The 288,358-nt window shown below is 33.1% G+C and overlaps 3 protein-coding genes and 4 long non-coding RNA genes across 10 annotated transcripts in view; 2 read left to right on the top strand and 5 right to left on the bottom strand.

Annotated features, from left to right (window-relative positions):
• Positions 1-12,755, top strand: part of LOC143063194 (uncharacterized) — a 21,014-nt gene extending 8,259 nt beyond the window's left edge. For 2 of the 4 annotated variants that reach the window (XM_076235180.1, XM_076235182.1), the window contains exon 2: positions 11,620-12,755. In XM_076235180.1, the coding sequence (XP_076091295.1) occupies positions 11,665-12,498 (834 nt within the window). In that variant the 5' untranslated portion in view covers positions 11,620-11,664 and the 3' untranslated portion in view covers positions 12,499-12,755. Of the gene's footprint in view, positions 1-6,228; positions 6,280-6,314; positions 6,448-11,619 lie in introns of those variants that run through there. The other 2 variants (XM_076235181.1, XM_076235179.1) reach the window with 2 other exon arrangements.
• A 39,535-nt stretch (positions 12,756-52,290) lies between these two features.
• LOC143063193 (uncharacterized) lies at positions 52,291-54,418 on the bottom strand. Its single transcript, XR_012974967.1, has 3 exons — positions 54,149-54,418; positions 53,337-53,405; positions 52,291-52,573 (listed from the first exon to the last, which is right to left on the bottom strand). It is a non-coding gene; the product is annotated as an uncharacterized LOC143063193 (long non-coding RNA).
• A 28-nt stretch (positions 54,419-54,446) lies between these two features.
• LOC143063192 (uncharacterized) lies at positions 54,447-56,874 on the bottom strand. Its single transcript, XR_012974966.1, has 3 exons — positions 56,349-56,874; positions 55,537-55,605; positions 54,447-54,773 (listed from the first exon to the last, which is right to left on the bottom strand). It is a non-coding gene; the product is annotated as an uncharacterized LOC143063192 (long non-coding RNA).
• A 5,295-nt stretch (positions 56,875-62,169) lies between these two features.
• Positions 62,170-167,152, bottom strand: LOC143063191 (uncharacterized). The gene is made up of 8 exons (XM_076235178.1): positions 166,999-167,152; positions 162,558-162,641; positions 158,967-159,125; positions 99,468-99,588; positions 93,913-94,044; positions 91,315-91,419; positions 87,820-89,004; positions 62,170-63,965 (listed from the first exon to the last, which is right to left on the bottom strand). The coding sequence occupies exons 1-8, from the start codon at positions 167,035-167,037 to the stop codon at positions 63,061-63,063; spliced, it is 2,730 nt and encodes a 909-aa protein (XP_076091293.1). The 5' UTR covers positions 167,038-167,152; the 3' UTR covers positions 62,170-63,060.
• LOC143063189 (uncharacterized) lies at positions 134,724-140,619 on the bottom strand. The gene is made up of 3 exons (XR_012974964.1): positions 140,462-140,619; positions 136,680-136,773; positions 134,724-135,337 (listed from the first exon to the last, which is right to left on the bottom strand). It is a non-coding gene; the product is annotated as an uncharacterized LOC143063189 (long non-coding RNA).
• LOC143063188 (uncharacterized) lies at positions 147,112-150,213 on the top strand. Its single transcript, XR_012974963.1, has 3 exons — positions 147,112-147,208; positions 149,333-149,420; positions 150,051-150,213. It is a non-coding gene; the product is annotated as an uncharacterized LOC143063188 (long non-coding RNA).
• Positions 167,153-177,095: 9,943 nt separating the features above from the next.
• On the bottom strand, positions 177,096-236,593 carry LOC143062004 (uncharacterized). The gene is made up of 5 exons (XM_076233857.1): positions 236,468-236,593; positions 226,968-227,132; positions 189,519-189,677; positions 177,822-178,010; positions 177,096-177,113 (listed from the first exon to the last, which is right to left on the bottom strand). Exons 1-5 carry the CDS (start codon positions 236,543-236,545, stop codon positions 177,096-177,098), a joined length of 609 nt encoding a protein of 202 aa, XP_076089972.1. The 5' UTR covers positions 236,546-236,593.
• Between the last annotated feature and the right edge of the window lie 51,765 nt (positions 236,594-288,358).

Genomic DNA, 288,358 nt, shown 5'->3' with positions numbered 1-288,358 from the left:
TTCTCATTCTAAATATCTGTATATATGTACTTTTCCTGGTCTTTTAAGGTTTTATCGCCTATAAGATAAGATGAGATACTACATGTATATATTTTAACCCGAGAACATTTTACCGTCAGTTGGTCATAGATCACCCTGTGTTACTTACACATGTTATATTGCCTTTTCTGTCATTTTAACAAATCGGACCTTCGTTGTGATACAGATGCAACAGCTTCTTGATGTTTTACCTTCAATCACGATTTGTAGTGTAATTGATTGTTCTGTTGTGTTGTTTTATTTTCTGATGACTTAGGTACCGGTGTAGGGACGGTGGTAAATATATCAGTACTAGTATCTAAACAGTTTGTAAATTGGCGACAAAATTGTTGTTGACTGCATTTGTTACATATAATACCATGTTCAAAAAAGGTTTCGAAAAATAGTTTGTGTTGTTTTGAAACTTGTATACAATGGCCTTATTTTAAGTTATGTGTATATAACACCCGCAACATGTAGGTTTCATTGCTATACAATTAATTCTCGTGTTATTGGTTATGTACAGGCCCCTACATCAGTTTGACGGCAGTTGGTCCTTGAATATATGTAATAAATGTAACCACATGGATAGAAAGTAAGTCAAGAGTATGGATAGTCTAGGAATGCACACAATAAGCAATACATTATTTTTTTCTTTGATACATGTAAAATGATAAACTAGTAAACTATATAGTCAAAATGAACCAGAATGACTCTATGAATTAAGCAAACATCCGAAAAAATATGATAGAAACATTAAAATTTAATATAACAACACAAAAATGCAAATATTCTGAGCGAGATTCGAACCCTTTCTTTCAAACCATCATTTATTAGTAGTTCCGTGCACTATTAATGGAGCTACGGCGATGCTTATACATATCTCTCTTATTAAGCAGCTATATCGGTACAATTTATCGATGTTACAATTTTTTCTTTAAAAAGTTGTTTTTTTATGTAATAAGGACACTCTAAACCAATTTCATTTTTGAGGGAACAAGTAGTATGAATAACAACAGTCATAAAAAGCATAACTTTTTTTTGGTTTAAAATGTCCTTATGAGGGGATTCCCTGTTTTTCTCACCTAAAAACACCTGAAAATCCGCATATTGGACTTTCATCCTTTTTTAGGGTCAAATTAACTTTTGATCACACATGTCATAATATATGTAAATCGAGATATTGATCAAAAAGCATTTTTATTTTTTGTTTTTATAGTAAATTTTATTCTTTCGGCACTTTTTGAAATTGGCCCTTCTGTGAAAAAAATCATCGGCAAATTGGCCCTACCTCTTAATCAATCTGATAGGAAATATTAGCTCAATTAGAATGAAAAGGCGGAGTTGTTACCTTTTTCTTCTAACAGTTTAACAGTGCAAAAGTACCGTATCAACCGCATTTTGGTACTATTTTGCGTAAACATATTAAGTCTTAATAGTCATATTTCAGCAGTAATATATCAATAAAGATTGAATTGGGTTTAAATTTGTTAATTTATATCATAACAAGTATTAAAGGATGGTATCTTCGTGTGATTTCGCACATTCTTAGCATTTTAAAACTAAATATAAAAACTTATTCATTCAAGCTTTTAATTATATTTTAAAAGTACATGTATCAACAATACAGCTACCCTTTCAATTGTAATGTGCAAAGAAATGTTCGAACGTCTCGCTACAGACGATAAATTAGAAAGGTCTGGTAAAAATTAATGGGCATCGCAGGTACATGTATTTGTAAAGACGTTGTTATGCTCTGTATCTTGGGTCTGACATAACTATCATGTAACAAAGTCTCAACATTGGACCTGAAGGAAGGGGGTCCACGATTTCTTTATTCTTTAAATTTATGATACATTTTTCTCTATTCTTAATTTGTTTTGCCCATTATTCACTAATCTTTATATTTTGGCACCCAATTATTCTCTTTTCTTTATTTTTGTTACCTAATTTTCTCAATTTTTATTCCCCCCCTTTTATTCTCTATTCTGTACACTCAATCCAGGCCTTCTAAAAACAGGTAAACTAATTGAATGGGTAGAATCACAAAGATAAATATCATGCATCTTCTAAATACAACAGTCTTTTAAAACACATAAATTATTTTTAACTAGACATATTAGCGCACTTAAGGAATTGTATAATTCCTTTGGTGCACCGCATCAATATTTTGGAATGTTTCAAATTGATTGATAGCATATGTTTATTTTGCATGTGGTTACTATAAAAACGATAGAAACATAACTTGACAAATACGGTTTGAATCATTTAAAATAACATTTATCACAAAATACACGTCTATAAATAAAGAATAAAACAGTAAAATCGAAACAGTTTAGTATATTATAAACTGTCTTTCAACCTTGAGTGTATACCAACGCGATAGAGAAAATTCTTTGTAAAAATATATTTTCAGCACTTATGACCAAAATAGCAAGTGTAAGCTATTACAATCACTTATAACCCGTTGTCATTGATAAGATATTCAGACCAGAATTGCCAAAGCAAAATTAGAAGAAAACAAATTGCCTTGATTAATTTTGTACGCAAAAAAAAAACAGAAAAAAGCACGTTAAAAATATTAGAAAAATCATTTCTAACTGGAAGCTAACTTCACATGAATTCTTTTTCGGGTATGTTCTTATATTTTAGAATGCATATACATTGTCAGGTTTAGTAATTTTATTTTATTTTAATTTAAATAAAATATAGAGCAAAAAATATAATTTATCGATATTCGGTTAGCATTATTGGAATCGGACCAAATATTCGGTCTTAAAAACGCCTATTAATAATAAAATTAAAAAAAGTCATCTGCCATTTAGAATAGGCCTTCAGAAATCTAATCATTAATCACTCTTTTCATTAAATAACTCATTTTATTTAATACGTTATGTTAAATTAACTATAATTATCAAATAAGTAAGCCATTTAAGTATAATGTCTTCCATATTAGGTTAAATGTTCCTGAGAGCATGTATACAATATTTATGTCATTTGAGTTATAAAGCTGAAGGTTAGCCTTTTTTAATTCAATTTGAAACGAACTTCCTTTGAAACCTAAACTAAAAGTGTAGACTATATTACTATTTCTTGAAGGGATTTTTTAAACGTTTGCTTATTTTGCACATTTCGTCAACAAAAAGAGGGACGTGCATGTCTTTTAATGAATGAATGAATTTTGTTTGACGCACTTGTTTATGTAATATTTGCAAATGTTCGTGTTTTATAAAACAAGAACATGTATAAGATTATACCCCAAATAAATAATTCGTTTGATTATAGTCATGTCTGACCTCTTTATTTGTTTTTTATAACTTTGTTCGTCAAATGTACAATAAGACGCTACTGTCGTGCAAACATTTGAATGTTTACAACATCTTGACGAAACAGCACTGTAAGACCAAAAAGACAGGAAATACAATAAAAAGAGGAGTTTCTTCTCGAACACTTTCTACAGAAATTCGGTGGTTATCTCTGGGCACTCTGACTTTTTCCACCAATAAAAACTGACCGCAACGAAATAAATCATTATTGTCGAAAGTTGCTATAAACATCAATCAATCAAGCAAGCACTATTAACAGGGAATAATTAAAGTAATACATAACAGAGTTAAACACTTTCAACAGGGAATAGAGTAGTACATAACAGAATTAAACACTTTCAACAGGGAATAGAGTACTACATAACAGAATTAAACACTTTCAACAGGGAATAGAGTACTACATAACAGAATTAAACACTTTCAACAGGGAATAGAGTAATACATAACAGAATTAAGCACTTTCAACAGGGAATAGAGTAATACATAACAGAATTAAACACTTTCAACAGGGAATAGAGTACTACATAACAGAATTTAACACTTTCAACAGGGAATAGAGTAATACATAACAGAATTAAACACTTTCAACAGGGAATAGAGTAGTACATAACAGATTTAAACACTTTCAACAGGGAATAGAGTAATACATAACAGAATTAAACACTTTCAACAGGGAATAGAGTAATACATAACAGAATTAAACACTTTCAACAGGGAATAGCGTAATACATAACAGAATTTAACACTTTCAACAGGGAATAGAGTACTACATAACAGAATTAAACACTTTCAACAGGGAATAGAGTAATACATAACAGAATTAAGCACTTTCAACAGGGAATAGAGTAATACATAACAGAATTTAACATTTTCAACAGGGAATAGAGTTATTCATAACAGAATTAAACACTTTCAACAGGGAATAGAGTACTACATAACAGAATTAAACACTTTCAACAGGGAATAGAGTAATACATATCAGAATTAAACACTTTCAACAGGGAATAGAGTAATACATGATAACAGAATTTAACACTTTCAACAGGGAATAGAGTTATTCATAACAGAATTAAACACTTTCAACAGGGAATAGAGTACTACATAACAGAATTAAACACTTTTAACAGGGAATAGAGTAATACATATCAGAATTAAACACTTTCAACAGGGAATAGAGTAATACATGATAACAGAATTAAGCACTTTCAACAGGGAATAGAGTAATACATAACAGAATTAAACACTTTCAACAGGGAATAGAGTACTACATAACAGAATTAAACACTTTCAACAGGGAATAGAGTAATACATAACAGAATTAAACACTTTCAACAGGGAATAGAGTAATACATAACAGAATTAAACACTTTCAACAGGGAATAGAGTAATACATATCAGAATTAAACACTTTCAACAGGGAATAGAGTACTACATAACAGAATTAAACACTTTCAACAGGGAATAGAGTAATACATAACAGAATTAAGCACTTTCAACAGGGAATAGAGTAATACATAACAGAATTTAACATTTTCAACAGGGAATAGAGTTATTCATAACAGAATTAAACACTTTCAACAGGGAATAGAGTACTACATAACAGAATTAAACACTTTCAACAGGGAATAGAGTAATACATATCAGAATTAAACACTTTCAACAGGGAATAGAGTAATACATGATAACAGAATTTAACACTTTCAACAGGGAATAGAGTTATTCATAACAGAATTAAACACTTTCAACAGGGAATAGAGTAATACATAACAGAATTAAACACTTTCAACAGGGAATAGAGTAATACATGATAACAGAATTTAACACTTTCAACAGGGAATAGAGTTATTCATAACAGAATCAAACACTTTCAACAGGGAATAGAGTAATACATAACAGAATTAAACACTTTCAACAGGAAATAGAGTAATACATAACAGAATTAAACACTTTCAACCGGGAATAGAGTAATACATAACAGAATTAAACACTTTCAACAGGGTATAGAGTAATACATAACAGAATGTAACGCGAGCTATACACGGAATCACTAATTTTGTTCCCCTATCTCCAAATATACTACATGTATATGAGTAGGGGAGGGGGGGGGGGGGCAGATTACGTTATGAGTGTACGATCTCTTCCATTTTTATTGCTCTATTTAACTGATGAAAAATAAAAAAGATGTTCTACTGATGTGTCACTCTACATGTTGTTTTCATCCTCTGTTTGGGAATTCATCTTACTGGACACATTTTCACCAAATGGACTTCAGACGATTACCAGATTTGTTGATTTGTAGATGTTTAACGCTTCATTCAGCACTATAGTGCCATTTCGTGGCGTTCAGTTTTTGTTTCAGGAGAAAACCAGACTGCAAGGAGAAAACCACAGACATTCGAACCACCGATCAGTGTCTCATAAGTCATTTTTTGGCTGGATATTGATTGTTGTTTGTATGTATATGAATATTGTGTGAATGTCTTGTTTCAATCAATATGTGACACTATACTAAACAAATTTTATTCTTATTTTTATTCTTGAAATGACGGTCTTTACGTGATTAAAAAAAAAACAAGCTATGAAAAGTAATGATCCAAATTTCATAACTCATTTAGAGTGGCCCTGGTTTTTTTTTATGTGAAATTGTAATATTATGTTAATGTTTTATAAGAGGTGAGACTCAAATAAAATATTTTCTTGTCTTGTCTTTGTCCAAATTTCATATAATTGTTAACTTTTAAATATATATATGGGTCACATACATATAATACCTCATTAGTAGTATCTTGTTGTGAAGACAGACTTTATAATTTAAACTTCTATTTTTATACCAAATCAATAAGAAAGCATTGTCTAAGTAAAGTTATATAAATCTGAAAACTAAATTGAAAGTCGTATCCCGACACAGCATGAAATCCGTGCTGATTCGATACAGGTAAACAGTCTTTAACATAGCTTATTTTTCACTATTAAATCGTCATTTAACACATTTTATGGATATCTATCTTTCAGTCAAGAGTTAATTTATTGATCTTAGTAGTTTATCCGTCACACTTTTATATCTTTATTTTGTTGAACAAGATTTGAATGATGTTTCAAGAAGGTAGGGCATATTTAACATACTTTAATCATTTTTATTCTTTTTTTAAAATGTTGGTTAATATTAAGACAGCGTATTAACACAATTCAGTTATCCTTTATTTAAAAAAAAAAGGTACACATTCGTGTTCTGTTTGCTTCATTATAAGTGTAAACATTTGTTTTCGTACCGTTATGATATGTTGATTGTCCATGTTAATATTCAAAGTATGACCAAGTGATTTTAGAAAATGTTGAAAAGTGAGAATAGATATTAAGATTAACTCAGCTATGTTGAAGCGTAATTGCCTCTCGACTGAGAGATACAATGTGCTTCTGGTGTTCGCATCAGTTCTTCAATTAAATATTTGGGAGTTTCAAAAAAAATCATTCGTTTTTGGTTTGACAAACATTTGGTGTGACAAAATCTTTTTTCCCCCCATATGTCCTTCTTTATTTTTTATTACCAGTGACGAAATTCCGTATGAATTAACAGACTTTGGTTTATAGTAGCTGCCGATTTTGGTACTTTTATAAAAAAAAATTGTGATTGTGAATTTGTATTGTAGTCTTGTCATGTAATGTTGTCATTTTAGTGTTATATTTAAGATAGCCATTAAACAGGGAGGTTTGGCTTGCAACAAAACCAGGTTCAACCCACCATTTTTCTGAAAATGTCCTGTACCAAGTCAGAAAAATGGCTATTGTTATCTTCTAGTTTGTGTGTTGCATTTTAGTGTTTCTGTTGTGTCGTTCTACTGCTCTTATATTTGTTGTGTTTCCTCAGTTTTAGTTTGTAACTTGGATTTGTTTTTTTCTCAATCGATTTATGAATTTCGAACAGCGGTATACTACTGTTGCCTTTATTTAAGTTTATGAATTTAGATAAGGCCTCAACACCGAGGGTCTCTCTAAAAGGTTTTTAATTATTACTTAAATCTATAGTATAACAGCTCAATTTATAAAATTTCAGGTTAAACAACATGTTTTGCTTAGATTCTTAAAAAATCACTAAAATTTTAGGGTCACATAACCGCAGATTTTAACTTATATGGAGTACATCTAGCAAAAATATTTATCATGCTTAATTGTACAAAACCAAGCAAAATTTAAAATTTTGAATAAAATGTTTTCAATATTGATGTGTAGCAATACATAACATTTTATTTAAAAATGCAAAAATTGTTGAAGAAAATTCAGTTGTCAGATGGTTACAACCCCTTCAATATTCAAATTTCAGTTAAATGTGTTAACTCTTTGGACTTTCCGCTTTGAATTTTCCTTGGAGTTCAGAATCGTTGTGATTTTACTTTTTATGTCTGACTCTCCATCCAGTGAGTGAAACAAGCGGGAGGCAATTGGTTCTACCTCTTTGTCTGCAGCGTACGTAATGAGGTTAACCAATCAGCTCGTGTTGAGTTGTTTTTCGCATTTGAATAAGTAGCAGTGTGTTTATATCCTCTTCATTCTCCGACATAACAGCATGATGCATTAGACACAATCTAATTCTATTTTGTATCTTTGAAAACATCTACGATACCAATTTTGCTGTTTCAGTATGACATTTCGAAAATTAGTGTATCTTCAATGGTGCTCTTAGACAAAGTATTAGGATACAAATGTTGAAGAGATGATAAAACTTAAATGGACCAAAAGTTAATAAAACCCTGTCAAGGAATCGGAGCTAAGAATAGAAAACATTTTAAGGTGAATAATTATTCATTGCAATGGATGGGTAAAGACAACAAACGTTTGTTTATCAAAAAGTGTAATAAGTTTTATTTAAAAAGATTATAACTGCTAGTGAAGAAAGCTAGTACAAAACTGTGATGATATCCGTCCAAACTGTACGTGTTTCTAATAAAATATTCACCAGTTTAGCGGGTAACCAAAAGTTTGAAGAGATAAAATATTGAACATTTGAGAGCCAAGGAGTGTAGATATACTCATCTATGGTAAACTTAGGGACTTGAAACATTATACAATCACAAAACCATGTTAACTGGAAAAAAATATCGAAGTAAATATTTATGCTTGAACTTGACCACTTTCAAAAACATTTTGTCCTGGGAATAATTTAGAGATTTCATTTTATTTAGATTAACGTGATTTTTTTTTTCTATTGCTTTTTATAATTTTTTTTAAAAGTTTTTATCATTTTAACGTTGTTTGTGTATGTGGTATTTCATACTTAAAAAAAGTTTTAAAAAAAAGTAAATTAATGCATTTAAACGTGTTTTGTCATAAAGCATCATTAAAAATGTTTGCCTTCGATAAAATGGAAAAGGAAGTGCAAAACTATCAAAAATACCTCGTATAATAGGTTTAATAGCAAATGTCATTAACTGTATAGTGACTGATTATCATGAATATTCATACATGCATTTGGATTAACATACTTTAAAACAAATTAGTGAAATGGTCCGTGTGACAAAAACAGGTAATTGCCTTCTCCAAAAATGAATCTCATAATATCTGTCAATTAGTGCTTGATAAATAAGCATCAGCTTTCTAAAAAGCTAGTTTGATTTTGTCATTTTATTGTTAAACAAGTGACCAATCCTTTTGATCCAACGCACTTGTATTTTGTGGTCACAAAAACCTTCTTCTTAAAATATCTATTATTAAGGAATTTCCCACTAAATTTGCACATTTTGCATATTTGATATAGTTGTTAAGCTTTTTCAAATCTTTATTGCACCGCCATGATGGTAAAAGGGAACTTCAATTTGTTTGTCGATTTCAATATGTTTGTAAATTAAGGATATGACAGTAACAAATCACAAACAAAGCATTGTACTCTTAGATCATTCTGGTATTGACAATATTGATAAAGATGTTACGTTGTTCCATGATGTTGGTTTATTTTAGTTTTTGTTAACTTTACGCTTTAGTTTATTGTATTCATATATTACACACGTTTAAATATGTATCAATTATACGCAGACTTTCTCTATCATATACACTAGGTTATACAAGGGTAGTACCAAAATTTATTTCGTCTGACATTTGTTCTTCCATCAGCGGGAATGTAATTCCTAGTTCAGTGTCACCATGGCAACGATGTCTGCACTGTATACATTGCCATAGAACACTTGGCGAACAAGACTAAATATAATTTAGCTTTCGTTATAGTCGAGTTATGGTTTACTGCGTCGTCTTTATCTAGGGATGTAACACAATACTTGATGCATTGTGGGATTTAGGTGGGATCCTTTACAAATCAGCTGTATTTCTTTTTGTTTGTTTGTCGTAAAGGATGATAATAATTACAATATTATTGCATGTAGACGTCTAAGTATGTGGTTACTTTTCGACAGATGTTCTCAAACGAATAAGAAATACCAGGGTACTACATGTGCTTATATCATGTTTCAAATATTCCTTTGTCTAAAATTAAGCGCAGTAATGTAAAAAATTAACTACAAGAAAGAATTAATCGTAATATTATATCTTGCATAATGACGAAAACCATATGATGAAGTGTATGGCGCTGTGGTCATTTTGTTGTAAATTTTAATATGACGTGCTTCTTTCGCTTTGTGAATAAACCCATGCTCTAAATCCAATAAAATTTGTTTGCACATGCGTATATTGACTACTGCAGAATTATGAATTTTATCAAATTGGCATGCATTTGATATATTTCATTAACTTAAAACACTTCCAAACTCTTAAATGATGCACATTTTGTTACTAATTATTTAATATAACTGTAATGTGTTGCAATTCAAAATTGACATATTTGACCTAGATACGACAACCGTTCATGCTGGCTGTTCAAAACTCCTCACTCTGAAAAATCACATTGCCAGTCGTTTGCTTGTTTACAAACAAAAGGGAGGTTCATCTGACCTTAATTGTCCTAATCAGAATCGAAATAATTGATGCAAGCTATAATTTTTTGTAGTTTTAACATGGTTAGGCATTATATTTGTGTTAATTTAGCCCTCACTATCGCTCGGGCAAAAATAATCACGAATATAATGCCTAACCATGTCAAAACTACAATAAAGTATAGCTTGCATCAATTATTTCTTAATTTGTTCATATAGATACGACTTATACCTTTGAGTTAATATACTATGATAAAAGTGATCGGTCGCCTACTTAAATTTGACGGAATAGAACAAAAGGACTATCCAGATAATATCTAAAGGATATAAATGAATCAAAGCCGATAGATTTAAACCTATATATATATCATAGAATTTAAGAGTTGTCAAGAAAACAAAGGCTGAAAAGAAAAAAGTATTAATATTTAAAGAACACGAGACAATCAAAGTATAAATATTTGAAGTTGAACAATATAATCATCCCCTTACTAACCATTATAACAATCCATATAATCGAAGCAAAGACCTTGTCATTTTATACTGTCCATACTAGGTAATTAAAGAACCAACCATTTACATTTAAGGGTTGCAAATATTGTCTAAACGGACCTGTTTACGTCATAAAAAGTGTAAATATACATGTTGAATATTATATCAGCCTGAAATGAGTAGGGGATATATTTTATATCAGATCAGTGAGCTCTTTAAAACGTCTTTGTATATAAATCATTCTTACCACAACTCATCTAAAAAGTAGATAATATGTAAAATAATACATTGAATAAATTGAATTTTTATTTTTTGAATGTAAAGAAAGTGGTAGCTTTGAAATATTGTTAAAACCCACTTACATACAAAGAGAATCATTTATACATTCTCGCTATTATGTTTTACTGGTCAAGAAATTTTTAAAGAAATACATATATAATACTACTTCAATTGATTATGCTTGTGTTATCCAAATCAATAAAACCATTGATATTTTTCAATATTGAAGACGTACTAGCCTCGCGTTGGCAAAATCATACAAATTAATTATAATTAATAAATAATATTTGTAACCGATTCGAAACCTACATGTAAATCATTATTTCTTAAGCATATATTTTATCTGATATACAATGGTTATTTATTATGATAAAAAAAGACTGAATAAACTTGACAGTTTCATTACAATATTATACTAAAGGTGTATTGCAATAACACATTTTGTTTCACTGATGACGTAGATAATCTGAAGATTATTTGCACTAGTGTCTGAAATACCGATCCTTGCATTTCGTCTTTCTTTTCGAAAATATAATGTTGCTATTCCATATAGGCCTACTGTTATATCCATTTATCTTCTTTGTTTTATTTAGTTATCATACTGTAAAGGAAAGCTGAATCATAGATAATAGAGAGAGATGGATGAAGGACGCTTAGGTATCGTTCGACGCCAGGAAAACAGTCGCAGAAAATTCGTTTTCATGTTGAATGAAGTAATGAGATCACAGTGCAATGTTGTGGATGAATGCATTTCAAGAGAAAAATTTGAAATTGGAGTTAAATACGACAAATCGTTTGTACCAATAAGACGAGCGGTTGTAAAACAGCGAGTACTTCAACAATGTTTAAAAATGAAACGGGATCCTAAAATAATCAAAAACAGAAACTTAGGTGTTTATGGTGGGAAACCTTTATATACGTTTTCCCGTGACATTGATAAGTTTATCGCAGACATGCACCCGCGTTTAAGACGATTGAAGCAAGCTGAAAAAGCACTAACAGAAAGTATTGAAAAGGGTAAAATATTAGATCCAAAGAAAGTTCCTCTTAAGATAGAACAGTATTTTAAGAAAAACTGGAAAAACGACATCGAAGAGAAGGTGCAGAAACCAAAGCCTGCAGTAGTACAAGAAAGCAAAGACATATTCAAAAATACACGAAATATGTTGCCTCCTATTAGAGGAATAATAAATCCATACAGTAAAAGAATATGGAAAGATTATCCCGACGAAAATGACAATGATAGAACCAACGAATCATCGACACAATTGATAGAGGACGACCGTATCAAATCAAAAGAACACCAAATGCAAAGTGACTCGAAACATCAAGGTGCAATAAATACAAATCATCCTTCTGAACAAACAAACAACAAAACTGATGTACCAGAAAACAATGTGTCACGTGAGAAAACGAAGGGGTTATTAATTTTGCCTCCAATACAACAAACAAAGCAGATGGTTCAACGGTGATGGTCATACTAATTTCACGGAATTTTATATTGTATTTCAAAATGATAAATGTCGGTGTGTGCATAAATATCAAAATTGCACACACATTTATGCAAACACTTAAATAAAAGTTATCTACTGTATAATCTACATTTATGTTTTCAAAACATTTATACTTGATTATTTCACTACCGAAAAAGTACCATAACAGCACAGATATTTGTTATTTTTCTAAATAAAAAATATGTTAATAAATTTTGTAACTTTGTAATTGTTAATATGTTTGGTTTCATATTTTTTAAGACAATTAGTATATGTTATGCAAATGATCATGAGGTACTAGTATTTCTGTGTTATAAAACATTTCATTAATTATTATATAAAGTATTTTATAAGGAACAACGTAATTATAAAAAGAGTTAAAAATTTTAAAATATTTTTTTTTAAATATAAAAAAAAATCGAAGAAGATAAGGCGCATGCACGCGGACAAAGTTAGTGCGAGGTGGGTGGATAGTATAATAAGTTCCGTTATTTGGAAAATGTCACCTACAGCAATCAAGTAAATACATCTTCTAATAAGATGTAGTTCTTTTCACTATTCCCTTAACATGCGCTTTCCTGTTCATATTATTATTATAATTCGAATTGAACCATAATATTTTATTGTGTTGTTGCGAGAAATACCTCGTTAAGAACTACAGAAACAAATTTGTTTGTAAATTTTTAAAGTTAGCAGAATTAAGAACCTCAAATTTAGGAGAAAGATGTTGAAAATGTAAATGGATAGCAACCAGCACAAAGCCTCAATATTAGGAGGCAAAGGAAATTGCTTGAGTACAAATATGGCAAACTTATTTTACGCTCCTGTTTATTACACAACTGTAAACGTGTGCGTGTTTATTTTATTAACTTAAACGATTACTTTGCAATGTGCTGTAGAATTTTAGACTTACGAACCTTGTGCACCAGCCAGTGGAAAAGAATCATAAATGATAAACTGCATGATTAAATTTAAAAAGAATGTGAAACTGGAGTAAAACAGCATCGGAACTACTTTCCTTAAGAAGTCTGTAGTTTGATTAGATGCATGGCATGATTTCAACTCTAAAAAACACAGTAGATAATGGTGGATTGTTTGTGTTAGATATTTTTGGTAAAGATACAGTTTTGATACAACTAGTCAATAAGAAAGCTGTCAAGAACACAAAGTTGTTACATAGACATATATATAAGACAAAAAACTAGTTATATCACAGACATCTATACGAAACTGTCAATGAGACATCAGTTAACAACAAAAAGTTATTAGATTGACATCTATACGACAACTAGTCAATGAGACGGCCGTCAACAACACAAAGCTGTTACACAGACATCTGTACGAAAACAGTTCAATGAAACAGAAGTCAACAACACAAAGTTATATTAACACATCCAATTTTACGACAATTATCAGCGAGACAGCAGTCAACAACACAAAGTTAAAACACAGACATTTATACGATAACTAGTCAATGAGACAGCAGTTAACAAAACATAGTAATCACACATACATCTGAACGACAAAATATGTTGTATTAAACAATGTTAAAATATCGATATCATATTACACGCTACCTTACAATTTGATAAATAAATAGAATTCCTAACGGGGAAAACAGGAAACTATAACTGGAATTCACTTACAAGTTTGTGACTTAGAACAAACTAATTTACAAGAGTAAGAGTTAAACTTAAGTCTGCAGGGTACTGGTCATGTACTCATCCTTTTGAGTCCAGGGGATTTAAAAGAGGAACACAAATAGCGTTCATCAGAAAAGTTTATAAAAGCTGTTAACCTCATAATATCGGTATGAAAGACGTAAAGTATGCATATAGCATCGATTCAATTAATTCGGGAGCCTTTATCGTACTATGTTTATACAATTTAATTACAATTAACAAAACTAAAACCAAATTGAATGATACATAGATCAAATTCGAAATAGTGTATAAATAAGCATTTTTAGACCAGACAATTGTAACAATTACTTCAAAAACCTTTTAAGTTTTACATTGTTAATTTTTTGTAAATCTGTCAAATATATATATGGTAAAGAAAAATAACTCACAAATTGCAGATAACTATTGAAGAAAAATTGCATTGTTCCTAAGAATGGGTAAAATTTTAATTAACTTTTAACACGTAAGATAATGACAGATTCAAATACCTTTTTAGTATTGTGCGTCATAAAAGAAATCTTTCGATTTAACTTATATGCATGTCATTGAAATATTGTCATTACAATAAAAGAGATACATTACAACACAAGCATGGATGCAATCAATTTATAAAGAGTATTTTCATCTATATGTATAAGTATTCTTCTTGCTATGTCATTATTTACAGAACCCAGTGCTTAAACATTAGAATTAGAAATTAATCATACACTGGGAACTTAAAAGGCACAAACTACAACAGTGAAAACTATTTGTTTATTTTCAAAATAGTAACGATTAGTTATGTAAAAAAGTCATGTAAGAATTATTTAAATAAAGTTTAGCGGAAAACTGCATAAAAAACTGCCCATCTGAAAAACAAAACAAAAATAATAATAATAATTTTAACACGTTTGCTGTAAAATTGTAAAAAAAATTGATTCAAAATATAATTCTTAAAACTTCAATTCAAAATCCTTCCTAAAAAATCGACTTTAAGGAAACAATATGTTAATTGAAAGTGGCAATGTTTTCGATTAAACCAAACGGAATAAATCCTTTGAACTATGAATAAACTTGAGTAGAATACAAATTATTTAAGAATAATTTTAACATGTTGAATGACACAAATAACCAACGTGATAAGCTTGAGCATCACACTTTGTGAAAAATGAAATAACAACAACAACAACAAAAAACGCCAAAGAAAATTAAAAGCGGAAATTCTCTTATCAAATATCAAAATCATAAGTTCAAACACATTTAGCGACTGGGAAACAAATGTCACATTCATAGCTTGGTAAATGTATTAAAGGAGGTATCCTTGCTTTAATATTGAATCTACCTCTGACAGATTGAATAGAAGATATATAGGCTTAATATCCTACTGATAACTAAATGAACTAACTATTTAAACGTTAAACTGTGTACCACCAAAATAATTTTTAAATATGACAAGCATTTCTACAATGTTACATATAAGAAACCCAAAGATGCCTTTCGTAATGAATCATCAGGCCATATATTTGTCCTTGATATCAAATCTCAACCTAATTTCAACGAGCATTTTTTTAAGGAATCATATTGATTTCGTAGTTTTGTTGTCTATTCTTTTGATGGGTCCATGGACATTTTAGAATTACCTAAGGGTTATTTGTACTTTTCAAAGCATCGTGCTAAATTCAAAAAAAAATCTGGTGGTATTGTTATTATATACAGGGAAAATTTCGAGAAGTTCCTGAATTTTCCAAAAACTAAATCAGATTATGTACAATGGTTGGTAATAAATTCAATGTTAATGATAGACAAAAATGTATTGCTCGGCTGTATTTATATACCTCCCGAAAACACTAAGTATGCTTCGAATGATGCATTTAATGACATTGAAACTGAAATGTCAGAATTGATTGAAAAAACAAATAGCTATGTCTCTCTAGTTGGTGACTTTAACGCAAAAACCAAATTATTAAGTGATATTGTAATACCAGATAGTAAACTGTTTGAAATACTTGATGATATTGTTGATGATGATGTGTTATCTTATGTGTATGATTATGAAAATTTATTACAAAACGATGTACCAATGAAAAGATTCTCTACTGATATATCTGTACCAAACAATTATGGTCATAAACTTATTGATTTTTGTAAAAGAAATAATTTGTATATAGGAAATGGTCGATTACCGGGTAAAGATTTTTTGATTGGAGAAAAAACATGTAAAAATGTGTCACTGATTGATTATGTATTGTTTTCTTCACATGTATTTTCGTTATTTAAATCTTTTTATGTGAGTGAATTTAATCCATTGTTTTCTGATGTACATAGCAGTTTGTGTTTCAAACTTCACGCTACAGTAAACAATTTTACTATAAATTCCTCTATAGATGATAGTAACACACCCACGCACACACCTAGGTGGATTCCCACAAAACAAAACCAGTTTATAGAGTCTATTAATAATGACGTCACAATGTTCACGACGATAGAATTTCTATTGAATGAACTAGATGAACAAGGTCAGGGTCAACACACAAAAAACACTATAAACTTAGTAGTGAACAAAGTTGGCGAACTCTTTAAAAATTCTGCAAAAAAAGTTTTTGGCCCTAATGGCAGAAAAAGAAAAGCAAATACAAATAAAAAGTTTCAAATTTGGTTTGACAACAAGTGTTTTGAAACAAGGAAAATATTCCACAAAGCACGTAATAGATACAGTTTTGTAAAAAACAGAGAAAATAGAGATGCTATGAGAAAAGCAAGCAAACAATACAAAAACCAGATGAATGCTAGCTACAATAAATTCCAACATAGCTGTGAACAAGATCTCAGAAACACATCAAAACGAGACAGCAAAAAATTTTGGAAAATTTTGAATCGCTTTAAAAAAAGGGAAACAAATAAAAATATTGATATAACTATAGAACAACTGTATGAATATTTCAAGTGTCTAAATAAAAATGATTGTGAAGATGATGATTATGATGATCCTAATGAAAGTGTAAATAATTTAGATAATCAGGTTATTATTGAGTTATTAGATTGTGAGATAACTGGTGAAGAAATATGTAAAGCTATAAAAAGTCTAAAAAATGATAAAGCACCAGGTGATGATGAAATTGTAAATGAATTTTTGAAAAGTACTGTTGACAAGTTATTGCCTATATATGTGAAAATATTTAATACTGTATTAGATACTGGTATTATTCCTGATGCATGGTTAATTGGTATTATAAAACCTGTATTTAAAAATAAAGGTAATAAAAATGATCTCGATAATTATCGAGCACTTTGCTTGACTTCAAATTTGGGCAAGGTGTTTACATCAATTTTAAACACAAGACTTAATAAATTATCTGATGAAATTGGGATTATTTCGGACTCACAGGGTGGATTCCGCAAGGGATACTCTGTCCATGATAACATGTTTGTTTTACATTCTATTATTACATTATATCTGCCGGAAAGAAGTTGTTCTGTGCATTTGTGGATTTTAAACGAGCGTTTGATACCGTTTGGAGGGCTGGGCTTTTTCAAAAACTTATAAAAAATAATATCAGAGGGAAAATGTTTACATTGATTCAAAATATGTACACTAATATTAAGTCCTGTGTTAAACTTGACAATTTGAAAACTGCATTTTTTCCATGTGAAACGGGTGTTAGACAAGGAGAAAAATTATCTCCATTTCTTTTTGCACTATACTTGAATGATCTAGAAGACTTTTTAGAACAAAATTTGAGCCATGGTTTAGAATATCTGGATTCAGAATGTATACATAGCATAGGTATTTATTTGAAAATGTTTATACTACTATATGCAGATGATACAGTTATTTTTGCAGATACTGCTGAAGAGTTACAAAATTCTTTAAATGTCTTTGAACAATATTGTAATACTTGGAAACTTACTGTCAATGTCTCAAAGACAAAAATTGTAATTTTTTCTAAACGTAACTGTAACAAGAAATTCAAATTTAATCTATGTAATGATGAAATAGAGATCCAAGATACATATACATATCTTGGCTTGTTATTTAATTATAATGGTAATTTTTGTAAAGCCAGAAACAAATTAGTTGATCAAGCTCAAAAAGCTTTATACAGTCTGTACCAAAGAATTAATAATATTAGTATCCCTTTAGATTTACAGATAAAACTATTTGATTCTTTGGTAGCCCCAATTTTGACTTATTCCTCCGAAATCTGGGGATATGAAAATAAGATGAATATTGAGAAGATACATTTACAGTTCTGTAAAAAAATTCTTGGGGTGAGGTCATCGACCGCAAATTTCATGGTCTATGGTGAACTTGGCCGATTTCCTATCGAAATTAGTATCAAGATGAAAATGATTTGTTTCTGGTATAAGCTTGTAACAAATGTTGATAAACTGTCTGGAAAACTCTACAAGCTTATGTTTAATTTATGTGAAAATGGAAATAATTCTTTTAAGTGGATTAATTATGTAAAATCTGTATTTGATGAAACTGGTAACAGTGAAATATGGCAGGTACAAGGAAACGTTAATTTGATTTTTTTAAAATTTAACGTTAAACAAACACTCCATGACCAGTTCATACAAAAATGGTTTTCGGATATCGATAACTCATCAAGGGGGAAGTTTTATTCAAAATTTAAGACTGACTTTTGTATGGAACCGTATCTAATTAGACTCAGAAAAGTTCCTAGACTTTATATTTGCAAACTTCGTACTTGCAATATCAAATTTCCGATCGAAACAGGGAGATGGAATAGAATTCCAGAAATTGAAAGGAAATGTAAGCTTTGTAAAACTGGTCTTGGAGATGAGTATCATTACATATCACTTTGTAACAATGCTGATGTTATTAAAATAAGAAATGCATATATTCCTAAATACTACAGAATCAACCCAAATATCAATAAACTTGATGGAATGCTGAAATGTTGCAATGTACATGTATAAACTAACCTTTCTATTTTCATACAAAAGGTTGAAAAACTACTGCTCTCTCTGTAAATCAGCACATATGAATATATTTATATATGTTACACTTTTTGTTACTATCCATTCTTATTTGATTGTGTTCATGTGATCACGTGGTTATTTAAGCTTACATATTGCACGGACTTTTGGTGATGTGGTCAATAGATTTAGTATACATTTAGCTTTGTAAAAATGTTTCATTGTATGTATTCTACTCATTTCACTTCTATGTTATTTGTAAACACTACAAACTCCTCAGAGTCTGAATTGACCAGTTTTTGTGCTCGACCAGTAAAATCGAGCACACATTTTACTCGACTAGTCTCGACATTGTCTCGACTGTACTTAACTGTACTTAAGTGTACTCGACTTTACTTAATTAGTCTGATTCAGTACTTGATGATCTTTGTGTAGTCTGAAAGGGTCTTGACCAAGGCTCGACCTGTCTCGACCTGTCTTGACTAGTCTCGACCTGTCTCGACTAGTCTCGACTCAGTCTCAACCAGTCTCGACCTGTCTCGACTAGTCTTGACCTTCAAATTTAGTTTTGACTGGTGTAAATCAGCCCATCTAACTAAATTAAATATTGATCTTACAAAATTCAAGCTTATTAGGTAGTTTGATTTATTGCTGTGAAATGAAAGAATTTAATTTTACAATATGTAAAAAAAAAATTATTATAGAAAAATTCAGATAGGCATCTTTAATTTTTTTTATAACTTTTTCAAATCAACTTGGATTTTCATCAAACTATGCAGATATCTTAGATATATATCAAGCTTACTGAATCTCATTTCATTTAGTTTTTTGTTGTATTGCTGTAAAATTTAAGAATTAAAGTAATTTTGGTAAAAAAAAGCTAGGATTTGCAATTCGGACAAAATAGAGATAGTACACTTTAATTTTTTTAATAACTTTTTCAAATCAACTTGGATTTTCATCAAACTATGCAGCTATCTTACATATATATCAAGCTTACTAAATCCCATTTCATTTAGTTTTTTGTTGTATTGCTGTAAAATTTAAGAATTAAAGTAATCTTGGTATAAAAAGCTAGAATTTGCAACTCGGACAAAATAGAGATAGTACACTTTAATGTTTTTAATAACTTTTTCAAATCAACTTGGATTTTCATCAAACTATGCAGCTATCTTACATATATATCAAGCTTACTGAATCCCATTTCATTTAGTTTTTTGTTGTATTGCTGTAAAATTTAAGAATTAAAGTAATCTTGGTATAAAAAGCTAGAATTTGCAATTCGGACAAAATAGAGATAGTACACTTTAATGTTTTTAATAACTTTTTCAAATCAACTTGGATTTTATTAAAACTATATAGCTACCTTGGTGATCTTACTAAATCCCAGTTTGTTATGAAGTTTTAAAATATTTTTTTGTCAAATTTAATGACATGACACTATACATGATTTAATTACATCAGTACACATGAGTTTTACAGGTAAAAAGAAAGCCCTAACTTTTCTTAAACTCGTGTATTACTTATCTAGTGAATTAAAAGCCCTGCGATTTAGATTTAACAGGATGTTGCAACTTTCATACCTGCCAACTTTTGAAAATGCCCATGGGGGTTTTAGCGCGCGACAACAATTTCAAAGGTTAAAATTCTTTGCGACAACTATTTTGCGTGTGCTGTTTTGTAGTCTAGAAAAAGTGTCATATTTGCATGATTTGTAAGATGAGCTTACATCCCTTTTTCTTAAGTTTATTTGCATGATTCTAGTTATTATATCAGCAGAAAATATGAACATGTAGCTGTAAGACCTGCAGGAATTATTTTCATGTGTAAGGATACTGAATAGTTGTTGACTTTTCCAATTTAAAATTATACACAAAGAAGGACCTTTATCAGGTTGGGAACAACACATAGGGATCCCCCCTCAATGTTAGGACATTAAAAACCACTGTTAAAGTACAAATGAGCACACATTCATATTATTTGAAGAAACTTTTCCCAAAGAACTATACATTTTATGATCTATCTTGTATTATATGGTCAACACATGTCCAAGAACTTTGATATGTTTTTGGCCTTATATCTTCTTTATTATTCAAAATAATAGGACTCTTCATTTAGAAAAGCTGTTCCAAATATAATGTCAGAATTTCCCATTTTTAAGTTAATAAATCTACATTTTTCTATTTTATTTTTTACAAGAGTGACCCCTTGACTAAGGGTAGTCCCTCATTTAAGGGATTCCTCATGTTGATGTGGGTGGGGGGTCCATGTGAAAAATCATGAATAGTACATTATACTTTAAATGATTGAATACATAAATAAAATTATGTTACAGCAAGTGTACATGTAATGTCAATAAATTAGTGAATAAACTACTATTTATTATATTCATGGTAGTACTGCATCATTGAAGTTTGTCAATCAGCCATGCTTTTATTCTTATTCTGTGTAAGAACCTCCTTGCAGTTGAAAAATCATTTGCCATGTTCACGTTTTTACAATTCTGACCAACAAACAGAGGAATACAACACAAGTTCAATATCTAGCATGTTAAAACAATCTTGAGAGAAAACGTTTTTGATTGGCTGATTAATTTGATCATGAGAAACACACAATTTGATTGGCTGAACACGATTTTCCTCCATTGGACACAGTTCAAAATCGGGAACAACAATATTTTTCGTGTAGATTTTCACCAAATCGTGTTTTAGAGGGTTTTTCAGGAACACGATCGTGCAATCGTGACAAAGGGCCAAAATCGTGTAGTACACGCCTAAATCGTGAAAGTTGGCAGGTATGAACTTTGAATAAATGTTATTTAGAATTTAAAACTCTCTGGTAGATGTGATCTTTTAATAAGTTTGCCCCAAGCAGAAGGTATTGCTTTATAAATCACCACAAATCAGATGAACTATTTTAATAATTTCTAATGTTTCATCCCTTTTTGATATATTTATATAGTGTATATCAAAAGGAATAAAACATTAAAGGAATTATATTAATATTTTATATATACTTTATCCCAAATTATGAGAAAAGATATATTTCTAATATCGTAGCTTTTTGACCTAGGTTAATTAAATTCTTAAATTTGACAGAAATACACCAAACAAAATAACAACCTATGATTCAGTAAGATCAATATATTGCAAAGATATTTGTAGAGTTTGATGAAAATCTAAGTTGATTTGAAAAAGTTATGAAAAAAATTAAAGTGTACCATCTCTATTTTGTCAAAACTGCAAATCCTAGCTTTTTTTTACCTAGATTAAATTAATTCTTAAATTTGACAGCAATACAACAAACTTTATAACAACCTTCGATTCAGTAAGAAGAATACATCAACAAGGTAGCTATATAGTTTCAATAAAATCCAAGTTGTATTTAAAAAGTTATAAAAAAAATTAAAGTGTACTATCTCTATTTTGTTCGGACTGCAAATTCTAGCTTTTTTGACCTAGATTAATTTAATTCTTAAATTTGACAGCAATACAACAAAAAACAAAATGACCTGGGATTTAGTAAGCTTAGTATACATTTAAGATAGCTGCATAGTTTGATGCAAATCCAAGTTGATTTGAAAAAGTTATTAAAAAAATTAAAGTGTACTATCTCTATTTTGTCCGAATTGCAAATTCTAGCTTTTTATACCAAGATTACTTTAATTCTTAAATTTTACAGCAATACAACAAAAAACTAAATGAAATGGGATTCAGTAAGCTTGATATATATGTAAGATAGCTGCATAGTTTGATGAAAATCCAAGTTGATTTGAAAAAGTTATTAAAAAAATTAAAGTGTACTATCTCTATTTTGTCCGAATTGCAAATCCTAGCTTTTTTTACCAAAATTACTTTAATTCTTAAATTTTACAGCAATACAACAAAAAACTAAATGAAATGGGATTCAGTAAGCTTGATATAAATGTAAGATAGCTGCATAGTTTGATGAAAATCCAAGTTGATTTGAAAAAGTTATAAAAAAAATTAAAGATGCCTATCTGAATTTTTCTATAATAATTTTTTTTACATATTGTAAAATTAAATTCTTTCATTTCACAGCAATAAATCAAACTACCTAATAAGCTTGAATTTTGTAAGATCAATATTCAATTTAGTTAGATGGGCTGATTTACACCAGTCAAAACTAAATTTGAAGGTCAAGACTAGTCGAGACAGGTCGAGACTGTTTGAGACTGAGTCGAGACTAGTCGAGACAGGTCGAGACTAGTCGAGACAGGTCGAGACTAGTCAAGACAGGTCGAGACAGGTCGAGCCTTGGTCAAGACCATTTCAGACTACACAAAGATCATCAAGTACTGAATCAGACTAATTAAGTAAAGTCGAGACCTAGTCGAGTACACTTAAGCACAGTTAAGTACAGTCGAGCCAATGTCGAGACTAGTCGAGTAAAATGTGTGCTCGATTTTACTGGTCGAGCACAAAAACTGGTCAATTCAGACTCTGAGGAGTTTGTAGTGAAATGTATGTGTATTTGTCGCTCCTGTTACGCAGGAAATCTGCGTCTGAGTGTATTTTGAATAAACAGTTAAACAGATTTAATACTTTGTTTGGCAAAACCAACGAAGTAACAAGAGAGCACATGCTTAAATAAATAACCGATTTTACTAATTATGATTGCATTTAATTTGAAAGATAAATAATTTACTAAAGACATCACCAAAACTTAACTTTAATAATGATCCATGTTTAAGAGATTGAGGTCAGGTATACCATTTGTGACAGACAAAAATACCCTACAAGGATCCCTTACACCAAATATAGACATCCAATAATATTACTCGTAGTACGGAGACGCTTTACCTTGAAAATGAGATCAAGGACAGACGGAAAATTCATTAAATAATGCATCTTTATACATTGTAATCCCTTTGTTTTATCATTTGAAATATAAAACTTTATTCTATAATTTATGTCGCCACCATATTAGCAATCCTATATAAAAAAAGAAGATGTGGTATGATTGCTTACGAGATAAAAGACCTGAACTTGATCTCTTTTAAACATGGATCATTAGTAAAGTTAAGTTTGGGTGATGTCTTTAGGGAATTCTTTATCTTTCAATTTACAATCCATCATGATCAGTAAAATTGGTTAAATATTTAAGCATGTGCTCTGTTGTTACTTCCTTGGTTTTACCAACCAAAGTATTAAATCCATGGACCCCGCAAAAGAATAGATAACAATACTATGAAATCAATATGGCATTCGGTTTTTTTCCGCCAAGCACATTGCATAAGAAAAGTTTGTTCTCTGCGAATCCAATTAAAGTGGTGGCTGAGTAACTTGGTGAGTCTTTTCTTCATACTGTTATCTCGTAAGCACGCCCGCTTATAATCTGACTCAACGTATCGGTCTTGTACAGACCGTGTTATTTTACTTTATTCGTATCTCATCAACAAGTTCTCGTCTTTAATATGTCTGTGATATTTGCCACTGGAAGCAGTTGAAGTCATCTAGTGAATAATAATCTTGTAACGGTATCAGTAGTGAGAATAGTTATCAAAGGTACCAGGATTATAATTTATCATGCCAGACGCTCGTTTCGTCTACATAAGACTCATCAGTGACGCTCATATCAAAATATTTATAAAGCCAAACAAGTACAAAGTTGAAGAGCATTGAGGGCCAAATACGGCTAAGGTAATCTATTCCTGGGATAAGAAAATCCTTAGTTTTTCGAAATTCAAAGTTTGGTAAACAGGAAATTTATAAAAATGACCACATTATTGATATTCATGTCAACACCGGAGTGTTGACAACTGGGCTGGTGATCATTTGCAAAAGGCTTATACAGGAACGTTATGTGACAAATAAGTGTCCGAATTATTTAATTTTATATATGATATCTCCGTGCGATATCTCCAATTCATTTCTTTTAGTCATTAGTCAACTGAATGTGGAAATATTCGTCTTTTTCTTTGTTATATAATTCAGTCTATTTAAATGCCGAGTTTATTGTTGGTAAACAGACGAAGACTTTTTGTTATCAAATTTTTCACGTTTTAGCAATTACTGTCATAATGCGACTTCACAAAAAGGTCTTTGTATGATTTCTTTCCAAATTACTTTCAATAAATAATGTTAACAACTATATAGCTTTTCAACAAAAATACGGACAAGAATCTGAAATTACATTACGAAAAGTATGTTTTTTAAACATTAAACAATGATATTTAAATCAAAAACAAGAAATTGTTTTTTAAATAACATATAATTGGGCTGAACTAATATTTTGAAATTAAAATAAGTATAAGATTGATGGACCACGTTTGTAAACTGTGATAACAAATATTTTCGATTATTATGTAAGATTGTTGACAAATTTCGAACAGATTGAATAATCGAAATGAATTTTGATTTAAGCAATAAACACCATGCGCTGCTTTGTATTGTTATATAAACAAAAAGTTATAGCTTCAATTTCTGTTTAATAAAAATTCAATCTATTAAACTGATATACATATGTGCGCCTGTCCCAAATCAAGAGCCTCTGGCCTTTGTTAGTCTTGTATTATTTTTAATTTTAGTTTCTTGTGTACAATTTGGAGTTTACTATGTCGTTCATTGTCACTGAACAGGTATATATATTTGTTTAGGGGGCAGCTGAAGGACGCCTCCGGGTACGGGAATTTCTCGCTGCATTGAAGACCTGTTGGTGACCTTCTGCTGTTTTCTGTTCTATGGTCGGGTTGTTGTCTCTTTGAACATTCCCCATTTCCATTTTCAATTTCAAACTAATTCAAATAACATGTGTAAAAAGTTTGTCTTAAGAGGTAGCTATATAGAATTTCAAATTGAATTTTGTATTTTTTGCATGTTATTTTAGATGACCCTGCGTACATGCCTTCGTCATTGAAGTAAAAAATTTATAAAAAAAATATTTTCCAAAAATATTCTTGAACATAAAGTTGCTGTCAGATTTACAAGACAATTTTATAAATGACTTTTTTGAAATGAGGCGTTTTGGGGGTTCAATGGGAAAAGGCGTGAAACACTGTATACAAAATAAAATCTGCAATACTAAAAGTTGATAAAATATATCAAATACATTTTTTATATTCGATTTTAAAAAAAATAGTTACAGATATAACCACTGCAGAACAGGAAAAATAAAAAAATGATAGTATCTATTTGACCTTCAGATTGTATCGAAATTTAAAAAGTATACATTAAAACATATTGTGATTTTATCATGGTATTTAACAGATGTAATTATAATTCCATAAATGACTGGTTATCCACATGTCTTCTTTGTTTCTTTATTCAAAGCTGTTTTGCTATATGCAAAAAAAAAACCTATTTAAGTTTAACTCATATAACAAATGTAACAGCTTACCATGACCACCGTATATAACCTTTTTGAAAATTTATTAGACAGTTATTAACTGAATTCATTCTCCTGTTATAATCCTGTCTGAACTATACTGATTGGATTCCAATAATATATACCGAAGAACTACAAATTAAAGAAACAACAGACACGGCTTCCTTCGCCTCATTTTCAGACTTATAACTCGAATTTGACATCCGCAGTCATCTCAGTACCATAATCTGACAAACGACACGATTCTAATTTAGAAATTATAAATTTCTCCCATCTAAATGAATATACCAAATTCTGCTGCAGGGATATATATTTCCCAACTTATTCGGTAGTCAAAAGCTTGTAGCTTGTACTCAGACTTTGTAAAACGTCAGTAGTGTCTGAGTAGAAGTTGATTAACAATGGTTATTTAAAAAATAATCATCGGAAGGAACATTGTTAATATTTCGGATCATGAGTATTTGGACCATACTAATAATAATATTCCGTGTCAACTTCACAAATAATACTCGATGGTCTCGAAATATAGATTTTTGCTACTGACGTTGTTTCTCATCGTACAAACGTGTTATAGTATTCTTTTATTTGTCGTCATGAAGATGACTTTTAATGTCTAGTATGTTTTCGGTGATATTCATTAGACGTGGCTCTGTACTAATAAATCCCGTCATTGTGTTATTGTGCTGTGATATATTTTTTGAATTCTTGATTTTTATTTTTGCTAATGTGCTTTGTCAATTTTTGGTTACATAAAACGTAGCTCTGTACTTGTACATTCCGTCATTGTGTTATTGTGCTATGGTAAATATTTGTATTCTTGTCTTTTATTTTTGCTAATGTGCTTTGTCTGTTTGTGTTTTTTTGTTACATATTTGTTTGTTTTCATAGTGATTAAGATTATAACACAATGTTGACTACTCTACCAAAGTTTTTGACATTTATTAATTATGTCTGTTTGTTTTGTTCACACATCGTTGTCCTTCTAATTGAATTTTAGGCGACTATCATACAAGTGAGAGGTTTCGCTAGCTATTAATCAAGGTAAATCTACCATTTTCTACATAAGAAAATACCTGTACCAAGTCAGGACAGTTGTTTGTTATCCATTCGTTTGGTGTGTTTGAGCTTTTGATATTTCCATTTGATTACGGACTTTTCGTTTTGAACTTTACCAAGGAGTTCGCTGTTTTTGTTAATAAACTTTTTATTTGAAGTAAACTATTAATAATGCTATAATAATGAAATTCTTTCAAGGTACACACATTTATTTCCTCTTTCCTCTAATTGCAATTCTTATTTGATGTTTTTTTTTCAGTGTTTATTATGAACAATATGATACTCCAATTGTCTTTCAATGGGTGTTGCCACTGGATATTATGTACACGCGTCTGCTAAACACATAAACAGGAGTAAGACAATGTGAATTTATTTTAAAATACATTGAAACCAGAGTAAAAAACATTCACTTGATATGCATGCAATAAAAATGGTTATTTCGAAATCAGACCATTTATCTTAAGGTAAAAGAAATAAAAATGCTTTAATTGCAATCAGATAGAAAATTGGTATATTTTTCGGTGGGATCTTTAAGAAACCAGATGCTCCGCAGGGCATAGCTTTATACGACCGCAGAGGTTGAACCCTGAACGATTGGGGCAAGTATGGACACAACATTCAAGCTGGATTCAGCTCTAAATTTGGATTGTGATTAAATAGTTGACACAGCATAGGTTTCTGACACAGAATGAATGTGTTCTAATGAACTTAAAATTTTTGTTTTCTCTTAGAGCAATTCACTATGCTGTTGAATATTAATCCTCTCAAAAAAATGTTTGAAGAAATTTTCTTTTTTATTTATGAAATTTCAAATGAGAAAAATTGAACCCAATTTTTTTAATCACATCCCCCTTTCCCTTATTCCAAAACTAATCTCAATTAAAATTTCTAATAGAGTTTGCAACAATAACTACTCATTTAAATACATCATAAAATATTAAGATGTAAAAAACTGCTTGTTATCACTGAATGGTAAAGATTATTTTAATTTATCAGTTGGTAGTAAAAAGTGAATATACATTGTATATTGTATATAACAAAGATTTAAGTTGATTCTGGACAAAGAAAGATAACTCCAATTAAAAAAAAAATCTTGCTATTGCACAATATTTTGCAATTAGATATTTCTTGCTTACTATTCTGGACAAAGAAAGATAACTCTAATTAAAAAAAAAATTGCTATTTCACAATATTGTGCAATTAGATATTTCTTGCCATTGCGCAATACTGTGCAATTGAAAAGACTTGCTATTGCACAATACTTAATATAATAATTTTAGATCCTGATTTGGATCAACTTGAAAACTGGGCCCATAATAAAAAATCTAAGTACATTTTTGGATTCAGCATATCAAAGAACCCCAAGATTTCAATTTTTGTTAAAATCAGACTAAGTTTAATTTTGGACCCTTTGGACTTTAGTGTAGACCAATTTGAAAACAGGACCAAAAATGAAGAATCTACATACATAGTTAGATTTGGTATATCAAAGAACCCCATTTATTCAATTTTTGATGAAATCAAACAAAGTTTAATTTTGGACCCCGATTTGGACCAACTTGAAAACTCGGCCAATAATCAAGTATCTAAGTACATTTTTAGATTCAGCATATCAAAGAACCTAACTGATTCATTTTTTGTCAAAATCAAACTAAGTTTAATTTTGGACCCTTTGGACCTTAATGTAGACCAATTTGAAAACGGGACCAAAAGTTAAGAATCTACATACACAGTCATGACAGTTAGATTCGGCATATCAAAGAACCCCAATTATTCAATTTTGATGAAATCAAACAAAGTTTAATTTTGGACCCTTTGGGCCCCTTATTCTGTTGGGACCAAAACTCCCAAAATCAATACCAACCTTCCTTTTATGGTCATAAACCTTGTGTTTAAATTTCATAGATTTCTATTTACTTATACTAACGTTATGGTGCGAAAACCAAGAAAAATGCTTATTTGGGTCCCTTTTTGGCCCCTAATTCCTAAACTGTTGGGACCTAAACTCCCAAAATCAATACCAACCTTCCTTTTGTAGTCATTAACATTGTGTTTAAATTTCATTGATTTCTATTTACTTAAACTAAAGTTATTGTGCGAAAACCAAGAATAATGCTTATTTGGGCCCTTTTTTGGCCCCTAATTCCTAAACTGTTGAAACCAAAACTCCCAAAATCAATCCCAACCGTTCTTTTGTGGTCATAAACCTTGTGTCAAAATTTCATAGATTTCTATTAACTTAAACTAAAGTTATAGTGCGAAAACCAAGAAAATGCTTATTTGGGCCCTTTTTGGCCCCTAATTCCTAAAATGTTGGGACCTAAACTCCCAAAATCAATACCAACCTTCCTTTTGTGGTCATAAACCTTGTGTTAAAATTTCATAGATTTCCATTCACTTTTACTAAAGTTAGAGTGCGAAAACTAAAAGTATTCGGACGACGACGACGACGACGACGACGACGCAGACGACGACGCCAACGTGATAGCAATATACGACGAAAATTTTTTCAAATTTTGCGGTCGTATAAAAACGAAAACAAACTCTTACGCCTGCCTTATTCATACCTATGTGTACCTCTTAAGAGGATGACGTTAACTGTATTTTACTTGAGTCTCAATCGTTTTCTTTTTACTGAACATAGTTTGTGTACGCTGTTCTATATCGTAAAGGGAGAAGATTGTGATCTTACACAAATAAAAACTTGTTTTATTACCACAATCTCGTCTCTTTTATTGTGACATAGCTTAATTTTATTATCGATTTGTTTACTTACCATGGGCTCATCGTGGGTGCAACCTGTTGAACACAATCTGCTACCCTTCCGTAGCACCTGAGCTAACACTCGGTCATTTTGGTATGACTCATGTTGTCCAATCTTCAGTTTTTTATGTAGTGCTTGTGGACTTTACAAGTAAATGAGTTGAAGTCTAAAACAGCCATTCGGATCTTAACATCGCTTGGAAAGTCTGAACAATATATTTATAGTTGTCTGAACAATATATTTATAGTTATGTTCAGTCTTTCAATGAATTATCAGACTTCTGCACTCTGGCCAGTTCAGTACTGGTCAGACAAAGTGCTGGCAGCACAGGCACTTGTCTCAGAATTTGTTTTCCTATATAAGACAAGGTACTTAACTCGCATTTTAGAAAAATGTCAGCCGGTAGCGCAATTCCATAAATCGGCATATAACGGAATTTCGCAACCGGCTGCCATTTTCTCAACTAGAGGCTCTCAAGAGCCTGTGTCGCTCACCTTGATTTATGTGCATATTATACAATGGACACAGATAAATTCATGACATAATTGTGCTTTGGTGATGGTGATGTGTTTGTAGATCTTACTTTACTGAACATTCTTGTTGTTACAATTATCTCTATCAATGATGAAAAATGTTAAAAATTAACTATAAAGGGCAATAACTCCTTAAGGGGTATAATATTCAAGATAATAACAAAAAACGGCAAAATTTCCTTAAAATTACCAATTCAGGGCAGTAACCTAACAACGGGTTGTCCGAACCATGTGAAAATATCAGGGCAGATAGATCTTGACCTGATAAACAATTTAACCCTGTCAGATTTGCATTTTACCCCTATGTTCTATTTTTAGCCATGGCGGCCATCTTGGTTGGTTGGCCGGGTCACGCCACACATTTTTTAAACAAAATACCCCAAAGTTGATTGTGACCAAGTTTGGATTAATTTGGCCCAGTAGTTTTAGAGGAGAGGATTTTTGTAAAAGATTACCAAGATTTACGAAAAATGGTTAAAAATTGACTATAAAGGTCAATAACTCCTAAATGGGTCAACTGACCATTTTGGTCATGCAAACTTATTTGCAAATCTTACTTTGCTGAACATTATTGCTGTTTACAGTTTATCTCTATCTATAATAATATTCAAGATAATAACCAAAAACAGCAAAAATTCCCTAAAATTACCAATTCAGGGGCAGCAATCCAACAACGGGTTGTCAGATTCATCTGAATATTTCAGGGCAGATAAATCTTGACCTAATAAATAATTTTACCCCATATCAGATTTGCTCTAAATGCTTTGGTTTTTGAGTTATAAGCCAAAAACGGCATTTTACTCCTATGTTCTATTTTTAGCCATGGCGGCCATGTTTTTTGATGAAATGGGAATTAAAACACAAACTTTATTCTAGACACCCTAGGAATCAATCAGATGAAGTTTGGTTTGAATTGGTTCAGTAGTTTCAGAGGAGAAGATCTTTGAAATAGTTTACGACGACGACGACAACGACGGACGGACGACGACGGACGCCAAGTGATGGCAAAAGCTCACATTTCCTTTTATGAAAGGTGAGATAAAAATGCGAGTTAAGTATCTTATGTCATATTAAGGTATAATGGGGGGGGGGGGGGGGGGGGATTCTGAGACAAGTGCCTGTGGCTTGCAGTAAGGCATTCCAATTGATCTTCCTCTAACTTCAGTATTTTTGTGATTTTACTTTTTTTTTCACACCATACAGTATTATATCGTTATGTACACAGGTAGATAACAAATCTTAAGAATCTGAACATAATTTTAGACTGAGCATATTTCAATTGAATGAAAGCGATTTGAATGTTTCCATCGTATCTCGGCTCTTTTCGGCTCTTTTCGAACTTAGTAGGTAGGTTCATGCTATATCTTATACTTATATTTGTTTGTTCATTTCGATGATTTGGATTGATGACAGATCATTGGTGTTTTTTACGGGCATTAAATTATAACATTATTAACTTACCCGAACCTAAAACGTAGGTGACAGTAAACTATATGCTGCAGCAAAAGAATCTATAAAAGGACTAGTGTGGATCTAGCCGTCGATAGCAGCCGGCGTTAATATTCATGAGGCCAGCCTTCAATAATATTCATGAGCCTGCAATAATATTCATGAGATGACTTGCGTTCGAAGAAGTGTTGTTAGAAACTATGAACGATAACTATGATTAAATAACGTTCCTATTTATATGTGATATTATTTCAAACAGGCATGTCAATGGGTGTCTTCTTCGAGGTCCGCGTTTACTAAATTAACTTTTGGTCTTCTTCAAGGACTTCTAGGTCTGCGTCTTTAAATAACATTGTAAATGTAATAAAAACAATGCAAATGCTTCCATAAATATAAAACAAAGTAATGGTCTTTTAACATTCTGTGATAAGAGAAATAATGTAAACTGAAGCAATAGCAAGTTGAAATAAATATAATTAAATATAGAAATTTAATGGGACATTACAACAAACAAATCAAGTAAAGAACAGTTCTTATTAAAATTTTGTGATTATTGAATTAATGTAAGCTACAATAAATAAAAAAAATGATTGAATACTAGTTTAGAAATTTAGGAATTACAGAGAATTGATGGTCATATGGGCATTCCATAATTTGTTCGTTGTTCGTTGTCTACAAATATAGTCCAATCATGAAACTAAAACATACAATACAGACAGTATTTTCTATTTAAACAGATCAGAAAAAATAGAAACATAGTTAATTGCAGAAATAAAAACAACAGAAAAATAAAAACTGTCAAGTACTATTTCAATGACATAAAATTCTTCAAAATTACGGAGACCAATCTCAGTCATTAATCTTAACATTAACAATTTATATCATTGCCTTTAAAATGGCCCATAGCACCCGTACGAGTTAGTCAGGAAAGGATAAGGGGGGGGGGGTACCCTGGTATATCACAAATTCGAAAAAGAACTATTGCCGGCTGGCCAAACGAAGAGATTCTCCACGTGGGCAATAATACCAGAGGAAGAAGTACTTATTGCCTTTAAAATGGCTCTTAGCACTTGTACCCTAGACCCGTACGAGTTTGTCAGTAGAGGGTTAAAAGGGGGATATGGTATTCCGGTTTACAACGAATTCGAACTGTACTATTGCCGGCTGGCCAAACTAAGAGATTCTCCACATCGACCATCATACCAGAGGTAGAGGTTGGTATTGCCTATAAAATGGCTCAGAGCACTTATGCTCTAGACGCGTACGAGTTAGTCTGGAAAGGATAAGGGGGTACCCTGGTATATCACAAATTCTAAAATGAACTATTGCCGGCTGGCCAAATAAAGAGATTCTCCACGTGGGCAAGGATACCAGAGGAAGAGGTACTTATTGCCTTTAAAATGGCCCATAGCACTTGTACCCTAGACCCGTACGAGTTTGTCAGTAGAGGGTTAAAAGGGGGGATTTGGTATTCCGGTTTACAACGAATTCGAACTGAACTATTGCCGGCTGGTCAAACTAAGAGATTCTCCACATCAACCATCATACCAGAGGTAGAGGTTGGTATTGCCTATAAAATAGCTCATAGCACTTATGCCCTAGACCCGTACGAGTTAGTCAGGAAATGATAAGGGGGGTACCCTGGTATATCACAAATTCTAAAATGAACTATTGCCGGCTGGCCAAACGAAGAGATTCTCCACGTGGGCAATGATACCAGAGGAAGATGTACTTATTGCCTTTAAAATGGCTCATAGCACTTGTACCCTAGACCCGTACGAGTTTGTCAGTAGAAGGTTAAAAGGGGGGATATGGTATTCCGGTTTACAACGAATTCGAACTGAACTATTGCCGGCTGGCCAAACTAAGAGATTCTCCACATCGACCATCATACCAGAGGTAGCTATATAGAGGTTGGTATTGCCTATAAAATGGCCCAGAGCACTTATGCTCTAGACCCGTACGAGTTAGTCTGGAAAGGATAAGGGGGTACCCTGGTATATCACAAATTCTAAAATGAACTATTGCCGGCTGGCCAAATAAAGAGATTCTCCACGTGGGCAAGGATACCAGAGGAAGAGGTACTTATTGCCTTTAAAATGGCCTATAGCACTTGTACCCTAGACCCGTACGAGTTTGTCAGTAGAGGGTTAAAAGGGGGGATTTGGTATTCCGGTTTACAACGAATTCGAACTGAACTATTGCCGGCTGGCCAAACTAAGAAATTCTCCACATCGACCATCATACCAGAGGTAGAGGTTGGTATTGCCTATAAAATGGCTCAGAGCACTAATGCCCTAGACCCGTACAAACTAGTCTGGAAAGGATAAGGGGGGTACCCTGGTATATCACAAATTCTAAAATGAACTATTGCCGGCTGGCCAAACGAAGAGATTCTCCACGTGGGCAATGATACCAGAGGAAGAGGTACTTATTGCCTTTAAAATGGCCTATAGCACTTGTACCCTAGACCCGTACGAGTTTGTCAGTAGAGGGTTAAAAGGGGGATATGGTATTCCGGTTTACAACGAATTCGAACTGAACTATTGCCGGCTGGCCAAACTAAGAGATTCTCCAAATCGACCATCATACCAGAGGTAGAGGTTGGTATTGCCTATAAAATGGCCCAGAGCACTTATGCCATAGACCCGTACGAGTTAGTCAGGAAAGGATGAGGGGGGTACCCTGGTATATCACAAATTTTTAAATGAACTATTGCCGGCTGGCCAAACGAAGAGATTCTCCACGTGGGCAATGATACCAGAGGAAGAGGTACTTATTGCCTTTAAAATGGCCAATAGCACTTGTACCCTAGACCCGTACGAGTTTGTCAGTAGAAGGTTAAAAGGGGGGATATGGTATTCTGGTTTACAACGAATTCGAACTGAACTATTGCCGTCTGGCCAAACTAAGAGATTCTCCACATCGACCATCATACCAGAGGTAGAGGTTGTTATTGCCTATAAAATGGCTCAGAGCACTAATGCCCTAGACCCGTACAAACTAGTCTGGAAAGGATAAGGGGGGTACCCTGGTATATCACAAATTCTAAAATGAACTATTGCCGGCTGACCAAACTAAGATTTTCTCCACATCGACCATCATACCAGAGGTAGAGGTTGGTATTGCCTATAAAATGCTCCAGAGCACTTATGCCCTAGACCCGTACGAGTAAGTCTGGAAAGGATAAGGGGGGTACCCTGGTATATCACAAATTCTTAAATGAACTATTGCCGGCTGGCCAAACGAAGAGATTCTCCACGTGGGCAATGATACCAGAGGAAGAGGTACTTATTGCCATTAAAATGGCCCATAGCACTTGTACCCTAGACCCGTACGAGTTTGTCAGTAGAGGGTTAAAAGGGGGGATATGGTATTCCGGTTTACAACGAATTCGAACTGAACTATTGCCGTCTGGCCAAACTAAGAGATTCTCCACATCGACCATCATACCAGAGGTAGAGGTTGTTATTGCCTATAAAATGGCTCAGAGCACTAATGCCCTAGACCCGTACAAACTAGTCTGGAAAGGATAAGGGGGGTACCCTGGTATATCACAAATTCTAAAATGAACTATTGCCGGCTGACCAAACTAAGATTTTCTCCACATCGACCATCATACCAGAGGTAGAGGTTGGTATTGCCTATAAAATGCTCCAGAGCACTTATGCCCTAGACCCGTACGAGTAAGTCTGGAAAGGATAAGGGGGGTACCCTGGTATATCACAAATTTTTAAATGAACTATTGCCGGCTGGCCAAACGAAGAGATTCTCCACGTGGGCAATGATACCAGAGGAAGAGGTACTTATTGCCATTAAAATGGCCCATAGCACTTGTACCCTAGACCCGTACGAGTTTGTCAGTAGAAGGTTAAAAGGGGGGATATGGTATTCTGGTTTACAACGAATTCGAACTGAACTATTGCCGGCTGGCCAAACTAAGAGATTCTCCACATCGACCATCATACCAGAGGTAGAGATTGTTATTGCCTATAAAATGGATCAGAGCACTAATGCCCTAGACCCGTACAGACTAATCTGGAAAGGATAAGGGGGGTACCCTGGTATATCACAAATTCTAAAATGAACTATTGCCGGCTGACCAAACTAAGATTTTCTCCACATCGACCATCATACCAGAGGTAGAGGTTGGTATTGCCTATAAAATGTTCCAGAGCACTTATGCCCTAGACCCGTACGAGTAAGTCTGGAAAGGATAAGGGGGGTACCCTGGTATATCACAAATTCTTAAATGAACTATTGCCGGCTGGCCAAACGAAGAGATTCTCCACGTGGGCAATGATACCAGAGGAAGGGGTACTGATTGCCTTTAAAATGGCCCATAGCACTTGTACCCTAGACCCGTACGAGTTTGTCAGTAGAGGGTTAAAAGGGGGGATATGGTATTCCGGTTTACAACGAATTCGAACTGAACTATTGCCGGCTGGCCAAACTAAGAGATTCTCCAAATCGACCATCATACCAGAGGTAGAGGTTGGTATTGCCTATAAAATGGCCCATAGCACTTATGCCCTAGACCCGTACGAGTTAGCTAGGAAAGGATAAGGGGGGTACCCTGTAATATCACAAATTCTAAAATGAACTATTGCCGGCTGACCAAACTAAGATTTTCTCCACATCGACCATCATACCAGAGGTAAAGGTTGGTATTGCCTATAAAATGCTCCAGAGCACTTATGCCCTAGACCCGTACGAGTAAGTCTGGAAAGGATAAGGGGGGTACCCTGGTATATCACAAATTCTTAAATGAACTATTGCCGGCTGGCCAAACGAAGAGATTCTCCACGTGGGCAATGATACCAGAGGAAGAGGTACTTATTGCCTTTAAAATGGCCCATAGCACTTGTACCCTAGACCCGTACGAGTTTGTCAGTAGAAGGTTAAAAGGGGGGATATGGTATTCTGGTTTACAACGAATTCGAACTGAACTATTGCCGGCTGGCCAAACTAAGAGATTCTCCACATCGACCATCATACCAGAGGTAGAGATTGTTATTGCCTATAAAATGGCTCAGAGCACTAATGCCCTAGACCCGTACAAACTAGTCTGGAAAGGATAAGGGGGGTACCCTGGTATATCACAAATTCTAAAATTAACTATTGCCGGCTGACCAAACTAAGATTTTCTCCACATCGACCATCATACCAGAGGTAGAGGTTGGTATTGCCTATAAAATGCTCCAGAGCACTTATGCCCTAGACCCGTACGAGTAAGTCTGGAAAGGATAAGGGGGGTACCCTGGTATATCACAAATTCTTAAATGAACTATTGCCGGCTGGCCAAACGAAGAGATTTTCCACGTGGGCAATGATACCAGAGGAAGGGGTACTGATTGCCTTTAAAATGGCCCATAGCACTTGTACCCTAGACCCGTACGAGTTTGTCAGTAGAGGGTTAAAAGGGGGGATATGGTATTCCGGTTTACAACGAATTCGAACTGAACTATTGCCGGCTGGCCAAACTAAGAGATTCTCCAAATCGACCATCATACCAGAGGTAGAGGTTGGTATTGCCTATAAAATGGCCCATAGCACTTATGCCCTAGACCCGTACGAGTTAGCCAGGAAAGGATAAGGGGGGGTACCCTGTAATATCACAAATTCGAAAATGAACTATTGCCGGCTGGCCAAACGAAGAGATTTTCCACGTGGGCAATGATACCAGAGGAAGAGGTAAATATTGCCTTTAAAATGGCCCATAGCACTTGTAACTTAGACCAGTACGAGTTTGTCAGTAGAAGGTTAAAAGGGGGAATATGGTATTCCGGTTAACAACGAATTCGAACTGAACTGTTGCCGGCTGGCCAAACTAAAAGATTCTCCACATCGACCATTATACCAGAGGTAGAGGTTGATACTGCATCTAAAATGGCCGATAGCACTTATGCCCTAGACCCGTATGAGTTAGTCAGGATAAGGAGGGGGTACCCAAGTATATCACAAATTCGAAATGAATTATTGCCGGCTGGCCAAACGAAGAGATTGTCCCCGTAGGCAATGATACCAGAGGAAGAGGTACTTATTGACTTTAAAATGACCCATAGCACTTGAACCCTAGACCCGTACGAGTAAGTAAGTAGAGGGTTAAAAGTGGGGATATGGGATACCGGTTTACAACAAATTCGAACTGAACTATTGCCGGCTGGCCAAACGAAGAGATTCTCCACGAGGGCAATGATACCAGAGGAAGAGGTACTTATTGCCTTTAAAATGGCCCATAGCACTTGTACCCTAGACCCGTACGAGTTTGTCAGTAGAGGGTTAAAAGGGGGGATATGGTATTCCGGTTTACAACGAATTCGAACTGAACTATTGCCGGCTGGGCAAACAATGAGATTCTCCACATCGACCATCATACCAGAGGTAGAAGTTGGTATTGCATATAAAATCGCTCATAGCACTTATGCCCTAGCTATAGACCCGTACGAGTTAGTCAGGAAAGGATAAGGGGGATACCCTGGTATATCACAAATTCGAAAATGAACTATTGCCGGCTGGCCAAACGAAGAGATTCTCCACGTGGGCAATGATACCAGAGGAAGAGGTACTTATTGCCTTTAAAATGGCCTATAGCACTTGTACCTTAGACCCGTACGAGTTTGTTAGTAGAAGGTTAAAAGGGGGGATATGGTATTCCGGTTAACAACGAATTCGAACTTAACTATTGCCGGCTGGCCAAACTAAAAGATTCTCCACATCGACCATTATACAAGAGGTAGAGGTTGGTACTGCCTCTAAAATGGCCGATAGCACTTATGCCCTAGACCCGTACGAGTTAGTCAGGAAAGGATAAGGAGGGGGTACCCAAGTATATCACAAATTCGAAATGAATTATTGCCGGCTGGCCAAACGAAGAGATTGTCCCCGTAGGCAATGATATACTGGAGGAAGAGGTACTTATTGACTTGAAAATGACCCATAGCACTTATACCCTAGACCCGTATGAGTAAGTAAGTAGAGGGTTAAAAGTGGGGATATGGGATACCGGTTTACAACAAATTCGAACTGAACTATTGCCGGCTGGCCAAGCTAAGAGATTCTCCACATCGACAATTATACCAGAGGTAGAAGTTGATATTGACTCTAAAATGACCCATAACACTTATGCCCTAGACCCGTACGAGTCAGTCAGCAAAGGGAATGGGGTTTATTGAACTGTTGCCGACTCGCAAAACTAAAAGATTCTCCACTAGGGCCACGATAACAGGGACAAAGGTAGTTATTACCTTTAAAAATGGATAAAAGCACTGATGCCTTAGACCCGTAAGATTTTTCAGAAGAGGATTAAAAATGGAAATTAACTATTGTTGACTGGCCATACTAAGAGATTCTCCACGTTAGCCATTATTGGTTAACCTATCGCGGGAGCATAACGTCCGATTTATTGTACCATTGTCGACGTCGTACTGTCAGTGACTTCGCCTTGGAATACGAATATGTATATTTAATGTACTGGCTGAACAGTTGTTGTAGTACATATTGCCTTAACTATCATCTTTATTTATGATACCGTGACCCGGATCTCGAAAAAATGAAATCAGTCAGATCGTAGAACAGAAGACAGAAGCGCTGTTACCAGACTATTCCGAAATAGAATTACCGGAGAAATAATATCTCGGAAATACGTTGTGTGTCGCTTTCTCAAAGTCGCTTGCTACAGTAATCCTTAGAGTTTTCCGAAACGTGATTATCCCAATTCAATCCACTTTTCCATAGATCCTGTATGAGCTTCTTTGTTCGTATTGTGACCGGGCTAAGTAATCTAAGTGGATCGTATTTTTTCGAAGAATTTTCAAAATCTCACTTTTTGTTACAATGTCTAGTATTGGAATATCACATTTAGTCCGGCGGCCACAAGTATATTTCAGACGAGTTGTGCACATCCTGATATAAGCATGAACATTGGCATAGACCTTCCTGAAATATTACTCTTTTATTTCAGATAAGAAGGCATTTGAAAAAAATTTCTCACTGCCGGTTAAATAAAAAATAGCGGACATCATACTTTAATCGGCCAATATAGAAGGCTAGTACTGTGGATTCATTTATTTTCGTGGGTACCAATTTTCGTGGATTCAGCGAAACTTACATATTCGTGGATATTTAACTTCGTGGTTTTATCGAAGTCTGCATACTAGTACAAGCCTTTGTAAAATTTGTCATTCGTTGAACATCAAATTTCGTGGTTTGCCTGTACCAACGAAATCCACGAAAAATTGGTATCCCACGAATAATAATGAATCCACGGTGTGTGAAAAGGATCTATCAGCATGCTGCTATAATAATATTTGGTACAAACCTTTGTTATGTAATACTTTTGGATATATTATATAGATAAAATGTCTCTAAAAACCCTACTTTCGGTAGAATCCAATATGGCGGACATTGACTAAAATAAGCTTATTTTTTAGGGAGGGGGATTGAAATGTGTTTTAACGTATTGTTACTATCATTCAATTGTACAGGAACATTTCTTTGATGCTTCCAAGGGATACAATGTATAAGATATATGTCTTAAAAATCCTTTCTTCCGGTAATATTCAAAATGGAGGACATAAATATGTCATTTTTTTATTTTGATATTTATCTTTTTTTTCAAAATGTGAAGAAAGTGGGTTTTTTTTGTGGTGGTCATCAACTTTAGGCTTTAATTTATTCTCTAAACCACTTATCATATTCTGTAGTTAATATTTACATACAAAGTTAACACTTCCGGTAAAAAAAAACAATATGGCGTAAATGTCAAAGATGAGTCCTCACTCCATATGTTCGATGTAGAGCTTTGGATAGATTGATTTAATCAAAATAAAATCACTTAAGTACTAAACCTTTTAAAAATTACCACTATTTGGCAAAACAAACTTGTAAATTCCCAGTTACCACCACATGCACACGACGCAGGGCACGGGAGACTTGATTTTCCTCATAAAAACAACCGCGACAACCTTTCTTACATCCACAATGTGCAAGCTTCTGACAACATGATGAGCCCTCAGAAAGAGTTTTTTAAAAGTGATCCTCTTTGTCCCGTCGTCATCCATTAGCGCCTGGACTTGGTAGCATACGAGCCAATTTCAGGCTCGTCCCCTAAACACGTGTCTTAGTATATTGTACATTTTGCATGCTGGAAAAGACTAGACTAAGTTGATAACCTCAATTAACCTACCCTTTTGCGTAAATAGATATTTCTTGCTTTGTTAACCATGCTAACCCCATATGATTATTTTTTGCTATCTTACAGTAAACACCGGTGATTTAGGCGGATCAATTATCATTCTTTAAGTTAAAGTCACATCTTCAAATGCTATCAATGTCTCCCAAACAGTCTTTTTCCCCCTTTTCAAGAAAACAGAGAACCGTATCACAACCGGAAAATGGATCACAATATTTGTGTGTGATCCCTAATCGCGAGTGCATTTGGAAGGTCATTTATATATATTTATCCAAAGCTTTTCCTCCTCTTAAACACAATCCATAGTTCGTCTACCCCTATGTCACGGAATAGCGAAACAGTAATGACAGCATCATCAGTAATAACTGTTCGAATAATGACTTGTTTAATTTCGTGTTTCACTGCATCAGACACATGCACCATGATTCTAGTGTCAGCCTTTTATTACATATGTATTAATATGGTGTTTAACTTGAAACGCATCACGGCGGTAAAGATAGAATATCCTGAACATGTGTTGCTACAACTGTCATATGCATCCAAGACTTTATCATAATAGTTTCATGCTTTTTAAGATAAGGGCATAATACCCTATCAGCATACTCGTTATGAAACAACTTGAAACTGTAACAGTGGATGAATGCATATATAGACAATACCGGTAGTTTGAATGCTGCCACAAGAAAAAAGAAATACACTTAGTGGTAAGAGAATACAAAGACGAATCCAGAGTCGAAACAAATCTCAAAATTGGTAAAGTTTTCTGAGAGATGACGACATTAAGAAAGAACTTTTTAGTTTTTATTCACAGGCGCTTGATCAATAGATTTTGAGGAAGAGTTAGTTGTAGCAACAAATGCTCAGGATGTTTTGTGTTATTCACCACATGATGGTGTTTCAAGTTTAGCCCCATGTTAAAATGAATAGGCTTATACTATAGTATCAATATACAAAAAAAACATGTGTCTGATGCAGTGATTCACAGACTTAACTGACTCATGACTTGAACAGTCGATAATGATGCTGCTGTTATTGCTGTGTCATTATTCCGTGACATGGGGGCAGATGAACTTTGGCTTGTATTTGGAAGTGGAAAAAGCCTTAGATATAATCTATCCGTGACCTTTCAAGTGCACGTTTACTTGAAAGGGAACTTCGTTGTTGACATGGATGGCGTTTGAAGATGTGACTTAATGATTTAGAATGATGATTGATCAGCCAACATCACCAGATATGGATTTGATAATGCCATTGATAAAACGATACGTGGTTTTGTAGTAAGATCGAACAAACTTATCAGATGGGGTTTACGAAGCAAGAAAACATGTTTTTGAAAGTGAAAAGACTTATTGATGATATATACCATGGCGGGTGTGGATGAGTAACAAGCTTGAGATTTGGTTTCTATGCTTACTATTCCAGACGCTTATAATGGCGGGGAAAATATGAAACATTGGAACCCCTTTGGACAACTCTTTGTGAGGCCTCTTCACCTTATCAGGAGCTTGTACATTATTGATATAAAAAAACTCATACCGCCGCTGTCTTAGTAAATGAGGAAAATCAGCTTTCCCATTGTGAATATTTGCGGCCATAAATGATCTGTACTTTTAAAGATGTTTTAGTACTACAGTGATTTTATCTTATTTTCATCAATCTATCCAAATAAAACCTCTATTTCGAAGATATGGACTGAGGACTCATCTTTGAAATTTACTCCAAATTGGTTTTATATACCGGAAGTGTTAGCTTTGTATTTAATCATTATCTATATAATACAATAGGTGGTTTAGAAGATAACTTAAAGCCAAAACCAAATGGTAACTGACCAGCACAAAAAAAACCAGTTTCTTTACATTTTGAAATAAAGTTGAATATTAAAGTAAAATAATGATGTTTCATGTCCGCCAGTTTGACTATAACCGGAAGTAATGCTTTTAAAGACATATGTCTTATGTATTGTATCCATTAGCAGCATCAAAGAAAGGTTCCTGAACAATTTAATGATAGTAGCAATACCCTCCTTTAAAAATAATCTTATTTTAGTACAATGTCCGCCATGTCGGATTTTACCGAAAGTAGGGTTTTAAAAGACATCTAATCTATATAAAATATCCAAAAGTAGTACATAACAAAGGTTTGTTCCAAATATTATTATATCAGCATGATAAAAACCGCTTTTCACACACTTACACTAGCCTCTGATATTTGGATGATTTAAGTATGATGTCGGCCATTTAAGATTTTTACCGGATGTGAGACATTTTTTCAAATGCCTCCTTATCTTGAATAAAAGAGTAACAGCTGAGCTGAGTCTATGCCAAATTTTATTCCTGTAGCATGATTTGCACAATTTTTCACAAAGCGGCCGTATTAATTTCTGGTACATCAGATCATCGAATCAGCTATTCCATAACATACCAAGTACTTTTGTGTTTTGTCCGCATATAGTAGTACTTTTTCCGTTTTAGCTTGCTTACGTATATCCACACGGTTTGACGTCCAGGATCGTAGATAGAATCCAGTTTCCTCCATCATTGATCTCCCTTCCTTATAGTCAGCCCACCCTCGTTCTGTAAACTTAACAGAATGTTGTCCACATACAAATCAGTCATTCAAACTTTGCGAAGTATGCGATGTCGACAAATGCAGTCGTAAACAATTTTGATAGGCATAGTGCTTGATTCCTTCTGTACAGGATGATAAGGAATGTAGTGATACTTTTCTTAAGTTCATCTGTTTCATCTACCTTCTCTATGAATCCTCTTCGTTCCTGTTCTTGTATAATGTTCCCGTACTTCTTTAACATATCTGAGTTTTGAGTAAGTCTTTGAAGGACGTTTTCTGTCCTTCTGTTCGTGACTGCTTAATTTATAGGCAATTCATCACGTTTTCAAGGTAACATAGCGGAATATTTGTTTTCTCAGAACTCAATTGATCTGTCCTGATAGACTTAAATATATGCACTGTCGTCTTCGTCTATCTCCCTACTATTTATTCCTATTGAATCTAAATTCCAAAATCTCTCCAGATTGAATTCTGTAACTTTGTGTGATACTAGAACATTACACATACTAGTCTTCGACGTGTTTGTTTTCTTACCGTATGTAAGTACCGAAAGCATTTATCCGATATTGGATTTCACGGCGGTCGGATCGTTTACACGGACTATATAATCTTTAACAACGTCCCCGTAGTGATATGCGCCTACCAGCAACAATATCTCGAATGAATCGTGCTTTGTCACCGTGTGCGCTATCTTTAAACCACGCAAATAACCGTTCTGTGTATCAATATTACGTATGTGATTCTGTATAGGCATGCCGATCATCTGTACTATCAGTACTTTGATTGACAATACGTGTCCTACATCGGTTTTCAGATAGATTGTTGACTTTTCTATGTGTCTCACGTTTTTCTTTGCACCTCCAAATGCCGATTAATATATTATTTATGTTCCCGCTATCTGTAAATTTAGTTAAGTTTTGCGTTTCAAAAGATGTTTGCCCTCCTTCGTCAAAAAGAATATCCGTATCGATAAAGAACTGATTTGAGCCTACTTGTGCCACGGCAGTTTTCAAAAGTACATTCGATTGCAATTCTGTCCGTTGAGAATACAAAATAGTAGTATTATGTATTATGATTATCATCAATGTCATTCACGAGTTGAACGTTGGGCGAATTCGAAGATAGTGGGTTTAACGTGCATTACATTAGTTTGTGTGGTTTTTCTCATTACAATGTGCGTTTAGATTTACATTCGTTTAGTCTGTGTATACCAAGGTAGTTAAAGATAACAAATTTGTTCATACGGCATTATGTGTCGGCTGTTTTTTAACTTAGCCGTATTTGGCACATTTTTTTGGAATTTTGGATCCTCAATGCTCTTCAACTTTGTACTTGTTTGGCTTTATAAATATTTTGATATGAGCGTCACTGATGAGTCTTATGTAGACGAAACGCGCGTCTGGCGTACAAAATTATAATCCTGGTACCTTTGATAACTATTTACTGCAATGAGTTGGTGGATGTATTTCGTGACATTAAACGCTAGGTCTAGTCTCAATATTCTTGTAAGATTTAGATTTCACCAATTTCGGATGTCGACTCTTTTGTCCTGTGTCCGGTATAACGATATCGTCTAATATGCTTTCAGGGAGGTCCGTTATACCAACGTTTTTGTTCTATGTCCTTGCGCGAGATATTTTCTGACTTCAACGGGTAATTTGTTGACAATAATGGGAAGAAGTAGTGTGCCGTATGTTTCATGTGTCTTACCCAAAGTTTCAAGACCTTGACGCTACCTCCAATTTGATCGTAAAAAACTTCGTAAGCTTGTTTACTGATTTATAGGCGAAGGAATTTCTAAATCTAGTGCTTCGTGTTCTACTTCATGAGCTTTCAAGCAGTTACACTTTTGTATATTTGTAAGTAACTAGTTAAGATGTACGGACGACTCACATGAGTCCCAGAAGGTTTGCCATTCTGAAATCGTGCCTTCGAAAGTTGGAAGCGTAAGTTTTGGTACGTTACTCTGATTAAAAGTTGCAGGAAATGTACTTTATTGCGTGTTGATTGTGAGAATGGCTTGGGAAAACTGGTTTTCAAACGACAGTGCGTTGTGTAGGTTTGCTATGTTTTGCGTTGAAACAAACGGTATAGTTTTTGGATTTAAAGTGTGCGTTCTAGTACTTTAGTATTTGATTCAATGTGACGGGACTGCAGGATTTTGGACATTTGTATGAACTTACGTACGTGTCAAATCAAGGTTATCATATTAACCGAAAATTCATCTGAATGAAATAATCTAATTTACCACATCTTCCGGTTCCGTTAACTTTAGAATTTGTTCATTCAAGTCCTAAAACAATGTTTGTGTTTGCACAAGTTTTCCTAGTGTTGTAATGACTTCTACTTGATCGAATTTTGTATTCTCCTTTGTTTCATCTAATCTTCGGTATACCTTGAACTACACGTATTTTGCGACTGACTATCTGAACAACGGAACCGAAATTACGTTAGTGATTGCGAAAAGCAGATTAACGCAAGTGAAAACCCTTACATAACCGCAACTAGAACTTATGGCCGCAGTTATTGGAACTAGACTAGCTTTTCATGTAAAATCGACCTTCTAATGTAAAAACGTGGCTTTCTGGTCGGATAGCTGTATAGTATTGCACTGGTTAAATCATCGAAACTGTTTAAACGATTTATTGTGAATCGAGCGCGAGGAATAACAAAATCTACAAAATCAACATTGCCCAAAAGAATGCAACCCAACCAATCTCTTAACACGAGGAATTGACGTCGATCAATACATCGATAGTGTCCTTTAAAAAAAGACAGAATTAGTTAACGGCATTGACAATTACAGAAAAAAACGAAGACGAGGAATTTCTAAACAATGAAGTTCATACTGATCACTATGATATCAGTAACGTTATAGACAATTGGAAATATTGAAATTTTCAGGAAAGTGATTTGAGTAACTGCTTACGTTCAGCGGTTCATATTTAACTACCAATATACCGATATACCAAACATCTGAGATAAAAACACAAGGCAATATCCTAGCACTAGAAAATTGTGACTCTTCATAGATGACGGTAGCTTTTTGAGATGCAATGGAAGGATTCACAGCGGAATCATTTTAGAGAATACCAAATTTCCGTATTTATTACCTGCGAATCATTTACTTACCAAACTGATAGTGACAGACGCACACGAGCGTTCACTTAATTCGGACTCAATGCTACGCTTACTTACGTATTACAATCGTATTGGGTACCGATACTTAGACAATATGTTAAGGAGTAATTGATCAAGTTTTCGCTGTTGTTAATCATTGTAATGTTACGTAAGTGTCACGTGTTGACATTAGAGTCAAAATAGATATACTTACATTCTATTCGCTTTTGTTATTGTTAGCTATATAGTTGTCCGATGTAACCTCTTAACGATATTGGTGTCAAATGAACCTCTTAACGATGTTGGTGTCAAGTGACCAGGATGAATTTACAGCTGAAATCGATACTAGCAGGACATAGTAGTGCCGTCTCCGTAATATTCCAGAAATTCGACGAAAAATGGGGAGAGCGGCACAAAACTTGTTGATTCCAATAACCTTCGAAACAGAAATCGTTAACTCTGATGATTATTTATTTAATTTAGAAAAAAAATACAGCCAATAGCAAAATTTATCTAAGTACAAACATCAACGCTAAACACAAATGCCACAAGTTCGCAACATCACGCAAACGTACATGAATGCATAATTTTACATACCTTCATACAAGAGCTTACGTTATTTTTTACGACAAAATTGAAACATATGTACGTGGTTTAGAATCCCTTGGTCAGACAGAGAATACATATGACCCATTATTGGTCCCTATCATATTGAAAAAGTTACCGGGGACGTACGCATAAATCTTACAAGACACCATGAATCAAATAGTTGGCAATTAAATGAACTACTACATATACTATCTCAAGAACTCAACATTATGGAGAGAGGCAATTCCTCTGATCATACGGAAACTTAAACCACTACAGCAGCATTTCACACCAATGCAAAGGTACGTACAAAATAAATCAACACAAATAAACGTAAAATCATGTGTACTTTTGTAACGAATCACATGTTCCCGTTAATTGCACTAAGATAATTGATCAAACAGCAAATATTTCTGTTGTTAAACAGCATCGTTTATGTTTTAACTGTCTTTGACCCCCAATATAGCTGATTGCAAATCACACAAAAGTTGCAGGAAATATAAAATAAAGCAGCAACTAGTTTATGCAAAGGTTAAAAAGATGAAAAACAGAGTAACACTAATGAATATATTACTAGTAACACAATTCAGTAAACACAACACAACGCGAAGAAAACGGGTACAGTTCTTCACTCACAGACACAGACTAAAAACTGTCGTAGCGCAAGTAAGTTCGGGCATTCAATGTACTTACACAAACACATTATTTGACAAGGGCGCACAGATGCCCTCATCACATAAAAATAAGCTACAGAGCTTGATTTGACAATTACCAGACAGAAGACCATAAACTTGTCAGGATTTTGTGACACAAGTGATGGCACAGACAACGGCAAATTACCTATCAACGTTTTGATTGTACCAGAAATAGCTGTACCAATGAAGACTTATGTACGTAATATAACAAATTTAAAGTATTTGTTTGGCTTGAAATTAGACCATCCGGTCTCACATGACCCAATGGTTGAAGATTCTCTATTGAATTATATCTAATTCGATTATTACTGGTCAATTGTCGAAGATATAATAGTTTGAGGAACAGGACCTACTACCGTAAAGTCGGAAATCCGTAACCTTCTGTCCGGCACCATCAATTGAATACCTGCAAATCCAGATCACACACTTACGTCAATGATGAACATATTAGTAGGTCACAAAGTTGAAGAGTAGAACTTTTATAATGGAGAAATTTATGGAAGTTGAAGCTGCTAGTATAAATAATGGTGACAACAAATCTGAAAACAGACAATTCCAAGATGTATATAAATCAAATGGTAGTGGTTACCATATGGAAACATAAAGATATGTTGATAAGTTACCTTGTAAGGAGGAACACCACACCTTACTAGACAACAGAAGTATTGAATAACGGAGAACAGAAAATGTTATTAAGCGTCTTAATCGTGAACTTACACTTTTACAGAAAAACGGAAAAATTATTAATGAACAAGAAAAACGTAGATTTATCGAGAGAGTTGATGAACGATCAGCCAAAACAATTGTTCATTCAATACCGCACCATCATTTCCGTTAAAAGTCGTCAACCACTCCAATCAGAATTGTATTTGACTGTAGCTGCAAACCTTCACCTATTAATCTAAGCTTAAATGATTGTTTGATGGATCTTTGGCCAAACTTTAATGATTTAACCGGAATTTTTCTCCGATTTAGAATGCACAAATACGCCGTCTCGACAGGTATAGAAAAAGCCTTACTTATTATGGGCTGGATGAAGAGGATCGTGATATTACCAGATTCTCTTATGCGTAGTAACCCGGATGACCCAAATAGTCAACTAACCGCAAACAGATTCAAGTCAGTATAATTTGGAGCAACTTTCTCTCCGTTTATCCTAAATGCTGTTATACGTAAACATTTGACTGCAATTCAACAGACTGGACAGCAATGTTAAAGAAATACTTTTATGTTGACAATATTATATCGAGCTTTAATTAACAAAGAGCTTTGTTAGACTTCTTCCATGCATCACGTTTAGTATTTGTAAATGATTTGTATGATGCGAGAGCATAAGAAATTGAACATTTATCAAAATCATCATGTAACCGAGAAGCTTAATCCTTATGGAACAATTTTGTTCGGTGGATGGTGGGAGAGATTGAGAGGAATAACGAAAAACTGCATTAAACGAGCACATATGGACAATTAAACACTCAACACGATAATGACTGAAGTAGAACGTCTACTCAGTGATCGCCCACTAACATACGTTTCATCGGATCAAACGCGGACGACGAACCCCTTACTCCGTCACATTTATTATATTGAAAACGGACCAAGACGCTACCGTATAACGGCCTTAAAGACTGTAGTTTACAACCAGGAACCAAAGACACTACGCATGAACCAGTAACTGGCTAGACAATCAAAGTTTCTTTCATTAATTCTTAAAAACTACATAAAAAGATGGAAGCAGGAATACATAAATTCGCTTAGGAAATATTACCGATACACAGATCGAAACACATAGAACATTAACGTCGGAAATATGTAGTTCAGATTCAGGACTATGTATCTAGAGTAAATTGGACTTTGGCGATCATTGACAAATTATTTTACGGCAAAGATGGACTTACACGATCAGCCATAATTCGAACAAAAACTGGTTTGATATCTAGACCAATCATCAAACTTGAATTCTTTGGAACTTGAAAATATAGCAGCTCAGAGTGAGGAAAAGACGAAAATAAAAACATAGAATAACATGTGTTAAATATAAATCGTGAAAAGTAAAATGATAACGTGTGATTAGCATATGGACATTAAAATGAATTTAAACCGTGGGCTGTTAAATATTTTACATATAAACTTTAAAATTTTACTAGTAATTTATTTTATTAGAACTTTAATAATTAATGTTGTGATCACTTTCATTTATTTTAAAGTAATTCATGTGCGCCCCAAGTATGTTAAGAGCAAAATCACAAACGCAACGTTCTCGCTGCCCATATTCATTGTAACATGTGTGACATGTTGACATTAGAGCTTGAATAGAAAGAATTATTCACACGAGTCATTATATCAGAGGGAGAGGTATCCATTGCCTCAAAAATGACAATAATCTTTAATGCCCTAGACTCGTACGACTTAGCCAGGAAAGGATAAGGTTGGTACCTTTATATATCACAAAGTCGAAATGAACTATTGCCAGCTGGCCAAACCAAGACATTTTCCACATGGGTCATGACACAAGAGGTATATGTAGTAGTTGTATAATGGCCCATAGTACTTATGTCCTAGACCCGTACGAGTTTGTCAGGAGGGGATAACAAGGGTTGTGGTACTCCGATTCATCACGAAGTAGAAAAAAACTATTGCCGGATGGCCAAATTAAGAAATTCTCCACGTGGGTCATTATATCAGAGGAAGAAATAGGAATTGCCTCTAAATTGACCCATACTACTATACCCTAGACCGTACGACCTAGTCAGCAAAGAGAAAGATGGGCACCTTTATATATCTCAAAGTCGAATTGAACTATTGACGACTTGTCAAACTAAAAGATTCTCCTCGTGGACCATGATACAGAGGTTAAGGTACTAATTACCTTTAAAATGACCAGCAAGTAAAAGTATGTTTGAATATTTTGATATACAAGAGTACTTCCCTTACCCTTTTCCTACCAATACGTACGGATCTATGATATACGATACATGGGCCTTTTTAGAGAAAACACCTACGCTAATCTTTTTGTTAGCCCACAAGGAGAAACTCTTAGTTTGGTCTTTGTGATATACAAGACTACTTCCTTTTGCTGTTCAACAGGTACGGGTCTAGGACATAAGAACCATGGGTAATTTTCGAGGCAACATTATTCCATACATCTGATATGTTTGACAACGCAATCAGGGTTAGTGATATGGCCCATCTTAAAGGCAATGGCTACCTCTACCTCTTCTAATATGGTCCACGTTTAGATTATCTTAGTCGGTCAGCTGGCAATATTTCATTTTGACTTCGTTGTACACCGGGATACTATATCCCCCTTTAAACCGTCTGCTGACAAATTTGCACAGGTCTAGGGCATGATTGTTATGGGCCATTTAAGAGGAAATGCCTACCTTTACCACTGGTATAATGGCCCACGTGGAGAATCTCATAGTTTGGCCAGCCGGCAATAATTCAGATCGAATTCGTTGTATACCGTGACATCATATCCCCCCTATTAACCCTTTACTGACAAAATCGTACGGGTCTAGGGTATAAATGCTATGGGCCATTTTAAAGGCAATAAGTACCTCTTCCTCTGGTATCATTGCCCACGTGGGTATACATTTACAATTAATTCTCCATAGGCCGTAATGGTAACGTTTTCCTCCGTTGCTCAGTCCATATCGTTTACTTGAACATGTATGATGGCTCATATCGAAGCTGATACATTTATACATGTCTGGTTAAATTTTCGGGGTGGCAAGTGAGATTACTTTTTTCGCAAATTGCTGGACCCCGGAAGATGATGAAAAATGTCACTGTCCTCATGAAATAATCCCAAAATTCTGATCATAAATTTCAATAAAAAAATTGTCCTTTCTAATAATTTATTTCAGGTCAAATCTACATCTTTCTTTTCTCATCACATCAGCTCTATAAAACAGTTCTTATTGTTCATTTATGTCCATTTTTAAAATCACAGCATCCACAATTGTATGGCGGACTAATATTTTTTTTTAATTACGTCATCTGAGTTCCTCATCTCAAGGTCTGTTAGGGATCCTGACCCATATTGAAATCAATACTTCTGATTTTTCCAAATATTTTTATGTGATCTTCATCGGTATAACATTCTGAATAAATCTGTGTATTTTTGTCCATTTCTGAAAAAAAAATAAAGTTGTTTTAGCACTATAAGGAAATGACACTTTCGTCGCTATATTCATTTATTTTGAATACAATGTGTATGTATAATTAATTTCTTCCAGAATACATTCACTAGTCAAAACAAGGACAAAACTTCTGATTATAACCTTTAATTACAATACACAGACCCTGTTAAAGCATTCTATAAAATTTTCTTGTGTCTTAAAGTGCATTTTGGCAGAGAAATTATGCAAAAATGAAGATTTTATAAAAAAACCAACACCAAAATAATTATTCTTACTAGTGGAAATCTGGTATTTAAAACTGTGGAAAGCACTCTAAACTACTGGGAAAGTCATCCTTATCATATAATTAGAGTGCAATATAGTGCAAATTTTCAAAACTTGTCCTTTCACATAATTCTATTTGAGAAAAAATGTTTTTAACATGTATTTCAATGAAAACCTTTTATCAGTGAGAAATCCAAATGAGGTTTTAAAGGAAACATTGTGACATCACATGTATTATGGCGTCATTAAATAACGACAGATCAAAATAGTGCTAAATATAGTTTGCGGTGTTACGTGAGAAACAGTTGCCGCAAGATTTAACTAGAAATATTGAGTCAAAACGATCTGTAACTAAGCCTTTCCATTCAATATCAAGACCATAGCAACAGTTTTCATATTTGCATATTTTTAACATACCGACTGTAATTTCAATTGCATAAATACCATAAATAAACAATTTAGAGCTTGCCTAACAAAACAAAATGCTTACCAGTTATTCAGGACTTTTTAAAACCTCTAGTTTGCCATCTCAGGTTAAAAAGTAATGATATGTCTGGAACTGAAATAAGACAAAAAAAAATTACTCAGGCTGTGTTATCATTTGATTTAAATACATAAGTATTATTGAGAGAGAAAAATCTATTTCTTGAAAGTTTAATTACAAAGAAAGACAAATGCTTCTCCCTTGTGGCTTAGTAACCTTCATTTAAACCTTTTATATTAGAAGCAATGGGTAGTAGCTAACTAGCTTAATAGTTGAATCGGTGCAGAAATATTGTTTTCAAAAAGGTTTGACCCTCCCCCTTTTTCACTGAGAAATGACAATATCTTTTGTTTTGTTCAAGTGCATTAAAAATAATAATTCATGATTTTCTTAAAACATGTACATGTGTTTTCTGTTTTTTTGCATATATCTACTGACCAGGGGTCAAATCATTGGATAAAAGCACATGCGATGATGTATCTCACTTTACTCGTATGAAGTGTGTTATCTCCCATGATTATCAGGTATTCCTGTAGACCGAAGTGATAATTACATAACAAAGACTATATTGTGTCATGTTTACTTACAATTTAATAATATTTAAAAATTATTTCTTGCCTTTTTCAATATAGTAAACAAATTCCTTTCGGATATCTCGGAAGTAAACAAAGTTATGATTGTGCCTAAAAAAAGTGTTCAGCCCCGTGCCAGTAATGCATTTTAAAAGCGAAAATTTCATTGAGTTTTTGCTGATCTTTATCAATAATATTTATCTTAAACCATTTATAATAACTAGGTATAAATAAAAAACTACTAACCATCATTTTCGGTGGTGTACAAGGTGAAATCATCCATAAATCAGCCTGAAAACTTCTGGAATTAAGCTTCTAATTTGGGTATACATTTACAATTAATTCTCCATAGGCCGTAATGGTAACGTTTTCCTCCGTTGCTCAGTCCATATCGTTTACTTGAACATGTATGATGGCTCATATCGAAGCTGATACATTTATACATGTCTGGTTAAATTTTCGGGGTGGCAAGTGAGATTACTTTTTTCGCAAATTGCTGGACCCCGGAAGATGATGAAAAATGTCACTGTCCTCATGAAATAATCCCAAAATTCTGATCATAAATTTCAATAAAAAAATTGTCCTTTCTAATAATTTATTTCAGGTCAAATCTACATCTTTCTTTTCTCATCACATCAGCTCTATAAAACAGTTCTTATTGTTCATTTATGTCCATTTTTAAAATCACAGCATCCACAATTGTATGGCGGACTAATATTTTTTTTTAATTACGTCATCTGAGTTCCTCATCTCAAGGTCTGTTAGGGATCCTGACCCATATTGAAATCAATACTTCTGATTTTTCCAAATATTTTTATGTGATCTTCATCGGTATAACATTCTGAATAAATCTGTGTATTTTTGTCCATTTCTGAAAAAAAAATAAAGTTGTTTTAGCACTATAAGGAAATGACACTTTCGTCGCTATATTCATTTATTTTGAATACAATGTGTATGTATAATTAATTTCTTCCAGAATACATTCACTAGTCAAAACAAGGACAAAACTTCTGATTATAACCTTTAATTACAATACACAGACCCTGTTAAAGCATTCTATAAAATTTTCTTGTGTCTTAAAGTGCATTTTGGCAGAGAAATTATGCAAAAATGAAGATTTTATAAAAAAACCAACACCAAAATAATTATTCTTACTAGTGGAAATCTGGTATTTAAAACTGTGGAAAGCACTCTAAACTACTGGGAAAGTCATCCTTATCATATAATTAGAGTGCAATATAGTGCAAATTTTCAAAACTTGTCCTTTCACATAATTCTATTTGAGAAAAAATGTTTTTAACATGTATTTCAATGAAAACCTTTTATCAGTGAGAAATCCAAATGAGGTTTTAAAGGAAACATTGTGACATCACATGTATTATGGCGTCATTAAATAACGACAGATCAAAATAGTGCTAAATATAGTTTGCGGTGTTACGTGAGAAACAGTTGCCGCAAGATTTAACTAGAAATATTGAGTCAAAACGATCTGTAACTAAGCCTTTCCATTCAATATCAAGACCATAGCAACAGTTTTCATATTTGCATATTTTTAACATACCGACTGTAATTTCAATTGCATAAATACCATAAATAAACAATTTAGAGCTTGCCTAACAAAACAAAATGCTTACCAGTTATTCAGGACTTTTTAAAACCTCTAGTTTGCCATCTCAGGTTAAAAAGTAATGATATGTCTGGAACTGAAATAAGACAAAAAAAAATTACTCAGGCTGTGTTATCATTTGATTTAAATACATAAGTATTATTGAGAGAGAAAAATCTATTTCTTGAAAGTTTAATTACAAAGAAAGACAAATGCTTCTCCCTTGTGGCTTAGTAACCTTCATTTAAACCTTTTATATTAGAAGCAATGGGTAGTAGCTAACTAGCTTAATAGTTGAATCGGTGCAGAAATATTGTTTTCAAAAAGGTTTGACCCTCCCCCTTTTTCACTGAGAAATGACAATATCTTTTGTTTTGTTCAAGTGCATTAAAAATAATAATTCATGATTTTCTTAAAACATGTACATGTGTTTTCTGTTTTTTTGCATATATCTACTGACCAGGGGTCAAATCATTGGATAAAAGCACATGCGATGATGTATCTCACTTTACTCGTATGAAGTGTGTTATCTCCCATGATTATCAGGTATTCCTGTAGACCGAAGTGATAATTACATAACAAAGACTATATTGTGTCATGTTTACTTACAATTTAATAATATTTAAAAATTATTTCTTGCCTTTTTCAATATAGTAAACAAATTCCTTTCGGATATCTCGGAAGTAAACAAAGTTATGATTGTGCCTAAAAAAAGTGTTCAGCCCCGTGCCAGTAATGCATTTTAAAAGCGAAAATTTCATTGAGTTTTTGCTGATCTTTATCAATAATATTTATCTTAAACCATTTATAATAACTAGGTATAAATAAAAAACTACTAACCATCATTTTCGGTGGTGTACAAGGTGAAATCATCCATAAATCAGCCTGAAAACTTCTGGAATTAAGCTTCTAATTTGGGTATACATTTACAATTAATTCTCCATAGGCCGTAATGGTAACGTTTTCCTCCGTTGCTCAGTCCATATCGTTTACTTGAACATGTATGATGGCTCATATCGAAGCTGATACATTTATACATGTCTGGTTAAATTTTCGGGGTGGCAAGTGAGATTACTTTTTTCGCAAATTGCTGGACCCCGGAAGATGATGAAAAATGTCACTCTCCTCATGAAATAATCCCAAAATTCTGATCATAAAATTCAATAAAAAAATTGTCCTTTCTAATAATTTATTTCAGGTCAAATCTACATCTTTCTTTTCTCATCACATCAGCTCTATAAAACAGTTCTTATTGTTCATTTATGTCCATTTTTAAAATCACAGCATCCACAATTGTATGGCGGACTAATATTTTTTTTTAATTACGTCATCTGAGTTCCTCATCTCAAGGTCTGTTAGGGATCCTGACCCACGTGGAGAATCTCTTCGTTTGGCCAGCCGGCAATAGTGCATTTTCGAATTTGTGATATACCAGGGTACCCCCCTTATACTTTTCTGACTAACTCGTACGGGTCTAGGGCATAAGTGCTATGGGCCATTTTAGGGCCAATGCCAACCTCTACCTCTGGTATAATGGTCGATGTGGAGAATCTCTTAGTTTGGCCAGCCGGCAATAGTTCAGTTCGAATTCGTTGTATCCGGGATACCATATCCCCCCTTTCAACCCTCTACTGACAAACTAGTACGGGTCTAGGGTATAAGTGCTATAGGCCATTTTAAAGGCAATAAGTATCTCTTCCTCTGGTATCATTGCCCACGTGGAGAATCTCTTCGTTTGGCCAGCCGGCAATAGTTCATTTTCGAATTTGTGATATACCAGGGTACCCCCCCCCTTATCCTTTTCTGACTTACTCGTACGGGTCTAGGGAATAAGTGATATGGGCCATTTTAGAGGCAATACCAACCTCTACCTCTGGTATAATGGTCGATGTGGAGAATCTCTTAGTTTGGCCAGCCGGCAATAGTTCAGTTCGAATTTGTTGTATCCGGGATACCATATCCCCCCTTTGAACCCTCTACTGACAAACTCGTACGGGTCTAGGGTATAAGTGCTATGGGCCATTTTAAAGGCAATAAGTATCTCTTCCTCTGGTATCATTGCCCACGTGGAGAATCTCTTCGTTTGGCCAGCCGGCAATAGTTCATTTTCGAATTTGTGATATACCAGGGTACCCCCCCCCCCTGATCCTTTTCTGACTAACTCGTACGGGTCTAGGGCATAAGTGCTATGGGCCATTTTAAAGGCAATACAAACCTCTACCTCTGGTATAATGGTCGATGTGGAGAATCTCTTAGTTTGGCCAGCCGGCAATAGTTCAGTTCGAATTCGTTGTATCCGGGATACCATATCCCCCCTTTGAACCCTCTACTGACAAACTCGTACGGGTCTAGGGTATAAGTGCTATGATCCATTTTAAAGGCAATACGTATCTCTTCCTCTGGTATCATTGCCCACGTGGAGAATCTCTTCGTTTGGCCAGCCGGCAATAGTTCATTTTCGAATTTGTGATATACCAGGGTACCCCCCCCCCTTATCCTTTTCTGACTAACTCGTACGGGTCTAGGGCATAAGTGCTATGGGCCATTTTAGAGGCAATGCAAACCTCTACCTCTGGTATAATGGTCGATGTGGAGAATCTCTTAGTTTGGCCAGCCGGCAATAGTTCAGTTCGAATTCGTTTTATCAGGGATACCATATCCCCCCTTTGAACCCTCTACCGACGAACTCGTACGGGTCTAGGGTATAAGTGCTATGGGCCATTTTAAAGGCAATACGTATCTCTTCCTCTGGTATCATTTCCCACGTGGAGAATCTCTTCGTTTGGCCAGCCGGCAATAGTTCATTTTCGAATTTGTGATATACCAGGGTACCCCCCCCCCCTTTATCCTTTTCTGACTAACTCGTACTGGTCTAGGGCATAAGTGCTATGGGCCATTTTAGAGGCAATACAAACCTCTACCTCTGGTATAATGGTCAATGTGGAGAATCTCTTAGTTTGGCCAGCCGGCAATAGTTCAGTTCGAATTCGTTGTATCAGGGATACCATATCCCCCCTTTGAACCCTCTACTGACAAACTCGTACGGGTCTCGGGTATAAGTGCTATGGGCCATTTTAAAGGCAATACGTATTTCTTCCTCTGGTATCATTGCCCACGTGGAGAATCTCTTCGTTTGGCCAGCCGGCAATAGTTCATTTTCGAATTTGTGATATACCAGGGTACCCCCCCCCCCCCTTTTATCCTTTTCTGACTAACTCGTACGGGTCTAGGGCATAAGTGCTATGGGCCATTTTAGAGGCAATACAAACCTCTACCTCTGGTATAATGGTCGATGTGGAGAATCTCTTAGTTTGGCCAGCCGGCAATAGTTCAGTTCGAATTCGTTGTATCCGGGATACCATATCCCCCCTTTGAACCCTCTACTGACAAACTCGTACGGGTCTAGGGTATAAGTGATATGGGCCATTTTAAAGGCAATACGTATCTCTTCCTCTGGTATCATTGCCCACGTGGAGAATCTCTTCGTTTGGCCAGCCGGCAATAGTTCATTTTCGAATTTGTGATATACCAGGGTACCCCCCCCCCCCCCTTATCCTTTTCTGACTAACTCGTACGGGTCTAGGGCATAAGTGATATGGGCCATTTTAGAGGCAATACAAACCTCTACCTCTGGTATAATGGTCGATGTGGAGAATCTCTTAGTTTGGCCAGCCGGCAATAGTTCAGTTCGAATTCGTTGTATCCGGGATACCATATCCCCCCTTTGAACCCTCTACTGACAAACTCGTACGGGTCTCGGGTATAAATGCTATGGGCCATTTTAAAGGCAATACGTATCTCTTCCTCTGGTATCATTGCCCACGTGGAGAATCTCTTCGTTTGGCCAGCCGGCAATAGTTCATTTTCGAATTTGTGATATACCAGGGTACCCCCCCCCCCCCTTATCCTTTTCTGACTAAATCGCACGGGTCTAGGGCATAAGTGCTATGGGCCATTTTAGAGGCAATTAAATGGACTGGTAATGTTGAGATTAAAGACTCTTATTGATCTCCGTAATTTTGAAGAATTATGTCATTGAAATAGTAATTGACAGTTTCTATTTTTCTGTTTATTATATTCCTTCAATAAACTATGTTTCTTGTTTTTCTGATCTTTTTAATTGTGCGATACTATCGTATGTATTGTATATTTTAGTTTTAGAATTGGACTATATTTGTAGACAACGAACAGATTATGGAATGCCCATATGACAATTAATTCCATTTAATTACCCTATATTTAATCATCTTGTTTTAATTACTATAGTTTACATTGATTCAATAATAACAACATTTTAATGTTCATAATTGTTTTGTGTTGTGTGAGGCAATGCAATTAAACTTTTCATTTACTTTCATTTTAAATGACGCGGACCTTGCAGAAGACACCTATTGGCTTACTATTTCCTAATTACTTTATATTGCTATAAATAGCATAACCATAATGGATATTAACAGCAAAAGTTATTTTATTGTCACAATCTAATAACTAAACAGCAAAAGTTATTTTATTGTCACAATCTAATAACTACCCAAAACATTTCATCGAACACGGTTTTGATCTCATGAATATTATTGACGGCTAGCCTCATGAATATTATTGACGGCTAGCCTCATGAATATTATTGACGGCTAGCCTCATGAATATTATTGACGGCTAGCCTCATGAATATTAACGCCGGCTAGATCCACACTAGTTATAAAAGGAGCTTATTTACTTTTATTTTCATTTTTCTTGTCTTGGTGTTTGTAAGATATCAATACACAACAGGAAATTTGGGATAAACGTGAACGGTACGTTAAAAAATCCGACAGAAGGTCAAATGACTTTTTTATGAAATCAAAATGCAGTTTTAATTTGAATTTGTCTTTTATTTCCTTTCAATTATGACTGCTAACAGTGTAATTGAGCCACCAAAATGGCAACTGCAATGGTTTGTTGGTAAACTGCTCAATGAGTCTCTAGAATTCTGTATTGTCTAACTTAATTGTGTTTTTAATTATCTATTTCGATTAATTAAAGATTAAAATAATTCAAGAAATATTGTGTGGAATAAAACCGGCCGCATATGGTAAGGGTTTATATAATTGGTCAAACATGTAGATTTGGAATTTTATTTTATTATGACGTCATATTTGGATGTCGACTTCAGGAATTGAGGTTGGATAGAGACTAGATGTCAATCTGAGTCTAACATATTTCAGTTCAATATTTTATTTAAGTCTCATCTCTCAATAATATAGAATTCAACATTACATTTAGTGTAAAAGTATATAGATATAAAAAGAAAGCCATTCTGTACAGAATTATAAGACTGAAACTATAACATTAAAAACATTATATAAAGAATTCATTTATTATAAAACATATTTATAAGAACATTATTGACAGTATAAAATATTTCTACGTTAATTCCAAATAAGATTACAGGCTTTGGCACACCTACAAATCATATTATTATTTGTAAAAAAACCCACTAATTTCGTGAATTGTATGCGAAAGAAGAAAACTCAAAAACCCAATTTCAACTCTTTTCAATTAGTAATATAGATATTTCATGAATAAAAAATTGCCTACATTTTAATTGAAAAAGAGTAAACAATTAGGGGGAAAAAATACCAGACAAAGAAATACACTTTTAGTTAAATTTTCGTGTTTCAAACATCTCCCTGTAGTGTTATGTACCATCTTAAAACCATAATAATTATTTTGATCTAATATATCTTCTTAAAAACAATTTTGACATTTAAACAATTTTGTTTTACTAATGATAATGGGAAGATCCTGAAAAAATTTAGTTTTATGTTGACAAACCCATGCAAGTAATTGTCACCTCAAAGGAACACACATAGACCCATACAAATTTTACATGTATGCAGGTTCTCGAATACCATCTTGCATTTTAAAATCACATCATGCAGAAATGTACATAATGTCTTCCTTTCTAATTTGAGTTTTTGCTGCTATTCAAAATGCAAAATTGTGGAATATATCTTATACAAGAGTGCACACACTGAAATGTCTCGTCTTCTTTACTAATCATAGATATTATGTTGATAGTCCTAAGTATAAAGCTTTACTACAACTATCACATAAACTTAGAATAACATGATAAAAGAAAATGATCCAAGAAAATGAGGTCAAGGTCATACACTAAATATAGTTGACCTATTGATTATAGTTTCTAAGAAACAGACTTTTCAAAGAAAACTAAACATTGACTAAATATAGTTGACCTATTGCATATATATGGAAAAAAGACCAAATCTCAAAAACTTAACTTTGACCACTGAACCATGAAAATGAGGTCAAGGTCAGATGACACCTGCCAGCTAGACATGAACACCTTACACTCATTCCATACACTAAATATAGTAAACCTATTGCATACGTACAGTATAAGAAAAGAAAAGACCAAAACACAAAAACTTAGCTATAACCACTGAACAATGAAAATGAGGTCAAGATCAGATGACACCTGCCTGTTGGACATGTACACCTTACAATTATTCCATACACCGAATATACTAGAGCTAATGCTTATAGTATCTGAGATATGGACTTGACCACCAAAACTTAACCTTGTTCACTGAACCATGAAATGAGGTCAAGTGAAAATCATCTGATGGACATGAGGACCTTGCAAGGTATGCACATAGTTATCCTTTTACTCATAATAAGAGAAAAAATAACATTACAAAAAATGACAACTATTTTTTTAATAAGTCACTTAACCGTGAAAACGAGGTCAAGGACACTGGACATATGACAGACAGAAACTTCGTAACACGAGGCATCTATATACAAAGTATGAAGCATCCAGGCCTTCCACCTTTTAAAATATCAAGCTTTTAAAAAGTAATCTAATGCCGCCGCCACATCTGCCGGATCACTATCCCTATGTCAAGCTTTCTGCGACAAAAGTGGCAGGCTCGACAAAAATCCATTTGGCAATCCTTGCAATCTTTGCTTCTTTTCGTTAATCTCTCTAGCGTAGGAGAACACTCAAATAGCTGTGTTCCCTTAAAAGATCATTTTTTAAAATGTTGATGGTTTCGCATAGAAGTTATTCAAAAGTAAAATGCTGAGACATGGAGAGAATTTCATCCATGGAATATGCACATGCATTAAATTTATTTACAGGAATGAAAAAAATAAAAAAAATAATATATACAAAAAACTCTCATAGTAAGTTGGCCTATATGTTAATTTGATATTAAAAGCATGTCTGACTAAATAAAATCTATGAACAGTCGGCACTGATTTAAATTATTGTGTCATCCATGACAGTCATGAACATTAAAACTAAATAATAGATAAAAAGAAACTGCTACTTTAAGTGTTTGGTACAGGTTGGCTGTAACCAGAGAACTGTTTTTGTCAGAAAACACGGTCAAACATCCACATTCATCTGTATCATAACTTGTTCCCGTGCATAAATAAAACAATATTTTATATATAAAAAAAAATCCAATCTCAGCGCTCCTAACTTCCTTTCTAGAATATGACACACACAGGGACAATCTAATTGATGGAAAATGAAATATAACTTTTAGTTTATTTTGATTTTGAAATGTTTAAGAATCTCTTTTATCGGTGTTGCAATGCAACCGCCTTGTGGATGATTCGCAATCGCCATTCCAAGGCATCCCTGAACAGGGCTTATAATATATAAGCAAGTACCTGAGTCGCCAGGTTTAAATCGAATATCAGACACATGTATCTGGTTATACATCCTTCGTGAAGTTCTCATTTTGTTTAACCGATCTTCTGTGTTTATTAGACACATTTCTTGCATGTGAACATCACCAGTGATAGTGGATGAGACACGCTCTGTTTTGGATTTGATTATCTGGTCAATCATTTCCCATTCGCTGCTTTGTAGATGTGCAAGGTCACGTGCTTCGTAAAATGTGCTGTTTTCTTGAATATTGTTAGTGTTTGTGTCCATATTTTCATGTTCATTCTCTACTGTTTGGGACGAAATATTGTTAGTGTTTGTGTCCATATTTTCATGTTCATTCTCTACTGTTTGAGAAGAAATATTGTTAGTGTTTGTGTCCATGTTTTCATGTGCATTTTCTACTGTTTGAAACCAAGTGGTGGTGATGTCGGCTAATAATTTTTTGACATCTTTTGAAATTTTGGCGTCACAAACATCCTCGATTGCACCCCAAATATGATCTGAAGATATATTCGAAATATTCATTCCTCTAATTTTTTGAATTGCAAAAATAACTCCCTCTTTTACTACAGCTGTTTTAGCAGTACTAAAAGTTTGCAGGAGTGATTCAATATTTATGCTCGTTTCATTATTTTCATCAACTATCGACCTGTACGTAGTATTTAGACCAGAAACTGCTCCAACTGTAACTATGTCAACTGTTTGACGCGGAGTTGAATAACAGAATTGTTTGTAGTCAACAGAGTTCTTGTTGAGAAACGTTGATTGCATACCTGGAAATAAATATACAGAGCCTTAATTTAAACATGAACTATGCCTAGAAAAAGACATAAAAAGTACATGATATAAATTTCAATCAAATAATTACTTAATGTGCGGACATTATGTTCACTAAGTAACTGATTATAAATAAACATTATATATTGAGTGCCAATGAAAACGCAACACTTTTGTTTTTAAAAAAAATCTTATAATTTTTATTTTATTTATATTAGAACTTTGTATAGTTGGTTGAAAATGACTTTTAAGACAATTGTCGACAATTTGACGGTTGAGTGATTTTTGGAACTAAGGCTTCTTTTGAACGGACATAAACTAGCATATTAATCTATTGTAATAAAAATTCATAATATCTAATAAAATTTGTAGATTTAGCTAACAAAGTCCTTATATTTGTATAAGGTAACATTCGTTTATAGTTGAAAATTGTTTTTACGTTAAATAAGCTGCAATCAAAAATGTCTTGCTAGTCTCTCTCTGTGATTAGTATTAGATAACTCTGGTTAATTTCCAAATCAATCTATCATGAAGGGGAGATAAATAATTCGACTTTCATTTTATAGTCTTTTTCAAAAATGATGAACGGTTCTTTATATTGGTATGTAATCATTTTTAAACGTTTCAAATTTATGAAATTATATTCGTATATCAATGTTTTTGATACACCAATAACAAAAACTGAAATACATTGAATTGATATATTTTGCAATATAATCATGTCCTGAACATTTCGACATTTGTTTGTTTATTTTGATCAATACCGGTTTGTTAACAATTTACAAGTACTTGTTAAGATCCGACTAAATACCTATATCCCGATTTTGTCGGGGAAAATTGCTACATAAACCGAGTTCACTGCATACGCACCATTTTCATGATTTTGTCATTAAAATCTTGGCTAATGTCACGAATTTTCCCGCCCTTATTGTTGAGAAACTGTAATAAACATCTGAGTAAATGCCAGGACTTTCTGACAACCAGCGACATGCAGTTTTTGGGCATGATCCAATGAAGCCTTTCACAGCATACAATTACGAGAAGACTGAAGTTATAGCCTCTACAATAACCCAAATCATCCACAAATTCAACCAAAATGGATCATTTAATGATAAACCACTTCCCGGGATACAAAAAGCAAGAAACGCTCAGCACAACAGATACATTTGGTCTTTAACATATCCGCAATCGACTCTGAAGGCTGTTTAAAGGTCACGAGAGTTCAATGTTGCCCACGGTAGAACCTTTGGAGCAATTTCAGTAAAGCACCAATTGCGCAGAAATTGTTAAAGAGCACCACAGTGACATCTAAACGGCCGTCTGGCGTAAACATCAAATTCTGTAGACCAAAAATCATTCATTATGTACCAAAAACCATCAGTGGTGGTTACATAGACATTTGGCACCCGCCTTGGCCAAAAGTCATGCTTTTCGCAGGATTTTGGTCCGATCGAGAAAATTTTGCATCAGATTTGACATGGTTTAGACGATGAAAACAACCACCAATATCATAAAGTCAGCTTGAGTTAATTTTGTGGGACAAGTGGAATAACATTCCTCGGGATCACATTAAACGTCCGGGATGATCAATTCCATGGCGCTGTCGAGATTGTGCTGCACCACGGGGTGGTAACATTTTTTTGTGGTATCCGGTTGTTCCGGCCCCAAATCGATCCGGCCCCAAGTCAATCCGGCCCAAAGTCGATCCGGCCCACGTCGATCCGTCCCCAAGTCGATCCGGCCCCATACATCATAGGCTTCTATAACATATATAATGTTAGGAATATAATAGAATATAAGAATATTCTATTCTATTCTATAACACTTGTTTTTTTTTTTTGTAACATCGAATATAGTCAATACATTTTTCTTATTTTGACAATATTTTGAATAGTTGTGTGTAGATAAAAAAAAAAAGTCATATGAGTATCCATTATTCTTTATTGCAAGAAAATAACAAAACAATGACACTGAATGCACGTTTTTCACTCTCTAAAAAAGCACTCTTTTATAGAAAGGATTCGGCAAATCAAACAACATTTCTCAATTTGAGAAATTTTAAGAACTTAAAAAGAAAAACAAAGTTGATATGTATCAGCTTGGGGATCGGCTTGTACCGTTCATGTATGTAACCAGTGGCGGATCCAGAACTTTTCCTAAAGGGGGGCCCGCTGACTGACCTAAGGGGGGCCCTCTCCAGTCATGCTTCAATGATTCCCTATATAATCAACAAAATTTTTCCCATGAAAGGGGGGGGGGCGGGCCCCCAGGCCCCCCTGGATCCGCCTATGGTAACTATTTGTTATTGAAAGACTTGTTATATTAGGATCACAGTCAATTGAAAGAAAATTTGTAAGGGTTCCGCGGAACCCAGTGTCTCGCCTACTCTTTCTGTTAATCGCAGGCTCAACAAAAATGAGGAAATAAATCAATGAAATATTCCTGTTGATACTATCTTTTGATTGTAAGAAGCTTCTGTCCAAGTTTTGTAAAAATCCAGGATAGTTTATGAATCTAATAAATGTTTAAAAACTTTAACTGCAGACTGAATGTAATGTTAACTGGAAGAAAACAAAATTTCCTTCTAGATACTAGCTTTTGATCATAAACAAGCTTCTGTCTGTCCAAGTTAAGAACAAATCCAAAATAGTATAAGAAAGTTATTAAAATTTTAAAAAGTTTAACCACAGAGTGAATGTGTTGTTTCCTGGCAGCAAATCTAAGTCCATTTAAAAGTAAAATATGAAAATATAGATTTAGTCATTTACAAAATTTCCTTCCTGATACTAGCTTTTGATCATAAACAAGCTTCTGACCAAGTTTGGTACAAATCCAAAATAGTATAAGAAAGTTATTAAAATTTTAAAAAGTTAAACCACAGAGTTAATGTGTTGTTTCCTGGCAGAAAATCTAAGTCCATTTATAAGTAAAATACGGAAAAAATGGAATTTTATTTTTACAAAATTTACTTCTGGATATTATCTTATGATCATAAACAAGCTTCTGTCCAAGTTTGGTACCAACCGAGGATTTTTTAAGAAAGTTATTAAAATTTCAAAAACTTTAACCACAGAGTGAATATTTGTGGACGACGCCGACGACGACGGAATGTAGGATCGCTTAGTCTCGCTTTTTCGACTAAAGTCGAAGGCTCGACAAAAATGCTAATTACTGCTGATTAATGTTGATTTCTGAATTCTTTTATATACGTTTTAATATAATTATACCCAATAATCTAGAAAACTTGTAATAAAAACATAATCAACCTAGTTGTTTTATAAATACTCATCTAAAGAAAATATTTTTCGAAGCCCTTTTTTAATTTTTTTTTACCGTACACCTTTAACATTATAACACAAATTATAAACATTTATGATTTACAATTAATATATATATATATTTATTTTTATTCCTTAGAAATATATTTTTATTGGGGCCTGATCGACTTTACATATGGGGCGGATCGATGTGGAGCCGGATCGACGTGGGACGGATCGACTTAGGCCGGATCGACGTGGGGCCGGATCGACCCGAAAGCATTTTTTGTTAGGACTGTGAGTTGATGATTCGACATTGGATGTTTCGTTTACCTATTGCGCACGAAAGATGACAATGAATCATTTTTGTTTGATATCGATATATTGTTAAAATTGTTAATTTTCAAGATCAATTTATTTTTAAAGCTTATCATTTTTAATATTAATTTTATTTTTGAAAAACCAAGTGTTGCGTTTTCATTGACACTCAGTATACATGTTATTAAGAATTGAATGCTGCTTTTTGTAAATTTATTGGGGTGTAAAAGCGTTGACCGAAGTACATTTTGTATGAAGCGCGGAAGCGCTTCATACTAAAAATGTTCGCACGGTCAACGCTTTTACAACCCTATAAAGTTACAAAAAGAAGCATTCAATACTTATAATTACATTTTTTTAAGCTAGAATCATGAAAACACGATTTTTATCAAGTTTTCATTTAATTTACCTGTGCACTTTATTGTGGGACCTCGTGTCATCATGAATGATAAATGTTATTGTCTAATACAATTGTTTCAGGAATAGCACGATATGTGCAGTTGGCCAATCAGAATAACGTATTATAATGAAACATACATCTAATGTAATTATTATGTTTTAAGATTTCAAAGTCATACATATGGTTTTACCATAGATATATAGCTTGCTATTATATTAATGGTATTACACAAACCTAACATTATCAATGTAAGATGAGATCTAAGATTAATAATCCTGTCTCACTCTGTCCTAAAGATGTCTCAGCCTATGACATTTAAATACTAAATGCTATTAAGCAATACTGTGCTATTGTGCAATATGGTGCAACTGATGATTTATTGTAATTGCGCAATACTATGATATTATGCAATACTGAGCTATTATGAAATACTGTGGAATTGAAGATTTCTTCAGATGGCAACATTCTGTGGAATTGAAGATTTCTTGCTATTGTGAAATTCTGTCCTATTGAGCAATACTGTGCTATTGAAGATTTATTGCAAAGTCCAATACTGTACAATTGAAGATTTTGAAGAAAAAAAAAAACAACTGAAGATGTCTTAATTGCTATTGTGTAATACTGTGCAACTGAAGATTTCAAAAATTTTGGAGAAAACAAACAAAAAACAATTTAAAAAAAAAAAAATCCCCACCAACTTTTTGATACCAACTCTCACCACCTTTGTAGTAATTACCCTCAAACTCAATCCCTCAATCTTTCCCTTAGTGGTATAGAACCTTGTAATTCGATTTAAGAGAGATCCATACACCTAAACACAAGTTATTGTCTGGAAACTAGAAACATGATTGTTTTTGTCCAATTTTCCCCTAATTCCTGAACGTTTGGGGCAATTACTCCCAAACTCATTCCAAGCATTCCCTTTGTGATATGAAACCTTGTGGTAAAATTCCATAGAGATTTATAAGCTTGCACATAAGTCATTGTCCACAAACTAAAGGGAGGTGATCAAGTAATCAAACATATTTATAATAGTACTAGAACACACCCGTGATATCGCGGGTCCGTGACTGAATTAAAGTATATAACTATGCGCAAGCCTTATTTTAGTATTAGTACTGTCATCTGATAAAGTCATGCCGATTATTAGATACACAATTTTCTCTGCTTTCAAATCTGTCTGTTTGAACCCGTCGAACTGGAACTTATCAATTATTGGTAATATTAATTATTTGGAAAACAAAAGGTCCTGGAATGGAGTATTTTTTAATCAACAGCATTGTCCTATATTAGTTATAAATAAAGTTGAATTCTTTGATTCGCTGTTTTACGTCATGCCCGCTAACAAATTGAAACTTATTTTTAGTCCAGATTTTTAGTATACGGATTAAAATACTACAATAGGTAATATTTTGACAATTTAGTAGTGTCAACCCTGTGATTATGACCCGTGTATATAGCATATTTATCCTGAATACACCTTTTGGTGGTGCGCCTGTCAGATGCGGAACGTACAGATAAGGTAATAGATAACAGGTGATTATACTATTGGTATCGGTATCGGACTCGACCCGGAACTCCCCAATTATTGGCAATATTAATTACGTGGAAAACAAAAGGGCCTGGAGTGGTGTAATTTTTAATCTACACCTTTGTACTATATTAGTTGTATATAGGTGTAATACCACCATTGATTTTCCCCTATTAGTCTTTGTTAAATTTGCACTTTTCAAAAAATTGTGTAGAATTTATCTTTGTTTCAAATAAAGAAATACTTGGCATGAGTAAAGTTTTATCCTGTCCAGTTCTATAGAAAAAGTTTCACATAACATTTCATTGCATATAAGAAAATAACCATCATTGGAAGTTAACCAATCAAATTTCTCCCCTTATTCTATCTGTGTACAAGGTTTAGTCACCATGTAACCTCAAGATTACAAAATTTTCTATAGAAATCACAAATAAAAAATAATGGTGTTTTGAAATACCCAAGACATATGATTATGACTCAGAAATAGTTTTACGGCAATAAAATGTAGGATTAATTACCTACAACGGTCAAATTCAAGGGAATATTTTTTTAGACCTACTTTCGTATGCAACCGGATGTGACGTACCATGATTTGGTGGTATTACACCTATATAAAGTTGAATTCTTTGATTCGTCGTTTTTACGTGATGACGGCTGACAAATTGGACCTCGAAATTTAAGTATTATAGATTCTTTATATTTTAATTGCATTACCTCCCTTGCACTGCTTTTAAATTGTCTAAATTGTCCTTTAACCAGAAAACCCCTTGTTTACCCCCTTTTTTGCCCCCTTTTGCTAAATGATTTGAGCCACACAAAAAAAAAGATGACCATCTCTTTGTAGTATGGAAACTTGTGGTATAATTTGAGAGAAATTTGTTCACTTAAACACAAGTTATTGACCGAAAACTACAAAAATGCTTATTTGGGCCCCTCACTTATTGAAACCCCACTCCTCCCTTTGGAACAAGAACCCCAAACATCAATTCCAGCCTTTCCTTTGTAGTAAAAAAAACCTTGCAATATAATTTCAGAGAGATCCATACACTTACTTATTGTCTGTAAACTAGAAAAATTCTTCTTTTTGGTCCTTTTTTTGCCCCTTTTTCCTTAATGTTCAGGGATATTAACCCAAAACTGAATCAAAGCCTTCCCTTCGTTATATGGAACCTTGTGGTACAATGTCAGAGAGATCCATACAGTTATACATAATTAATTGTCCTGAAACTACAAAAATGTTTGTTTTTGGCCCCTTTTTGACTCTTAATTCCTAGACTGTTTGCCCCATAATCCTTAAAATAAATCCAAACCTTTTACTTTATGGTATGAACATTGTGGTAAAATATCAGAGCAATTGAAATACTTATTTACAACTTATTATCCTGAAACAAAATAAATGCTTGTTTTGGGCCCCTTCGGGCCCCTAATTTCTAAACCGTTGGGACCGTAACCCCCCAAAATCAATCCCAAACTTTCTTATGTGGTTACAAACATTGTGTTAAAATTTTATTGATTTCTATTTTTGCTCATACTTAAGTTATTATCCGAAAACCATCCGTCTTTGGACGACGACAACGACAACCTGATACCAATATACGACCAATTTTTTTTTAATTTTTGCGGTCATATAAACATGTTTGTTTTTGGCCTCTTTTTCCTAAAGTATTGGTATCATAACACCCAAAATCAATCCCAACCTTCCTTTTTTTGGTATTGAACCTTCTGGTAAAATTCCATAGAGATCCATTCATTTAAACTAAAGTTATTGTCCGGACACTAAATGCGTCTTCGGACAAAGCTGACGCCGCTAGCTGATGAAGACATCATACTAGCATTATATTTTGTTTTCGTAAAAAAAACTTAACTGAATTTTAACATAGGACCATAGAAATGAGGTCAATGTTGGGTGAACACTTTGAGGCAAGCAATTCTTCAATAAACCAGATATTGATGTTCTTTTCTTCAGAGAACATGAGAAACAGAACTTATCATGGAAACTGAATGTTCACAAATGAATTGTGACAAGGTAATGTACATTTTATAATCATCGGAACATCAGTTTGTGTCATAAAGATTTGTTTAGTGTTATAATGCAGTAGCAAGTAATATTTATTCTACCAGTTATGTTTCTTAGAATGACTGTAACCTAACCATGTATTTCTCATTTTGTCAATTGTTTATATTGATGACCACTTCTTTATGCAACTAATAGTTGCATAGAGAACTGGTCATCAATATAAAGTCTAACCCATATATACACTGACCAAATCTAGCTTCCAATGTAGAAAAAATGTCATTGTCTCAAATGGATGGGTTGAAAATTTGAAAGTAAGCAATGTAGAAAGTTTACAATGTTGTTGCAATTAAATGAACGGGAATATTTTTTTTTGTCTAACAAAATTTGTCACCAAAAAAAAAATACCATGCATGTTAAGTCTTCAAGTCATTGTATGTCTGGTCTACAATTAAACAGAAATATAAGAGAAGACGTCTTTTCCGTTTTCAATTGAAAATAGAATAAGAGTGCACACGCTGAAATGTCTTGCCTTCTTAACCAATTGACATTTTGTTGATAGTCTTACATATAAAACTTTACTACAACTATCACATAAACTTAACATGATCCAAAAAATGAGTCCAAGTTCAAAAAACCCTAAGGAGAAATACATGTACAACTTACAATCATTCAATACCCTTAATATAGGTGACCTATTGCTCATAGTTTTTAAGGTCTAGGTCATACACTAAATATAGTTGACCTATTGATTATAGTTTCTAAGAAACAGACTTAACCAAGAAAACTAAACATTGACCAATTAACCATGAAAATAAGGTCAAGGTCAGATGAACCATAACAGGCAGACATGTACAGCTTACAAACATTCTATACAACAAATACAGTTGACATTAGTCATATTGCTTAAAGGCTAAGAAAAACAGACCAAAACACAAAAACTTAACACTGACCAATGACCAATGAACATGGGGTCATGATAAAAAAAAAATAACAACCGCGAGACTGACATGTACATTATCAAATATTTCCATACACCAAATATAGTAGACCTATTGCATATAGTATTAGAAAAAAAGACCAAAACTCAAAAACTTAACTTCGACCACTGAGGGTCAAGGTCAGATGACACCTGCCAGTTGGACATGTACACCATACAATCCTTCCATACACCAAATATACTCGATCTATTGCTTATAGTATCTGAGATATTGACTTGACCACATAAACTAAACCTGTATCACTGATCCAGGAAATGAAGTCGATGTCTAGTGAAAAATGTCTGAAGGGCATGAGGACCGTAGCACAAAAAGAGGGACGAAAGATACCAAAGGGACAGTCAAACTCATAAATCTAAAAATAAACTGACAACGCCATGGCTAAAAATGAAAAAGACAAACAGACAAACAATAGTACACATGACACAACATAGATATATAGCAAGGTACGCACACACCAAATATAGTTATCCTATTACTCATAATAAGACAGAAATTAACATTACAAAATTTTTTTTTTCGGGTAGTCACTGAACAATGAAAATGAGGTCCGGGACAATGGACATGTGACAGACAGAAACTTGGGGACACAAGGCATATGTATACAAGGTGTAAAGCATCCAGGTCTTCCACCTTCTAAAATAAAAAGGTTTTGAGAAGTTAGCCGCTGCCATTAACGCCGGATCACTATCCATATGTCGAGCTTTCTACGACAAAAATGAAGGTAAGTTCCTGAATCAGTAACATACAATGTATAAGCAGGTACTATATAACTTCAAAATGCTGCGATATTTGTGTGACGTTTGAGGGGTCTTAGTTGATAACTGTAGTTGATAACCAAAAAATTTGTATTTACAGAATTAAGGAAAAAACGGATAAACAAAACTATTTCTGTTTGGATAGACTTCGAATTCCGTAAAAAAATAAAGTGAATCATGGCGGAACAAATATTTAAATACCCCATACGCAAATACACACAGAATTTTTATTACGTGTCTATATGCAGAATTCGAATTAAGTTATACAGGGAATTGTTTGTATAGATTCTCATCGAAATATTTTCAACAAATTCGGCGGGGTCGCATATGATTTGCTTTATAAAATAAAGAATCTATTGTGTGAATTGAAAATTGTGGGACTACAATATGGCCAAATCTGACCCGCCACTGTAAGGATTAGGTGGACGACTCTGTCTTAACCAATGAATGGTAGACAAATCAAGAATAAAACCAGGAGAAGGGAATTACTTGACACAGACACACGCGGGACAAGAATGTCTAAAGATACATGATGTTCTACTAGTTGTTATTGGCATTGAACAAGCTGCCAATAGCTGTGAATACTCTCAGATCTGTACTTTGTGTTTTTGTTGTTGTGAGGGATGTATAAATACCCTGTTATGTTTGGTATGTATAAGTGTTAAAAGTTTGTGTGCTTTGTATCTATCTGATGCGGTTAGCCCTTTTAAACTAATTTTAAACCCCACCACATTCTTAATGAGCCTGTTCAAAGTCAGTAGCTGGTAGTTTATTGGTTGTTGTTGGTTCGTGTCTGTCATATTTGTTTTTCGTAAACAGTTTTCTGTAATTTAGCAGTTCTGCCACTCCAGAAACCATTATAACAGAGGTCTACAAATATATTGAGTGTCATCTCTCAGACTATGTATGATCACTATTGGGAGTGCTGTGTACTGTCTCCATATTTTGTGGATTCACATTCCTGAACATATTATTCATTAAATTCACGGGTGGGTATCTAGGTAGAAGCTGGACTCGAATTGCTCATCTTTTCGGAGTACATATCGTCCTATTGGTCTTCTTATTTTACGGACCTGGGTTTGTATTTGTCTCTTTGATTTTCTCATTTTGACTGACGCTACATTAGTGGCTAATTTCCGCAACAAAATTATTTCAAATAAAACTCAGATGAGTGATACAAGGGGTAGAAAGTGTTGCGACCAAAGAGGGCCGGTAGAGTTATCCAACACTGATATATTTATTTATGTAGTTTTAAAATAGTGGTGAAACTTCACTCCCCTGATAAGTGGAAGGGGAAAACCGAAGATCTGACTAGTGAAAAGAAGATAGACCAAGACAACAACAAAAAATCCAGTTAACTGGAACAGCACAGGATGACAGTGGACACAAAAAACGCTGTAATACAAAGACAAATAAAATACCCAGAACCGTAAAACTGAGACAAATATCCTGCATGAGAAGAATAATTGGAATCAAGACGGACAGCAACAAATATTATAGAGAACGGGGTTTGTCTTTTTAGAGAAAATTTTCCAATACACTTAAGACAGAAGCATTGTCAGAATAATGAGCTGTCGGAAAAATGGGCTGTGGTAGTAGTGGGCCGTTGGAAAAGTGGGCTGTCGGAATAATGGTTGTCGGACTTAGGGGATGTCATCGAAAAATGACCAAGTTCCAAAGTCTTGAAAAATGTGGAAAAAAAATCTCAAACAATTCCATGATAAGAGTTGCACAATTTCAACAAATATGCGATCTTCCGTCGAAGTTTCAGGGATCTGCATAGAAAACTTTAGGAGTGGATTGCACAAATTAGATACCCATTTCCCTAACTGCTCGTAAACATTACCATCCTATAAGCCGGTTTTGAACTTCTTCCAAACTGGCCCAAAAAGAAGCGGAAGATACTGAGGGGACATTCAAATAATCTTTAGTCAAAGAGGAACTGAAAAGAAAGATAAAAGAAACGGCAAAGAAATCAAAATGACTCTACATAGCAAACTAAAGATTGAACTTCTTCAGCATTCATAGAAAGTATGCACACTAAACAAGAAGTATAATTTCTAAAACTTGTAAGGGTTCCGCGGAACCAAGTGTCTCACCTACTTAATGAATCTAACCAGATGCTCCGAAGGGCGCAGCTTTATACGACCGCAGAGGTTGAACCCTGAACGGTTGGGGCAAGTATGGACACAACATTCAAGCTGGATTCAGCTCTAAATTTGGATTGTGATTAAATAGTTGACATAGCATAAGTTTCTGACACAGAATGAATGTGGTCTAATGAACTTAAAATTTTTGTTTTGCCTTTGAGAAATTCACTATGCTGTTGAATATTAATCCTCTCAAAAAAATGTTTGAAGAAATTTTCTTTTTATTTATGAAATCTGAAATGAGAAAAATTTAACCCCCCCCCCCCTCCCAATTTTTTTCTCACATCCCCCTTTCCTTTATTCAAAAACCGATCTCAATTCAAATTTCTTATGGAGTTGGCAACAATAACTACTCATTTAAATACATCATAAAATATTAAAATGTAAAAAAAGTGCTTGTTATCACTGAATGGTAAAGATTGTTTTAATTTATCAGTTGGTAGTAAAAGTGAATATACATTGTATATTGTATAAAACAATGATTTAAGGTGGTACGCAACACTTTCCCTAAAATTAATTTGGCTCGTTTAATTTTTACAAAATTTTGTCGAAGCATTTACTTTGACACTTTAACAAAAATATAAAAATTTAAAAAATTTTGAACCAACCGTTTTGTCAGAAAAATTACACTGGTTATATAGCAGATTGACAAACACCAATTTTGATCATTGAGAAGCTTAATATTCCCTTTACAACACAACGTTATTAAAACGTTTGGCTGATTTTACAGAGTTATCTCCCTGTAGTGTTAGGTACCACCTTAAGTTGATTTAACGACTTTTCTGGACAAAGAAAGATAACTCCAATTGAAATACTTGCTATTGCACAATATTGTGCAATTAGATATTTCTTGCTATTGCGCAATACTGTGCAATTAAAAATACTTGCTATTGCACAATACTGTGCAATTGAAGATTTCTTGCTATTGCGCAATACTGTGCAATTGAAAATTTCTTGCTATTGCACAATACTGTGCAATTGAAGATTTCTTGCTATTGCTGAATACCGTGCAATTGAAAATTTCTTACTATTGTACAATACTTAACATAATAATTTTGGATCCTGATTTGGACCAACTTGAAAACTGGGCCCATAATCAAAAATCTAAGTACATGTTTAGATTCAGCATATCAAAAAAGCCCAAGAATTCGATTTTTGTTAAAATCAAACTAAAGTTTAATTTTGGACCCTTTGGACCTTAATGTAGACCAATTTGAAAACGGACCAAAAATTAAGAACCTACATAAACAGTTAGATTTGGTATATCAAAGAACCAAAATTATTCAATTTTTGATGAAATCAAAACAAAAAGTTTAATTTTGGACCCTTTGGGCCCTTTTTCCTAAACTGTTAGGACCAAAACTCCCAAAATCAATCCCAACCTTCCTTTTATGGTAATAAACCTTGTGTTTAAATTTCATAGATTTCTATTTACTTATACTAAAGTTATAGTGCGAAAACCAAGAAAATGCTTATTTGGGTCCTTTTTGGTCCCTAATTCCTAAACTGTTGGGACCAAATCTTCCGAAATCAATCCCAACCTCCCTTTTATGGTCATAAACCTTGTGTTTAAATTCCACCAGTAAGGATCTATTTTGATATGAAAAATATTAAAATTTGGTTATAATATCAATTCTAGCGTCAAATGACAGCTTAATGTATATATGGTTTCTATAAAAAAAAATATATAAATAAGGGAGATAATATTTAACTTCCGGTTTGAAATATGTCACTTCCGGTATTGTTTGATAGTTTACTTGATACTGATTCAAAAAACATATAGTTCTTTATACTTTAACATTATTTTAGTACAAAATATAGCTACTTCCGGTTTACAAAAGGTCACTTCCGTTTGGCTTTTACAAGGTCAAATGGCTTGCAACATAATGCAAAATGTCCCATGGCTTTATCATGTATATATATGAGGTAAAAGCAAAGGTTAAAATATAGAACGTCGTATCAACCTTTGACCTTGACCCTAATTTCAAGGTCATGAAACAAGGGCCTCAAATCAAAAGACCCTAGGTCTCAGTTATATATGATGAATAAGTTATTTCACCATACGTGTAATTTTGAATATAATAGGGGAGAAAACGCTCATTAAATGTCTCTGTACCCGTTCAACTCAAATTTACGTGTTACGACATGTTGCAACTAATAATTATGTAAAAAATATATTTTGTCGTTATCTCATAAGATTTCCGAAAATTAGTGATAAGCAAAAATCAAAAATTTGAACATGACCTTGACCTTTGACCTTGTCCTCATTTTAATTTTTTTGGACCAAGGATCTCAAATCAAAAGACCTTAGGCCTCTATCACTTATGGTTTCCCAGTTACAAATACATTTCACTTTTTCAAATACAAAAGGGGAAAAAACTCTCATATGGAGTCTTCCTGAAGCTTAGGTCAAATAAAACCTAACATTTTGAGGATAGATGGAGCAATTTGGAAAAATAAATTTTTCGCTTTCTTTTACGGTTGCAGAGGAGATCTCATAAGAAGAAAAACAGTGTTTGGGGAGATTACTCTTACAAAGAAAAGTGTTAGGTTAAACAAGGTCAGTTTCAAAAGGGTATAGACTGTATGATATCATATACAAAAAAACTAAGCAACATCTTTTGAAACAAAAATACAGTGCAAGAATAAAATTAGGCGGAAGAGGAAAAAATAAATAAATTAAAAACCAATTCTTCAGAGAACAATTGAAGGTCTTTCCACCTCGATAATAAGAATGAAATTTAAAAAAACAGTATTGGAAAATGTCACTCCTGGTTGATCTAATTTGTTAAATCAAACTGATATAAAAAAAAAAAAGGTCTACAACAATATGCAGAAGACTTTATTGTTTTATAAGGAATCAGTATGAATTTTTAGCAAAGGTCACAATCTAGAATGCCAAATTGATCTTTGACCATGACCTCAATTTCAAGGTCATTGATCTTAAATCGAAGGAACCCAGGTCAATCACTTGTATAGTTGTGGAGTTCTGATTTCAAATACATAAGGGGAGAAAACTCCTATAAGGGTTGACCAAAACACTTTGACTTAATGGGTTGAAGTTGCACCCTTTTGTAAACAGTTATTTGGCAAACACATCATATCATTATCTGTTTCTGTTTCTTTTGAATAAAAATAACAAGTATAATTCAAAATTTAGAACATGACCTTGACCTCAATTTTCTCCAAATGGACCAAGGACTTCATGTCAAAATTAGGCCTCTATGACTTGTAATGTATGAATTTATTCAACATTTCACCTATGTTAAATTTGCAAATGGAAATAACTCCTATAAGATGTCATCCAATCACATCAGTTTCTTACGAGCTATATACCTAGCAGTTGAAGTGATAAGATGCGTTTCTGCAAGCTCCGACTAATTAAGGATTAATAAGGATTTAAACTAATTTAAAACAAAAATTATGGATTTATCATCAACATTCTTTAAGAACATTACATCTTTTCGTAATGACTTTTCTAGATTTAAGTGTTTCAGAGGATTTTGACTTTCTTAAATCAAGTGAGTTATATAACATTGATGACTGTACAGACAGAACCCTGTCCTATGTTATAAACTTTAACCATTTGGGTATACATTTACAATTAATTCTCCATAGGCCGTAATGGTAACGTTTTCCTCCGTTGCTCAGTCCATATCGTTTACTTGAACATGTATGATGGCTCATATCGAAGCTGATACATTTATACATGTCTGGTTAAATTTTCGGGGTGGCAAGTGAGATTACTTTTTTCGCAAATTGATGGACCCCGGAAGATGGTGAAAAATGTCAGTCTCCTCATGAAATAATCCCAAAATTCTGATCATAAAATTCAATAAAAAAATTGTCCTTTCTAATAATTTATTTCAGGTCAAATCTACATCTTTCTTTTCTCATCACACCAGCTCTATAAAACAGTTCTTATTGTTCATTTATGTCCATTTTTAAAATCACAGCATCCACAATTGTATGGCGGACTAATATTTTTTTTAATTACGTCATCTGAGTTCCTCATCTCAAGGTCTATTAGGGATCCTGACCCATATTGAAATTCATACTTCTGATTTTTCCAAATATTTTTATGTGATCTTCATCGGTATAACATTCTGAATAAATCTGTGTATTTTTGTCCATTTCTGAAACAAAATAAAGTTGTTTTAGCACTATAAGGCAATGACACTTTCGTCGCTATATTCATTTATTTTGAATACAATGTGTTTGTATAATTAATTTCTTCCAGAATACCTTCACTAGTCAAAACAAGGACAAAACTTCTGATTATAACCTTTAATTACAATACACAGACCCTGTTAAAGCATTCTATAAAATTTTCTTGTGCCTTAAAGTGCATTTTGACAGAGAAATTATGCAAAAATGAAGATTTTATAAAAAAAACCAACACCAAAATAATTATTCTTACTAGTGGAAATCTGGTATTTAAAACTGTGGAAAGCACTCTTAACTACTTGGAAAGTCATCTTTATCATATAATTAGAGTGCAATATAGTGCAAATTTTCAAAACTTGTCCTTTCACATAATTCTATTTGAGAAAAAATGTTTTTAACATGTATTTCAGTGAAAACCTTTTATTAGTGAGAAATCCACATGAGGTTTTAAAGGAAACATTGTGACATCACATGTATTATGGCGTCATTAAATAACGACAGATCAAAATAGAGCTAAATATAGTTTGCAGTGTTACGTGAGAAACAGTTGCCGCAAGATTTAACTCGAAATATTGAGTCGAAACGATCTGTAACTAAGCCTTTTCATTTAATACCAAGACCATAGCAACAGTTTTCATATTTGCATATTTTTAACATACCGACTGTAATTTCAATTGCATAAATACCATAAATAAACAATTTAGAGCTTGCCTAATAAAGCAAAATGCTTACCAGTTATTCAGGACTTTTTAAAACCTCTAGTTTGCCATCTCAGGTTAAAAAGTAATGATATGTGTGGAACTGAAATAAGACAAAAAAATTACTCAGGCTGTGTTATCATTTGATTTAAATACATAAGTACTATTGAGAGAGAAAAATCTAATTCTTGAAAGTTTAATCACAAAGAAAGACAAATGCTTCTCCCTTGTGGCTTAGTCACCTTCATTTAAACCTTTTATTTTAGAAGCAATGGGTAGTAGCTAACTAGCTTAATAGTTGAATAGGTGCAGAAATATTGTTTTCAAAAAGGTTTGACCCTCCCCCTTTTTCACTGAGAAATGACAATATCTATTGTTTTGCTCAAGCGCATTAAAAATATTAGTTCATGATTTTCTTAAAACATGTACATGTTTTTTCTGTTTTTTTGCATATGATATCTACTGACCAGGGGTCAAATCATTGGATAAAAGCACATGCGATGATGTATCTCACTTTACTCGTATGAAGTGTGTTATCTCCCTTGATTATCAGGTATTCCTGTAGACCGAAGTGATAATTACATAACAAAGACTATATTGTGTTATGTTTACTTACAATTTAATAATATTTAAAAGTTGTTTCTTGCCTTTTTCAATATAGTAAACAAATTCCTTTCGGATCTCTCGGAAGTAAACAAAGTGATGATTGTGCCTAAAAAAAGTGTTCAGCCCCGTGCCAGTAATGCATTTTAAAAGCAAAGTTTCATTGAGTTTTTGCTGATCTTTATCAATAATCAGGGCCGTAACTAGCCTCTTTTAATAGTGAGGCAAAACATATTCGCCGAGCGTAGCAAGGCGAAAAAAATTTGGCGAGGGGTCGGGATACGCTCAAAGCTCCCAGAAGCTCTGAGAAAAATAACGCAATATCATGCATTCTGAGCGTTCCACGGACTCTTTCTTACATTAAAACGCAAATAATCTTCAGCTATTTTTTCGACAATTTTCTGGTCTCAAAGCAAAAACATAGATTTATTGTAATTTAAGACTTTTAGGTTTAAGGGGCAACATTAAAAGACCGATATATAGGATAAAGTAAAAGTCGTATTTCTCATAATCATTAATACCAGGTCTGTCTGTTTGCTCTTGTCTTGTATTGTGCTGACTTTGGTGATTTTTTTATGACTAGATTTAAATATAGTGACAGTGCAGTATTATACTTTAAGTACTAGTACTGCTTAAGTCGACACTATAGGGACCATCTTGACCTTCTTTTACGGTATTAATGATTATTGAAGTCCAAGACCCTCCAGCAACTATCAAGATGAAGAACAGGAATAAAAACTTTGACCATTGATCATTTGTATTTTTTCTATGCATTGACTTTGTGTGCGATTAGGTCCCGTGCACGTTTACTCCATATTCCTTTATTTTCTGTCCAAACACAACTTGATGCAAGTTTAACCCTTCAATGTTAAAGGTCATATGGCAATACATTGTTTTTTTTCAAATGATTTGATACCGGGAAATTGGTGGTCTTTCTTTAATTTAAACCATGTCAGCTCTGTAGTTTTATCCACAGGAGCTTGGGTATATGATACATATATTTTTGTTGTTGTTGTTGATTAAAATAGTAAATTTTCTATATTTATGATACATATCTATCACTTCTGTGCATGTCTCACCTATATATAGCTAGTTTCGAGTGATTTAAACGACTCAGAGAAAATACCCGATTTTTACAATCCATACTAAGAAAAATTTCCGGTATTTTCTCTGAGTCGTTTAAATCACTCGAAACTAGGTGAGACATGCACAAAAGTGATATAGAAAATTGAATATCTTAATCAGCGGGGAAAAAAGACCAAAAAATATTTGTATTCTTTGATATCAAGTTCAATTATCCATGCAGAAACGACAATTTTTTCTGTGTCCAGTATAGCATCGTTGATAGATATAGGAAGATGTGGTGTGAGTGCCAATGAGACAACTCTCCATCCAAATAACAATTTATAAAAGTAAACCATTTTAAGTCAATGTATGTCCTTCAACACGGAGGCTTGGCTCACACCGAACAAAAAGCTATAAAGGGCCCCAAAATTACTATTGTAAAACCATTCAAACGGGAAAACCAACGGTCTAATCTATATAAAAAACGAGAGCATATTCTTAAAATATTTTCCCGCACAATATCTGGACATCGGTGGACATGCAACATTGCACACGTTTACAAATGAAAATCAACACTCAGACTATAGTCATAAAGTAGGACAAGTCAATAAAAGAACAAAAGACAAACTCGAGACACAGAAGTACAAACAATAGACCATCAACTCCGAAAACCAAAAGTAAAATAGAAACATAGATCACGAACAAAAATGCAGGGGCGACATCAGGGAGTGAAGAGAACTTGCTTCTTACAAGACACTTTCCGTGAAAACAATTTGATATAAAGACAAGGATTTGTATACAAATCCTTGATAAAGACAATCTTTTTTTTTTTTTGAAATTTCCAGCATGAGGCATTTGCCTCATTTGCCTCAATGTAGTTACGGCCCTGATAATATTTATCTTAAACCATTTATAATAACTAGGTATAAATAAAAAACTACTAACCATCATTTTCGGTGGTGTACAAGGTGAAATCATCCACAAATCAGCCTGAAAACTTCTGGAATTAAGCTTCTAATTTGGGTATACATTTACAATTAATTCTCCATAGGCCGTAATGGTAACGTTTTCCTCCGTTGCTCAGTCCATATCGTTTACTTGAACATGTATGATGGCTCATATCGAAGCTGATACATTTATACATGTCTGGTTAAATTTTCGGGGTGGCAAGTGAGATTACTTTTTTCGCAAATTGCTGGACCCCGGAAGATGATGAAAAATGTCACTCTCCTCATGAAATAATCCCAAAATTCTGATCATAAAATTCAATAAAAAAATTGTCCTTTCTAATAATTTATTTCAGGTCAAATCTACATCTTTCTTTTCTCATCACATCAGCTCTATAAAACAGTTCTTATTGTTCATTTATGTCCATTTTTAAAATCACAGCATCCACAATTGTATGGCGGACTAATATTTTTTTTTAATTACGTCATCTGAGTTCCTCATCTCAAGGTCTATTAGGGATCCTGACCCAGATGCTCTGCAGGGCGCAGCTTTATACGACCGCAGAGGTTGAACCCTGAACGGTTGGGGCAAGTATGGACACAACATGCAAGCTGGATTCAGCTCTAAATTTGGATTGTGATTAAATAGTTGACACAGCATAAGTTTCTGACACAGAATGAATGTGGTCTAATGAACTTAAAATTTTTGTTTTGCCTTTGAGCAATTCACTATGCTGTTGATTATATATCCTCTCAAAAAAATGTTTGAAGAAATTTTCTTTTTATTTATGAAATCTGAAATGAGAAAAAATTGAACCCCACCCCATCCCCCCCAATTTTTTTTCGCATCCCCCTTTCCTTTATTCCAAAACCGATCTCAATTCTAATTTCTTATGGAGTTGGCAACAATAACTATTCATTTAAATACATAATAAAATATTAAAATGTAAAAAAAAGTGCTTTTTATCACTGAATGGTAAAGATTGTTTTAATTTATCAGTTGGTAGTAAAAGTTAATATATACATTGTATATTGTATAAAACAATGATTTAAGTTGATTCAACTACTATTCTGGACAAAAAAAGATAACTCCAATTGAAATTTCTTGCTATTGCACAATATTGTGCAATTAGATATTTCTTGCTATTGAGCAATACTGTGCAATTGAAAATACTTGCTATTGCACAATACTGTGCAATTGAAGATTTCTTGCTATTGCTGAATACTGTGCAATTGAAAATTTCTTACTATTGCACAATACTTAATATAATAATTTTGGATCCTGATTTGGACCAACTTGAAAACTGGGCCCATAATCAAAAATCTAAGTACATGTTTAGATTCAGCATATCAAAAAAGCCCAAGAATTCAATTTTTGTTAAAATCAAACTTAGTTTAATTTTGGACCCTTTAGACTTTATTGTAGATCTCCAATTTGCAAATGGGACCAAAAATTAAGAATCTACATACACAGTTAGATTTGGCATATCAAAGAGGACCAATTATTCAATTTTTGATGAAATCAAACAAAGTTTAATTTTGGACCCTGAATTAGACCAACTTGAAAACTGGGCCAATAATAAAAAATCTAAGTACATTTTTAGATTCAGCATATCAAAGAACCCCAAGGATTCAATTTTTGTTAAAATCAAACTAAGCTTAATATTGGACCCTTTGGACCTTACGGAGGCTCGAGGGTATAAAAATTTCAGAAAAAAAGTAAACATTTGTTTTTCATTTCAAATTTTATTTGTTACCTTTTGTAGTTGTTACTTATTATATGGTACAACCAGATGCTCCACAAGGCGCAGCTTTATACGACCGTAGAGGTTGAACCCTGAACGGTTGGTGCAAGTATGGACACAACATTCAAGCTGGATTCAGCTCTAAATTTGGATTGTGATTAAATAGTTGACACAGCATAGGTTTCGGACACAGAATGAATGTGGTCTAATGAACTTAAAATTTTTTTTTGCCTTTGAGAAATTCACTATAGCTATGCTGTTGAATATTAATCCTCTCAAAAAAATGTTTGAAGAAATTTTCTTTTTATTTATGAAATCTGAAATGAGAAAAATTTAACCCCCCCCCCCCCATTTGTTTTCACATCCCCTTTTCCTTTTTTCCAAAACTGATCTCAATTCAAATTTCTAATGGAGTATGCAACAAGAACTACTCATTTAAATACAAAATGTACATCATAAAATATAAAATGTAACAAAAGGTGCTTGTTATCACTGAATGGTAAAGATTGTTTTAATTTATCAGTTGGTAGTAAAAGTGAATATACATTGTATATTGTATAAAACAATGATTTAAGTTGATTCAACTACTATACTGGACAAAGAAAGATAACTCCAATCAATTGAAAATTTCTTGCTATTGCACAATATTGTGCAATTGAAAATATTTGCTATTGCACAATACTGTGCAATTGAAGATTTCTTGCTATTGCGCAATACTGAGCAATTGAAAATGTCTTGGTATTGCACAATACTGTGCAATTGAAGATTTCTTGCTATTGCTGAATACTGTGCAATTGAAAATTTCTTGCTATTGCACAATACTTAACATAATAATTTTGGATCCTGATTTGAACCAACTTGAAAACTGGGCCCATAATCAAAAATCTAAGTACATGTTTAGATTCAGCATATCAAAAAAGCCCAAGAATTCAATTTTTGTTAAAATCAAACTTAGTTTAATTTTGGACCCTTTGGACTTTAATGTAGACCAATTTGAAAATGGGACTAAAAATTAAGAATCTACATACACAGTTAGATTTGGCATATCAAAGAACCACAATTATTCAATTTTTGATGAAATCAAACAAAGTTCAATTTTGGACCCTTTGGACCAACTTATTCCTAAACTGTTGGGACCAAAACTCCAAAAACCAAACCCAACCTTCCTTAAGGGGTCATGAACCTTGTGTATAAATTTTATAGATTTCTATTTACTTATACTAAAGTTATGGTGCGAAAACCAAGAATAATGCTTACTTGGGGCCCCTTTTTGGCCCCTTATTCCTTAACTGTTTGAAATAAAACTCCCAAAATCAATCCAACCTTTCTTTTGTGGTCATAAACCTTGTGTCAAAATTTCATAGATTTCTATTTACTTAAACTAAAGTTATAGTGCGAAAACCAAGAAAATGCTTATTTGGGCCCTTTTTGGCTCCTAATTCCTAAACTGTTTAAACTTAAACTCCCAAAATCAATCTCAAGCTTCCTTTTGTGGTCATCAACCTTGTGTTAAAATTTCATAGATTTCTATCCACTTTTACTAAAGTTAGAGTGCGAAAACTAAAAGTATTCGGATGACGACGACGACGACGCAGACGATGACGCTAACGTGATACCAATATACGACAAAAAAAAAGTTCCAAATTATCTCCCTTTTGCTTTAGATTTGAAATATCTTTTTTTAACTCATCGGTAACCTATATTTTTTAATATAATTTCCATATGTGCTGTACTTAAACTAAATTAATGTAAAATTTGAGCGATTTCTGTAATAAATTTCTTTCTTTTTTTTCGATAAATTACCTTTATTTCTCCTACTACTTCAACAGAAAAATATACCTTTACAAAAATGTATGCTTCTTTCGAAGGCAGGTTGTGGGCGCAAATGAACGGTGACCACACTTTTTTATTTTATTTTTCTATTAACTATAAGATAAAGTTCATTTATAGAAAAATATAGAGAAATCCTATATAAATGATTTAGACCCGCGAACCCCCTTAATGTACACCAATTTGAAAACGGGACCAAAAATTGTTAATCTACATACACAGTTAGATTTGGCATATCATAGAACGAACCCCAATTATTCAAAATTTGATGAAATCAAACAAAGTTTAATTTTGGACCCCGATTTGGACCAACTTGAAAACTGGGCTAATAATCAAAAATCTAAGTACATTTTTAGATTCATCATATCAAAGAACCCCAAGGATTCAATTTTTGTTAAAATCAAACTAAATTTAATTTTGGACCCTTTGGACCTTAATGTACACCAATTTGAATACGGTACCAAAAATTAAGAATCTACATACACAGTTAGATTCGGCATATCAAAGAACCCCAATTATTCAATTTTTGATGAAATCAAACAAAGTTCAATTTTGGACCCTTTGGGCCCCTTTTTCCTAAACTGTTGGGACCAAAACTCCGAAAATCAAACCCAACCTTCCTTTTATGGTCATAAACCTTGTGTTTAAATTTCATAGATTTCTTTTTACTTATACTAAAGTTATGGTGCGAAAACCAAGAATAATGCTTATTTGGGCCCTTTTTTGGCCCCTTATTCCTAAACTGTTGGAACCAAAACTCCCAAAATCAATCCCAACCTTCCTTTTGTGGTCATTAACCTTGTGTCAAAATTTCATAGATTTCTATTTACTTAAACTAAAGTTCTAGTGCAAAAACCAAGAAAATGCTTATTTGGGCCCTTTTTGGCTCATAATTCCTAAAATGTTGGGACCAAAACTCCCAAAATCGATCCCAACCTTCCTTTTGTGGTCATAAACCTTGTATTAAAATTTCATAGATTTCTATTCACTTTTACTAAAGTTAGAGTGCGAAAACTATAAGTATTCGGACGACGACGACGACGTCAACGTGATACCAATATACGACCAAAAATTTTAGAATTTTTGCGGTCGTATAAAAACAAATACATACTTACCATTATCAAGTTTTTTTGTTTTTTTTTAAACTCAATAACAAGAGTCTTAATGTCGATTTCAGACCTCAACCAACACTTTATAAAAGGGCCCTATCAGGAATATCAGATTTTATCATCTGTTAAGCATTATGAGGGATCACTTGAATCTCTGGTTAATGAAAAACACAGGACTTGTTTTTAAACCATTGGCTGGCTCAAAAAATAAATCGTTCCATTTAAAAAGAAATAGACGTATTTTGCTACCATTTACTTACCAAGTACACTACAAGGATATGACTGTCCATGACCATTTTCCAAGTAATCCTTCTCATGAATTTGAATTCCGTCATTTAATGTGACTAGCGCAGCATCAATACTTGTTTCATTTGCGTTGTCTACCTCAAAAGCAATGTCACGTATCCTTCCGCATTTGTATGATTTTATTTGCTTATGATCTGTTGGTGATCCAGGAAAGTAGCATTGAACTTCAATCCATTTATCGTCATCAAGTGAAATATTCTCAGATGCTAAATCTTCATCACTTAGTAAAACATGACAACATGTTAGAAAGCAAGTGTCGCCTCGAACTTTGACAAAACCACCAAGAGTGCCCATCTTATTGACTTCTCCACCTATTTTACTTCCTACTTTTAAATTAGCCATTAAAGAGGGTGCTCCTTGCAAAATGTCTGTAGGCATTCCACAGACTTCTCTTGGAAAACGATCTTCCCCTATTGGAATGTATCCCTTTGCTCTGCAAAACAACTTCACGTACGGCACCTGTCTATAATTGTGTTGGGAGTCATTTTCGAAAAATGTTGTATATGATTTGCATATTAAGGTAAGTTTGCTGTGTTTAGTAAACAAATTCTCCGCATCTATTCCTGAGACTATTGATTCTTGTAAATACAAGGATTCATTTCTATTTTTCAATTGACTGTTAGCAAGAAGTCTCTCTGAGCTAGAGATATCACCTTTTGTCAAAAACATTACCTGTATCTGACAAAATTCTTTAGGAATGTTTGGCCTGTCACTACCTAATTCAACAACAATCACAACATCTTCAAGACAAGGGGATCGGCTTGCACGATTAGTACTCATACAACGAATTGCTGGCCAAATGTCTTCTACCAATGATTGTTTTATTGCAAACCTATTCTGAAGGTAAAATGCCCTTACTATAAACCAAGATATGGCTTTTGCACAGTCTTTTTCATCATTTACAAGTGCTAAAATCAGCATCTGAGTAATAAGAGGTTCTGATTTTAAAATATCTCCAATAAAGCTCAAAGCCAGTCTACACATCAAGCTTTGTCCATTGCTTACAGCATGTTTTAATAACTGATGTATTGATTTGGAGTCCAAGGTGTGTCTGTCTTTGAAGAAATGCAAGAAAGAAACCAGGCATGTAAATTCATCCGACTTTTGCTGATTTAGGTTGGAAAGTAAACAATTCATATCTACAAAAAACATATGAATACACAAATCATATAATATAAATATTCATAAAGAAATTATTGCAAAAATAAACAAGAGCCTGAATCGCTCATCTGTAATTTTTTGCTTGAATCTTTCATCAATGATTATTTTTGATTTTCAATATATATTAATGAGTGGCTTAGATATTCCATTTAGAGGTTCTTGTATCTGTCATAATTTCTACAAACGCAAAAAAATGTTTTTTTACCCCTATTCTTCATTTTAGCCATAGTGGCTATGTTTCTTGACATACAAGGAAATAAAATACAGAATTAATACAAGATACTCTGAAACCAAGTTTGGCTGAAATTGATTAAGCAGTTTCAAGAGAAGATTTTTTCTAAAGTATGCAAACTAGATGAACAAATTGTGAAACATTTTCTTTAAAGGGCAATAACTCATTAAGGGGTCAATTGACAATTTTAGTCAAACAAAACTATTTGTAGATCATACTCCATGCATAATCTATATAAAATCTATCAATTTTGCACAACCTGTAGCTTGAAAATAATCCCTGTAACCCTTTCTTATTATTATTTAAAAAAAAAAGAATGATATGAACTACATTTTGGCAAATTATTAAAAAAAAATATGGATTATAATTTACACACCACATCTACCTTAAACAGTTTTGACAGTCAAGTCAATATTGATTTTTAATTTCTTTTGCCAGTTAATATTATGACAGTTTATTTACTGACCCCTACAGAAAAAAAAGTTGAGGGCCATCAACTGGCCATGTGGCAGACAGTTGAGGGCTAGCTGTTTTAAGCAAAATAGTTGAGGGCTAGGTGTTGAGCATCTTAACTCAACTCAAACCTGGCCAAGCACTGTATGTTTGATAGATGTCGCTCAACTGGCCCTCAACTGAAGCTGGCCATTAAGTTGAGGAAAAGTTGAGAAATTGATCTTTGGTTTTCATATAGTTGAGCAAAAGTTGACCATTCAGACTTTGAAATTTTTGTAGTTGAGCAAAAGCTGAGCAATTAGAAATATTACCTGGTGATATAAATGTTAAGTGCCATCTGTTTTCTCTGTGTATAGTGCAAATGGACCGGAAGTATTATTATAAATGTACACAAAGTTTGAGGCAAAATTAAGGGAAGCACATGTTTTTATACATTTTTCTGCATTTTAACTTAACTTAATCTTTGACATAAAGATAAAAAACAAACAGTATTTCTTTTATTATAAGAAATATCAAATATTCAAGATTTAGGTAATTAACAGTTATTTTAAGGGGCAAATCTCAAAGGGATCACACTGTCACAATACCCTAAAGAACCTCAAACATTTAAAATTTGAACTGGGTTTGTTCATGCACATGGCAAGCAAAGATGTCTTCTAGCTATCATGAATAAAATGTGAATTTTACAACGGATGTAGGTAAAAAAAGTTACAAATAATTGTATTGACATTGAATAGTGCAGTGTATTCTTCTGATGACATGACTCTTGGATTAAGGAAGATTGATGTTTTAACACATATTTCTGGAAACATCTTTTGGTAAGTACATTAATTTATATCATTGTATATATTGTCAAAATGTGTAAGACAGGAGACATATTTATTTTATTATTATGACAATTTGTTTTAGAAGTATTAATACTAATAAAATAATAATATTTTAATATAATGAATTTGGTATAAAACTAGAGATCTATTCGTATTTACTAGATAACTTTTAAAAAGCAGGGATAAAGCATTCATGTAGTCTGTTGTGAGTTGAGATCTTTCAGCAGTATTTTGGCTATAAAAAATACACAATTTAAATTGATTTTTTCTACAATGTGTAGTCATCAGTTTGCAATAACCACATACTGCTCAACTTTTAAAGACCTAGCCCTCAATTTTTAATAACCTGGTCCTTAACTATTGGCCACCTAGCCCTCAACTTTTAATGACCTGGTCCTCAACTGTTGGCCAGGTAGCCCTCAACTCTAATTGCTCAACTGTTGGACACCTAGCCCTCAACTATAATATTTTCGACTAATTGGCATAAAGTTGAGCATTGATAGTTGAGGACTACCTAATTTGCATGGCAAAATTCCAGGTAGCTCTCAACTGTTTGCTCAACTGATGGCCGGCTAGCCCTCAACTGGCCCTCAACTGTTAGCTCAGTTGAGCAATGCAGTTGGCCTAGTGATACTTTTTTCTGTATGGGGACCCGACTTCAAAGCTTTATGTTAGTATAACCTATAAATTTTTCCATGTTTTCTCATTTCATAAATATCTTATGGATAAAGAAGTACTCATAATATGTAATATTGCTTTATCATTTAAACAATTACCTTTATCTTTTACATTTGTGATAAAATGTCTCTCATCCAAACGCTTATCTGCAATACAGTCTATGCTTATTCCGTCACAAAGTAAAGGGGTTGTCAATAATGAACCTGAAAGAAACATACTTTTACTTACACTGTCTTCATTATTTTTTTAAACAAACCTGAATCTACAAATAAGAAAGCTACTGATTATTGTTTGTTACACTATGAAATACATAACTCATTTGAATGTATATGTAACCAGTACACAACACTGGATTTTTAACAATGAAAGGAACTTGCTTCTCTACCTGCAATTTTGCATAAAATAAACTCATCATAGATACCATGATCAAATTTTGTATTGATGCCAGACAAGCGTTTCCTCTACAGAGGACTCATCAGTTAGGCTCAAATAAAAATAAATAAAACAAGAATGTGCCCCAAGTACACAGATGCCCCACTCGCAGTATCATTTTCTATGTTCAATGGACGTGGAATTGGGGTAAAAACTCTAATTTGACATTTAAATTAGAAAGGTGATATCATAGGGAACATATGTAATAAGTTTCAAGTTGATTGGACTTCAACTTCATCAAAAACTACCTTGACCTCAACTATCGTAAATGGGGCATAAAAAGGCCAAATAAAGTATGAATTGAAGCGCATTCAGGACCAAAATTCCAAAAAGTTTTGCCCAATACAGCTAAGGTAATCTATTCCTGAGGTAGATAAGCCTTAGTATTAAAACAATTCAAAAGTTTTGTAAACAATTAATTTATAAATATGACCATATTAATGATAATTCATGTAAGAACAAAAGTGCAGACTACTGGGCAGGTGATACCCCAGCGTTGCATCTACAAAAGACTCATCAATGACACTCGAATAAAAAAAAATAAAAAGGCCAAATAAAGTTCGAAGTTGAAGAGCATTGAGAACCAAATTTATTCAATGAAATATGAATATTTAAGAAAGTTTCTGGCAAAAGACAAAGAATGGGTAAGCAACAATCACTTGAAGGCTGCAATAAAGTCAACATATGATTTCCGTCATGTTGTTTTATTTGTTTATCTTCTTTTTTCTTTTGCTGATCATTTGGAATATTTACAATTTCTATCTGTCTTATATAGTTGCCATAAAAACACAGAGGTCACACCTTGAACAGTTGGGGTAAGTATGGACACTACATTCAAGCTAGTTTCCGCTCTGAATATGGTTTGTGATTAAATATTCACACAGCATAGGTTTCTGTAACAGATTGAATGTGATCAAAGACCTGAAAAATTTGAAATCTTTACCTTTTATGGTCCAATATTCAAACTCTAAATACAAGATAAGATTCAGCATATCTATAAGTATACCAATAATTTAATTTAATTTATTTATTAATACAGTTACCATAAAATCCAAGTAAACCAATAAATTAATTAATGTACTTATTAATGGACAATATTAGCCATGGTTTCCCCTGGGGCATTATTTTTTTCACAATCTCCTTCGCCGAAACAACAGATTTTTTCGCCACTTTAATTTTTTTCACCAAATAACATAAACATATTTTTCGTTTAAAAGTTTCCTTCTTTCCAACCCCCTCCCCTCCCAAAAAAATAATATTAAAATGTCCCATTGTTGTCTATGATAATTCTTTTAATATTATCTTTTAGTCCACATTGTAGTGATTGAATAAACACTAAACATTGACTTTGCAATATAGATCATGAAATCATCATTTTAACCTCTGGGGACACGAGTTTCATCTTCAACAAGTTTATCGCATACATAAGTCCCTTCTTACTGCAGACTGAAGACTAAAGACTGATATTTTTCTTACTTTTGAATATATTTCTTCATAAATCAGTGTTCTTTTCCAGAACATCTTAAATGAAAAGGTCAAGATGTAAAGCTATGCTTGACAAATGTGTGTTGCCAAAATATTAAAGTACCAGCTCCAATTCAACTATTTATATCAGAGTAAAAGGATGTATAATTGAATTGGATATTTTTCATTAAAACAAGTTTTCCTTTTCGGGCCTACCTTAGTAAATGAAGAAGAGGTGATGTAAAACAATGCTTCAAACACGTGTGTTGCAAAATTGTTTATAAATCCTTTATGTAACATGTGACGGACGCCATTTAAGGATGTATTCTTTTGACGTTTCAGTCTCGTTGAAATCTCATTCTGGAATTATTTCCAAAACAAGTGATACAAGTGAAAAATATCAATAATTTTAAAAATATTATAATAAAAAATAACTGTGAAAAAATTGTGTATTTACAATGAATTGTTTTTGAGTAATCCAGTTTTCAAATTTTGCAACCATTCAAGTCAGTCTTTTTAGCCAAAATTTTGAGAAAATTGGGTGAGGGCAGTGATATTGGTGGCTTTTTTCAAAACTACTCTACCCTTTTTTTTTGGGGAAAATAAGCGTCATTTTTATCAAATTGGGAAATTTGTAATAAACCATGAAATTTACTGTAACTTCAATTTGCAGACCCCTTTCAAGAGGTAAACCCTTATTGTCATTGCATAACAGGAAGAAATTGTTCAATAGATTTGATCATTTAGGCAAATTTATAGATCCTATATTGCTGAACTGGCTCTACAGATTATCTGTTTACCTTCACCAGTGAAGTCCAGTATTAAATCTGTTGTTGCTGATGACCCTCCAGTTCTTGTTTTTGATCCAAAATCTTTCTTTATACCAAATATGTCACATAAAGTTGTCAATTCCTGCTCAGCTTTATCTACATCTATCAAAAAAAACAATGTTAACTAAATAACTTCTCTATTCAGGTTACAAATAGCAGTGAATTACCTTTTGAGTAGGTAAGCTTGCTATCACAAAAATACAGGCATATCCCAACTCTTAATTCATTAATTTACGAAGTATAGAACACCAGGGGGTAGTTTAATGGCTTACACGTTATACCTCATCACTGGCAAGTTGCTAAATATATTCTGTAATACTTGACAAGTTGTGACAAAAAATTGTTCACTTCAACATATTGAAAAATTCAAATCTTAGCAAACAGGAAGAAGGTGTCAGACAGATCCCGAAATCCTCATACCTTGCATGTCATCACTACCAATTCACGGACCAAATAAAAAGACATTCTGTTCAGTAGTACCTGAGAAAGTTATGACAAAAATATGTTGAAAGAATAGACCACTCTTAAAGACAGGCAATTGTTTAGCAACATGTATTGTGAGATACATGTAGATGCTCTATGACCTTGTGTCTTCAGCTCACCAAAAAACTCAGCAAACTGTTGTGTTCTATTTTGTGCATTTATCCCATTTTAATATGGCTTCTTGCATCAAAGAACATTTTGCTAAGCATACTGAACATTGCGACAGAATAAGGTCAGTGACCACATACACCAAATGAATATGACTAAAACATCATATAAAAGTTTACAACCAACTACAAACATTCCTGAAGAAGGGAGTACTGGAGACAGACAAGTTTTTGAACTGTCAGAATTGCAACAAAGGCTGATGAATTTTGTCGGTGAGAATTAAGAAGGTTTAAACAAGTGAAACTGTGAGCTACTGCTCCCTAATCATACCCCCGCCGCAAGTGAATAATATTAAATAGTGTAAAAATATGCAAGTGTTCGGTAAACAGGAAGTTGTTGAGTGATGAATCTGTAAACGCATCACACGGTATAGCTGACTTATATCAACCCTGAAATCAAATTTCAGAAATCCTTGTATTGTAGTTTATGAGAAAATTTTGTACATGGCTATCATATGTAAAATCATACAAGTGATCGGTAAACAGGAAGTTGTTGAGTGATGAATCTGAAAATGCATCACACGGTATAGCTGACATATATAAACTCTGAAACCAAATTTCACAGAAATCTTGAAATCCTTGTATTGTAGTTCCTGAGAAAAATGTGACGAAAAATATTTATGGGACGGACGGACTGACGGACAGATGGATGGACTGACAGACGGACGGACAGACAGAGGTAAAATAGTATACCCCCCTTTTTCAAAGTGGGGGGATAATTCAAAGCGGGAGTATAATTTCAAAGCGGGGTATAAAGATTTAATACCTGAAACAGAATGTGCCATGGGGTCAATTATATACTTGTGACTGTGGAATGTTGAAAATAATCATTTCAGCCAAAATGCATTATGAAAATAGAAAACAGAGAACAAGACCAATATTTGACATCAATACAAAGATTGCTATAGGTAATTTATTTGGCCTTGTAAAAATTTTTTGATTCGAGTGTCACTGATGAGTCTTTTATAGACGAAACGCACGTCTGGCTTTAGTGTAAAATTTTAGTCCTGGTATCTATGATGAGTTTATTTACCAGAGTGTAGAACAATTAGAATTATAAGAAGCATAATGTGTATATTGCATGGTAATACACAGTCCCCTACTGGTTAAGAATTCATTGCATTGGATAAAAATTCTAACTTGATCTATATCATGGTCTTAACTATATAACAAATATCAAGTCAACAGTTAAGTTCAGTTACTTGTATGTTCCTCCATTATTTGTGGAGCACTGACCCAAAGGGTATAATTGTATCAACTATATACACCTTAAAACATAAGGAAATTTTATTAATTATGTACAGATGACTATGTTTAGTAAATAATAATTAATAAATAAAAAATAATAAAATTAACTCATAGGGTTGTCATCATAAAATTTTAAAATAATATTCATAATGTGCTGAGGTGTAAGAAAAAGTTAAGTAAGAACCAAATATATACTGACTATAAAAAACGCAACACTCATTTTGTAGATTTTTTTTACAAAATCATGTTTGATCCTCATACAACTACTATTCATGCTGACCATACTTCTTTCTCTTTCGAAAAAAATCAACATCTGATTTACCTATTGTTATTGAACATACCGGATTATGGAGAAGCGATTATAGCGAAGTTTTGAACCAATGAAAGATTTTTTCAAATTTTTTTCTTTGTGAAACAGTTCTTTCAATCCTTGGCCACACTTAAATCAGTTAAAAAATGTAGCATCTCATTGCCAAGACTGAAGAATGAAAAACTGAATCAACCCAAAACTGCAAACAGGAAAATGTGAACGTGGTGCGACCAGACAATTTGACGTCAAAAACTTATCTTACTGTCCTTCCGACAATGTTACCGGTAAAACATGTAAAAGGGATTTCTGAAGACCATCAATGACCAGATCAACATGTAGTGACAATGCAAGTCATTTGCGAGACAGGTCTAGGGCCGCAACGTCATTTGCGAGACAGGTATACGGCTGCAACTTCAACTGCTAATCAAATTGCTGAATGCCATTGTGCACAGATTTATGCCATAAATGTTTCCCATAATCTAAAATGCCAAAGAATCGACTGCAGAAAAAAACTTTCAACCGCATAATTGCCAAAACCCATTGTAATGGGTGGAACAACGGCAAAATCAGAGGGTGCAAAACAGAACACTAAATGTACCGAACAGAATTGGTTGACCTTTCTGACAATCATTTGGCGTTTGTTACAGGCAGTTATTGCTTTTGACGGTGACACGTTCATTGGTAATAGGAAAACAAGAGTGCATACTCTGAAATGTCTTGCTTTCTTTACAAATCATTGATATTATGTTGATAGTCCTAAATATAAAGCTTTATTACAACTGTCACATTAACTTAACATTAACAAAGAAAACTGAACATTGACCAATGAACCATGAAAATGAGGTCAAGGTCAGATGAACCATGCAAGCAGACATAAACAGCTAACAATTCTTCAATACAACATATAGTTGACCTATTGCTTATAGTTTAAGAAAACCAGACCAAAATACAAAAATTTAACACTGAGCAATGAACCGTAAAAATGAGATCAAGGTCAAATAAAACCTGTGCGAAAATATTTACATACACCAAATAAAGTTGACCAATTGCATATAGTATTAGAAACAAGAATGTGTCCAAAGTACACGGATGCCCAACTCGCACTATCATTTTCCATGTTCAATGGACCGTGAAAATGGGGTGAAATCTCTAATTTGGCATTAAAATCAGAAAGATCATATCATAAGGAACAATGTGTACTAAGTTTCAATTTGATTGGACTTCAACTTCATCAAAAACTACCTCGACCAAAAACTTTAACCTATCTCAACTTAAAAATTTAACCTGAAGCGGGAAGAACAGACGGATGAATGGATGGACCGACAAAAGAACGAATGAACGGACGAACGCAGAGACCAGAAAACATAATGCCAATAAATGGGGCATATGAAGATTACTTTTACTGTACGTGTGATCAAGTTTTTTTATCCTTTTTGTGGGCAGCATGTGCATCTCATATATAGCACATATTTCTAGCCAGAGTTTCAATGTTTTCATACACAGTTGAGCAACAGTTTATGTCCTTGCTAGTACATTCCATTATGAGCTGCAGTAAATTCCATTGTTGTATGATCTTCTTGCATGTTGAGGTATCAATTTCATCCATTTTCTGTTTGATTTTTTAGCAATATATAGATCTTATTTACTCCTATTCTTTGCAGTGTAGAATAAAATGTTTTAGATCTTCATTTTCTTGTTCACAGATTGTACATATAGGTTTAAAGTTCTGGATCGCACAGAAAATGGATAAAATTGATACCTCAACATTCACGATGATCCTACAACAACATATTCAGGCATGATGCAATAAAGTGTGGAAAACTGATTATTTGAGTGAATTTTCCAAGTCCAAGGACCATAACTCTGCACAAAATCATCAGACCAGAACAAAATTATAACTTGATCTGCAACATGTCATGATAAAACTATACATGTATATACGAACTTTAAAATCAATGTCAGAGTTCAAGCTTGACGAAAAAAGTGCTGAAAACTGATTATTTGAGTAAATTTTCTAGGTCAAAGGTCCAGACCAGAACAAACTTGGTCGGTAAATTGTCATGTACGTACTGGTAAATTTCTCCGTTATGTTATCCGAAGAACCCCCCCCCCCCCCCCCAAAGAGCTGCGAGGGTACAGTGGAATCTATGTACACTCCCTATCAGGATTAATGGAGATATGTCACTAACCTATTTACAATATCCTATATTTACAAGGACAATCCCCATCCCAACACCAGGGAGTGTTAGGACACCGGTCAGAATCTGTTATTATGGTGGAGGAAGCCGAAGTACTCAGAGAAAACCACCAGGCTGTTTGTCGGGAACAGACAAATCGAAGAGATATCAGCAGGTTGATCACCAGGTCAAATTCAGGAGCAACTTTGACCAACCAAGGCCCCCAAAGTACTCATGCTAGTTTAAACTCGGGTCTGAGTACCAGAAATGTGTTTGAGAGGATGAAAATCACCCTTCTGATGTACAGGGTGTGCAAGGTCTGCATGGGATATAGCCCATGTGCTAGTAGAGTAGAAAGGGTCTATAAAACTTGTACTGGAATAAATTTGATAAAATTTGACCCCGAAATGCTGGGGGATGAATGAAAATTTAGAAATGACCAGTGATAAAATCCCATCAAGGAAAAAATAGAAAAGAAGTTAAACCTGAGTTGTTTCCCTAGTCATGAAACAATATTGAAGGTGCTAGGAAGGGTAATGGTGGGTGGTAAATTGAATAATAGCACTGTAAAACTCTATTAACAAGTCAGACTGCTATGAACCAAGAGACTGATTATACAAAGACAATGCATATGGCTTTACACACAATTTTAAAACATCTAATATCCAGTGGGAGACGACTGACCACACTGACCCTCAAATAATAAACTAATTATTGTGTAATCAGTTTTAAAATGATCTGCATCATATCCTGCTTTTCATCTCTTACAATGATTGTTTGTGACATGCATCTGATTAAGAAAAGGTTAGTGTGCCTCCTATTGAGATTCCAGTTGTAACTTCAAAGTGTCAAATGTTAGGCAAATTAACCTCGAGATATAACAAGTGGTCAGTGTATGCTAATTATTGTATCCAAGATGTCAGCATCTTTATCATAACATTAATTATATTTGTAAACTGAAATGTCTGTTTTGTTTGTATAAACATGTATCAACTATGTCAATTATGATGTAGTTATAAAAGTCATTTACCTTTATCATACTTATACAACATGTACCAACATTTCATATTCTTATCACCTTTTGGACACTTAGTGTTGAACAGATTTTCTTAAGATTTTTATAACAACTGAACTACCAACCATGAAATAATGTACTTCGAAGGTCTTGTGTGGCTGCATGGGTCCACAAAGGTTCAAACATCATCTTTATAGTCCTAACCAGTTTGGTACATACACTTAAAATGTCTTCTTTTATAACTTCCTGCAATTATAAAAATCAAAGGACTGTAAGCGCTGTAGGCAGTTAACCAAAAATCAAAGCAAATATAATTATTAAAACTGTGTCAGTGTTGCTTCAATATTTTTTCATAGCAATACATTGAGTCTTGGAGATGATATTCGTTAATTTCATCTCTAGCTAACACTCAGGATAAATTATGGAAATCATGATCGCGGCCATGTAAAAAGTTTCTACTAATCTATGGCTTCCATGAATTACTTCTTGAATGAAATGGTGTCTTCCACGAATGCCAACATTTTATATGTTACATATTCCTTGAATGCCAACAAAAATATTTCAATAGATGTTTATATAAGAACAATAGGTGTTTTTATAACTATTTAAATGATTTTATAAGTATTTAAATGTAAAACTTAATTAGAGAACTTGATAAAATTGCAACATTTTATCACTTTTTGGTAGGAAAATACAGTAGATTTTTGGGTTAAAATTATCATGAATTCTAAAGAAGTTTTGGATGAAGTGAACTCTTTATATAGATTATAATCTGTTTTTGATAAAAGATATATTTCATAAATGAAAATTTGTATTGGTCCAGAAATAATTCAAAAAATAATTCGAAGTATATTCAATTAACCTAGACTCATTTTTTGCATCAATAAAATTTTATAATGAACATAAAAATCATTTTAACATGATAATGTTATGCAGTCTCCCAAACAAAGCTTTCAAAATGCGTCATTCCCATGGTCGCCTGACATTGGGCAAAGCCAGTAAACATTGGTTTGGTCTAGTAAAGGGATATGCATATGTGACGACTAGGAGATTGACCCTGTATGTCATTCAATTTTTTTTGAAATGAGAACAGGAATAAATATGGTTTAGGAGTGGGTATCTATATCATTTAAAAGTTCTCAAACAGGAGGGGGTGGGGTGACACCAGAGATTCCACCTATATTTCTTTTAATTTGTTATTTTGTCCCATACATAAATAATTATGGTTTAGGGGAGGGGATCTCGACGTTTACACAAGTTCTCAAACAGGAGGTGGGGTGGTGGCCCCAAGGATTCGTATGCATATTTAACGCCTAGGAGATTGACCCTGTATATCATTCAAATCGTTTTCGGAACAGGAATAAATATGGTTTAGGAGTGGGTATCTCGACCGTTTACAAGTTCTCAAAACAGGTTAGTGTGGGGTGACCCTAGGGACTCCACCTATATTTCTTTTAATTTGATATATTATACCAAACATGAATAAATATGGTTTAGGGGTGTGGAACTTGACCGTTTATAAGTTCTCAAACAGGAGGGGTGGGGTGACCCCAGGGACTCACCCTATACTTTATTTGATTTGTTTTATTGTCCAGTTTTCATTACTGAAGACTGTGTGTGTCTATCACTTATAATTACTGTTATGAAGAAATAGTCATTAGAAAATTAAAAAAAATAAATCCCATAGAGTTCTACAGTAAACCCCTCCCTTTCTCTGGGACGAGTTGTTCCGCATTTTGTAAAACATTGACCTGACTGGTTCATGTTGATTACGTAGACTGCCGGTTCTTTGTCATTCATAAAATAACAACTTTATATGGCAAGTGATAAACAGAATAATTTAATGAAAGAAAGGAATTAAAATGAGCAATCATTTAATTGAAATCAATTAAATAATCTCAATTTTTTTTAAACTTAAAAAAATATTATGATTAACAATACTTTCTTTTGACCGGGCTTTATATCATTAGAATCCAAGGAACTTACGTTTCGTGTAATTATAATTACTGCAAACTTAGAATACTATGTATACCTTATTTCCTCTATCATAGAGATTTCGTGTATATGAACAATATTCCTACGCATTTTGCCATTTGGGAAATATAAATAAACTCATCATAGATACCAGGACTAAATTTTGTATATACGCCAGACGCGCGTTTCGTCTACAAAAGACTCATCAGTGACGCTCGAATCCAAAAAAGTTAAAAAAGTCCAAATAAAGTACGAAGTTGAAGAGCATTGAGGACCAAAATTCCTAAAAGTTTTGCCAAATACAGCTAAGGTAATCTATGCCTGAGGTAGAAAAGCCTTAGTATTTCAAAAAAAAAAAATTTATATGTGTTTCTCGTTTCTCGTTTATTATATAGATTAGACAGTTGGTTTTCCCGTTTGAATGGTTTTACACTAGTAATTTTAGGACCCTTTATAGCTTGTTGTTCGGTGTGAGCTAAGGCTCCGTGTTGAAGGCCATACATTGACCTATAATGGTTTACTTTTATAAATTGTTATTTGGATGGAGAGTTGTCTCATTGGCACTCACACCACATCTTCTTATATCTATTGTAAAGGAATTGTAATTACAAATTTTCGTTGATGAAATATTTCATATATTTGTTCTTTGACATCTTTGCCAAATGCACAGGGTATACATGTAATGAACTGCATAATGATTTCTATTGAGCACTATTTCCTATGTGCAACTTCAAATATTATTGGTCGTTAGACGATATTTAAGGTTATTCAGTCATATTTTTTGTATTCCAGAATTAAAAGTATGAAAAAAATGTCCAATTAGTTATAAATAACATATTAGCCTGCTTAAGATTATAACAATGGCACTTTTTTCAGCATTCGTTGGGAAGAACACAAATCTAGGGTGCTAGCATAAGGCAGCTTAACTGCCTAAAAATGATTGGATTTTTATTCAAAGCTGAAACAAAAGAACTTAGAAGGTTTTAACAAATAAGCATATGAAGAAGTTTGATTGCAACTTTAACAAAATAAGTAAACATTTGTGTAGGTCATGCATGGGCACTATACTGCAGTAGATTTCATTTTGCGAAAATTTCATTAAAGATGAATGATATTGTTTCGCCACTGAAACTACTTTCTTATTGATATGAAATCTATAGCAGGTGATTAAATTCATTTTGTGTGAGTAAAGATATCATTTACCATTACTATTTTTTTCAAGAATGGACAAAAATGTTAGTTTACTTACTGTGATTTCAAAAGAAAAGTGCATAAAGGTCTATTGTTAAGTTAACAGGCATTCCAACTTTATCTTTAACTTTTCATGATAAAACTATACACTAATTATCAAATCAATGTCTTCAAGAATGACAAAAAATAAGTGTGGAAAATTGATTATTTTAGTGAATTTACACATGGCCTGGGCGATGGTATTCATTAATTTTATCCCTCGCTAACAATCAGGATAAAATAGGGATATCATGTCCGAGGCCATGAGTAAAGTTCAAACAAATCTCTGGTTTCCATGAATTATTTCTAAAAAAAAAAAAAAAGAGATTTTTATCTTATATATCATTCAAAAAAAATATATCAATATATATCATTCAAAAAATAAGTTTAGACAGAATCAATAACAAAACAAACCTACCTCTAAATTCTTCAAACATTTACCAAAGAAAAGGGAAAAAATCCAAAATGTCATTTATCATTAATAAAAATATCTTTTCAAATCTTTTAAACAAGAATGTGTCCAGAGTAGTCAGATCCCCATCAGCACTATCATTTTCTATGTTCAGTGGACCGTGAAAATGAGGTAAAATCTCTTATTTGGTATTTTAATTAGAAAGATCATATTATAGTGAACATAAAATTGAGAATGGAAATGGGGAATGTGTCAAAGAGACAACAACCCGACCAAATAAAAAACAACAGCAGAGGGTCACCAACAGGTCTTCAATGTAGCGAGAAATTTCCGCACCCGGAGGCGTCCCTCAGCTGGCCCCTAAACAAATATATACTAGTACAGTGATAATGAACGCCATACTAATTTCCAAATTGTACACAAGAAACTAAAATTAAAATAATACAAGACTAACAAAGGCCAGAGGCTCCTGACTTGGGACAGGCGCAAAAATGCGGCGGGGTTAAACATGTTTGTGAGATCTCAACCCTCCCCCTATACCTCTAACCAATGTAGAAAAGTAAACGCATAACAATACGCACATTAAAATTCAGTTCAAGAGAAGTCCGAGTCTGATGTCAGAAGATGTAACCAAAGAAAATAAACAAAATGACAATAATACATAAATAACAACAGACTACTAGCAGTTAACTGACATGCCAGCTCCAGACTTCAATTAAACTGACTGAAAGATTATGATTTCATCATATGAACATCAGGCACAATTCTTCCCGTTAGGGGTTTAGTATCATACCATCATAACATATATGAGAAGAACATAACCCGTGTCATGCCAATAACTGTTTTTAAAATAAATGTGTTTAGTTCCGATGCAATGACCTTATCAGTGACTCAATATTAACGCCAAAATATGCAATCTTTAATGACTTGACAACAGTATCGTAATTATATCCCTTCTTAATAAGTCTATTCAGTGGTTTTGTAAGTTTCTGAGGGGAATACTGACACCTTTGTGCTTTATAAAGAATATTTCCATAAAAAATTGGATGTGAAATACCTGAACGTATCAGAAGTCTGCATGTTGAGCTATATTTACGAATGATGTCTTTATACCAATGATAAAATTTAGTAAATGTTTTGACTAGTTTGTGATATCGAAAACCCTGGTGTAATAATTTTTCAGTAATACATAAATTTCTCTCGTTAAAATCTAAAACATTGTTACATACACGAGCGAATCGTACAAGTTGAGATATATAAACGCCGTAAGATGGTGACAAGGGAACGTCACCATCTAAAAACGGATAATTAACGATAGGAAATGAAAAAATCATCCCTTTTATCATAAATTTTAGTATTCAGCTTTCCATTAGTGATATAGATATCAAGATCGAGAAAAGGGCAGTGGTCATTGTTAGTATTAGCTTTATTTAAAGTAAGTTCAACAGGATAAATTTCATTAATATACATACTGAAGTCGTCATTATTGAGAGCCAAAATATCATCCAAATATCTTAAAGTATTATTAAATTTGTTTATCAGATGTTGTTTCGATGGGTCTTTGCTTATTTTTGTCATGAATTGTAACTCATAACAATACAAAAACAGGTCCGCAATAAGTGGTGCACAGTTAGTCCCCATTGGAATTCCGATAATCTGACGATATACGGAATCCCCAAAGCGAACAAAAATGTTATCTAGTAAAAATTCAAGGGCATATATAGTATCAAAGCATGTCCAATTAACATAGTTTTTTTGTTTATTGCTACTAAAAAATGACCTAAATGAGTTTGAACATATATATTCACATTCTGATTTTTTGAATGCCCATTTAATTAGGTGTGTGAATTTTTTCTTAATGAGAATGTGAGGCAATGTGGTATACAGGGTAGAAAAATCAAAACTTTGAACAGATTCAAAATCACCAATATAAGCATGCAATGTATCAAGTACTTCCAACGAGTTCTTGACACTCCAAAAGTAATTTATTCCACTATTTTCGAAGGCCTTATTTGAACAATTTATTATCAGGTTTTTAATTGTACTAAGTGTGCTGGTAAGAAGAATAGACAATTTAGTAGTTGAAGACGAAATAAATCTATATTTGTAAGGGGTTTTGTGTAGCTTCGGAAGCCAATACATAGTTGGGACTTTCATAGTATTTGGCTCTGCTTGTAAAGCGGTGGCTAAAAGTTTATGTTTGTTACAGATTTCGTTTTCTGAAAATGGAGTCAGTTGGAATGTTGGTGAATTGGTGATTTCCTTTTTCAGAACCTCAATGTAAAATTTACGTCAAACACTAATAATATTATTAGCAGCTTTATCGGCCGGGACAAAAACAAATTCCTTGGCTAGTTCTTTTAGTTTATGTTTGATACGAGAAATAGGTTGATTGTGGTTATTGTTTATAGTAAAATGTTCTTTAAAATGTTGAATACGTATATCAACTATCTTCATTACTGAATTAAAAAAAGAGTCCAAAGATTTTTTGTCAGCTTTTTCCCGTTTTATCCATTTCATACAGTAAGTATGGAGTGAGTCGTGGATGATATTACGACACTCATTCCAATTAATAATTGACGAGGGACGATATTTAGGTCCTTTACTGAGGAATGATTTTAACTCTCGGTCTTGAACGATGTTAAGATCTCCTGTTATAACATGGGAAATGGGTCCATAAATATATTCGGAATTACTGCAATTACATGAAGTAGGTGTATTTTCACTGATATTAACATCTTTACACAATTGACTATAATTAAACACAAATTTCCGGGTAGATTTCTTGTAAATATAACAAATAAGAGGTAGCTCAGTATTGTCAAAATATCCAGGAATTTGTTCTTTAACAGAATGGTCGTTAAATATACCGGCAATATTTACAAAATCAAAGCCTTTATTGACATACTTAATTTTAATAAAATGTTTTTTATGATCTTCAGGGCGATCAATTTTGGGAAATAATTTAGAATAACAATATGCCATAATAATTTGAACAATTTCATACTTAGGACTGCTATATGAAATTGTGTTGCAATCCTCCAAAATTTTATTTAACTTATTAACCGGTAACGAACAGAGTTTTGTTAACAGATAATGTCTGCCGTTGTTTTTTGAAATAGAAATTAGGTCCGAAATATTGGTATGATTGGCCCGAAATTTTCTTTGATTGCGATTTGTTCTACGACCGTGAGAACGTTTTTTACGAACAGTTTTAGAAACTATATCCAAAATGTTAACGGAATTGGTTCTAGATATATTACCAATTCCCATGATATTATCATTTAGACCGAGAGGGTAAACTGTCTGTAATTTTTTAATCCAATTTAATTCAATAATTTTCCGTGATCGTACAAACTTTGAATGCGATTCACCAGGCTGCTTATTTACTACTTCTAAATGTTGAACTGCTAAATATTTAAAAGGATGGTTGTGCTTCTTAAGGTGTTGGTAAATGATACTTTTGAATTTATTGGGTCTTTTAAAACGATACAGATGTTCTTGAGTGCGTTTAGATAAATATCGTCCAGTTTCTCCTACGTACTGAATACCACACCCCGGTTTGTTTCATGTGAGTAAATAAATAATACTGTTTGTTTTTCAAGTTATATCAGTTTCAAAATTTAAAGAAAATGTGCGACCATTAAACGTGGACCTTACCGTTTTGTTGGTGGAAAGACGGGGACATGTAAGTCATTTTTTGGCATGACACTTATCGATAGAAGGGTAACCACGATTTTTATTGTTAAAAACGTTAGCGATGGTAGTATTTTTAGATAACCGATTTTGAAGATTGAGACGTGTAGATACCCTTTGAACAAGTTTAGTATTTAGTAATTTTCCATTTCTAAGCTTCATAATTGTTTTGTTAGTGAATTATATAATAAAGGAGCAAAGATTGGCGTCCAGAATATGAACCAGCATACAATAATTTAAGTTATATAAAATGGATAAATTTGTTTGGCTAAAAATGTCAAACGCTATCAGTATTAATTACCCGAAAAAGATAGGGTATATCAGGGTAGGACTGATGGCTGACTAAAGAGTAGAATGGGGCTGAATATTGAAATACTGCTTTTTGATAAATATTCCTAAAATAATGAACTAGAGCAGTTCTCGCTCGGACACACACTCCATAATCTAGTATATTATAAGAGCATAAACCTGAAGCACGGGGAGGCACTCTACTGCCTACACACGGCACTAAAGACAAACTCTGTAAAAAATAAAATTGAGAATGGAAATGGGGAATGTGTCAAAGAGACAACAACCCGACCAAATAAAAAACAACAGCAGAGGGTCACCAACAGGTCTTCAATGTAGCGAGAAATTCCCGCACCCGGAGGCGTATACTAAGTTTCAAGTTGATTGGACTTCAACTTCAACAAAACTACCTTTATCAAAAACTTTAACCTGAAGCAGGACAGACGTATGGACAAACAAACGGACGCACAGACCAGAAAACATAATGGCCATAAATATTTATATCCCACATGCATAATTTACAAAATAACAATTTTGATATATTCCAAGAACAAATTTTCAAGAAACCACTGTTTTGGGCAAAATCACTCTCCGCTACCTCCTATTCCTTCCAGGTTTTTAGTTTTTCTTTTCTTTCCTTGAGCATGATGGGTACCATTTTTTCTGTCTTTCTAAAACTTCTTTGGGATACTGTTGGCTTATCTGCATATTTGCTGTTTTTAATCGATTTTAGACACTGCGAAGCATTTCATGATCCTCAAATTTTCTGAATTTCACCACAATCAGTCTTGCTTTGGTTGCGTCATTTTTGCTTTTTCCAAAGTAATCTTGTCATTTGCATTTTCTATTTACAGGTTGTTTTCACAGAACTCCAATACAGTTTTCTTTGAATGTTGGTCCTGTTGCACCATCCTCACCTGTTGCACTCTCCATGTCTTCCATTGCACCCCCTCAGCTCCTTCCTAGCTTTCACTAGCATCATCCAGTTAAAAAAATACTAAATTTTTGCCTTAGATTTTGACATTCAATATCCACAAGTTTATCAAGAACTTCTTTGTAACGCTTCCAAAAATTGAACTTAGACTGAGTTTTGTGGTTAAAAGCATTAATATACTTTTTATTACATTTAGTTGAGACAAACTTAAGTAAGAGAACGGAAATAAAAAAATCTGCAATTTGTTCATTTGTAAAGAGGCATAATCATAGAGCTTGTAAGCACTGAATGGTAAAGATTGCTTTAATTTATCAAATGGAAGTAAAATTGAATATTGCATTGTATAAATCATTGGTTGTTGATTCAACTACCATTATAGACAAAGAAATATAACTCCAATTTGCAAAGAAGACTGTAAAATATTTTTAGAAATGGAGGGTAAAAATTGCTTTAATTTATCCATTTATTTATTTTAGCAATTTTTCCATTTGTAAAGAGCATAACTCTACAACCGTAAAAGTGACATCACCAAAATCAAACTTGATCTGTAAATTGTGGCAATCAGCATTGTGTATAAGTTTCAAAACAATTGGTTGAGGCAAAAAAATATGCACTTTGTACTAAAGTGCTTATTTGCATATAACAGTCTAAAATAATTTTATAAATAATTTATAATTTATAATTTTGTTATCAGCAGAACCAAAATTTGTTTACCATTTTGTTCAACCAGGACTCTATTTTGTCAAGTGTTTTTGGTTTTTTGTTTCTATGTTGGTCATCGTGTGAAAAAGTTCTTTAAGTGAAAGTTCTATTCCCTGTGTGTTAGGCAGGTGCACTTCATGAGCTAAAAGGGATCTGGTGTACGGTTGATATGTTTGAATACCTGTCCCCATTTTTACATTGTTGGAGCTGTCTTTATTAGTGGTAAAAGTTTGATTTTTTTATGAAAAGGCTCAAGTAGTAATCTGGACAAATTATCACTGTACTTTCATAAGGCATGGAAGTTGTAAAGGTCAGAGCAAGATATGGTGACACTCCTGGAAACCGTTCAACGATTTTATAAACAGCCAGCAGTATAGGCTTGCAGAAGACTTCAAAGACTTCTTTCCACAAATAATATTCAAAATCAAATGGGAGTTACTGTAAATCAATTCCAATGACAGAATAAAGTTTCTTGTAAATCAATTTAAAGGGAAATCACACTATTTATACTACTAATAATAATTCATTGAAATTTGAATGTAGACAGATCAAACTTAGTAAGATATTTTAGAAGGAAAAATAATTGGAGTCACCAATGTCATTTTCAAGATATGACGTCATCAAAACTTTAAGTATCGCATTATACAAAAATATTGAAAGCTTAACAAAGGCAAAATTATTGAAAAACGATGTTTAACTGGAATAACAAAAAAAGTCAAATGTAACGTGTACCTTATAAACATTTCTTTGTCTCTGTTTCCTTATTTTTGAAGGCCTTTGAAAATTTCCTGCCATTTCTAATTGCTATATATAATAGATTTTTCTTGAATTGAAAACAAGTTGCTTTCTTTAAAAATAGAAAAGCAATACATGAACCTAAGACCGCTGACTGCCGGGTCACCAAAAGATTGTTGCTGAGTTTATGTTTGCTTTTAAAATTGAAATAATTGACTGTGAATAGAAGAAGCCAGTTGAAAGTATATATTTACAGCTTCTATTTGAATATCATTTTAAAGCTCGACTATTTTATTTATTACTTGGGAATGTACATAATTTTTCTGATTATAACCCTTTGGCAAATCCTAATTTCAACTAACCGGATGACTAATGCAAATTGCACCAACCTATCGCAATATAAATTTATACACTGAGTTTGCTTTATACTCTGGAATTCTGGATGCATTTATTTTATCTATCGTATTTTTATATTTTGTTTCCTACATGAATGCCTTTATATTCTCATCTCTCATTTGAAGCTGTCTTTACTCATGGTAGATGTTGTATGCGTTTAAACCTGTGTCATGCAATTGATTAGGACCTCTTATGAAGAGACTTATTTTGGTCTCATGCAGGGGTCGAAATTAGCGCTGGTCCGGGACCAGTAGAATTTGAGTCGGACCTGTATATTTTGTCACCTGGTGGTCCGGCGGACCAGTAGACATTTGTTGATAAAATCCCTGATTGAATCGCAATTACGTTTTTTTTACTAAATAATATACCTGCGAAATCAATTACACGGTAATGGAGGTACTAAGTATTACAATTGATTAAGTTTTTATTAATATCGAGGTTGAGCGTCCTTCACAACAACACAAAATGTGGAAATTTTTTAAATGAGTCAAATTGACGGGAAAAAAATAAAAAAATAAGTGACATTCAGATGGAAGATCTTCATAAAGTTTATGAAATTGACAAAAGGAAACATAAATATCAAAAATCATAGGTAACCAGATGCTCCGCAGGGCGCAGCTTTATACGACCGCAGAGGTTGAACCCTGAACGGTTGGGGCAAGTATGGACACAACATTCAAGCTGGATTCAGCTCTAAATTTGGATTGTGATTAAATAGTTGACACAGCATAGGTTTCTGACACAGAATGAATGTGGTCTAATGAACTTTAAAAAAAATGTTTGCCTTTGAGCAATTCACTATGCTGTTGAATATTAATCCTCTCAAAAAAATGTTTGAAGAAATTTTCTTTTTATTTATGAAATCTGAAATGAAAAACATTGACCCCCCCAATTTTTTTTCACATCCCCCTTTCCTTTATTTCAAAACTGATCTCAATTCAAATTTCTAATGAAGTTTGCAACAATAACTACTCATTTAAATACATCATAAAATATTAAAATGTAAAAAAAGTGCTTGTTATTACTGAATGGTAAAGATTGTTTTAATCTATCAGTTGGTAGTAAAAGTGAATATACATTGTATATTGTATAAAACAATGATTTAAGTTGATTCAACTACTATTCTGGACAAAGAAAGATAACTCAAATTGAAATCCAATTGGAATTTAGCTATTGCACAATATTGTGCAATTAGATATTTCTTGCTATTGTGCAATACTGTGCAATTGAAAATATTTGCTATTGCACAATACTGTGCAATTGAAGATTTCTTGCTATTGCACAATACTGTGCAATTGAAGATTTCTTGCTATTGCTGAATACTGTGCAGTTGAAAATTTCTTGCTATTGCACAATACTTAATATAATAATTTTGGATCCTGATTTGGACCAACTTGAAAACTGGGCCCATAATCAAAAATCTAAGTACATGTTTAGATTCAGCATATCAAAGAGGCCCAAGAATTCAATTTTTGTTAAAATCAAACTTAGTTTAATTTGTGACCCTTTGGACTTTAATGTAGACCAATTTTAAAACGGGACCAAAAATTAAGAATCTACATACACAGTTAGATTTGGCATATCAAAGAACCCCAATTATTCAATTTTTGATGAAATCAAACAAAGTTTAATTTTGGACCCCGATTTGGACCAACTTGAAAACTGGGCCAATAATAAAAAATCTAAGTACATTTTTAGATTCAGCATATCAAAGAACCCCAAGGATTCAATTTTTGTTAAAATCAAACTAAGTTTAATTTTGGACCCTTTGGACCTTAATGTAGACCAATTTGAAAACGGGACCAAAAATTAAGAATCTACATACACAGTTAGATTCGGCATATCAAAGAACCGCAATTATTTAATTTTTGATGAAATCAAACAAAGTTTAATTTTGGACCCTTTGGGCCCTTTATTCCTAAACTGTTGGGACCAAAAATCCCAAAATCAATACCAACCTTCCTTTTATGGTCATAAACCTTGTGTTTAAATTTCATAAATTTCTATTTACTTATACTAAAGTTATGGTGCGAAAACCAAGAAAAATGCTTATTTGGGTCCCTTTTTGGCCCCTAATTCCTAAACTGTTGGGACCTAAACTCCCAAAATCAATACCAACTTTCCTTTTGTGGTCATAAAAATTGCGTTTAAATTTCATTGATTTCTATTTACTGAAACTAAAGTTATTGTGCGAAATCCAAGAATAATGCTTATTTGGGCCCTTTTTTGGCCCCTAATTCCTAAACTGTTGGAACCAAAACTCCCAAAATCAATCCCAACCTTTCTTTTGTGGTCATAAACCTTGTGTCAAAATTTCATAGATTTCTATTAACTTAAACTAAAGTTATAGTGCGAAAACCAAGAAAATGCTTATTTGGGTCCTTTTTGGCCCCTAATTCCTAAAATGTTGGGACCAAAACTCCCAAAATCAATCCCAACCTTCCTTTTGTGGTCATAAACCTTGTTTTAAAATTTCATAGATTTCTATTCACTTTTACTTAAGTTAGAGTGCGAAAACTAAAAGTATTCGGACGACGACGACGACGACGACGCCGACGACGACGACGACGACGACGACGACGCAGACGACGACGCCAACGTGAAAGCAATATACGACGAAAATTTTTTCAAATTTTGCGGTCGTATAAAAAAACGCGAATGCTTTAATTATATAGTTGATTGCAATGTAATGGACTGTATTATGTATATCATGTGAACAATTTGCAGTGACAGACCAAGATATGAAATGTTTTTTTGTGACGAGATCTTCAAATTTTAAGTTAGATTCTGTACTTGATAATGAACAATCAGAGCAGCACTAAAAAACTACGAGAATAAAGGAGAGGAAACAGAGGAAGGGAAAATCATGAAAATAAACGTAAACATCTCTCATTTATATTAGTGTTTGTCAAATAAATATCATTTGTGCAGGACCAGTAGCTTTGGAGACGGACCAGTAGATTTTCAGTCCACTGGTCCGGCTGGCCAGTACACAAAAAAGCTTAAATTCGACCCCTGGTCTCATGAAACATCTCAAATTTTAAGGATTTCCTGATTTTACTTAAATCAATTCAAACATTCTACAGGGAAACTTAGTTTTGCCTAAGAATTTCTTAATTCAGAAGTTTATGAATACCTGTACACACTTTCAATATAACCAATTCCTATAAAAAGGTATGTAGATATAATCCAGGTGCTCTGCAGGGCGCAGCTTTATACGACCCCAGTGGTTGAACCCTGAACAGTTGGGCAAATTTAATCACAATATTCAAGCTTGATTCTGTCTGAATTTGGATTGTGATCAAGTTTTTGACATAATATAGGTTTTTGTCACAAAATTAATGTGGTCAAAGATCTAACAAATCTATTGCACAATACTGTGCTATTGAAGATTTCTTTTTGAAACTTTTCAAAATTCAAAATTTCAAAAATTTTGAAAAAAAGGAACCCCTTCAAAACATGGTACACCCCCCCCCCAACTTTTTGATACCCCCCTTGGAGCAATAACCCTTAAACTCAATCCCATGCTTTCCTTTGCAGTATTGAACCTTGTAGTACAATTTCAGAGAGATCCATACACTTAAACACAAGTCATTGTCATGATTGTTTGGAAACTAGAACCATGCTTCTTTTTGGCCCCTAATTCCTACATATTTTGGGAAATTAACCCTAAACTTAATCCCAGCCTCCCCTTTTGTGGTACAATTTCAGAGAGATTCATACAATTACACATAAGTTATTGTCTTGAAACTACAAAAATGCTTGTTTTGACCCCTTTTTGACCCTTAATTCCTTAACTTTGGCCCCATAACCTCTAAAATGGATCCAAACCTTCTACTTGTGGTTTAAAACATTGCGGTATGATTTCAGAGCAATTGAAATACTTCTACACAAGTAATTATCCAGAAACTAGAAAAAATGCTTGTTTTGGGCCCCTTTTAGGCCCCTAATTCTTATTCGGTTGGGACCATCATCCCCAAAATCAATCCCAACCTTCCTTTTGTGGTATTGAATCTTCTGAAAAAATTTCACGAGGATCTATTCACTTAAATTAAAGTTATTATCCGGAAACCAATGTGTCTTCGGACGACGACGCAGACGACGCAGACGACGACATCATACCATTATACGATCCCAAATTTTTTTTGGGGTCGTATAAAAAGATACCAGAATTAAAATGATGTACGCCAGACACGAGTTACGTTTACAAAAAAAGCATCAGTGACGCTCGAAATGAAAAAAGGCTAAACACATTACAAAGTTAAGGAATCAATTCCTTGGGTAGACAATCCTTAGCTTTTAGAAAAGTTCAAAGTTTATAATAGGACAGTGACTTAAAAAAGAAACAAAAGAGAAACAACTCGGGGTCAAAATACCGTTAGTAATGATGACCGTGCTTGACAGTCACATGTAAAGCTCTTTCTGTCAGGTCATGATTTAGATAACAAAAACGATAATAGTCTTTCACGAGTGAATTTAATAGTATTGCATGCAAGTAGTATTTTAGCGCACGAAATAGTAAATAGAAAACATCTCACTGATACTCAGGAAATGAATACGCATTTGCGTTATCACATATCTTAATCTAATAGTTGAATTCGAATGTCAAACGGCCTACATTAAATGTTTTGACTCCGGATTCATTGACATTTTATCCGGAATTGTTGGGAACGCAAACCGATAGTATGCTTTTGAAATCTGAATGAATTAAGACGTGTAGAATAGTTGGTCAACACAATGAATACAATTTTCAAAACCGTACCATAGTACAAATGTGTACATGCTATAAGGTTAAACTATTAAAACAAATAAACAAAAAATGAATTAAAATTTTATAATAAACTAACGTTCCTGTTAGTATTTTTTTCAAATTCTTTTGAATATATATAATATCAACAGAGACATATATGTGTATATATGTCTCTGATATCAATAAACACGAACGTCAAGTATTTACAGATGAGCATTTTATTTATCAAATGAATCTTTTTTAAATTTTAACATTCCACTATGTGAATATATTACTATACAAAATAAGCAAAGACTTCTAAATCCATACTAAAACAGTATAAATTAATCAACATTATGGTTGTAATTAAATTTTGCTGTAATTATTGTAAATTATTGTTACGGTTGTTGTGAGCTGCAAGGATGCTTTATGAATTGAAAACACACAAGTATATTTTCATTCACGACCGTTTAAAATTTTAATATTTAATAAATTTATCTTACTTTCCGTTTTAAGAATATATTACAATACAAAAAAAATAAATAATAAACCTAAATATTAAAATGGTATGACATAATATAATGATTGCTATTTATAAACATTATTATTTTAGGATGCAAGAACCTACATGTATTTAGATTTCATTTTTATGTTTCCTTTACAAATGAATATTTAAAAATACCATTTTCATTCATTGTTAGTTTCTTCAGAATCATAAATACAGTATATATTTTGTATATATTTCTTTGAAACCGATTGAATTAAACAGTTTTGATAAGAATATTATCTTTCTGTTTTCCGATCTAATATTAATATTTTAACCAGAATGTTCTCTGTCGTAAGTCTATGATGAAATACACTGTATTCCGTGGTTAAATCTTCAAACATAATTAGTTTACATGTTATCGAGACAACAGACAATACCACGTTATAATTTACCCAGATACACACAGTGTACAGTGGTCGTTTTAAAACAAATATAATTGCGTCATCAAGGGCCATCAAGGGACCATATCAAATACGTAGAAATACGTTAAAATACGTTAAGACCTGTATAAATGACCGAAAACTTTCGAGACATTCCGAGAATTTTATTCTGACTTCCGGCCGAGAGATATCGAGTGGCCCATAGACACAACCAAAACTCGCCAATATATAAGCATGAACCTCTCAGGGGGTTCATGCAAAAAAACTACTAATGATTTTCCCTTCAAACTTCTGCATAAGTTAAAATTCATGCAGCTTCTAGAAGATTTTAAAATTAAAATGAACTAGAGGCTCCAAAGATTCTCTGTCGCTCACCTGTATCTACTGATGCTTTTAAATTCATGAAAATTAAGGCTAAAATCATAATAAATAGTATTAGATATAATAAATTATTAGATACTATAATGATATCTAAGATAATAGCAAAAAACTGTAAAATTACTAGCTCAGGGGCTGCAACCCAACAACTGGTTGTAGGACTCGTCTGAAAATTTCAGGGCAGATAAACCTTAAACTGATGAAAATTTTGCCACTTGTCAGATTTGCTCTTTTAAATGATTTAGTTTCAGAGATATAAGCCAAAAACTGCATTTTACCCCTAATATGTTCTATGTTTAGCCATGTCAGCCATGTTGGTTGGCACACGGGTCATGAAACACATTTTTAAAACTAGATACCCTAGTAATGATCTCAGCTAAGTTTGGTTAATTTTGTCTCAGTAGTTTCAGAGAAAAAGATTTTTGTAAAAGATTACAAAAATTTATGAAAAATTGTTAAAAATCGACTATAAAGGGCAATTACTTCTTAAGGAGTTGACTGGCTATTTTGATCTTATTGACTTATTAGTAGATCTTACTTTGCTGAACATTATTGCTGTTTACAGTTTATCTCTATCTATAATATTCAAGATAATAACCAATAAAATGAGGTCGCAGCTTGATACGACAGCAGAGGTCGAACAATTGGGGCCAGTATGATCACAACATTCTAAATTTGGATTGTGATTAAATATTTGACACAGCATAGGTTTCTGACACACAGAATGAATGTGGTCTAATGAACTTAAAAAAATCAAATGTACCTATTATGGTCCAATTATCCAAAATCTAAATACATGGATTGATTCAGCATATTAAAAAATCCCAAGAATTCAATTTTTGATGAAATCAAACAAAGTTTAATTTTGGACACTTTTGACCTCAATGTGGACAAAATTGATAATAGGGCCCGAAAATCCATGTGTTGGAAATCACGCACAGAAGAGAACGTTTACGTAACGCGGCATTATTGTATTTCCAACGTCGTTTACTTATGAAGTTATCTTGTACCTTAGTCATCAATACAAATTCATACAGTTTAGAAGTCTTTCTTATTACATATGTAGTTTTAGTAAAACCACTTTACGATATTGGTACCGTGACTAGAAGAAGATGACTACAAAGCTTAAATCTATCCGAGCGGGACACAGAAGCGCAGTTTTTAGGATTTTAACAAGATTTGACGAGAGGAGTGAATCAGAAGAAAAACCGGAAGAGGACGAGTTGGAAACAATTTTTGATACGATGAAGTGAAAAGAAGATCTTCTGAAGGATTTGGATAAGAACATTTTAGAAAGTGTACAGGAAGAGGATGTAGAGCAAGAGATACTTGACACAGTTGAGTATAGATTTAACTTAGAGACGAAAATAAGCAAAATTCGTAAATTTATTCACGTTCAAACATCTGATTTAAATGCAGCCGCTAGATGTTTTTTGCCAAACAATGAGACACTGCCACCCATTCAAAATGTTGGCCCCGCATATAACTTAAGAGATGACTCACAAAATACTGGCCTCAATTTCACGTTTTTACGTTCAAATTCAAGCGTTAATAGCAGCCACTTTCACAAACTACCGAATTTTAACTTACCTACATTTAATGGAAACGTACTTGAATGGCAATCCTTTTGGGATTCTTTTGATTCCGCAATACAGAACAAAACCACTTAACGTCTTCACAAGAAACAGAGTACAAGAGATCAAGAAATTTACGAAGAAATACCAATGGAAATATTGCCCAACGAACTCAAATCCAGTTCACTTTTCATCGCGTGGAGTAGAATTTGATTAATTTGCAGACAGCAACCTCTGCTTTAAAGGAATAACGTGGATTAACGAAGATAACTTGTGTCCTAAGTGGAATGGCAATGAAACAATAATTCTTACAAATTTAGAAGACACAGAAAATACACAAACTACCGAGGATAACACAGAGAGGAATTCTATTAACATTGGCCATATTTCTGGAATAGTAGACATTTCAAGGTTTGACACTTACAATAAGTTGCTACATGTTACTGCCTACGTCATCAGATTTATTGAAAATTGTAGGACAGGACAAGGGACCACTAGTCCATTGACCGTGAATGAAATAGACAGATCAGCATTAATGTGGATAAAAGATATTCAACAAAACAGATACTTGGATATTGACGACGATTTAGAAAGTGGATATTGCCGACGATTTAGAAAGAAATGGAAAGTAAAAAAAATCTCTGTTCAAACGGGATAACGTCGATAGTCCGACACTCATTTGTCCGACACTCATAAGTCCGACACTCAATGGTCCGACACTCAATAGTCCGACACTCATTAGTCCGACACTCAATAGTCCGACACTCAATGGTCCGACACTCAATAGTCCGACACTCATTTGTCCGACACTCGATCATTTTCCTTGTTCAATGAACATAAAATAAGGTCAGAAACCTATAATTTTGCATACAATTCAGAAAGATCACATCGATTTTAATACACATGTGTACAGAGTTTCAAGTTTGTCTTCAATATCATTATACACTACCTTGAAAAACAAGAGTGGACACACTGAAATGTCTTGCCTGTAAAACGTTAAATTCAAATTTAAATAATCAATGTCAGGGGCGGATCCAGCCATTTACAAAAGGGGGTGTGGTGTTCCCAACCCAGGATAAAAAGTGGGTGGTCCAAATACAAATCCCGATACAAATGCATTGATCTGCCATAAAAGGGGGTTCCAACCACAACCCCAACCCCACCCCCTGGACCCGCCACTGAGTGTACATGAGGTCAAGTTGAGATAAACCCTTTCATACAAACGTACACTCATCGTTAGTCCGACACTGATGATTTCCAACTTTCGTTTTTCGAGTGACAACTGTGAATATAGAACATCGGGATTTTTGTTTTTAATTGAACATTGCCTCTACAAACTACTTAGCTTATATTCTTATACATTTCACCAATAAAAAAATCAGAATTTGTATGAAATGAAAACCTACATGTACTGTAAATATATAATCATATATGTTGGATCGAAATAAAAAAACTAAAATACCGCGTTATAACTCAAAGATAGCAAGTCTTATGCACACACAATCAAGACATGGACAATATCACGATTTTCATACGGTGTGATAATTTCTTACATTATTTTCTCAAGTTGTAGATAGAATTGTTGATGGACGTAAGAAGAGCATTACACATTCTTATAGACTTACGCATGTTGTTCCGTTTTTGGACGAACTTGCACCGTTCTTTAAACACGTTTTTTTTGCGGGTCATTTAATGCGTCCCTATTTAATCATTTAACTAATGAATCTTTGAAAAATAGGATATTAAAAAACTGGAATTTATATAGAAATATATAGTAAATGAAGAACTAAGAATCAGTAAAATGTCATTGTAGCAAAATTGACATCGTTTTGAGTTTTATATTAATATGCACACGCCTTCAACCCATGTTTTCTGATCTGTTAATTTAAAGCTTAACTGATTTTACTCCGTTTTTTTTTTAAATGGCACAGATAAACTCGACGTCGTGCAAAACGTCTAAAACAACGTATTAGCGCAACGGTGTATATTTTGGTGACTATAACGCATACATACTACTAAATATGATATTTAATTTGTGTGAGTGCAGTTTTAGTAGATATAAAATTCGGTTAATTGACAACATAACCGGGGAGTTTGAAAGAGGGGCAATATGCAAATGAAGCTGAAATAAGCCAATCAAATATTCGGATAGCTGATGCTGATGTCATCATGAAAAGTAAATTATTATTGGTCAGTCTGGAAAAAGTGCAGCGTTCTCAAACCATGTGGCATTTGAACTAAGACGTTTGAAGAAGCATGGATTATGTTGTACAAGGTAGTCGAGGTGGAAAAATCTTAATACATGAAGGATACAGGTACCAGAAAAACAGAATTAGATTAAACGCAATTCACTGGCGGTGTTGGAGGAACACATGCAGAGCCCCTTTACGAACTGCAGTTTTTAACATACAAAATGCACCAAACAATATCGACGTTTTATATGTAAGTTGAGTTCATTTCATGTATTTTATTCCTCAACATACTTTTATAAATAAAACATAGTTGCCTCTTGGAACCAAAGAAGTAAAATGAAAATTTTGGTCTTTATGTAAAAATGAATCCTTTTTTTTTGGGGGGGGGGGGGTTCCGATTATTATCTTATACATCTTGTACTGTACTTCAAGCATATCAATTTTACATTTGATACGAGCATGTCTTATCGGTCACTTTTCATCATGACAATCGTTCTATTTGGTAAATTGTATTACATCCTGACCGGTTTTTACTTTAGAGATATAGAAATTACTCTAGAGCCTAAAAGAAGATTTCTGCGCGCATATCTTTTTTAATTATTTTTTAGGTTTTTGAAGATAAGTACTTATACAGACTACATAACTTGCGACTGACTTTTTTTTATGTTTCCGAGCATGATCACCAAGAAGACCAGGAAACAATTGACTCTGCATCAATAAGACAAAGAATGGTAAATCATGTATCTGCAAATCCAGAGGTCTCCGGAAGACAGGCTTATGACAATGTTGTTCAGCAAGTCCCACGGAATGAACGGGATAGTATCCCAACATACGATTGCCTAAGATCATCACTTGACAGGACAAGAAGGAAACACATTCCCCCAGTCCCAGCCACAATAAATGATGTGGCTATCAACGGGCGCTGGTGTCTTACCAAAGATGGTGATCAATTCCTAAGTAAACTAGATAATGGATGGGGAGTTGCTGTTTTCTGCACTAGGGAGGTACTTATGTGTTTGGGAGATTGTAATGACATATATATAGATGCTACTTTTAAGTCTGTCCCGCGTCCATATATGCAAGCATGATCACCAAGAAGACCAGGAAACAATTGACTCTGCATCAATAAGACAAAGAATGGTAAATCATTTATCTGCAAATCCAGAGGTCTCCGGAAGACAGGCTTATGACAATGTTGTTCAGCAAGTCCCACGGAATGAACGGGATAGTATCCCAACATACGATTGCCTAAGATCATCACTTGACAGGACAAGAAGGAAACACATTCCCCCAATCCCAGCCACAATAAATGATGTGGCTATCAACGGGCGCTGGTGTCTTACCAAAGATGGTGATCAATTCCTAAGTAAACTAGATAATGGATGGGGAATTGCTGTTTTCTGCACTAGGGAGGCACTTATGTGTTTGGGAGATTGTAATGAAATATATATATATGCTACTTTTAAAAACTGTCCCGCGTCCATATATGCAATTTTTGACAATACACGGGTTCTATCGTGACAGGGTAATTCCATTTGTTTATGCTTTAATGACAGATAAGCATATTGGCAGCTATCGACAGATTATGAGACACATTAAACGGCGTTACAGAAGGTTAACTAACAATGATTTATCGCCACAAAACATTGTTTCAGATTTCGAGACCGGAATGATAACTGCAGCGGAAACAGAATTTCCCCAAGCTAGGATGTGTGGTTGTTTCTTTCATTTCTGCAGAAGAATCTGGAGGCGACTTCAGAAAGAGGGACTTCGAAATGCCTTTAACAGACGTCTTGCACTGAGGAGATTCGTGAGAAAAATGATGGCCATAGCGTATCTTCCATTGGCGGTGGTTCGACAAAATTTCCAGTTGTTTCGTCAAGATGCAACAACTCAACGACTATGTCACAATTGTCCAGGTCTAAGGGAGCTATTAACTTATTTCCAACGAAATTACCTAAATGGACAGTTTAGCCCAGTTATTTGGAATGTCTACCAAAGAAATATGGACAATAGGACAAACAATCATGTCGAATGTAAGTATATACATGTATGACAAATTAAATCATAAAAGCATATGCTTTAATGACACTCCGTTACAGTATGTATCCCCAATCTATGTAGTATTAATAATTTGATTTATCAGTATTAATGGCCCCAATAAAAATCAAAGAGCAGAATGCTCTGAGTGATACGATTGCCATATAGTTTTCATTGACACATGTATAGCAGTTCTGCCAACTTTTCATTAAGCATATTTGTGAGATTTGGCCAAAATAGAAAAGATCAAAGAGGAAAAAATTGATCCAAGGATACTGCTGCAAAAAAGCATGAACATGCGTGAGTCTCACGCATTTTTGGCAGCCCTGGCCTTGATAGTCCAAATAATTATGACGTCTTGAAAGGCTATTATATTTTTTTTTTTCTTTGACGCTTTACTTTACCTTGAAGGCATAAAACTTTGCTCTGTGCTTGGAGCACAAAAATCATGCTCGAAACAAGAAATCAAGCAATTTCATTGGTTGATTTTCGAGTATGAGTACAAAAAAACTGACTCGAAAGTTTTATGACCGCAAGGTACAGCTGGATAGTATTATTTTCAAAACTAATTCAACTGCACATGCAAAGGTAATATAAATCTGAATAGTCACTCGATCAACTTTAAAAATAGCTAATCCCGGATACAAGTGTACGAGCAATGTACTTATTGTGTTTTATTTGTGTGCTATCAATTCCAAGTTTACTTTCCACAGCAGTCACTGAGAGAGAGAGAAGGTATTCCACTTTATAGTTCGAGATTACTCTGATGTCCGACGGCTGATTTGCCAGACAAGCTGGGACCGTGGGGGACTTTTATGCTAGTATACTTAAATTACAAACTTAAATAGTCCCAGTCCCATATATTATATAAAGTATTATTGGATGCCGAATTGAATTTTAGATAGGTGCCGATTTGACTAGATGCCGATTTAACCAGGTGCCGATTTGACTTGTACCCAGTAATCTCGGGACTATTCACTTCGTATCTTATCACCGTTAATTCTAGGAGGAACCCCATTTCCCAGTCCCATATATTATATCAAATATTATTGGATGCCGAATTGACTTTTAAATAGATGCCGATTTAACCAGGTGCCGATTTGACTTTTTGTATGGGTGCCGATTTGACTTGTACCCAATAATCTCGGACCACAGTCGCCTGAAGATTTACTAAAAATATTTTATTTCCCCCATTTTTTCGCTATAATTATTAAATCTTCAGGCGACTGTGCTCGGTATCTTATTACCGTTAATTCTAGGAGGAACCCCATTTCTAACTCTTTAATTATTAATTTCCTTTGAGTCAGTGGGCATGAATCCTTCCGTTAACACTCCTCTGTTTAAATTGAGATCGTTCTTAATATAATACGACGTTTATCGACATCTAACGAGTTAATTTTTTCTTGACGATTTTGACGGGAAATACTTCTGAAAGGGAGACAACTCGAAACGATAATATGCAAGACTCCATTTCGGCTAAAGGGGTGTTGTAGGTAAAATTTCATTGATTTTAATTTAAATGATGCATATGATTTTAAATTATGCAACAACAATATTAAACCCTCAATAGCAGGCAGACATAGAAAGAATCAAATGAGTTTCAAATTAATTAATAAGCGGGGAATCCAGAACAACCACTCAATCTGATACCCCTTGAAATCAAGAAAACTATACGCATGCGCATTAATACATAAACAAACCCGCGACTTGCGATTTGGAACAAGAACGTTTATTTAATTTATGATATGATGAATGAGTCTCAATTTCTTTATGAGAGTACAGTATCAGTTTCATAACGGTAAAATATAGAAAACTCCACTTCAGTTCTTATATGACAGAAATAGAATTATCGGAATTCAAAGAACTCTCGCATTTATCAAAACTGGGGAATTCCTTCTGACGTGTTTCTAAATTTATAAAAACACTAAATATAAATCTGCTTAATTCTGATTTTCCGTGTTGTTAAAAACACGCATATAAGTCAAGGGAAAAATCAAACATGAAGATTATGAGAAGAACATTACAGGAAAGTTGTTTATGTTCAATCCTTTTGCTTGTTTTTACCTTTTAAAGCAAGACAATCATAAGAATCTGAGATGTTGCTGAATGTTTAGAATAAAACGGTTGACGTGAGGGAATGAGCCCTGAGTCAACGGTAAAAGTCTACAGATTGCTTAAAAGCAATCGTGTCCCAAAAATGGAAAGCGATTCTGTCGCTTATGATCAGCCATTGTTTTTCATAAAAGCTTCCGTGTAACAATCATACCCGAAATTCAGAAAGCAAAAATGCTTAAATTCAGTATCTCATGATTGTAAGAGTTTTACTTTTGTATTTCACTGAATATAAAAATGAAATGTGTTATTTAATCCTTGCTAACTACTAAATCAGAATTGGGTCACAAAAAAACTTTCTGTTTTTCCTTTGAAAATTCATTATAAATATTTTTCAGCTTTCAACAAGAGATGGAACGCAGTAGTTGGCAGACGTCATCCAAACTTGTGGTACTTTTTGAGGTTAAAAACAGAAGAGAGAAGGGGAGCCTTGTCCGTTGCAGCCGTTAGACGAGGCGATCGACCACCCGTTCGAAAGAGGAAGTACCGCCTTCTTCAAGAAAGGATAGATCGTTTAACGAATTTCTACAGAAATGCACAGAGAACACTTAATCAGTACTGGGACGCCATGGTGTAACTGTTGCCCAATTTAACTGAAATGACTGAGACGTTTAGCCGTTTGTCGGTGGTGTAATAAAAGTTGAAATAAAACATATCCTACAAGTTTGTATTCGTAATTCTAAAAAGTCCAGCAGAACGTGACATTCTTAATTGACCTTAAGACCAGTCATTACGCATCTACATTTATTTCAAATCTGAGTTTACTGTGGCTTTCATCTATTACACCCACCCTCCTTTTTTACGATAGTACATGGGCATTATATTGTCTAGTTCGTTCGTCTGCCCGTTCATTCGTACGACCGATTGTCCAGATGTTCGTTTGTCCGTAAGTTAGTCCGTCTGTTCGTGCGAACAGATTTTTAGTCAATGTGGTTTATTATGAAGCAGTACTCGTATCAACTTGAAACTTAGTACACATGTTCCTTTGATGGGGTTTTTATTAATTGTATGATAACTTGGGTTTTATCTCAGTCTTATTGTTCACTTAACATAGAATTGGCATAATTTTTAAAAAGTACATTGCAAGGTTAAAGTTAGTTAAGGCCGTAAGGTGGCCTATAGTTGTTAATTACTGTGTTATTTGGTCTCCTGTGAAGAGTTGTTTCATTGGAAATTACATCACATCTTTTTGTATTTAGTGTCTCGCTTGCGACTTCTGTAACAGAAAGAGAGACTGGGATAGTTCAGATTTTTGCAATGTTAATTTCACTTTTATTATAAGTAATATGTTAACTTTATTTGGAGTATGGAATGATTGTATATCTGGCCTTTGTCTTTCATTTATTTGTACATTAATTTGGCCGTTAGTTTTCTCGTTTGAATTTTTTTACATTTGTTATTTCGGGGCCTTTTATAGCTGACTATGCTTAATGGGCTTTAATTTGCTCATTGTTGAAGGCCGTACGGTGACCTATAGTTGTTAATTTCTGTGTCATTTGGTCTCTTGTTTAGAGTTGTCTCATTGGCAAGTACACCAAATCTCCTTTTTATATATACACGTTTGCCTGACAGGGTATATCTCACCTCGACCTCATGTGTGTGTGTGTGTTGGGGGGGGGGGGGTCGTGGGTTGGACCCCCTTTTTTGGCCGATCAATGCATTTGTATCGGGACATGTACCTTGGGTTGGGAACACAGACACCCCCCTTTTTTAAATGGCTGGATCCGCCCCTGACATTGATCATTTAAATTTAACGTTATACAGGCAAGACATTTCAGTGTGTCCACACTTGTTTTTCAAGGTAGTGGAAAATGATCGGACTATTGAGTGTCGGACTAATGAGTGTCGGACCAATGAGTGTCGGACTAATGCGTGTCGGACTATCGGGACGACCCCGTTCAAACAACTTAAATTATTTTTGGACGAGGACAAATTAGTTCGTTGTGCAGGAAGAATACACAATGCACCAATTAACGATATGGCAAAATATCCAATACTTTTACCGGCACATGACAAACTCACAAATTTGATTATACAAGATACAAAATTTATTATATGGAAAGTGTTTTAACCACTCAAAACATTATAATACCAAATAAACATGGAATTTATCTAAAAATTCAAGCACAAGAACTTAATATGCAAATTCCATAATTAAAAATAATTCCAAGTTCAAATAATATAACCTGTTACAAGTTTATCACATTTATGTTTCAGTATGGTATATATACTTTTTTGCCAATACTGATTAATGATATGTAATTTGAAAATAACTGATTGATAATGTGTCCCATTTTCAGCACTCTGCTATATCTTGTTGGCTCTCTATTTTTTTTAGAGAACCAAGGGATCAAGAGTAAATCAGCTACCTTTGTATTAAAAAATTATTATTTTATTTTCTTATTTTGTCTTTCTTTTTTTTTTATCAAGCCTGGGACTTTTGTCGCAGAAAGCTTGACGTAGGGATAGTGGCAGGTGTCATTTGACCTTGACCTCTTTTTCATGGTTCAGTGGTTATAGTTTAGTTTTTGTGTTTTGGTCAGTTTTTCTTATAATATATACAATAGGTCTGCTATGTTTCTGTATGGAATGATTGTAAGGTGAGGTCTACATGTCTAGCTGGAAGGTGCCAACTGACCTTGATCTCATTTTCATGGTATAGTGGTTTTTGTTTTGTTATCCCTTTCCTGTAATAAAACTGCCACTCCAGTACAGTGTTATATTCCTGAGGGCCCTCCTTATAAATATATTACAGTAATGTCTCTGGGAAATATTGGCTAATGATCACCTGGCTATTGATCACAAGCTCAGAACTCATATTATAAAGAACTTAAAATTCCATAACAACTGATTACATTATTTAATTACTTTTCAGCTAAGACAATTGTCAATTCTGATTTAAAATTAAATTAAAATTTGATATAATTTACATAGAAAAAAATATTTTGTCACTACTAACACACTATGTTATATGCATGCTTGAAATTCTTTTCTACAGATTAGACAATAAATCGTAAATTAAATTATTTCATGCCAAATTAAACAAGTGCAGTTATTATCATTAATATTCAAACACTACCTAAGGTAAAAAAAAAATGAAAAGCCGATGATTTCCTGTGAATTTGACAAACAAAACTAATGTCGGAAATGAGTCCGGAATTGCTCGTTTTATTATTGTCTCAAAACATCCGATTTTAATTTTGTCTTCAAAATCGAAAGAAACGTTAATTAGCGATGTCTGAGAAATTTATCGTTTTCAGTCATTAAAATAATTTCTTTAAAAACTGTTGCCTTCCCTTAATTGCTCTTGAACAATTTTTAGGAAAATGCTAGAGAAATTAATGAAGTAAATGTGATGCAGTTTGTTGATGCTTCCAAGGATTTGAATTATAGTAAATCCTATGATGATACGAGTATGATTGTATGAGCATACTCAGTAATGTGGTTTTGACAATCTGTGTTAGAAAAAGCGCACCAAATTTTTAGTTATCTCAAAATGACAGAAATTGGGTGAAAAAATTCTGGATCCTTGCTTTCAACATAATACATGTAATATCAATAAGTAAAGAAGGCAAGACATTTCAGCGTTTGCACTCTTGTTTTATTTATTTTTGCCAAACTTTCAGTGTCAAATACTACATGAATATCAGCACAAAAACATTTTCTATTTGAGTTGAATACTCTTGAACAAGACAGACTTTAATGTGATTGTTACAGTTTAGCACTGTCAACATATATTTGTTCCGCCTAACAGAAGTTCCAATGGAAACTTTGTTATAAACATTGTCATAATATCTATTCCTGTTGAAACAAATATTCTATACCATTTATTCCGTTAGGAACATGTACTGTAATATTTATTCTTGTGGAAATAGTATTCCAGAATATTTTTTCCTTTTGGAACTTATGTTATGAAGGAACTTCTATTCCATGACAGCACTCTGAAAGACATGTTACTCTACATAAATACATGTGTGTGTGTGTTTAATATTTCTCTTGTTGGAAACTTGTAGAGCCAAAAATAGTGTTGAACTCTTGTTGTTGCTATAGGCAGTACGGTCATCAATAGGACAAAAATAACTAGGCATAGTGTTTGATATTCCCGGAATTGCTCTGATGTCTATTGGCCTATTTTTAATTGCTGGTTGTTCAGTTCCCTATAATTGACATTTTGAAGAAATACTACAAAATATGATTTTTTGTTGTTGTGCCTAAATAAAGTAAGCCTGTACAAAGCATTAACTAAAGATATGAGTATAATCATGATAATGTACTATATAATATGGCGCTTAATTTTCTTTGATATTGTCATCTTTTACAGTGATTTTTAACTTGCTTTATTCTTAAATAACGTTTGATATTTCGTCATTACTCTACAAATCACTTGTGTTCATGTCTGTGCTCCTCCTCCCCCTTCCCAAAAACAGAAAGAAAATCAAAGTGCCGGATAGCACCTCAGGAAAGTTTGCAACTGTAGATGTATATTATTTCAAATAGGTTATAGACGTGCATTATTTCAAATATGTATTTAATCACAGCTTTGACGTTTTAAACTAAACCATCTAAACATGTGTGTAGTATTTCAGTATATTTTTTTATTACTTTTTTTCATCTAATTTTCTCTATTTTTTCTTCTTTTGTTGTATTTTCATTATTTTAAAATTATATTTTTTTTCCCCTTTCTTTTTCCTTTTTTTAGTTACTTATTCTTGTTCCATATCAATGTAACATTGCAGGGGTGTGGAAATGCTATGCCTGACTCGTACATTTGAACAACCGGACAAGTAATTATTTTTGTCTTGGTTGCCCGTGGACAAGTAAAATCAAAGCGCTGTAAGCGCTGAAGGCAGTTAACCAAAAACCAGGCAAACGTAATTATGTGCAGTGGCGGATCCAGAAATTTTCATAAGTGGGGGCCCACTGCCTGCCTAACAGGGGACCTGCTCCAGTCATGCTTCAGTGATTCCCTATATAATCAACCAAATTTTTTTCTCAAAAATGGAAAGGGGGGGGAGTGGGCCCACTGAAAAACCCTCTAAATCCGCCTCTGATGTGGCATTAAACATTCATATATTGTACATTTATGTTTATCTAATGAATTAATTATTAAGGCAAATAATTTATATGTTATCAAGGTTTCAATAGCAATGAATATATAAATGTATATTTTTTTATGGTGAGTCTGCAGTGGTACAAGTTCGCAATGATTGTAGTTGTTCTAGTAGATAGTTAACGTTGGTTTTAGTTGACTGTTAGTAGTATGTGTTGACTTAGAACGAACATGTTATAGTATGAATGGACTGGTTTCCCTGTAAAGAAAACTGAGTATGTGTTCTATAGTACAATAGTTATGCAACACAAATCAGACAAATGTTCACTACTACAAGGATCAAAGGTGAGGTCTGACTGAACATATATGGTTTAGGGGGGGGGGGGGGAATCTCGAGGGGTTTTCAAGTTCTCAAACAGGAAGGGGTAGGGTGACCCCAGGGGGGACTTCCCCTATATTTCATTTGATTTGTTATATTGTTCCATACATGAATATATATGGTTTAGGGGTGGGGATCTCGAGGGTTTTCAAGTTCTCAAACAGGAAGGGATAGGATGACCCCATGGACTTCCCCTATATTTCATTTGATTTGTTATATTGTCCCATACATGAATATATATTGATTAGGGGTGGGAATCTCATCCGTTTCAAAGTTATCAAACAGGAAGGGGTAGAGTGGCCCAAAGGACGCCACCTATATATCATATGATTTGCCTACATTCAGGTAGTTATTTGTGAAAATAAAGTAAGAATCTTCCAGCTTCTTTAACTGACCCTTCAAAATTGAGAAAAAAAAATACCCCCTCAAAATTGCAGATATATGTTTACAGTTTAAAAGCATCTTACATGCATTATCAACATTTATCACTGATAAAGAAAATTTATACTGTGACCAGGAACATATATATTGTTAGATATACTGTTCCCAGCTGTCACATTGTATTGGATTTTGACATTAAAATTTGTCAAAAGTAATTTTGAGTTTCTGTTTAAAATATTTTCTGCTTTTTCTTTCTTTTACATATATCTTTTGGTTTTCAATTCTAGTATTTATATTCATTTACAATGAATAGATGTATTTTGTCACCTGCCTGGATTCGCCAAAAACCCGGAATTACCATTATCCGCTTCCGGAATCGGATCCGAAATTGTAATTCTCTTTTCACGACAGCCAATGTCATTGTGTTCCAATGTTGTTTTTGTCAGTCAGATACGATTTTACTCGTATTAACACATTTTTTGTCGGCGATTTTCTGTATATAGCTAGCGATTGAACAAAATTGACATCGCTGTCATGAATAATAATGATTAAAATAAGTTTTGAGATCGTTTATTTGGAGACTTTGGCGAAAAGGTTTGCAAAGCTATTTTTAATTTTCTTTCAGGTGGAACTGAGACTACTATAACTGTGATATAGTTGTCTCAGAGTGGAAGGCCCGTCGGGCGTGGCTAGTAACCAAGTCGACAGTGGAAGGTCGCGGACCTCGGACCACCGCTAATTTGAACCCCTGCCTCCAAATTTAAAGATACACATTTCGTCTTCTAATTTGAAATTGCCGTCAACAGCATGAACATTTGAACTTATTATATAATAGACTACTGACGTAGTTGTACTACGTATTGATGACAAACAATATTCCTACGACTTTTGCCATTTGGGAAATCTAAATTACTTGTCTTAAAAGATTTTCGGCGATTAAATATTTCGTACAATTGTTTTTTGACATCTTAGCCAAAAGCACAGGCGATAATAAACTACATAAGAATTCCTAATGAGCTCTAACTCCTATGTGCAACTTCAAAAGTTTTGGGTGATTCGACGATCATTTAAGGTTTTTCTAGTCATATTTTTTGTAATCCAGAATTAAAAGTATTAAAAAAGTGTTCAATTAGTTATATATAACATAGTAGCCAGCTAGATAATAACAATGGCAAGTATTTCAGCATTTATTGGGTAGACCACAAATCCAGGGTGCTCGCATAATGCAGATTAACTGCATAAAAATATACAAGACAAAGTTCAAATCCAACAAAAACATAAAATTGATTTTAAAACATATAAAGATGTTTAATTTATGTAAAATAAACCAATGTTCAGCAGTAAAAACATCAATGTTCATGACGATAAATATTACATGATACCGGAAATAGATCCATTACCAAATAGATCCATTACCAAAATAAATAAAAATAAGTATGCGAACCCGAGTCGCGTAACATTGCATTGGCTTTGTTTATTGACCCGGGATCGTCGATTAGGTTTTATCCATCATTTACCGGAAGTGTCATTTCTTTAAATTTTGTATCGAGATTCAGATTGATAAATACTTAATAAAAAGGTGGGCAAGCAAGACAGAAAGAGTCATTAGTCGAGAAGAAAACCTTAAATGCAAATGGAGGACACAGAGTATTTAAAAAAAAAACCGAAGCGAGAATTTCAGACAAAGTGGATATCAGATTGCCCCTGGCTATTTATGGAAATTCGGAAAACAAATTAAGTTTTTGTCTTATTAATAGATGAAAGGTCAACATTATTTGTTGTCAAAGTGGAAAATAGAAGGGACGCTTTAATTGCCCATCAAGACAATAATAAATAATCAAGAAAAAAACAAGTATGTCAGTTAGAGATACACCACAAAATCAATAGTTTATCTATTATTTAGTTTACATTTCTTCAATCACTGTCCTCAAATTTAGTATATGTACCTACTGGCTACAATTTTTATTCAAAAACTGCTGCAAAATTGTCCTTTACATGTCATTTCATTGGTTGGTTTGCTGTTAGGTTTCTGCCCATTGATGTTAACCCGTTTCCTACTTTCCTAATTCTTTACACATATAAACAAATAGATTTCATTTGTTTGTGATGCACAACAGTGCTAAGTAAGAATCATATATTATCTTACAAGAAATACTTCAATATTTATTGGGATCATCAGGGCAAGTAAATTTTTTCCCGTAAATTTTAGGTTTCACTTGCCCGGGGACAAGTGTTCACAACAAATATTTCCACACCCCTGCATTGCATGCTATATTTATGTAATCATTAACTGTAGTTGGTATTTCAAGGAAACGGATTAATATAAGTTATTATATACAGCTTGTTTCCGAATCCTATTATTATTGTGTATTTTGTATGATGATATATTTGTATTGATGATGAATACATATGTTTAAAATTTTAGTCAATAAACCATAACTGAGGGTGTGTGGTCAAATAATCTCCATTAAGAGATATGCCAATGCTAATACCAAATATCATTCACCTACCACTAGTGGTTCCCATAAACCAACCAAATGACAAACTAAAACATGAAAACTAAGCAAAAGTTTCAAAGTCAATAGACCCTGACTGAAGGGGGAGGGCCAACAAATCTCCATGGAAATGAGATATGCCAATGCTTATACAACTGCATACCAATGATCATTAACTTACCACTAGTATACCCAATAAACTGACCTAATTACAAACTAATACATGAAAACTTAGCAAAAATTTCAAAGTCAATAGACCATGACTGAGGGGGCGGAGCCAAATAATCGCCATGGAAATAAGATAAACCAATAACACTGTGCGGGACAAATTTGCCATTCCGGTATCGGCAAATCTGACTTTGTCGGTTTACAAGATATCAAAAAAAATATTTGCCCAGTGATAGATTATTGAAAAATTAAAAAAATGCCATATGTCCCAACTTGTCACTGTTGTCACTCTTGTCACTGCAGCTGATTAAAAGTACATTTCCCATGGGAAATTTGATAATTCCCATGGGAATATTAGAATTTCCCATGGGAACATTGAAAGTTCCCATGGGAAAAATTACTTTTCCCATGGGAAGTTTAGAGTTCCCATAGGAACTTTAAAGTTCCCATGGGAACATAAGTAAATTGTTTGTTCCCATGGGAAGTTCTAAATTTCCCAAGGGAAACTTTAAATTTCCCAAGGGAACTTTTCTTCCCAAGGGAACTCCTTTTCTTCCCATGGGAAAATACTTTTCCCATGGGAACAATATTTTTTCCCATGGGAACAATATTTTTTCCCATGGGAACAATAATTTTTCCCATGGGAACAATAATTTTTCCCTTGGGAACAATATGTTTTCCCATGGGAACAATAATTGTTCACATGGGAAGTGATATAACTAAAAAGAAAACATAAAAAAATCCTTTAATTGCATGAGTGAAGCAATTTCACAAAACGGACTAAGTTATTATGGGTACAAGTATTTCTTTGAATCTTAATTGTAGAAATATATAATTGTGTGTTCTACGATTTTTGTCTAGGCATGCTTAATTGAAAGTAAATCACTATGTGTCAAAAATTTAACTACTATAAATTCAGAAATTATTGCTGTTTTTATTATTGTGAAAATAGTGACAGGGTTATAATCACAATAATATACACTTGCATATTAATTTTTTATGAACTAAACAGGATTATTCTCAATTTTGCACACAAAAAAATGATGAAATTGAGAAAAATCGCACTTACAATTGCTAGCAATAATTTCTGAATTTTCAGTATATAGTTTTGCATATATAGCTTTCACACCATTGCACACAGTGTCTTATGTTTATCCATTTGAATGTTTTTGTGTTTTTTTCATGCAGACATTTAAATGTTGATAGGTCTTGCACATTGTTGACGGCTGTTCAGTCACTGGCTGAAAATACCTTTATCTCTGGTTTTTAGTTGTCTCATTGGCAATCACATACCATATCCTTACTTAATTTCAACACTTCTTAATTTAAGTTATGTACATTTGAGAATATCATTTTCAAAAAGACAAAACATTACAATTGGTATAACAAATAAGGCACTTGTGTTTTATTATTTCATCTTTCACTGAGATAACACCATCAAGTAAAATGTGTGAAACAAAAACAGAAAATTAAACAAACAGCAATAAAATAACTTAAGCAAGTGTCAATAAACCTGCACAAATAACATGAATAATATATCTAAGGTCATAAGCAAGTGACAATAAACATACAGCAATAATATATCTAAGGTCATAAGCATAAACATGCAGCAATATTATACATTGTATATCTAAGGTCATAAGCAAGTGACAATAAACATACAGCAATAATATATCTAAGGTCATAAGCATAAACATGCAGCAATATTATACATTGTATATCTAAGGTCATAAGCAAAAGACAATCAACATACAGCAATAGTATATCTAACATGTCTAAGGTCATAAGTAAAAGACAATCAACATACAGCAATAGTATATCTAAGGTCATAAGCATAAACATGCAGCAATAATATATCTAAGGTCATAAGCAAGTGACAATCAACATACAGCAATAATGTATCTAAGGTCAGTTATATAAGCATTTTAAAAAAAACATGCAGCAATAATATATCTAAGGTCATAAGCAAGTGACAATCAACATACAGCAATAATGTATCTAAGGTCAAAAGTATAAACATGCAGCCATAATATATCTAATTTCATAAGCATTAACATACAGCAATAATATATTTAAGGTCATAAGCATAAACATACAGCATTAATAATATATCTAAGGTCATAAGCAAGAGAAAATAAACAGGTCTTGTATAAGAATATTAACAGTATCCGGGACAAGTTTGCAATTCCGCTGAGTGCAAAAGTTGTCACCTTAATTTTTGGAGTTAAGTCAAAATGAAGTTGATAACTTGATTGGTATTGGTTCTCTGATATTTGTCCTAAATATGTTTGGCTCTAGCACCACTGTTGAAAAAGTAATGCCCCTTTTTTCAACAATTTCCTCAGAGGAAAAAGAGTTTTCCTCAAGGGAAAAAGATTTCCCTTAGGGAATTTGCTGCATAATTATTTCCTTTGAGGAACTGGAAATTCTTTTTCTTTTGAGGAAATTTGCCGCTTCAAATTTTCCTTTGAGGAAATTTCCTCTAAGGAAATCATTGTTCTTCAAATTTCCTCTAAGGAAATTTCTGAACATCAAATTTCCCTTAAGGAAATGTTTTTCCTCTATAAAAATTTCATAACAGTACAAACATTGACAAACAGTATAAATATATTTTCTCCTAGACTGAATTATTGATCATGTTGATACAAAAGATTATATAAAATAAACACTTTTCATGTCAAATTAACTTGTCTTCTGTTTCAGCTGCTGTGTATAATTATTCTACCCCCTACATAACAGTTCAGTGCATAAATAATTCCATTCACAAGACATCTTCCTTCAATTGGTTGAATAAATTTTGGCAACTTGTTCTTCAAACATCTTCTATGTATATTTGATATGATGGAGAGCCATGTACATAATATTATGTACATGAATGGATAACGCATGTGTTTATTTCGACAACAAACATGACAAAGATACTGTTTTTTTTCTTAATTTCTCCATAATCCATCAGTGAATATGTAGGTTGTTACATTTTACACCATTGTGTCCTTGTGCATCTTTGATAGTACTCCATTTTGTTTATAGCAATTTTGTAGAATTTTTTTCTATTTCTTTTTCCAGAAAAACACACAATTGAGTTCATTTCACATTAATTAATCCAATTAGCACATTATGTAGAAAAGTATTAACAAATAAGTTTCCTCTTCAGTATAGACTTGCAGGACCTGACGATGATCATAAAAACCAAGATATCTGACCTATAAATACACAAAATAAAAAAAAGAAGTTATAAACATGATAAATGGAGAAAAAACAGCAATATAAATAGGCTTATTTTATCATGTTTTAATTAAAGTCATAAGAAACCTCAAATTAAAAAAAAATATGTATAATAATTATGTTTTTTATAACTAAATGGATAGTTTTCATTCTTTAATTTGTCCACATTTAGAAGAAGTTTACTTATTTTTAATTGCTTGCTTCCAGGAAGCAATTCGCCGATACATATTTTCCATATACATAGTGACCCGAGCGTAACCCTCCTCGTAAAAATCCGGTGACCACAATATGCAAGGATCTGTCATTGAAATAAACAAATAGCTGATTATACATGTTAAACACGTGCTCAATACCCATGCTTTTTGTGATTTGTTTACTATAAGGTGGCAATCGGTAAAACTCAGCTTCAAAACACGGCATTTAATGAGCAGCATTATTTGTTAATCATAACAAACAGAGAGAAAAAAAAAATGACGATTTATATGATATACTTGTGAAAATAATGATAAAATCGTGCACAGAGGACTAAGTTTATGATGTATACATGCATTGGTTCAAAAGTTGGACAAACTTTATTTTTCATCACTCACTCGTTTCATATGACTTTAACATTTGAGAAACTTTCATTTGATATTCTTACTTGTCATGCTTTATATGAGTTCTCTTATTTCAGTGCTTTGTGTCCAAGATTAAATATTCGTTGTTTAGTGCCTTGCAGTGATATTTAAAGTTTAGCCACTTGCAAAAGTTGTTATAGAATGTTCATATGCTGTGTTATTTGAACCACTGTCCTATATTATGGTCAGGTAAGAGGTTGAGTGCTCACAGACATGATATTTTTTTATTAATTGTTATTGTTTTTGAACATGTTGAACTAAATTGGATTGTTTAAATCTTTTCATGTTGGGATCTTTATTGGCTGACCTATAAAGGAAGTGTTGTCTCATTATTGAAGGCCAGCCCATCATTGGCCTTTAATTTCTTGCATCCACTTCTTTGAACTCTGGTGGATAAGTCACTCATTTACCATACCACATCTTCTTATTTTTATAAGAGTCATCATTCAAAGGCAATTACTTTTATCATGTTTATTACTGTAATTCAGAAATTATCCAGAGGTTTTTAGTAATGCGATTAATGTGACTGGGTGAGTATCGCAAAAATAAGAAATCATATTTTGATAACAGAAACATATATATATATCATGTATATATAATTGATGCAGATTTTTTTTGTAATCACAATAAGTTGTCCATTCCCTGAAAAATAATAAATGCAAGCAATAATTTCTGAATTTACAGTATATAGAAGTGGTCTTACCATTTAGGCCTTGTTGTATTCTGTTTATCTTGTTTTGTCGCTCATTTCTGTTGAAATTGTTTATATTTTTCATTATTTTTCTATATTTCTTGTCCTATAAAACATAAAAAGGGTAAAAACTATTATTAAACATCAGTATTTTCTTTATATACAATAATATTTAATAAGAATGGAATATTTGTGCTATTTCATTTCACAAACTTTTGGTCAGTCATGACTTTCAAAGACTTTCACCCTGGTCAATAGTTTAAAAAACAAACATTCCCATACTTTTTCTTGGTGTTCGTACTAATTTTTCATTGGACAACAAAAACATGATTCAACTATTCTTCTATGATTTGTTTTGATTGACTACGTTAAACTCTGAAATATTGTTTACAGTATAATCTGTATGTGTCTAACTCATCAAAATTTCAAATTAATATATAAATAACCAATAAGAATGCTATGCATGGCTCAGCTTGATACAAACGTACACTTTAAACCCTGAACAGTTGGAGCAAGTATGGACACAACATTCAATTCAAACTTTTCTACATTGGTTAGAGGTATAGGGGGAGGTTGAGATCTCACAAACATGTTTAACCCCGCCGCATTTTGCGCCTGTCCCAAGTCAGGAGCCTCTGGCCTTTGTAAGTCTTGTTTTATTTTAATTTTAGTTTCTTGTGTACACTTTGGAAATTAGTATGGCGTTCATTATCACTGAACTAGTATATATTTGTTTAGGGGCCAGCTGAAGGACGCTTCCGGGTGCGGGAATTTCTCGCTACATTGAAGACCTGTTGGTGACCTTCTGCTGTTGTTTTTTTATTTGGTCGGGTTGTTGTCTCTTTGACAAATTCCCCATTTCCATTCTCAATTTTATGGATACAACTCTGAATTGTAAATTTGGATTGTGATTCAATAGTTGATGCAGCATAGGTTTCTGACATTGAATGAATGTGGTCCAAGTACTTAAAAATTTTAAATTGACAATTAACCTCTAAAATGGTCCAATATTCAAAATCTTAATACATGGTTAGATGCAGCATATCAACATGATCAAAGAACCCAAATAATTCATTATTTGATGAAATCAAATAAAGTTCAATTTTGGACCCTTTAGATCTCAATGTGGACCAATTTGTTAACGGGCCAAAATATCAAAAATCTAAATGAAGGGTTAGATTCAGCATATCAAAGAACCCCATATATATATTCAATTTTTTTGAAATCAAACAAAGTAAAATATTGGACCCCAATTTGGACCAACTTAAAATTTGGGCCCATACTAAAAATCTAAGTAAATATTCAGATTCAGCATATTAACATGATTAAAGAACACCAAGAATTTAAATATTATTAAAATCAAAATAAGTTTAATTTTGGACCCTTTGAACCTTAAGATAGACCAATTTAAACAGGACCAAAAAACTAGGAATCTAAATACACAGTTAGATTTGGAATATATATATATCAAAGAACCCCAATAATTCAATTTTCTATAAAATCAAACAAAGTTTAATATTGGCCCCTAATTCATGTAATTTCTAAACTCTGGACAAAAACTCTGGTCACAAACCCTGTGTTTGAGTTTCATAGATTTCTGTTAACTTATACTAAAAGTAATTATGCGAAAACTAAGTGTCTTCGGACTACGACGACTACATGATAAAATTGAGAATGGGAATGGGGAATGTGTCAAAGACTCCCCTTTTTTGGACTATCAATGCATTTGAATGGGGACATGTAATTACCCCCCCCCCCCTTTTTGTCCTGGGTTAGGAAACCCCTTTTTAAAATGACTGGATCCGCCCCTGAAGGGTCTATCATTAAGTTTGACAACTTCAGACATACTACTTTACCAAAAAAATTGACACATTTCATCCAATTTAATTTCATTCTTTACTTGCTATTTCATCCATAATATTTTAAAGAAAGAAATTTGGAAGGAGTATGATTTTAATTTGCAAGTTATACACTATCCAAACTAGAGACCTAATAGAGTAGATATATACTTGACTAAGGGAGCTACCATTTGATCTTTATGGGGGGGGGGGGGGCTAGGATGAAAAATTTTATCCTGCATTTTTTTTTAGCTGTTATCTCTGTCCTGCCTTTTTATTTTTCACTCTGTTCGTTCCTGCCTTTCTTTTTTTAGTTTATCCTGACTTTTTTTACCAAAATTGTCGTCCTGACTTTTTTTTTTGCTAGTGTCTCATCCTGCCTTTTTTTTCTTCTCAAAACTCCTGTTCTGCCTATTTTTTTCAAATTTCATCCTAGCCCCCCCCCCCCCTCCCCCTCCCCCCCCCCCCCCATAAAAATCAAATGGAAGCTCCCTAATTTAAATCAAACTTGGGGTGACTGGGGACAAAGATTTAAGGGAATAGATGACAGTTTACCTACAATGATCTAGCTTCATGGCAATGGCATACATTACAGACTACATGTACATCATGTACATGGTCATTCTTAATTGTGTTTAAACTTTGGGAGTTCATTTTTTTAATGTTTAAAGCTAACAATTTCAACTACATACATTTATCAAGATTTGATTCTACATTTATATATAATTGTGTATGTCACATGTATGTACATGATGTATTTTAATGTAAAGCATCTGAAAACTCATTAGCCGTTTCATATTCATTTCAGTTCTTCAAAAGGCAAATTTATATGAGCCTATGCCTGAAAACAGAGATTTCTTATTAAGGAGAAAGCCCCGCCCCCCCTTTTTGGTGTGAAATATTTTCTTGATTATATAGGGAATCACTGAAGCATGACTGGAGCAAGCATCCCCCTCTGCCCCCCCCCCACCCCCCCCAAAAAAAAAACAACAAAAAATTAAAAAAATGGATATTTCTGGATCTGCCCATGTCAACCTTTCACTCAGGTCATTGGTGAAGAGTTGTCACACAAAATAAATGATATCAAATGTTCATATGTATATGTTTTAGCTCGTGTAGGTGTAAGGAGGCAACCATTTGATTTGTAATTGTAGGGCGAACCAGGTTGGGAACAAACCCTCTATATGGTGATTATACCTGTATAGAGGGATAATCCTTCTATAGAGGGGTAAATTTTTGTTTAGACTGGATTTAAATCAAAATAGGGCAGAATGGCATTCTCTACTTATTATGGCAGTAACCTGGAACAGTTGATGCACCAATTGGTGTACTTAATTTAATATGCACATGCCCAGTTTGATGCTTATCTGACTAAATATGAAATCTATTGTTCACCTTGATTGAAAGCTGTGATGATCAGGTAAATTCTACTCACTTTAATGCCTCACTGAACAGAATTTCTATTGTTAGATTTAACATAAAATTTAAAGGTCAACTATTCCTTTTGTTGTTGATCAGGTGTTCAGATAGGTATACAATAGATTGCAAGTTTTGTAACTTTAGCAGAAAACAGGTTATCCCAATTTTTAGTAAAGTGCATATGTTGATGCATATAATGCTAGAGATTATAGCCAATATAACTAGAAAATGCTATTTTGCCCTAATTTGCTTTAAATCCAGTGCAAACAAAAATACCCCTCTATAGAGGGATAATTTTATCCCTCTAAAGAAGGATTATCCCTCTATACAGGTATATTCACCATACAGGGGGTTTGTTCCCAACTAGTCCAAATAATTATGACGTCTTGAAAGGCTATTATAATTTTTTTCTTTGACGCCTTACTTCAAATATAATAGCCTTTCAAGAAGTCATAATTATTTGGACTAGTTCCCAACCTGCGAACAGGGTGAATAATCTTGCCTTGTAAAACTTGTGCTATAAATAAAAATTAATACATTTCCATTTAAAAATCCGTCAGCCCAATCTCATCCAGTGAAATAGATTATTATCTGTTTTCGAAATTATATGGAAGTACTTAGTAGTTCAGACGCATTGCAAGGCATTTTTTCTAAGGAGACGTGTAGACTCATTTAATTGGGGGAATGGAACCAATAAATTGATAGTATTCGATATGATCTTCCCAGTACGGAGCACCTATTTTTTTTAGGTAATTATTATTAGTGTCGGTGATCTCACAAGTAAATCAGAGAAAATATTGCATGCAAATTAATGAGCAGAGAAGAGACAATTATCAACTTGTGTATTATTCATTTTCTCGCAGTTATTTACGGTAAATTAACTATATGTATATATATCCCAAAACAGGTGTTCGGTTCTAGTACTATACAATTTAGTAAAACTGCTATATTTTGGGGCCGAAAAGGGGTCTTACTGAACCTACTCCTTTATAAATCTTAAGTAGGAATGCGTGGGTTCCATTTCATGAGACCTACACGGATTTTTTATAAAATAAATTTAAAAATTATAAATACAGTTTTCAATTTTTTCCCGGCATAGACAGAGACATGTATACTAAAGAGATTAGCGACTTGTAAATCTCGCTGACTTCACGCGTGTAAACTCGTACCCAGCATCCTCTAATCATATGATAACGAGATTAGCGGTAGTCTAGACAATCGATAATAATCACTCGGAACACCCTGTTGTTTTTCTTTGTATTAAGGACCAGGACAAAGACTTTCAGAATTAAAATCTTGTATTGTAAACAAATTCGCAGGTGAATAATAATGACGCTGTTTACATGTAGCATCAATTGGTCTGTTAATTAGGGGGTCCCATGATTAGGAGTATGTGGGAAATTATTATCTTTGCAGGAAATAACTGTGTAATGTCGAGAAAAAAAAATTAAAAAAAATTATAAAACTTTATAATTAACTTTCATCTCAATATTTATATCTATATTAAAATTGATGCTTGGTGGTTGTTGTGATATTCACGATGTCCAAGACAGATTTTTTATCATGGGACGACAATTTAGATTTAGATATATTGTTCGGGGAATACACAGACACTGACCCAATTGTAGATAGTGACGACGACTTTGTTCTAGCGACAGGTGTGCACCCCCCCCCCCCCCCAAAAAAAAAAAGGTCAAAGAAATTGACATGAGTTTAAGTGCAGATGTTACTGCTACTGATGGTTACAAATGTCTTGACTGTGACAAGATTCTGAAATCTATCTCTGGGTTCCGTGGACACACATCAAGACAACATGGAAAACAATTGAAAGGTAATTTAGGCGAAAATGTTATTTTTTTCTCCATCCTTTTAACAAAGACGCATTTGTTAAAAAAAAAAAAAAAATATGCAAAAGTACATGTCCTTTAAAAGTATTTAAGGTCCTGTCCATGCATGCTATGTTAATTTTGTAATACTTCCCTAAGAAAAACTTTAAGAATCATCAATTCCGCCAAGATTGAATAATTATTATGAAAACAAAATGTCAAAGTGGCTTGGTACTTAATTAAATGGCTTCGTGGTGCATATATGAACAACTTGACAAGATATGTTGGGCTACTTTACACTGTGATAAAAAGTTTCAAGTTTTAACACCACTGAGGGGTTCACACTACCTTGTTTATGATGTTAATAATTAATCTAGAAAGACTTCATCAATTTGTTAACAACAGGTGACATTTCTGCATGTCCAAGTGGTTTAATTACATGAGTTACTAACTTATTAAGAGGAAGAATCATACAGCTACTGATAACCTAACATGTTTGATCTTTACTTCATGTACCTTACAGGATGTTTACTTATTAATAGGTGTCAAATTATAAACAGTTTTATTACCATGATCAAGATTTTTAATTAGCAACATTATTAAAACCTGAATCAATGGAGCTTAACAACAAGAACATTAGCATGTGTTTAGTAATTTAATTATCATTGCTTTAATTTTCAAGTAAAAGAACATTACGACTCTGAAGCCATTTTGAGACCATTCAAGTAGTTTTGTTATATCCAACGATCATTTTATTCAGGATTATCCTAATCCAACTATAATACAAGAAACCGTTTTATAAACCTTATCTGTCATTGTTTAAACAAGCACAACCTCGAAATATTGCTTCGTTTTATTTATTTTTGTTCCAAAAGTCGGGAGCCTTTATATCGAGTACTGAATCTAAAATTTGGGCTTCTTGAATCGGGATATAAATTCGCCTATAATTTTATTAGCTATTACTAAAGAAAGCTTAAAATTACAAATAAACTACGCCTCTACATAAATTTAAGTTATTCTTAACTGAATTGTGTTGATATAGATTGTATTTTATTATAATTTGGTTTTTTTCTGTACGTTAAAGCTGTTTGTAAATAATCAATATGGCGGATTGTTTGGCGAATTTTCTACTCTCGAGAAATCTCGTGCACACGCGTGAAGTTGACCGCTGGTTATAGCCGTAACGATAAGTTGCCAATCTCTGTATTTATATGTCTCTGGCATAGATAAAAAAAATATGAAAATAAATAATCTTTTGAAAATAATACGATATGGTTTAATTATTTCACTTCATTATAATGATAAATCCTTTAGATCTGAAATGTTTAATTAAAACGAATTTATCATTTTGATCTACCGATAAACTTTAAATTGAAGTGACATGGTCAGTTAAGTAACCTGATTAGTTGCATGGCTGATTACCATCTTACAGGTGACCCAGTAATTTTCCATATGACACTAGCGTGTACCCTTGGGGTGTGTATAACTTATTTTTTGGGGAACATCCTGTCCACGTGTAATACTTAGCATATATTGCAACATTTGACATTAAACACATTTTCTTTGTAGCATCGGAGGCAATTTCATGTTCAACCACACAGAAAATTTCACAAAAAAAATATGATAAAATCATAAGAAAAAGAATAAGAAATACTAACAAATAAATTTGGCATTAATAAAACGGGGATTCGTGTATTCAAGAGCTTATTTTCAGTGGACAACAACAAATGGAAGTTTTTAACGACCTTGACTGGCTATAATATATATATAGCACTTGCACGGTCGTTCCAGTGGACATATTTCATACCAGATTACCTATTCTTTTTATATATATGACAATTATTGTTCAATCTGATACTCGTACCTATAACGTACAGTATTTTGAACAGCTTCAAATATATGGGGTCCGTAGTAATACCGCAAAGGATCTCCTTAGTGCACTAAGAACAAAAATGTGCACTAAGGACCTGATGGAATGATACAACTGTTACAAAGGACATGGCATATAAAAATAGAATTTTTAAAAATTCATAATTTTAAATTTTACAATTATACCTTTTTTTAATTAGAAAGTTATCGAATGTGTATTCGACACGTGCCTAAAAAAATTGATTGTCACCTTTTTAGTGTAATAGGTAGAAATTCACGTTCGCTCAACCTTGACCCGTTCATAATCTGCTAGTATACTGTTTAAACATGTATATATGGTATTTTAAATTGTTCTCTATTTTTTCCCATTTGTTTGTTCTCCGTATTTATTCTGTCTGTTATAATTTTTACTTCTAAAGTAATAAAGTATTTTCAACTCTTTTCAGTTTGGGAATTTTTCATCCTTTTAATTTTAAAAAGACATAATTGTGCACACTTCACGGAAAAGTGAGGATTTATATTTGGTTGCTTAACGTCCAGTTGCCAATACTTCATTCATTTTTCTGATGTCAGGGACCATGCCTCACAGCAAGGTTTTATAAGGATAGAACATAGGCAAATGCAAATAGATTCTATTGACTATATCTTTGCTGCTTTGGTCTCTGCATGTATACATAATGATTCATTATGTTTTATGGGATACTTAACTTCTGTTCTACAAATTTTATATTAAAATATATTCTGATTTTTCATTTTTAATGAGATTTTAGTTTCTGTTGATTAGAGGCAGTACAAAAAACATGTTTTAATCATAATTAAGGTGAACCCAGCCCCCCCCCCCCCCCCTGTCAACGTGACACCCAACCACACCGCTTGAAAATCTTAAAATATTTTTTAATGTTATCTTTACTATATATTGAATAGGGTGACACGTTGTCGCTACATGATAACCAGATAAAATGGATCTTGTTTATACAAAAAATATTTCAAGATTGTGGTTTCTCAAACAAATGGGAGTCACAAAATTTTGTTAATAAAGAATGGTTAAAAACTGTCATAAAGCAGAGATTGCTAGATCAATATATTCAGAACTGGAATTCCCTCATTCAAAATTCGTCAAAAGGTATAAACTACAAAAATTTTAAGAAAAACTTGAAATTGAAGAATATTTTAATATTTTGGACTTCAAAGACGCTATTGTTTTTGTCGGTTTCAAACGACTGATACTAAGTTGCCGATTGAAACAGGAAGATGGCAAAACGTAATCAGAGAAAACCGCTTTTGCAGTCTATGTAACAATCGACAAATAGGTGACGAATATCATTTTATATTTGAATGCAAATTTTTCAATCAAAAACGAAAAGAGTTTTTAACTGCATATTTTACAAAACGGCAAAATACAGTTAAATTCTCTGAAGTTATGTCAAGTACAAGAAAACCAGTTCTGAAGAAGCTTTGGTTTTTTTATAGAAAATATAAATACTTGTGTTTGTCGGCCCGTGCTTGTACTCCTGGCTTGTAACTTTTGTAACATCTCTCGCTTGTTTTGTACATATTGTAAATATTAATTGTTGTATTTGTTATCTCTGTACCGATGTAATGCATTTGCTTTATGAGAATAAAGATGTATATAGTAACTTCTTTAAATATACACAAGTCATAATTACATTGGCCAGAGGGTAACTTGATAATTAGAGGATCAAAGGATTTAATTAAGACAATCCAAGACTGCTACCTCTATATTTTATTATACATATCTTTATTAGCCTCATTTAGGGTGATACAGCAATTGCAAAACGGGTAGATACGATCTGTAATCAAATAATTAAACTAATCAAAAGTTTATTTAGAGTAACCATATGCCGGATGAACAAAACGTTTGCCATTTATTGAAAAACATATGGTTTTATATAACAAGAAAACTTCTCTAGTATTCTAAACATTTATCACGTACCCCCTCCCCCAAATCTCCGCTTCAAGCTCTAGATTCGCGCCTACACATTGTGAATTATATTTCTTACATCACGATGCTTATTACATTATAAAATAAAATGGTATTCATCTTCAATTGTTGAAATAAAGATGAATTGTTAAAAAAAAGCATTGACATCAGTTTTAAAGTTATTGTTCATAGGAGACAGTTATGATTTATAGTCTCTTTTTAAAACGTAATATAATTTTACCTCTTGGAGTTTTTCTATATTACTTCTGTAATCGGATTTTGAAGAACCCCACGGACACCACATACTCTCATGCATATGTCACTCATTCAAGGTATAATGATAATATATGTAAACTCTTGTGTTGTTAACAAGGAAACGAAATCTCAAAAGCATTTTTGTCTCAATTTGTATCTCAAAATAGGGTTCTTTAATTTAAAAAAAAAAAGCTTGCATATCAATTTCCTTTAAAACAAAATATAACAAAGGCAAAGTTTTAAAACACAAAATTCATTTTTTTTTTTTTATTTTTCTTTCATAAACTTGAAATTTTACCACGCTAAACCGTTAGGTTTATTCAACAACAACCATTAATTAATCAATAAGTAACGATAAAAAGACAATTGTGTATTGGACACGGGGGGGTCTCAACATGGGATTTTGGGTACAGGTGTGCAGCTGGGATTTTAAAAACACCCCCCATTCATATATTGAATAATAGTGAAATCCCTACCTATACATATATTTCACAGCGAAATCATAACCCATTCATATATTTATCACCCATTGATATATCACAATCGGTCAATTACGTACTACCTATTGATATATTTCCTCGGTAAAATTGCACCCCATTGATATATTTGACGGATCAAAAAAGGGACCCATTCCAGCGGCACATATGTATATACCTTTATATAGGAAGAGACCCCCCCCCCCCCCCCCCCCCGTGGTATTGGATTAGGTTGATTGAACATGATGATTAGTGAATTTGCAATAAGCCGTTGGTCACGTGCCGAGTGGCACGCGTTGATTAAACAGTCATTTAACTTCAAAATTACAATATCTATTGATACCTAACTTTACAGATATGAGGTATTTAATCATATCCTCCTATATATCCATATTCTCTGTGATCTTAAAACATCGTTTTAGTGTCCTCAGAGACATATATACACATGTGTATATATGTCTCTGGTGTCCTTAATGCAAAAACTTTCTTCTTAGTCAGCGCCATTAAGAATTCCTTTGCGGTATTTCTACACACCGAAATATATGGCCTTATTGGTAAAATACCCACTGAAAATACCACAGTACTTAGTGTCACTAATAGTCAAATTATTGTGCCGTGAAAACTGGAAATGAAGTTTAGCGGGACATAGGAAATTACAAAAATATTAGAATTGTTTACTTACATAGTGTAAGCGGGATGCGGGAATCAAAAAAAAATAAATAGTAACTATAAAGCGAGATCCGTGAACAGAACCCCCAATTAGTTGTGGCTTATTTTTGGTCTTTTTAGCTAGTTTCCTTCCCCTACATTATTTGTAAGTTGATCGTTTTTGTAAAGCAGCACTCGAGGTCTGACAGTATATTACCAAGAAATGCACAAAATATTGAAAAAGAAGGTTTAGAAAATTTAAATAATGGTATGCACACACACTCCCCTGTCAGCACAGACAATTATATTTTTGTAAACGCGCCAAACTCATTTCTTCCACAGTGAGACAAGCTTTACAATGTTGATGGTGGTGAAAATCTAGTCCAAATAATTATGACGTCTTGCAAGGCTATTTTATTTCTGGAACGCTTTCCTCTGACGAAGCCGAAATGTGAAACCAAATCAACAAGAAGTCTAACATAACTAATAGAACTGAATATAAAATCGAAATGTAAACATGGTAAATGGGGAATGTATCAAAAGACCAAAGAGCAGATAGCAGCCAAAGGGCACCAATGGGTCTTCAATGCAACGAGAAAATCCCACAACCCGAGGAGGGGTTCCTAACCAAAGACAAATGGGGGGGGGGGGGGGGGGGGGGGGGGTCCAACTACATGTCCCCATTCAATACAATACAATACAATATGCTTTATTTGAAAAACACTCCGTCACATTGACATGTGAAACAAGAGGTAAATTACAAAATACAATCACATACAATTAAAAAAAAAATAAAACAACTTAGAAATAAAATATATGGAAAATTACTTTATATTATAATATTTTAACATTATAATATTTTAGTTAACTTTGAAATGAATATAGACACATTTTTAAATAATAAGTTAATATTTGTCAATGACAGTTAGTCCTTTCATTTTTGCTTAATTCTGATATTTCACATAATACTCTGGAATATGCTGATTTCTGATATTTTTTAACTAATAAAGAATTGCATTCAAATAAATAATGGAATTCATTGCCAATTGCAGTTAAACACAGATTGCATGTCCTTTCTTCTTTTGGAATGACTTATACCATCTTCCCAGCTCTCCTGGGATTGTACATTGCAGCATCTTAATTTTGAAATATATTTACGTTCGAATGGTGTTAATTTTAAAATTCAAATGCATTGATCGTCCAATAAAGAACGGTAGAATGGCAGAAGAACCCCCCCTAATGTAGAAAGGGGGGTTCCAACATGTCCAACCCTCAGACCCTCCTGGATCCCTGCCTGTGAGGCATGCTTTAGCTTGCCATTAAACAAAAATGTATACTAGTTGAGTGATAATGGACGTCATATTAAACTCTTTGATATTAAAAAAGAAACTAAAATAAAAATCATACAAAGGTCACAAAGGCCATAACTTCTGGCTCCTGACGTGGGAAAAGTGCAAAATGCAGTGGAGATGAAAGCCTTTACTGTAAATTCCTGAAATTACAATTATATAAATCATCTCACATCTTTGCGCATTTCTTGAAATTGGTCATATTAATAAATGCATGCAATATTTTCAGAAAATTTCAATATATAGGCTTTTTAAAAAAAGTCAATCTTGTGCATGATTTATCAATGATTATACTTGCACAATTAACGCTTGTTGTTCTCAAAACTAAGAGGTGTCTATGCTATTTATGACAATTTTCATGGTTCAGTGGTTATAGTTAAGTTTTTGTGTTTTGGTCTGTTTTTCTCATACTTTATGCAATAGGTCTACTATATTTGTTGTATGAAATGATTGTAAGGTGTACATGTCTAGTGGGATGATGTCATCTGACCTTGACCTCATTTTCATTGTTCAGTGGTCAAAATTAAGTTTTTGAGTTTTGGTCTTTAATATCTATTAAATACTATAAGCCATAGGTCAACTGTATTTGGTGTATAGAAATATTTTTTGATCTATATGTCAGTGGCACAGGTTTTATTTGACCTTGATCTCATTTTCACGGTTCATTGATCAGTGTTTTTGTGATTTGGTCTATTTTTCTTAAACTATAAGTAATAGGTCAACTATAATTGTTGCATTGAAGCCTTGTTAGCTGTATATGTCTGCCTGGCATGGTTCATCTGACATTGACCTCATTCTCATGGTTCATTAGTCTTTATTTATTTATCTTGGTTAATGTTAAGTTTATGTGACAGTTGTGATAAAGCTTTATACTTAGGACTATCAACATATTATCAATGATTAGTAAAAGAAGGCGAGACATTTCAGCGTGTGCACTCTTCTTATTAAACACACATTAATATACATCATGTACATTAAACAGCAAAAAAAAATATTGATGCAAGATGCCATTCAATAATAACTTTTACTCTTTTTATGTATAGGACAAGAACTATAGAAGATACAGAGAAATTATAAACAGCAGAAATGATAGGCAATTTAAAATTTGCAGAAGCAAACTAAACCTAAATGGTAAGGCCACTTTTATTTATTTTTTAAAGTTGTTGAACTTGAAAGATGATAATCATGATTACTATAAAAATTAAAAGATGTGGTATATTAAATATGAAAACTATCATGGCTTTAAGAAAGCAATTGTAGGCCTGTGACGACCTTCAATAATGAGAAAATCGATACCCTATAGTCAAAGAAGGCAGCTATAAAAGACCCAAAGATGAAAAATTGAAACAATCCAACATGTCCAAACTGTAAAACTAATTGCCTAGTTTATTACAAAATAAATTACAAAAAATAAATATAACCGGTATGAAACAACAACAACAACAACCACTAAATTTTAGTGTCAGACTAAACTTACAAAAACTACAGGCTCTGAACTTTGGACAGGCACAATAGGAATATGGCTACCTATGATGTAAATTTCCTGCAAACACAGACTGGACTAATGTAAATCAACTAATTTTTCGCGACTACTTTATTTTGCGTTTTATACTTTCTAGTCTTACATCACAGCTAATTATTTTTCGCAATGTTCAAGTTTACTTAATGAATTTTAATAAAGAAAGATACATATGAAAAACATTTATTGCTGTTTCTCTCTCCATTTATAACATTTTATTTGTTTATTTTGTGTATTTATAGGTGATCAGACATCTTGGTTTTCATGATCAATAGGTCATTACTGAAGAGGAAACTTAAAGTTGAAATTTATTTACAAAGTGCATAATTGGATTAATTTGAACTGGAATGTGTGCTTTCCTGCAAAAAAGAAACAGGAAATTTCATCATTATCACATGATAATGCCAATAAACAAAATGGAGTTCTATCATAGATACACAAAAACACTATTGCATAAAAGCAACAACATATTATATATATTATTCGAAAGAAAGGAGAATGCAGAACAAAGGAACACCAGTTTTATCCACTCATTTATATCGCTCCCTCATATCAAATATACGGAAGAATATCATTGAAGAACAATTTGCAAAAATGTTTTCTCTTAGAATTGAACGAAAATGTTATAAAGTGAATGGAATAATGTATTCACTGAATTCTTACGTAGTGGATTGAAAACTGTACACAAGCTGAAACAGAAGAAAATTTTAATTTAAAATAACACGAACAGTGTATATTTTATTATTTAATCTGCAAATATATAAACAAATTCTTTAGAACACCACAAATGGTATGACATTTAAATTGGTTGCTTATTAATGTATTGCATTGAAACAATTACAAAGAAAACAGAATCATTTGCTACAAATTTTTTTTATAAATCATAGTTAAATTTTATAAAAAGTATGAACAATACCTAGATCTAAACAGTCAGACTTTATCAATTTTCAATGTCATTAAAATGTTGAGTCAAACATTTATGAAAGTTTTGAATATCATTTGCATCAACTATACAGTCTTGTAATAATTATATTCATACTGTTTGTATACATGGTATAGCGAAGAAATGTTTAACAAGAACAAATAAGGGAAATTTGATGTTCAGAAATTTCTTTAGAGGAAATTTGAAGAACAATGATTTCATTAGAGGAAATTTGTTGTCTTGAAGGAATTTTCCTCAAGGGAAAAATCTTTTTCCTTTAGGGAAATTTGATTTCCCTTGAGGAAAACAACTATTCCTCTAAGGAAATTGTTGAAAAAAGGGGCATAACTTTTTTAACAGTGGTGCTAGAGCCAAACAATTTTAGGACAAATATCAGGGAACCAATACCAACCAAGTTATCAACTTCATTTTGACTTAACTCCAAAAATTAAGGTGAACAACTTTTGCACTCAGCGGAATTGCAAACTTGTCCCGGAGACAAATCTGCTTTTCTGAGATGTTTTACAAGGTTCCAAAAATGTGTTATGCCGGAAAGCTGTAAGGCATAAGTATATTCTCTTTTATTCTCATATATCCAGTATTTGCAACAAATTGTAATTTTTCTGAAGAAAAAAATTCAAATGGAAAATAATGTTTGTATTGTAATATAGTATGTTCCCATGGGAAGAAAAATTGTTCCTATGTGAAAAAAAATTGTTCCCATGGGAAGAAAAATTGTTCCCATGGGAAGAAGATTTGTTCCCATGGGAAGAAAAATTGTTCCCATGGGAAGAAAATTTGTTCCCATGGGAACTTTTTGTATTCATCTTTTCCCATGGGAACTTTAAAGTTCCTATGGGAACTCTAAACTTCCCATGGGAAAAGTAATTTTTCCCATGGGAACTTCCAATGTTCCCATGGGAAATTCTAATATTCCCATGGGAATTATCAAATTTCCCATGGGAAATGTACTTTTAATCAGCTGCAGTGACAAGAGTGACAACAGTGACAAGTTGGGACATATGGCATTTTTTTAATTTTTCAATAATCTATCACTGGGCAAATTTTTTTTTTGATATCTTGTAAACCGACAAAGTCAGATTTGCCGATACCGGAATGGCAAATTTGTCCCGCACAGTGTTCAATGCTTATACAACTCATACCAATTATCATTAACTTATCACTCACTAGTGTATCCCCATTAACTGACCTAATCACAAATTAATACATGATAACTAAGCAAAAGTTTCAATGTCAATAGACCATGACCGAGGGGGCGGAGCCAAATAATCGCCATGGAAATAAGATAAACCAATGCTTATACAACTCATACCAATTATCATTAACTTATCACTCACTAGTGTATCCCCATTAACTGACCTAATCACAAATTAATACATGATAACTAAGCAAAAGTTTCAATGTCAATAGACCATAACTAAGGGGCGGGGCCAAATAATCTCCATGTTTATGAGATGTGCTAATGCTTATACAACTGCATACCAAATATCTTTGACTTACCACTGGTGATTCACCATAAACTAAACCTAATCACAAACTAATACATGATAACTAAGCAAAAGTTTCAAAAGTAAATAGACCATAACTAACGGGCGGGGCCAAATAATCTCCATGTTTATGAGATGTGCTAATGCTTATACAACTGCATACCAAATATCTTTGACTTACCACTTGTGATTCACCATAAACTAAACCTAATCACAAACTAATACATTGTTGACGCCTGACGCTGCCCTGGCCGCCACCAGAAACATCATACATAGCCTCCCTTTTTGACTTCGTCAAGCGAGACAAAAATATTGCGGGAAAATTTTCATTCAAGATATATTTATGAATGAAACGCTTTCTAGCGTAGATTTCTTTTGATTTTCTCTTCAGTGCATGGCAGATCTGCGAAGTAGTGTTTGTGATACTCTTTAACAAAATGAAGTTCAATTCATCTGAATTGTCGGTGAACATTCATTCCTTTTTTATTCCAAGCTGTAATATTTTCAAGAGTAGTAACTCAAAATTTCAAAGAATCAGAATTCAAACACTAGTACTACATTATCTTGGAGCAGAACATTTTGCGATAGTCTGTCACAGGAAGTTGAGGCCGACGCCTTAGGAAAGTAGGTATAGCAAGCTATAGCCAACTTTCTCAACAGAGAGAGAGAGAGCCCTTAGATACCAAAAGGACATTAGGTGGACGAAACATGGTTCATTTCTGTCATCACATGTGAAATAAATAACATTTCAAATAGCACTTCACACATTAACGTCCTGTGGCAAGTTAAATGCATATTCAGAATTAGAACATATTGACATGAATTTTGACCCTGCTTTGTATAACCGGATAAATACAAATAAGGAATTAACTTTCTGATGAATTGTTTATACATGTAGTAAAGGAGACTTTAGTTTTGGTGTTTCATGTGAAATGAGATAACTTACAGTTGAAACTCATTGTTCTTATTTACATCCCTCTGTTGGCCACAAAACTACAAATTCCGTTAGCTGTACACTTACATGCTGTTACTCTTGGTATATTGTTGAGTGGACAGATTTCGCTACGAATAATAAAGACCTGATCAACAAAAAATGTTGATATTTCTCATGTTTAACAATATTTTTGGTGAAATTAATACACCTTTAAGATAAATAATTTAGCAAATTTACCTGACGATATCTGGATATGGGTATTTAGTCGGATCTTAACACGTACTTGTGATTTGTTTAAAACCGGTTTTAACGAAGAAATGTCGAAATGTTCAGAACTTAATTAAATCTGTTTTTGGGTAAGATGGTGCAAGCATACGATTTTTATTGCGTCTTACACTTTGAGAAGCGAATAATCTTTAGCTTCTTTATTTAAATATTGTGTAAAAACGTTAATTATGAGCTATGAAAGTGAAGTGGCTCGAGCATTTTACTGAGGAAGTTTTAAAAAAATGCAAAGAAATATTTGAACAGTGGGTTAGATTTCATTAGTCTTCACTATCTATAGATTAACAACTTTTGGTTATATTTATAATTTAGAATCATCATTGAAGGTGGAGTGCGATTGCACAGTTAATTAATTATATTGATGTGCCATTTGTATGCAAGAGTGACATTCCGTTATATTATGTGCCAATTCGAAAAAGTTATGCGAGTATTGTCTCCCTTTATCATGTTCATTATTTTATAATTAAGTTTAGGTTTCTGATATAAATTTGAATAGTTACAAAATGTATCAATTCAATATATTTCAGTTTTTGTTATTGGTTTATCAAAAACATTGATGTACGAATATAATTTCATAAATTTGAAACGTTTAAAAAGATTACATACCAATATAAAGAACCGTTCATCATTTTTGAAAAAGACTATGATTGAAATATATATTATTTATCTTCCCTTCATGATAGATTGATTGGGAAATGAACCAGATTTATCTAAAGGTAATCACAGAGAAGGACCAGCAAGCAATTTTTAATTTCAGCTTATTTAACGTTAAAATAACTTTCCACTATAAACAAATGTTACTTTATACAAATATAAGGACCTTGTTAGCTAAATCTACAAATTTTATTAGATATTATGAATTTTTATTACAATAGATTAATATGCTAAATAATTGTATAAATGGTATTGTATGAAAATACTTACTCAATCGTAATGTAATTCATATCAAGACTATATTAAGACCACTTTCGGCTATTTTTTTTGCCATACATTTTGTCCGTTTCTAGAAGTATTTTCATTTTTGCAGTTAAATTAAAAAGTTGTTTGCTTTCTCCTGCTTTAGTGAAACATCCCTTCGAGCAGTGAAATTGGGTAATAATCTAATTTGGCATTAAAATTATGAAGATTATACTATAAGGAACATATGTACTAAGTTTCAAGTTGATTGGACTTCAATTTTATCAAAAACTACCTTGACCAAAAACTTTAACCTGAAACTCCCACTTTCATTTTCTATGTTTAGTGGACCGTAAAATTGGGGTCAAAAGTCTTATTTGGCTTTAAAATTAGAAAGATCATATCATAAACAACAAGTGTACTAAGTTTCAAGTTGATTGGACTTCAGCTTCATTAAAAACTTTAACCTGAACGGACGCACAGACGGATGGACGAACGGAGCCACAGACGGACGGACGAACGGAGCCACAGACCAGAAAACATAATGCCCCTCTACTATCGTAGGTGGGGTTACTATCGTAGGTGGGGCTACTATCGTAGGTGGGGCTACTATCGTAGGTGGGGCATAAAAATCAAATTAGTGTTGGATTCATGAAATATTGCTTTCAATCTGACAGTTAAAGATCTGTTACTTTAAATTGAACAATCATTTCATAATCAAAATCATGCTTTCTTCGATCAATCCTATGTGTGTTAAAAATTCATAAGAATTGGTAAAAGCAAATTTGAGTAATCATATGAAGTGTTTACATACAGACCAAACACAGACTTATAACCAGATGCTCCGCAGGGCGCAGCTTTATACGACCGCAGAGGTTGAACCCTAAACGGTTGGGGCAAGTATGGACACAACATTCAAGCTGGATTCAGCTCTAAATTTGGATTGTGATTAAATAGTTTACACAGCATAGGTTTCTGACACAGAATGAATGTGGTCTAATGAACTTAAAATATTTTTTTTGCCTTTGAGCAATTCACTATGCTGTTGAATATTAATCCTCTCAAAAAAATGTTTGAAGAAATTTTCTTTTTATTTATGAAATCTGAAATGAGAAAAATTTAACCCCCCCCCCCCCCATTTTTTTTCACATCCCCCTTTCCCTTTTTCGAAAACTGATCTCAATTCAAATTTCTAATGGAGTTTGCAACAATAACTACTCATTTAAATGCATCATAAAAATACATCATAAAATATTAAAATGTAAAATAAAGTGCTTGTTATCACTGAATGGTAAAGATTGTTTTAATTTATCAGTTGGTAGTAAAAGTGAATATACATTGTATATTGTATAAAATAATGATTTAAGTTGATTCAACTACTATTCTGGACAAAGAAAGATAACTCCAATTGAAAATTTTTTGCTATTGCACAATATTGTGCAATTAGATATTTCTTGCTATTGCCCAATACTGTGCAATTGAAAATATTTGCTATATATTGCACAATACTGTGCAATTGAAGATTTCTTGCTATTGCGCAATCCTGTGCAATTGAAAATTTCTTGCTATTGCACAAAACTGTGCAATTAAAGATTTCTTCCTATTGCTGAATACTGTGCAATTGAAAATTTCTTGCTATTGCACAATACTTAATATAATAATTTTGGATCCTGATTTGAACCAACTTGAAAACTTGGCCCATAATCAACAAGAGGCTGTCACAACGACAGCAAACGGGATTTATTAACATTAATTTGTGTCCCGGTAATATCACAAGAACCATAAGTGATGAACAGTGAAAGTGAAAATCATCAATATCAAATTTGACCTCCATTTTGTCATAAGTATCAACATATTAAAATTTGAAAAGCTTGGGTTAAATAGTTCATGAGTAAATGCAACGGCATGAATGGAAACGCCATTTTTCGATCTTTCAAGAACCATAACTCCTGAACGGTAAAAGTCATAATCGACATTATTGAACCTGACCTCCATCTTGTCATCAGTAACAACATATTAAAATTTGAAAAGCTTTGGTTGAACAGTTCATGAGTAAATGCATGGACACGACTGGAAACTCCATTTTTCAATCTCTCAAGAACCATAACTCCTGAACGGTAAAAGTGAAAATCGTCATTAGTGAACTTGACCTCCATTTTGTCATCAGTAACAACATATTAAAATTTGGGAAGCTTTGGTTGAACAGTTCATGTGTAAATGCACGGACATGACTGGAAATACCATTTTTCAATCTTTCAAGAACCATAACTCCTGAACGGTAAAAGTGAAAATCGTCATTATTGAACTTGACCTCCATTTTGTCATCAGTAACAACAAATTAAAATTTGGGAAGCTTTGGTTGAACAGTTCATGTGTAAATGCACGAACATGACTGGAAACACCATTTTTCAATCTTTCAAGAACCACAACTCCTGAACGGTATTAGTGAAAATCGTAATTATTGAACTTGACCTTCATTTTGTTGTCAGTAACAACATATTAAAATTTTAAAAGCTTTGGTTGAACGGTTCATGAGTAAATGCGCGGACAACATTTGATTCCCGCTGCCCGGCCGCCCGCCCGACCGGCCGCCCGCCTGACCGGCCGCCCGCCGTACATCCCCAAATCAATAACCGACATTTTTGTCACAAAAATCCGGTTAAAAAAGTACATGTTTAGATTCAGCATATCAAAAAAGCCAAAGAATTCAATTTTTGTTAAAATCAAACTAAGTTTACTTTTGGACCCTTTGGAAAATGAAGACCAATTTGAAAACGGGACCAAAAATTAAGAATATACATACACAGTTAGGTTCGGCATATCAAAGAACCCCAATTATTCAATTTTTGAGGAAATCAAACAAAGTTCAATTTTGAGCCCCTTATTCCTAAACTGTTGGGACCAAAACTCCCAAAATCAAACCCAACCTTCCTTTTATGGTCATAAACCTTGTTTAAATTTCATAGATTTTTGTTTACTTATACTAAAGTTATGGTGCGAAAACCAAGAATAATGCTTATTTGGGCCCCTTTTTGGCCCCTCATTCCTAAACTGTTGGGACCTCAACTCCCAAAATCAATCCTAACCTTCCTTTTGTGGTCATAAACCTTGTGTTTAAATTTCATTGATTTCTATTTACTTGTACTAAAGTTACTGTGCGAAAACCAAGAATAATGCGTATTTGGGCCCTTTTTTGGCCCCTAATTCCTAAACTGTTGGAACCAAAACTCCCAAAATCGATCCCAACCTTTCTTATGTAGTCATAAACCTTGTGTCCAAATTTCATAGATTTCTATTAACTTAAACTAAAGTTATAGTGCGAAAACCAAGAAAATGCTTATTTGGGCCCTTTTTGGCCCCTAATTCCTAAAAAATCGGGACCAAAACTCCAAAAATCAATCCCAACCTTCCTTTTGTTGTCATAAACCTTGTTTTAAAATTTCATAGATTTCTATTCACTTTTACTAAAGTTTGAGTGCGAAAACTAAAAGTATTCGGACGACGACGACGACGACGACGCAGATCAGACGCCAACGTGATACCAATATACGACCAAAATTTTTTCAATTTTTGTGGTCGTATAAAAAGGTAACAATTTGGTTCAATGGATCAATTCATAAGCCTTAATGCTGGGTCAAAACAAATCTCTTCATAAGAGTACCTTATTGGCTTCAAAATCAGCACAGTTTTGAAGATATTTTCTAAAATTATGATATTGTGCAATTTTTGACCAAACACAGAGAACCTTGGTCCTAACCTTGACCAATATGATCTGTAACAATAAAAAAGTAAACTTTTACACTCTTGAAATGTAGAAAAATTTAGAATATGGCTCTTTAATATACAGTGCCATTTTGATAATTCCTGTTCCTATTTGTATGCTGGTATATCTTAAGCTTTAAAAATCAAATTCCAAGAGGCAAAAAACCAAACATTTCTTCTTAATAATAATGGCCCCAAGTATTTGTATAAAATAAACTCAGTTATCTGATTTAGGATTTTAAAATGTTGAATCTAGAATGAAACCACCTGACTTGAATTATAGGGGAATCAAGGACAATGACTGACAAGAAAACTATAACTATGTACTTTTGATATGGATTCAGTGAACTGAGGTAAACTGGTGCATTGATTGTTCTCTTAAAACACAAGATTCAATTTCAGATGCATGATTTAATATCATATATGTGCACAATTGTACTTGTGTAAAAAATTGTCTGTTGATTTTCCATCAAAAACTGGTTTTTTTTACATTCCCATTTAGATATTTTACAAAATAGTTTATCTGTCATGTGAACAGGAAAATCTCAGCTGCCAATTTATTAACCATGATTGTAATGAGGGGCATTTAAGTGAGTAGGACTTATTTCAAAGGTATTAATCCACATATCACTTTTATTAATTGAAACGTATGCCAGTGCTAGGTAAAACATCAAGACAAAAAGGTCGCATAAACTTCTGAATTTGGTTAAAATGGCAACTCCACATTTGTTGTCACCTTCAGCCATACACAAGCAGGACACTAAATGTCCAGAAAACATAACAGTATTTAAAGCAATGGTCAATTGCAGTGTTCAATTAATGTGTTACCAAAGACATAAATAATTAATACCATCAGAGCTTCTAGTTCTGCTACAATCTCTTTTGACACTTCTTGGAACATGTCTTTTCTCTGTGTGTCTATCCCCTTTTCTAATTTCATCTTCATTCTTTGTATGACACCTTTTCCCTTGTCAGCACTGCACTCCTCATAAATTTGTTTCAATATTGACTACAAATATACATAAAACTGGATGAGGGGTTGATCTCAAACAAGTCTACAAAAATACAAAAAATCAGAGGCTCCAAGAAGCCTGTATTACCTGGCACTTATGTATAACATTGACTAATGTTTTTGTTAGATCAAAACAAGCTATTTTAGTTGAAAAGTCAGAAGAAATGTATAAATGCCCAATTAAACTTCAATCTGACATTTTTGCATAGAATTAATACAATGCAACAAAAAATATTTTTATTGATTGGAAACAGGGTGTCTCACATTTTTTTTTTTGCTGAACAGAGTTTTTGTGTATTCATTATAGTATTCTAGCTACTTGAAACTGGCAAAAAATTTTAAAAGAGAAAACTGTTATAAAGGTACAATGACTCCTGTAAAGAGTTGCTTGAAGATATCATTTATTTATCAATTATGGACTTTTGACGAGGTCAATACGTTATATATGGACCTGTTCAGATTATATTGACCGAGGACGAAGTCCGAGTGACAATATAATACATGTATAACAGGTCCATATATAACGTATTGACCGAGTGAAAGTCCTTAATGAGCGTCACTGGTGAGTCTTATGGAAACGAAACGCAAGTCTGGCGTATTAAATTGTAAGTCTTGTACCTTTGATAACTAATTATATTGCATATGTAAATAATGTGTTAGGAAAATGGCACTTGTATTCTTAAATTGTATTTTGCAAAAATTTCAATATGATCTTGAAAATATCAATATTCTTTGAACAACTTCATAGCGTGTTGCTTTAGCTTTCTTGTATTCTCAGCGTCTGTATTTAATATAAAATTATTGATATCTCCTTCTGACAAACTTGCAAAAGTTCCTTTTTGTCTTATACGGCGCTTTCTCCATGGTTGTTATTTGTGACGTCATGATGTCATAAATCTAAATTTAGTAACATTTTCATATTGACCACCAATATACGTATAAAAAGAAACATAGCGTCAATATACATAAAAATAGAAACAAGGCTACGGATACGTAAAATAACCTTTCAAACACGTGATCGCCATATCCAATGAAAATAGTGGAATGCTACACAATATGTAATATATTGACTAATTTGTGTATCTTGTGTAACTGTAAAAGCTGCCTACCCCTTTTTTGCAGGTATTATGATGTCCATATAAAACAAGCCTTCTGAGAGTATTGCATGGCAATACATAGTCCCCTACTGGTTAAAAATTCATTGTAATGGAACAAAATTCTAACTTGATCTATAACTTGTCATGGTGTATTTAACTACATAAAAATATCAAGTCAATATCTTCAATCATGACCAAAAAAACTGTTGAAAACTGATTATTTAAGTGAATTTTTTATGTCCAAAGACCATAACTCTGCACAAAATCATCAGACCTGAAAAAAGTTCCAACTTGATCTGTAATTTGTCTTGATAAAACTATAAACTAATTATCAAATCAATATCTTCAAGAATGACACAAAACTGATTATTTTAGTAAATTGAACATGGCCTAGTCAATGATATTCGTTAATTTTATCCCTCGCTAACACTCAGGATAAATTTGGATATCATGGCCGAGGCCATGTGTAAATTTCCAACAAATTTATGGCTTCCATGAATTATTTCTTAAATGAAATATATCCTTTATCAAAAATAGATTATTATCTAAATAAAAGAGTCACTTCATCCAAAAAAATTTTTAATATATAGCATTCAGAAAATTAGTTTATACAGAATCAACAACAAACAAACCTACCACTAAATTCTTCAAACAATTTACCAAAGAAAAGGAAACAAATCCATTTATCATTAATAAAAATATCTTTTAAAAATCTTTTAAAAAATGAGTTATTTCCCTTTGAACAGAAATCTAGTAATTAATAAGTATTTTGTAAAAAAATTAATTCTGGGGAAAGGGCTTTAACTGAACAAGGAGAAAAGCTAAAATTGTGAAAATTGAACTTGAATAACTTGCCATGATAAAACAGTACACCAAATATCAAATCAATATCTTCAAGCATGAAGAAAAAAAGTCTGGAAAACTGATTTGCCGGACTGACAGACAGACAGACAGACAGACAGAGTGCAAACCTAAAGTCCCCTTCGACTTCTTCAGTAGGGGACTAATAAGGAGATGTTGTATGATTCAAATGAGACAAATATCCCTCAGAGACCAAAATGACAGCTGCCTGCTATGGATACACTAAAAATTTGTAAGGGTTCCGTGGAACCCAGTGTCTCGCCTACTTTTGCTGTAAATCGCAGGCTTACCAAAATGAGGAAAAAAATCAATAAAAATATTCCTCTTGATACTATCTTTTGATTGTAAGAAGCTTCTGTCCAAGTTTGGTAAAAATCCAGGATAGTTTATGAATCTAATAAATGTTTTAAAAACTTTAACTGCAGACTGTATGTAATGTTAACTGGAAGAAAAACTATGTCCATTTATAAGTAAAATACAGATACACAGGTACAAAATATTAACAAAATTCCCTTCTAGATACTAGCTTTTGATCATAAACAAGCTTCTGTCCAAGTTTGGTACAAATTTAAAATAGTATAAGAAATTAAGTTATTATTTTTTTTTTAAATTTAACCACAGAGTGCATGAATGTGTTGTTTCCTGGCAGAAAATCTAAGTCCATTTAAAAGTAAAATACGGAAAAAATGGATTTATTTTTTTACAAAATTTACTTCTGGATACTATCTTATGATCATAAACAAGCTTCTGTCCAAGTTTGGTGCAAACCCAGGATAGTTTGAGAAAGTAATTAAAATTTTAAAAACTTTAACCACAGAGTGAATGTAATGTTTCCCCGCAGAAAAACTAAGTCCATTTATAAGTAAAATACAGAAAAAAGGAATTTTATTTTTGCAAACTTTACTTCTGGATACTATCTTATGATCCTAAACAAGCTTCTGTCCAAGTTTGGTAGAAATCCAGTATAGTTTAAGAAAGTTATTCAAATTTTAAAAACTTTAACCACAGAGTGAATGTAATGTTTCCTCGCAGAAAAACTAAGTCCATTTATATATTAAATACAGAAAAAATGGAATTTTATTTTTACAAAATTTACTTCTGGATACTATCTTATGATCCTAAACAAGCTTCTATCCAAGTTTGGTAGAAATCCAGTATAGTTTAAGAAAGTTATTAAAATTTCAAAAACTTTAACCACAGAGTGACACCGACGACGACGGAATGTAGGATCGCTTAGTCTCGCTTTTTCGACTAAAGTCGAAGGCTCGACAAAAATCATTTAGAACAGACAATAAAATAGGAGGTTTATAACACTGTTTGATACCTTAAATTTTCTTGAGTATTTATGAAATTCAATATTGGTTTACGAGTTATGGATTAAAACGAATGAACACAATGCACCATATACTTAACTACTAAAGGAAGGGGGTCAAGATCTAGAGGGACTCCATGACAAATTAAGAAATTTTACCTGAATTTTTGATGAAGACAATCTGTGAATGTGTCTTTGTCTTCGGTCCACAAAGTCTTTGAGGTTAACAATATTATTATCTAGCTGTAAATAAAAATTATGATATTTCTATAAAAAAGAGATCACAGATTTTAAAGTAAAAGTTTTGACCTCACAAGAGAAAATTCTACCTGATCATTAAACCTTGATAGATGGACCATTTGGTCAATACTGCTGGTGGTGGATGTCAGTTCCAAGGTATTGTTGGCCACGTAGCTAGTGAATTGGCTAAATCTAAATGATACATACTGTAGTTGTAAATAGCCAGTTCATATGATTAATGAATTTTGTTAAAACTTAAGTTTCAACGTCCTAATGAAAACTTTACCCTAGACAGTTTTGGTCGATCTATTGATGCTCACAAAAGTTTTTATATTTTTCGCTTTAGAAACTTTGGGTCATGAGAATACTTGATGAAGGTTATTCTAGAAACACAATTTGTTATCATGAATATATCTTTTATTTTTACATTAAATTAGTATACATAAGAGGCTTATATATATATATATATAAATATATACAACTCGTCTAAACATCAACCCAACAATGTTAGATCTGTAAATTTGCTTTCGCAAATTTTTTGTTCTTCCCTCGCCGGGATTCGAACCCATGCTACTGTGATATCGTGACACCAAATCGCCTGCACTGCAGCCGTCCCGCTAGACCACACGACCACCTGGGCTCTATGATATATCTAACATTGTTGGGTTGATGTTTAGACGAGTTATATAGAGAATAATACATGGCAAAATCCTATGTCATATGTCGTATCATCCCGAGACATCAATATCAGCCCAAGGGCCTTTAGGCCCGAGGGATGATATTGGTCGAGGGTGATACGGCATGTGATACGGATTTTGCCATTTATTATACACTTTATCATATATTTCAACAGAAGAGTATTATATTATATGAACTGTTTTCTGATCCATAGCACTGGGTTACCTTCAGTTCTACTTTTGTCTTGTTTCAAAGGTCTTAAAAGAACTGCTTAATTACTTATCCGAAGCACATGGGTTACCTTACAATTTGCGTGCTGTTGTTTTAAAAATATTTTGTTTATTATTGTATTAATTTGTGAGTTTTGTATTTTTCATAGTTGCATTTAGTGTGCCAAAAAATATGAAAACTTGACGTTCGTGACGTCACATACAATATGAAAACTCGACGTTCGTGACCAAACAATGACGTCATTCAAAAAATTTACCTATTTTGAGGAAAATTTTTCTTAAGCAAAAAAAAAACCAAAACTGACTTTATGTAAAAAAAAGAAAAAAAAAGTAGGGGTGTGATAAAGGGTATGCGATAAAGGGTAGGGGTGTGATAAAGGGTATGCGATAAAGGGTGCGCATTAAAGTTGCGCGATATGGATTAAACAGCAGGCTATTTATCACATATGCAAAACTACTGTATTTACTACTAAACATATGATAAATATATATATATATATATATATATATATATATATATATATATATATATATATATATATATATATATATATATACAAGAATTACTATGCAATTGCTCCCACTATATGCATGAAATCGGAGACAGAACTATAATTTGATATACAATTTAATATGTTCCAATCATAATGAACATGTGTGTCACTTTTCAAGTTGATGTGAACACAATTTCATTGTAAACTACCTTAACAGAAATCATTAACCTGAAAATGTACTCTTTTCACAATATCACATTTCCATTTTTAGTGATCAATGAATTTGGAATTAAAACCTTAATTTTTGAACATAGTTTAAAAATTCATATAAAAAATGTCAAAACATCATGGTACTTTAGTCCTAGATACAGGATTTTTTTTATAAGTTGTTATTGGCTTTAAACTAGCTGTCAGTAACTACTAGCACTCTCAGATCTGTACTTAGTGTCTGTTTTGTTGTTAGGGTTGTGGGATGGATATATACCCTGCCACATCCTGTCTGTGTTTTTGTTTGATGTTTTTCTTTGTATCGATCTGATGAGTTAAGCCTTTTTTCAACTGATTTTTATAGATTGTTCTTATATTGTGCTGTTGCACCACTGTCCCAGGTTAGGGGGAGGGTTGAGCGCTCACAAACATGTTTAACCCTGCCACATTTTTTATGTGCCTGTACAAAGTCAGGAGCCTGTAGTTCAAGGTTGTCGTTGCTTCATGTCTGTCATTACCAATTTTTATACGACCGCAAAATTTGAAAAAATTTTCGTCGTATATTGCTATCACGTTGGCGTCGTCGTCTGCGTCGTCGTCGTCGTCTGCGTCGTCGTCCGAATACTTTTAGTTTTCGCACTCTAACTTTAGTAAAAGTGAATGGAAATCTATGAAATTTTAACACAAGGTTTATGACCACAAAAGGAAGGTTGGTATTGATTTTGGGAGTTTTGGTCCCAACATTTTAGGAATTAGGGGCCAAAAAGGGCCCAAATAAGCATTTTCTTGGTTTTCGCACTATAACTTTAGTTTAAGTAAATAGAAATCAATGAAATTTAAACACAATGTTAATGACTACAAAAGGAAGGTTGGTATTGATTTTGGGAGTTTAGGTCCCAACAGTTTAGGAATTAGGGGCCAAAAAGGGACCCAAATAAGCATTTTTCTTGGTTTTCGCACCATAACGTTAGGATAAGTAAATAGAAATCTATGAAATTTAAACACAAGGTTTATGACCATAAAAGGAAGGTTGGTATTGATTTTGGGAGTTTTGGTCCCAACAGAATAAGGGGCCCAAAGGGTCCAAAATTAAACTTTGTTTGATTTCATCAAAATTGAATAATTGGGGTTCTTTGATATGCCGAATCTAACTGTCATGACTGTGTATGTAGATTCTTAACTTTTGGTCCCGTTTTCAAATTGGTCTACATTAAGGTCCAAAGGGTCCAAAATTAAACTTAGTTTGATTTTGACAAAAAATGAATCAGTTAAATTCTTTGATATGCTGAATCTAAAAATGTACTTAGATTCTTGATTATTGGCCCAGTTTTCAAGTTGGTCCAAATCGGGGTCCAAAATTAAACTTTGTTTGATTTCATCAAAAATTGAATAAATGGGGTTCTTTGATATACCAAATCTAACTGTGTATGTAGATTCTTCATTTTTGGTCCTGTTTTCAAATTGGTCTACACTAAAGTCCAAAGGGTCCAAAATTAAACTTAGTCTGATTTTAACAAAAATTGAAATCTTGGGGTTCTTTGATATGCTGAATCCAAAAATGTACTTAGATTTTTTATTATGGGCCCAGTTTTCAAGTTGGTCCAAATCAGGATCTAAAATTATTATATTAAGTGTTGTGCAATAGCAAGTCTTTTCAATTGCACAGTATTGCGCAATGGCAAGAAATATCTAATTGCACAATATTGTGAAATAGCAATTTTTTTTTTAATTAGAGTTATCTTTCTTTGTCCAGAATAGTAAGCAAGAAATATCTAATTGCAAAATATTGTGCAATAGTAAGATTTTTTTTTAATTGGAGTTATCTTTCTTTGTCCAGAATCAACTTAAATCTTTGTTATATACAATATACAATGTATATTCACTTTTTACTACCAACTGATAAATAAAAATAATCTTTACCATTCAGTGATAACAAGCAGTTTTTTTACATCTTAATATTTTATGATGTATTTAAATGAGTAGTTATTGTTGCAAACTCCATTAGAAATTTTAATTGAGATTAGTTTTGGAATAAGGGAAAGGGGGATGTGATTAAAAAATTGGGTTCAATTTTTCTCATTTGAAATTTCATAAATAAAAAAGAAAATTTCTTCAAACATTTTTTTGAGAGGATTAATATTCAACAGCATAGTGAATTGCTCTAAGAGAAAACAAAAATTTTAAGTTCATTAGAACACATTCATTCTGTGTCAGAAACCTATGCTGTGTTAACTATTTAATCACAATCCAAATTTAGAGCTGAATCCAGCTTGAATGTTGTGTCCATACTTGCCCCAACCGTTCAGGGTTCAACCTCTGCGGTCGTATAAAGCTTCGCCCTGCGGAGCATCTGGTTTGTAAATTGTTTAGTTTCCTCAATTGAATTGTTTCATATTTTTCATATTGGGGCCTTCTATAGCTGACTATACGGTATGGGATTTTCTCATTGTTGAAGGCCGTACGGTTGCTATAATTGCTTACATCCACTTCATTTAAACTTTGGTGGATAGCTTTCTCATTGGCAATCATACCACATCTCCTTATTTTTATACCTTGAACAAAAAATTAATCCTGATATGGGACATAAAAATGAAATAATAGCAATGCGCCTTGGGGCCTTTACTATCATATTCAAGACATAATTAAAATTTATTCATTTAAAATGATCTGTTTAATGTCGAGCTGATGAGTGTCTTTAATTGGGGTCAATGTGAAATTATCATCATTTTTTCTGTAAAATTGAAACAGTACCTTTTTCCAAGCATTTAAATCAAGTCTTTCCTTCAGCATTTCAAGCTGTGGTGATGGTATACAATCTTTCACTTTGTCAGACAGTTTACTTATATAAACTCTTATGTTTTTTTCTAGAATGATTTCATTGTAATTATCAACTATCTTCCATAAATCTTCACTGAAATTAGAAAAAAAAATCATCAGTCAATAAAAAGCCTTATGAATTTGTTATTCTTGCCAGTTTTTAAGCATGACAAAAATTCTATTCCATTTGCAGATTTTATTTTAATTTATTATTAATTCATTTCTATTTCATTAGATTAATAATCTAAAATGGAGCCACAATCTCTTTACTCTGATCTCAGAACTACCTACAAGCAGATTCATATACTATAACAGAAAATTTATTGCATTTTGCATAAATTTGCTCAATAGAATCTTCTCCAGTCTGCTTTAAATAAAATTTTGTCATGAATAAATATTCATGGGTTAATTTGACAAAGCCAACAAAATGATTGCTTGAGGTATAAAAGTTTGGTTCTTATACCAACGGCAAAGGTTTAACTAAAGTTTGAAGTGAATGTTTTCAAGCATGTATTGTAGGAAGGATGAGTACAACTTTTAAGAAGACAATTATTATCTATACTACTAAATAACAAGGTACAATTTGTTAGCCAGCTTGATGTAAGAAACAATGAATCAAAGAATTCAACTTAAAATAAAACTAATATTGGACAAAGGAGTTGATTAAAATTCACACTATTCAGGGACATTTGTTTTCCACATAACTGACTAATATGACCAAGTTCTGGGTCAAACCAGCAACTGATAGCAGTAATATTAGTGAAATGTAGTTTCCTGTTTGATAAGAAAACCAGAACGGTTTCATACAAAAAGATTTGGAAAGCAGAGAAAACTGTGCACTTTGTACTCAGTGCACACCTTGAAATGTCTCGCCTTCTTTACTAACCATTGATATTATGTTGAATCATAAATATAAAGCTTTACTACAACTATCACATAAACTTAACATGTTCCAAGAAAGGAGGTCAAGGTCATATAAATCAAACTGGAAATACATGTATACCTTACATTATTTAATACACTAAATATAGTCGACCTATCGCTTATAGTTTTTAAGACACAGACTTAACCAAGTACAATAAAAATTGACCAATAAACCATGAAAATGAGATCAAGGTCAGATGAACCATGTCAGGCAGACATATACAGCTTACAATTTTCCATACAACAAATATAGTTGACCTATTGCTTATAGTTTAAGAACAAGATGCTCTGCAGGGCGTAGCTATATACGACCGCAGAGGTTGAACCCTGAAGAGTTGGGGCAAGTATGGACACAACATTTAAGCTGGATTCAGCTCTAAATTTGGATTGTGATTAAATAGTTGACACAGCATAGGTTTCTGACACAGAAGGAATGTGGTCTAATGAACTTAAAATATTTTTTTTGCCTTTGAGCAATTCACCATGCTGTTGAATATTAATCCTCTCAAAAAAATGTTTGAAGAAATTTTCTTTTTATTTATGAAATCTGAAATGAGAAAAATTTAACCCCCCTCCCATTTTTTTTTCACATCCCCCTTCCTTTTTTCTAAAACTGATCTCAATTCAAATTCCATTACAACAATAACTACTCATTTAAATACATCATAAAATATTAAAATGTAAAATAAAGTGCTTGTTATCACTGAATTGTAAAGATTGTTTTAATTTATCAGTTGGTAGTAAAAGTGAATATACATTGTATATTGTATAAAACAATGATTTAAGTTGATTCAACTACTATTCTGGACAAAGAAAGATAACTCCAATTGAAAATTTCTTGCTATTGCACAATATTGTACAATTAGATATTTCTTGCTATTGCGCAATACTGTGCAATTAAAAATATTTGCTATTGCACAATACTGTGCAATTGAAGATTTCTTGCTATTGCGCAATACTGTGCAATTAGATATTTCTTGCTATTGCGCAATACTGTGCAATTGAAAATATTTGCTATTGCACAATACTGTGCAATTGAAGATTTCTTGCTATTGCGCAATACTGTGCAATTGAAAATTTCTTGCTATTGCTGAATACTGTGCAATTGAAAATTTCTTGCTATTGCACAATACTTAATATAATAATTTTGGATCCTGATTTGAACCAACTTGAAAACTGGGCCCATAATCAAAAATCTAAGTTCATGTTTAGATTCAGCATATCAAAAAAGCCCTAGAATTCAATTTTTGTTAAAATCAAACTTAGTTTAATTTTGGACCCTTTGGACTGTAATGTAGACCGATTTGAAAACGGGACCAAAAATTAAGAATCTACATACACAGTTGAGATTTAGCATATCAAAGAACCCCAATTATTCAATTTTTGATGAAATCAAACAAATTTTATTTTGGACCCAGATTTGGACCAACTTCAAAACTGGGCCAATAATCAAAAATCTAAGTACATATATAGATTCAGCATATCAAAGAACCCCAAGGATTCAATTTTGTTAAAATCAAACTAAGTCTGATTTTAGACCCTTTGGACCTTAATATAGACCAATTTGAAAACGGAACCAAAAATTAAGAATCTACATACACAGTTAGATTCGGCATATCAAAGAACCCCAATTATTCAATTTTTAATGAAATCAAACAAAGTTCAATTGTGGACACTTTGGGCCCCTTATACCTAAACTGTTTGGACCAAACCTTCCAAAATCAAACCCAACCTTCCTTTTGTGGTCATAAATCTTGTGTTCAAATTTCATTGATTTCTATTTACTTATACTAAAGTTATTGTACGAAAACCAAAAATAATGCTTATTTGGGCCCCTTTTTGGCCCCTAATTCATAAACTGTTGTGACCTCAACTCAAAAAATCAATCCCAACCTTCCTTTTGTGGTCATAAACCTTGTGTTAAATTTCATTGATTTCTATTTACTTATACTAAAGTTATTGTGCGAAAACCAAGAATAATGCTTATTTGGGCCCTTTTTTGGCCCTTAATTCCTAAACTGTTGGAACCAAAACTCTGAAAGACAATCCCAACCGTCATTTTGTGGTCATAAACCTTGTGTCAAAATTTCATAGATTTCTATTCACTTTAACTAAAGTTATAGTGCGAAAACCAAGAAAATGATTAGTTGGGCCCTTTTTGGCCCCTAATTCCTAAAATGTTGGGACCAAAACTCCCAAAATCAATCCCAACCTTTCTTTTGTGGTCATAAACCTTGTGTTAAAATTTCATTGATTTCTATTGACTTTTACTAAAGTTAGAGTGCGAAAACTAAAAGTATTCGGACGACGACGACGACGACGCAATTAAAATTTTTGCGGTCGTATAAAAACTAACTTTATCTAAATTGGTGTTCATTCTTCATTAAGGAAAAAATTAATTTTCTGTATTCAAATATACATGTACAAATACCTAATGCTAAAATAATTCATATTACTGTTAAATAGCAATATATACTTACTGAAAGAAATCTGTCCATCTAATTATAATACTTATGATCAGTGGAGAGACTAATCGGTAGTTAAAATTGACTTCTCCAACAGATCTTGATTTATAAACACCATGTCTGTTGACTGCAGCCTTGTATGTCTGCCCATGGTACAATTCCCCCTGAAATATAATATAAGGTTATAAAAGATAACGATCTCATGAACTATGATTTTTTCGAAAAAAAATTATGGGACTTATATCACTAAATATGTATTCCCATACATTTATTTAAACTTTTATGATCAATCATACTGTCAATACTTTTATTTTGGCATTGCACAGGATGTTATGCTTTTCTCGGACTTATGTCTTGAAATATTCAACTCATGTGATGTGTTCCAATTGATATTTTAGTTTGAGAATAAAATTAACACGATTTTGCTATTTGTTGTTATTTGTTAGAAGTAGCTTCTTAGATTGTTACTTTCTGTCTTTTTGTTACTCGCTTTTGTGTTGCATGTATGTAGTCATTTGTACAAGTCCTCCTGAAATATGATATAAGGTTTAAAAAATATTACAAATTATGATCTTCACAAATTGTTTTTTTTTATACTTACATAACTCCAGAATATCTATGTTATATATGTAATATAAATTTATTTTTAATGTGTGTTTTACAGTCTCTCATAACTCTTTTTAGAGGGGCTCTTTTATAAATTGATCTGTTATTATTATATTGTGTTTTATATCAAATGTTTAAAGAGGTAAGACTACTAAAGTATTTGTTGTTGTTGTTGTTGTTTTGTTGTTTTTGTCGTTTTACTTTATAGTATACATACTCAATTAACTTTACAAGTTTTACTAATTGTTGAAGACGACCTTTAGTTGTTAACATCCACATCTAAACTGGACCCCTGTTGTGTTCACTTATCGCTACACTAACAACAGGTACGGCCTAAATCCCATGGTCAGAATTCTGACCACAGGATTTAATAATTGACGAGACTAGTGCATCATGTGCTGTGTTTATTATGTATTATTCTGATAGGAAATCAAACGAAAAATTAGCACATTTCTAACCCTACTGAGTTCTTAAGGGAATGAAAGATACCGGCTCAGTTTGTCAAGAATATGATAACTAGCTCCTTGGTCATTTCTCTGCGCTACCACCATAGGGTTAAGTTATAGTTACCGAATTAAAAAGTATTGCCTGTTGGGTATGGATACACCATAGAAGGGACTAAATTTCACGAGTAAGCTTTGCTTTTGAGTGAAATTTTGTCCATCCTGTGGTATATTTATACACATACCCAATCAAATTTTTAATTTGGTAAATGACTTGTGTCAAAGTTCATTAGACGTCACAATAAACTGTTATCACGTGATGAAAAGTGCCTTTCCCGCTGAATTATCAGTTTGCGCGTTTCAGTCATCTGAAATGGCTGCAAAAACGGAGATAAGTGACATTGACTTTTTGAATGTAATTCTCGAATGGGACAACAGTATAGACGATCTATCATTATCACAAACATGCAAAGATGCTGAAAATGAAAATACTGCTTTCGAAAAGCTGGAGGATTCAACTCTTTCTCAGGCTTTTTGGACCAATATGAAGTGGATTTTGAAATGGATGACTTGCCAGATTTTGAACTTACGCAGGTTCCCCTTACGGCGGATAGTATTATTGAAGAATTGGAAAAGGCTGTTACTGATAATAAAATTGTAAAGATAATTCACGCTATTCTTCTGTGGAAAATATTGATATTGATAAGTTAGTTATGTCAACTGAAAGCAGAAATACATGTAAAAATACTACTTGTAGTGTTGCCACATTTAACGACTGGAGAGTTGCGCGAATGAAAAGTAATTATTATTATTTAGTATTTTCTTCCTTATGTACTTTAATTCGTTCGTTTATGTTATTTGGTCACATGAGTGACGATTTTAAGAAAATACGGGTGTCTTTGTTGAGGTACGCGCTTCAACAGGTGCTTCATTTAAGCAAATTCACTGTAAAAACGACCGGTATATTCATATCTTGCGTAGCGTGTATGCTTATTACATTTTACCCAATTCAAGCAATATAAAACTGTTTCATATTTCACTGTTATATCGAATTTTAAACAAATAAAATATCTTATCTATTTCATTATTAACTCAGTTTTGTTCAGTGTCACTCAATGTCAATACTTCATTTTTTCAGGTGGACTCAATCAGTGGAACTTGAGTGCCAAAAAATTAAAACACTATCTACAAAATACAGTACTATTTAAGATATATGAACAATATTTGAATATTGTACGTTATTTAAATGGAACAGCCTTTTATAGGAGACCGCTAGATAAAGGAAGTATTAAGTTTGGTGAACAGTCAGTAGGGGTCTAATATCATGAAAACCATGTGTGCAGAAGTCGGAATAGATGGGTATTTCACTAACCACTCTGGTAAAAGGACATGTGCTCCAACATTATACCAGGCAGGAGTTCCAGAACAAAAAATAATGAATAATACAGGCCATAGGTCAGTCTAGAGTGTTAGAAAATAGAAAAGGGCTTCCAGTGAGATGTTAAAAGATATATTAAATATCCTTGTACCGAGTAAAAGCATGTGCAAGAAAACTAAACATGGAGACAACACAGAAATTCAAAATCGCACGGAAAATTAAGAAACATCAAAAAGTGCCGCAGGAGGCATTGGAAGTTTGTTCACTGGATGTGTGTTCAATTTTAATAGTGGAAGTTAAATATATTTGTGATTATTTCAGTATTTGAGGATTATGTGGTGTATTTTATTCAAAGGAATATATTCATTTTGAAATTTCATCCTTTTTAGTAGTGAATTTACGCATAATGGAATTTATGCATTTTTTTTGTAGTGAAATTACCAGTGTGCCATTCTTGAGGATTAGAGGATTTAATATTTGGCTTCTAGTTTCACATTTTATCAAAATAATACAATTATTAAAATTCATTTTTGTATTTATTCTTAGAAAAAGAAAGGATATGGGGTATTTGCCAATGAGAAACTACCCAACACTATAGTTTTAGTAAAAAATTAGAGTTGAAAATTATTACAGGAAAGAAAATGTTACATTGTAGGTTCTGGCTAAAAGTGTGAGGTATCTTACATACACCACATGACCATTTTCAATCTTCTGGTAAACCAATCAGAGGGTTGATATGGAACTATGGTGTATATGTAGATACCCTCACACTTTTGCAATGGAAAATTAAACAAACTATGGTACAATTAACAGATACTTGTTTATTTTGCGGCATCCTAGTATTAACATTTGAGGTTAATTTCCTATCAATATAATTGGTCAATTTCCTATCAATATAATTGGTCAACTTTTATTAATGAATCGTTGAATTTGTAAGAATCGTCCAATTAATGCCAATGTGACAATGGCTCCAACCTTTTCCTTCAGTGCAAAGCTATAGATGGAATAGCGGACCAGTTTACATCCACATCTTTCGGTCTCTTGTTGACAGTTGTCTCATTATACCTAATATCCTTATTGTTATAAATAAATGTTCTACAGGATAATGTATAACACAAGAACATGTCTTTCTTGCAGAATATCAATACAACCAGGGATTTCCTTTGATGTCAGGCAAAGCGTACATACCCCTTCTTGTTGTTAAAATTACAAATATCATCAAACAGAATAAGACTGCTAGGCAGATCTGAAAATCGCTCACACTACAATTCTTCATCATAAAGTTAAGGCTAAGTATCAAATTAATCCATAATACTTTTACCCTTTTTTAAACGCCCATTTATGGGAAGTATTATGGTATACATTTACTATTGTCTGTCTATCAGTCAGTCTGTCAGTCCGTCCATCTTGTCTGTCTGTCTGTTTGTCCATCGTCAACATGTCCGGAAAATAACTCAAAAAAAATTTAATTAATTTTAATGAAACTGTGAATTGTCTATTGGCGTGAGCTACCTTTTGATTTTATAAATTTTAGATTTTACGTTTCTGAGTTATTGGAATTTATTCATAAAAAAAGGGGGATTTTTTAGTTTTCAAAACAAGAATGTGTCCTCAGTACACGAATGCCCCACTCACACTTTCATTTTCTATGTTCAGTGGACCGTGACATTGGGATAAAAACTCTAATTTGGCATTAAAATTAGAAAGATCATATCATAGGGAACATGTTTACTAAGTTTGAAGTTGATTGGACTTCAACTTCATCAAAAACTACCTTGACCAAAAACTTTAACCTGAAGCGGGACAGACGGACGGACGAACGGACGCACAGACCAGAAAACATAATGCCCCTCTACTATCGTAGGTGGGGCATAAAAACCCTCAAAAATGCTTTTAGCAGTTTTTGTGAATCTTATGCGACTGGTTTATATCAAAATAAGTTCCCTTTACATTTTTTTACGGACGTCTGGACAAGGGTAAACCTTAATGCCCCCTACAGTATGGTGGGTGCACAAAAAATTCAATGCTCATTGTGTATTAATTTATCGATCATTATAGTAGAAAAAAGATTTAATATAAGAATAGGAAATGAAACAAAGTTTTTGCAAACAAGTGGCACAAATCTAGCATTGGAAGTGAGGGATTTTTGTTGAAGACCCATTGGTGGCCTTGTGCTGTTTTTTTTTGCTCATTGGTCGGGTTGTTGTCTCTTTGAAACATTCATTATTTCCATTATCATTATGTCCATGTTTGGTATTCTTACCCATTTTCTGCATATGAAACAAGAATGTGTTCATAGTACACAGATGCCCCACTCACACTATCATTTTCTATGTTCAGTGGACCGTGAAATTGGAGTCAAAAATCTAATCTAACATTTAAATTAGAAAGATCATATCATAGGGAACCTGTGAACTAAGTTTTAATTTGATTGGACTTCAACTTCATCAAAAACTACCTTGACCAAAAACTTAAACCTGAAGCAGGACAGAACAAACGAACAGACGAACATATGAACAGACACACAGACCAGATCAAAGCACCAAGGGCACTATAGGCAGTTAATTAAAAAAAAAACGAGGCAAAAGTGGCAGAAGTTAAGATGAATATTGTGGAAGAATTGGTTTAATTATTCAAGCATCAAAAAATGTTTGTACCTTAATGTTTCCGCTATCCAATCCTACCATTTTCAAAAGTTATTTTTAATTTATTTCAAATATGTTTCCTTTAAAATGAGCCATTTTTTATAGGCCCAGATATAACTACAAAAATAATTAACCTTAATTTAACCTAGACTTATATTTTGCTTTCATTTAATTTTATAATAAACAAGAAATAATTGTAACAGGATGCTGTTACAAAGTCTCCAAAACAAAGCTCCTATAATTCGTCATTCCATGGTTGCCCGTTGACAATGGGCAGGGTCCAGTACACATTGGTTTGGTCTAGTAACGTGACATGCATATGTGACTCCTAGGATATTAACCCTGTATGTCATTCAAATTGTCTTGAAATGACAAACAGGAATATATATGGTTTAGGGGTGGGGATTTCGACCATTTACAAGTTCTCAAAAGGTGGTGGGTTGATCCCCAGGGGACTTTCCCTTTATTTCATTTGATTTGTTTTAATGACCCATACAAGAATATATATAGTTTCGGGGTGGGGATCGCGACCGTTTGCAAGTTTTCAAAAAGAAGAAGGGTGGGGTGACCCTCGTGAACTTCCTCTATAATTCATTAGATTTGTTTTATTGTCCCATACAAGAATATATATGGTGTAGGGGTGGGGTTCTCAACCGTTTACAAGTTCTCAAGCAAGAAGGGATGGGGTGACCCCCAGGGATTCGCCCTATATCTAATTTGATTTGTTTTATTGTACCATACAAGAATATATATGGTTTAGAGGTGGGGATCTTGACTGTTTACAAGTTCTCAAACAGGAGAGGGTCGGGTTGACCTCCAGGGATTCCCACTATATTTCCTTTAATTTGTTATATTGTCCCATACATGAATATATATGGTTTAAGGGTGGGGATGTCAACCGTTTACGAGTTCTCAAACAGATGGGGTGAGGATGACACCGGTGGGTCCCACAAATTATTTCCATTTGATTTGTTTTATATATTGTCCCATACAAGTATATATATGGTTAAGGGATGGGGATCGCGACTGTTTACAAGATAAAAGCACATTCTCAGCTGGGGGGAGGGGGGACACCATGGACTACCCCTATATTTTATTTCATTTGTTTTATTGCCCTGTTATCATTACTAAAGACCGTGTGTAGTACTTACTGTTTTCAAGTTGTAGTCTTTAGAAATTAAAAAAAATAAAACCCCATATGGTTCTATAGTAAACCCCTCCCTTCTTTAAGCCCCTCGAAATATCTCTAAATAGACCACAATACACAAACGAAAGATTGATAGCTCCCATAGACATCAGTTAGTCTAACATTTTATGAAACCCTAAGTAAATCTGACCAGTGGTTTTGGAAACCGCTGCAGACAAGTTCATCATTAAAGTGGCGGAAGTTGGACTCTGTCCGACTTTTCTATGGGACGAGTTGTCCCGGATTCCTGAAAAACATATCGTCAATTTCCAGTTCTATTACATTCTTAAAATTACAACAACTTTAATAGTCAAGGTCAGTGATAAACGGAATAATTTAATAAAAGAAAGAAATTTAAGTATACATACATTTAATGGAAATCAATTAAATAATTACAATCTTCTTAAACAAAAAGAATATCATGATTAACAAAACTTACTTTTAATCTGGCTTTATATCATCAAAATCAATGTACAAAATGTATACTTACTAACTTACGTTTAACGAACACAAATCTAGGGTGCTAGCATAAGGCAGCTTAACTGCATAAAACATAATGCCCCTCTTCTATCTTAGGTGGGGCATAAAAATGCATCAGTCCAAAATATATCGGTCTCAATATCAAATAACTCTTATGAAAGTATAAAATCTGGATCAGTGCTTTTCCCTTTAGAACTTGTATAAATACTTTCCTAAGTAACTTCAAGGGGTAAGGTAATTCAAATGTTAATGTTGAACCCTGACATATGGTGTCTGGATGACATCATGTATTGAAAACTAAAGTATGGCAAAACACAATTTTATACATTTTCATTCCAGTCCAATGGAATAAATTTATTGTTTACAGTCACCTGTACATATACGTTTCTATTAAAAAGTAATGTGGACCCGGTAAAATTAAAATGACAGTCAAGACAATTGAATGCACACAGGGGATGATAATAAAACACATGTCATTCTACCCTTTTTTTTCCAACAGTTTTATTCAAAATTCTAATGCTCAATTTATCAGAGTATAGCTTTTTTGCACTGATGCACAGTAATAAATCATCAAACTATAATTGAGGGTTAATATCTTACCCAACTTTTAATTAAGAGTAAATATCTTACCCAACTTTTACACACTGCCATAGCTGCTTCTTCAGCACTTTTAGCACCTTTAGCCAGATTATATTCTATCTTTGATATCTCATTTCTTAACTCATCATGGAGTTTTACTGAGGTGTTCTGTAGTTCCTGTTGAAATTCTTCACAAACTTTTTCAACTTCAGATTTCACAATCTCAGGGTCATCTTTGAACTGAAAAAAAAAACAAACAAATAAATTAGAAACAAGAAAATTTGTAAGCAGAAGTTTCAACTTGGTATCTAACTTTCCTCAAGGCATCCTAAAAAGTACTTATGAGGAGCTTAACCCTAAAATTATTCTTGATTCTGTTAAATACAAGTTGCTTATCCTATTTTGTAATTACCGTGGATTCATTTAATTATATTCTTTGATACCAATTTTTTTTAATTGATTTCATGATTTTGACTGATTCTGAATTATTTGTACTTCCTTGACACTTAGGATTATTTTTATTTTATGTCACAATGTTTCACCACATTGGTGTGGCATCAATTGTAACCAGATGCTCCACAGGGCACAGCTTTATACAGCCGCAGAGGTTGAACCCTGAACGGTTGGAGCAAGTATGGACACAACATTGAAGCTAGATTCAGCTCTATTTTTTTTGGATTGTGATTAAATAGTTGACACAGCATAGGCTTAGGACACAGAATGAATGTGGTCTAAGGAACTTAAAATATTTTTTTTGCCTTCGAGCAATTCACTACGCTGTTGAATATTAATCCTTTCAAAAAAATGTTTGATGAAATCTGAAATGAGAAAAATGTACCCCCCCCTTTTTTTTCACATCCCCCTTTCCCTTTTTCCAAAACTGATCTCAATTCAAATTTCTAATGGAGTTTGCAACAATAACTACTCATTTAAATACATCATAAAATATCAAAATGTAAAATAAAGTGCTTTATTCACTGAATGGTAAAGATTGTTTTAATTTATCAGTTGGTAGTAAAAGTGAATATACATTGTATATTGTATAAAACGATGATTTAAGTTGATTCAACTACTATTCTGGACAAAGAAAGATAACTCCAATTGAAAATTTCTTGCTATTGCACAATATTGTGCAATTAGATATTTCTTGCTATTGCGCAATTCTGTGCAATTGAAAATATTTGCAATTGCACAATACTGTGCAGTTGAAGATTTCTTGCTATTGCACAATACTGTGTAATTGAAAATTTCTTGCTATTGCACAATACTGTGCAATTGAAGATTTCTTGCTATTGCTGAATACTGTGCAATTGAAAATATCTTTCTATTGCACAATACTTAATATAATAATTTTGGGCCCATAATCAAAAATCTAAGTACATGTTTAGATTCAGGATATCAAAAAAGCCCAAGAATTCAATTTTTGTTAAATCAAACTTAGTTTAGTTTTGGACCCTTTGGACTTTAATGTAGACCAATTTGAAAACGGGACCAAAAATTAAGAATCTACATACGCAGTTAGAATTGGCATATCAAAGAACCCCAATTATTCAATTTTTGATGAAATCAAACAAAGATCAATTTTGGACCCTTTGGGCCCCTTATTCCTAACTGTTGGGACCAAAACTCCCAAAATCAAACCCAACATTCCTTTTATGGTCATAAACCTTGTTTAAATTTCATAGATTTCTATTTACTTATACTAAAGTTATGGTGCGAAACCAAGAATAATGCTTATTTGGGCCCCCTTTTGGCCCCTAATTCCTAAACTGTTAGGACCTCAACTCCCAAAATCAATCCCAACCTTCCTTTTGTGGTCATAAACCTTGTGTTTACATTTCATTGATTTTTATTTACTTATACTAAAGTTATTGTGCAAAAACCAAGAAAATGCTTATTTGGGCCCTTTTTTGGCCCCTAATTCCTAAAATGTTGGAACCAAAACTCCCAAAATCAATCCCAACCTTCCTTTTGTGGTCATAAATTTCATAGATTTCTATTCACTTTTACTTAAGTAAGAGTGCGAGAACTAAAAGTATACAGACAAAGACGACGACGCAGACGACGACGCCAACGTGATACCAATATACGACCAAAATTTTTTCAATTTTTGCGGTCGTATTAAATAAATGTGGTGGTTTTTTTTAAACGCAATTGAGTTAGTGAAGCCAAATGTGATTTGTCTGCAAGCTCTTTAAAATTCAATATAGGATGGTCCTCCAGGGAGGTTTTGAAAACTTTCAGGTCAATGGTAGGCTAGCATGAATAGAATGCATCTCCATGCAATTAACTTTGTAAATAGAAAAGTGATTGTTATTTACATGTTTGTGATTACTTCACAGTTGTATTACATGCTTAAAGGGATAATAGCTACAAGACATGAAAAAACCAGATGCTCCGCAGGGCGCAGCTTAATACGACCGCAGAGGTTGAACCCTGAATGGTTGGGGCAAGTATGGACACAACATTCAAGCTGGATTCAGCTCTAAATTTGGATTGTGATTAAATAGTTGACACAGAATAGGTTTTCTGGGCCCTTTTTTGACCCCTAATTCCTAAACTGTTGGAACCAAAACACCCAAAATCAATCCCAACCTTTCTTTTGTGGTCATAAACTTTGTGTCAAAATATCATTGATTTCTATTGACTTAAACAAAAGTTATAGTGCGAAAACCTAGAAAATGCTTATTTGGGCCCTTTTTGGCCCCTAATTCCTAAACTGATTGGACCAAAACTTCCGAAATCAATCCCAACCTTCCTTTTATGGTCATAAACCTTGTGTTTAAATTTCATACATTTCTATTTACTTAAACTACAGTTAAAGTGCAAAAATCAAAAGTATTCGGACGCCAAAGACGACGCTGACGCCAACGAGATACCAATATACGACCAAAAATTTTTCAATTTTTGCGGTCGTATAAAAATGAATGTGATTTTGTTTAAATCAATCATTAATAAACGTGAAACAATGAAATAATAATTTCGCTTTAATCAGCCAATTTGGCTCAATTTTGTCTAAATGAGCAAACAGTAGGTAGGCAAATTATTTTATTTTATTTCTTGATATAATTAATCTATATTGAATTTTTACAAAATTCAACAGATAAGATCATTTAAGTCAAGAAAAGTGGGATATTTCCTGTATTCAGTGTACACCCCAGTTTTCTGGTGTTAAAAACAGTATACAGGGACCTCCTTTTTTCCTATTCATTTTATGGTATGAAATCTACAAAAGCACACATTCTTCATGTAATAACAATGTTTTTAAATGAAAGCAAGCATTTAATTAGTTAAAAATCAAGCTTATTTCAAGTCTAATTTGACGCATAACTCACAACAATTCCTGTGTTCACCAATTCATACCTTGATCATCATTTATGAGATAACAAAAAGATATGTTAATGACTTGGGAATTAAAATTCAATGAATAAAATTTTTCAATAGAAGTGAACATAATTCAGTTATGTTCAGTTACACCTGGTCAATTAATTCCTAAACAAAAGATTTGTATGTTTTTTCGAGTTCTAGATAAACATAGCTTCACTTATTCATGTTTTGTTGTTCCTAGAATACTTTGAGTATTTACAAATTCAAGTGATGTACATGATGTAAGTTATAACGTAAAACGTGCCCTTTTGTAAATTTCATGCCATAAATTGAAAAATAAAAACACATTTAAACTGGTCTTGTTTACACCAGAAATCAGGGAGGTTCCCTGAAAGCAGGAAAATTCACGTATCCAACATTTTCTGACTTGTGCCCAACCTGTTCGAAGTCGTAGGCAAAGTAGATTGATTTCAAAGCACGATTCAGACCATTTTTACTCAAAGCTTTTATCTTTTAAACAGGAACAGAGGTGAAAGACAAAGCCAATTAATACACCTTATAGCTAATCCCGGCTGACCTGGCCGCTTGAACTTTTGACGTCGAAAACAATCAGTTTTCCATTGTGGCGTCAGAAATTTTGTTTTATGACGACAAAATTTTACAGGAACCTGTGTGATATCCAGTAATGGCGGACAAATAGCGATAAGGTGTATCAAGGTGCACTCAGTGGGTTGAAAGATGCTTCAGATTTTTTATTTTCAAATATCAACTTTGCACACAACACAAATCGTGTGGCAAGGCATGTTTGTTTTCCTTGAAACAAAGATAAATTCTGCACAATTTTTTGAAAAGTTCAAATTTAACAAAGACTAATAGGAGAAAATCAATTATGGGAAGCTGTACATGCACCTTGTGAGTAATCTCATGTGTTATTTAAGTGAAATAATACAAAAAATGAAATATTCTGAGTGGATTGAGTCTCCAAAACACATTTTATGAGAAAATTGTCTTGTAATAGGACTTTACCATGAATATTCAGTTGACAGAACAAGCCATACTAAGTGCATATATTTTTTTTTTTGAGGGGGTGGGCTTTTTATCCTTCTTTCTTAGATTTTGCTACGATATAACATTTTCCTAGAAAATACTTAAATAAATATATAGTTATAAGTAGATGAAATTATGTTTAATGCTGTAACGACAAGTTATTCACTAAAAGAGAAGCCTTTTATGTCCCTCTTTGGAACGCGGCGTAAATTTAATTTTTACGTAAGGACTTATTGAAACCTCCATGGAGACAGTAAACTTTTATATGGATTGTTCATTCTGCTAAAATGGTTCAATTACTCATTTCTTATAACATTTCTACCATAAATGAATGAAAGTTACCCCATTATTTTTATTTATTGGCCTGAAAAGTTGAAATTTTGAGGAAATGAGAGGTATAAATTGACCGAAAGAGACTTTATAAGGAAGACAAAGAGGTTCATTAGTGGTATTTATCTTCCTAAAATCATCTTGTGTATCATATTAAACTGTTTGTAGGCAGATAAGATAGATATTTGATCATTTATTGGTCCACACTCTATTCTATCTTGATGCGGCTTGGTTTGGATTTGTCGAAGAAATTTCGCTGTAGATGTCGTCTATCATTATACTAGATTTTTCTCAAACTATTGAACTAATTATGACAAAACTTGACAGAAATGCTTGAAATAACCAGTATTACAATGGAAAAAAGTCACATTTAGTTTATTCAACAAAAAGGTCTTCTTTAGGTGTAATACCACCAAATCATGGTACGTCACATCCAGTTGAAAGTAGGTCGAAAAAAATATTCCCTTGAATTTGACCGTTGTAGGTAATTAGTCCTACATTTTATTGCAGTAAAACTATTTCTGTGTCATAAACATATGTCTTGGGTATTTCAAAACAACATTATTTTCTATTTGTGAATTGTATAGAAAATTTTGTAATCTTGAGGTTACATGGTGACTAAACCTTGTACACAGATTGAGTAAGGGGAGATATTTGATTGGTTAACTTCCAATCATGGTTATTTTCTTATATGCAATGAAATGCTATGTAAAAAATTTTCTATAGAACTGGACAGGATAAAACTTTACTCGTGCCAAGTATTTCTTTCTTTGAAACAAAGATAAATTCTGCACAATTTTTTGAAAAGTTCAAATTTAACAAAGACTAATAGGGGAAAAATCAATGGTGGTATTACACATTAGGTGTAATACCACCAAATCATGGTACGTCACATCCGGTTGTATACGAAAGTAGGTTGAAAAAAATATTCCCTTGAATTTGACCGTTGTAGGTAATTAATCCTACATTTTATTGCAGTAAAACTATTTCTGTGTCATAAACATATGTCTTGGGTATTTCAAAACACCATTATTTTCTATTTGTGAAATGTATAGAAAATTTTGTAATCTTGAGGTTACATGGTAACTAAACCTTGTACACAGATAGAATAAGGGGAGAAATTTGATTGGTTAACTTCCAATGATGTTTATCTTCTTATATATATGCAACGAAATGTTATGTGAAATTTTTTCTATAGAACTGGACAGGATAAAACTTTACTCATGCCAAGTATTTCTTTATTTGAAACAAAGATAAATTCTGCACAATTTTTTGAAAAGTTCAAATTTAACAAAGAGTAATAGGGGAAAATCAATGGTGGTATTATACCTAGACCTTAGATAATAAAATTGCAGACCATTTGAAGTGTTGTTGTCAATTTTGAATATTATTTAAGTATTGCATTCGTTTGCATGATTTGACAACCCGGCATACCAAGGTATCCACTTCAGAGACTCTACCAAAACGATTTGTAAGGCGTTGGTTCACCACACGGAGTTTAATGTATTATATTAAAGTTGATCTTTTTTAACAAACATAAACACAAACATTAACTTGTAGACTATGTAAAAGTTTCAAAGTCAATAATCCATGAAGAGGGGGTGCAGCAATATAATATCCATGGAAACAATACTTACAAATGCCAATAAGTTTGCATACCAAATATCATTGACTTAACATTAGCAGTTCATCTTAAACTGATCTAATCAAAAACTAATACATATAAACTAAGCAAAAGTTTCAGTCGATAGACCATGACTGAGGGGGCTGAGCCAAATAAACTCAATTGAAATGAGATGTGCTAATGCTTATACAACTGAATACCAATTAACATTGGCCTACCACTAATGGTTCCCCTTGAACTGCCTAATCAGAAACTAATATAAGTTAACTAAACAAAATTTTCAAAGTCAATAGACCATAACTAAGGGGGCAGGGCCAAATAATCTCCATGAAAATGAGATATGCCATTGCTTATTCAGCTGCATACCAAATATGATTGACTTACAACTTGTGGTTCACCACAAACTAGACCTAATTACAAACTAATACATTGTTGATGCTGACGCGGGAAACAGCATACCTATGTCTCACCCTTTGACTCCATAAAGCAAGACAAAACATTAAAACATGTAAAATAAAATGCTTTGTCGTGCGCAGTTGGATACCACGGTAGTGGTCCAACCATGAACAGTTGGGGCAAATATGGACACAATATTCACGCTTGATACAGGTCTGAATTTGGATTGTAATTAAATACACAAAATAGGTTTCTGACACAAAATAACTATAGTCAAAGAACTTAGAATTGGTTATTTGATTTGAATTTATATTCAATTTTTTGCTTTTGTGCAATACATTATGCTGGGTTTTTTTTTTTACCCCCCCCCCCCCCCCCTCTTTTTCCAAAAAAAACAATTTTCACTCCAGATATGGTCATAATCTCATTTTGAATATCCAATGGAGTTTGCAACCATAATTACCAATTTAAATACATCATAAAAGTCTTATAATAGATAAATTGCTTCCCTGAGCGCAGCTGGATACCACCGCAGAGGTCCAACCCTGAACAGTTGGGGCAAAAATGGACACAATATTCACACTTGATACAGGTCTGAATTTGGATTGTAATTAAATATTTGACACAAAATAGGTTTATGACACAGAATAACTGTAGTCAAAGAACTTAGAATTGCTAATATGATTTGAATTAATATTCATGCATTTCTGCAACACTAATCTGTTGCGTATTGACTCCCCCCCCCCCCCCCCCCCCCCCCACTCAAAAAAAAAAAAAAACTTTCACTCCAGATATGGTCATAATCTCAATTCAAATATCCAATAGAGTTTGCAGCCATAATTGCCCATTAAAATACATCACAAAAGTCTTAAAATAGAAAATGATATACATATTCATGGCTAAAAATTAATATTAATTACTGTAACTTTTAAAAAACAAGAGTGCACACACTGAAATGTCTCGCCTTCTTTACTAATCATTGATATTATGTTGATAGTCCTAAGTATAAAGCTTTATTACAACTGTCACATAAACGTTACATTAACCAAGATAACTAAACAAAGACCAATGAACCATGAAAATGAGGTCAAAGTCAGATGAACCATGTCAGGCTGACATGTAACAATGCTTCCATAAAACAAATATAGTTGACCTAATACTTATAGTTTAAGAAAAATAGACCAAAACACAAAAACTTAAGACTGAGCAATGAACCGTGAAAATGAGGTCAAGGTCAAATAAAACCTGCGCAACTAATATATAAATCATAATATATATTTCCATACACTAAATATAGTTGACCTTTGACGTATAGTATCAGATAAAAAGACAAAAACTCAAAAAACTTAACTTTGACCACTGAACCATGAAAATGAGGTCAAGGTCAGATGACATCTGTCTGCTAGACATGTTCACCTTACAATTATCCCATACAACAAATATAGTAGACCTATTGCATAAAGTATGAGAAAAACAGACCAAAACACAAAAAACTTAACTATATAACCACTGAACCATGAAAATGAGGTCAAGGTCAGATGACACCTGCCAGTTGGACATGTACACCTTACAGTCCTTCCATACACCGAATATACTAGCCCTATTGCTTATAGTATCTGAGATATGGACTTGACCACCAAAACTTAACCTTGTTCACTGATCCATGAAATGAGGTCGAGGTAAAGTGAAAACTGTCTGACGGGCATGAGGACCTTGCAAGGTACGCACATACCAAATATAGTTATCCTATTACTTATAATAAGAGAGAATTCAACATTACAAAAAATCTGAACTTTTTTTCAAGTGGTCACTGAACCATGAAAATGAGGTCAAGGACATTGGACATGTGACTGACGGAAACTTTGTAACATGAGGCATCTATATACAAAGTATGAAGCATCCAGGTCTTCCATCTTCAAATATAAAGCTTTTAAGAAGTAAGCTAACACCGCCGCCAGATCACTATCCCTATGTCGAGCTTTCTGCAACAAAAGTTGCAGGCTCGACAATAAATTGACAGCTAATCACCTCAAGACAATACAGCATTTCTTATACATAATTTACAAGCAGTGTAAGGGAGGTAATCCAAAACATAAACAACATTGTACATTAAATTTGATTTGATTACCTCCCTTACACTGCTTTAAATTTGTCCATTAACCAGGAAACCCTTTTTTTCCCCTTTTTTGCCCCTAATTCCTAAATGGTTTGAGCCATAACCTCCCAAAGTCAATCCTAAACTTCCCATTATGGTATGGAAACTTGTGGTATAATTTAAGAGAGATTCATTCACTTAAACACAAGTTATTGGCTGGTAACTACAAAAATGCTTATTTGGGTCCCTTTGTTTGCCCTTAATTTCTAACCTGTTGGGACCATAACCCCAAAAATCAACCCCAACCTTCCTTTTGGGGTTATAAACCTTGTGTTTAAATTTGATAGATATCTATTTTCTTATACTAAAGAAAACAACTGTCTTTGGACGACGACAACGACAATGTGATGCCAATAAACGGCAAAAAAAATTTTGCAGACGTATAAAAATGACAGACATTGAACTATAATGGTTTACTTTTTTTTTAAATTGTTATTTGGATGAAGAGTTGTCTCATTGGCACTCCCACCACATCTTCCTATATCTACATAATCATGGCTAAAATTAATATTCCTAAATCAGCATTCAGTAATTTCTAATCAAAGTGCATGAAAGCACTGAATGGTAAAGATTGCTTTAATTTATCAGTGGGAAGAAAATTAAATATTGCATTGGTGGTTGTTGATTTAACAGCTATTCTAGACGAAGGAAGATAACTCCATTTTTAAAGATGAGGTTAACAATGACATAATTTATATTTTTAGAACAGATATTAGCTAGATTCCTGCATCTTTCAAAACTTATGTAACTTTCTTGACAAGTGAAACATCATTTTGTGCCTTGAATATCTGAGCATATATTACATCGATAAATTTCTGGAAATGTTCATGGATAGTTTATATAGAATGTTTTGATCAATGCACTATATTTTGTGTATCAAAAAAAGGTAGTGATCAGCCTTGGAACATTTAGATATCAAGTCAGTCCCATAATAATAAGCAAAAGCTTTAAAGTCAATAGACCATGACTGATGGGACAGGGGCAAATAATCTCCATGGAAATGAGATGTGCCAATGCTAATACAACTGCATACCAAATATGATTGACTTACAACTTGCGGTTCACCACTAACTAGACTTAATCATAAACTAATACATTATTGACGAGACTGACGCTGTTGCTGGAAACAGCGTACCAGCCATACCTTTGTCTTGCTTTTTGACTCCGTCAAGCAAAACAAAAATAAAAAACAGAAACAAATGTTTGTATGTCCAACAGGTATATAAACTCTTATTTGTGCTGATGAAAAGTCTTTTTATTCTTTATATCTAAAGTACTATCAACTTTAAAGGTGTGTTTACAGGGTACAAATTTCCCTTTAATTTTCACCTGTGCACCTGCTTTCAACTAAAATTGCACGGTATGAACTCTTAACTAGAGGCTCTCAAGAGCCTGTGTCGCTCACCTGTTAATGTATTTACTGATGTCGGCCATCTTGGTTGGTAGGCGGGGTCATTAGACACTTTTTTAAAATAGATACCCTAGTAATGATTGTGGCCAAGTTTTGTTAAATTTGGCCCATTATAAATAAGTTTTAAAAAAGAAGATTTTTGTACAAGTTACAAAAATGACAAAAAGTTGTTCAATATTGACTATAAAGGACAATTACTCTTTAAGGGGTTCTCTGACAATTTTGGTCATGTTTGACTTATTTGTAGATCTTACTTTGCTGAACATTATTGCTGTTTACAGTTTATCTCTATCTATAATAGTATTCAAGATAATAACCAAAAACTGCAAAATTTCCTTAAAATTACCAATTTTAGGGCAGCAACCCAACAATGGGTTGTAGGATTCATCTGAAAATTTGTTAGGGAATAGATGTTATTCTGATGGACATTTAAATCTTGAAAGATTTGCCCTAAATGTCTTAGTTTCAAAGATATAAAGCAAAAACTGCATTTTACCACTATGTTCTAATTTTAGCCATGTCGGCCATTTTGTTTGGTAGATGGGGTCATCGGACACATTTTTAAAACTATATACCACAATTATGATTGTGGCCAAGTTAGTTTAAATTTGGCCAAGTAGTTTCAGAGAAGAAGATTTTTTGTACAAGTTACAAAAAATGACGAAAAGTGGTTAAAATTGACTATAAAGGGCGATAACTCCTTAAGGGGTTGACTGACAATTTTGGTCATGTTGACTTATTTGTAGGTCTTACTTTGCTGAACATTATTGCTGTTTACAGTTTATCTCTATCTATAATAGTATTTAAGATAATAACCAAAAGTTGCAAAATTTACTTAATTTTACCAGTTCAGGGGCAGCAACCCAACAACAGGTTGTCCGATTCGTCTGAAAATTTCAGGGCAGATAGATGTTGACCTGATCAACAATTTAATTCTTTCAGATTTGCTCTAAATGCTTTGGTTTCAATTATATAAGGAAAAATATACATTTTACCCCTGTGTTCTATTTTTAGCCATGGCGGCCATCTTGGTTGAATGACCAGGTCATCGGACACATTTTATTTAACTAGATACCCCAAGGATGATTGTGGCCAAGTTTGGTTAAATTTGGCCAAGTAGTTTCAGAGGAGAAGATTTTTGTAAAAGTTTACTGACGACGGACGCTAGACGCCGGACGACAGATGCCAAGTGATGAGAAAAAGCTCACTTGACCTTAAAAATCAGATGTTCTTTGCTTAATCGAAAGGAAAATTGTATCATGAAAACAAAATGCTGTACCATTAACCTGAGCTATCATGGTATCAAGTCAAATTAAAAAGAGGATGGAAAATCGTACTGTGTAAACGCACTTCAAATAAAATTGAGAATGGAAATGGAGAATATGTCAAAGAGACAACAAACAGACCAAAGAGCATACATCAGCCTCAAGCCACCAATGGGTCTTCAATGTAATTTACCTCAACATCATTTTCTGCCAGATAATTTTTTATACTTGATAAAAAGAAGCCTAAATTGTAAATCAGACAATCAGTAGCAGCCTGTTTCTTTCTTTCCACTATCTCCTTAATCCATTTTCGTAATTTTGGAATTTCTGTGTCTTCTACATTGTCAAAAACCTGCAAGGAAAATTGATACCATTTGTACAAAACATTTTTGTGTCTATGTCTACAAACCTTTGTTATAAATATACATCTGTAAGAGACATCAAATTGATATCTATAAATATATATATCTGTTCACCAAAACATGTTTTAATTTCTGAAAAATCATCCATAGCTCTTTTTTTTTCATAAAACGTACTATATTCTTTCACTGGTACAAATTAAAGGAGATATGATTAGATATAGGGTATATATCAGTGAAACAATAACCAAACAACACAAAGACATCTATATTGATTGATTGATTGTTGGTTGCTTAATGTCCAGTGGCAAATATTTCATGCATGTTCAGGACAAGAACAAGGTAACAATAAATACAATAGGTAGTTCTTGTAAAAGAGGCCACTTGGACAGTTGTGCCACCAGCACGACCCTATCTATAACCCCTCCCCCCCAGAAAATTCAAATACATATTTAAATCATCTACATTAAGAATCTGTTCAACTTACTTTGAAGATCCCATTAGCTCATTACTTCATCCTCATCCTCATTATCCTTATCATTATTACTTGTGTCTTTAATGAAGATAGATAAGTAAGAGATTGAAAATACACCCTCAAAAGAGGAAAGGTGTGCCCTTGCTGCTTTTGTCAAGTTTTAATGGACTCCTTCTTTCCCATGGTTGTTTGTGAGTTTTGTTTTTTGCAGGACAAGATTCTATTCCTCATAAAATGATTGCCATGCGCAGCCTGATACTACTGCAGAGGTAGAACCCTGAAAAGTTGGGGCAAGTTTGGACACAATATTCAAGCGTGATACTGGTTGAATTTGGATTGTGATCAAATTTTTTACATAATATAGGTTTTTGACACAAAATAAATGTCAAAGATCTTAAAAGTATTTGTGCAATACTGTGCAATTGAAGATTTCTTCTTGAAACTTTTTAAAAAAATTGAAATTTTGAAAATTCTGTGAAAAAAGTATGAACCCCTCAAAAAATAAACTTTTTTCACAGAGATATGTCTTGCTTTTTTGTAATTTCAATAATGCAAATAAACTCCATGGTAATGAGATGTGCCAATACTTATACAACGCCATACCAAATATCTTTGACCTACCACTAGTGGTTCACCATAAATTAAACTTGACCTAATCACAAACTAATACATTGTTGACGCCGTCGCCGCCACCACCAGAAACAGCATACCTATGTCTCGCTTTTTGACTCTGTCAAGTGAGACAATAAGAAAAAAAATCCCCTCCCATTAAGTAAATACCCCCATTCCAGTCTTCCCTTTGTGGTATGGAACCTTGTAGAACATTTTTAGAGAGATCCATACACTTACACACAAGTTATCGTCTGGAAAAATGCTTGTTTTTTTTTCCTTCTTGGCCCTTAATTCCTAAATGTTTCATCGGCTCTTAACTCAAAATATGGACAATTTTATGTTAAGGGGGTCTCGACATCTTTTGACAGCTTCCGAAGTGCTAATTTTTAACCTTTTTCAGCTGGACCAAACCACTACTTTACTTTAAAATTCATGACCCAAATTTGTTAAGTGTAATTTCATCCCCCTACTTGCTATTTGAGGCAAAAAACATGAAGAAGTACATTTGAAGAGGTAAAAAAAATTAGGCTAGTTACACACACTATCCACAGTCCACACTAAGGACTATATTCGTGGACAATGAAAATCAAGGGATGATAACTGTTTTCCCAAACAAGATAGCATGCATTATTCAAATAAATTTAAATGGCAATTCCAATCTCAGTTGTTTTTCAGATTAAAATTTTTTACTGGCTATAAATAACCAAATACAGTGTAGTCATTAGTTTAGAGATTTTCCATATTTTCCAGCCAAAAAGCACAGGGGGATCAAAATACCATGGCTTAATAAAACTTTCAAAATAGATTTTCCAGAAAGTAAAATTCATACAAACTACTTATTGGAGTATTATTACTATGGTATTTTGACCCCTCTGCCATACATAGTTTATGCCATTGTATATTGAACCCCCTATTATAGACCTTAAATTTCAATAAAATGCTTCACTGAGCGCAGCCTGATATGACCGCAGAGGTCGAACCCTGAACAGTTGGGGCACATTTGGACACAATATTCAAGCTTGATACTATCTGAATTTGTATTGTGATCAAATTTTTGACATAATATAGGTTTCTGACACAAAATAAATGTGATCAAAGATCTTACAAATCTATTGTGCAATACTGTGCAATTGAAGATTTCTTCTTGAAACTTTTCAAAAATTTGAAATTCGAAAAATTTGGAACCCCTTAAAAAAAATGGACCCCCAAAACTTTTTGAATCCCCCTTGGAACATTAACCATCAAACTCAATCCCAGTCTTTCCTTTGTAGTATGGAACCATTGTAAGGGAGGTAACTCTAATGCAAAAAAAAAAACCACAAAGAAATCAATCAATTCTGAGTATAAATATTTAATACCACTGAACCCTTTGATATACACTATTATAATATTATATGTATTTAAATCACAGTATTTGATGTTTCTCGAAACAGCTATTAAAAAATATATTCCATACAAGAACTAGCAAACAAATAGCAAAAATTACCAAAAAAAAGAAACAAAGCTAAAGTAATTGTTCATGAACCAGGAAACCCTTGTTTTTCCTCCTTTTTTGCTCCTAATTCCTAAACAGATTGAGCCATAACCCTCCCCCCCCCCTCCCCTCAACGCCAATCCTAACCATCCTTGTGTGGTGTGGAAACTTGTGGTACAATTTCAGACAATTTCATACACTGTGCCACAAGTTATTGTCTACACACTAGAAAAATGCTTATTTGGGCCCCTTTTTTATCCCTAATTCCTAAACCATTTGGGACCATAACCCCCAAAATCAATCCCCACCTTTCTTTTGAGGTTTCAAACCTTGGGTTTAAATTTCATAGATTTATATTTACTTATACTTAAAGAGTTTATTATTATAAAGTTATTGGCAAATTTCCAATGGATTTTATAAAGTTATTGGCAAATTCCAATAGATTTTATTAATACGAAAGTTATTTGCAAATTTCCAATATACATAATTGAAGTGAGGTAATTCAAATGTGATTGAATTACCTCCCTTACACTGCTTTTAAATTATGTTTTGTACTTAAGTAATTGTCCATTAACCTGGAAACCTTTGTTTTTGCCCCTTTTTTCTTAACGGCTTGAGCCCCCTAAAGCCAGTTCTTACCATCCCTTTGTGGTATGGAAACTTGTGGTATAATTTCAGAGAGATCCATAAACCGTTATTGTCTGGAAACTAGAACTAGAGGCTCTCAAGAGCCTGTGTCGCTCACCTCTGTCTATGTGCATATTAAACAATGGACACAGATAAATTCATGACATAATTGTGTTTTGGTGATGGTGATGTGTTTGTAGATCTTATTTTACTGAACATTCTTGTTGCTATCTCTATCTATAATAATATTCAAGATAATAACCAACTAGAGCGTGTCGCTCACCTTGGTCTATGTGACTATTAAACAAAGGAAGCAGATGGATTCATGACAAAATTGTATTTTGGTGATGGTGATGTGTTTGTACATCTTACTTTACTGAACATCCTTGCTGCTTACAATTATCTCTATCTATAATGAATTTGGCCCAGTAGTTTCAGTGGAAAATGTCAGTAAAAATTTACAAATTTTATAAAAATTGTTGAAAATTGACTATAAAGGACAATAACTCCTTAGGGGGTCAATTGACCATTTCGGTCATGTTGACTTATTTGTAAATCTTACTTTGCTGAACATTTTTGCTGTTTACAGTTTATCTCTATCTATAATAATATTCAAGACAATAACCAAAAACAGCAAAATTTCCTTAAAATTACCAATTCAGGGGCAGCAACCCAACAACAGATTGTCAGATTCATCTGAAAATTTCAGGGTAGATAGATTTTGACCTGATAAACAATTTTACTAATGTCAGATTTGCTCTAAATGCTTTGGTTTTTGAGTTATAATCCAAAAACTGCATTTTACCCCTATGTTCTATTTTAAGCCGTGGCGGCCATCTTGGTTGGTTGGCCGGGTCACCGGACACATTTTTTAAACAAGATACCCCAAAGATAATTGTGGCCAAGTTTGGATAAATTTGGCCCAGTAGTTTCAGAGAAGAAGATTTTTGTAAAAGATTACTAAGATTTACGAAAAATGGTTAAAAATTGACTATAAAGGGCAATAACTCCTTTATGGGTCAACTGACCATTTTGGTCATGTTGACTTATTTGTAAATCTTACTTTGCTGAACATTATTGCTGTTAACAGTTTATTTCTATCTATAACAATTTTCAAGATAACCAAAAACAGTAAAATTTCCTTAAAATTATTAATTCAGGGGCAGGAACCAAACAACGAGTTATCCGATTCATCTGAAAATTTCAGGGCAGATAGTTCTTGACCTGATAAACAATTTTACCCATGTCAGATTTGCCCTAAATGCTTTGGTTTTTGAGTTATAAGCCAAAAACTGCATTTTACCCGTATGTTCTATTTTTAGCCATGGCGGCCATCTTGGTTGGTTGGCCGGGTCACCGGACACATCTTTTAAACTAAATACTCCAATGATGATTGTGGCCAAGTTTGGTTTAATTTGGCCCAGTAGTTTCAGAGAAGAAGATTTTTGTAAAAGATTACTAAGATTTACGAAAAATGGTTAAAAATTGACTATAAAGGGCAATAACTCCTTTATGGGTCAACTGACCATTTTGGTCATGTTGACTTATTTGTAAATCTTACTTTGCTGAACATTATTGCTGTTTACAGTTTATTTCTATCTATAACCATTTTCAAAATAACTAAAAACAGTAAAATTTCCTTAAAATTACCAATTCAGGGGCAGGAACCAAACAACGGCCAGGTGAGCTAAAAACAGCAAAATTTCCTTAAAAATACCTATTCAGGGGCAGCAACCCAACAACAGGTAGTCTGATTCATCTGAAAATTTCAGGACAGATAGATCTTGAAATGATAAACACTTTTAACTCTGTCAGATTTGCTCTAAATGCTTTGGTTTTTGAGTTATAAGCCAAAAACTGCATTTTACCCCTATGTTCTATTTTTAGGCATGGTAGCAATCTTGGTTGGTTGGCCAGGTCACGCCACACATTTTTAAAACTAGATACCCCAAAGATGATTGTGACCAAGTTTGGATTAATTTGGACCTGTAGTTTCTAACTTTGCTGAACATTATTGCTGTTTACAGTTTATCTCTTTCTATAATAATATTCATGATAATAACTAAAAACAGCAAAAAATACCTAAAATTACTAATTCAGGGGCAGCAACCCAACAACGGGTCGTCAGATTCATCTGAAAATTTGAGGGCAGAAAGATCTTGACCTGATAAACAATTTTACCCCATGTCAGATTTGCTCTAAATGATTTGGTTTTTGAGTTATAAGCCAAAAACTGCATTTTACCCCTTTGTTCTATTTTTAGCCATGGCGGCCATCTTGGTTGATTGGCCGGGTCACGCCACATATTTTTTTAAACTAGATACCCCAATGATGATTGTGGCTAAGTTTGGTTTAATTTGGCCCAGTAGTTTCAGAGATGAAGATTTTTGTAAAAGTTAACGACGACGGACGATGGACGCCGGGCCAGGTGAGCTCAAAATGCTTATTTGGGCCCTTTTTTGGCCCCTAATTCCTTAACTGTTTATACCATAACCCCCTTAATCAATCCCAAACCTTCCTTTTGTGGTATTGAACCTTATGATAGAGATCAATTCACTTAAACTAAAATTATTGTGCGAAAACCAATGTGTCTTCGCACGACGACAACGATGATGACAACGTCGCCAACATGATACCAATAAAACAAAAAGATGTTGCGGTCGTATAAAAATTATAGCTATAATTCTAACTCCTTTACAGAGTTATAATACTCCATTAAGTAGTTTGTATGTATTACACGTGCTGGAAAAGATATATTGAAAATTCTACTTTGCAATGGTATTTTGGACCCCCTGCAGTATATTGAACCCCCCACCTATAGACCTTTATTTCAACAATTATAGCAATTATAACTCTTCTGAATAATAATAATACTCCAATAATTAGTTTGTATGTATTTTATTTGCTTGAAAAGATGTTTTGAAAATTTTTATTCAGCCATTGTATTTTGGCCCCCCCCTCCCCCCTCCTGCCATGATATATTGCTCCCCCCTTTTATACCTCCAATTTTACAAATTAAAGCTTTTCTAACTCTGTTACATAGCAATAATACTCCAAGAAGTGTGTATGTTTCTAACATGCTGGAAATGATATTTTAACAATTTTACTTTGCCTTGGTATTTTGACCCCCTGCCATGGTATATTGAACCCCCTACTATAGACCTTTAGTTTCAAAAATTGTAGCAATCCTAACTCTTGTGTATAGTAATAGTACTACAATAAGTAGTTTGTATTATTTAAATTGCTGGAAAGATATTTTGAAAATTTTAATTTGCCATGATATTTAGACCACCCTGCATGGTATATTGAAGCCCCTACTATAGTCCTTTAATTTCCAAAATTCTAGCAATTCAAACTCTTTTATATAATAACTAGAGGCTCTCAAGAGCCTGTGTCGCTCACCTTGGTCTATGTGCATATTAAACAATGGACACAAATAAATTCATGACATAATTGTGTTTTGGTGACGGTGATGTGTTTGTAGATCTAACTTTACTGAACATTCTTGTTGCTACAATTTTCTCTATCTATAATGAACTTGGCCCAGTAATTACAGTGGAAAATATTTTCTTAGAATTTACAAAAATTTATGAAAAATTCTAAAAATTAACTATCAAGGGCAATAACTCCTTCAGGGGTCAAATGACTATTTTGGTCATGAAACTTATTTGTAGATCTTGTTTTGCTGAACATTATTGCTGTTTACCTATTATCTCTATCTATAATAATATTCAAGATAATAACAAAAAACGTCAAAATTTCCTTAAAATTACTAATTCAAGGCAGTAACCTAATAACGGGTTGTCCGATCCATGTGAAAATATCAGCGCAGATAGATCTTGACGTAATAGACAATTTCACCCTGTCAGATTTTCTCTAAATGCTTCAGTTTTTGAGTTATAAGCCAAAAACTGCATTTTACCCCTATGTTCTATTATTAGCCATGGCGGCTATCTTGGTTGGTTGGCCGGGTCACGCCACACATTTTTTAAATTAGATACCCCAATGATGATTAAGGCCAAGTTTGGTTTAATTTGGCCCAGTAGTTTCAGAGGAGAAGATTTTTGTAAAAGATTACCAAGATTTACGAAAAAATGATTAAAATTTGACTATAAAGGGCAATAACTCCTAAAGGGGACAACTTTCCATTTCGTTCGTGTTGATGTATTTGTAAATCTTACTTTGCTGAACATTATTGCTGCTTACAGTTTATCTCTATCTAAAATAATATTCAAGACAATAACCAAAAACAGCAAAATTTCCTTAAAAAAACCAATTCAGGGGCAGTAACCCAACAACAGGTTGTCCGATTCATCTGAAAATTTCAGGACAGATAGATCTTGACCTGATAAACACTTTTAACTCTTGTCAGATTTGCTCTAAATGCTTTGGTTTTTGAGTTATATTCCAAAAACTGCATTTTACCCCTATGTTCTATTTTAAGCCATGGCGGCCATCTTGGTTGGTTGGCTGGGTCACGCCACACATTTTTTAAACTAAATACCCCAAAGATGATTGTGGCCAAGTTTGGATTAATTTAGCCCAGTAGTTTCAGAGGAGAAGATTTTTTTTGAAAGATTTCCAAGATTTACGAAAAATGGTTAACCAGATGCTCCGCAGGGCGTAGCTTTATACGACCGCAGAGGTTGAACCCTGAACGGTTGGGGCAAGTATGGACACAACATTCAAGCTGGATTCAGCTCTAAATTTGGATTGTGATTAAATAGTTGACACATCATAGGTTTCTGACACAGAATGAATGTGTTCTAATGAACTTAAAATTTTTGTTTTCTCTTAGAGCAATTCACTATGCTGTTGAATATTAATCCTCTCAAAAAAATGTTTGAAGAAATTTTCTTTTTTATTTATGAAATTTCAGATGAGAAAAATTGAACCCAATTTTTTTAATCACATGCCCCTTTCCCTTATTCCAAAACTAATCTCAATTAAAATTTCTAATGGAGTTTGCAACAATAACTACTCATTTAAATACATCATAAAATATTAAGATGTAAAAAAACTGCTTGTTATCACTGAATGGTAAAGATTATTTTAATTTATCAGTTGGTAGTAAAAAGTGAATATACATTGTATATTGTATATAACAAAGATTTAAGTTGATTCTGGACAAAGAAAGATAACTCCAATTAAAAAAAAATCTTGCTATTGCACAATAATTTGCAATTAGATATTTCTTGCCATTGCGCAATACTGTGCAATTGAAAATACTTGCTATTGCACAATACTTAATATAATAATTTTAGATCCTGATTTGGACCAACTTGAAAACTGGGCCCATAATAAAAAATCTAAGTACATTTTTGGATTCAGCATATCAAAGAACCCCAAGATTTCAATTTTTGTTAAAATCAGACTAAGTTTAATTTTGGACCCTTTGGACTTTAGTGTAGACCAATTTGAAAACAGGACCAAAAATGAAGAATCTACATACACAGTTAGATTTGGTATATCAAAGAACCCCATTTATTCAATTTTTGATGAAATCAAACAAAGTTTAATTTTGGACCCCGATTTGGACCAACTTGAAAACTGGGCCAATAATCAAGAATCTAAGTACATTTTTAGATTCAGCATATCAAAGAACCTAACTGATTCATTTTTTGTCAAAATCAAATTAAGTTTAATTTTGGACCCTTTGGACCTTAATGTAGACCAATTTGAAAACGGGACCAAAAGTTAAGAATCTACATACACAGTCATGACAGTTAGATTCGGCATATCAAAGAACCCCAATTATTCAATTTTGATGAAATCAAACAAAGTTTAATTATGGACCCTTTGGGCCCCTTATTCTGTTGGGACCAAAACTTCCAAAAATCAATACCAACTTCCTTTTATGGTCATAAACCTTGTGTTTAAATTTCATAGATTTCTATTTACTTATACTAATGTTATGGTGCGAAAACCAAGAAAAATGCTTATTTGGGTCCCTTTTTGGCCCCTAATTCCTAAACTGTTGGGACCTAAACTCCCAAAATCAATACCAACCTTCCTTTTGTAGTCATTAACATTGTGTTTAAATTTCATTGATTTCTATTTACTTAAACTAAAGTTATTGTGCGAAAACCAAGAATAATGCCTATTTGGGCCCTTTTTTGGCCCCTAATTCCTCAACTATTGAAACCAAAACTCCCAAAATCAATCCCAACCGTTCTTTTGTGGTCATAAACCTTGTGTCAAAATTTCATAGATTTCTATTAACTTAAACTAAAGTTATAGTGCGAAAACCAAGAAAATGCTTATTTGGGCCCTTTTTGGCCCCTAATTCCTAAAATAATGGGACCAAAACACCCAAAATCAATACCAACCTTCCTTTTGTGGTCATAAACCTTGTGTTAAAATTTCATAGATTTCCATTAACTTTTACTAAAGTTAGAGTGCGAAAACTAAAAGTATTCGGACGACGACGACGACGACGACGACGACGACGGTGACGACGACGCCAACGTGATAGCAATATACGACGAAAATTTTTTCAAATTTTACGGTCGTATAAAAATTGACTATAAAGGTCAATAACTCCTAAAGGGGTCAATTGACCATTTTGGTCGTGTTGACCTTTGTAAATCTTACTTTGCTGAACATTTTTGCTGTTTACAGTTTATCTCTATCTATAATAATATTCAAGACAATAACCAAAAACAGCAAAATTTCCTTAAAATTACCAATTCAGGGGCAGCAACCCAACAACAGGTTGTCAGATTCATCTGAAAATTTCAAGGTAGATAGATCTTGACCTGATAAACAATTTTACCAATGTCAGATTTGCTCTAAATGCTTTGGTTTTTGAGTTATAATCCAAAAACTGCATTTTACCCCTATGTTCTATTTTAAGCCATGGCGGCCATCTTGGTTGGTTGGCTGGGTCACGCCACACATTTTTAAAAATAGATACATCAAAGATGATTGTGGCCAAGTTTGGATTAATTTAGCCCAGTAGTTTCAGAGGAGAAGATTTTTGTGAAAGATTTCCAAGATTTACGAAAAATGGTTAACTCCTAAAGGGGTCAACTGACCATTTTGGTCATGTTGACTTATTTGTAAATCTAACTTTGCTGAACATTATTGCTGGTTAGAGTTTATCTCTATCTATAACAATATTCAAGATAATATTTTGAACCCCCTAAAAATTGAACCCAGGGTCAAATACCATTCGGTAAAATGACCCCGGGGTCATTATACCGCATGGTATTTTGACCCCGGGGTCATTTTTCACATATGGTATTTTTAACCCCACTGCGGTATATTGAACCCCCTGTTTTCGATAATAGTATTGCAGATAATCTAATTTACAATTTATTGGCTATTATTTTTTTTTATATGAGGTTTTTAGAAGGGGGAGGGGGTTGAATATACCGCAGGGAGGTCAAAATACCATGGCTATGTAAAATTTTGCAAAATATATTTTTCAGTATGCTAAATACATACAACCTACTTATTGGAGTATTATTACTATGTTAAGGAGTAAGAATAGCTAGAATTTTTGAAATTCAAGGTCTATGGTAGGGGGTTCAATATACCGCAGGGGGGTCAAAATAACATGGAATATTTTTTTTTCAAAATATCTTTTCCAGCATGTTAAATGCATAAAAACTACTTATTGGAGTATTATCACAATGTTAAGGAGTTAGAATAGCTAGAATTTTTGAAATTCAAGGTCTATTATTAATAAGTAGGGGGTTCAATATACCGCAGGGGGGTCAAAATACCATGGGTGAGTAAAATTTTCAAAATATCTTTCAAAGCATATTTAATACATACAAACTACTGATTGGAGTATAATTACCATGTAAAGGAGTTCGAATAGCTAGAATTTTTGCATTTCAAGGTATATCTAAGGGCCTTCAATATACCGCAGTGGGGTCAAAATACCATGGGTAAGTAAAATTTTCAAAATATCTTTTCAAGCATATTTAATACATACAAATTACTTATTGGAGTAGTATTACCATGTTAATGAGTTAGAATAACTTGAATTTTTGAAATTCAAGGTCTATAGTAGGGGGTTCAATATACCATGGTTGGGGGGTCAAAATACCAAGGAATTTTTTTTTTCAATATATCTTTTCCAGCATGTTTAATATATACAAACTACTTATTGGATTATTATTATTATGTTAATGAGTTAGAATAGCTTGAATTTTTGAAATTCAAGGTCTATAGTAGGGGGTTCAATATACCATGGTTGGGGGGTCAAAATACCAAGGAATTTTTTTTTCTTCCATATATCTTTTCCAGCATGTTTAATATATACAAACTACTTATTGGAGTATTATTACAATGTTAAGGCGTTAGAATAGCTTGAATTTTCAAGGTTCTATATACCATGGTTGGGGGTTAAAAATATCAAGGATTCTTTTTTTTAAAATATCTTTTCCAGCATGTTTAATATATATACAAACTACTCGAGTCGTTAGAATAGCTAGAATTTTTTTAATTCAAGGTCTATAGTAGGGGGTTCAATATACAGCAGGGGGGTCAAAATACCATGGGTAAGTAAAATTTTCAAAATATCTTTTCAAGCATATTTAATACATGCAAACTACTTATTGGAGTATTATTACCATGTTAAGGAGTTCGAATAGCTAGAATTTTTGAAATTCAAGGTCTATGGTAGGGGGTTACAATATACCGCAAGGGGGTCAAAATACCATGGGTAAGTAAAATTTTGCAAAATATATTTTTCAGTATGCTAAATACATACAAATTACTTATTGGAGTATTATTACTATGTTAAGGGGTTAGAATAGCTAGAATTTTTGAAATTCAAGGTCTATGGTAGGGGGTTCAATATACCGCAGGGGGGGTCAAAATACCATGGAATATTTTTTTCTTCAAAATATCCTTTCAAGCATGTTAAATGCATACAAACTACTTATTTGAGTATTATTACCATGTTAAGGAGTTAGAATAGCTAGAATTTTTGAAATTCAAGGTCTATAGTAGGGTGTTCAATATACCGCAGGGGGGTCAAAATACCATGGCTAAGTAAAATTTTCAAAATATCTTTTCAAGCATATTTAATACATACAAATTACTTATTGGAGTATTAATTATTACCATGTTAAAGAGTTAGAATAGCTAGAATTTTTGAAATTCAAGGTCTATAGTAGGGGGTTCAAATATACCCCAGGGGGTCAAAATACCAGGGAATATTTTTTTTTCAAAATATCTTTTCCAGCATGTTAAATGCATACAAACTACTTATTGGAGTATTATCACAATGTTAAGGAGTTAGAATAGCTAGAATTTTTGAAATTCAAGGAATATAGTAGGGGTTTCAATATACGGCAGGGGGTCAAAATACCATGGCTAAGTAAAGTTTTCAAAATATCTTTTCAATCATATGTAATACATACAAACTACTTATTGGAGTATTATTACCATGTTTAGGAGTTAGAATAGCTTGGATTTTTGAATTTCAAGGTCTATGGTAGGGAGTTAAATATACCGCAGGGGATCAAAATACCATGGATTTTGTTTTGTCAAAATATTTTTTCCAGCATGTTAAATGCAAACAAACTACTTTTTGGAGTATTATTACTATATTAAGGATTAAGAATAGCTGGAATCTTTTAAATTGAAGGTCTATGGTAGGGGGTTCAATATACCTCAGGGGGGTCAAAATACCATGGCTAAGTAAAATTTTCAAATGATCTTTTCCAGTATGTTTAATACATACAAACAACTTTTTTGAGTATTATTACAATGTTTAGGAGTTAGAATAGCTTGGATTTTTGAAATTCAAGGTCTATAGTAGAGGTTCAATATACCCATAGGGGGGTCAAAATACCATGGAATTTTTTTTTTCAAAATGTCTTTTCCAGTATGTTAAATGCAAGCAAACTACTTATTGGAGTATTATCCTTACAAACTACTTATTGGAGTATTATAACCATGTTTAGGAGTTAGAATAGCTTGGATTTATGAAATTCAATGTCTATAGTAGGGGGGTCATCCTCTTGAAATAAAGATTATTTATTTATTTATTTATTTATTTTATTTAAAATACCATGGCTTAAGAAAATTTTACTTTGCAATGGTACTTTGATCCCCAAGCGTTATATTGAACCCCCTACTCAAGGCCTTTAATTTCAGAAATTCTTGCAATTTGAACTCTTTTATGTAGTTACAATACACCAATAAGTAGTTTGTATGTATTAAACTTGATGGAAAAGATATTTTGAAAATTTTACTTTGCCATGGTAATTTGACGCCCCCCCCCCCTCCCCCCGTCTGCGGTATATTGAGACCTTTAATTAAAAAAATTCTGGCAATTTTTACTCTTATATGTAGTTAGAAAACACCAACAAGTAGTTTGTATGTATTAAACTTGCTGGAAAAGATATTTTGAAAATTTTACTTTGCCATGGTATTTTGACTCCCCTGCGGTATATTGAACCCCTTACTCTAGACAATTCAAAAAATTCTGGCAATTTCAACTCTTATATGTAGTTAGAATACACTAAAAAGAAGTTTGTATGTATCAAACTTGATGGAAAAGATATTTTGAAAATTTTACTTTGCCATTGTATTTTTACCCCCCTGTGGTATCTTGAACCCCCTACTCTAGGCCTTTAATTTCAGAAATTCTGGCAATTCTAACAATTTTAGGTAGTTAGAATACACAAACAAGTAGTTTGTATGTATTAACCTTGCTGGAAAAGATATTTTGAAAATTTTACTTTGCCATGGTATTTTGACCCCCCCCCCCTGCAGTATATTGATTCCCTTGAACTCTAGACAATTCAAAACATTCAGGCAATTTAAATTCTTATATGTAGTTAGAATACACCAACAAGTAGTTTGTATGTATTAAACTTGATGGAAAAGATATTTTGAAAATTTTACTTTGCCATGGTATTTTGACCCCCCAGCGGTATATTGAACCCCCTACTCTAGGCCTTAAATTTCAGAAATTCTGGCAATTCTATCTTTTTTATGTAGTTAGAATACACCAACAAGTAGTTTGTATGTATTAAACTTGATGGAAAAGATATTTTGAAAATTTTACCTTGCCATGGTATTTTGACCCCCCAGCGGTATATTGAACCCCCTACTCTAGGCCTTAAATTTCAGAAATTCTAGCAATTCTATCTTTTTTTATGTAGTAAGAAAACAACAACACGTAGTTTGTATGTATTAAACTTGATGGACAAGATATTTTGAAAATTTTACTTTGCCATGGTATTTTGACCCCCTGTGGTATATTGAACCCACTATCATAGACCTTGAATTTCAAAAATTCTAGCTATTCAAACTCCTTAACATGGTAATAATACTCCAATAAGTAGTTTGTATGTATTTAATATGCTTGAAAAGATGTTTTGAAAATTTTACTTACCCATGGTATTTTGACCCCCCTGCGGTATATTGAACGCCCTTCTATAGACCTTGAATTTAAAAAATTTGCTATTCTAACGCATTAACATGGCAATAATACTCCAATAAGTAGTTTGTATATATTAACCATGCTGGAAAAGATATTTTGAAAATTTAACTTTGCCATGGTAATTTGACCCCCCCCCCCCCCTCCCCACGTCTGCGGTATATTGAGACCTTTAATTAAAAAAATTCTGGCAATTTTTACTCTTATATGTAGTTAGAAAACACCAACAAGTAGTTTGTATGTATTAAACTTGCTGGAAAAGATATTTTGAAAATTTTACTTTGCCATGGTATTTTGACTCCCCTGCGGTATATTGAACCCCTTACTCTAGACAATTCAAAAAATTCTGGCAATTTCAACTCTTATATGTAGTTAGAATACACTAAAAAGAAGTTTGTATGTATCAAACTTGATGGAAAAGATATTTTGAAAATTTTACTTTGCCATTGTATTTTTACCCCCCTGTGGTATCTTGAACCCCCTACTCTAGGCCTTTAATTTCAGAAATTCTGGCAATTCTAACAATTTTAGGTAGTTAGAATACACAAACAAGTAGTTTGTATGTATTAACCTTGCTGGAAAAGATATTTTGAAAATTTTACTTTGCCATGGTATTTTGACCCCCCCCCCCCTGCAGTATATTGATTCCCTTGAACTCTAGACAATTCAAAACATTCAGGCAATTTAAATTCTTATATGTAGTTAGAATACACCAACAAGTAGTTTGTATGTATTAAACTTGATGGAAAAGATATTTTGAAAATTTTACTTTGCCATGGTATTTTGACCCCCCAGCGGTATATTGAACCCCCTACTCTAGGCCTTAAATTTCAGAAATTCTGGCAATTCTATCTTTTTTATGTAGTTAGAATACACCAACAAGTAGTTTGTATGTATTAAACTTGATGGAAAAGATATTTTGAAAATTTTACCTTGCCATGGTATTTTGACCCCCCAGCGGTATATTGAACCCCCTACTCTAGGCCTTAAATTTCAGAAATTCTAGCAATTCTATCTTTTTTTATGTAGTAAGAAAACAACAACACGTAGTTTGTATGTATTAAACTTGATGGACAAGATATTTTGAAAATTTTACTTTGCCATGGTATTTTGACCCCCTGTGGTATATTGAACCCACTATCATAGACCTTGAATTTCAAAAATTCTAGCTATTCAAACTCCTTAACATGGTAATAATACTCCAATAAGTAGTTTGTATGTATTTAATATGCTTGAAAAGATGTTTTGAAAATTTTACTTACCCATGGTATTTTGACCCCCCTGCGGTATATTGAACGCCCTTCTATAGACCTTGAATTTAAAAAATTTGCTATTCTAACGCATTAACATGGCAATAATACTCCAATAAGTAGTTTGTATATATTAACCATGCTGGAAAAGATATTTTGAAAATCTAACTTTGCCATGGTAATTTGACCCCCCCCCCTCCCCACGTCTGCGGTATATTGAGACCTTTAATTAAAAAAATTCTGGCAATTTTTACTCTTATATGTAGTTAGAAAACACCAACAAGTAGTTTGTATGTATTAAACTTGCTGGAAAAGATATTTTGAAAATTTTACTTTGCCATGGTATTTTGACTCCCCTGCGGTATATTGAACCCCTTACTCTAGACAATTCAAAAAATTCTGGCAATTTCAACTCTTATATGTAGTTAGAATACACTAAAAAGAAGTTTGTATGTATCAAACTTGATGGAAAAGATATTTTGAAAATTTTACTTTGCCATTGTATTTTTACCCCCCTGTGGTATCTTGAACCCCCTACTCTAGGCCTTTAATTTCAGAAATTCTGGTAATTCTAACACTTTTAGGTAGTTAGAATACACCAATAAGTAGTTTGTATGTATTAAACTTGCTGGAAAAGATATTTTGAAAATTTTACTTTGCCATGGTATTTTGACTCCCCTGCGGTATATTGAACCCCTTACTCTAGACAATTCAGAAAATTTTGGCAATTTCAACTCTTATATGTAGTTAGAATACACCAACAAGTAGTTTGTATGTATTTAACTTGCTGGAAAAGATATTTTGAAAATTTTACTTTGCCATGGTATTTTGACCCCCCCCCCCCCCCCTGCAGTATATTGATTCTCTGGAACTCTAGACAATTCAAAAAATTCAGGCAATTTTAATTCTGATATGTAGTTAGAATACACCAACAAGTAGTTTGTATGTATTAAACTTGATGGAAAAGATATTTTGAAAATTTTACTTTGCCATGGTATTTTGACCCCCCAGCAGTATATTGAACCCCCTACTCTAGGCCTTTAATTTCAGAAATTCTGGCAATTCTATCTTTTTTATGTAGTTAGAATACACCAACAAGTAGTTTGTATGTATTAAACTTGATGGAAAAGATATTTTGAAAATTTTACTTTGCCATGGTATTTTGACCCCCCTGTGGTATATTGAACCCCCTACCATAGATCTTGAATTTCAAAAATTCTAGCTATTCAAACTCTTTAACATGGTAATAATACTCCAATAAGTAGTTTGTATGTATTAAATATGCTTGAAAAGATGTTTTTAAAATTTTACTTACCCATGGTATTTTGACCCTCCTGCGGTATATTGAACGCCCTACTATAGACCTTGAATTTAAAAGAATTCTAGCTATTCTAACGCCTTAACATTGTAATAATACTCCAATAAGTAGTTTGTATATATTAAACATGCTGGAAAAGATATTTTGCAAAAAAAAAATTCCTTGGTATTTTGACCCCCCCCCCTTTGCGGTATATTGAACCCCCTACCATAGACCTTGAATTGCAAAAATTCTAGTGATTCGAACTCCTTTACATGGTAATTATACTCCAATCAGTAGTTTGTATGTATTAAATATGCTTTGAAAGATATTTTGAAAATTTTACTCACCCATGGTAATTTGACCCCCTGTATTTTGAACCCCATACTCTAAGACCTTTAATTTCCAAAAATCTGGCAATTCTAACTCTTTTATATAGTCAGAATTCACCAATAAGTAGTTTGTATGTATTTAACTTGCTGGAAAAGATATTTTTAAAATTTTACTTTGCCATGGTATTTTGACCCCTCCCCCTTTTTTACCATAGAAAATCAAAACTACCCTTATATATATATGTTATAATTACAAATAATTAAAGCATTCAAGCTACATATGGTCTAGTTATAATGTGTCAATAAGAAATGTGAATGACATTTTGTTGGTAAAAACTTCAGAGCACTTATACCAATCAATGATATTTCTTTTAATTATATAATTAAGCATAGAAAATGTATCTTCCCTATTTGTATGATTGATTTTTTATTCATGATAAGCTTTAGAATAATGTAAAATGTTCTAATAATCATCTAGGATGAATAAAACAGGGGGGTTCAATTTACCATGGGGGTTCAATTTACCATAGCGGTATTTTGACCTCGGGGTCAATTTACCATGGGGTTCAAAATACCATATGACACCGGGTCACGCCACATATTTTTTTAAACTAGATACCCCAATGATGATTGTGGCCAAGTTTGGTTTAATTTGGCCCAGTAGTTTCAGAGGAGAAGATTTTTGTAAAAGTTAACGACGCCGGACGACGACGCCGGACGCCGGACGCCAAGTGATGGGAAAAGCTCACTTGGCCCTTCGGGCCAGGTGAGCTAATAATACTCCAATAAGTACTATGTATGTATTTTACTAGCTTGAAAAGATGTTTTGAAAATTTTCTAAGCCAAATAGTATTTTGAACCCCCTGCCATGGTATATTAAAATATTCTAGCTATTCTAACTCCTAAAAATAGTAATAATACTCCAGTAAGTAGTTTGTATGTATTTTACTCGCTGGAAAAGATATTTTGAAAATTTTACTTTGTCATGGTATTTTGACCCCCCTGCCATGGATTAATGACCCCCCCCCTTTTAACACCTCCAATTTAAAAATTCTAGTTATTCTAGCTCCTTTACAGAGACTGAGAGTTATAAGACTCAAATAAGTATTTTGTATGTATTTAACATACATTTTTTGTGTTTTGATCCCCCTGCCATGGTATATTAAACCCCATACTTTAGACCTTAAATTTCAACAATTCTAGCAATTTTAACTCTTGTATACAGTAATAATACTCCAATACGTAGTTTGTATGTAATTACTTGGTTGAAAAGATGTTGAAAATTTTATTTAGACATGGTATTTTGACCTCCCTACCATGGTATATTGACCCCCCCTCCTACAATAAGTAGTTTACTGTATGTATTTAACATGCTGGAAAAGATATTTTGAAATTTTACTTAGCCATAGTTTTTTTAACCCCCTGCCATAGTATATTTAACACCTTACTAAAGACCTTAAATTTCAAAAATTCTAGCAATTCTATCTCTAGTTCATAATAATAATACTCCACTAAGTAGTTTGAATGAATTTTACTTGTTGGAAAGATATTTTAAAATTTTTACTTAGCTATGATATTTTGACCCCCTGCCATATGCATGGTATATTGAACACCCTACTATAGACCTTTAATTTCAAAAATTCTAGCAATTCTTATTCTTGTATTTAGTAATAATACTCCAATAAGTGGTTTGTATTTATTTTACTTGCTTGAAAAGATAATTTGAAAATTTTATTTAGCCATGGTATTTTACCCCCTTGCCATGGTATATTGACCCCCCCCCCCCCCTTTTACACCTCCAATTTCAAAATTCTAGCTATAATAACTCCTTTACATAGTAATTATACTCCAATAAGTAGTTTGTATGTATTTTACATGCTGGAAAAGATATTTTTGAAAAAAATATTTTGCTAAGGTAATTTGACCCATATCCATGGTGGGGTTCAAAATACCATATGGGAAAAATGACCCCTGGGTCAAAATACCATGCAGTATAATGACGCCAGGGTCAATTATCCATATGGTATTTTGACACCGTGTTCACATTTTAGGGGTTTCAAAATGCCATATGACACTGGGGTCAATTTACCATGGGGTTCAAAATACCAGGATTTGTTGACAATAAAATTTTTGTGAAATTCCTAGTTTTAAACCAAATTTTGACTAGATCGTCTGAAGACTGTGATGAAAACTTTACTAGCCCTCCCTTATTTTTTACTAGCCTAGGGCTAGCGGACTAGCGCTAGTGTCGAACACTGGAAAAGGAGGATATATTGGTTAGGGATAGAAATTTTGTCTTGCAACAGGCCACCTACAGACCCTTCAAAGAGTTGTTGCATGGGTTCTTAATGTGCATGGGGGGAAAGACATCTAGAAGTCAACATACAGTCTTAAAACAACTGTCTATACAATACATGTAGATCAGGCTACTGTTGATACATTTAAGAATATAATCAAGTCATTCAACAATCTGTCTTCCACACATGGTACATAAACGTTTCTGGCCTTTGTTATTCTTGTTTGTTTTTTTAATTTTAATTCATTTATATGTTTAGGAGTTAAGTGTTACGTTCATTTTCACTGAATTAGTACACAGTTTTATTCAGGGGTCAGCTGAAGCACACCTATGGGTGCGGGATTTACTCACTATGCTGAAGCCCATTGGTGGCCTTGGGCTGTTTTCTGCTCTTTGGTCAGATTGTTGTCTCTTTGACACATTCCCCATTTCTATTCTCAATTTAAATTATAAACCTGAATATGAACAAGGTGAACCAACACCTGTATGGAAAGCCAACGGGGTCAAAATTCTGAATTCGTAAAATGTCAATTTTTAACTTGTAACTGTGATTTGTCAATTTGTATATTGCTGTTTTGTAAATTGTCGATGCGTAAATTGTCGATTTGTATATTGCTGTTTTATAACTTGCCGATTAGTTAAATGTTAATTTGTATATTGATGTTTTGTAACTTGTCGATTCTTCGTAAATTGTCAATTTGTATATTGATGTTTTGTAACTTTTCGGTTCGTTAAATGTCGATTGTAAATTGTCAAGTTGGATATTGATGTTTTGTAACTTGCCGATTTGTAAATTGTAAATTTGTGTATTGATATTTTGTAAGTTGTCAATATGTATATTGATGTTTTGTAAATTGTAACATGTTAAATGTCAATGTGTGATTTGTCAATGTGTCATCGTTGTATAATGCTAACGATCATTATGACAACAGATGGCGCTCGGTTTCTTCCTCTGTGTATAAGCCTCCTGTAAGTAGGAGCACCGCCATATTGAATAATACCTAAAATATTTTCAATAAATTTGTTACAGCAACTGTGTCTAAAAGAAAGCAAAACAAAAATTGCATGTTTACAGGATTCCAGTTTTATTTTATTAACTAACGTGGACTTTCGTTCGAGAACGGAAACTATATAAAAATACATCCCGACTAGTCCAGCCCCTAGACATAATCGATCTCTCCTAATTGCGAGGTTAATGAAATAGTCGTTGGTCAGTGGAAATAACAACTGCATTATTCAGGGAAATACAATAAGGAGATGTGGTAATAAACCTTATGATTGCCAATGAGACAACTATCCACCAAAGCGAAGTTCAAATAACGTCGATGTAAGCAAGTATAGGCAACCTATGGCCTTCAACAATGAGAAAACCTAATACCATATAGTCGGCTATAAAAAGCTACATCATTACTGGAAAACACAGGTACTATTAATCATAAATGCTATTATCAAACTATTTTATTCTGACAGGAGGGGAAAGGGCTGACATATATATATATTAATAATTTAATATACATGCCTACTGATTTTTTCTGGTCAAGAAGCTTAAAAATTGCCGCTACCAGATTTCGGTTCTGTAACAGTAAAACAACCAAAAAAGACCAAAATGTTCACAAGTCCCTCGATCTCACCAGTTGCTTAAAGCCCAGCATACCCGATATGAACCCCACCCGCTGCCACAACTCCTTATTGCCCTGCAACCTTACCAGATCTAATATTTTGTCGATCTTTTGTTACTTAACTAAAATGATTCAAAATGTTAATCAATAAAGCTAATTTTTTTTTTAATTTGCATGTCATATATAATAAAACTAGAGGCTCTCAAGAGCCTGTGTCGCTCACCTTGGTCTATGTGCATATTAAACAATGGACACAGATAAATTCATGACATAATTGTGTTTTGGTGATGGTGATGTGTTTGTAGATCTTACTTTACTGAACATTCTTGTTGCGACAATTATCTCTATCTATAATGAACTTGGCCCAGTAATTACAGTGGAAAATATTTTCTAAAAATTTACAAAAATTTATGGAAAATGCTAAACATTAACTATAAAGGGCAATAAATCCTTAAGGGGTCAATTGACAATTTTGGTCATTTGACTTATTTGTAGATCTTTCTTTGCTGAACATTATTGCTGTTTACAGTTTATCTCTATCTATTTTAATATTCAAGATAATAACCAAAAACTGCAAAATTTCCTTACAAGAGGCTGTCACAACGACAGCAAACCGGATTTATTAACATTTATTTGTGTCCTGGCAATATCACAAGAACCATTACTGATAAATGGTGAAAGTGAAAATTGTCAATATCAAATTTGACCTCCATTTTGTCATCAGTATCAACATATTAAAATTTGAAAAGCTTAGATTGAATGGTGCATGAGTAAATAAATGCAACAACGTGAATGGAAACGCCATTTTACGATCTTTCAAGAACCATAACTCCTGAACGGTAAAAGTCAAAATCGTCATTATTGAACTTGACCTCTATTTTGTCATCAGTAACAACATATTAAAATTTCAAAAGCTTTGGTTGAATGGTTCATGAGAAAATGCACGGACACGACGGGAAACACAATTTTTCCATCTTTCAAGAACTATGACTCCTGAACGGTAAAAGTCAAAATCGTCATTATTGAACTTGACCTCCATTTTGTCATCAGTAACAGCATATTAAAATTTCGGAAGCTTTGGTAGAACAGTTCATGCATAAATGCACGTACAAGACTGGAAACTCCATTTTTCAATTTTTCAAGAACCATAACTCCTGAACGGTAAAAGTCAAAATCGTCATTATTGAACTTGACCTTCGTATAGTTGTCAGTAATAACATATTAAAATTTCAAAAGCTTTGGTTGAACGGTTCATGAGTTAATGCACGGACAACATTTGATTGCCGCCCGCCCGCCCGCCCGCACGACCGCCCGCCCGCCGTACATCCCAAAATCAATAACCGATAGTTTTGTCACAAAAATCCGGTTAAAAATTACTAATTCTGGGGCAGCAACCCAACAACGGGTTGTCGGATTCATCTGAAAATATCAGGGCAGATAGATCTTGACCTGATAGACAATTTAACCCTGTCAGATCTTCTCTAAATGCTTCGGTTTTTGAGTTATAAGCCAAAAACTGCATTTTACCCCTATGTTTTATTTTTAGCCGTGGCAGCCATTTTGGTTGGATGGCCGGTTTACCGGACACATTTTTTTTAATTAGATACCCCAAAGATGAGTGTGGCCAAGTTTGGATTAATTTGGCCCAGTAGTGTTATAGAAGAATTTTGTAAAAGATTTCTAAGATTTACGAAAAATGGTTAAAAATTGACTATAAAGGGCAATAACTCCTAAAGAGGTCAACTGTCCATTTTGGTCATGTTGACTTATTTGTAAATCTAACTTTGCTGAACATTATTGCTGTTTACAGTTTATCTCTATCTATAATAATATTCAAGATAATAACCAAAAACAGCAAAAATTCCCTAAAATTACCAATTCAGGGGCAGCAACCCAACAATGGGTTGTCGGATTCATCTGAAAATTCGAAGGCAGAAAGATCTTGACCTGATAAACAATTTTACCCCGTTCAAATTTGCTCGAAATGCTTTGGTTTTTGAGTTATAAGCCAAAAACTGCATTTTACCCCTATGTTCTATTTTTAGCCATGGCGGCCATCTTGGTTGGTTGGCCGAGTCACGCCACACATTTTTTTAACAAGATACCCCAATGATGAGTGTGGCCAAGTTTGGTTTAATTTGGCCTAGTAGTTTCAGAGGAGAAGATTTTTGTAAAAGTTAACGACGACGGACAACGACGACGAACGCCGGACGCCAAGTGATGATAAAAGCTCACTTGGCCCTTAGGGCCAGGTGAGCTAAAAAATCATTTGCAATGAATTCGTAACAATATAATCCTTACTCAATTGACAAACCAAACTGTTTTCCGCCTGGCTCTTCTGTCGAGCAGTCAGCCAGAATCCCAGGCTACCATTTTCTCTAAAAATTACCCAATACATACCCCTTGGCCAAACCCCAAATCATGTGCAAATACTTTCATGGAGAAATAAAATTAGTGTAAGCATATAGGAGATATTTGACGCTGTCATGGAAATGGCTAGATCTTTTCTCTGACAAGTCAAAGGAATAGGGCGTCACTTTGGTTAACAGTGGGTGTATAAGGGAGGGGGAAAAAAAAAAATGTTTATAACCTCGCCGCATTATTGCGCCTGTCCCAAGTCAGGAGCCACTGGCCTTTGTTAGTCTTGTATGATTTTCAATTTTAGTTTCTTGTGTATATTTCGTAACTGTAGTCGACCTATGAAAGTAAGTAAGTGTATAATTCGGAGTTTAGTATGACGTTAATTATCACTGAACTAGTTAACATATTTGTTTAGGGGCCAGCTGAACGACTCCTCCAGGTGCAGGAGTTTCTCGCTGCATTGAAGACCCATTGCTGGCCTTCGGCTGTTCTCTTCTCTATGGTCGGGTTGTTGTCTCTTTTACACATTCCCCATTTCCATTGTCAATTTTATGTAGGTGACGTGCGTAGTAACAAAATAAACAGTTTCATAGTTTTATGATCATGGTCATAAACAAAATATCCAGAGGGGACACCTTCTTATATAGTTCGATCTAGTACCATGATCATTCTAGATCTGTATCTGTAGGAAAACATTGTGGATAGAAATACTGGCTTTAATACAACGGTAGAGAGAGCGCCGTCGATGTGTTGACGATGCACAAGAGCAGTTTCTTAACGACTGTCAACGCTCGGTGTGTGCACTTCAGTTTCACCAAGGTGGTTCCATTCGAATACTTTTTTTTACGAAAAATGAGTTGGAATATTGTGGTTTTTTGCTCGATGAGATCTCAAAACTCTTTGTGTAGTTTTTGATATGCATTTTTATTTCACAACATTTCTTGACTGATAATTGTTAAATTGGGCCCTTGGCAGCAATTCAGTGTTCTTTTTGGACGAGCTTCTTTTTTGATTGTCTGGTTCTATAGCAATGAGAAACCAGCCCCTCAACCACCTTGTACAGAAATATTAGCTTCTGGCTTGAGCGTCCTGTCTGCATGTCTTGTAGTTTCAGTTTGGTGTGCGTGTTTGAGACACAACCAACTTCTCTGGATTTGTAGTCTCCTGTTATAAATCTCTCAGGGGTGGTCACTGTATTCTTTCAGGCTTATTGATGTTTGTAGATGTGTACTGGTCCCATACTATTGACCATATGATATCCAATTATTGACTTGACCATTGAAATATATGCGGATTTCTTGCAATCCGATGGACAATATCTCAAATTTCCTATCAGGAATCCTAGTATTAATTTTGCCTTCTTGACTACGTTGGAAATATTGGTAGTTCAATTTAGGTCCTCGTTTAGTTTTCTGGTTCCTTTAGATTTCCTTACAAAATAGCGCATATTCAATACAGTTTTAATATATAGTATACATTAATTAAGTGACTCATTTAAAATAATTTTTCATTCAGTTTGTTTGCAAAGTACAAATATGATATAATAAAACGCTTTTTATCTTTATTACTCGGGAGCCAAATAAATAAAGACTGTTCGTCCATTAGCTTCTTGTATTAAAACATCAGTAGATAATTACATTTTTTTCTGAAATTTTGATATTGAGATTATAATATTAAGGAATAATGGGTGTCAAACCATTTCTCCCATTATACATTTAGTCCAAAATTTGCGGCCCAGGACAATATTAGTATAAATTTTCCAACACCGTCTTATATTTCATGTATTTAGTCTTAGTTTGACCTGGTTAAATATTAAGTAGAAATTTCCTGCTAAGTGACAGTAATATATTTTCAAAGTTCATAAGGAAGCCGGTTCCAGCGACACATCTATGATACCTTAATACAGGAAGTGACATACCCGATCCCAGGTTTGGTGACCAGTACAGTAAACACACATGTTTATTTGTGGTCACCTCTAAATAAAAGCGAGACCCTGTTATACATGCCATATAAAACAAACAATGTATTTATCTATTTGTTTTCTTTTATATAGATGTGCTGTACATAATTGATTTAAATTACTTTGGTATATATTCCATATGGTTGTTCTCCTATTTACAGGAGGCCTATACACCGAAGAAGAAACCGAGCGCCATCTGTCGTCATGATGATTGTTAGCATAATACAACGACATTTCACACATTGACATTTAACATATCGACAAGTTACAAAACATCAATATACAAATTGACAATTTACGGATCAACAAGTTACAAAACATGCAAATCGAAATTTAACGAATCGACATGTTACAAAACAGCAATATATATACAAATTGACAATTTACGAATCGACAAGTTAAAAAACAGCAATATACAAATTGATAAATCACACAGTTGCAAGTTACAAATTGACAAATTACGAAGTAAGAATTTTGACCCTGTTGGCTTTCCATAGTTTTGTGTAATAAATATGTAAGCTTAGCATTTTGCTATTGGATTTTACTAATCTGTATTTTCAGTGTATGGTGCGCTTGTAACTGACGAGAACAACCTGATTTAGAGTATAAAATGCCATCTTGCTACGCCAGGCCAACAACCAAGACCTCAGACCAGAGTAATACCATCATTTCACCAGCAAACGAAAACGTTATAGATGCAGGGATGGACAGTAAAGTAAATTACAGTAATAACGTCTTCAGTAACAGCACCAATTTCAGTGTTTCGCATATACGAAATGGTAACACAGATAGTTTGTCTTGTATAAATGGCAGCTACACAAATGGTACATTTCCAGAGACAAATACGAAGACAGTTTTTTGTTCAGGGAGTTTGGAATGATAAGATTTATGGAAAGCCAACGGGGTCAAAATTCTTACTTCATAACTTGTCAATTTGTAACTTGTAACTGTGTGATTTGTCAATTTGTATAATGATGTTTTGTAACTTGTCGATTCGTTAAATGTAGATTTGTAAATTGTCAATTTGAATATAGATGTTTTGTAACATGTCGATTCGTAAATGGTTAATTTGTATATTGATGTTTTGTCACTTGTCGATTCGTTAAATGTCAATGTGTGAAATGTCATCGTTGTATTATGCTAACGATCGTTATGACGACAGATGACGCTCGGTTTCTTCTTCGGTGTATGAGCCTTCTGTAAGTAGGAGCACTGCCATATGGAATGTATACCAAAGTAATTTAAATCAATTATGTACAGCACATCTATATAAAAGAAAACAAATAGATAAATACATTGTTTGTTTTATATGGCATGTATAACAGGGTCTCGCTTTTATTTAGAGGTGACCACAAATAAACATGTGTGTTTACTGTACTGGTCACCAAACCTGGGATCGGGTATGTCACTTCCTGTATTAAGGTATCATAGATGTGTCGCTGGAACCGGCTTCCTTATGAACTTTGAAAATATATTACTGTCACTTAGCAGGAAATTTCTACTTAATAATTAACCGTGTCAAAATAAGACTAAATACATGAAATATAAGACGGTGCTGTAAAATTTATACTAATATTGTCCTGGGCCGCAAATTTTGGACTAAGTGTATAATGAGAGAAATGATTTGACACCCATTATTCCTCATTATTTTAATCTCAATATGAAAATTACAGAAAAAATGTTATCTAATGATATGTTTTACTACAAGAAGCCAATGAACGAAAAATCTTTATTTATTGGGCTCCTGAGTAATGAAGATAAAAAATGTTTTTTATTAGGTCACACCAATTTAATTTCTTGTTCTACAGATTTTTGGACTTCAAAATTTGGGGCAAGCGAGCGATTTGAAAATTTTAATCAAAAAATATTTAATTTGCAAATTTTTGAGGTGAAGCTTGAAAAGTAAAGGCGAGCGATTATAATTTTTTTTTGTAAACATAAAATAGTAGGTTTTGACAATATTAAAGCTTGATTTATCATTTGTACTTTGACATTTCTTTAATTTCTGAAGTATTTTTTCCCTGTTCACCAAGAAATAATTAAATCTGGTCTATGTATGTGTGACTGACAATGAGACAATTCTCCATCCAAGTCATAATCAGTTTGGGGACAACCCCTTAATGTTATAAATATCCCTTTTACATGTCTTATGAGGGATCAGTATAAGTTATAATATATTTGTTTGTACAAAAGGGCTCATATTTTCTCAAAGAACTATATATCTATCTGGTATTAAATGGTCAAAACATGTCCAAGAATTTTGTAATATTCCTGGACTTTAACCATGTTAACACATTTACTTTAACAGTTTAATATTATTCAAAATAAGTGGACCCCTCTTTTAGAAAAAGTTGTTTAAAATATGATATAACTCTCCTCTTTTTGAGTACAAAATTCTAAGTTTTCAAAGGTTTTGTATAGAAGAACTATACAAATCCTTGGTATTTCTATTTTCTTTTCTACATAAGGAAAATGACCCCTTGTCTGAGGGAGGGTTGTTCTCAACCTGATAATAACAAACACAGGTCAAAGTACGACCTTTTACACAGGGCTTTGATACAGACCAAACAGCAGGCTATAAAGGACCCCAAAATTATAAGGGTACACAATTCGAACAGGAAAACCAACGATCTAATTTATATATCATGTATATCCAAACGGAAAAATACCAATGAACAACATCAACAAACGATAACTGCTGAACGACAGGCCCCTCAATCAATCAGGACAGGTGCATAAACATGCAGGGGCTATGGATAGTTTTGTTTCGCCAGCATACAATATAATTGCAGTTGAAGGCAAATCCTTCAGAAGTTTTTTGTACTTTATTCTAACAACGAACATTTTTTGATAGGGAATATAAGTAAGGGGGAAAGTAACCAATCTTTTGTTCTTTACAGTCCGCTGTTATACATTTATATCGGAGTACTCCCGCTTTGGATAAATAGGTTTCATGCTGAAACAAATATTCTCACAGATATTTACTGTGTGGTGGGGTGCTTTTATGTTTAAAATCGTTATATATAGGTTAGACTGTGATTTTAAAACAAATGTTGATATCTTTATATAATATAAAAAAAAAAGGTGCTCCGCAGGGCGCAGCTTTATACGACCGAAGAGGTCGATCCCTGAACAGTTGGGGCAGGTATGGACAAAACATTTAAGCGTGATACAGCTCTGAATTTGGATTGTGATCAAATTTTTGACATTATATGGGTTTTTTACACAAAACAAATGTCAAGCCACTCCATCATCATCATCATCATCATCTCAATTCAAATTTTAAATGGACTTTGCAACCATAAACACTTATTTAAATACATCAGAAAATTATAAAAATAGAAAATGACATGATAGTCATGTCTGGCAAATTTCCAACATACATTATCTAAAAACATTTTAGAAAAGATAAGGAAAAAAAGCTTCATCAGCAACATTTTATATTGGCAAATTTCCAATGAAGTTATTTACATAAAGTTATTGGCAAATAAAAATAGAAAATGACATCATAGTCATGTCTGGCAAATTTCCAACATATATTATCTAAAAATATTTTAGATAAGATAAGGAAAAAAAACTTCATCAGCAACATTCTATATTGGCAAATTTCCAATGAAGTTATTTACATAAAGTTATTGGCAAATAAAAATAGAAAATGACATCATAGTCATGTCTGGCAAATGTCCGACATACATTATCTAAAAGCATTTTAGATAAGATAAGGAAAAAAAGCTTCATCAGCAACATTTTATGTTGGCAAATTTCCAATGAAGTTATTTACATAAAGTTATTAGCAAATAAAAATAGAAAATGACATAGTCATGTCTGGCAAATTTCCAACATAAATTATCAACTACTATTCTATACAAAGAAAGATAACTCCAATTGAAAATTAATTGCTATTGCACAATATTGTGCAATTAGATATTTCTTGCTATTGTGCAATTGAAAATTTCTTGCTATTGCACAATACTTGATATGGAATCCTGATTTGGACCAACTTGAAAACTGGACCCATAATCAAAAATCAAAGTACATGTTTAGATAAAGCATATCAAATAAGCCCAAGAATTTAATTTTTGTTAAAATCAAACTTAGTTTAATTTTGGACCCTTTGGACCTTAATGTAGACCAATTTGACAACGGGACCAAAAATTAAGAATCTACATACATAGTTAGATTCGGCATATCAAACAACCCCAATTATTCAATTTTTTATGAAATCACACAAATAAAATTAAGAATGGAAATGGGGAATGTGTCAAAGAGACAACAACCCGACCAAATAAAAAACAACAGCAGAGGGTCACCAACAGGTCTTCAATGTAGCGAGAAATTCCCGCACCCGGAGGCGTCCTTCAGCTGACCCCTTAACAAATGTATACTAGTCCAGTGATAATGAACGCCATACTAATTTCCAAATTGTACACAAGAAACTAAAATTAAAATAATACAAGACTAACAAAGGCCAGAGGCTCCTGACTTGGGACAGGCGCAAAAATGCGGCGGAGTTAAACATGTTTGTGAGATCTCAACCCTCCCCCTATAGTTCCGATGTAAAGACCTTATCAGTGACTCAATATTAACGCCAAAATATGCAATCTTTAATGACTTGACAACAGTATCGTAATAATATCCCTTCTTAATAAGTCTATTCAAAGGTTTTGTAAGTTTCTGAGGTGAATACTGACACCTTTGTGCTTTATAAAGAATATTTCCATAAAAAATTGGATGTGAAATACCTGAACGTATTAGAAGTCTGCATGTTGAGCTATATTTACGAATGATGTCTTTATACCGATGATAAAATTTAGTAAATGTTTTGACTAGTTTGTGATATCGAAAACCCTGGTGTAATAATTTTTCAGTAATACATAAATTTCTCTCGTTAAAATCTAAAACAGTGTTACATACACGAGCGAATCGTACAAGTTGAGATATATAAACACCGTAAGATGGTGACAAGGGAACGTCACCATCTAAAACGGATAATTAACGATAGGAAATGAAAAATCATCCCTTTTATCATAAATTTTAGTATTCATTTTTCCATTAGTGATATAGATATCAAGATCGAGAAAAGGGCAGTGGTCATTGTTAGTATTAGCTTTATTTAAAGTAAGTTCAACAGGATAAATTTCATTAATATACATACTGAAGTCGTCATTATTGAGAGCCAAAATATCATCCAAATATCTAAAAGTATTATTAAATTTGTTTATCAGATGTTGCTTTGATGGGTCTTTGCTTATTTTTGTCATAAATTGTAACTCATAACAATACAAAAACAGGTCCGCAATAAGTGGTGCACAGTTAGTCCCCATTGGAATTCCGATAATCTGACGATATACGGAATCCCCAAAGCGAACAAAAATGTTATCTAGTAAAAATTCAAGGGCATATATAGTATCAAAGCATGTCCAATTAACATATTTTTTTTGTTTATTGCTACTAAAAAATGACCTAAAAGAGTTTGAACATACATATTCACATTCTGATTTTTTGAATGCCCATTTAATTAGGTGCGTGAATTTTTTCTTAATGAGAATGTGAGGCAATGTGGTAAACAGGGTAGAAAAATCAAAACTTTGAACAGATTCAAAATCACCAATATAAGCATGCAATTTATCAAGTACTTCCAACGAGTTCTTGACACTCCAAAAGTAATTTATTCCACTATTTTCGAAGGCCTTATTTGAACAATTTATTATCAGGTTTTTAATTGTACCAAGTGTGCTGGTAAGAAGAATAGACAATTTAGTAGTTGAACAATGGCTTGAAGACGAAATAAATCTATATTTGTAAGGGGTTTTGTGTAGCTTCGGAAGCCAATACATAGTTGGGACTTTCATTGTATTTGGCTCTGCTTGTAAAGCGGTGGCTAAAAGTTTATGTTTGTTACAGATTTCGTTTTCTGAAAATGGAGTCAGTTGGAATGTAAGTTCAATTTCGGACCCTTTGGGCCCCTTATTCCTAAACTGTTGGGACCAAAACTCCCAAAATCAAACCCAACCTTCCTTTTATGGTCATAAACCTTGTGTTTAAATTTCATAGATTTCTATTTACTTATACTAAAGTTATGGTGCAAAACCAAAAATAATGCTTATTTGGGCCCCTTTTTGGCCCCTAATTCATAAACTGTTGTGACCTCAACTCCAAAAATCAATCCCAACCTTCCTTTTGTGGTCATAAACCTTGTGTTTAAATTTCATTGATTTCTATTTACGTATACTAAAGTTATTGTGCGAAAACCAAGAATAATGCTTATTTGGGCCCTTTTTTGGCCCTTAATTCCTAAACTGTTGGAACCAAAACTCCCAAAGACAATCCCAACCGTCCTTTTGTGGTCATAAACCTTGTGTCAAAATTTCATAGATTTCTATTCACTTAAACTAAAGTTATAGTGCGAAAACCAAGAAAATGCTTATTTGGGCCTTTTTTGGCCCCTTATTCCTAAAATGTTGGGACCAAAACTCCCAAAATCAATCCCAACCTTCCTTTTGTGGTCATAAACCTTGTGTTAAAATTTCATTGATTTCTATTCACTTTTACTAAAGTTAGAGTGCGAAAACTAAAAGTATTCGGACGACGACGACGACGCAGGACGACGACGACGACGCCAACGTGATAGCAATATACGACCAAAAAATTAAAATTTTTGCGGTCGTATAAAAACGGTGCGGGAAATGGACATAATTACATTTCCGGATGCGGGAAGCGGGAATATAAAACAAATAAAAAAATTCTGTTTTGAAAAAAATAGGTGCGGTCGGGTCTGTCGAACAAGGAATCAAATTGGTGTGGCCTTATATCATATTTGTACTTTGCAAAACAACCTGAATGAAAAATTGTTTTATATGAGTCACTTAGTTAAAGTATACCATATATTAAAACTGTTTTGAATATGCACTATTTTGTAATAAAATTTTATATTTAAGGATCCAGAAAACTAAACAAGGACCTAAAATGGACTCCCAATATTTCCAACGTAGCCAAGAAACCAAAATTAACACAGGGATTCCTGATAAGAAATTTGAGAGATTGTCCATCGGAATGCAAGAAAACCGCATATATTTCAATGGTCAAGTCAATAATGGGATATCATATGGTCAATAGTATTGGACCAGTACACATCTACAAATTCAATAAGCGATAATCTGCGAGATTTATAACACTGAGGAGACTACAAATCCGGAAAAGTTGGTTGCGCCTCAAACATGATAACCAAACTAAAACTACAAGACATACAGACAAGACGCTCAAGCCAGAAGCTAATATTTCTGTACGAGGTGGTCGAGGGGCTGGTTTCTCGGAGCTATAGAACCAGACAATTTAAAAAAAAAAATCTTGTACAAAAAGAACACTGATTTGCTGCCAAGGGCCTGATTAACTATTATCAGTCAAGAAATGTTGTGAAAAAACATGCAGATCAAAAACTACACCAAGTGTTTTTGATATCTTAACGAGCAAAATACAATAATATTCTAACTTTTTTTCGTAAAAACAGTATTCGAATGGAATTACCTTGAAGAAACTGTAGTGCACACACCTATCGTTGACAGCCGTTCAGAAACTGCTCTTGTGCATCGTCAATACATCGACAGCGCTCTCTCTACTGTTGTGTTTAAAGCCGGTATTTGTATCCACAACGTTTTCCTACAGATACAGATACAGATCTAGAACAATCATGGTACTAGATCGAAATATACTAGGAGGTGTCCCCTCTGGATATGTTGTTAATGACCATGATCGTAAAACTATGAAACTGTTATTTTTTACTACACGCGTCACCTACATAAAATTGAGAATGTAAATGGAGAAAGCAGACAACAGCCGAAGGCTACCAATGGGTCTTCAATGCAGCAAGAAACTCCCGCGCCCGGAGGAGTCCTTCAGCTGGCCCTAAAGAAATATGTATACTAGTTCAGTAATAATAGACGTCATACTAAAATCGGAATTACAAACAAGAAACTAAAATTAAAAATCATACAAGACTAACAAAGGCTGACTTGGGACAGGTGCAAAAAAGGGTTGAACACATTTTTTTTTAAACTCAACCCCCCTCCCCCCTCTTATACTACCACATTTAACCACAGTGACGCCCTATCCCTTTGACTTGTCCGAGAAAAGATCTTGCCATCTCAACATTTGCATAACAGAGGCAATAGTCTCCAATATGCTTACACTAATTTTATTTCTCATGAAAATATTTGCACATGATTTAGGGTTTGGCCCAGGGGTATGAATCGGGTCATTTTTAGAGAAAAGTGGTAGCCTGGGATCCTAGCTGACTGCTCGACAGAAGAGCCAGGTGGAATACAACCTGGTTTGTCAATTGGATATTAGGATTATTTTGTAACGAATTTATTGCAAATGGTTTTTTATTTTATATGACATGCAAATTAAAAAAAACAACAGCGTTATTGATTAACATCGTGAATCATTTCGGTTAATTATCGATCCGATCGTCAAAATATTAGATTTGGTAAGGTTGCTGGGCTATAAGGAGACGTGGTACTAGGTGGGTTCATATTGGGAGTACTGGCATTAAGTAGCTGTTGAAATCGAGGGACTCGTGAATATTTTGGTCCTTTTGGTTGTAAATTTTTATAGAATGAAAATCTGGGATCGGCAATGTTTAAGCTTCTTGACCAGAAAAATTCAGTAGGCATGTATATGAATATATATATATATATATATATGTCAGCCCATTCCCTCCTGTCTGAATAAAATGGTCCGATAATAGCATTTTCGGATTAATAGAAATTGTTTATTACTAGTACAGTGTACCTGGGTTTTCCAGTAAAGATGTAGACATTACGCGCGATGTTTGTACAGATAAGCGTAACACATCGTCGCGATGTGTTTATCTACAAACTTCAACTAAAACGTTGGTTTTACGCAAGTGCGACATTCGTGTAAGACTCAGCAAAATCGACAGTGCTTTTTAACTACCTATTGAAAATTGATGTATTTTAGATTATTGAAAAATTACGGAAAATGACATTTTAAAAATCATAAAATTCTACCATTATAAGAGCACTGATAAGCAAACAATTCACGTAAATTTGAGTTGAGTTCGTTTTTACGTCAAAAAATGGCGGTGCGACAACCTTGTAAGTCTTTGAAAAATCACTCATAAATTAACATATATCATTTTTCAGGATATTTGACTTTAAATTCATAAAATTAAGCAAATTAACATTGATGTAGTAAATAAAAATAATAACCTTTACCATTTTAGATAAATATTTTTTGATTCTCAAATCTGTAATCCTGGCAATTTTTTTTTCCGTGGGACAGATTTGCCCTTGTAGTATGGAACGCTTTTTTTCTATGACCTCATCATAATGTCATAAAAAATGCATAAAAGACTGAAGGATTCTTTCTGTTAAATAATGGAATAAACCATTTTTCAAATTAAATAGTTAAGACAAAAATTATAGTTTAGTGGTTACAATTAATGAAATGTGTTATGCGGAACAGCCTAAAAATAGCCGTTTTTTTAAAATGAAGCTTGTCGCATGCAGCATAAAACATAGTTTCAATAATTATCTTTTTCGTTTTTATTCTAAAAAACATTATTTTTTAAAATACGTACAATTGCAATGAATAAGAAATCACAAAATTATATATTTTGGACTTGCATCTTGCCAAATACACTGATTTTCCAATGAGGTAAGAATATCGTGCGTAACGTCTGTAGCCTTTCATAGCCGACTATATGGTATTATGTTTTCTCATTGTTGAAGGCCGTATGTTGCCTATACTTGCCTACATCGACTTTATTTGAACTTCGATTTGGTGGATAGATGTCTCATTTGCAATCATATGGTTTATTTCCACATCTACTGATAGTATTTACCTGAATAATCCTGTCGTAATAATCCAATAACCAATGACTATTTCATTAACCTCGCAATTAGGGGAGATGGATGACGTCGAGGGACTGACCTAGTCGGGATATATTTTTATATAGCTTCCGTTCTCGAACGAAAGTCCATGTCAGTAAACAAAATAAAACTTGGATTATGAAAACATGCAATTTTTGTTTTGTTTTCTTTTAGACGCATACGCTGTAATTAATCGATTAAAATTACTTAGGTATATATTCCATATGGAGGTGTTCCTACTTACAGAAGGCTTATACATCGAAGAAGAAACCGAGCGCCATCTGTCGTCATAATGATCGTTAGCATAATACAACGATGACATTTCACACATCGACATTTCACACATTGACATTTAACGAATCGACATGTTACAAGTTACAAAACATCAATATAGAAATTGACAATTTACGAACAGACAAGTTACATAACATCAATATACAAAATTGAAAATAAACGAATCAACAAGTTACAAAACATCAATATAGAAATTTACAATTTACAAATCTGAAGATTACAAAACATCAATATACAAATTGACATTGAACCAATCGACAAGTTACAAAACATCAATATACAAATTGACAATGTACGAATCGACAAGTTACAAAACATCAATACACAAATTGACAAATCACACAGTTACATGTTACAATTAAATTGACAATTTACGAATCGACAAGTTACAAAACATCAATATACAAATTGACAATAAATGAATCGACAAGTTACAAAACATCAATATACAAATTGACAAATCACACAGTTACAAGTTACAAATTGACAAAGTTACGAAGTAAGAATTTTGACCCCGTTGGCTTTCCATACACCTGAAGTGGTAATCATGCAGTTGGGTAATAGAAGGTAGATACCGAAAGGTATTCACTATTGTCTTTCACTAGATAAGTAAAATAAAACGATAACAAAAACAACAACACCCATCAAATACCGCATGGTAAGAGTTTATTCTGGTCTACATGTTTCGCCAATAAGGGAACAAGAATAACTTCTCAATGTTATATCAGAAATTTATAAAAAAAACTAAAGGGAGGTTATCTTAATAGATATAAACCAGTCATCAAAATTTAATGAACTTCAAAAACTTGAAAATCCCCCCTTTTTTATGAATAAAATCTTATAACTTGAAAACATAAAATCTAAAATTTATAAAATTCAAAAGGGAGCTTACAACAATAGATATAAACAATTTACCAAAGTTTCATACAGTTATTGTCCGAAAACTGGATAATCCCCCTTTTTGTAATGAATAAAACCCATAAATTGGAAACGTATAGTCTAAAATTTATAGAAATCAAAAGGGAGCTCATGTCAATAGCAATAAACAATTCACCAAAGTTTCTTAGAAATTGGTGAAATTGCTTTTGAGGTATTGTCTGAAAACTGGAAAATCCCCCCTTTCCTAATGAATAAAACCGCATTACTCGGAAACAGTAACTCTGAAAATTATAAAAAGACAAAGGGGAGCTCATTTCAATAGATATAAAGAATTCACCAAAGTTTCATGCATATATGTTAAAGCGTTTTTGAGTTAATGTCAGACATGTTGACGACAGACAGACGGACAGGTGGACAGACAGACGGTCAACAGTATAACATAAAACGTCCCATAAACGGGCGTATAAAAATATATAGGGAATACAGCTACAGAAATTTACATACCGTTGGTGGCTCATTTACTTCTTTTAAACATTGATAGTCATTTGAACTGACACAGAAAACTCGAAGATTATCATCATTGTTGTCATCGTTATTATCATTATCTTCATCTTCATCTTCATCTCCATCATCTCCGTCTATTCCTTGTTTTGCAAACCTCTTCATGTCCTGATAAAATAACTGTCAATTAATAAAATTGTAAATGAGTTGATGCTACTGGTGACAGGATTGTTAGTCTCTGAAAATGCTAGTGGTGGTTTGAATGTAAATCTCAGAGGTATTCATTCTTCCAGAAATCAATGTATTGGAATGTTCCAAGCACTAGTTGCTTCTTTTTTAAATTCAGTTTTACCTTAATTTTATTCCATATGCATAATGATATTGTCAATGCAGAAACAAATTACATTTTTTTAATTCAAAACTGTGTTCTTTTCTTTAAAACTTTTAAAATTTAGTCATCTGGATCATCAGGTCATTGACTTATATGTTTTGATCAGAAATCTAAATCAGGAACATTGGTGTCAACGTGATGATCTTAACTGCAATTACAATCATCCCAATATGGCAGACACAAATTCTTGGAAATTTTATAAGGTTGATTTCTCCACTTTAACAGCTTATTTTTAGATTTATTTTACGTCAAGAAAATATGTAGTTGGTAGAGGGAATGTGTAATATTCACAAATATAGACAGTTTTTGATTTATTTAATTTTTTGATTTTTTTATTATAATATCAGGTTTTTTTTACATTATAGAATAATGTTCAAGATGATTTTTATTTTATTCAGTTAATTGTAAAACAAATTTTTAAGTTTTTTTTTGCCTTTTTTTAATGAATACACAAGTACTGGTTGGTGCTTCGCTTTTGTGCCAATTGGCATTTTATATGCACCAAAATAAAGCATTTCATTTGCACCAAAATAAAGCATTTCATTTGCCCCTATAATATAGGTAAATATTATAAAAGTTTATTCAAAAGACTTTTAATGATGACTTTAAAACACATTTTTTAATTGCATAATAAAACATATTCTTCCGAAATCAGTCATCGTAACCATAATGAAAGAACTTAATATACAGTGGTCATAAAAAATTATAGACTTATTTCCTCTATATACAAATAAGGAGATGTGGTATGATTGTCAATGAGACAACTATCCATCAAAGTTAAAATGAAGTGGATGAAAGCCATAAGAGACAACCGTGTACGGCCTTTAAAAAAAGGACAGGTGTTAAATATAATTCTTTAGGCATTGCTCTAACTCAACATGGTCAATGAAAAGGAATTAATATCAGATGGAATAGTTATTAAATTTAAATTACTGCTAATCAATTTAGACAATGTTTGAGGTCTAATTTCTTTTATTCCATAACATTCTAATTATTTCTTTTATAATATTTGAACAGTGCATCAGCTTCGACAAGCTTAGACAAACATTAATTTCAAAAGGGATCTTAAATCAAAAACTTTACTTCTATAAAATTAATAAATGTTAATTACATGATAAAAGCTCTTCTATTTAATTGAGTATGACTTTAAAATTATTTTATTAAACAATTTGAATGAACAATCAATTTTAATATTTTTATCTTTCAATGGACTAAAATGAAGTTTAAATACATGGTTTAATTGTTCCCTATTTAAGGCTTTTTAATTTTTATGATTTTGGAGGGATAAAAATTTACAGTACGTCTAAACACTGCTAAGGACTCCTTAGTGCACTAAAGACTAGAAGGGTTGTTGTTACATGTACAGTGTTTTCATATTATGGTAGAGATTGATATTTAATTCCAAATTTTATGAAGAAAAAAAAGAAAAGGGACCACAAATAAATGAATATTTGAACAATGTTTAGGCATATGCTGGTTTTTCTTTGATATTACCGAAAATCAGTGAACCAATCGACACGAGCCAATTCATATAACAACTGATTAAACAATCATAACCTTTTTATTTTAAGTAATTAACAATTGTAAAGACTTGTGCTAAATATGTATAATCAAAAGTTTTGTTTTTATTTACAATGATTAAAAGGACAAATCAATTTTGCTTTTGTTGTATTTGTCTTCCGATAAAGTCATTTGCTATAGGTGCATGGCTATGATGTGCGTCAACTATTTAGTAAGAGTGTGGTCAGCTTGTTAAAATATTTATTTATCAAAGAGGTATTAAGACAAAAGGAATAAATGGTTTTATTTTATTTTCGACAAAGATGAGTAAATTTTATAAAACGATACAACATATTATGCTTACTTTTCAACTTTATATTACTTGTTTTTCTAACTCAGGAATAGATTACATAATAGCTGTATTTAGCAAAACTTTAAGGAATTTTTGGTCCTCAATGCTCTTCGACTGCGTACTTTATTTGGCCTTTTTAACATTTTTTTATTCAAGCGTCATATGAGTCTTTTGTAGACGAAACGCAAGTCTTGCGTAAACACAAAATTTCAATCTTGGTATTTATGATGAGTTTATTTACAACCACTGGGTCGATGCCACTGCTGGTGGAGTTTTTATTATCACCAGCCCAATATTCAGCACTTATGTGTTGACACGAGTTATCATTGATATGGTCATAATTATATACATTGTATTAACTGTTTACAAATCTTTGAATTTTTGAAATACTAAGGTTTTAGGAATTTTAGGTTCACAATGCTCTTCAACTTTGTACTTTATTTGGCATTTTTTTTTTAATTATTCCAGCGTCTCTGATGAGTCTTTTGTAGACGAAAACCACATCTGGCGCAAACACAAAATTTCAATCCTGGCATCTATGATGAGTTTATTTATAACCACTGAGTTGGTGTCACTACTGTGGGAGTTTTTATACCCCAAGGATATCACCAGCCCAGTAGTCAGCACTTCTGTGTTGACATGAGTTATGATTGATATGGTCATAATTATAAATTAACTGTTTACAAAACTTTGAATTTTTGAAATACTAAGGTTTTTCTAACTCAGGAATAGATTACCTTGGCTGTATTTGGCAAAACTTTTAGGAATTTTTGGTCCTCAATGCTCTTCAACTTTGTACTTTATTTTAGTGGAAGATATTAGCAAGCAAAATCAAGGGAATTGCGCAAATGATGATACAAGCATGAAAATTAGCATGAAGCATCATTATTATATACTTTTTAAGAAAAAACTGCTGGCCATAAGAAAATTTCATTTTTTCAAGATGGCCACCACTTTTTCTAAAATGGCTGATTTTTTCCAGATTGAAATAATTATTTTTCTGGAAAACGTTTTCTTTGACCGTCTCTGAGTAAAAAATACTACCAGGTTTGATGGATACCTACTAGAAACAAATATTTGACATGTTCTTGGTTTTCGCATGCATTAAAATGTTACAAAATTCACACACAAACATTTGAATTATATAATTACATGCTTAGCGCTTTTGAATTTCTAATGATGTTATGAATTTGTTTGATGAAATTTTTTAAGGTTATGATACACATGCGTTTAACAATTTCACGCATGCGCAAACTATTTATTAATAAAGAGCGAATTACACGCACTGCAAGGGCACAATGATGGAAATTGTAGTTCATCTAACAGATGAGTTGGAAGGGCCAGACTTGTACGAAAAACATACGTTTATCGTCATGTTTGGTGGATTGTACATAAAAATGGCTTGTTTTGCGTATTAGATTATAATCCTGGTGCCTTTGGTGACTATTTTACACCACTGGGTCGATGCCACTGCTCGTGGTCGTTTCGTCCCCAAGGGTATCATCAGCTCAGTACGTAGTCAGCACTTCAGTGTTGACATGAACATCAATTAAATGGTCATTTAAATAAATTTCCTGTTTACAAAACTTTGAATTTTTACAAAAATAAAGGACTTTCTTATCCCAGGAGTAGATCACCTTAGCCGTGTTTGGCACAACTTTTTGAAATCTTGGTTCCTCAATGCTCTTTAACTTTATACTTGTTAAACTTCTATAGCTGTTTTGATATGGGCCTCACTGATTAGTAGACGAAACGCGCGTCTGGCATTTTAAATTATAATTCTGGTGCCTTTGGTGACAATCTTAAAATTCTGAGTGATATATTGCGTGATAGTGAATGGACATGTGTTCCACGGGAGCCAATATTGAAACACCTAGAATAGCAGATGCTTTTCATGTATGCTCAAATGTAATTAGGAATAGACATGCGCATCAGATTACTTCATATGTGGTTTGCTTGAATTGATAATGCCAGCCGTTATGAAAACATTAACACAGAACATATAGTTCATGACTCTGTGACGTTCAAGTATGACTGTGATCAACGGGTGTAAGGAAAGAGAGTCATATCGACAACAGTTTATTTCTGGCGTTCAATTATGAATAAAGAACTTCACTTTTTCCTTGGGTAGTACGCTCATTTCACGAGTCAGATATCATAATTTACAAACAGTCCATATTAAGCATGATACCAATGTTGGTCTTGATCGTGTAAATCATGCTCGATGTTACCCATCCATCTCCAAGATATGGCTTCCCTTCAACAACATCACCAACACGTGGCAATAAAATTTGCAAATGGTAATTTTTACTGTACGTAAGACCAGCAAGTTGACTTCTTATATTACAATTGATCAGACACAAACACAGAATAGTAAGTCGTGAACAGCGATGTTGGTACCATACGTTTAATTGAAGATCCCTTCGAGACGATAGATGGTAGCTGGACCAGAAGTCAGTAGACTTGTAGATGAATTTGAAAGATTTAGTGATTTGAGTCATTCTACAACAGAAGAACGACGTCATGAAGACTCTACGAAAAGACAAAAGGATTTCTTTGAAAAACTTTAAAGGCTTTCTAAAGTGATGAACAAGTTTGATAATCCATTACTAGAAGAGTTGTCAGATTTGTACAAAATTAGCTCTTTTAAGGAAATTGTTGATTCAGAAGTAGTTAAGATATGTATATAAACTCCAAGCTATTGGGCCAAAACAGCACAATCTTTTGAAGCAAATGCGAAATGAAGGACAATCTCCTTTTTTTAACCAGATGAAAAAGAACATTTCCATACAAGAGGCTGTCACAACGACAGCAAACCGGATTTATTAACATTTATTTGTGTCCTGGCAATATCACAAGAACCATTTCTGATGAATGTGAAAGTGAAAATCGTCAATATCAAATTTGACCTCCATTTTGTCATCAGTATCAACATATTAAAATTTGAAAAGCTTAGATTGAATGGTTCATGAGTAAATGCAACAACGTGAATGGAAACGTCATTTTACGATCTTTCAAGAACCATAACTCCTGAACGGTAAAAGTCAAAATCGTCATTATTGAACTTGACCTCTATTTTGTCATCAGTAACAACATATAAAAATTTCAAAAGCTTTGGTTGAATGGTTCATGAGAAAATGCACGGACACGACTGGAAACACCATTTTTCAATCTTTCAAGAACCATAACTCCTGAACGGTAAAAGTCAAAATCGTCATTATTGAACTTGACCTTCATTTTGTCATCAGTAACAACATATTAAAATTTGGGAAGCATTGGTAGAACAGTCCATGCGTAAATGCACGGACACGACTGGAAACTCCATTTTTCAATCTTTCAAGAACCATAACTCCTGAACGGTAAAAGTCAAACTCGCCATTATTAAACATGACCTTCATTTAGTTGTCAGTAACAACATATTAAAATTTTAAAAGCTTTGGTTGAACGGTTCATGAGTTAATGCACGGACACGACTGGAAACTCTATTTTTCAATCTTTCAAGAACCATAACTCCTGAACGGTAAAAGTCAAAATCGCCATTATTGAAGTTGACCTTCATTTAGTTGTCAGTAACAACATATTAAAATTTTAAAAGCTTTGGTTGAACGGTTCATGAGTTAATGAACGGACAACATTTGATTGCAGAGCGCGCGCCCGCCTGCCCGACCGACCACCCGACGTACATCCCCAAATCAATAACCGACATTTTCGTCACAAAAATCCGATTAACAAGAGCCGTAAAATGAAACTGGAAACTTCTTTGTCAAAAAACAAAACTAGAGAACCTGAACACTGATTGCGATCTCTTTTCTAGATTTTTCAATTCTCCTTTAGTCATTAAAACCAAACTGCTCCTCCGTCTATGTATCAGGATGTGGTATTAAATCGCAGCAAATTGGTATACTTGAAACATTCTGCGATTAGCCATCAACTGATCCAAATTCTGACGCATTTATCGTTGGTGGGGCAGCAATGGTTAATTTATTGCCACCACTTGGGGCAATCATATTTGATGATTATGTAAATGATATCATACTGCCTTACATAAATCTTTCTTCGATAAGTATCCAAGAGAAGACATCGATTTGTTGTTTACTAAATAAATTATTTAAAGGCTGGGACGAAAACAAAAGTCAAAGTACCAGTGCTAGACGGAAAATTGTTGGTTCTGGTAGAAAGCCAAGGGTTTGGAGTAGTTTTCTCTGTGAAAATGGTAACAAAACAGAATTGTTCAAGTTTCTTGCCGACAGAATTGCTTCTTTAAAATCGAAAAGAAATTACTTCTTGGAATTGTAGTAATATAATATAAAAACATCTACATGTTATATCAACATTTTATTAATGATAAAGAAAACTAGTCACATTTTATTGAATTTTGACATGAAAATTTGTGAACTTAAAGTCATTTTGAGTTTCTGTATAAAATTATTTTCCTTCTTTTACTTTCTTTTCAATATATCTTTTGGTTTTCAATTCTAGTCTTTATATTTCATCATCAAAGATGTATTTTTCTCACCTGCCTGAAATTATTATTTTTTTAATGTGTTTGATCGGCAAATCCGGCATCCATATTTATGTTAGTCAGATAAGATTTTACTCGGATTCACACATTACTTGATGGCGATTTTTGGTATAAAGCTAGCGGTTGAACAAAATGAACATCGCTGTCATGAATATTAAAGATTGAAGCAAATTTTGAGATCGTTTGGAAATTTTGGTTAATCAAAGTGCTGGATAGCAACCTTGGAAAGTTTGCAACGGTAGAATGTAATATTTCAAATAGATTGTAAATGTGTAGATTGCATGGTTAACTTTAAAAAAAAACTTTATCAAGAAATAATTGTAACAGGATGCTGCTACGAAGTCTCCCAAACAAAGCTCTCAAATTAGCCATTCCCACGGTCGCCTGACATTTGGCAAAGTCCAATACAAATTAGTCTGGTCTAGTAAAGTGATATGCACAAGTGAGGCTAGGTATTACACCTGTATGTCATTTAGATCTTCTTGAAATCTTGTACAATAATATTCATGATTTAGGGGTGGGGATCTAGACAGTTTACAAGTTCTCAAACAGGCAGGAAGTAGGGGTAAGAGTGACCCTAAGGGACTAGACTTTTATTTCATCTGATTTGTTTTATTATTCCGTACCAGAATATATGTGGTTTCAGTGTGGGGATTTCGAGTTTTCAGTTTTCGAAAAGAAGGAGGTGGATCTTGACTGTTTACAAGTTCTCAAAACAGGATGGGCTGGGGTGACACTGAGGGACTCTCTTTATATTTCATTTTATTCGTTTTATTGTCCAATACAAGAATATATATATGGTTAAGGGGTGGGGATCTCAACCGTTTAAAAGTTCTCAAACATGAGGGGGTGGGGATTACCCATAGGGACTCCCACTATATTTCATCTGATTTGTTTTGTTGCCCCAAAAAAGAATATATATGGTTTAGGGGTGGGGATTTTGACCGTTTACAAGTTTTCAAAAAGAAGGGGGTCACCCTTGTTGACTTGTTCTTTATTTCATTTTATTTATTTTATTGTCCCATACAAAAATATATATGGTTTATGGGTGGCGATCTCAACTGTTTAAAAGTTCTCAAACAACAAGGGGGTGGGAGTGACCCCTGGGGACTTGCCTTCTATTTCATTTGATTTGTTTTATTGTCCAGTACAAGAAGATATATGGTTAAGGGGTGGGGATCTCAACCATTTACAAGTTCTCAAACATGAGGGGGTGGGGCTGATTCAAAGGGACTCCCACTTTATTTCATTTGATCTGTTTTGTTGCCCCATACAAAAATATATATGTTTTAGCTGTGGGGATCTCGACCGTTTCCAAGTTCTCAAACATGAGGGGGTGGGGCTGACCCAAAAGGACTTCCAATTTATTACATTTGATTTGTTTTGTTGCCACATACAAAAATATATATGGTTTATGGATGGGGATCTCAACCATTTACAGTTCTTAAATAACAAGGGGGTGGGGGTGATCCCAGGGGACTCGCCTTTTATTTCATTTGATTTGTTTTATTGTACAGTATAAGAATATATATGGTTTAGGGTTCGGGATCTTGACTGTTTTTAAGTTCTCAAACATGAGGGGTTGGGTTGGGTGACCCCTTGGACTCAGCCTAAATTTAATTTGATCTATTTTATGGTCCTGTGATCATTACTGAAAACCATGTGTGTCTGTCACTTACTGTTTTCAAGTTAAAGTCATTTGAAATTTTTCTAAAAATCCCATAGGATTCTATAGTAATTTACTCCCTCTGTTGGCTCCTCAAAATACACCTAAATAGACCCCGAGAAGAAATAATAAGAACTAAGTCTTAATAGCAAGTAGTATAATTATGAAATTTGTTATAGTCTGATTTTCTGATACCGAATATGTAAAAGGCCGAGTTTATTATAGTCCGAGTTTGTTGTGGGCCGATATTTGATAAGATACTATGATACTATCGATACTCTCGGGCTTTTACGTATAGGAAAAATCGTAGTCAGCGTCGAAAAATGTTCATGAAATATTTTAAACACGGTATTAATTTTCTCTTCAACCGGAGGAAGGTAGGAAACCTATAAAACCGGGATTTTATTACTCCCGTCTGGAGGCACACATACATGGATCTGACGCATGTCTGGAGAATACCTATAAAAGCATAACATAGAAACTGTTGTCTCGTGTGTGTATTGATTTTACTTTCCGCGAAGTGCAGATCCGCGTAGTATTGTTTGTTCACCATTTTCAAAATGGTTGAATTATTTGATTTAATGATAAAAATTCAGTATATTTTACTTCAAGCTGTATTCTATCATATTAGGAAAGCTCCAAATTTCAAAAGCATCTTTCTATTATTAGTTTTCAAACACCAGTACTACATTATCTAGAAGCAGGACACACTTCCGAAAGTAAGATAACCTGTCACTTCCGGTTAGAGGCCGATGTCTTGAGAAAGTTTATTGCTATAGCAAGCTATAGCAAACTTTCCGAAAAGGTCAGCAAAGTTAATTTTTATATTCTTCAAATTGAAGGTCTGTCGGGCGTAGCTAGTAACCAAAACTAAAGTCTGATTGCAATAGTGGAAGGTGACGGACCTCGGACCACCGCTAATTTGAACCCCTGAGAAAGCACATAAAATGATTAAAAATTTCTTTAATTTGTCTTATGATATCAATCTAACCATAACAAAATCAATTTAAAAAAAATTATGTTTGTCTTCAAAAATTTCTAGATCAAATTTTCAAATTAAACCTCCCATTACCCTGAGTCCTGACTTGTAATCTTTCTTCAGCTGCTTCCGTGCTTTTTCTGATCTTGCTTTACCACATATAACTTTCATAGCCTGCTGTGTTTGGCTCAAGTCTTTTTGGATTTGAAGTCTCTCATTCCCATCCTAAAAAGTTAAAAGGCATATATTATTCATGAGTTTGGTTTCTTTTTGCATGTTCTTCTACCAAAACAAGCATTATGAGAGTATTGCATGGCAATACATAGTCCCCTACCGGTAAAAAATTCATAGTACTAAAACAAACTGCTAACTTGATCTACAACTTGTGCATGTCATGGTGTAAACTATGTATAAAATATCAAGTCCATATCTTCAAGCATAAAGAAAAAAAGTGTGGCAAACTGATTTTTTAAGGTAACTTTCTTAGTCCAAGGACCATAACTCTGCACAAAATCATCAGACTAGAACAAAATTCGCACTCAATCTGTGACTTGTCATGACAAAACTATATACCAATTATCAAATCAATATTTACAAGCACAAAGAAAACAAGAGTGCACACACTGAAATGTCTCGCTTCTTTACTACTCATTGATATTATGTTGATAGTCCTAAGTATAAAGCTTTATTACAACGATCACATAAACTTAACATTAACCAAGATAGCTAAACAAAGACCAATGAACCATGAAAATGAGGTCAAGGTCAGATGAACCATGCCAGGCAGACATGTACAGCTAACAAAGCTTCCATACAACAAATATAGTTGACCTATTACTTATAGCTTAAAAAAATAGACCAAAACACAAAAACTTAACACTGTGCAATGAACCGTGCAATTGAGGTCAAGGTCAAATAAAACCTACGGGACTGACATATAGATCATAATATATTTCCATATACCAAATATAGTTGACCTTTGCCATATAATATTAGATAAAAAGACCAAAACTTAACAAGAGGCTCTCAAGAGCCTGAATTGCTCACCTGGTAAACAATGCCTTCGGCCATGTTTTTTGACGAAATAGAAAATAAAACACAAACTTTATCTTATACACCCTACTGATCATTCAAATGAAGTTTGGTTGAATTTGGTTGAGTAGTTTTAGAGGAGAAGATTTTTTAAAGTTAGCAAATATGATGAACAAATTGTGAAAAATTGTCATTAAAGGATAATAACCCCTTAAGGGGTCAATTGACAATTTTGGTCATATTAACTTATTTGTAGATCTTACTTTGCTGATCATTTGTGCTGTTTACAGTTTATCTTTATCTATAATAATATTCAAGATAATGACCAAAAACTGCAAAATTTCCTTAAAATTACCAATTAAGTGGCAGCAACCCAACAATGGGTTGTTTGATTCATCTGAAAATTTCAGGGCTGATAGATCTTGACCTAATGAACATGTTTACCCCCATGTCAGATTTGCTTTAAATGCTTTAGTTTTTGAGATATAAGCCAAAAACTGCATTTGACCCCTATGTTCTATTTAAAGTAACGGCGGCCATGTTTTTTGACGGATCAAAAATCGAAGCACAAACTTTGTGCAGGATAATCTAAGGAACAATCATGCTAAGTTTCATCCAAATCCATTCAGTAGTTTCAGAGGAGAAGATGTTTGAAAAATTGTTAACGACGACAGACGACGACGACGGACGCCAAGTGATGAGAAAAGCTCACATTTCCTTTTAGGAAAGGTGAGCTAAAAACTGCAAAATTTCCTTAAAATTACCAATTCAGGGGCAGCAACCTAGCAACGTGTCGTCCGATCCATCTGAATATTTCAGGGCAGATAGATTTTGACCTGATAAACAATTCAACCACAGTCAGATTTGATCTTAATGCTTTGGTTTTTGACATTTTACCCCTATGTTCTACTTTTAGCCGTGGCAGCCATCTTGTTTGGATGGCCGGGTCACCCGACACATTTTTTCAAACTAAATACCCAAAAGATGATTGTGGCCAAGTTTGGATTAATTTGGCCCAGTAGTTTCAGAGGAGAAGATTTTTGTAAAAGATTACTAAGATTTACGAAAAATGGTTTAAATTGACTATAAAGGGCAATAACTCCTAGAGGGGTCAACTGACCATTTCGGTCATGTTGAATTATTTGTAAATCTAACTTTGCTGAACATTATTGCTATTTACAGTTTATCTATAATAATATTCAAGATAATAACCAAAACAGCAAAATTTCCTTAAAATTACCAATACAGGGGCAGCAACCCAACAATGGGTTGTCCAATTCATCTGAAAATTTCAGGGCAGATAGATCTTGACCTGATTAACAATTTAACCCCCATGTCAGATTTGCTCTAAATGCTTTGGTTTTTGAGTTATAAGCCAAAAACTGCATTTTACCCCTATGTTCTATTTTTAGCCATGGCGGCCATTTTGGTTGGTTGGCCAGGTCACCGGACACAATTTTCAAACTACATACCCTAATGATGGTTGTGGCCAAGTTTAGTTCAATTTGGCCCAGTAGTTTCAGAGGAGAAGATTTTTGTAAAAGATAACTAAGATTTATGAAAAAAGGTTAAAAATTGACTATAAAGGGCAATAACTCCTTAAAGGGTCAACTGACCATTTCAGTCATGTTGACTTATTTTTAGGTCTTACTTTGCTGAACATTTTTGCTGTTTACAGTTTATCTCTACCTATAATAATATTCATGATAATAACCAAAAACAGCAAAATTTCCTTAAAATTTCTAATTCAGGGGCAGCAACCCAACAACAGATTGTCCGATTCATCTGAAAATTTCAGGGCAGATAGATCTTGACCAGATAAACAATTTTACCCCCATGTCAGATTTGCTCTAAATGCTTCGGTTTTTGAGTTATAAGCCAAAAACTGCATTTGACCCCTATGTTCTATTTTTAGCAATGGCGACCATGTTTGTTGATAGATCAAAACTTCGGATACAATTTATAAACTAGATACCATAAGGAACATTTATTTAAAGTTTGGAAGTATTTGGCCTGGTAGTTTCAGAGGAGAAGATTCTTGAAATAGTTTACGTCGACAGACAACGACAGACGACGACAGACGACGGACGACGACGGACGCCAAGTGATGGCATAAGCTCACTTTGGCCCTTCGGGCCACGTGAGCTAAAAACTTAACTTTGACCACTAAACTATGAAAATGAGGACAAGGTCAGATGACATCTGCCCGCTAGACATGTACACCTTACAATCATTCCATACAACAAATATAGTAGACCTATTGCATAAAGTATGAGAAAAACAGACCAAAACACAAAAACTTAACTATAACCACTGAACCATGCAAATGAGGTCAAGGTCAGATGACACCTGCCAGTTGGACATGTACACCTTCCAGTCCTTCCATACACCAAATATACTAGCCCTATTACGATAATATTATTATTATAATAAGAGAGAATTCAACATTACAAAAATTCTGAACTTTTTTTTCAAGTGGTCACTGAACCATGAAAATGAGGTCAATGACATTGGACATGTGACTGACGGAAACTTCGTAACATGAGGCATCTATATACAAAGTATGAAGCATCCAGGTCTTTCACCTTCTAAAATATAAACCTTTTAAGAAGTTAGCTAACGCCGCCGCCGTAGCCGTAGCCGCCGCCGCCGGAACACTATCCCTATGTCGAGCTTTCTGCAACAAAAGTTGCACGCTCGACAAAAAGCGTGAAAACTAATTTGCCGGACAGACAAAACCATTACAGTTATAATACAACTTAACAAAAAATCTTTCCAATTGGTAATACGGTACATGGTTGAACTTATAACTGCGTTCTAATGTCTGGCACTACTTGTCTAGTTTATGGTCACAAATATGCATAAAATGTTTATCAATCAATGCAGAAATAAATGGGGAATGTGTCCATGGGACTCAGATGAGCCCCTGCTTGCATATGCTAACTGTTATAAAGAAGCATAACTCAAGAACTGTAAAAGTGACGCTTCCCAAATTGGTACTTGATCTGAGTAACTGAAGTTAGAGAACAGAAACAAAAAAAAATATAATTTTTTTTTTGTGAAGGGGCATAACTCTAGAACGGTATAAGTGACACCACCAAAATTTTACACTTGATCTGTGCTTTGTGGTAATAAGCATTGTGTACAAGTTTCATTACATTTGGTCAAGACAAACTTAAGTTAGAGAACGGAAACAACAAATTAAGCAATTTTTCCATTTGTAAAGGAGCATAACTCTAGAACGGTAATAGTGACGCCACCAAAATTCAATCTTGATCTGTGTTTTGTGGTTATAAGCATTGTGTATAAGTTTCATTACGTTTGGTTGAGGCAAACTTAAGTAAGAGAATGGAAATGAAAAATTCAGCGATTTTTCGATTTGTAAAGGGGCATAACTCTTGAACGGCAAAAGTGACGCCACCAAAATTCAAACTTGATCTGTGTTCTGTGGTAATAAGCATAGTGTTTAAGTTTCATAACATTTAGTTGAGGCAAACTTAAGTTAAAGAATTGAAACCAATTATGGGAGTTACAAATATACGTACGTACAGACGGGCAAGGGTTAAACTATACAGCGGTGTTTTAAAATAGATTCTGCAATCAAGAGACTGTGTCCTCATCATGGGACAAAATTCTTCTAAACTTGCCCTGAGTCTGATAACCTAGACCACTTGGTCAACTAGATTCCTATATAGGCTACATAAAATATCGCTTTCTTTTTTTAAGTAATAAAAAAAATAATGCCTTTCATTGTCGGTATTATCTAGATTTGTAGCACAGTACATGATGTACGAAGGCATGTAAATGGAACAACTGATCCAGTGATCTACATATTTTTGTCATCCATGTTCATATTCATATTCATGCATATCTTTAAAGATAATTGGAATGTAAGATATCATAAGGAATGTTTATGCGAATGTAATTATTGGTTTATTTTTTCAATAAATTACATAAAATGTGATGAAGCCCAAACTCCAGAATTGAATCAGAATGGAGGAAAACTATTATGAACTACAAATCATTGTACTAATTGCGAGAGCTATATAAAAAAAGAACTCAGAAAAGGTGATGCTCAAGTTATTCTTTAAAATATATTCAGCAAAGAAAAATGGTCTAGCATGGTTACAAACTTACTGTGTCATTTAGTGCTTTTTTTAATTTTTCTGATTTGATCTTCAGAGACATCAGTTCATCTTCCAGCTTCAATTCCCTAAAGATACAATAAATGATAAAAACAGTTTTAAGGCCACACCAATTTAATTTCTTGTTCTACGAAATTTCAACTCCCAAAAAGTTGTGGGGAGCGAGCGATTTGAAAATTTTTAATAAAAAAAATCTAATTTGCAAATTTTTGAGGCGAAGCTTGAAAAGTAAAGGCGAGCGATTATATTTTTTTTTTGTTAACATATAATAAAAGGTTTTGACAATATTTATCAAAACAAGATGGTATAAAACTTGATTTGCCACTTGTACTCTGACATTATTTTTAATTTATGAAGTTTTTTTTCCTGTTCACCATGAAATAATTGCTTTAAATAATCTCCTTTGACATGTTTGAATTGTCGTAGATGTCTTTCCTCCTTCACTGGACATGGCGGCTGTCTTGCAAGAATCAGAAACTGCTCATCCTTCCAGAACACCTGCGTTCACCTCCAGTTTTTTGGGGGTTTGAGCTATTCATCGATGTGTGTACATTTTGTTTTTTTGTGTTATATGATGGTTGTCTGTGTTTCTGTCGTTTTGGTGTTATCATTTTAGTTCCTTGTCTTTTTGGCACTTTGTATATAAATAAGATGTGGTATGAGTGTCAATGAGACAATTCTCCATCCAAGTCATAATCAGGTTGGGAACAACCCCTCATATGATGGGTCACCCCTCAATGTAATAACTCTTTTTTAATCAGGGGTACATTTCAAGTGATATACAGTATTGTTTTTGTTAAAACCACTTTTTAGTAAAAAAGGGCAGATATTTATGTTATTTGAAGAACCTTTTCCTAAAGAATTATACATCTATCTGGTATTATGTGGTCAAAACATGTCCAAGAATTTTGTAATATTCCTGGACTTAAATATTTATATTCTTTATTATTAAAAATAAGTGGACCCCCTCTTTTAGAAAAAGTTGTTCTAAATATGATGTTTTATTAGTTAAAAAATCAAAGTTTTTCTTTTTTCTTTTCTACAACAGTAAAATGCATGCTTGTCTGAGGGACAGTCCCTCATTTAAAGGATTATTCATTTGGAGGGTTAAGTTAATACAATTACAGGTCATAGTACTACCTTCAACACAGGGCTTTGTCCCAGACCAAACAGCAAGCTATAAAGGACCCCAAAATTACTAGTGTAAAACAATTCAAACAGGAAAACCAACGATCTAATCTATATACAAACGATGAAATACCTATGAACCACACCAACAAACAACAACTACTGAACAACAGGCTCCTGACTCAGGACAGGTGCATAGACATGCAGCGGGTTTGGATAGTTTTGTTCCACCGGCAAACAATATTACAGTTGAAGGAAACACTTCTCATTCAAGAAGTTCTGTGTACTTTATTCTAACAACGAAATCAGCATGATTTTGCAGAGGAATGTAAGTAAGAGGGAAGGAGACTAATGTTATTAAGCTGGGATCGCTTTTTAATGTTAATATAAAAAAAAGCGTAGGAAATAGACACGATTACGTTTTCAGATATGGAAAGCAGGAATTTTTTTTTTTTAATTTTCCATTTTGAAAAAAATATGTGTGGGCGGGTCTGTCAAACAAGGAATAAAATTGGTGTGGCCTAAACAAATTATTTTCAATAAAAATAATAATAAAAGAACAGAGTTCCAATGTCCCATGTGTTGCACATATTTTATCTTTCCAAGGGCAAATTTTTTTTTTTTAAATTTGTTCTTTAAAACCTTTTACGTATATCTTAGAAAAATGAAGGCTTTCAAAGCCAATACAAATATATAATTAATATTTCCAAGGGGCACCACACTTTTGAAAAATAATTAATCTTAACTTATTTTTGAACTTGTTCTAGACATTGATATTAACCTTTGATATAAATTTCATAAAAATCTGGCAAAAATGGTACACATAAGAGGTCTAACAATGCAATTTTCCATATGATTAATATTTCCAAGGGGAACAACTATTTAGAATAAACAGCTGCGCCAATAAAGTTCAATAACTTCTCAATGTCATATCAGAAATTCATGAAAAACTAAAGAGAGGTTATCTTAATAGATATACATGTAAACCAGTCACCAAAGTTTCATGATAACTGCTCAAACCATTGACCGAAAACTGAAAAATAGCCCCTTTTTTATGAATACAATCACATAACTCTGAAACATAAAATTTAATTTTTTTTAAATGAAAGGGAGCTTACATCAATAGATATAAACAATTCACCAAAGTTTCATGAGAGTTATTGTCCGAAAACTAGAAAACCGCCTTTTTTTAATGAATAAAACCCCATAACTCTGAAACTTAAAATCTTAAATCTATAAAAATAAAAGGGACCTCATGGCAATAGATATAAACAATTCACCAAAGTTTCTTGCAAATTGGTAAAAGTGTATTTGAGTTATTGTCCGAAAACTGGAAAATCCCCCTTTTCTAATGAAAAGAAAAACCCAAAACTCGGAAACTTAAAATCATAACTTAGAAGAAACGAAAAGGAACTTACGTGAATAGATATAAACAATTCACCAAAGTTTCATGCAAAATTGGTTCAAGCTTTTATGAATTATTGTACGACATGTTGACGACGGACAGACGGACAACAGTATACTTTAATACGTCCCGCAAAAAGGCATATAATTGATAAGCACTGATTTTTTAACTTGATCGAAACATTGCTGATATAAACCTATGCTACAAGGTTCATAAAAATCTGGCAAGAATTGTACACATGAAAGAGCTAACATTGAAAATGTTCCAAATATTTAATATTTCCAAGGTGGATAACCCTTTAAACATTTGTTGATTGTCACTGATTTTCCAACTTGTCCAAGACATTGCTGATATATATAAACCTATGATATAAGTTTTATAAAAATCTGACAAGAATTGTACACTTGTGTGCACTAACAAGACTGGAAGGACAGACACCCAGTATTTCTATGTCCCCTGTAATGCGTCACACAGGGGACAATCATCACATATCAATAATATGTGTAGTACTGTATAACAACAAAAATAAATCTGGAACAATATGCCATTTTGATATTTATTTTTTTCCTTTGTTGAAAGTAGATTTCATGAGGATACGAAACTTCCAATATGAAATATAGATTATACGGAGAAAATGATTAATGCAAATAAACAATAAAAGGGTCAATTTACAGTAGACCAATCATATTCAAATATTTTTAAAATATAGACACACACAAAAAAACACAAACAAGAATGTGTCCATAGTACACGGATGCCCCAATCGCACTATCACTTTCTATGTTCAATGGACCATGAAATTGTGGTCAAAACTCTAATTTGGCATTAAAATCAAAAAGATCATATCATAAGGAACATGTGTACTAAGTTTCAAGTTGATAGGACTTAAACTTCATCAAAAACTACCTTGACCAAAAACTTTAACCTGAAGCGGGACAGACGAACAAACAAACGGACGAATGAACGGACGGACAAACGGATGGACGAACGGAGGCACAGACCAGAAAACATAATGCCCATAAATTGGGCATAAATAATGCCCATAAATGGGGGATAAAAAATCAAGATCTTAATTTCTTGTTTTAGTTAAATGAGTATCATGTTAATAAGTTTATAAAATTCTGTAGTAATGAAAACCATAACGATTGAATTAATAAAATTTATTAAGAAGAACATGTATATAATCATTAAACTTTACTTTTCAGATCCTTCATGAAGCTCTAGAGTCAGAAAGGTTGTGATGATTTGGTTATGCTTTATCTTTGGAGGAAAATAGATTTGTATTCAACATGTACAACTTGTAATTTATTTGTGAGATACCGCGAGAGAAGTTTACTGTGTTAACTTCTTGTAAACAGAAACATTAATTTTATAGATTCCAAAGAGAGATATATATGTTAAATATAAAAAAGAAGATGTGGTATGATTGCCAATGAGAAAACTCTCCACAAGAGACCAAATGACATAGAAATTAACAACTATAGGTCACCGTATGGCCTTCAACAATGAGCAAGGCCCACACCATATAGTCAGCTATAAAAGGCCCCGAAATGACAATGTAAAACAATTCAAACAAGAGAAAACTAACAGCCTAATTTATGTACAAACAAGAATGTGTCCATAGTACACGGATGCCCCAATCGCACTATCATTTTCTATGTTCAGTGGACCGTGAAATTGGGGTCAAAACTTTAATTTGGAATTAAAATTAGAAGGATCATATCATAGGGAACATGTGTACTAAGTTTCAAGTTGATTAGACTTCAACTTCTTCAAAAACTACCTTGACCAAAAACATTAACCTGAAGCGAACGGACGCACAGACGAATGAACGGACGCACGGACGAACGGAGGCACAGACCAGAAAACATAATGCCCTCTACTATCGTAGGTGGGGCATAAAAATGAACGACACACAAATATGTAACACATAAACAAACAACAACCCCTGAATTACAGGCTCCCGACTTGGGACAGGCACATACATACAGAATGTGGCGGGGTTAAACATGTTAACAGGATCCCAACCCTCCCCCTAACCTGAGACAGTGGTGCAACAGTACAACATAAGAACTAACTATAAAAATCAGCTGAATAAGGCTTAACTCATCAGATGGATAAAAATACAAATACTACAAATACAAGGGGATGTGGCCGGGTACTTGTACATCCCAACAACAAAAAGACACTAAGTACAGATCTGAGAGTACTCGCAGTTTGGAATCCGTGCAGATTTGTGAAATGTTATATACATGTAAATATATTGGTAGAGCCTAGGTGGTCGAGTGGTCTAGCGCATCGGGCACAGTGCAAGGCAATTTGGTGCCAAAATATCTCAGTAGCATGAGTTCAAATCCCAGGCAGGGAAGAACTAAAACTTTGCTTCTGCAAAGGACAAGGTACGATAAGCATAAGAGAACGGCCCCCAATTTTCGTTCAAATTAAAAGTGACATGCCATAAATTATAATACTATATTTCTAAAATTTAAAACCTATATTTTTGTAAACATCAATAGATTTGGCAACTTCCGCTGATATTATTCATGCTTTGTTGCTGTAAACACCTCAAGATTCGTGAAAAGAGCAGAAAAATGGCAATTTCCAAACCTTTTTCTGCATTTTAAACTATGAGCTTAACTACGGCCCACGATCATGTTCATACATGACATTCCTTGAATATTAATCTTGATGCAGTTCAAATATCTTAGTGGGCCGTAGGTACGCTCATAGTTAAAAATTTTAAAAAGTGAAAAAATCGTCGTAGTTTTCATTGAATTAACAAAATATTTAAACGAACTCCGGGCCAGAAAGGATTTCCGGTATTCACTGGATCCCATGACAGACTTTTCTTCGTGCTATAATGGCTAGTTTCTTTATGACAAAAATTTAACATCTACGAGTAAGGAACACAGTATATATTCCTATATTTATTATTGTTTATCAGAAACACGTCACGTAGTTTGTTTTATTAACGACGACATCGTCGCCCTGGAATGTATTAATCCCATTGACGCTTTTATGAAAAGTGCTTTCTTTTACGTCCCCATTTCTATCAAGTATGGCATGCCAAGTTAACATTTAAGGCAATCATTACACGCGAAAATAAATTACAAAACTGTGAATTATAACAAACATTGTAGTTCATACGACATAAGAAGACACCATGTGACAATTCTAATTATTCAATTTTGTAAGTGTAACAGTAATAAAGATCAAACAAAACTGTCCAACACTATTGTGTATCTTGAGTAAATTTTTGGTCATGGTGTTGTTTGTATTATTTGCCATTGCCCCCCGCCTTCCCGCCGCTCTTTTTCAACAAAACGCGTGTCACTTAGTATTTCTTGTCTGCACATTACTCTCTATATTACTTTCCGTCAAAAATATGTATGAAGAGTTTGCCACTGATGGTCAGAAAACAATATTCAATCTATCACATCTCCTCTTAAGTTGCAGTACTATTTGACTTTAAACATATTTAAATAAATAAAAGATTTGTTTAGTTTTTTAATCAGATATTCACACGATAATTAAAAAAATCAATAATATTGAATATATCAAAGGAAAAAAACGCATCAAAGTCAAAGATATCATGCTTGTAATTTTGTAAGCCAGACGCGTGTTTCGTGTACGAAAGACTCATCAGTGACGGTCGAATAAAAAATGTCAAAGGAAAACATGTCACCCTAACTGGACACTACATATTCTGACTCCAAGTAGTCTTTGCTCTTACCCCTGAATGCCAGGTGATACGGAAAATCAGCAAATACCAATTATAAAGTCTTTGGTTTGATCCAATCTGGATCAAAATCCAATACTCGAGGTGAAGACGAATTTACGAGACAACTGATGCGGTGTTTGTCTCACGAGTTTAATGTTGGGTGGGAAAATGATTAGCATTAGTTTATCCTGACTTTTTCTTACATAAATTGTCATCCTACCTTTTTTTTTGCCAAGTGTCTCATCCTGCCTTTTTTTTAATCAAACTTAAACTTCTGTCCTGACTTTTTTTCAAATTTCATTTCTCTTAATTTCATTGGTAACAGGAACGTACGTTTATGATATATCACTATATAAAGGTCTATTCTGTTACCGTTTTGTCTATCCTGTTACCAATATCAGTATTGCACCTGCAACTGCTTAATTGGGAAGATTAAGACGTTATAACCTTAAGATGAGTTCAAACAATGAAATATTTCATTCGTTTTGCAACTGTATGTTAAACATAAAATTTTAAACGTCGTTTCTGTCTACAATTGTCTATCCTGTTACTTTAACCATAGCAACCATAGTAACAGGATAGACATAACAGGATAGACAAATTTCCTCATTTTTGAATGCTGTTGTGAAATAACTACTCCCTTTGGTGAAGTGATTATGGTTTTCTGTTGAGAATTTTGTTTCCAACACGTTATTGCACTTTTTACAAGTATATTGTTGGTGTTATTAATCAAAATTATTGGTAACAGCATAGACATGAAAAAAGTACCCTTGATTTTTTTTCACTAAATGTCTTGAAATTTCTTTTTTCTACACTGTCGTTCAAGAAGCGTGGCGTTTTAACTGTAAAGGTAACTTTGCACTTTTAAAATCAACACTGACTGGTTCAATATTCATAGGGAGAACAATTTAACAGCTGATTTAATAGTGGTAACAGGATGGACATGAACTTCCCGTACGCTGATTGAATTTAGTTTGTAGATAATATGTTACATATGATGATAAAGAGATAAGATTATTCGTTAGAGTAATTATTAACATTCTTAAAAAGTCCCTTTTGCAGATATCAAGGCGATCAGAAAATTGGAAAAAAATCATTTAAAATGTGTTTGTCTGACACTGTACGCACACAAATACCCCCAAAATCGGACTTATATACATTTTAATCTTATCAAAATAGATGTAAATCGTGTTTATTATTAATGTTCTGAATCATAAATCAGACAAGCTTTCATTTAAACCATTACAACTGAAATTTCCATAAGAAATACAAAATTTAGCATGGGTGTACTGAAAATTCGACATTTTTTGAAAATGACCCATATAAATAATGCAGCACTTATAGTCCCTATCAATATCATTGAAGATACGGAGCCCCTTCTATGTCTAATGTCCCTATCTTTATAAGGATTAAAAGAATCGGGAAAATAGTCATTGTAAAGGAGCAGAGATAGAGTGGCATAGAGAAAAAAAAATAACCGAATAGATAACAATATAGAGAATGATCGACGAAAAGCGAAATAGTTATTGTAAAGGGGCGGAGATAAAGAGAGGCAAAGTGAAAAAAAATGTTTGCTTGACAAAGTTATTGCTCGCTTTGATATTTTTAGTTATACAAAATCACACATCGTGTTCCTAATTGGTATTCACATGCACTTACTTGATGTGTTAAGTTTCTGCATAGCATGCATGGTTAAAAATAATTAAGAATCCCATTTGTTATATCGTAGTGTCACGGTGTTTCCTTGATAAATTTATTTAGTTTGTTAATGATTATGTAAATAAGAATAAATTTGTATAAAAACTTCATAGAATTTTAGTGAATATAAAAAAGAAGATGTGGTATGATTGCCAATGAGACAACTATCCACAAAAGACAAAATGACACAGACATTAACAACTATAGGTCACCGTACGGCCTTCAACAATGAGCAAAGCCCATACCGCATAGTCAGCTATAAAAATGCCTATAGGTGTTTGATCATAACATTACATTTAAATAAACTCATCATAGATACCAGGACTAAATTTTTTATAGATATATATTTATAGAACCTTTCATACATCTTAGAGTAAAAAATGTGTGTCTGAGTTAAACGACACAAGAACTCTGTAATACTAGTACGAGAGTATAGCATGTAAAAATTCCTACTCAATACGGTTGTATTGGAAATCTTTTCATACAGATTGACATCTCATGGTCCGACATGAATGTAATATTTGCCACATGACACTCATAGTTCTTTCTACCATCATCATCTTATTCATTAAATATTGCTCTAAACATCGATGGTTCACACCCAAACAAAATGGGAGTAATATACCTTCAGAGCTTCTCCATGGTATACACTTGTGAAATATATAGTCGAAATTCGGTATTGAAGTGAATCTACATCTCACAAACACTATTTTTGAATAACGATTTGAGTGAACATCTTCCAAACCAATACAAGCGTATGGCAAGATATAACCATGTAGGCATTTAGTTTTCGTCAGAAACAAGATAAATAATCACTCTCATAAACGTATATATGCATGCAGTTTCAAATATCAAGAACAAGCGGTCGATGTCTATAGATCATTGTTAAGTCTGTTTACTAACTGTTCAGAGTCAGGCATGTCACTTGTTCATTCTTGGAAGCCTTTATATACCCTATCTGACGATGGGAACCCTTTCTGATAGTGTTGACTACATAAGCTTGTATGGTGATTCTCCCGTTTATATGTACAAGTGGTTGCATTGCCTCTCCTGCCCCAACAAAAAAAACAAAACGCTACTAGTCTGCTTTCTCTGGAGCTCATCCTCAATGGCTCTTAAACGCCAGGAAACTTACAAGTATACTAGTAAAGATTGTTTCAAGAACAACGAGGTTGGGACGAACTATTCTAAAATATCAATATCAGTTATACATTACTAAGATATGCTTTTTATTACAACTTCTGTATTACTAATTTGGATTAAGGACGGCTATCTTGTTCAGCATTGCACAAAGTTCAAAGAATATAAAAAAAAACTTGTTGAAAAAAATCCTCAAACAAAATAATGTATTAGCTTAGATTTATAATGTATGTATATCCATTAATGAATTAAACAATAATTGGTATTCTTTTCACAAATAATTCGTTTAAGTGATTGTCAAATGAATTCAATTGAATGTTAAAAAGAAAATTTTAAAAAATCATGCATGTTGTACTGTTGTATTGTTTTCAATTAAAAACTTTAAAATTGAGATAGTTTTATGATTGTTGTATTTAAACATCGACAGATTAAATACAAGTTTAAGAATTCCGGTAAAGTAAATTACACAGATGTGCAATTATTATTAATTGGGAAATGTAACATGTAATTTTTAAGATTAATAGTACTATTCTTTTAACTTCATATTTTAATTTTATGCTAATTGCATAGAACCAGAGACATATGTCTCTGATAGAACGTAATGGAAAATTGTCTCCATTTTAATATTGTATACTCTTCCGGAATTAAAAAATTGAATGTTCATTTTATTGTTTCTCTATTGTCATTGTGTATTTCATCTTGGTGTATTAAACACGCTATATTCTTTCTGTTAATCCATTCAAATGACAATATTCACACCTGTATGCTTGAATTCACCCTGTGTACGCCTGAGGCTAAATTGCAGCAAAGTAAAGTTCAAACGAATTCTCCTCAAATCGAGAAATAAACAATGACTTTACAAAATAATATACACACTCTGTTCACAAATATTTTGCATTGAAATGATTATTAAAAGAAAAAGGTAAATAAAACTTAAAATATTTTCAGTTCAATATCAGTAAAAAAATGTTCAATAGATATTTTATGAAAAAATCTCAATAATTTATGAAATTAATTCGAAAATATTTATATTTAGATAATTTCATATAGGACGTTTTATTCAATCAATACAAAACGGTACACACATATTCATTTTCTTTCATTCTTATATTGTGGTTATTAACTACGACCAACGATCATCTGTGCGCTTTTAATTACGTAAAAGTTCGATAAGCAATTGGTGAAAGTTGTGCAAGGTGGAGGTTGTGTAATTTGGTGGAGAGACACTTTTATAGATTTTACAGATTTTTACAGACTTGATAGTGTTTTAATGTGAACTTTTATTTCCTGTATTGCCAATGAGAACCCTGAATGATGTTTTAGCAAAGTGAAAATACATTTACTGCCATTTTTCGAAAAAAATGTGATACACGAGACTAGTCGCCATCTTGATTTTATGAAGAAATTTTAAAGAAGTTTTTATTTAACAGTCCTTTTACCTTTTAAACAAAGAACACTTTTAATATATAGTGAATAGTTTTATGAAAGATAATTGTTTTATTTAAACATTTTTTCCAAATCACTGTTTCTGAGTAGATACAACCAACAGTACTAGTAGACAATAAACTCAAAATGTCGAGAAGGTCAAGTAGAGAATTAGTTCCAACCAAAATATATACACCCAGCAAGAGTATTCAAACTACTAAGAATTATGTATTAAATGAGAAAAGAACTTTGAATAAAATTAAGGAAGCTGCAAATAGAGATATTGATATTCAAGCAACTTTGAAAAGGGGGAATTTAATCATACAGTTTTCATCAGCTGCATTTTTACAATTTAATACATGCTTTGACCAGTATTCTTGTTCAAACCAAAGTTTAAAACTTACAGTACATGAAAGGTTCGATTTATCAAAGAAATTATCAGAGAGATCAATTTCATTTGCTGACGTTAGTAATCCGTCAAAACAATTGTATAGGGTGAACATTTTTAATACAACATGTCGTATTGAAGTGAATGGGAAACAATTTATGTCATTCATAGATGAACTTTCTAAAATTGCATCGCAGATGAGTAATGATGTAGACTATAAACATCTCAATACCAAAATTAAAGAGAAATGTGATTTTTTATTATCATCAATTAACAATGGTCATAATTCGTCAGTTGTAGTGAATAATACAAAGATTAGTCAATCTAAAGCTATTACAAACGCTGGTAGTAAGGACATTAAAGACCCTGAAGTATGCCTAAAATGTAATAGAAAATGCTTATCCAGAAGTGTCTGGTGTAATAGGGGCAAACATTGGATACACTATAATTGCGAAAAATTAACCAGATGCTCCGCAGGGCGTAGCTTTATACGACCGCAGAGGTTGAACCCTGAACGGTTGGGGCAAGTATGGACACAACATTCAAGCTGGATTCAGCTCTAAATTTGGATTGTGATTAAATAGTTGACACAGCATAGGTTTCTGACACAGAATGAATGTGTTCTAATGAACTTAAAATTTTTGTTTTCTCTTAGAGCAATTCACTATGCTGTTGAATATTAATCCTCTCAAAAAAATGTTTGAAGAAATTTTCTTTTTTATTTATGAAATTTCAAATGAGAAAAATTGAACCCAATTTTTTTAATCACATCCCCCTTTCCCTTATTCCAAAACTAATCTCAATTAAAATTTCTAATGAAGTTTGCAACAATAACTACTCATTTAAATACATCATAAAATATTAAGATGTAAAAAAACTGCTTGTTATCACTGAATGGTAAAGATTATTTTAATTTATCAGTTGGTAGTAAAAAGTGAATATACATTGTATATTGTATATAACAAAGATTTAAGTTAATTCTGGACAAAGAAAGATAACTCCAATTAAAAAAAAATTTGCTATTTCACAATATTGTGCAATTAGATATTTCTTGCCATTGCGCAATACTGTGCAATTGAAAAGACTTGCTATTGCACAATACTTAATATAATAATTTTAGATCCTGATTTGGACCAACTTGAAAACTGGGCCCATAATAAAAAATCTAAGTACATTTTTGGATTCAGCATATCAAAGAACCCCAAGATTTCAATTTTTGTTAAAATCAGACTAAGTTTAATTTTGGACCCTTTGGACTTTAGTGTAGACCAATTTGAAAACAGGACCAAAAATGAAGAATCTACATACACAGTTAGATTTGGTATATCAAAGAACCCCATTTATTCAATTTTTGATGAAATCAAACAAAGTTTAATTTTGGACCCCGATTTGGACCAAACTTGAAAACTGGGCCAATAATCAAGAATCTAAGTACATTTTTAGATTCAGCATATCAAAGAACCTAACTGATTCATTTTTTGTCAAAATCAAACTAAGTTTAATTTTGGACCCTTTGGACCTTAATGTAGACCAATTTGAAAACAGGACCAAAAGTTAAGAATCTACATACATAGTCATGACAGTTAGATTCGGCATATCAAAGAACCCCAATTATTCAATTTTGATGAAATCAAACAAAGTTTAATTTTGGACCCTTTGGGGCCCTTATTCTGTTGGGACCAAAAACTCCCAAAATCAATACCAACCTTCCTTTTATGGTCATTAACCTTGTGTTTAAATTTCATAGATTTCTATTTACTTATACTAACGTTATGGTGCGAAAACCAAGAAAAATGCTTATTTGGGTCCCTTTTTGGCCCCTAATTCCTAAACTGTTGGGACCTAAACTCCCAAAATCAATACCAACCTTCCTTTTGTAGTCATTAACATTGTGTTTAAATTTCATTGATTTCTATTTACTTAAACTAAAGTTATTGTGCGAAAACCAAGAATAATGCTTATTTGGGCCCTTTTTTTGGCCCCTGATTCCTAAACTGTTGAAACCAAAACTCCCAAAATCAATCCCAACCGTTCTTTTGTGGTCATAAACCTTGTGTCGAAATTTCATAGATTTCTATTAACTTAAACTAAAGTTATAGTGCGAAAACCAAGAAAATGCTTATTTGGGCCCTTTTTGGCCCCTAATTCCTAAAATGTTGGGACCAAAACTCCCAAAATCAATACCAACCTTCCTTTTGTGGTCATAAACCTTGTGTTAAAATTTCATAGATTTCCATTCACTTTTACTAAAGTTAGAGTGCGAAAACTAAAAGTATTCGGACGACGACGACGACGCAGACGACGACGACGACGACGACGACGACGCAGACGACGACGACGACGACGACGACGACGACGACGACGACGACGCAGACGACGACGCCAACGTGATAGCAATATACGACGAAATTTTTTTCAAATTTTGCGGTCGTATAAAAAGTGAAATGATTAACATTTTAGAGAATAATTTAGATACAAACCATTATATATGTTCGATTTGTGATATAGACTCCATAGATGATAAGCAAGTATCATCTGTGAATATTCCTACTGACACTCAAGTATGTGATAGTATCAACTTACCTTTGGTCGACATGATCAATGAAGAATCTTTTTTAGAAGGAAATGAAATAGAATCAGATACTTTAGTAAAACATATAGATAAAGATCAAGTAATACCCAAAGTAACTTTAGCTCAATCTCTTTTACTGGAGGAATTTCCAAGGTCTTGTGCCTTATGTTTAGAATTGTTAAACAATGATGAACAAATTTGTGAATTTTGTGATCAATCATATCACATAAAATGTATGGGAAAAGAAAATAAAATATGTCTAGGATGTGAAGCAACACATAGTCAAAATTCTGAAAATTTACATGTGAATACTGAAACTTCAGTAAAGAAGGTTAATTCACCTCGTCCAACTTCAGTTTGTGTAGACAAAAACATTTCTGATAAATCTAAAGAAAATCAAGATAAGGATAATGAAAATAGTGTGTTGAAACAGAAAGAATTGCGTCAATTAGAACTAAAATTAAAGAAAAAAGAAGAAAGTCTGAAATTAAAAGAGTTGTCAGTGAATGAAAAACTTAAAGAGAAAACCAAACTTCTTGATCATCTTCACCAACTTGAAGCTCGAAATATAGAGTTAGAACAAACCATAAAAACGATGAATAGGAAAATTATTATTTTGGAATAAAATCAAAATAACTCCTCTCTGCGTAATGAAAAATCAGAATCTAACAATTTAAATATTCATAGGGATAATAGTGAAGAATTATTGGTACAAGTAAGGAATAAAGTCACAAAATTTATTGTGGACAAGATTGCAAATGAATTGGATAAATTATCTGACAATATTACTGAAAATAATGATAAATCAAAGGATACACAAGATCATGTTAATCAACAAAATGTGAAAGATAATTCAGAAAATCAATATTCTCAACATAATTGGGATTATCAAAATTATTATCAACAATATCCATATTATTATGATCATCAGAACTCATATTATATAAATAATTATGGAACTGAAAATGAGAGTCATAGCGATTCAGAAAGTAGATGTGATTATGAAAATCAATGGCTTCAAGATTCGTCTCCGTACAATATTCAAACCGTTACTCATGCGAATCTTATTGATGTATTAGCGTTAAACAACCAAGTAGGGACAAATTGTGATTCACAAAGTAATCGACCTAGGAACTATTTGGGACAAAACTTATATTTCCAAAGTAATAACATTGCCAAAACTTTACATGGAAATATTTTTTTATGGAAAACAAGCCTCAGTGTCCAACCGACATAATGGAACAATTAAATCATGAAAATAGTGAGAATGATAAAAAGAAGGAACTTAATATTTTAACTTTTAATTGTAAAAATATACAAACATGTGGTATGTTTTTTGATGAACTTTTTTAATCAACAGATATATTTTTAATTCAAGAACATTGGCTGTTTAATTTTCAACTGAATTTACTTAATGAACTCCATCAAAATATTCGTGGAATTGGAAAAGCTGTCGATGATAAAGACCCAATAAATCCAACCAATTTACCTCGTGGTTATGGGGGAACAGGAATTTTATGGAGAAAATACCTTGACAATTTTATTAATCCATTAGATATAGGAAATGATAGAATTTGTTGTGTTGAACTTTTAGGATCTTCAAAGCTACTCCTAGTATCTGTTTATTTACCATGTAAAGGAACACCATCTGACTCGTTAGAATTTTATAACTGTATAGACCAACTACATGAAATTGTCCAAAGCTATAGCGACTCTCACTCTATCATAATTGGTGGCGATTTTAACGAGAATATTTTAAGTAAAATTGATACGAGAAGAAACAAATATTTAGTAGACTTTATGAATGAAAATAGTTTATATACTGAAGAAAATGGAATTACTTTTGTAAATTGTAGTGGTAAAGGAACTTCAACTATTGACGTTTTACTTTTTAAACAATATTTTAAAGATAATGTGATTAATATGGAAACAATGGACAATGTGGCTACTAACGTATCTGATCATTTTCCTGTTAAAGCGAGAGTGAAATATATCATCAATGCTAAAGAAAAACTGAAATGTTCAAATTCAAATATTTTACCCTCTGGGAAAACTCCTTGGAAAAAAATAGATAAAGACGCATATAAAACTTTAGTTGAAAATGGTTTAGATAATTTTTCATCATCTTTAGAAAATAAATATGAAGTGGATATTGCTTTTCAAAATATGAACAGTTTACTCTTCAATTCAGCAAAAAGTTGCTGTCCAGCTCCTCGAAAAAGATATAGAAAACCAAAATTAAAAGTAATGAACGAAGACATTTCTGGCGCAATTGCAATGAAAAAAAAAGGCTTTTTATCAATGGAAGATTAATGGGCGGTCGGAAGATCCAAGGAATGAACTTTATATTCAGAAAAAAGAGACAACTTATAATTTACGTAAACACTGTCGCAAGGCAGTTGCGATGAATAGAATTGATGAAAGAGAAAAAATAATGGAAGCAAATATCAAAAACAAAAATTCATTTTATAAACTTATTAAAAAACAGAGGGGAAGATTAAGTAATCATATAGATGAACTATCTGTAGGAGATACAGTGTATAGTACAGAAAACGACATTCTAAGTGGATGGAAACATCATTTTGAAAATTTAACAAAAAATTCTATTCATGAACATTTTGATAACAAATACCAACAAAAGGTCGAACAAGAATATATTGATATAATTGACATTTGTAGAGCTATGTTTCAGCATCAAAGTATTACTGAAAGTGAAATAGTAAAAGCTTTGAAATTATTAAATTTAAATAAATCACCAGATATATTTGGAGTTTCAACTGAAAACTTATTATATGGAGGACAATCTCTTATTTATCACCTTAAAGAACTTTTGGATAGTACTTTTAGACTTTGTTATATACCAGACGAACAGAAATTAGGGATAGTAATTCCACTCTTTAAGAATAAAGGCAGTTGTAAAGACAGTAAGAATTATCGTGGAATAACAATTACTCCTACATTATCCAAACTCATTGAGGCTGTTTTAAAGATCAGAATTAATCCTGACATTATAAAATATCAAAATCCATTACAACGTGGTTTCACTAAAAGAACAGCACCATTAAACTGCTCTTTTATTATAGAAGAATATCACAAGGAATGTATTGAGTTAAATGATCAAACAATAATAACTATGCTTGATGCAAAATCTGCATTCGATGCTGTTAAACATGCTGGGCTTATCAGAAGATTATATCAAATGAAAATTCCGGAACAATCTATTTTAATTATTGATAATCTATATAAAAATGCTGTTTCTTGTGTTAAAGGGAAAATTCACGATTGTTTACTTATGGTTTAAATATGTTCATTATGACATAATATATATATTCACAAAGTTTTATCGCTATATGTGCAGTAATAAAGGAGAAATTCAATAATTAATGAAAAAATATCAACTACTTCCTGTAGGTCGTGACGTTTTCTCCTGATTTTTGCATGCCGGGATTTAAAATACAATCATTAAAAGTCTTGGTTTTTAATCATATTTTAACGTAATCGTAAGCGCGCCGATGACTTATGCTTTATCTAATAACCATCCGATAATAAGAAGATAAAACGCACAGACGTTCAATTGTACTCATTCGTGAGATAAATTATCTATGTTAAACGTATATATTCGAATTATTTTTGTAGACAACACAAAAAGTTATAAATTTATTTTTAATAAATGCATTTTCGGACTGATAAGGTGAACAAATTAAAGTACAATAATCTGTAAAGACAATATGTTGGTGTACTATTATTGACCTTTTACTATCTCTGCTATGACTAGGGTTATACGATGTGTGTATTCACGGTTCTGTGGCAATACTCGTAGATGGCTTGTTGAAAGGTAAATTGTTATTTGCACTTCGGTATTTAACCACGCCTCTAGGGCACACCTTGCCAGGTGTGACTGTCTATTCGGATCAGTGGGAGCATTTAATACACACATTAAAAATACATATTCAAGTTGGTGACAAATAAAAATTGGTCGCCGTGGAATTATTTAATTATATTTGGTGCTATTATTTATTTGAATTCAAATAAGTTAATTTACTAAGAAATACACAATTTTCGGTTAAAGACGGGAAACTTAATGCATATATTATGTCAGAATGAAATGATATACAAGTCTTGTCCTTGATTTATGTCTCATAAAAAAAGGGGGACTTAGAAATTAGAAATACCTTTACTAAATCATTTTTATTTGTCTTTATTAGGCGAAAAAATGTACGAGAACACTTACATTTAGACTTTTGAAAGCCATGTATTAATTAATATATGAAACTATCTGAAGATAACTTTACCGAAGCGGAATATAATATGTACGAATAAAGAAAAAATACTTTTGTATTGGAATGGAATCGAAAAATTACGAATAGATATTCTTTTCAAGTGTGAAAAACGTCAACCAAATTTATTCATAATCGGGAACGTCTTTATTAAAATCTGAGACTACTATAATAATCGTCGTCTCCCAACGTATATATATATACTTAAATAACTATTTGACCAACGATGTTTAAAATTAAAAGACAACGAATTTAATGTTATCTTTCCCTATTTTTGAATGTTATTATAAGTCTGTTCAACTTGCAAGAATACCCCTAAAGCGGACAAATATCCGACAAGCAGTTTATTCTTTAAATTGCTGTCATTGAATATCAAGAAAGAAAATAAATCCCGAAATTGATACTCAATAGTTTTCCTAGAAAATATTCACATCCCTTGGGGATTATTAGTGTACGTCCAGTTGCATATATTTTACATGAATGTTGGAACAATTGTGATGAAGAAGAATTTCGTCCTTTATTCGAGAACAATCTAATTGATATATAAATCTGTGAGTTTACTATGTTCTTAACTTCGATGAACCAAAGCAAGTTATAAATTGACCTGTATTTAAATCAAATTGTTTCTTTTTTTTCTTCTTCTTCTTTTGGTATACAATAGTCTATCGAATTCGTTGATTACATACTGTTGGCATAAGTGAACTAGTCTTTTTACAAAACTTTTACCACAATTTACACAAAATGTATGTTTCTTTCTTATGTTCAATGTATACATGTATACATATTTTAAATTGCGCTACTGACTATAGTTCCGTAACTTTCTACCCAGGCGTATGTATACACGAATCGTCGACAAGTGCGCACATTTTTTTTAAATCAATAATTCTGGTATGTTCCAATCTGTCCTAAACTATTGACAACGAGTATATATTACATTTTCCCAAATTAACCCTTGGAAGAATATGTAAATAGATTTGTATTTCTTCAATTTTTTTTTTGTATTATTTTTTTTTATAAATAATATTCTTCACACCAGAAATGTTATTTATAAACAAGCGTATGAGTTCAGTAATGACTAGTATATTATATCACTTTCGGACACGCAAGACAAAAATGTATATTATACATGCACCTGATAGTTCAAAATGGAAAGTTATAAGTAACGGTCGTGTACACTGATCAATACCTACAGAAGTGAAACGATGCATGAACTTGCAAGCCCGCCGGACAGGAAATCGATTGAATACCTGGACGTGTCACCTTACACCCCTTCCAATACCTTTGGGAGTAATACCTTTAGCCATGCTGGTGATCAGATGAGGGAAGAGCCGAATTTATTTAAATAAAGTTTATTACTTGAAAGAATTATGAACGAATTAGATTTTCGAAAACAATTTCCACCAAGGAGTGTTAGTTATACGTCCTTGTTTCCACGGAACACTTATTTATGATTTGAACTTTGACTTTTTAACTAATTACAATATTATCAGTTTAAAAATAACAGACTATATGGTTATTTAAAAATATAAGACCATTTTCCGTATCAAGTTAGTCAGTCAGATAAAACAACCGTACGATTGACAAGATATCGACACGCAATTACGACTACATCGTTTACTGTAGTTTTGTTCCTTTGCGGTTTATAGACATATCGGGATTTTTCATCGGAGAAGGTGACAAGATGGCGGAGAGCAAAGAACTGATACACAAAATTTAAAATTGATGGTGATCTCTTATTTAGCGGAATAAAACTTTAATATCTATAAATTTGATCATTTTTATACAGAATGGACATAATATCAATTTTTGATTTGCGAAGTTTCCCTTTAAATGGAATAATCAAATATCGGACACTTTTAGAATAGAACAAGGCGTAAGACAAGGAGGGACTCTTAGTGCAGACTTGTACAAAATCTATATAAATACACTTTTAGACATTTTAGCTGATTCAGGATATGGAGGAAAAATTGGATCGATTTCTTGTTGTGCTCCTACTTGCGCAGATGATTTAGCCATTCTTAGTAACTGTCCATATGAAACGCAAATTTTAATTGATATGGCCTTTGATTTTAGTAAACGTGAGGCATACTTACTACAACCAGCCAAAAGTTGTGTTATACAGTCGAAATCACGTCATCATGAGAAAGTAAATGAAAATTTTTGGAATTTAGGCAATTCTGTTCTTCCAACTTCTAATAAAGCAACACATATAGGAATATGTCGTACAGACGATGATTCATGTAAAGCTACAATAGATGAGAATTTAAAGAAAGCAAGAAGGACACTTTATAGTTTAATGGGGGTTGGACTTTATGGCGAAAATGGACTAGATCCACAAACCTCAATGTCAATTATGAATACTTATATTATACCAATAATGTTTTATGGATTGGAAATAGTGATCCCTAGAGGAAGATGTTTAGAAAATTTAAATATACAGTTTAAGAAGTTCTTGAAACAATTGTTATCTTTACCAAAAACAGTAGCAGATCCTGCTATATATATGATTTCTGGGATGTTACCTGTAGAAGCTCAAATAGATGTAAAATTTTTAATTTTTTATGGAAATATTACTAGACAAGGAAAAAATTCTATTGAATGGCAACTAGCGGAAAGGCAATTAAATGTTAAAGCTATTAATAGTAATAGTTGGTTTAGTTTACTGAGGAAAATATTTTTGAAATATGAACTTAATGATCCTGCACAATACTTAGTTAATCCAATTAGTAAATGCCAATGGAAAAGGGAAATAACTTCCAAAGTTCAAAAATTCTGGATTGAGAAGATACTGAATCAAGCAAAACTTTATACCAGTTTAAAATATTTATCGTTGATATATAAACCAGGACAATGTCATCCTATTGCAAATACAAATACTATGAATTCAAGGGAAATTATTAGAATTCCTACAAAATTGAAAATAGCTACTGGGAGTTACATTCTGCAAACAGTTAGAGCCAAATTTATAAGTAATACAGAACTGTCTATATGCAAACTGTGTAATGAAACAGAAGAAACTTTACCACATTTTTTATTAACGTGTAAAAGCTTAGAAGATATTAGAAACCCAATTTTGGAAGATTTAATTAATTCCTGTAGTGAAGAGTTAGCTGTCTTTAATATGAAAGATGAACATTTTGACATTTTACAACTGATCATAGATCCCTTTACTTACATGACAATGTTAAGTTTTCCTCAGTTAAGAAATGAAAAAGTTTTTAAAGTGATACAGAACATTATAGATCCAAAATGTAGACGATTATGTTACAATCTCCATTGTGAAAGGTATAGACTGTTGCAATTAGATGATATAAAGAAAAAGAAAAGAAAGTAGATAATAACATTTTATGAATCCTAAGTGACGATTGGTTGTCTACTCTTAAACAGTGATATCTTTTGATAAATATTTTAGATTTTAAAATATTTAATGAGTTGATGATATTGACATTAAGCCCAATTTTATCGTCAAGAATAAATTGTACAATGTAAATAGTGTATAGTGATATTGGTGGAAGATATTTTTATTCATATTGTGAAATCCAATACTCGGAAGAGGTGTGCCTACACTGGCAGAATTTATATAACAGATTACAGAATTAAGACTTTAACAGATTTTATTTTTTCCCAGGATTCAACAAATCGGGTTAAAACGTCACAACCCACTCACGTAGGTCAACCAAAATAGTTACAAATACTTTTTCTCCGTTATTAGAAGGAATATAAATTCAACACTTTGTGAATGTGTTTTTTATGTTAAGATGAATATATTTAGATGATAAGTAAAAAATCGCGGACTTTCCCTTTAAGAGTAACCTACCATTTAATGAATGCATGGAATTTGTTTGTGAAAATATTTCCGGATGATAAATTTTTTTAACTGGATATGTTTCACATGGATCATCATTTGAATCATTCAGTTATACAGAGAACTCATATTATTAGTTTGCCTTGGATAGTCCAGTACTACACAACTCAATTGATTCTATTTATGTATACATCTATATGTATATCTAATTAATTAAAAAGACTTTTCTGTTTGTGTTATGCTTTTATGTAAAGGGGGAAACTGTTACGCATGTGTGTGATCCTTTTTTGTGTCTTTGGCCAAAGATAGTATGTCATAAACTAAATTGCAATACTGTCGATAAATTATTCTTGCATCTCATGAATTTGTGTACTTACGAAACTTATTTTCTTGTAAGGTATTTCATTGAAAGAATGAATATTGCCCGTTTTTTAATGTTACTAGAACACGCCCGTGATATCGCGGGTCCGTGACTGATATATAACTATGCGTATGCCTTATTTTAGTATTGGTATTGTCATCTGATAAAGTCATGCCGATTACAACATGTATAAGGTGCACAGTTTTCTCTGCTTTCAAAATCTTTGAACCCGTCGACCTGGAACCTATCAATTATTGGTAATATTAATAATTTGGAAAACAAAAGGGCCTGGAATGGAGTATTTTTTACTCAACAGTATACAGCAAAATTCTAAAAACACTGTTTGGTGGTGCGCCTGTCAGATGCGGAACGTACAGATAAGGTAATAGGTAACAGGTGAATATACTATTGGTATCGGTGTCGGACTCGATCCGGAACTTCTTAATTATTGGCAATATTAATTACGTGGAAAACAAACGGGCCTAGAGTGGTGTAATTTTTAATCAACACCATTGTACTATATTAGTTATATATAAAGTTGAATTCTTTGATTCATCGTTTTTACGTGATGACGGCTGACAAATTGGACCTCGTAATTTTAGTATTATAGATTGTCGTTTGTTTGTGTCTTGTTGACATACAACCGGTTCCCTTTCTTTTATATTTTAAAACATACGAGATGACATCAATACCAATTCATGACACAAAATAAGACAGGAAAGGAAAAGCTCTTTCATTATTGTACTCAATGTCAAAGTCACAATTTAGTCTTTTAAAAAATGTAAATAAATAAATAAACAAACCAGGTGCTCCGCAGGGCGCAGCTTTATACGACCCCAGTGGTTGAACCCTGAACAGTTGGGGCAAATTTTGTCACAATATTCAACCTTGATTCTGTCTGAATTTGGATTGTGATCAAATGTTTGACATGATATAGGTTTGGTCACAAAATTAATGTGGTCAAAAATCTCACAAATCTATTGCACAATACTGTGCAATTGAAGATTTCTTCTTGAAATTTTTCAAAAAATGGTAAACAAAAAATCCCCCTCCCCCGCTTTTTTAAACCCCCTTGGAGCAATAACCCTTAAACTCAATCCCATGCTTTCCATTGCAGTATTGAACCTTGTAGTACAATTTCAGAGAGATCCATACACTTAAACACAAGTTATTGTCAAGATTGTTTGGAACCTAGAAACATGCTTCTTTTTGGCCCTTTTTTGGCCCCTAATTCCTACATATTTTGGGCAATTTACCAAAAACTTAATCCCAGCCTCCCCTTTGTTATATGGTACATTGTGGTACAATTTCAGAGAGATCCATACAATAACACATAAGTTATTGTCTTGAAACTAGAAAAATGCTTGTTTTCTAAAAACAGTTGTTGGCATGACACGGGTTATGTTCTTCTCATATATGTTATGATGGTATGATACTAAACCCCTAACGGGAAGGATTGTGCCTGATGTTCATATGATGAAATCATAATCTTTCAGTCAGTTTAATTGAAGTCTGGAGCTGGCATGTCAGTTAACTGCTAGTAGTCTGTTGTTATTTATGTATTATTGTCATTTTGTTTATTTTCTTTGATTACATCTTCTGACATCAGACTCAGATTTCTCTTGAACTGAATTTTAATGTGCGTATTGTTATGCGTTTACTTTACTACATTGGTTAGAGGTATAGGGGGAGGGTTGAGATCTCACAAACATGTTTAACCCCGCCGCATTTTTGCGCCTGTCCCAAGTCAGGAGCCTCTGGCCTTTGTTAGTCTTGTATTATTTTAATTTTAGTTTCTTGTGTACAATTTGGAAATTAGTATGCGTTCATTATCACTGGACTAGTATATATTTGTTTAGGGGCCAGCTGAAGGACGCCTCCGGGTGCAGGAATTTCTCGCTACATTGAAGACCTGTTGGTGACCCTCTGCTGTTGTTTTTTATTTGGTCGGGTTGTTGTCTCTTTGACACATTCCCCATTTCCATTCTCAATTTTATTTGACCACTTTTTGGCCCTTAATTCCTAAAATTTGGCTCCATAACAACTGAAATGAATCCAAACCTTCTACTTGTGGTTTTAAACATTGCAGTATGATTTCAGAGCAATTGAAATACTTCTACACAAGTTATTATCCTGAAACTAGAAAAATGCTTGTTTTGAGCCCCTTTGGGCCCCTAATTCCTAATCGGTTGGGACCATCATCCCCAAAATCAATCCCAACCTTCCTTATGTGGTATTAAACCTTCTAAAAAAAATTCATGTAAGTCTATTAACTAAAACTAAAGTTATTATCCGGAAACCAATGTGTCTTCGGACGACGAGGACGCAGACGACGACATCATACCATTATACGATCCCAAATTTTTTTTTGGGGTCGTATAAAAATTATTGGGAAAAGGTTACATTGTGTAAATTATAAAAAATTATTTCAACTTCAACTGAAATATTATATGCATATTTTTACTGCGATCTTTAAAAGAAAGTTGATATATAAACTGCCATCAATTATTGTGTGGGTGTAAGTTGGGCCGTTTAAAATAAAAATGAAAAATTGATTCTAAAAAAGAGATTAAACCAGGTGCTCCGCAGGGCGCAGCTTTATACGACCGCAGAGGTCGAACCCTGAAGAGTTGGGGCAAGTATGGACAAAACATTCAAGCGTGATACAGCTCTGAATTTGGATTGTGATCAAATTTTTGACATTACATGTTTTTTTTTACACAAAACAAATGTCAAGATTTTATAAATCAATTAAAGATTTCTTCTTCAAACTTATTTAAATCTAAAATTAAATAGTTGACACAGCATAGGTTTCTGACACAGAATGAATGTGGTCTAATGAACGTTTTTTGCCTTTGAGCAATTCACTATGCTGTTGAATATTAATCCTCTCAAAAAAATGTTTGAAGAAATTTTCTTTTTATTTATGAAATCTGAAATGAGAAAAATTTAACCCCCCCCCCCTTTTTTTCACATCCCCGTTTCCCTTTTTCCAAAACTGATATCAATTCAAATTTCTAATGGAGTTTGCAACAATAACTACTCTTTTAAATACATCATAAAATATTATAATGTAAAATAAAGTGCTTGTTATCACTGAATGGTAAAGATTGGTTGGTAGTTAAAGTGAATATACATTGTTTATTGTATAAAACAATAAAAAAAACTTCATCAGCAACATTTTATATTGGCAAATTTCCATTGAAGTTATTTACATAAAGTTATTGGCAAATAAAAATAGAAAATGACATCATAGTCATGTCTAGCAAATGTCCAACATACATTATCTAAAAACATTTTAGATAAGATAAGGAAAAAAAGCTTCATCAGCAACATTTTATATTGGCAAATTTCCAATGAAGTTATTTACATAAAGTTATTGGCAAATAAAAATAGAAAATGACATCATAGTCATGTCTGGCAAATTTCTAACATATATTATCAACTACTATTCTATACAAAGAAAGATAACTCCAAATTAATTGCTATTGCACAATATTGTGCAATTAGATATTTCTTGCTATTGTGCAATACTGTGCAATTGAAAAATGCTATTGCACAATACTTGATATGGAATCCTGATTTTGACCAACTTGAAAACTGGGCCCATAATCAAAAATCAAAGTACATGTTTAGATAAAGCATATCAAATAAGCCCAAGAATTTAATTTTTGTTAAAATCAAACTTAGTTTAATTTTGGACCCTTTGGACCTTAATGTAGACCAATTTGAAAACTGGACCAAAAATTAAGAATCTACATACACAGTTAGATTTGGAATATCAAAGAACCCATTTATTCAATTTTTGATGATATCAAACAAAGTTTAATTTTGGACCCCCATTTGGACCAACTTGAAAACTAGGCCAATAATTAAAAATCTAAGTACATTTTCAAATTCAACATATCAAAGAACCTCAAGGATTCAATTTTTGTTAAAATCAAACTAAGTTTAATTTTGGACCCTTTGGACCTTAATGTAGACCAATTTGAAAATGGGACCAACAATTAAGAATCTACATACATAGTTAGTTTAGGCATATCAAAGAACCCCAATTATTCAATTTTTGATGAAATCACACAAAGTTCAATTTTGGACCCTTTGGGCCCCTTATTCCTAAACTGTTGGGACCAAAACTCCCGAAAACCTTCCTTTTATGGTCATAAACCTTGTGTTTAAATTTCATAGATTTCTATTTACTTATACTAAAGTTATGGTGCAAAAACCAAGAATAATGCTTATTTGGGCTCTTTTTTGGCCCTAATTCCTAAACTGTTGGAACCAAAACTCCCAAAATCAATCCCAACCGTCCTTTTGTGGTCATAAACCTTGTGTCAAAATTTCATAGATTTCTATTCACTTAAACTAAAGTTATAGTGCGAAAACCAAGAAAATGCTTATTTGGGCCCTTTTTGGCCCCTAATTCCTAAAATGTTGGGACCAAAACTCCCAAAATCAATACCAACCTTCCTTTTGTGGTCATAAACCTTGTGTTAAAATTTCATAGATGTCTATTAACTTTTACTAAAGTTAGAGTGCGAAAACTAAAAGTATTCGGACGACGACGACGACGCCAACGTGATAGCAATATACGACCAAAAAATTAAAATTTTTGCGGTCGTATAAAAAGTAATGTTAATATGTACATGTATTTGCATGAGAACCCCCCCCCCCCCCCCCCCCAAAAAAAAAACAGCACCCAACAACAACACACACATACACACTCAGAAAAGAAAGAATAGTCGGTGAATAATCATTCTGCTAACAATGGTTTTTCACAAGTAGTTAGCAGAAAAGTCCCAGTTTCCAAAATACACCCACCTATACATTTTACCTACATGTATTTCGTGAAGTAATGCAAATTTGATAAGGCTTGGTCCAAATACCTTTTTATTGTCCGATATCTTGCAAGTACGAAAGAGACCGTACGAAAGTATATTTTGTCTATATTTTGTAATTATTGCACAACTTTTGAAAGTTTATCATGCATTCATTCTAAAATAAAATTTTACACAATTTAAAAAAATACTAAGTAAAACCAGATGCTCCGCAGGGCACAGCTTTATACTACCGCAGAGGTCGAACCCTGAACATTTGGGGCAAGTATGGACACAACATTTAAGCTTGATACAGCTCTGAATTTGGATTGTGATTAAATAGTTGACACAACATAGGTTTCTGACACAGAATGAATGTGGTCTAAGAACTTAAACTTAAAAACTTAAAAATTTGAAATTGGACATTTACCTATTATGGTCCAATATCCAAAATCTAAATACATGGTTAGATTCAGCATATCATAGAACCACAAGAATTCAATTTTTGATGAAATCAAATCATGTTCAATTTTAGACCCTTTAGACCTCAATGTGGACCATTTGATAACCAGGCCCAAATATTATTCAAAGTAATGGAAATCACTCATGTAAAGATTAGAAGAGTAGTTTGAATAATTTCATATTAAGGTATGGTGGGGGGAAATGAACATTAATAAAGCACTATTGAAGAAAATTGCATTAACAGCAGGTCTTTAGAAGGAAAGATGCTTTTCCAGTATGAGGATAAAATGAGCTAAAATTAAATAATGTGGCTCTCTTAATTTGCACAATCTAATTCAAACTACAGTTTATATCTTATCCAAATAATGTTGCCTGTTCTGAACATGTTGCAAAAAAAACAAAAAATTGCAAATCAAAAATTCTTCTACTAAGTAAATGTTACCAACTATCCTTGTAAGACATAACATCTAGACCAACAGCAAAGAACGTTAAAGTGTCAACAAAATAATCTAAAATTGTTGTTTTGTGGCATTTTGTAAGTTGAAACATAGGTTATATGACATTGAAGATTAAAGTTGTAGAGTGCCTCAATTTTTAAAGTATTTTTCAACACAGAGCATTGAAAATGTACTTTTTCAACGTAAACAAATTAAAAAACTTATTTTAATGAAATGTGGATTCTTTCTTGATTGAAAAAATATATATTCACTTCTAATAAAAATTCAAAGGACTAAAATAGACATTATGACTGATGGGGAATAAACTAATAAACAATGGTTTGTTATAATTAAAAGTTTTAAAATTTTAAAACTGTTTCAAGCAAAATCCTGATAAAAAAAAATAAGTGAACTAATCGAAATTGTTGATTAATTACAGATGATTATTGGAAATTTATCAAGTAAATTATAGGCCTTACTTGAATACCTTTTATATATTCATATTTATATTCATATTTCAATTTTTTGTATAAGATCTTGTTAATCCATTATTTATCTTTCAGACATAATTTACAGAATCACTTTATGTAATGTAGATCAAAAGTTATTGGTAATAAATAAATCTATCATCCTTATATATATCAAACATCTAATATACACATTTGTGTATTCAATAATGAGGTCAAATATTTGTATATTGAGTTGTATATAAGAGTATAAGTATGTAACACAGAGATTGAAAGGTAATGTGGTCAATTTAATTGACAGTTTAGGAGGTGGGGCATTGTAATTAAAGGTCTACCTTGTCTCTGATTGTTTGTTGATAATGACAGTTGTCAATCATACTAGTATTGTATCAATACTCAATTACCTAATCAAAATGTTTAAAAAAAAGCCTGCACATCAACACACCTTAATGACATACATTCTTAAATGAACTGCTCCAAAAATATACCCATTTTTCCAGTTTATATGACTGTGTATTATGTGCACATACATGAGAACTATAGGGAACTATATTACAGTGTGAATACATTTAGTAATAGTAGCTAATTTGTCGTGTTGTTAGGAAGGCCAGTGCCTAATTAAAGATTAATAACAATTAAGTTCTAATCTTTCCAAAAATCGAAATATATGGTTAGATTCAACATATTGAAGAACTCCATATATTCAATTTTTGTTGAAATCAAATAAAGTTTAATTTTTGACCCTTTGGACCTTAATGTAGACCAATTTGAAAACGGGACAATACTGTGCAATTGAATATTTCTTGTTATTGCGCAAAACTGTGCAATTGAAAATTTCTTGCTATTGCGCAATATTGTGCAATTAGATATTTCTTGCTATTGTGCAATACTGTGCAATTGAAGATTTCTTGCTATTGCACAATACTATGTAATTGAATATTCTTGCTATTGCAGAATACTGTGCAATTGAAAATTTCTTGCTATTGCACAATACTTAATATAATAATTTTGGATCCCGATTAGGACCAACTTGAAAACTGGGCCCATAATCAAAAATCTAAGTACATGTTTAGATTCAGCATATCAAAGAACACCAAGAATTCAATTTTTGTTAAAATTAAGCTAAGTTTAATTTTGGACCCTTTGGACCTTAATGTAGACCAATATACAGTTAGATTTGGCATATCAAAGAACCCCAATAATTCATTTTTTGATGAAATCAAACAAAGTTTAATTTTGGCCCCTAATTTGTTGGGACCAAAACTTCAAAAATCAATCCAATCCAAACCTTCCTTTTGTGGTCATAAACCTTGTGTTAAAATTTCATAGATTTCTATTAACTCATACTAAAATTGTTGTGCAAAAGCCAAGAAAAATGCTTATTTGGGACCTGTTTTTGGCCCTTAATTCCTAAACTGTTGTGACTAAAACTCCCAAAATCAATCACAACCTTCCTTTTGTGGTCATAGACCTTGTGTTAAAATTTCATAGATTTCTATTAACTTATACTAAAATTATTGTGCAAAAATAAGAAAAATGCTTATTTGGGACCTGTTTTTGGCCCCTTATTCCTAAACTGTGGGGACTAACACTCCCAAAATCAATCCCAACCTTCCTTTTGTGGTCATAGACCTTATGTTTAAATTCCATAAATTTCTGTATACTTTTACTAAAGTTATTGTGCGAAAACCAAGAATGCTTATTTGGGCCCTTTTTGGCCCCTAATTCCTAAACTGTTGGGAAAAAAACACCCAAAATCAATCCAAACCTTCCTTTTATGGTCATAAACATTGTGTTTAAATTTCATAGATTTCTATTTACTTTTACTAAAGTTAGAGTGTGAAATCCAAATGTATTCGGACGACGACGAAAACGACGCCAACATGATACCAATATACGACCAAACAATTTTCAATTTTTGCGGTCGTATAAAAATTAAGAATCTGAATACACGGTTGGATTTGGCATATCAAAGAACCCCAATAATTCATTTTTTGATGAAATCAAACAAAGTTTAATTTTGTACCCTTTTGGCCCCTAATTCCCCTAATTCGTTGGGACTAAAACTCCCAAATCAATCCCAACCTTCCTTTTGTGGTCATAGACCTTATGTTTAAATTCATAGATTTCTGTATACTTATACTAAAGTTATTGTGCAAAAACCAAGAAAAACGCTTAATTGGGACCTGTTTTTGGCCCCTAATTCCTAAACTGTTGGGACTAAAACTCCCAAAATCAATCCCAACCTTTTTTTTGTGGTCATAGACCTTATGTTAAAATTTCATAGATTTCTGTTTACTTATACTAAAGTTATTGTGGGAAAACTTCGAAAAATGCTTATTTTGGCCCTTTTTGGCCCCTAATTCCTAAACTGTTGGGACCAAAACACCCAAAATCAATCCCAAACTTCCTTTTATGGTCATAAACATTGTGTTTAAATTTTATAGATTTCTATTAACTTTTACTAAAGTTAGAGTGCGAAAACCAAATGTCTTCGGACGACGAGGACGACGCCAACGTGATATATGACCAAAAAAATTTCAATTTTTGCGGTCGTATAAAAATTAGACAACCGCAATGGGTTAGTCGCTTTTAGTCCGAAAAAGATAATAGCTAACATAGCTAACAAATATATTGTAACTTTTAAAGCTAGTTCAAAATAAATTGTGTTTAAAGAACGTGCGATATTATAAAAATTGTTTATCAAAATCAAACAAAACGAAAGTAAAGAACGTTCAAGAGGTCAATATTAATCAAAACAAGAAGATTATTCCTGTTTTTCGAAATCTAAAATTTAGGCATTTAGAACCTTTGGTGACCCCACATTTTAAATGTCTATAATAAGTACAGGGTGATAAGTGAGCATTACAGACCATCGTTCACCTAATTTAACCCTGTCAATGGGAAATTTTAGCCCGCCAAAAAATGCTCAGGACTACGCTGTTATGAAAACGATTCTATCACACGAAAAAACATTTTCATATCATTTATCTATTTTCTTAAAAATTATTTTCATGAATATTTATTGATGAAATTGATATATAATAAGCAATCAGTATTGTTATTTTGCATTCGGTTATAAGTCAAAAACGAAAGTCACGTGGGTAGAAATTTCTGTGGCAACTATACACTGGAACGCCCTCACGGTCATCCGATGTAAAAAAAATCGTTCCATATTTCATTTCATCGTGGAAGAAACAGTAGTTTATTCAGTACTCAGTTCTCACTTTTCTTTGTCATTTTTTCCTTGGCTGAATGGATACATTATGTCTTAAGTATTCTTCTTCTTTTTCTGGATTTTATTCTCATACTAACTTTAGTCCGAGCCGACACTTGTTTAATTTTTTTAACATTGACTTAAAGTGTATAGCCATGAGATATCAGTTTAATATCATTATGACCTTTGCTGTTGATCTGAAGGTCAAAACAATTGATGTTTTGTTCTTGACCTTTGACTTCCAAGGTAAAATAATTGAGTTTTATATGTTCAACCCTAAAACCATATGTATTCTTACAGGCTATGTCAATTCTTTTTACTGCAACGAAATAATAATTCCTTGAGGTCAAATTCATTTTATATAATGAATCGTAAATTATTTCCAAAATGGTTTATATCCAACCCATTGCCTTGATAAGTCATTTCTAATTCTTAATAGGTTTTGTACCCAGGGGACACATTCACAGTCCCACCCTACAGCATATTAATTCTTAATTGCCTGGATTGGACATTTTATTCCAGACGAGGACTATGTGTGGTACAAGCCACGTCTCTTTCATTTCATTAACTGTTAAATATCTTTAAAATCTGTTCAGACCCAACCCTAATTAGTAAATCCTTCATATTCTTGTTTTCATGAAAATACCTTCACATTGAAACATAGGTTGTGTAGTTGTCTTTTATTTAAAAAAGTGTTTGCTGTTGATTAGCAATATGTGGGTATCTATGCTCAATATGGAATTCGTCAAAATAAATTTAATAAACCCTAGATGTTTGTATTACAGTGTTACCTACACATTATGGGAAAGTACATATTTTCAAAATTACTAAATTCAAACTTCAGATAACATTCAAAAACCATTATTGAATGGTTGCTATGCACTTGTTATGTTGCTAGGTTGTTGATAAGCATTAAGTGAACTACAATTGAACTAACTTTTCATTTCTAACTAATAGTACGGCGGCTTTGTGAAACAATGTGCAAATCCTGCTACAAGCATGAAATTTGGCATAGACCTTCCTCGACTATTTCTCTTTTATTTCAGATAGTGAGGCATTTGAAAAAAATAACTCACTTCCGGTAAAATCCAAAATGGCGGACAACATACTTAAATTAGCCTAATATCGAAGGCTAGTATGTGAAAAGGTGTTATTAACATGCTTCTATCATAATATTTGGTACAAACCTTTGTTTTGTACTAGTTTTGGATAATAGATAAGATGTCTTCAAAAACCCTACTTCCGATAAAATTCAACATGGTGGACATTGTACTAAAATAAGCTTATTTTTAGGAAAGGTAATTGAATTTTTTTTTAAAGTATTGCTACTATCATTATATTGTGCAGGAACTTTTCTTTGCTGCTTTTCATGGATAGAATGTATAAAAAAATATGTCTTTAAAACCCTGCTTCCGGATATATCCAATATGGCGGACATAGAAATATTGATAATTTTTCATTTTAATGTTCAACTTTTTTTCTAAATGTAAAGAAAATGTTGTTTTTTTAGCTGTTCATTTAACTTTTGGCTTTAAGTCATCCTCAAAACTACTAATTCTATTCAGCTTTGTATGTTTAAATACAAAGTTACCACTTCCGGTAAAAGAAAAACCAACATGGCGTAAATTACAAAGATGAGTACTCTATCCATATCTTCGATATGGAGTTTTTGGATAGATTGATTAAAACAAAATAAAATCACTAAAGTTCTTAAACATCTTAAGAATGACTTATTTATGGCTCTAAATACATGTTTATTCACAATCGGAGAGCTTATTTTCCAAATTTACAAAGATCGTGGTAACTAGTGTTTCTTACATCTATAATGTACAAGCTCCTGATAAGATGAAGAGGCCTCACAAATAGTTGTCCAAAAGGGTTCCCATGGATCATATTTTTCCTTTCGCCATTCATAAGCGTCTGGACTAGTTAGCATAGAAACCAATACCAAGCTTGTTACTCATTCGCACCCGCCATGGTATATTGCACGTTTTACTTGCTGAAAAAGACTAAACTGAGTCGTGGGAATAGCCTCAATAAAACACATGTTTTCCGGCTTGTTAACCCCATCTGATAAGTTTGTTCGATCTTACAACAAAACCATGTATCGTTCTATCAATGACATTGTCAAATCCATATCTGGTGATGTTGGCTGATCAATCATCATTCTGAATGAGAGAGTCACATCTTCAAACACCATCTATGTCACCAACGCAGTTCCTTTCCAGCAAACGTATAATCTCTCAATGTCTAGTGTATTTGAAAGATCATGGATAGATATATATCTCAAGCTTTTTCCACTTCCAAATTCAAGCCAAAGATTGTCTGCCCCTATGTCACTGAATAGCAAAACAGCAATGACAGCAACATCAGTATCGACTGTTCGAGTCATGACTCAGTTAAGTCTGTGTTTCACTGCATCAGAAACATGCATCTTGATTCAAGTGTCAGCCTCTTCATGTGAACATGGTGCTAAGCTTGAAACATCATCATATGGTGGATAACACAGAACATCATGAGCAACTGTTACTACAATTAGCTTTTCCTCAAAATCTATTGAGCAAGCTGTTGCGAATGAAAACTTAAAAGTTCTTTCTTGTTGTCGTCATTTCTCAGAAAGCTTTGCCAATTTTGAGGATTTTGTTTTGACTCTTGATTCGTCTGTGTTCCCTTTTTCCTAAATGTAGCTCTAACTTCTTATAACAAATGCTCAGGATAATCTATCTTATCAACCTCGTGATGTATTTCACCATGTTCACATTAAGAGGCTGACAATAGAATCATGGTGCATGCGTTTGATGCAATGAAACACGAACTTGCACGAGTCATGATTCGAAAAGTCATTACTGATGATGCTGTCATAACTGTTTCGCTATTCCCTGACAGGGGTAGACAAAATATAGATTGTGTTTGGAGGGGCAATAAGCTTTGGATAAATATATATCAAAGACCTTTCAAATGCACCTGGCAATGAGTGATAACACACACTTATTGTGATCCATGTCTTTACCGGTTGTGATATGGTTCTCTGATTGCTTGAAAAGTAAAAAAAGACTGCGTGGGAAACATTGATGACAATTGAAGATGTGACTTTAACATAAAGAATGATGATTGATCAGCCAAAATTACCGAGGTTTAACTGTAAGATCACACAAACTTAACAGATTGGGTCAACATGGTTAACGAAGCAAGAAAATAACTATTTGCGCAAAAGGAAAGACTAATTGAGGGTATTCCCTCACCTTGGGCTGGTCTTTTCTAGCATGTAAAACGTGCAATATACTAAGACAAGTGTTTAGGGGGACGAGCTTGGAATTGGCTCTTATGCTACCCAGTTCAGGCGCTAATGGATGGCAAATGGACAAGAGGATCACTTTTGAATAACTCTTTCTAAGGCCTCATCATTTTGTCAGAAGCTTGTACATTATGGATGTACTGGAGAATGCGGTTCAATACCAAAAATGCTACATCCTAAGAATCAGAAACAAAAGCCATAAAATCTAGTTTTAATGGACACATAGTACAACAAGTCAAGCATAACCCGTACCTAGGCCTACAAATTTCTGAAGACCTCAAATGGACCATCCACATATTAAACGTGGCAAAGAAAGCAAATTCAACACTGGGCTTTCAAAGAGGAAACTTGAAATACTGCCCACAAGATTGCAAAAAACAGCTTACATCTAGCCCGTCAGATCAACGAAGGAATATGAAGCCATAATACGGGACCGCTACACGGTAACAAACATGAATAAGCTACAAAGGATACAACGTCAAGGGGCAAAATTTACCACCATGGATTACAAGTCAAAAGAGGACGGGTGTGTCTCCAATATGCTTGTCCAACTGGAACTGCAAGACCTCAAGATAACTGTAAGACGAACAAGCTAGAAATTGATATTTATGTACAAAGTGGTTTAGGGGCTGATTCCCGCTATTGAACCAGACGAATTTCTCAAAAAAGCACGTCCTAAGAAAAACATAACTGCCAAGAAGTTCGAAGAATAGGGAGGGTCAAATCTGCTCCTACGCCTCGTCAATGAATCGGCGGCGCTCTCTCAAACCGTCATATTAAAGCCAGAATTGGTTTCGACAAAGTATTCATACAGATACAGATACAGAGGATGTCGCGGTCGTTATAAATGTGGAAAATCAGGTCTCCCGTGCACTGCTTTGTATGCACGTGGTGGTGACTGTGAATAAACATGTATTTTAAGCCAAACAGTAGTAATTTGAAAAATGTTTAAGTACTTTAGTAATTTTGTTTTGTTTTAATCAATCTATATTAAACTCTTAATCAAAGATATGGATTGAGGACTCATTTTTTGAAATTTACGCCATATTGGTCTTTTTTTACCGGAAGTGTTATTTAAAATTAGTGGTTTTGAGAATAACTAGAAGCCAAAAGTTTAATGACAAGCAAAAAAAACAACAACAAAAAACATTTTCTTTACATTTTGAAACAAGGTGCTCCGCAGGGCGCAGCTTTATACGACCGCAGAGGTCGAACCCTGAACAGTTGGGGCAAGTATGGACAAAACATTCAAGCGTGATACAGCTCTGAATTTGGATTGTGATCAAATTTTTGACATTACATGGGTTTTTTTTACACAAAACAAATGTCAAGATTTTACAAATCAATTAAAGATTTCTTCTTCAAACTTTTTAAATCTAAAATTAAATAGTTGACACAGCATAGGTTTCTGACACAGAATGAATGTGGTCTAATGAACTTAAAAGGTTTTTTTTGCCTTTGAGCAATTCACTATGGTGTTGAATATTAATCCTCTCAAAAAAATGTTTGAAGAAATATTCTTTTTATTTATGAAATCTGAAATGAGAAAAATTTAACCCCCCCCCCTTTTTTTCACATCCCTGTTTCCCTTTTTCCAAAACTGATATCAATTCAAATTTCTAATGGAGTTTGCAACAATAACTACTCTTTTAAATACATCATAAAATATTAAAATGTAAAATAAAGTGCTTGTTATCACTGAATGGTGAAGATTGGTTGGTAGTAAAAGTGAATATACATTGTTTATTGTATAAAACAATAAAAAAAACTTTATCAGCAACATTTTATATTGGCAAATTTCCAATGAAGTTATTAACAGTTATTGGCAAATAAAAATAGAAAATGACATCATAGTCATGTCTGGCAAATGTCCAACATACATTATCTAAAAACATTTTAGATAAGATAAGGAAAAAAAGCTTCATCAGCAACATTTTATATTGGCAAATTTCCAATGAAGTTATTTACATAAAGTTATTGGCAAATAAAAATAGAAAATGACATCATAGTCATGTCTGGCAAATTTCCAACATATATTATCAACTACTATTCTATACAAAGAAAGATAACTCCAATTGAAAATTAATTGCTATTGCACAATATTGTGCAATTAGATATTTCTTGCTATTGTGCAATACTGTGCAATTGAAAATTTCTTGCTATTGCACAATACTTGATATTGAATCCTGATTTGGACCAACTTGAAAACTGGGCCCATAATCAAAAATCAAAGTACATATTTAGATAAAGCATATCAAATAAGCCCAAGAATTTAATTTTTGTTAAAATCAAACTTAGTTAAATTTTGGACCCTTTGGACCTTAATGTAGATTAATTTGAAAACTGGACCAAAAATTAAGAATCTACATACACAGTTAGATTTGGCATTTCAAAGAACCCATTTATTCAATTTTTGATGAAATCAAACAAAGTTTAATTTTGGACCCCCATTTGGACCAACTTGAAAACTTGGCCAATAATTAAAAATCTAAGTACATTTTTAAATTCAGCATATCAAAGAACCCCAAGGATTCAATTTTTGTTAAAATCAAACTAAGTTTAATTTTGGACCCTTTGGACCTTAATGTAGACCAATTTGAAAACGGGACCAAAAATTAAGAATCTACATACATAGTTAGATTTGGCATATCAAAGAACCCCAATTATTCAATTTTTGATGAAATCACACAAAGTTCAATTTTGGACCCTTTGGGCCCCTTATTCCTAAACTGTTAGGACCAAAACTCCCAAAATCAAACCCAACCTTCCTGTTATGGTCATAAACCTTGTGTTTAAATTTCATAGATTTCTATTTACTTATACTAAAGTTATGGTGCAAAAACCAAAAATAATGCTTATTTGGGCCCCTTTTTGGCCCCTAATTCATAAACTGTTGTGACCTCAACTCCAAAAATCAATCCCAACCTTCCTTTTGTGGTCATAAACCTTGCGTTAAAATTTCATTCATTTCTATTAACTTATACTAAAGTTATTGTGCGAAAACCAAGAATAATGCTTATTTGGGCCCTTTTTTGGCCCTTAATTCCTAAACTGTTGGAACCAAAACTCCCAAAATCAATCCCAACCTTCCTTTTGTGGTCATAAACCTTGTGTCAAAATTTCATAGATTTCTATTCACTTAAACTAAAGTTATAGTGCGAAAACCAAGAAAATGCTTATTTGGGCCCTTTTTGGCCCCTTATTTCTAAAATGTTGGGACCAAAACTCCCAAAATCAATCCCAACCTTCCTTTTGTGGTCATAAACCTTGTGTTAAAATTTTATTGATTTCTATTCACTTTTACTAAAGTTAAGAGTGCAAAAAGTATTCGGACGACGACGACGACGACGACGCCAACGTGATAGCAATATACGACCAAAAATTTTTAATTTTTGCGGTCGTATAAAAAGTTGAATATTAAAATAGAAAATTGATATTTCTATGTCCGCCATATTGAATATCACCGGAAGTAAGGGTTTTAAAGACATATGTTTTATACATTGTACATTGTTGTATCCATGAAAAGCACCAAAGAAAGGTTCCTGCACAATATAATGATAGTAGCAATACTTTAAAACACATTTCAATTAACCTTCCTAAAAATAAGCTTATTTTAGTACAATGTCCGCCATGTTGGATTTTACCGGAAGTAGGGTTTTTGAAGACATCTAATCTATATCAATTATCCAAAACTAGTACAAAACAAAGGTTTGTACCAAATATTATGATAGAAGCATGTTAATAACACCTTTTCACATACTAGCCTTCGATATTGGGCTTATTTAAGTATGATGTCCGCCATTTTGGATTTTACCGGAAGTGAGTTATTTTTTTAAAATGCCTCCCTATCTGAAATAAAAGTGTAATAGTTGAGGAAGGTATATGCCAAATTTCATGCTTGTAGCAGGATGTGCACAATTCGTCTGAAATATGCTTGTAGCCGCCGGACTAACAGACAATTTGCATTACATTTAATTTAATTTGTTCAATAAAATTACTAATTGATTTGTAGTTGTCTCCAATTCAACCATTATTGTTTGCCGTTGCTATAAAGCAACATTTGTGTTGCTATGCTCAATACAGAATTTATGAAGAATAAAGATGTATATGATAGTATATGGGAATGAAACACCATATGGAAAAGAAAAATCTTCAAACAACTGCTATATGCATACTTCAGAGAGGGAAAACACCCATGTTTTAACCATAGCTAGGCAACTTTTCTATATTATGAATATAGAATACTTTTAGAAAGAAAAACTATATAAAAGCTAAGTTTGGACATTTTTATAGCAATTCAAAATAATAACATATCCTTCAGCATGGGAATGACTATAATATACCTATACAAACTGATAAACTAATTTTGTCACAACATCATTAAAGTGGAGTTAAAGTCTTATATGATTGTAAGTATGTTTTATTTTATCACCTTGCACTTGCACATTTTGACTGAACAATTTGTTCAATATTCTGACCAGTTGAACTATTTGGTTTAATAGAACAAATTGCAACTTGGTCAAAATTTTGAATGAGTTGCAATTGGTGGTGAGCAACACTTACAGTCAAGTCACTGTAATATAAACTTATTTGGAGAGGGGGCCAGAAACGCCCCTTATCGTAACCTTGTCCTTTACAGATAAACATTGTTGGGCTGTTATTCAGACGATTTATGTATACAGAATGTGTTTTCAACCTTGTATCACCATCACTGGTGATCCGATGGATAAAATCTGTTGTAGAGTTGTCACTGGTTCAGACTTACTTATCTATAATACTAAAATAACGAGGTCCAATTGGTCAGCCGTCATCGGGTAAAAACAACAAATCAAAGAATTCAACTTTGTATATAGCTAATATAGGACAATGGTGTATATTAAAAAATACACCACTCCAGACCCTTTTGTTTTCCACATAATTAATATTGCCAATAATTAACAAGTTCCGGGTCGAATCCGATACCGATACCAATATTAAATTCACCTGTTACCTTTTACCTTATCTGTACGTTCCGAATCTGACAGGCGCACCACCAAACGGTGTATTTAGGATTTTGCTATATACACGGGTCATAATCACCGCGTTAACACTACTACATTAAAGCATTGTCAAATTGTTCCGTATTGTAGTATTTTAATCAGTAAGACTTTCTAAGATAACAATACGAATACTAAAAATCTGGACTTAAAATAAGCCGCGTATAGGTACAGTTTTCAATTTGTTAGCGGGCATGACGTAAAACATCGAATCAAAGAATTTAACTTATAAATAATGTAGGACAATGCTGTTGATTAAAATACTCCATTCCAGGACCTTTCGTTTTCCAAATAATTAATATACCAATAATTGATAAGTTCCAGGTCGACGGGTTCAAACAGAAAAAAATTGAAAGCAGAGAAAACAGTGTATCTTATAATCGGCATGACTTTATCAGATGACAATACCAATACTAAAATAAGGCTTACGCATTGTTATAAACTTCAATTTAGTCACCGACCCGCGATATCACGGGTGTGTTCTAGTATATATAGATTCTTACATTGATACCAGAGGATAATCCGATTTATCCAATCGAGATAGTTTAATTATTAATTTTAAAGTCTGAGCCTCGGCATTTTTGTAAGTCTTGTACTGATTATAATTTTTACTGTATACAGTTTATATCTATTATGTCTATCTATTAAAAAAATAAAACTCAACATCATTTAATGGCAAATAATCCAAAACTAGTACTTGTAGATCTTTTTTAGCTGATCTTCTTTTGCTTTTTAACTCATATAGTTTTTGACCAGTGTCAGGAATTGATTAAATGTTTCAGTAATGATGACTGATTACAGTTTGTGGAAAAATGGTAAAAATCATCTTTCAAGGACAATAAGTCCCCCTCAATTGATGATTTCAACCAATCTGATCACACCAAACAGTTAACTTTTTGCTTATAGAAACAAAGATAACCACAAAACTTGTCGACTAGATGAACACTGCCAGACTTATATCCACATCTTATGTAACAATCATTTCAAACACTAAATATAGTAGACCTATTGCATTTAGTATCTGAGAAAAGGACCAAACTAAGGAAACTTAACATTGACCCACTAAACTATGAAAATGAGGTCAAGATCAGATGATAATTGCCAGACAGACATGAATACCTTATCATTACATACAATGTACATCAAACATATTTGATTGACTAATTGTTGGTGTTGTTACACCACTTCAGCACTATTGGCTATATATTGGGGGTAATTTTTTATTGGTTGAGGAAGCCAGAGTGATATGAGAGAACCACCAACCTTTGACATGAAAACAGTCAGAAATATTTGTTGGATAAAAAGATAAAAGAAAGGAATCATATGGACAGACACAGTAAATGCAATATCACAATAGACAACATAAATCATAGATTTAAATGACAAGTGCAAAAGATAATATACCTTGTTAAATCTCTACAGTTCACATGGTTCAAAATGTCATTCTTTGTACATATAAATGCTATATTATCACTGGAATAGTTCCCATCCATAAATAATTGTCGACGGAAACTCTCTCCCATTAACTCTTTGGCTATTTTACTACTAAAGGCCCTGTGCACCTCTGCCACAACCAGAATGTTTGAACAGTTTTCTAAATGCTAACAATATAATATTTTCTAAGTCATAAAATGTGATGTGCTATAGGAATAACATTTATATTGCAAATACATGTACTAACCAATAAAAGAAAATAAACCAATTTTCTTGTTTTTCTTGTTTAAAGGGCTGTCATCAAGATTATGATCATATAATTAGTAAGGACGAACAGAATCATGAAAACGGGCCATATTATCTAAATGTTTAGTTTTTCATTATATCTCAAGTCAAAAATACACAATTAAAGGTGCAAAAAAAGAAACTTTGTAATAAAAGTAATATCACAACTTTTTTATGAGATTTTTGTTAAATTTGGCATGATTTAAAAAACACATAAAGTCTTATATCTTTAACAAGAAGCTTAATACCAAAATTTAAGATAATTAAAGAGATGACTTTTTCATTTCCTATTGTTACTTATCAGTTTTTAGATGGTGAGATTCCCTTGTTATTACACCAGGATTTTCGATAAAGCCTGCCGCATGTTTGTGCCAGTCCCAAGTCAGGAGCCTCAAGCCCTTGTAAGTCTTGCATTATTATTTTTTTTAACTCTAGTTCATATATATGTTTCGGCCTTCTATTATCACTGATTTAGTACACTTTTAGTTTTTTGTTTAGGGGCCATCTGAATCCCTTCTCCTGGTGTAGGATTTTCTCGCTGTGTTGAAGACCCATTGGTGGCTTTGGTGGACTGTTTTCTATCTTTGGTCAAGTTGTTATCTCTTTGACACATTCCTTATTTCCATTCTTAATTTTATTAGGGCCTAATCTAGCCGTTTGAGAAACTTCCCCTTTATACATCTTTAATCTCATTGCTTCTAATTACATGCCTGTGATAGCATATACCGGATACTGGCATATTTACTAAATCTGTTGTGACTAGCACATAACTTTTAAGATTAAATAAATGTGTAACTAACTTCTTGTGCTATCCTATCTCTAGCCGCATTAGCATCACCTACTCCTGGCAAGTCTACTAATGTACACCCGGTGAAAAAATCGGGAATTCTTATTGTAACAGACTTAATGATCGGCCATAAGTGTTGTCCTTCTTCTTCATCAGTACTTATAATATACTTTTCTATATTACATCTGAATTCTTGTAACTGAAATGATGAGGGTGTATTGATATGTGAGTATAAAACAGATTATTCAACATGTTCAATGGGTATTTATAATGTGACAAAACATATAGAAAACGCACCATATATTATAGCATAAATCAAACAACAAAAAAACTTCCTACAATAATATTCCAGAGGTTGTTCAGCTTTTATAGTCATTTTAAGTTTTAGTCATTATTAACTAGAGGCTCTCAAGAGCCTGTGTCGCTCACCTAATACTGTATTTACTGATGTCTGCCATCTTGGTTGGTAGGCGGGGTCATTAGACACTTTTTTAAATAGATACCCTAGTAATGATTGAGGCCAAGTTTGGTTAAATTTGGCCCATAGTTTTAGAATGTACAAGTTACAAAAATGACAAAAAGTTGTTCAATATTGACTATAAAGGGCAACAACTCCTTAAGGGGTTCTCTGACAATTTTGAACATGTTGACTTATTTGTAGATCTTACTTAGCTGAACATTATTGCTGTTTACAGATTATCTCTATCTATAATAGTATTCAAGATAATAACCAAAAACTGCAAAATTTCCTTAAAATTACCAATTTTAGGGCAGCAACCCAACAACTGGTTGTTGGATTCATCTGAAAATTAATGAGGGGATAGATCTTAATCTGATGGACATTCAAATCTTGAAAGATTTGCCCTAAATGTCTTAGTTTCAAAGATATAAAGGAAAACTGCATTTTACCACTATGTTCTAATTTTAGCCATGTCAGCCATTTTGTTTGGTAGGCGGGGTCATCGGACACATTTTTATACGACCGCAAAAATTAAAATTTTTCGTCGTATATTGCTATCATGTTGGCGTCGTCGTCTGCGTCGTCGTCGTCGTCCGAATACTTTTAGTTTTCGCACTCTAACTTTAGTAAAAGTGAACAGAAATCTATGAACACAAGGTTTATGACCACAAAAGGAAGGTTGGGATTGATTTTGGGAGTTTTGATCCCAACATTTTAGGAATTAAGGGCCAAAAAGGGGCCCAAGTAAGCATTATTCTTGGTTTTCGCACCATAACTTTAGTTTAAGTAAATAGAAATCTATGAAATTTAAACACAAAGTTTATGACCAGTAAAGGTAGGTTGGGTTTGATTTTGGGAGTTTTGGTCCCAACAGTTTAGGAATAAGGGGCCCAAAGGGTCCAAAATTGAACTTAGTTTGATTTCATCAAAAATTGAATAATTGGGGTTCTTTGATATGCCGAATCTAACTGTATATGTAGATTCTTAATTTTTGGTCCCGTTTTCAAATTGGTCTACATTAAGATCCAAAGGGTCCAAAATTAAACTTAGTTTGATTTTGACAAAAATTGAATCCTTGGGGTTCTTTGATATGCTGAATCTAAAAATGTACTTAGATTTTTGATTATTGTCCCAGTTTTCAAGTTGGTCCAAATCGGGTCCAAATTAAACTTTGTTTAATTTCATCAAAAATTGAATAATTGGGGTTCTTTGATATGCCAAATCTTACTGTGTATGTAGATTCTTAATTTTTAGTCCCGTTTTCAAATTGGTCTACATTAAAGTCCAAAGGGTCAAAAATTAAACTAAGTTTGATTTTAACAAAAATTGAATTCTTGAGCTTTTTTGATATGCTGAATCTAAATATGTACTTAGATTTTTGATTATGGGCCCAGTTTTCAAGTTGGTTCAAATCAGGATCCAAAATTATTATATTAAGTATTGTGCAATAGCAAGAAATTTTCAATTGCACAGTATTCAGCAATAGCAAGAAATCTTCAATTGCACAGTATTGTGCAATAGCAAGAAATTTTAAATTGCACAGTATTGCACAAAAGCAAGAAATCTTCAATTGCACAGTATTGTCCAATAGCAAATATTTTCATTTGCACAGTATTGTGCAATAGCAAATATTTTCAATTGCACAGTATTGCGCAATAGCAAGAAATATCTAATTGCACAATATTGTGAAATAGCAAGATATATCTTTCTTTGTCCAGAATAGTAGTTGAATCAACTTAAATCATTGTTTTATACACTATACAATGTATATTCACTTTTACTACCAACTGATAAATTAAAACAATCTTTACCATTCAGTGATAACAAGCACCTTTTGTTACATTTTAATATTTTATGATGTATTTAAATGAGTAGTTATTGTTGCAAACTCCATTAGAAATTTGAATTGAGATCAGTTTTGGAAAAAGGGAAAGGGGGATGTGAAAACAAATGGGGGGGGGGTTAAATTTTTCTCATTTCAGATTTCATAAATCAAAAGAAAATTTCTTCAAACATTTTTTTGAGAGGATTAATATTCAACAGCATAGTGAATTGCTCAAAGGAAAAAAAAAGTATTTTAAGTTCATTAGACCACAATCATTCTGTGTCAGAAACCTATGCTGTGTCAACTATTTAATCACAATCCAAATTTAGAGCTGAATCCAGCTTGAATGTTGTGTCCATACTTGCCCCAACCGTTCAGGGTTCAACCTCTGCGGTCATATAAAGCTGCGTCCTGCGGAGCTTCTGGTTAAACTTTATACCACAATGATGATTGTGGCCAAGTTTGGTTAAATTTGGCCCAGTAGTTTCAGAGGAGGAGATTTTTGTACAAGTTACAACCAGATGCTCCGCCTGTATCGCTCTCCTGATTCTACTTGGGTTTTTAAAATCATATGACTGGGTTTAGGTTATTAGAAAGAACTTACTGGTTTTCGAAAATACTCTATGTTACTATATCGCTTTGAAAAGACAAAACAGGTTTCCTTTTGGGAACAGTCTTCGTTAATATCGCGGGGGAAATGGTACAAATGGGATTTACTTCAATTTTTTTTACAGTCGCCAGCTGGGCGATCGTGATGACTAAATATATTCGCCCAGCCGAAAATCTGGTCGCCTTGGGCGACTGGGCGAGCGTTAAGTTTAGTTTCTGTTGGGGCTAGTATGGACACAATATTCAAACTGGATACAGCTCTGAATTTGGATTGTGATTAAATAGTTGACACAGCATATATTTCTGACACAGAATGAATGTGGTCTAATGAACTTAAAATGTTTTTTTTTGCTTCTGAGCAATTTACTTTGCTGTTGAATATTAATCCTTTGATATTTGAAGAAATTTTCTTTTTCATTTCTGAAATCTGAAATAAGAAAAATTGAACCCTACCAATTTTTTTTCACCTCCCCTTTCCCTTATTCCAAAAATTATCTCAATTCAAATTTCTAATAGAGTTTTCAACAATAACTACTCATTTAAATACATCATAAAATATAAAATGTCATACAGTCATGGTTTAAGTTCATTTAACTACTATTCTGCGGTATATTGAACCCCCTACTATAGACCTTGTATTTATAAAAAAAAACATCTGTAATAAGTCTTTTTCATAGAAATATATTCCAATAAGTAGTTTGTAAGTATTTTACTCTCTTGAAAAGATGTTTTGAAAATTTTACTTAGTCATGGTATTTTGACCCCCCTGTGGTATATTGAACCCCTTACTATAGACCTGTCATAAAAAAAATTTATAGCTATTCTAACTCCTAAACATAGTAATTATACTCCAATAAATTGTTTTTATGTCTTTTACTTGCTTGAATAGAAATTTTGAAAATTTTACTTTGCCATGGTATTTTCACCCCCCCCCCCCTACCATGGTACATTGAACCCCCTACTATATTCCTTGAATTTCAAAATTTTAGCTGTTATGTCTCCTTTACATAGTTATTATACTCCAAATAGTAGTTTGAATGTATTAACCATGCTGGAAAAGTTGTTTAGAAAATTTTACTTTGACATGTTATATTGACCACCCTACCATGCATGGTATATTGAACCCCCTTCTATACATCTATAGACCTTTAATGCTAAAATATCTAGCTACTGTAACTCCTTTACATATTTATTATACTCCAATAAGTTGTATTTATTTTAGTAGCTTGAAAAGATGTTTTGAAAATTTTACTTTTAAGGTTACCTGAGCCATAGTAATTTGACCACCTCCCCCTTTTTTACCATGGAGAATTAAAACTTATGTCTACCATTCTATAGAAATATTTCAAATTTTAAAGAATTAAAGTGTCCTAGCTACATTGTCTAGTTATAATGCTTTAAGAAGTTTTTTGATTGAAATTTTGTTGGTTAAGACTTCAGAGGTATACTTACTTATACCAAGCAAATACTTTTCTTTTAACCAATCATTGAAAATTGACCTCCCCTTCTTGTATTAATGATTTTTAATATTTGATTAGCTTTTATATAATGTTAAATGTTTTATTAATCATCTAAAATGAAAAAAACGGGGGTTCAATTTACAATGGGGGTTCAATTTTCCATACAGAGGGGGGGTTCAATTTACCATAGCGATTTTTTGACCCCGGGTCATTTTACCATGGGGTTCAAAATACCATATGACACTGGTCATAAATATTAAAAATCTAAATACATGGTTAGATTCAGCATATTGAAA

This window comes from Mytilus galloprovincialis, chromosome 2 (genome assembly GCF_965363235.1).
Source record: "Mytilus galloprovincialis chromosome 2, xbMytGall1.hap1.1, whole genome shotgun sequence".
Taxonomy (NCBI): Eukaryota; Metazoa; Mollusca; class Bivalvia; order Mytilida; family Mytilidae; genus Mytilus; species Mytilus galloprovincialis.
Note: the sequence above shows the minus strand (reverse complement) of the source record. Positions and strands in the feature narration are given on the sequence as shown.

Coding starts and splice junctions, on each gene's coding strand:
- LOC143063191 (XM_076235178.1), bottom strand. CDS start 167,037: ATGCTGAAGGAAAGACTTGATTTAAATGCTTGGAAAAAG. Junction 94,045..99,467: donor TCGAAGTACATTATTTCATG/GTTGGTAGTTCA, acceptor TTTTTTTGATAG/ATGTAGATAAAGCTGAGCAG. Junction 91,420..93,912: donor ACTGGACTTCACTGGTGAAG/GTAAACAGATAA, acceptor TGTTTCTTTCAG/GTTCATTATTGACAACCCCT.
- LOC143062004 (XM_076233857.1), bottom strand. CDS start 236,545: ATGAAAGTTATATGTGGTAAAGCAAGATCAGAAAAAGCACGGAAGCAG. Junction 227,133..236,467: donor ATTACAAGTCAGGACTCAGG/GTAATGGGAGGT, acceptor TTATTTTATCAG/GACATGAAGAGGTTTGCAAA. Junction 178,011..189,518: donor TGGCAGAAAATGATGTTGAG/GTAAATTACATT, acceptor TTTTTTTTTCAG/TTCAAAGATGACCCTGAGAT.